The sequence below is a fragment of the Perca flavescens genome, chromosome 11 (genome assembly GCF_004354835.1).
Source record: "Perca flavescens isolate YP-PL-M2 chromosome 11, PFLA_1.0, whole genome shotgun sequence".
Lineage (NCBI taxonomy): Eukaryota > Metazoa > Chordata > Actinopteri > Perciformes > Percidae > Perca > Perca flavescens.
This window is the reverse complement of record NC_041341.1, coordinates 26925952-27214309: the sequence shown is the minus strand read 5'-3', so window position 1 is coordinate 27214309 and position 288358 is coordinate 26925952. Positions and strand designations below refer to the sequence as shown.

The 288358-nt window shown below is 39.3% G+C and overlaps 5 protein-coding genes across 5 annotated transcripts; all 5 read right to left on the bottom strand.

The window, feature by feature from the left end:
* Nucleotides 1-81265: 81265 nt before the first annotated feature.
* On the bottom strand, nt 81266-95356 carry ralba (v-ral simian leukemia viral oncogene homolog Ba (ras related)). Its single transcript, XM_028591276.1, has 5 exons — nt 95214-95356; nt 85382-85596; nt 84507-84715; nt 82967-83144; nt 81266-82838 (listed from the first exon to the last, which is right to left on the bottom strand). Exons 2-5 carry the CDS (start codon nt 85493-85495, stop codon nt 82716-82718), a joined length of 624 nt encoding a protein of 207 aa, XP_028447077.1. The 5' UTR covers nt 85496-85596; nt 95214-95356; the 3' UTR covers nt 81266-82715.
* Nucleotides 95357-100314: 4958 nt separating this feature from the next.
* On the bottom strand, nt 100315-105237 carry rmp64 (ribonuclease MRP subunit p64). The gene is made up of 9 exons (XM_028591708.1): nt 104962-105237; nt 104626-104780; nt 104319-104407; nt 103788-103916; nt 103108-103185; nt 102617-102918; nt 101909-101967; nt 101575-101771; nt 100315-101085 (listed from the first exon to the last, which is right to left on the bottom strand). The coding sequence occupies exons 1-9, from the start codon at nt 105044-105046 to the stop codon at nt 100752-100754; spliced, it is 1428 nt and encodes a 475-aa protein (XP_028447509.1). The 5' UTR covers nt 105047-105237; the 3' UTR covers nt 100315-100751.
* Nucleotides 105238-106046: 809 nt separating this feature from the next.
* tex30 (testis expressed 30) lies at nt 106047-108362 on the bottom strand. The gene is made up of 5 exons (XM_028591589.1): nt 108124-108362; nt 107596-107832; nt 107431-107482; nt 106741-106955; nt 106047-106291 (listed from the first exon to the last, which is right to left on the bottom strand). Exons 1-5 carry the CDS (start codon nt 108226-108228, stop codon nt 106130-106132), a joined length of 771 nt encoding a protein of 256 aa, XP_028447390.1. The 5' UTR covers nt 108229-108362; the 3' UTR covers nt 106047-106129.
* Nucleotides 108363-109471: 1109 nt separating this feature from the next.
* poglut2 (protein O-glucosyltransferase 2) lies at nt 109472-118390 on the bottom strand. The gene is made up of 10 exons (XM_028591588.1): nt 117776-118390; nt 116553-116758; nt 116204-116409; nt 115200-115277; nt 114476-114648; nt 112407-112644; nt 111609-111818; nt 110671-110760; nt 110392-110496; nt 109472-109625 (listed from the first exon to the last, which is right to left on the bottom strand). The coding sequence occupies exons 1-10, from the start codon at nt 117973-117975 to the stop codon at nt 109608-109610; spliced, it is 1524 nt and encodes a 507-aa protein (XP_028447389.1). The 5' UTR covers nt 117976-118390; the 3' UTR covers nt 109472-109607.
* A 1138-nt stretch (nt 118391-119528) lies between these two features.
* Nucleotides 119529-267151, bottom strand: stxbp5l (syntaxin binding protein 5L). The gene is made up of 27 exons (XM_028591114.1): nt 266984-267151; nt 247061-247158; nt 205676-205757; nt 198374-198474; nt 186581-186715; nt 176695-176758; nt 174175-174258; nt 170481-170604; nt 166349-166424; nt 165702-165856; nt 164836-164908; nt 163684-163831; nt 163206-163273; nt 162891-162931; nt 161957-162171; nt 161433-161608; nt 160006-160131; nt 155629-155780; nt 151000-151065; nt 139985-140038; nt 137257-137436; nt 128748-128999; nt 124860-125223; nt 124271-124436; nt 123382-123493; nt 122953-123173; nt 119529-122370 (listed from the first exon to the last, which is right to left on the bottom strand). The coding sequence occupies exons 1-27, from the start codon at nt 267149-267151 to the stop codon at nt 122329-122331; spliced, it is 3543 nt and encodes a 1180-aa protein (XP_028446915.1). The 3' UTR covers nt 119529-122328.
* Between the last annotated feature and the right edge of the window lie 21207 nt (nt 267152-288358).

The window sequence follows — 288358 nt, the reverse complement described above, 5'->3', positions numbered from 1 at the left end:
TATAGTATGTTGAAAAAAGTGATAAAAAGTCATATAATATTTACAGCATTTATGTCAATAATAGTCATAGTATGGAATATCAAAAAAGTGCTAAAAAAAGTTGTATAGTATGTTGGAAAAAAATGACAAGAAATAAATATAATAATGATATTTTATAATTTACTAAAGTCTGCAGTGCCTACTTGCTGGTGCTGATAAGAGAGGCGTATAAGTCAGGGGAGCACAGCTTTTCATAGATAGTCAAATCCCAATACACACTTTGATCCTTATGGGGACTTGAACAAGCAACCCTGAAGTCTGCCACTCCTTTGGCACTGTCCCAGACTTCCACACAATGTTCAAGAGGCGTGTCAACCAGGACAGCCCCTCCACACCCAGAGCCTTGAGCATTTCTGGATGGATCTCATCAATCCCAGGGGCTTTGCCACTGTGGCGTTGTTTGACTACATCGGTGACTTCCACCTGGGAAATTGACAACGATCCCCCATCATCCTCCAGCTCTGCCTCTAACATAGAGGGCGTATTAGTCGGATTCAGGAGTTCCTCAAAGTGCTCCTTCCACCGCCCTATTTCCTCATTTGAGGTCAACAGTGTCCCTTCCTTACTGTACACAGCTTGGATGGTTCCCCGCTTCCCCCTCCTGAGGTGGCGAACAGTTTTCCAGAAGCACCTTGGTGCCGACCAAAAGTCCATGTCTTCTACAAACTTCTCCCACACCCGCTGCTTTGCCTCACTCACGGCAGAGGCTGCAGCCCTTCGGGCCCTTCAGTACCCTGCAACTGCCTCCGGAGTCCTCTGGGATAACATATCCCAGAAAGACTCCTTCAGTCGGACGGCTTCCCTGACCACCGGTGTTCACCACGGTGTTCGTGGGTTACCGCCCCTTGAGGCACCTAAGAGCGTAAGACCACAGCTCCTCGCCGCAGCTTCAGCAATGGAAACTTTGAACATTGTCCACTCGGGTTCAATGCCCCCAGCCTCCACAGGGATGCACGAAAAGCTCTGCTGGAGGTGTGAGTTGAAAGTCTGTCGGACAGGGGCCTCCTCCAGACGTTCCCAATTTACCCGCACTACCCATTTGGGCTTACCAGGTCTGTCCAGAGTCTACCCCCACCCCCTGACCCAACTCACCACCAGATGGTGATCGGTTGACAGCTCCGCCCCTCTTTTCACCCGAGTGTCCAAAACATATGGCCTCAGATCAGATGAAACGATTATAAAATTGATCATTGACCTTTGGCCTAGGGTGCTCTGGTACCAAGTACACTTATGAGCATCCCTATGTTCGAACATGGTGTTCGTTATAGACAATCCATGACTAGCACAGAAGTCCAACAACAAAACACCACTCTGGTTTAGATCAGTGAGGCCGTTCTTCCCAATCACGCCTCTCCATGTGTCTACATCATTGCCCACGTGCGCGTTGAAGTCCCCCAGCAGAACAATGGAGTCCCCCACTGGAGCCCCATGCAGGACTCCAGTCAAGGTCTCCAAGAAGGCAGAATACTCCGAACTCCTGTTTGGTGCATATGCACAAACAACAGTCAGAGTTTTCCCCCCCACCACCCGCAGGCGTAGGGAGGCGACCCTCTCGTCCACCGGGGTAAACTCCAACATAGCGGCGCTCAGCCGGGGGCTTGTGAGTATCCCCACACCCCCACACAGAGTGCCTACTTGCTGGTGTTAATAAGAGAGGTGTCAAAGTGAGGGGACTGCACCTTTTAATGGACTGGCAAGTCCCAATACATACTTTGGTCTGTATGGGGACTTGAACAAGCAACCCTGCGGTCTCCAACCCAACTCCCTACAGACTGAGATACTACCACAACCAATGTCATTAATTGTCATTGTATATATAGTATGTTGAAAGAAGTGATAAAAAAAGTCATAGTATAGTATGTTGAAAATAAAAAGACAAAAAAATAGTCATAGTATAGTATATAATAATAACATTTTATAATTTACAAGAGTCTGCAGTGCCTACTTGCTGGTGCTGCTAAGAGAGGTATCAAAGTGAGGGGGCTGCAGCTGTCGATGGACAGATACATCCCGATCCATATATTGATCTGTATCACCATACAGATCAATGTATGTATTGAATAAGCAACCATTTCGCAATCCAGGGACCTCATTTATAAAACTGTGCGTAGATTCTATTCTGAAAGATTTTGTGCGCAAAAAAGTCAGAATTTTCGTACGCAAAAACAATATTCTCATTTATAACACCTTGCGGCGCACACCGGTACACACTCTTCTCGTTATAAATACGGACGTGCGTTACCTTATGCGGTCCTGCACGAGCCTCACACTCCTCCCAAGGTCGTCCCATATTTGTCCTAATAAGGTCCATGTTAATCAATCAATGAATATTCCAGCCTTGAAAGGAGCCCTTGATCACCAATCACGAAACGTAAAAATGGGGGAAAAAAACACGATTCAGTGATTGTGAGATCGATGTGCTCCTAACAGAGGTAGGACATCAAAACAAAGTCCTGTTTGGAAGCCTTAACCCTTGTGTAGTGTTCATATTTTTGTTACACAAACTTAATAATGTAATGTAAAAGATTTAGCTCAATTACCAATGATACATAGGACTACATCATTTATGGTTCATATTTGCCATTTACCCCTTTGAGATCACATTTATGATCATATGATCATTTTCGATATTTTGTGAGAAAACAAGGAAATTCAATTATTAAAAAGGTAAAAAATAGAAACAAGATTTTCAATCAAATCAGATCAAACAAACAACGCATTTCACGGGGAGAGGCAGGGGAGAGCAGTGGAGGAAAAGCGCATTTCCTCCGCTGCATGGTGTGGGAGGATCCCCTGCCTCTCCCCTGTTGCTGGCAGCCCCTCGCCAGGCGCCGCGACGGGCTCTGGGTCGTTTTAGCAAGAACGGGATTTTTGGGTTCAGGAAAAAACTGGCTTAGGTTCGGAAAAACGGGCATACTATCGGAGTTCACTAAAACGCAGTCTACAAAACCTTGGGAGCATTACGCACGATCACACGTGTGGTCAAAAGGTTGCGGAAAACTGGGAACATTTTTACGCATGGAAATTCTTTATAAATCCCGACTATTGCGAGGAATGTTGCGACGACAAATTTCACCCTGCTTCACGCAACTTTTTCTTGCGTAACAGGTTTATAAATGAGGCCCCAGCTCCCTACAGACTGAGCTACTGCCACAACCAATGTCATTAATAGTCATAGTATAGTATGTCAAAAAAGTGCAAAAAAAGTCACAGCATAGTATGTCGAAAAAAGTCAAAAAAAGTCATAAAAGTCATGTATAAGTCATAGTTTAGTATGTCAAAAAAAGTGATTAAAAGTGGTAGTATAGTATGTTGTAAAAAGTGATAAAAAGCCATAGTATAGGAAGTCTAAAAAAGTGATAAAAAAGTCACTTTAAAATTATAGAACAGACATCTTACTTTGCAATGTGTTATGAGTCATGCTGCCTCACACAACCTAAAATGTGTTATCAAGAAGCTAAATACACTCATGATTCATTTTAGGTAAATATGGATCAATCACATCATCTCAACAGCATGCAGGTTTTCATTTAAGCTTAATTATCATCTTTTTAGTAATTGCAATGTACAGAATAATAGTTTTTATTTATTATCACAATGGTACATCAGAGTGATGGTGAAATGACAGGTTGTCTTTGCAATCATGCTGATTCGAGGCAGCACAAACTTTTAAAACCTTTTTGTGTGTGAATAGCATTCTAAGTGCAATAAAGCAGCAAGTGTCTGCATCTATCTATTTCCCCTTGGCAATATTATGAATGCATTCAGCATAACGTTTTACTGCTATGCAGACGATACTCAAATCTATGTTCCTATTCATGCAAATGACACCACCCAACTAAACCAACTGAACAAACTAGAGGACTGCCTATCCGAAATTAGGAGATGGATGTGCAGAAACTTCTTACTATTGAATGCTGATAAAAAATAGCTCCTGGCAGTAAGGCCTCCCAAGTGCAAGAACTCAGAAGAACTTATAGTGTGCATAGATTGAGAGAAAAACTGTTAAAAACCTTGGTTTTATTTTCAACTCTCAGCTAAGCTTCCGAGACCACATTAAGTCTGCTACAAAAACTTCCTTCTACCATCTGAGCAATATTGCTAAGATTAGATCAATTGTAACAAAGTGCGATGCAGAAACTCTGATTCATGCCTTTGTGTCTTCTAGGCTAGACTACTGCAATGCCCTGTTTTCCGGCCTCCCTGCATGTTCACTAAGAAGCCTGCAGCTCGTCCAAAATGCAGCAGCCAGGGTATTGACAAGGACCAGGAGATATGACCACATAACTCCTGTCTTAACCTCACTCCACTGGCTACCCATACAGGCAAGAGCAGATTTTAAAATCCTCCTTTTAACCTACAAATCGCTGAATGGCCTTGCACCCTCATACCTAGCTGAACTGATTAACCCTTATACCCCCGCACTACCACTCCGCTAGGGTCAAAAAGATATCGGCAGGCCACCGTGCCTTTTCTTATCGAGCACCATACCTCTGGAATAACCTTCTGTTGTATGTCAGAGAATCCAGCTCTATCACCACTTTTAAATCAAAACTCAAAAACATTTATTTTTTCCAAACATCACGGACCATATTATGACTTCCTTTATCTTTTGTTTTTACCCTTTTATGTACATATATATCTGCAATGATTGTAATGTATATTTTGTATTTTTAATCCTAACATTTACTGAACTCCCTGTTGTACAGTGTTTTGAGACCATGTATTATGGTGATATTGCACTTGAAATAAAATTGAATTGAATTGTATTGCAGGTTTGGGCAGCCAAAGATGAATCAATTAACAAATCCTGAATGTAATTAGCCTCTAAGCCATCTAGCATGCCTTTTCCATGACTCAGCCTTTAGATCCTGACAGGTGTGATTAGTAAAAAATTATGAACTGTAGATATGCCTCCATAGTTTTGACTAAATAGCCGCAAATTTAGCATATGACATTAGAGCAAGAGCTTTGTTCACATGGATTCGTCCTAAAGCTCCTCTTTTATTTAGAGTAATATTCGTTGGATTTGTGACATCACAGTTCCAGTTAATTTTACTGAAATGCCATAACTGTAGAAAAAAAACCATCTTGTATATCTCTGCTGGCAGGATCTTGTTCTGCTCGTCAGTGAAACCATTACATGCAGTAATTTAATAACACAAAAGGTGATTTGCCCCGAAATTAAGTACAAATATTTCCACCTATTAATATTTCAGCCCTGGTTCTTTTACACAGTTTCACTTCACCACAAAATGTTACCTTGGATTAAAGCTTAAAACTGTGGCATTAAAATGAAAAATCAATCAACATCCCTGACAAATATTATTGCTGCTCCTTGGCAGAGGAGCCATCATTGCTTTGATCCTAATGCTTTGATTCTAAACCAAATCACAATAATCAATTATCTGTATGAGCTGCTGGACAAGTCACTAGCCAGCATTGTAAACTTACATTCTTAACAAAAAGCAACAGTAGATGCTTTGATATTTTTAACAAGAATGAAATGTTTATTAAAATGCATACTATTCCATCTGCTCTTTACACTACATGTAGATGGGAAACCACAAACATGCTTTTCAAACAGTGGACCTTATATTTAACATGCTGTTGGCAGTCCCGGCTTGATGGGTGGGTTAAGATAGATGTAAACAAAAGTAGAACAGGGGAGGCTGGTCGCAGGCGGAGGAGGAGACCTTAGGCAAGCAGCCTGAGGGCTTGAAAAAGACGGGCAGAACTGCCCTGAAGAACTCCACTGGACCACAGTCACAGAGACAAGACCCCACTGGAATACAGCCACAGAGATAGGACTTCTGTGGAACTAGGCGAGGATGGCCCAGGAACTTAAGTTCAGAGAAAGCAGCCAGTGGAACCAGGGAAAGAGGAGACTGCTGAAACACCGTGAGGGGACTGCTGCAGCTTATGTACTTCTGACTGGCGAGGCAGAAGAATGCGTTGCTGCAGGTCAGGAACTTGGGACAGCTGCAACTCAGCAGGAATAGGTGTTGGAGACACCTCCGACTGGAAACCAGGAACAGATAGATACCTCAGGGAAATAGCCAGGCGAATCCTTAGGATAGGGAACTTCTCAAGGTCTTTAGGGTCAGAACCTGAACGGATGCTGGCTGGTTCAGGTTCAGGAAGGACAGTCTGAGGGCATCATGTGAACGGATGAAAAATGGCAATGGTTTGATTTGGGGGATTAGATATATGTCTGGAGAGGAGGTAGAGAAGACAAAGTGTGAGACCCAGAAAATAGCTCTGTTCCATTTCCTAGGCTGTAGCCAACATGGGCTGCATTTCCACTGACCTGCTAAATATATTTACTGTCAATGACTTCAGCTATGTTCAGCCTACCTGGACACACAAGGATTGGATGGATGGTCTTTTTACAGTGCAAATATTAGTATTAAAACGGTCCAAATGTATCCTGCAAGTACCCATAACACACACACACACACACACACACACACACACACACACACACACACACACACACACACACACACACACACACACACACAGAAAGTATATTTTTTCTTTTCAATGAACATGTATTGAACAGAAAATCAAAACAGACCTGTATGTTTTGTATCTTCAGAATAATTATACTCCTTTAAAATGTTACACAAAGGCAGGAGAAAGCTTTCTTTGAATTTGTCTGACCTAAAGTGGTGAAAAATTGCCCAGCTGACACGGGCTGAGGTTCCATTTCATGGTCTCATGATTACCGACAAGCTGCTTCACAGTATCATTTTCCTTTGCGCCTCCTTCTAAACTCTGTATTTCTGTATTACAGCAGTGCTTAATGTGACTCACATTTTCCAGAATCACAACTTATGCATATAAAAATGTAATCTTTTTCAAAGAAGTCAAGGAAATTTCCAAAAATGCAGCATTGTCCTAGTCTTGGTGTAACTGAGAGTTTTGGAGAGACTGACCATTTGGCCAGATGGACCACTGGAGAGAACCATTTCATTCTAACCACAGAACTACTAGTCTTCCTCCATAGAACCAATAATTGAGAGTTAGGTCAATATGACTTAATTGATTCAAAACTCTATTTCCATTGATGATAGTGTCACAGTTACAGTGTATGTGCTGTACTTGTCATTGTTCTCTGTAGCCTAGTTGTAGCCTAGTTTTTTTCCCGAGTGAAAACTGACGTATCTGACTTTAACAGATGGTGGACGCACTGACAATGTTGTTTGAGAACAGACATAACATCTAATGGCTGAATAATAGATTTGAGACACTGTATATTGCATTAGCGCATATCAGTTGTTTTTAGTAATAAAAAGATGAATGAATGAAAATGCCATATTGAGTTTCCTTCCAGGCCAGTGTTCACCCAGTTTTGATAATGTGGCTGGAGTTTCGGGGGTCAAGGGAGTTACCCCCAAGAGTAAAGCGATTCATAACTTGACAATCCAATATTTCTTTATGTGCATAAATATGCATCACTTTCAGCAAGTGTTGGAGAAATAATGTGGGTGTCCTGTGAGGTTATATGCAAAGATGGTACTGCAAGGCTATTGAGTAGATAAGGCATTTCATATAGATGTCAATAGAGGTGCGCAAAAAAACAATATTACACCACAATTAGATTGGGAATCAAATTTGTAGTCAGATTGAGAGAGATTGTCTGTTGTTGGTTTATCAGCAGTGACTGAGTGACTGACTTTATTGCCTTTGAGAATATTCATTTTGGCTGTATTGCTTCTGCTGAATAAGCTCTAGTTTAGCTCTATGATGACAGTCACCTGTATTCCTACAGGTCAGTTGTCAGTGGGCTTATAGTCACATTTACCGACAACTAGTCATCTCCAGAGACTTTTGCTTTTATCTTTATGTAGTATAGACATATTCTCACTAAATTGTGCAATATCATGAGCATAATAGGGATCCAGTAGACCATTCACAGAATCAGCCAGAAACTCTCTAATTAGTTCTTTATCTTATTTGACTCACATTCGCTTTGCAGTCAAATTTGATTTGTTGTAAAAGTGCAGTGATATTGTGAATATATGTCTAACTATCACACGTTAAATTAAATTATATCCAAACTAATTGTATTGTAAGAAAAGGAGAGATGTCATGTTCTTCAGGGAGCAAACTTAATTCTATGGCCTGTCAATGTAGGTAATTGGTGATGATGAGCTACTTCCCTGTGACTAACAATATACCTAGTCCTCATTTAAATGCACCCAATTCAAAACGCAGTCAACCACATCAGTCCAAAAAAAATAAAGTGCTATTTTTCTTAGCCAAATGTGCACCTCTACAAATAATCCCCTTAGGTGAAAACACTAAAAACATGGAAACATGTAGCCTTTGTGTGTTGTCTTTTGCCGCCAGAAAAACCACACTACTGTTTACCACAAAGATTTACAGGTGCTGTTTATCTAAAACACCTGACCCGTTCCCCTGTCTTCCCAAGACTCCCACTTATACCCCTGTCCTTAGGATGGCTCTGAGCAGTTATGCAGTCATGTGATACTGAGCCCGGTCTATGAACACACAAGTGCTGTCAGAACTTATTGAAGAGGGATGAGTGGGAGGTCAGTCTCTAACAAAACTGAGGAGATCTGGATAATTCATGTTTTATGCACCCATGCACTCAAGTAAGACAAACCAATGGGGAGTAAGTACAGTAATTTTCTGATAATTCTATTTCAGCTACATGTGTTTAGGGATCATATTTGTGTTCACTTAGATTAAATTTAATAAGAGTTCACAACTGAGGGCCCTAGTTTTGTGACCCAGGGCCAAACACAAAGCTCAGTCAAATGTGCGGCACCAAAGAGAGCAAAACCTGTCTGTCCTCAGATGGTGGATCTGATGAGCATTGAATCAAGCTTCTTTCTTAGAGACCAAATAAAGCCAAGCATATGATGAACACATTATCACATGAAATGTTGTGTTATGCTGTTGATTTAATAGCTTGGTTTAAGCACCTGGCATACTGACAAAAAGATGTCAAAAACATCTGCCATTCAAACTAATTTTTTTCATTTTTTAAACGAGTCTGGAAGAGGATTGTACCTCATTGCCAAATGAGTACATCTAAATGTAAATGAGAGAGAGATCACTAATACTGAACCTAGGGGAAGGTGCGCTTTCACCTATGATTTTATCTGCTGATATTTGTAATTGAATTGAAGTAGTTTAAATAGAGTTGAACATTTAGAAAGCCAGAAATATTAGGCAGCTGTTGATTACAGAGTAACATACCGCAGTAGAAGATGGAGACTATGAAACATAGTGCTTGGATGAATAAGATGCTGCTCACGTGATTTTATTGATTGACACTTTGTGTACTAACTGTTAATAATAAATAAATGTTGTGTTTTCAGTAATGTTATTCTTTTGACTGATAAATACATTTTTGTCATGTCATGTTTACTTTGTAAGGGGATACACTACGTGTGAAAATGGTAAACTAACTAATATATTCCCCAGTTGATTTCTTGATGTCTTTTGTGTATTACACGTTTTCTGAAATGTTATGTTTAAATATGCAAATGAGGCATTATCTAATTTGCATATATTGCCAGAACATAAATCTGAACATTGGAAAAAGCTATGTTCAAAATTGTTGTTTAATTTTTTTAAAGAGGGAATTTTGGATATCTCTGATCACTCCATAAACCAGAAAATATTGTCAGCCATAAAAAAAATCTATTTTCGCCATGTTTTTAAGGAATAAAATGGTATAGAAATCCGGCTATGAATGATATATGAACAAAGCCCTCTGCAAAAACATTCAGAATATAGATAGGAATGAAACTGGTTTGATGTATGTAAGTGCTACTGAAAACAAGATGTCTGGCTCAGATTATGAGAAAAATAATGTGTTATTTCATAAATTTTTATTGGAAACCACTATTCGCATACAATATCTAATCAAACCCTAGGAGAAATCTGTAGATGCAAATAGACAATGTGTAGTAAAATAAACAACTACATTTGTATTTCGGTTGTTTACTTTCCACTATTCTGAAAGAAGACATATTATAGAAGCAAAATCTCCCAAAATCCCAAAACTGCCCAGTGCATGCCTGCCGTGTCGGTGACTAAAATATCATAATATCAGCTATAAGCTTATTTAAAGGTGCTGTAGGTAGGATTGTGAAGATCCAGGACTTAGCCAAAAAATCTCAGTCCCTTCCCCCTTTCCGCTAAAGTCCAAAACGGTCTCCTAAGCCCCTCCCCCCACAAGGGAGAATGAATGCGTGTGGATGAGCAGTGATTGACACGCAGTTAGACACCCCCCATGGCCCTGATTGGTGCATCTGAACAGGGAGCGGTGGAGTTTTGCAAATCGCACTACAGACTGTAGGTGGTGCCAGAGGAGCCGGATTTTTTTTTTAAAATGATCTGCTTCATGTGTTTCTACTCCAACATAGGGTCATTTTCAGCAAAAATGACATAAAGTTAGTTTTATAAGTCTTACCTACTGCACCTTTAATATACTCAGGTGTTGGCATGAATTTAGAAAGACTGATGCCTTAACTCCCTGAGAACCTCAACTTCTAAATCCCATCAATGCCAATGGTCAGGGGTTGGCAACTAATAAAACTGCATTGCATCTCAAAGCAAATTCTAATATAAATCTGCTGGATGAAACCACCCGCTTGTGTTTCAGTGATGCCTACAGGATACCACTACTGCCAATTAAAGGTCTTGCATCAGCATGAGATACATGTACTGTAATGCACTATGGGGTATGACATTTTACTAAATCCAGCTGCAGTGTAAGCTGAATACAGACAGAGCTAAAGTTTTAACATAACTCAATCCCAGAAGTCTGTGTAAGTTTATTATTCTTCAGTGGATGTTGTAGTTACAATGGCAGTCAATTACGTTTTTAGACATAAAAAAGGCCATTAAGTATACATTTTACTGTTCAACTGATCAGAATATATCCAGGAAGCATTGATAGTATTGCATAATGACCCAGCAATGTGGCATTTTGAAATAAAACCTTCTCACAATGAATGAATTTTAGGGTCTTATACGTTAAAGGATATATAGCAAGTGGACTCAATAGACTATGCACATCTATACACTATAACGCGATGGAATGGGCCTGGACTAAATACTACCCTGGTGAAGTATTTTTTGAGACTGTGTCAGAGTGCTATTTATCATCATAACATTGAGGCCATACAGAATAATGTGGAATTGAATTGCATTGTGTTGTAAAGCCAACTCGATATTCTGTGCAGTTCTCTACATAAAGGAGAATGGACAAAAAGGTTATTTTTTTGTTGCTAATGTTGTGTTCAGTCTCTGTAGATTGCTGATGGAGCTATTAATAAATACAATATATTACTCATGTTTGGTTCATCTTGCCTTATACAAACAGTGGAGACATTTTATCACCTTAGGTCTTTATTGTTTGAATAAAGATCTTATTATTGGACCATCTCAGTCACCCTGAAATGTCATTGATTCATCATCCGCACCAGAAAAGCAAACACAATACAAATACCAATCAACATTGTTTGGCCCTACAACAATGGACTTAGCGGGCGCTGTTGAGCAACCAATGGAGTAGGATGTGTGTTGAGAGTCTCCCGCAGATTTTGATTAAAACTGTTATTTATCTGCACTTTTCTTGCACAAGTCTAATGTCTGGAAGAAACCCCAAAGCTCGTGGTACAGTCCAGCAACAGAGGCCTGGCCCGCAGGTGTTGCCCTCGGCTGCAGGTACTTTGTCTCCGCCCAGCTGCTCGGCATTGCCTGGCCCTGATACCCAAGCTAACAAAACGAAGTCCTTGAAGCTAGAACTGCTAGAATGTCTGAAACAGGACATTGCAGAGAACTCCGAGCAGCACTGGGGGATAACCGGTCTACAGTCAGAGCTGACCTACAATCCGTGAAAACACAAAAAAAAATTAAAGCTGTGAGCAGCGATGGACGGGCCCTTGTGCCTCTGCGCGCGTCGGGGTTAACGGCGGACGCCGCTCCTTGCGACTGCGCATTTGCGCGGCACTCAGACGCCGCGAATTGTCAACAATGAAAAGGGAACTTCCCGCCGAGTACAACGATACCTCACACAAGATTCTACGTTATGCGGTTTATTAGCTGTGAAAGGGGGCGTGGCCAAAGCATAGGGGGCGCGGGGCTAACCATCACCTATAAAAAAGGAAGTCTCTGCTGAGTTCAATGATACCTCACACAAGACTCTAGATGGGTCAGCATTGATCGGATGAAATCTCTAGGAGGAGTTCGTTAAAGTACGACATGTGGAAATGGCCAAAATCGCACTCATTTCGAACATTTAATTCAAAATGGCGGACTTCCTGTTGGGTTTAGGGTATGGCTCTAATGAAGTTTTTTGTACATCTTGACATGTTACATATGTGTACCAAGTTTCGTGAGTCTACGTTAAACGCACTGCAGGGGCTCAATTTCTTAACTTTCTAGGGGGCGCTAGCGAGCCATTTTTGTGCGCCTATTCCCGAAACCCTTAAAATATGTAAATTTTCACCAGACATGATGCAACCGCCAAATTTGGTGAGTTTTTGAATATATTAAGCCCCTCAAAAAGCCAATTCATTTGACTAATAATTCCTTCAGTTTCAATAGGGCCTTCGCCGCTGTCTGCGCTCGGGCCCTAATAAGTGTGAGGACATTGAATCCAGATCATGCCGCCACAATATAAGAATCATTGGTGTTCCAGAGGACACGGTTGTTAACACTACTGCTGTTGCCACTCTGCTAAAGGACGCGCTGAAGCTGTACAAAGAGCTGCTGCTAGACTGGGCAAACAGATCTGCCCAGACGAAGCTGAGAACTGATGAGCAATCTCGTCCCATTATCGCCAGGTTCCACTATTTCACCGACCGTGCAGATGTTTTGCCACGCACAAGAGAAGGCCGACGGACCACAGCGGGAGATGTGAGGATTTCCGTTTTCCCTGACTATACTGCCAAGGTAGCCCGGGCTCGGGCTGCCTTCAACGAGCTTAGGAAGCAGCTGCGGGGCATTGAGGGAGTCCGCTACGATCTTTTCTACCCAACCCGACTGCGGTTCAGCTACGGAGGTGTGGAAAAGGACTTTGTCTCAGCGGAAGATGCCAAAGCTTATGTCAAGAAGATCAACATTGGGTGATGCTTCCAGATGGCATCTTATAATAATGTAAACCCTCTGTTTTCAGTTAACTGTTATTGTTTACATCTGACGTTTAGTTACATTAAGATTATTCTTAATTTGGGATTAATCCCTATTTGTGCATTTTATTTAAATTTTTTGCTCTTTATTTATTTTTCGCTACACATAGGGTGAATTGAAGTTATGGTGTGATAAGGTAGTCCAGCCTAATATTTAGTTTATAATATAAATTAAGATACTCTCAGCTAATTAAATTAGGCCTAGTTCGCCTAGTTTTACTCTGTTGGAGTATCTCTTGGGTTTAGCTCAGGTGATTCTCCGAGTTGCTGTCACAGTTTTTGTGGCAACATGTTTTTTCCTGTTTCCTGCACTGTTGTTTCCCTTATGTAGACTTTGTTTTGGTGCATGTGGGTATATATGATTATTTTCAGACACGGCACGTTTCCCGTCAGTGGCGTCATATAACCTTTCACCCTCCAGTTACTCTAACTTCCGTCAGAACACTGGCACCAAGATGATACGTTCAGGAGTAATTGTAAATCATACAATGTCACAGAAAAAAAATACTTAATAATATGTAATACTGCTTTTTTTGCCATACAGCATCATTTTGTGATTAATTACATCCCACTTTTTATCACAGTAATACAACAGAGACCTTATCTATTTTGAAAGTTCAATATCGATACCAGCTTAACGTTACTACAATGTGCTAATGTTGATGCTTTGAGGGTAACATTATGAGGTTACAACATTGTTCAACACGCTAATAAAGTTATTTTTAGTATGACAGTTTCGACCACAGCTAACAGGACTGAGCTAACCCACGAATAACTTCACTAGTAACGTTAACGTTAGCTGTGTAGATAGACGATTAATCTAATGCTAATTTAACCAAAGTAGCATACCCCGGTCTGTCTGCCTCACTCCCCCGGCGCAGAGAGACTCAGTCGGGATGACAGCTGACAACAGCACCAGGACATATAGCTAGCTAGTTACCGTTAGCCCCCAGTCAGCTATCAGCCAGCTACTTTCATTACAGCAACCCCCTGGCCAGAACTTATCTCCAGTGCCTAGTGCTTACGACGCTAACAGCAGTTTAATTAAACGTCGGGAAACAGACCATATCAGACCCAGCACCGAGTCACAACAGCGGCCATCCATAGCGGTACATCTCCGTAGCGCTACCGGTGTATGTGCCGAAAACCTCCTCCCTGCCGAATTTCTCCCCCCTTCGCGTTTAGCTGTCTTTACGGTTAACTAAATTAACCCGACAAAAGGTGGGTTAAGCACCAAAACGAAAGGTTTAGATTACTGAAAAGTGAAGGGGAGATAATTCCAGGCAGCTGGGAGATGTTCTGCTGCTGCACAACAGGCATCGAACGTCCTTGCTCGCTGTCGCGGAGATTCCCCCGGCAATCCCCACCCACACCCGTCTCTCAGACTCGTTTAGTAGCTAGCTAGCATTACAACAAACCCCGTCCGCCCCGGTGTTGAAACCATCCAAAAGGTGACATTGATATGTGAAATATTTTGTGTTTTAGCTGCTGGCTACTGTTAGCTTGCTGGCTCACTAGCTAACTGGTCAGCTACAAATAAAAATCAAATCAAGAAAAACGTAATTATGTTGTAGGAAACTGCAGCTTTTTTATTACAATAACATGAATAAACGTTACTAAACGTAACGTGAATAAACTTGAATGGGTAAACTCGTCCGTGAACTGATGCATTCTAACCGGCAGCGAAGGTGTTTAACACTAAAAACTCCCATAATTCCATGCAACTTCCCAACGTCATCAAAAGTCTAGTTGTTTTGGTTGAGAGACCCCTAGCGGCAGAAAACTACATATTGTACGTTTAAGGTAAGCTAGGTTAGTCTCCTTGTGTGCACTTCTCAAATGTATTTTCAAATTGTTTATTATTTATTTCATAAATTGTCCACTTATTTTACCACCTTCCACTGCGAGGCACTTGCTTTTATCAGATAGGACTCTGCCGCTTTCTTACGACTTTTGGTACCGCCATGATGCCGGGCGAGGTGCCCGGGCACGGACATGTTGTGTTCAATTTGACATGGAATGTCGGAATTTCTGGGTTCCCTGTCTACGGCATAGACTGAATAAAACAGGTCTACGGTTGGAAATGTCAACTCTGAAAGATATAACTTTATTTGCTCTGTGAAAGACATTGACAAAGACGAAAACTAAAGACATGTACTCAATTATTTTATTTTAGTTAGTTTTGCAAACAGAAATTACAGTTTTAGTTTAGTTATCGTTTTTTTGTAATGCCTTGTTTTTATTTTTATTTCAGTTAATGACAATGTTTTTTCCCACTTAGTTTTCGTTATTTCGTTTATATTTCGATTATAACATTGGTCCACGCTTTCGCATTTTCTGGTCTGGTTATTTCAACACAATTTCAATTATAACAGGAATAGATTTTCAACCGCGCCCCTTAATTGCTATTTTTGGGACTCCGGGCCAGTCAAATCAACTAAATTTGGCACAGAAAGAAATTGTTAGTTTTACATCTTTACGAGCCAGACGTTGAATTCTCTTACAGTAGAAGTCTCCAGACCCTCATTCAGTTTCACAGTGGCTCAAAGATGTTATGCTTTTCTCGAAACTTGAGAAAATTAAGTACACGTTGAGAGGTGACATAAGTTCTTTTGTATATGGTAGCCTTTTCTATCATATTTTGCAGACTTACAAGTCTTACCAGACTAAGTTCTGTTATATTTTATTTATTTATTCTTTTTTTCTTTGCCTTTTATGTATAATTTATTGTGCTCTGTCATTTTGTCTTTTGTCTTTTTCTGTTTAAAATCTAAACTGTACAAAATGTCTATTTTCAAAATTTGATTCTGATCTCAATAAAATATTTTTTTAAAACAAACAAATGGACTTACTTTATAATACTTGCAGAGTATACATTATCTTTTGTCCATGTTGTGCCATCTTGTTTAGACTTTGCCATGTCAGATTATCTGCCTTTTTTCCTGTTTGCTCTTCCCAGACTTGTGGGTTAATAAATGTTTGTGTCAGCTTTCTGTTTTTGTCAGGCTTATTTGTCCTTGTACACTAACTAATGGCACTAACACTGGGTTTGGTTGGCTTGTAGTACTTCAATACAGCCAGTTCTGAGCCATAATTCAATATCTACATCTGATTCAGAGGAATCCAATGATATGAATTGCAGCTCTGTAGTCCCTTGCAATCATCTTTTATTAGCCTTACAGTATGGAGCTTATCGGTCATATTGATCAATATTAATTGCGTTTATTACTATTTCAATGGGTTTGGAAGGGTAATGTTATTTTGAACATGAATTGGCTATGAAAATAAGTAGTGTTTTGAAGTTAAACTCCCAGTAAACAGTCAACATGTCAAGAGCAAACATGGCCAAAACATGGAGAAGTATATCTTTACAAATTGTAGCCTATAACAAATGTTGTATTTTAGTGTATTTTTATTAATACAGTTACAGTTGTAGTAAAGGAGTAAGGGAAGACATTTGTTTGCATTATTGTCCACTAGATATTGGTTATAATGGTAATATTACCTTTGAAATTAATTTAGACATTAACAAATGTATATGATTTATTTAAAATGGATGTGTAGCACTAATGGCTCTCTTTAAAGCTATGGGGGCAGTTTTCCAGACTGCTGATTAAGACCAATCATAGACTAAATTGGAGATTTAAGTTGGACTAACTGAAATTGAATTTCTCAGACATGGTTTAAAATAGTCTCAGACTTTCCCTAGTCCTGAATTACAAAGTCTGATTTCCAGAAATCTGATTAGAACTAGTCTAGATTTAAGTAAAGGCTTAAACTAAACCTTGCCAGAGGCAGGTTTAACTTCAGATTAATTGATGTTGGCCTCCAGATTGACCTTAGCAATAGAGGAAAATGGATTACCTGGACTATTTTAATAATGATGAAAGAGCTCCATTTAGACCAGACAGAAGGGTGGTTATGGACAGGAGCAACCCACTGAATGATTTTGATGAAATCAACTTTCGTGACCGTTTTCGCATGTACAAAGCAACTGCAGCAGACATAATTAGTCTGCTTGAGACAAGGCTTTCATCTGATTCTTTTAGAGGAATGCCTATCCCTCCTTTGCTACAAGTACTGATCACCTTAAGGTTTTTGGCATGGGGAACCTTCCATCATGAAACAGGCGATTTGTGTGGCGTAAGTGAACCAACTGTGTGCAAAATAGTCCACAAAGTGTGCAAAGCTATATGTGAACTGAAGGACGACTACATCAAGTTTCCTGATGCTGCAGGCCAAGCCAACTACAAGGTGGAGTTCTTTGAATATGGAAAGTTCCATAGAGTCATTGGCTGTATTGATGGATGTCATATTCCAATAAAGTGTCCCTCTACTGCAGATTCTGAGGAGTGCAGAAATCGTAAAACCTGGTTCTCAATAAATGTACAAAGTGTGTGCACTCCCACTATGCAGTCGGAAAGGTGCAACTCATGACTCAAGAATTTTCCAGAACTCCTGTCTGTACGCTCAGATTGAAGGTGGTCAACATAGTGGAATCATACTTGGTGACAGTGGGTATGCACAGACCAACTTCTTGTTCACCCCATTACCTTCATGCAGTCACACCTGAGCAGCAGCGGTACAACCAAGCTCATATCCGTACCAGAGGTACAGTGGAGCGCATGTTTGGTGTATGGAAGAGTCGTTTCCAGTGTCTCAGAAACACATTGCGCTTTGAACCAAGAAGATGCTGTATTGTCATAATTGCAACAGCTGTGCTTCACAATTACCTCAAACAGCATGGCTGCCCAGATCCTCAAATGGAACATAGGGATGAACCAGATCTTCCCATGGTTGAGCCAGACAATGACAGGTATGGACCGGCGTGCAGAGATGCTTTTGCTTTGCGGCACTACTCACAATATAGTTACCTCAGATGATTGAAGACAACAATTGCCACAGATTGATGATGAACAAAAGTTTTATTTCACAAATTGAGATATCGGGACCCTGAACTGGTGCTGGTTTCAGTAGAACATTGGTACTGCTGCTGCTTCATGTTTCTCTCTTCCTCCTTCATGGCTAACTCAACATGAAGTATTTTCATCTTCATATCATGTTCATCTTTTAAATTAATTAATTAATTTAAATTAATTAATTTGTGCTCATGGAATTCCATGGCCAGTTTTTCGTGCATGGTCAGCCTCTTGGTCCTTCTCATCTGGCCAGAATTAGTGACACCATCTTCCCTCCAGGCTGCTGCAGCTGTAGTGGGCTGACTTTCATCCTGTCTCAGGATCTCCAAGCTCTGGTGATCATCTGAAAAGTATTTGCAGCATTAGTGAACAATATGTATTCAAAAGTTCAGTTCATGAAATATTTCTGGTTATAGGACTGCAAGAAATGACTGACAACAATACATATTCCCTTTGGCTCATATTGAATTAATGTGGCCTACCAAATAAGGATTGGAACGGGGCCCCATCTAAACTGTCCACATGAACATCATCAGGGATACCTTCCAGGGGCTGCTGGCTATCAATGATCAAAGTCAACAAGTCTCCTAGGTCATCGGTCTCCGGTCTTTCTGGGGGTCCACCACCAGTCTTGTAAATATTCACATAGCATAACTATTCCTAAAATTTCTGACAGGCTTCCAACTGACGATTATGACATATTTAAAGAGAAACAGAGAAACAGGTCCATTGGAAAACATGTATTGAGTCCCTACGTGCAACAGCATTTGTCTTCTTTAAGTTTATTTTTATGTTTTTCCACAGAAAGATGAGACAATATAAAAAATTTAAATTCTGTATGATGCTGTAATATACTTGGATCAAAATGAAGCAACATTTCAAAGTGACTGACATGTAAAAGTAGACCAACAATAATACAGTAGCTTACCTGAAGATGTTGAAGTATCCTGTTGCTTACTTCTTCATTCAAGTTAAATTCATTGCAAATTGAAGTCCAAGCAGTCTTTTTCTTGTTTTTTGTTGCTGAATCATGATGTTTGTTCTCAATTATTGGGTGGTTTGACACAATTTGCTTCAAAAGGGTGCTTTCAAAGTCACTGAAATTCTTTGAACGTTGTCTTTTACCTTTGTCCATTGTTTGGCTGGGTGATTTACTCCAGTTCCACACAATGTTAATGTTTCTTAAGGGTCCAGCCCTGGTTTTTGAAGCAACCTCAGGTCTGCACCAAGTGCACAACATTACTCTAATCGGGCTTCACAGAGAGTAGCTAGTTAGTCTTTATTAAACATAGTCCGCAACTCCCTAGTCGGGTACTACTTAATCTCAAATAAAGCAATGTCTTGGAAAGCCATTTTTAAGTCCGTATTAATTTAAGTAGAATTAGCCTTATTTTAAACTCTGTCTGGGAAACCGCCCCTTAGTGCTTAACTTTTTGATATTATTGAATGTCCGTTACATTAAAGCCATTGCCAAATGAGTTGCTACAAAGGTAATTAAGACTATCAGCTCCACACAACTCTCTCTGTATTTATGAAGCTCGAGTAAAGATAATTAGCTTTCCTGAAGAGTCCATCATGTTTTTTTAATCCTCCATGTCGTCTTTGGCTACTAGCAACTGCGTGGGGGCGTGTGCGCAATCATGTAAGGCTGCATTATGTGGACGCACAGACAACAGTTTTGTTGTCATTACTTAGAATTCCTCAGGGGGGCAACAGAAACTGTGCACTAGCTTCAAGTTAAGCCTCTTAATATGCCATGTTTGTTTAAGCCTAATTAAACTGTGTCAAACTTTTAAAATTTAAAACTCTTCATATTCAGCTATACTGTAAGAGCAAGCCCTTTCCAATTTTCAGAATTGTGGTGTCCAAACTTTTAATCCTTTGCTTAATTATTGGGTAGAGAATTTGTTAAGCTTATTATTTTATCTCTAATATACACATTGAATCTCTTCCTCATGGCTGCTAATGACTGATCTGAATTTATGATTAAGAAAACATCTGTTATTTGACCCACCAATTTGAATAAAAACAAACAGTTCAAAATCAGCCACATAATAATAAAAAATAATTTAAAACAATAAAATGTTAAGTTAAATGTGTAGTCTGAGTACCTATTTTTGCCTGAAAACAATTTTTTAACAAAAAATAATAATGTAAAACCATTCAACTAATTCCCTTTATCACTATATCATTTAACCACTTTTAACCATTTTTACTTACAATAAATGATTCATTAGACTATATAAAATCATCTGATCACTGTCAAACCTACAGTGCGCCGCCAATGCAATCTTAAAGTGCTCATATTATGCTTTTTGACGTTTTCCCTTTCCTTTATCGTGTTATATATCTTTATTGTGCATGTAATAGGCTTCCAAAGTGAAAAAGCCCAAAGTCCACCCCAAAGGGACTTACCATCTCCAACAGAAAACACTGTTCATAAACTGCCCCAAACAGCTCTATTGTAGTCCTGCCTTTACTTCCGTGACAAACGTGTGTCTCTTTGTAACACACGTTATAATGCTCACCTAGCTGCTAGAGTGGCACGCCCTCATACGCTGCTTCTGACTGGCTAGCAGTCCTTACCTAGCTACTGTGCATGTGTGACTCCCAACAAAGATGGTGCAAAAGAGAGATGTCTCACTCTGTAGCTAAAACAGAGAGCTCAACACAGGGTGAAAAGAGGAGCTGCAACAATGTACAGTACAATAAAAATGTGGTGTTTTTTGAAAATTCTGATATAACCTCTAAATAAAGCATAAAATGAGCATAATATGAGCACTATAAAGATTATTTTTTGGGGGCTTTTCCTTTTATTAGAAAGTGGATAGATATGAAAGGGGGAGAAAGATGGGGGATCACATGGAACAAAGGGCAGCAGGGTGAATTTGAACCCTGCGCCGCTGCAGGACTCAGCCAACATGGGGCAAACGCTCTTACTGGGTGAGCTAGAGGCCACCCATGAGCATTTTAAGATATATTGTAAGAAAAACAAAACATGAATAGAAAATAATGATACTGATAATGATATAAACAATGATAATAGTGTAGGAAACCTATTCCCAGGACTCTCGACCAAAATAAAGCAGGTTATTGAATCAATCTCCTCTCCCCTCTAACCTCTGTGCTGGCCAGTGCGATGATTGATACAATGCATGTAAGAGAGTGGGCAACTCAGCCAAACTTCAGTGCAACACTCAAACATAACATGAAATAGAAATGCATGAGTAACAGTTTAAATCCCAGTCAAAGTCAATGCACCTGCATATATGTTCAGATATCAATGCTTTTAGAATATCTCACAGATTCATCTGTTAGCCCAACGGATAATGTTCATCCTCTATACTGTAGGATAGTACAGCTTTCAGTAGTTCCCATTTATTCCCATGAGGCACTTTTCAGCTTCAGTTGAGGAATACTCCCAAGACTGTGCATCAAACTCCCTTTAGCTGGGTAGAATACTCCCTTTGTGCAGCTCCACCAATTTATCAGGAAAGAACATGACGTCTTCCCTGTACAGAGCCTTGCCTGTGGTTTGGCTGCTTGTATTACTTGAACTTTCTCCTTGAATTTTAGAATCATATCAACTCTTTGGAAAGTAAAACTACTAGAATATGTGCTGCTGCTGTAGTATGTTGAGTGGTGTCAGAAAGTGGCCTTAAATTGTAATCTTCCGCTTTTTTTAACATACAGAAATCACTTCAAGCTATCAGTTTTATTTTATTTTAGTCAAAATTAAAGCGTTAATTTTTGCGTTAATTTTTGCGTTAATTTTTAAATATTTAACTCGTTAAAAAAATTAATGAAATTAACGCAGCTGTGTTTGTTTACTTCATGTGGCGGCTGAGAAACGTAATACGCCTCCATAACAGCAGGCGGCGCTACTCTGTATTGTTGCCCAAGTAATGAAAACTGGCAGCTGATTGGACGAACGCGTCATATGGGTTTGTTTTCTCCGGAAATCCAAAGCCAGACTGTCATGGCGGCCGTTCAGAATACGATCTCATATTGTACTAAAATAGTTCACTGAAACATGTTTCTGAAAACATTTTAAGCGAGAAATAGGCCGTGCAGTTGCTGAATCTGTCTTCATTTCAGCTCAACAAAGGTCAGTTTAGAAGATTTTCGTCAGATTTTGAGAGACTCTAGTCACCTCATCCTGTTCGCCATTTCCGGGTGAGTCCCGACTGCCCTGCCGGCTACTGAACATACGTAGGCTCGTTGGAGATGAACTGCGCCTCGCCTGTAAAGTAGACGAGAGCAGGCGACAGCAGCCGGGGACGGTGACAAAAATCTGCTCTCAAGTCAGACAGTTTCTAGCCGTTTCAGCAGCCTTCAGCAGGACTAAGCCAAATTGTTGCTGCTGTTGTTCTGAAAGATATTAAACATTCTTGTTTTGTCTGTTTTTTTCTTCCTATTTGCAAAGTTAAGTGATTTAGCATTTAAATATCCATTATTATAAGCTTCAGTCTCAATTTAAAAAAAGCGATTAATTGCGATTAATTACAGCAAATTGTGCAATTAATTAGTTAATTTTTTTTAATCGATTGACAGCCCTATTTTATTTATTTATTTTTATTTTGTTTATTGGTATCCAGAGCATTACAGAAAAACATTAACCATTAAAGACACCTTGCATCCTTCCCAGCACCCCTACCCTCTCAAAAGCAAGGCAACAAATAAACATTCAAGGACATATTCACAAAGATAAACAAAGACAAGCAATAGAATCCACATCAGAAAGATCAAAAAACTTTTGGCCAACCTCCAGGTTATTACCCGTTACATTTCTCATGGATTTCACATAGGGATAATAAAAACAAACAAACAAACAAAACACTTGCCTCAGGCAGTAAGACGAGTGCTTAGGGACGTCTACAAATTACAACACCGAAAAGAGATGCAACAAAAATATTTAATTTAATTAATATTTAATTTTTTTTTTAAGTAAATGCTGTAGTATAACGTTAGTTACGTTATTGTAACTCCAGATTCTATGAGTATAGGCGTAGCCCTCTAAGCCACGCTATGGGTTTATCCCTTCGCGCATGCGCAGTCATGAAGATTTTCTTTCCCGCCCTTGCGTGCCGCACAGGCTTCAACTACGTCCGCAATTACTGTATAAAAACAGGGCGGACCCGTTGCTCTGCTCCCAACATCAGCTTTTTCTTCAGCTAATGCAATAGGAGCAGGTGGCCCGAATCTTAGAGGGCTACGCCTATACTCATAGAATCTGGAGTTACAATAACGTAACTAACGTTCTATTTCGTATAGGCTTCGCCCTCTAAGCCACGCTATGGGTTAGGGCGAAGCTGATGTAGTCATTGCCACCTGCGACAGATCCCACAAGTGGAACATAGAGTAACTGTTTTCCCTTACTGTCACTTTATCTCTCATGTGCCGCCATGGCAACGACCTGTTAGCTGGCTGAAAGCCCAAGCCGAGAATGCAGGCGTGCATGATTGATGAGGGAAATACATGATTGATAATTATGGGACGCCCGAGTTCCTCCCAGACACCCAGAGTAGGGGGGAGAGGAGGGGTGTCGTGATTGTATAATAGTGACAAAAACATATACATATGTACATAATATATACAATTATACATACGATGGGGCCTCATTCGTCGATGTGAGAAGAGAGGACCGAGTGAGTCAGGGAGGGCTCAGACACATCCCGCAAGTAGAAGCGGATGAAAGGGCATGGAGATGCCCAAGAGGCCGCAGCACAGATTTCGGCCACTGACATGCCTCTGAACAGGGCTGTCGATGTAGACAGAGCCCGTGTAGAATGTGCCCAAATGCCCTGGGGGGGCGCCGCCCCCTCTGCATTATAGGCCTGGGTGATAGCCTCGCACAGCCAGTGGGACAGGCGTTGTTTCGACAGGGCCGCCCCTTGGGAGTGTTCCCTGTAGTGAACAAACAGCTGCTGTGTCCGCCTTATGTCCGCCGTGCGTAAAACATACTGTGATAACGCACGCACCGGGCACAATCTGTGAGAGGCCTCCTGCGCGTCGTTGTTATGAGGCGGGGGAAAAAACCCTGGAGGGAAAAATCCCTCGACCAAAAGGAATTTGTTAAACTTTTTGGTGTGAAGGAAGGGTTGGGCTGTAGGGTGGCTGCGCTCCCGTCCCCTCTGATTGAGAGACAGGACGGCGAGACTGACAGCGCACATAAGTCGCTCACTCGCTTGGCTGATGTCAGTGCAAGGAGGAGCGCCGTTTTTAGGGACAGCAACCTGAGAGGGGCTTGTGCCAGGGGCTCGAAAGGGGGCTTCCCCAGAGCTCGGAGTACCAGGGTCAGATCCCATTGGGGCGTGAGAGAACGCACGGCAGGTTTCTGCCGTCGGACCCCTTTCAAAAAACGTTTAACTACTCGCTACCGTCATCGTTCTGTGATCACAAAATATGCTTCCCATTGAAATACATTGCTTTAAAATTCGTAATCACCACACGAAAAAAATGACATTATCGTGTCCTGTCCACGAATGAATAGATTCAATAACGTGACCATATCACGAACGGCCATGAGACTGGGCTGTGATTAGCTAGTATAGCGGCTAGCATTCCTGACTCCCGCTCTTTGGCAGAATTATTCTGCAGTATTCCTCTTCTTTCAGACTGTCCTCCCAAGAAGAAGGACAGCATCGTTTTAGCAAGTGCCAAAAAATGACATGTGTTTACAATCAAGTAACAAAGCCCTCTAGAGGTCGCGTAACCCTAATAAAGCAGTCATTTGAATCATCCTACGGATAGGAGCATCAGATCAGAAATTGTTCTATGTGTCCTTCTAGGGCACATGTGTCAAATCCGGCCCGCTGCAGATTTAGATCCGGCCCGTATATCAATTTGGGTTCACAATAAATTTTGTCCCACCCAAAAACGCAGGAAAGTGTTTTTTTCAACTGCAATGACTTGACATACAAAGCAGACATATGGCAGATTTGCCAACTCTGAGACTCATAAATTCCCCCAGAAGCAAAGAGAGAGTTTTCATATTCAGGCTGATAAACAGCTTGTTTTGCTTGATTTGCTAAATTCTAAGGAACTCTTTTGATGACTTTTGTAGGGCTTTATGTCAACAACAATGTCAGAAAAAGCAACAAATTTACAAAAAGGTGACAAATGTCGGAGAAAAACACAACAAAAAGTCACAACAAAAATGAGGAAAAAAGCTACCAAAATGTTAAAAAAGGTGACATGCAGTAATAAAAGCACGTCGATAAACTCTATACATGTCTGGCCCTTGGTGTGATTCTATTTTTCCAGTGTGGCCCTTAGTGAAAATGAGTTTGACACCCCATTCTAGGGCATGGACAAATAAAACGGATTTTTTTACTTTAACTTGGAGGACTTCTTGTAGCATATTCTTTCATATTCTCTCGAGTATAGTTAAATATTTACACTGAAAATTGACTGTAAACTGTTACTACAATTAGGGGAGAACATGTGTAGATTTACCTAAAATCGCCAGGAGCTACACATACTCTGTTGTGCCTAGTTCAGCACCACAGTGCCTCCCCGCCCTTCATTCATAGGTATTTACACAATGTGCTTGTTGCTGCAATGTAACATATTCTCAACTGACCACTGTCTAAATGAATCTTTCCATCTGCCCCATCAATGGCCCTCTGTGTGTCTTAATCTGAAACAGTGTTTATTTGTAACAATAATCTTAGAGCTCATCATGGCTCTAATTAAAACAAGCAATCTAATTAAAATGAACTTGGCTCATTTGAGATTTCAGTTTTGAGTTTATTTAGGCCTGAACTTGCTGTGGTTGCACAGCTTGAAGTCATCTCTGGAGGATCTGATTAGTTTTTTTTCATTTGAAAACTGGGTGCCACATTAATGCGCATCAAAGAGTTTGTTCACAGTCTCATTAACCCTGCAGGCATCAGTGCTGTGATGATGTTGCATCATAATCGTTATGGTCATCCAGTGAGCAAACGCAAGTAAAGCTATGGTTTACTGCTTGCAATTTTGTTAACTTGTTGCAACTGATACTTTTTAAATCTACTTGGTATGTTTGATCTGTGGACAATTTTCACTTTCTCTCACGGCATTGACAACATGTAACCAAACAGGGGCAGCAAAGCATATTTTTAAAAATATGTTCTGAGGTTGTATAGTAAGTGGCATATTTGGCTGCAGTGGAGGAAAGGACGGCTGTATTATGAAGTTAGGGTAGGCCATTTCTATCACTAAACCCGAACCTTAAAGTGCTCATATTACGGTCATTTTCAGGTTCATAATTGTATTTAGAGGTTGTTTACGTGGTTTAAAGTTTTTTTTCAAGAAACACCATATTTTTGTCGTACTGCACATTGCTGCAGCTCCTCTTTTCACCCTGTGTGTTGAGCTCTCCATTTTAGCTACAGAGTGAGGCATCGCACTTCTATTCCATCTTTGTTGGGAGTCGCACATGCGCAGTAGGTAAGGACTACTAGCCAGTCAGAAGCAGAGTATGAGGGCGTGCCACTCTAGCAGCTAGGCGAGCATTATAACGTGTGTTATAAAATGATGTACGTTTGTCACGGAAGTAAAGGCTGGACTACAATAGAGCTGTTTGGAGTAGTTTGTGAACAGTGTTTTCTCTGGAAGATGATAAGTCCCTTTGGGGTGGACTTTGGGCTTTTTCACTTTGTAAACCTATAACATGCACAAAAAAGATATATAAGACAATAAAGGAAAGGGTAAAAGCCAAAAAGCATAATATGAGCACTTTAATGACTTTATCTATAGACTTCTAAATGTCTTTCATATGTCAGGGATGCACATAATGTGCTCCTGATTAAAGCTTATTGCTTCTCCTGTCGGACATAACTCGTCAACAAAGGCACAGCAGTAAAAAAAAGCAATTGATTTGGTTGGTGGGAGGTCTGAGCTCAAGCTGAAATTGGGCATTAAAATGACACAGTCCATTGCTCCCACTCGCAATATTCCTTCTCATGTCAAGGGAGACTCTGTGAGACTGTACAATTAATACTTAGAGGCAGAGACTTGCCTTATTCAGTCCTGTATCCCACACAGAAATCACACCATGTAATTAAACTCTTGTTGACTTGTCGCTATATTGTCTTATTACTTCCATAACAATTTGGCGAAAGTTATAAAAGACACGCTAATTGAGAGTTATAAGAGGGATTAAATGACAGGGAAAGAGGCCAGGTTCCCCTGAAATAGTCAGTTTTTTTTTACCAACCTGTAAATGTCAGCCCTCTGCGGTTTTCTTTGATTTCTGAAGGGCTTCAAATGTGCATCTACCCGAGTCACTTATGATGGCATTAACGCAGTCTATTTCCAGAAGGTCTTTGGCCATTTCCCCAAGTAGTCTTTGTGAAATGAACCTGCCTGTCTTCTGCACTCTGTCTGCACTACATCTGTCAGTTCCACTGTTGGCTTTGACTACAGTTTAGCCGTCAGTTGTCTCCTCCTGAGTGAGACCGCTCATGCAGAGAGAGACACGGTTTTATACATAGCAGCTCTAAGGAAAGCAAGTATTAGGCTGGAGGCTATAACTGATAGGAATGAGTTTGTTAGATTTCTTTGTGGGCATCAACCCCCCAGTATTTCCTTCCAGCATGAGGTCGGACACCCTATCAATATGTGTGGCATTCATGTAATATTGGTAGTTTTGTTTGTCTCACCCCGCACCGAAACCTTATTCCTTTTGCTTTCCTGTTGATGAATCATGTGTATAGAAATGTGTGGAAATAATCTATTATCTGGCTGTTTTCAATTCAATACAGAAAGGGAGAAAAACTGACCTCTAGTTTTTTTCAGGCACAATAATAAGCATTTAGTGGTTCATAATAGAACACAAACAAACATAAGCACTGAGACACAATATATAAACAGTCCAATAAGATTTTTCACAAATGTACTCCGGAGGTTTTCGCAAAGCTGAACTCAGCACCAAAAAAATACATTGTATGTTTTTAAAGCCATTTTAAATGCATTTAAAACTAGGTCAGAGAAAATGTTGTAGACAAAATACAGTACAACACATAAAGAAATTCACAGGCCCTTACCTTATGTTGTTCTTTACATATGTGGACTGCAGCATATTTTGGATGTGGCCTTAACAGGAGTGCTGGACCTGTCAGCATGCACATAGAAAATCTCTTTCTTGTTGAGTCTTACTTTCCCAAGATGCAAACAAATAAATGTTTTTAGGTTGGAAAGAAAAGCGAAAGCATGGAAAATCATTCTGCACAGCCAAATTGATGTTGAACCCCTCGACAGCCTGCCATGAAACAGATGGTATTGCAATATGAGGACAGCACTATTAACAGATCCATCCATTTCACGCCTGTGTTGGGAGAGTAGCACATCACTGCAGAAGGGTTTACTGAGCCAAAATTGTCAGATGGCCACTCCACCTTTCATGTGAAAAGGGAGTTGGTCTTTGCAGAAAAGACAGCATTCACAATGATATGTTCTGTGTTATGCCATTGCCAAGTGGCATTTTGTCACTTTGAGTCTGATGTTGTCTTTTGGTTATCATTGAGAACATGATGTAGAAACATCACTCACTATCTACTATAACAATGTAAGAGACCATATGCCACCCATCCGGTCTTTGAAGACTGTCTTGCAGAAACTTGCCCACTATGCATTCAGACATTGTCCAGACTCAATATGCACTCTGCAGTTCCCACTAAAGGTGTGAGTGATATCCTGTTGGAGAAGAAAGGCAAAGTTAAGTGCTGCATGAATATTTCACATCCCCATTGTCTAATTGCACATAATTAGTGTGATTAAGAATTTAAGGGTTGCTTCTACAGTGAATCCAAAGATGAAGTGGTAGCTGTCACTTGTGTTTAAAATATATCAAAATGATTCTTTGTTATCATTTGCATTTAAAGGTCACCCATTGAAACATTAAGTTTATTGGAAGGCTGGTAGGGAGGGTGAGAATAATTTTCCAAATGGACATTAATTGCAGCAACTCAAATTGCTCCTTTGTACTCTTGCCTAAAAGCTTCTCCAATTATAGTTAAATGCCAAATATTAATATCAAATGCTCTGCAAATGAGACATCTTGGACTTACTGTTCTGATAAATATGTACTGCCTACCAAAAAACTTGAGTACTTCTTCTTTCAAAGTGCATCTGCTAAGTGAGTGTTACCACATCATTTAATTTTGCTCCATAACAGAAGTTATATGAGTTGAGTTTGGGATGATGCTGCTTTAATTTAGAAGATAGAAAAATAGAAATGATAAGGCTTTTTGATTAAAACAGTTTTTTTGGAGTCAACAGTTAAAAAAGAAATTCATATTTTATACTTCAAAGCATTAAATGAGAAGATAAATAGCAATCTCACATCTGTATGGTAAATGAAATTAATGCAAATCATGAACGGATGTACAGACCCTTGCATTGTACCACACCAGGTAGAAAAGTGGCCAAATACGTTACAAAGTTTTTTGTCTTACCACAGATGGTTCAAATGGTAAACGCAGTTTAGGTTTTTATTCAAGGGACTGCAAAGAATGAAAGTAACCTTGACATCTATCTAGTTTCCTGCCAGTGAATAATTTAACAAACATCTTCCCAACAATTTGATGTCAAGACGAGGATATGCTTCCCGGGAAACAGAATTTTAGGGCCTACATTTAGCACAACAAAGACACCTTGTTTGAAAACACCCTCGCCACACAGCATAGGCTACATTAATGCTACATTACATTTCACATAAAGACCAGTGTGGAGTTAGCATTATATTTGTTGGACAGCTTAACACTTGCTAACTTTTTTTCCAGCTTCCAATGACACACTCACTATCCCTTCATCTTACTGTGTTAGCTAGTTGCCAGTTTGAGGACATTTATGATATTTATCAGTAAAGCATTGCTGTCATATGCACACAGTCTGTATATCAGGCTCAAGGACAGTATGCTTTTTGGTTTGGTTAAGTCCATGTATTAGACTCATGCATCATTGTATCAGGCAACTTCAACTTCAGGCAAAGCCAAATAGACAACTGCAGGGGAAAATTGGAATGGTAAACCTGGCAAACATTGATGCTCTGTACTGTTGTGCATCAGCACAACACCTACTTTGCCCTGCTCACCCTTAGCCGGACTTCAAAACTATTCACCTTACTCACTCTCCTCATGCATGGAGAGTACCCAACAGCATGTAAGACTGTGAGAGGGGGGACTCACATCTAATGAGATGCATTGGCTGGACTATAGGACTATCTCTGGAAGGCACTGAGTGGGTCATCAAAACCTTGTTTGGCTCCACAACTGCAGTAAGTCATAAGACCATTAGATGGAAACTCCAACAATCATTCCCTCCAAGATTTGCCAAAATCTGCTTCCCTAAAAATATGATGCACATATTCATACTGTATAAGAGAAAACCTAAAAAATAACAACTAGGGTCCAGTCTATTATCACAGTAAAAACGTCTTTATTTGTGTGGTAATTTCTATATTTACTTTAAGTCCCCCAATTTAGCATGTATAAGCAGTCTAGGCAGTTTCTAAAGAGAAGTACATAACCTACAGCTATCTCTGAAAAAAAGCAAATATAGGTTAATGTTCACAACTGTTTTTTTTCCATGACACACTACGTACCGGGAAGCATCTTAGAGGTAAATTGATATTGCAAAGAAAACCATACAAGATAAACCCAACTGCTCTCCAAGATACAGACACAAAGGTAGCTTTCCATTGGTGCATTTCAGCACCATGGACAGCTTCCTATTAAACAAAGACCACAGAAATATAGACATTCATTTGTACAAATAGACACAGTGGGCCCTATTTTAACAATCTGAAACGCAAGTATCAAACATGAAACGCAAGTAGCTTTGTGGGCGGATCTCGGCCGCTGTTGCTATTATACTGGCGGGATAAATGATAAATGAGTCTTGCGCCCGACGCAAATCTAAAATGGGTTGGTCTGAAGTAGCTAGGTGTGGTTTGGGCGTAACGTGAAAATAACCAATCAGAGCATCATCTCACATTCCCTTTAAGAGCAGGCGCGCTTGTTCCATGACGGATTGCTATTATGACGGCGGATTTGCCTGGCGCACGCCAGCGGGAGCTGTCCGAGATGCGGCAAAGTAATAAATGCCCGTCTTGACCGGGTGGCGATGTTGCTGTGGCCCCTCGGGCGCATCTTCCCAAGTCTGGAGAAGATTGCTGCAGCCATGGAGCGTGGGCCTCCAAACGCACCACCTGCACCTGTTGTGCCCCTTCCTCCTCCCCCCACTCCATCTCCGTCCACCCGCTCCACCAGGAGCACATTGAGTGTCCAATCCCACCGTAGTTCAACATCACGTCTCCTTAAAATACAAATTGGGACCTTTATGATGGAGTCTTCTGGAGTTATTTTTCTTACTTTAAGAATTGTGACCTTTTGAGAAGTTTGTTGTTCATAGTGTGGGTAGAGGGAGTCTTTCTCTGGGTTACTGTGGCACCCTTTCTCTGACACATAATTCAGCAGATGACTTTTAGCATCACTTTCGCTCATAATAATCACAGTAAAAATAAGTGAAATTTCTTTACTGTGATGTCTGCTCAATCGAGAGGTCAACTACACCAAAGACTGAGTATTCAGGTGCACTCAACATTAGGAAATGGTTTCAATTAATTGGGGATTAGGGTCATCAGCTATCAGTGTGTATTTCCAAGTTTATCTTGTGTGTAATGTACTGTATGATGTCAGAAGCAATCAATTGCCTTCCATGATGGTGTGGGAAGTGCCATTACCTCAGGGACATGTGCTCTCGCAAGAATGTGCTTGTTCACAAGTTGTCCAAACGCTGTTTGAAGGTTATACACAACCGAAGCCTAATATACTTGGTTAACTGATAGATGGTTAACATTGTAAATGCCAAAGGTTTTGTATGTAATTTATTTAATCAAAGGCCATTGACTAATTTCTGAAAACAAGAGTGCTGTTCGGTGAGCTTTACCTCAGGATTTAGTGACTGCATTGACATAGAGGATGAAATGTGCAACTATGTTATAGTATTAACAATATTACTTCTTTGCAGAAAAGCCAGGTCAACCTGACCCTAAATCCATCGGCATTTAGACTACATCAGATACATTCGTGCAATTTAAAAATGACTGGTACAAACTCTCACCTACTGCTTCACAAAAGCACCTCCTTAAAAGGCTTGAGAAAAAAGATCAGATCCTGATTCAATCTCTCATGGATTCAGACACCATAAGAATATGTTGCATTGTTTCAACAAACACCAGTAGAGTAAACCTCCCATCATGAGATGAGCAGTTTTTGTGGCCAAAATGGGGCCAAAAGACAGGCAAAGGCAAGATACTGTGTTGAGCAGATGGAAGGTTCAGCGAGGTTTGTGTAAAGGCAGGCTTAGCATTTTGAGGCCAAAAATACAATTGACATTATTTTGATTTCAGTCGATGATTTAAGTCAACTGTCCTGGGAAATCGGATCGTCTCACGTAAACTGGTTACTGCACAGTATTTTAGTTTCACTGCAATTCACAATGCCATAAATGATACGTTTCTCAAAATGTTTTGTAAAAAAGTATCCTCAGAGACTGAGAAACCATTAGCTCTGCATTAATTCAGCAGAACTTCTTGTGACTTTGGCCATCATTAACTGTGAATCATGCATGACTCAAAACCAAATTTTAAGGTGACTGTATTGTTATGTTTAGTTTTTTCCTTGACTGCTTACTTGATTGCACTGTTCGGTGGAAAAGAAAAAAAAAAAACATCTCAAGTGATGAGGAGTTGTGTTTTTGCACAAAGGATGGTTTGACCTCATTAACCCAGTGTGTCTTAGAGTGTTATGCAAACCCTCCACACTTCACACTTGCAATCTTAATGGGCACATCAGCACTGTTGGTAATTACCGGAAATATGTAACAGAAGTAGGAACCTGGAAAGAATCCACAGACCACAAGTTTAAGTACTGGGACCGAGCCAGACATTCCATTTAGTACCATCAATGATTTCTCTGGATGTTCTGTATCGTATTCCTATCAGTCTTTTGTTTAACCGTACCGAGGACAGCGCTGAAACTAATACTAAGGTCACCTTTGAATTTTGCTGATACTGTTGGAGAGTGCTGACACAAATGTATTATGCCATCTATTATCTGTTTTTCATTGTTTTCAGTACATTTTTGAAGATTTCTTTATGATGGAAACCACTTAATCAAATATTAAGCTATATTCTCAGAGGCTCAACAGATCTTATTAGCACTAGATCATTTTCAATGTGCTTGGTTCAAAGTCTACACTGAGGATAATATAATGTAATATGTATTTGCCTGTGGTCCCTTATTTGAATACTGACTACATTTTTCAGTACATGTTGGGGATAGCAGAATCTCTACAATGTCCGCTGTTCTATTAACCCTGTACCATCTCCCTCTAGTGCTTCATTAACCACCATCAAATAAAGTCAAATTAAAGCAGCAGTTTCATCCATTCGTCCATTCCAATACCGCCTGTTGTCCTTTGAAACATATTCCTTTGGTTGGCTTTGGTTTAGTATTCATTAAAATCCTGCCTTTTTGTTAGAAGATTATTAATACTTCTGTTTCTTTATCAATGGTAAGGTACTTCAGGAAAATCATCTTCTGAATGTAAATACATAATGCCATCTCCACCAGCACAATTCCCCTGAGATTTCATGCACAATATTTTAAAATGAAAACACAGATAAAATAATGTAGGTGGGAACTGAGAGTATAAATAATAACTGTAAGCAATGTTTAGTCCTTTGCTCTTTACTCTCAGAATTGTATACTACCTGGATAAATCTGACATATATTTTTGCCATTTTCTTCCCCAACCAGTTTGTTCTTATTTACTTACCCATTAATCTATAAGACACTTTCACATGCTAATGCACTTCTCCCTTCTAATGTACCTCTCAGGAGAGCACTTGATCATCTTTATAGTTTGTTGGCAACTTGCAGACAGACCTTGCTAGTTACTGCATATGAATAAGGGAAAAATATTTACGTTTTAGAAATTTGGTTTATGATAAATTATATTAGTAAAGGCATAGCGGGAGGACCTGGAGCTCTTAATTCCCTGCAATGCTCTAATTGCACATGTCTTTACCACTGAAGGGGGCTATATGGCATTTAATGAGACTTTTAATGAGAAAACAGCATCAACAAGGAATTTATCCTATTGTATTGTCAGCGCAGACAAAGCCTTAAATGTTTTATTTTTTATTTTTTTAGCCCAGGCTTTGCACACCAGAGGGTTAATTTAACACACATACATACTCAAGTCCTCATTCTTAAAAATAAGAATAAGTTTGTTAAGGTATGGTTAACGCTGCACTAATCAATATTTTTATATCAATAATGGATCAAATGATTGTGTACTTATGCTCTCGCTGCTCTCATCAGTTACTTCTAGCCATAGCTTGAAAATAGTTAATCTAAGGAAGACTGTTGGTAACAACACATAGATAGATAGATATTTCTTGTCATTGTACGCGATACAACGAAATTCTGTTGGAGCAACCCTCTCCAAATAGCAGCATAGAGTAAAAAGATAAAGATGTACACATATATACACATACACATCTATATACATACATACGTACGCACGTACATACATACATACATACGCACATACACACATACACATACACATACAGAGTAAGAAGATAAAAATATATATACACATATATATACACATATACATATACATATATATATACATACATACAGTACATACACATACACACCATACACATATGCACATACACTAACACATTCTCAATAAATATATAAAACAGCTAAAACAGTGAACACAGCAGTTATTGCACAGAGTCCGATTGCACTGAGGGGGTAATTTAAACATGTAGTTTAATATTGCAGGTCCAAGAATTCTCAGGGCAGCAAACACTCCTCACCTTGACGAGCTACTTTGACAGAATTACAACAGAAAAGCAACTCAAGTATTTGTTTACAGTGCAGCCAAACAAACTCATGTTATTTTGATAAAAAAAGTCAATCAATAATTGGCTTTTTTCTTTTTTTGCATGAGCAACCGCGATCTGATTTCAATCTGCACACAGCGCGAGTAGTTTTCCAACAAGCACAATAAAAGTAATGAAAACTACTACATAAAGAGGCATTTACAGAATTTAAATACATTAAATGGCTGTTAAATAAATAAAAAGCTGCCTATAAATAGTATCAAAAACAGCAAGAATTTTCACTTTCACAGGAGGTTTTCTTTAGACCAAACAGAATGCTAAAGCTTAATGTTTTGCTATTACTATGGTTGCTGATGAAGGTAAAAATAAGTAATTAACTACATGGTGTCCCAAACATATATGTACTTAAATAATAGATTCCAAACCCAATTAATATCCTACTGTAGTAAATGAGGAAAACATTACAATTCCACACTTTCTTCTTTCTGTTGCAGTTCAGGATTTACTAATAATACAGCAACAGATGGAAGCGAAATTCATAATGGCTGCTCTGTTATATTCAGTATGCTCTGAGATGGTGATGTAGCCTGCCATTCACTATCACTTCATTTAGACGGAAATCAGAGGGAGGGGGTGGTTCATTCTCATCCGACCCAAGTGAGATTAAAAAATGTTGAATCCCGTATACAGCCACATTCTCTAGGGAGAAATCCCAGCAGAAGAAGCTCATTCCCCAGAGTGGCTAGATGGTAGGAACCTCGGCCTTTGATAAGCTATCATGAGCTGTCTCTACTCTCAATCAGTACATATCCGCACTGCTGCCTGACTCCTGCTCTCTTGATTCTCTGCCTCAGCGATGGGAGGCAGCATCAATACTGTTCCCACCCCACGCTGCTTTGAAAGAAGGACCATTCTCTCTGAAAACACTTTTGATGATGCCCATGTCTATAATGCATTATAAACTTATCTTACATGCATTATAGTACTTAAATACTTACAGTATAATGTGTATAACAACAGCATATTATATAACAACTTAATAATTAAATAATAATAATAATAATAATAATAATAATAATAATAATAATAATAATATATAATATATAATAATAATCATAATCATAATAATAATCAGAATAATAATCAGAATCATAACACATTATAAAGGATATCACGACTTATAATATCAAGTATCATAATACTTCATAATTGCTGGTCACTCACTGACATTTCTTTTGCAAGGATAATAGTGTATTATAATTATCATAGTTGTAATATATTAAATCATTTTATAATTCGTTATAACTATTGTTATAATGCATTATAATATGATCATATAAGCAGATATACAGTAAAGCATTACAAGCTAGTTACAAGTCACTATAAGTGGTCGTTGTTTGATTTAAGTGAATAAAAATAAAAAAAGTTGCTAGCAGAAATGTAACATAAATAATATATACTATGTGTGCAATTTAACCGCTCGTCCCTTTCAAAGTGATTATACATAAATGCTGTCATGTCATTTTAAGATAATACACAATTCTTCACGTTTCATCTGATTCTGATCTTTGTTCAATGGCATTATAATGAGCATTGATGGGTCGTCATACTTGGTGTGAAAAGACAAAATACAAAAAAGCCTAAGACACACCAGAACATACAGAACATCAAGACAATACAAATAAAATGACTTTACTTGTACTCTATACTTGAGCACGTATTGGCCTTGATTAATACAATTTCAGCTCTGAGAAAACGGTCACACTTTTGAATTCAGTACCTGAGGAGAACAATCTAAAGTTACTCCTAGGAAAATTGGATCCTAAAATCTATTGGCTCTGTTCATTAGTAACATTCAGTTCAGCTTCCAACTTACAGCATCTGCAGCATCATTTCAGAAGAACAGAGGAGAAAACTGTACAGCTGGAGCAGTGTTTTTGTGTCTTTTCTTTCTGGCCTGCCTGTCAATATCCACACCACCTGTCAATGGGGGCTACTACATCTGTCAAATACCATTTTCTGTTGCATTAACCAATTTAATTTCAATATTCAAGTCAGTAACGTAAATCATCCCCAGCAGGGCTATTAAAAAGCCACTGTCTGCAATGTCTGGCTCATTGGCCATAAATGATTTTTCCATTTGAATGAAACTAAATCTTTGCTGCAAAGAACCTACTGAACATATTAAATTGGTCAATTTATGAGTGAAGATTAATCTTTTATTTTTTCCCAATATAGAAGAGTACTGCATACAATAATATGTATCTTTAAACTTTTAGGATAATAGTTATCATAGAAAATGGCCAGCAACTGCTGTTTGTTTTTTGCAATACATTTTTGTCAAACTACCCTTTTATTGATAGTAGAGAAAGATGGGATAGATTGAGAGAGAGCAAAGAGGATAACATGCAACAAATTTCCCACATTTGAACTGAGGAGTACAACAAGGCCACCTTTTAAAGCACGTTGCCCAGCTTGAAACTGGCTACTACACAATATGCTTATTTTTCATAGATTTACAAAATAACAAAACAAATTAAATATGTATTAGGAATAACTCCTAGTTAACAATAAATAAAACTATATTTTATATTCATAGCAAGTTCATGCAAGGTGCATTGCACAGTATGCCAAAGAATAGAAAGATAACAGCAGGACTTCAAAGTCATGTGCAAAGCCTAATTTAAGCAGACACTGCAAAAGATCTGTGAGCCAAGGTGTTTCACAGATAGTATGTAGTTTGAATGAATCTACTCTGCAATAAATAGAAATGATCTGTCATTATAATCTAAACAGAGAAATCTAGGCTCGTGTAGGAAAAATTCAATTCAATTTTCTCAGCAAGAAAATTGTCAGTGTCAGAGTGAGGCATACAGGACAGCTGTACAGAATTCCATAGTAATAAAGTGAGAATATAATGGTAAAGCTGGGTGATGGACCTTGAAAGTTCCTTCCCTTATGACATATCTGAATGAAATGAATCGACATTTGCTTATGCATGCTTATATTGTTAATTAGACTGCTATTGTGTATAGTCATGCCATACTGATCCAGGAGTAAACAGATGTCATACCAAGGACACCAGTGGTGTAGTCTAATGTATTGTAGTGGGTACACTGAACCAGTGCCTATGCCTAACTAAGCCTATGTGAAGAAGAAAAACACAGATGACAATTCCAAATATATTAAAAAAATATAAGGAGCTTTCTTAGTGGGTATACTGCATATCATATAGACTACACCACTGAAGGACACTAAAGGAGAACTGTAGGTGTGGTACGTGTGCCATTTCCTGACACTAAACTCCATCTGAGCATTTGTGTCCCATTGACTTTGAGGCATAGTGTAATATACTAATATAACGTGGAATTGAATGGAACCATTAGCTCATTAAAATGTAAGCAGATGTAATCGGGCAGATGTTTGTTAATTTCATTCAGTTTGAATGATCCCCAACAAACTGTGTGATGCAGCTGTGTTACTTTGTACAAGGTTTTAATTACTGCAGATGTTTTTTATTTGTAGGTGGATTCATGGTTGGCAACACAATAGCAGAAAATAACTGAATGGAATTTATAAGATTGGTTTCTACAGTACAGTTCTTTTGGAACTTCCAAAACAACTTCCTAGAAGATCTTAATTATGAATAAAATGAATACCATAATCTTGTATGTCTGTAAAACAAGATCAAGATCAGGCACTAGTGTTCATGGACAGTATAGTATAAGCATTTCTGCATGTGCTCTTCTACAGGTACTATATATATTTTTTTTAATGAACCAGTAATTTATCCAACTGGGTGGAAGATCATTGTATGTACTCACTTCATTTCATACTCTTCATCCATGAAATGAAAATCAACTTGTCATAGCTTGTACAGTAGCATAAAGTCCATTTAACAAAGATCTGATGCACTGGAAATCATACCTCATGCCATATATGTTTTCACACATTAAAAGCATAAGCCAAGTGTGATACTGCTATCCATGCCATGCAGAGTTTTACCTGGTTTTGTTTTATTTTTGATTTGTTTATCTTCTGCAAAATGTAACATTTGGTTTATTCTATATTTTTCTTATTCTCAAATTCTACAAAAGACCAACTAAATGGCATCATGGTCCATCTGTCAATACTTTCTGACGTGTCTACACTGTTTTGTCTGTTTGTGACACTGAGCCCAAGCTTATTTGCGACTACTGAAGACATAAATCTTTAAAAGAAAACAAAAACAGCTCACAAATACAGTATATGGTTTCATTTTGAAAAAAGGCTCAGTCATTTCTTAAATAGCTGGACACTGTAGTTGTTCACGAAAGTTATTCAAATCGGACTAAAGAGTGAATATGTTGTTCAGCAGCGGAGTAATACACATTTTGGTGGTCGAATGAGTATTCACAGCAGTTGGACAGTGTGTGTGGGATTGACTTGAAATGAATTACATTACCCATGTTCATTGTAATGAACCATGAAAAACAATAAAAAGATAAACAATATAGAATAACCTATATCAGGCTTTGGCTTATTTTTTAATCTTACAAATATGTCAGGACTCCCCGCTGTAATGATCCTGCCATTCCTCAAGTATTGTATTAGTCATCCTTCATTGCAACTAGTAATTCCCCATCAGTACTGAACACTATATCTACTGGTACTACCTTCTGGTTATATATACACTCCAATCCTTCAAAATTGGAAACTAGGCTAACACAGCAATAAGCTAGGTGCACATTTCTTTAATGCTTTAAAGTGGAACTTTGGTCAGGCCAATCACATTGTGTATAGAGTCGGTGGGCGGGGCTTATGACTGCTGCTGCTGGGAACAGCGGCCTTCTGGTAGACTTGGAGTTAAGCTTTACTTTGAGAAAAGAACAAAGAACGGCACTGAAGTCATTCTTAAAAAAGGAAGATGTGTTCGGAGTTTTGTCGACTGGACACGGCAAAAGTTGAATCTATCAACTAGCTTCGCTACCACTTTGTTGCTCTGCCTGGTTGTAGCGCTATCCTATTACGTGCAGAGTGAATTTGAAAGACAACCGTTTGTCCCGCCCCTCGGATTGAGCTCCGTCAATGGTGAGTTCCCAGACCCTACATCTTGATGTGGGTCTGGCTTGTCAGGGTATAACAAAAAAAGATAAGAACACAAAGTTGGAGGAGGGCCATGTACCCTGTGCTCTACACAGTAATTGTTGGGTAAGTAAGGTGCTATGCTGTCACGTATTTCTCTTCAATCAAGTCATCAAGCAATTCATGTTTCACAGGGAAAGTCTGATGAGTGGTGTTTATTTTCAATACCATATTTATTTATATCAGTATATGCGCTTGTAAGATCATTTTGTGGTAGTGTAATTAGTTTTATGGAAAACATTCATATAATAATTTATAAAATAAAAAATAAAAAAAACCTTTAGATAAGCAAAAACCGGACAATTATATTGCATTCAAAGACATAATTTTTGGTTTAAAGCTTTAGTGCGTAACTTTTTGATATTATTGATTGTCCATTACATTCAAGCCATTGCCATTTGAGTTGCTACAAACCTAATTAAGACTATTAGCTCCACACGACTCTCTCTGTATTTCTCAGTATGGCTATGTTCACAAGATTGTGTCGTCCGGTGACTTTCCCGCGCAGAAGCTTGAGTAAAGATAATTACCTTTTGTGAAGAGTCCATCATGTTTTTTTAATCCTCTGTGTCGTCTTTGGCTAATAGCAACTGTGTGGAGGAGGGGTGGGGACGCATGCGCGATCACGGAAGGCTGTATCATGTGGACGCGCTGACAGTGTTGTTGTCATTACTTAGAATTCTTTATGAAGGCAACAGAAACTACGCACTATAGCTTTAATAAGTAATAAGTAATTTTTCTTTGCAAAGCACAAGGTCACTAAAATCCAGCCACTGTAATTACAATGGTAACACTTGATATCCTTTTAGTTTTTTATATTTTTTATTTCCAACTACGTCAATATGGCTGTAGAGTACCTGCTTTAGACTCCCTGAACATTTTGCAGAAAAGCTGAAAAAGCTCTGTGATTGTTTTTCTGTGTAAAGAATGAGGACAAAATCTACTTGATAGAATGAGTAAACAGAGTGATAGAAAATGAAAGTGTCCATTTCAGTCAAGAAATAACCTTCCACAGCAGTAATGGGTCCAGGATGCTGTGTGTAGATTCTGTGCAGGTAATTTCTCCCTTTGTTGATTTAATGTTTGGATACATGCAGTGCAAAGACAATTACCTGCTCATTGTTTGTTTGTTTTTACTCAGATAGTCCCTGACTCATTTTATCAAGGGTTGCTTGCATACATGTACTCTTTTATAGAAAAAAAATAAAGGCAAAGGAAACAAATTCTGCTAAACTGAATGCTACACAGCATATATACACTGAAAGAATGCTGTGTGCATGTTTTCAAGGTGCTTCCAAGTGCCAACATAAGTCCTTGATGTGCCCTGTAATGAAGGTTACATCTATGAAGACTTGAGATCAGTTTATTACACAAAACCACCTCCTTCCATAATCAATCATAAGGGCTGGGTCCTAACAGTAGATCAAGAACAAAGTCCATGACCAATCAAAATTCAGAGACAGAGTTTTGAAAAGGGACCAGAGCCAAAAGAAGCCTTTTAAATAATAACTCTCCTTTGTATGCTGTTTCAAGCTAAACAAGATCAAATAAATGAACAACAAATCAAAGGGGCAGATGCCCAATCTCCATATGAAGGCTGTTGAATCACTTTGCAATGAGTTTTTGAATGGAGACGTACAGTATATTCTTAAAATAAGCAAACCATCTTGCCGACAAATAAACTGTTCATAGCGCTCCATAGTTGTTTAATGTTATTGAATCCTATGCCTGTAAGCTATTTGCTTTCACTTCACATAAAAACTTTACACAGTTGTCTCGATCCCATGATGGCGAATGATAAGAAGGTAGCACCATCACACTGAACTAACTTGGCAATATTGCATTAGATTTAATTTACTCAATGCTACCGTACTACTGAGCCATAATATACAACTTCATATCTAATTTAATCAGAGCCTCTTCTCATTGCTCCTGTCTCTGTGCATTGTGATAAACAATCATCCACTCAAGCTGAAACATTCATTGCGTTCTTTCATTCGTGCGACCTGTACATTTTATTTTTTGTTGTGTGATGCAATGCTTTGGTGGCTGCTGCCCACCCAACTTTGCCTTGGTCGCTTTTGCCTAAAATTGCCACTGCCTGGAGATTTATGTAATTTATTAAGTGTTGTGATACAACTCTATTGGAAACAGTTAGCCTTGTTTATAATGTATATTTGGCATGGGAAGACAATCAGAAAGGCCTCTCTTTTGCATCAAGACTGGATATTTAGCTTCTAAACATAGGGCTGAGTATCATTAAAAACAATTCGATGCCAGTACTAATACCGTGAATCCGATACCGGCTGGCTTTCTGATGCTGATGAGATTTATTCCTTAGGTATTGAAACTTTTGGTATTGAATGACAAGACATTTTTCACTGCTCAGAACTATGCAACAGCTATATGAATACATTACACTACGTAGGAAACAACAGTCAGTCTCTTAGGCAGTCGGTATAGTTAACAAGCTCAGATGCCCAGAGGATCTTTAGCTTTTGTTATATAACCTTTATTGCAACAGTTCAGTGCCAAAAATTAAAAAAAAAGTGTTTTCAAAGGACAGGGACACACAAGAAATTAAAGGGCTGTTTCCAGGCTGCTTATTTCCCATTGTGCTTCATTTTATCAGAGATAATGTTATTCGGCCTAAGTGTTGGTGGTGTTTCCATGATATTTATCCACTCTGAATATCAAATGACATCTGTCACACAGCAGCCCACTTACATTATTTGACAATAGTGATTATATGTACTGTTGCATATTAATTTGATTGCAATTGTGTCACAGGATTCCCAAGATCGTTTTGAGCTTGCATTCCGTTTACATTGTTTGCAATACACCATGTCTGGGTTTTCAAAATATTCAAAGACAGGCTTATGTGTGCTGAGCTCAAGAGGGGTCTAATTGAATAAAGTTATATTTTATTGAATGCCTTTCCTTTCTCATAAAAAATGTAAAGCCAATTCTTCTGCATATTTTATTTTTCAGACATTTTTGACTTTGCTATTTTGTTGGAGCATTGCTACATTCCTTTGTAGCACCAGTGCTTTCAACCACACCCCATGGTCTTCATCAATAAAGATGTTCCCTGGACAAAACAGTATCAAACGTTCATGTGCTCAATGATTTTTCTAAACATTATGACAAGTCATGACTCTGATCTGAGCTAGGAAAACTTCTCCCTAAGAATGCCATGGTACCAAAAGAAAACATAAGGCTTTAAATTCTTAATGTGTTTAAAATAATCAAGATGTTGGGTCTGGGAAGTCACTATTGGCAGGGCTCAAGCCGAGGGGCGGGATAAATGGTTGTCTTTCAAATTCCCTTTGCACACAATAGGATAGCGCTACAACCAACCAGAGCAACACTAGTTCATAGAGTAAACGTATCCGGTCGGCAAAACTCCGAACACATCTTCCTTTTTTAAGAATGACTTCAGTGCTTAACTCCAAGTCTTCCAGAGTTGTGGCCAAAGCCAATTCGAAAGACCGCTGTTCAACAGCCGCAGTAGCCATCTTCTTTGTTTTCAAGTAACAGGGAATTCACGCGGAACCGTCGCAACTCTGTAACTCCTTATGTTAAGCCCCCCCCACCAACTCTACACACGATGTGATTGGCCTGACAAGAATTTGTTTTTTCCAGCTTGCAAGCCAACGGAGAGCTGCTATACTGACCCTGGCTGCAAATTACATTTGCTGCCGCTAGGGTGCTAGATTTCTAGGCTAGACTATTACTAAAATTCCTTACAGTACGCTGATGATGAAGTTACAAAAAAGCGGGTATGTAAATGTATTATTTTTTAGGTGTGATGTGTCTTTTAACATTCAAGTCATGTAAGTGACTCAACCCGCCGAACTGTCTTTTTGTGTGAAAATAACAGAAAATAAAAAGAAGAAAAAAATGATTTAATGAGCACACTGTAGCATAGAAATACATATTTCTCAAACAACAATAATCAATCATCCACAAGCCAGTGCAATAACTTTTCTGTTTTATTTTTGAAAACTGCCTCAGTTCTACTGACAAGCTCAAAGTTCTCAGTCATTAACAACACACACAATAAAGGCCAAAATCGATTCAGGAGTCCTCTGGAGATGTAATCCCTTCTTACCCTAAGCTCTAATCAATGTAACAAACACACTTGCATTTGGTCCAACTCAAGTCTGCATTCAACTGTGTCTACATAACATTGTCTACATTGTTGGTCAAAAACAGCAGTACATATAGATTGTTTTTGTTAATTTTCCAACTGTATCCTAAAACAATATTGCATACATAGAAGTACAATAACCAGTGAGTTTTTAAAATAACAAGATTGGAGCAGGGAGTTGAAGAGGTGACATTTAAGCATTTTCTAATTGTGAGAATTAAGTGATTGCCTACCTGTGGAAAAGATAGTATTTTTTAGTATCCAACTGACTTGCATAATAGGACAGAGAGAATGGAGAATGGAGAAAGGTGAGGCCAAATTAAATAACTTGGTTAACAAACTCCAAACAACAGTATTCTGATTTAATGAAAATGGAGAACTGAAAACATTAATGGCCTTACCAGGGACGTGCACAGACATTTGCAGGGGCTATTGCTATAATCTGTAAAAAACAATCCCCAGGTTCTCAAATGCTCTGTGAAATGGAGCTTTTGATATACATAAAATGATAACTAATTCCCAATGCTATACATGGCACAGACACAATTTACTGTGCATTTATTATTAAATGAAACTGAAAATGTGCTTTTAATGAGTTATTAGCCTACTCCAACTTAAAGAAAATGCTTCTGATAAAATAGGCCAACTTAACATTAAATGAATAATGTAGGATGGTTGCAAATGCTTCTCTCACAGCCTGCTGGCAGTTTTAATCCAGCTCTGCAAAGTTTAGCTGCTTCTTTGAGCTCTTTATCTCACTTCTTCAGTCGTCTTTGTTGTGAAGACTTACTTGAGCACACAAAACTAACATTAGGCTATAAATTTTTTTTTTAAATGCAAAGTTAATTACATTAACAAATAGGGACATTCATTTATCATCTCATAACAAAAATAAGGCACCTTTCACTTTCACTAACATCACATCTGATTGTTGGTTGAAAACTCATGTAACATATTGACTGTAAACAACGTATAACCTAGCATGATTCAAGAGCCCAAACCATCACATCCCTGAGCCTCTCTCTTCTCTACAGAACACACACTAATATAACGGCCTATGTTACGTCCGTTATATCAGTGTGCGTTCTGTAGAGTGAACGTAGCTCTACGTTAGCCTGCTGCTGCAACATAGGCTGTCATTAGCTTTGGTTAACGTAGCATTTTATATTACTATAAGGCAATGCTGCGCAACGTGATGCATACCTTACAAGCTACAGTTGCACTATTCAAAGTTCAAGTGTTTTTTTTACTATTACTATTCACAGGGCATTTGTCATAATCCCCATAACTTTAAAAACTCACGTAAAGCCAGAAGGTCTTGGCTTCACGGTGCTACGTGTGTGAGAATATAAACAAAGTCACTTAACTGGGGGCAGAGGTCATCGCTGAGGGCAAGATTGAATGATCTAGCGATTTAATTTGATTTAAGTTTAGTAATGATGGGCGTATTGTCGTATTGATGCAGCCACCAGAGGGGCAGCTAAGCCAATCAGGGCAAACTGTGCACGTCCCTGGCTTACCAAAACTCAATGTCAATAACCTTTAAATGTGCATTTAATGTACAAGTGCACAGTGTAAAATGGTTTACAAAAGCACGAACAATCATGATAAATTATAGGTGCTGGACAGAAGAACATGTAAAAAGAGGAAACATAGAGTATGCACACTAGGTAATGCTCCCATGTACATATTAAGCTCTTCTTCAAACCTGATCCATTTGCATAGCGTACCGCAGATTTACCTGGCCCTATTCCAAAAAGAGAAAAACACAAAGGACTGGACCAGCAAACCACAGGAGAACAGAGTACACTGAGAGAAATCTCTTTTCCTCCTTTTCGTTCTCATTTATTGGTGGGTGGAAGCCAACATGGCCAGCACAAAAACAGTCATTGTTGTGATTCACGTTGGCCATATTCTTTTCTTGAGGCAGCTGGCCTGGACTTGACTGGGTTTGATTATAATTATGAACTGATTTGTAAAATGGTTTTGTGGGTAACACTCTTGGCAATATCACCAAGCCCTCAGCACATGCACTGATGCTGGACTAGCCTTGTAATGTAATTTACAAAATACTATATGATTAATGGTTTCAACTGGTACAGCATATTGCAAATCAATTTTTCAGTTTGCTACAATAAACTGCTATGTATGTTTAAACGTATGTCAATATATCAGACCTCAACATATATCAACATTATAAGTGTTAGGAGTGTGCCTGGATTGTTATAGTAGCCAGACTTGAGTGCTGTAGGCGGTGAGAATTTCTCTGGCTAAGCTCAGTGATTGGCACCGGATGGATGGGTCCAGCCTGAGGCAGTCGAGTGTTGCTGGATATCAATCTCCGTTGATAAATAGCCCTCTCCACTGAAAACAAATGTCCCCTCTTTTACCACAGATTTAGATGAATCAGCCATCAACATCCAATTGGTCTAGCTTTCTCTCCACTCATCAAAGTACACCTGTTAGCTGTCTTTTGGTTGCAAAACAAATGTCCTCTAAAACGCTGACAAGCTTAAAATTTAATTTTCGCACTACATAGTCACCTACATAAAAAATACATCTCTATGAAGACAGACAGTCATTTCTTACACGTGTTAAACAATAGCATATTAATTTATCTTGACTTTATTACTGACCTTTCTCTCGCTCGTACACTTAGACTCTTCTTTCGCAGTAGAAAGGCTGTCAGGATGAAATCTAAATAGGTAATTATCTGACTTGTGTGAAGCAGAGAATAAGAGAGGCGGCCGGCAGGTCCTCGTGACCTGCCTAAAATCAAGCCCACTTCTCAGCACAGGAATATTAATTGCAGTTCCACCTTGTGTCTGGAGTTTTATTGGATCCCTTTGTTTTCCCTAACAAGCTAAAATGAGGGCAGCTTTTTTCCTTCCCACATTCGCCCATTGATTGTTTGTCTAACATTTAGCATTTGAGATGGGCTTCATCTCAGGCATTATTAATTGAGTCCCTAAACTGACAATGAATGCAGATTTTATTTTTTTCACCCTAGTTTTTACCTGTGTGTGCGTGTGCGTGTGCGTGTGCGTGTGCGTGTGCGTGTGCGTGTGTGTGCGTGTGCGTGTGCGTGTCGTGTGTGTGTGTGTGTGTGTGTGTGTGTGTGTGTGTGTGTATGTGTGTGTATGGTAGAGACAGAGAGAGAGACTGGTTGCCCTATACTTATCCTTGCTTCTCACTAACTGAATACTGTCTGTTTCTGGTGGCTTACTGCCCCCAATAGGCCATCACAGTGAAAACTAAAACATGAAATACAATGGACTCATTTGATTGCCTGGCTCATTCTACATTTGAAGCTAATGGCATTGCACAAATATTTATCTTTATCTTGGAGTCAGAATAAATTTAAGCAAATGTTCAAAAAAGAACCCTATGCTGTAACTGTAAAAAACTGTACATGTTCTATGTAGTATATGTATGTGAGTGTAAAACACATTGTTTACAAGTCAGAGATAGTGTGCAAAAATTAAAATAAAATGTACGTTGTATACTGTTGCTTGCCTTACACACTATTAGGTGCACTCATTTATGGTGTTTCTATGATTATAACATTGTAAGATTTATTCATAACTTTAGTGAGTTACATGAAATATGATATGATATGATATATGTTACAGTAGGAAAAGCAGAGGTGTAAATAATGATGGTTGAATTCCATTTAGCTGCTTCAGGACAGAGCCATTGTTAATGTTATCAGTAACAACTGTGCTTTTCTGACTATGACAAGTCATAAATGTCTGGATTTGCTGTATCACTCCAAGCAAAATTACCGCCGGCCCCTTGACTAATTACATGACAGTTGAGTTTAGCGGTCTTTACAGATAAATTTAGCCAAGAAAATGTTACTGTGAGCCGGGTACAGTGCACTGTGAAGTGCCAACCGTTTCAGAGGCAGTTGCCGATAAGTTTAGCCGACAAAAGTGACCGTCATGCAGCGACGACAGTTAAGTTTAGGAACCAAAACGACTAGTTAAGATTAGAAAAAAAGATTGTGGTTTAGATTCAAACATTGGCCCCCTTAAAGGTCCCATGGCATTTCACTTTCTGAGGTTTTTTAACATTAATATGAGTTCCCCCAGCCTGTCTATGGTCCCCCAGTGGCTAGAAATGGCAATAGGTGTAAACCGAGCCCTGGGTATCCTGCTCTGCCTTTGAGAAAATGAAAGCTCAGGTGGGCCGATCTGGAATCTCCTCCTTACGAGGTCATAAGGAGCAAGGACGTCAATAGGATTGAAAGACGGGGGGCTTAGCCCCCAGGGTATTTGTAACTTGAGTTTGCAAAATCTTTGCACTCACATCTTTCATTACTGTATTAGAGCTACACTTATGTCAACAACCAGTCAAGAAACAAATATGTTAATATGATAATAAATGCAAATTGGACACATGAAACAACATCCAAAATGTCCAAAAACAGACAGAGGCCAGACAGCTAATAAGTTGGTAAGTTAAACAAATATGACAAATAGCAGTACAAGAAAAAGAAAAAAAATAGGCATTACTACATACTTTATCATGTAAGATATTAATACGGATCCTATTTAATTAAGTGGCTACTGTCTAAATACAATAACCTGATGGCGGAAGGAATAAAATATTTGGAGTAATGATTACTTTATATACTGTATGAACTGTATGTAGGATTGCTTTCATTTTATTTTCACATGTGTATCTGTGGGCATGTGCTCATCTTTAAACTACAGCCTATGTAGATGTTTAGCTTTTAGGCAACATCTACATATTTATTTAATGAATGCAGAAAGTTAAATTGGTTAGAATATAGCTAGCATATATAATAAATATAATGAAATAATTTAGTTTAGGCCATGCATAGTACCTAGACCTGCCAACAAAAGCTTATTGTTAGAAGAAAACAAAACAATCCTTAGACTTATAGACCACTACTGACCTCAATCACGCCGGCTCCCTCAGAGTCAACTGCTCTGCCAATCTACTGCTTCTCTTTCTCTCTGCTGAAATATCTTCCAATATCCATCTCATCTGCTCCATGAATTGAAGGATACAACGGTACAATAGCATTAACAGGGACCCTATGACATTTAGTTTTCAGTGACAACAACATTCTATGGGGATTGATGTTGTTTTAGAATAGGCCTACTATAGAGATTGGCTATATTGGCAATAAATAAAGAGTTGTGATTAGCTTGCTAAGTTAACTATTTCTTGTATTTCGCTCGTTCACTCTAGCTAGACTTTAGTTTTTCACAGCAAACCAAAATATCCCCTTTCCTTTACCTTAAGAAAACGTAGCTAAAGGTAAGCAGGTAATTAAAAACAACTTACAATTTCACTCTGTATCACTACATATAATCAATCTTCCTTTCACCATTAGCGTGTGTATTGGTGTGTGTATGTGTGGGGGGGAGGGTGCATAGCGAGTTCCGACCAAAGAGTAGCGACGAGACGAGATGAATTCCCCAGTTACTTGCAACGCTCTGAAAGCTGCCAGTTCACACCAATGCAACGAGACGGTGCGGTACATCATCTTGATAGCACAACGACTCTCTGTACTTCAGTCTAACTTCCGACTTTTCGGCAATTTTTTGGAGCTATATATATCATTTGTTGCCTCTAAATATGAATAAGGATAAATCTAATTGTTATTGTTGTTCTTATTATTATTTAGGGGGGCAAGGTTACCTCCCATTTCTCTGCTTTGCCCGCCAAGAGAATTTGGCCCACCCATGAGAAAGAGAAAGACATCATGGCTACAAACAAGCAAAGTGGCAGTTGGTCAAAGCCACACCCCCACTCTCCACCTTGTCCCCCCTCTCTCCTCCTCAATAGCATTTAAAGCTACAGACACAGAAATGGCATATTCTAAGGAAAGCTCATTGTGGGACTGGCTCTAGTGGCTGTAATTCTGCGCTAAGGCTGAATTTCAGGAAAGAGACTTCAGATACAGTATTAGGGGACCACTAAGGCCTATATAAAAGCATCCAAAAAGCAGCATGTCATGGGACAAGTAGTACTCCCGGGACACAAACACGCGTTTCCTGGGTGAAAGTCCTGTGTTTTCTCCCAGGACACAAACTCCGCTCCACTGCTTGAAAGCCCTGTGTTTCATGAACCACCCATCCACACTGACCTTCTTCTTATGCGGACCCAAGCGCACTTATACAGTAGCTGTCAGTGTTGTGTATACAGCAATAAATACGTGGCATTCATACAAATTACAGTGCATTACTTTTCGTAGCTATATCTACGAATGGTTCATGAAAACAGCCTGATTCTGTACTAATAACAACCCCAAGATATCACATAGGAAGTGCAAAGAACCACAATTTATAGACAGCTCTACAAGCTGTATTTTAAAGTTATGCACATGGACAGTTCAAACACATGTTCCTTATTGATCACATATCACATCTAATTCCTCTCACAGTTGGTGTCTGTCAGATTTGCCTGAGGTCATACCACCTTACCTCCTGTCTCAGTGTGGTCTGGAGCCTCTAGACTGTCTGGTAACAAATGATCATCCTCCTGGCTGCTCTCTGCAGCCCAGCTCAAAGAGCCCACAGTGGCTGGCTGCTGCTCCCGTACAGACCTAATGGAGGGGGGAGATGACTGGAGATGGATTCACTCTGTCATTCTCCAGTCAAGCATGCCAGACTCTATTTGAAGAGATGAGCCATGTTTGAGTCCACGTCTCTAATTAGCCACATAGGCCTTTGTTCGGAGAGCTATTATACTGCCTAATAACAGCTACTGCAGAGCCTTGAAAGGAAATAACTAACACTCTCAGTTTAGAGATGGCATTGTCTTGAAGTCCAAAATAAATGGGAGCACAGAATTGCATTTTGTAAGGATTTGCAAGTATGCAAATAGCATTAGAAGGAGATGTGGTATGTGTGCTTAAGCTAGAGTGTCCCGTAACAATGAGAGAAATGCCAGAGAAGTGGGTCTCAGATGATTAAGAGCTGCCTCTTTCCCCAGGCGTCTTTGTCTCCAGAGAGACATCATCTTCCTGATAGTTTCTAGGCTGAGCTTCGGCCCTGAGACAGATGACGGAGAGAAGCGCCCTGCTACTCTTCCTTTGTCTGGTTCAGGAGGGCAGACCGCTGCATCTAGCCTTATTTATCTTACAAATGACTATCTCTAGGCACTGGTGTTTGACTTCACAGCTGGGTGATTGAGAGGGTGTAGAACTGATCTGATCTCCACACTCTTTCTCTCTGTCTGTTGTAATTCACACTTAAAATTCATGAAGCCTCCTCCCATTAGTTCCAAAACAGGTATTTTTCTGCACTTGCCAACTCTCATAGAACTTGCCTCTAATCACATTTGATCTGGTCGGTGTTTCAATTATTCTATTAAAAGACACCTCTGTGTAATCAAGACACCTCTGTGTGTTTCTGTCTTTCATTTCTTTTTTCTTCAACAGACAAAAACATGATCCTTCATTTCCTAATTAACCAACACAGGGGCATGTGGAGGAGAGAAAATAAGATGAAGCATGGATTGTCCTCTGAGTAGAGGCAATTAGCACCTTTTCCTTGGCGGAAAATTGCAGGTTGCCTAAATAGTTGTTTCTCATTGTTGCCCTGGTGTTTTCTCTTTTCTCTACTTGCCTTCTATGGAGACTGACCTATATGAAGAAGAAATGTCAAGCGTAAGGCAGGGAGCAGATGAGAGAAACAGCAGAGAGAGGAGACAAAAGCAGACCAAAGCCTGCACTCAGATCCACTCATGCAGGAAATGGAAAGAAAAAATAAATCCACTCTTTTCTCTTGTGCTTCCCTGGAGAGGTCACCTTTTTTTAAACAGTTACATAGTGAAAGCTTTCAGATGTGTGTGCCACATTCTTTATCTGAAAGTTAACAAGATCAAAGCCTAATTCAACCAGAGAGAATATTTATAGCTTTGCCGTTGTGGTTTACAAAATCCAGGATTGTATTTCACCTCTTTTGCATTGTGACGTGTAGAGGCCGAACTTTACAACCCGAGGCCGTAGATGTAGGTGGCAAGAATTGGGTTTTCTTTGTTCTTCTGTTTATTCTGTTACAGCAGAGTTACTTGATGAGTTACTTGATGTTATTCTTTTATTAAAAAATCATCAGTAGTGGCTGACACATAGGACACAGATTATTAACACATTTTCCTCAGATGGTAAGTGTAAAGAGAAAATAGGCTATAAATTCAAAACTCAGCCTACTCATCACGAGGAAATGCCATAACGAAAGTGCAAAAATAGAAAATGTGTGTCCCTGATAAACAGAGTTACTCGCTCTCGCTACAGTCCCCATATATTATCCTCATTTTGCACTCCCGGTTAGCGTTCAAGAAAATGTCCACTGTTTTACCGCGTTGCACATCAGAACAGATTGTTTACCCACACTACCCCCTGCTGCATATCTGATGTAATTACATGCATATCTGATACATTGCCACTACTTAATTACTGAACCATAACCACAGATTAAATAATATTCTACAACAATGAGCCGCGTTGATTAGTAGTTTTGATGGTCGAATATTCAAATAGTCAATAGTGGGTAATGGCCTTAATAACACATGAGGTGGATATCTACAGCCCGAAATTGTGACACCATATTAACTTCCCTGGCATTTTTTAGGACTCATAATCTACTTCATTATACGTTAAATATTATGGAGGCTTTAAAGCAGGATTTGGCTGCAAATAATCCATCAGAATGCTAACACATCCCTTCAGAAAAAAAGTTAATAGAAAATACACAATGTGTGAAGCTTCAGACAGAAGACTCCCCTTGTTTACTTGAGTGATTAAGAGCCAGTTAATAATGTCCCTCCATTTCTAAAGGTTTATGTCACTATCATCACCATCTGTACAGTAGATTGGACTTTGCTCTTATTCACTTGATGTCTACAATAAGTAGTGCATAAGACCTACACATTAACATAGAAATTGACAGTCAAACCGCAAAGCTTTTGATGTTCAGTTTCTGGTGTCAATCAAGCAGCATGAGCAGCTTCTCAGGAGATATGCTGAGGTAACAATTTATGAAGACTGACAACCCGGTTGAGAAGATGTGCGAAAGGAATGATGGCCATTTAAGAAAAAAACTGCCACTTACACCTAAAAATATACATGATTGCCACTTGAGATACTACACAAGAAAATGTTTGACATTTGTGTCATATATTCCCAAAATCACATCTCTGGTGGTCCTGTTTTTGGAGATCACGTTCAGTCTTTAGCAGCATTTTAATCTCTGTAGTATTATTTCATCATATAAATGATGAAATGTTTTTTTTTTCTACTAACAAGCATTACTAGGGTGATGTTTTTGTAAATGTTTTCATATGGGCTGACAGGGACTGAAAGAACTGACACTGAGCCTGTGGGATATGGTGTTCTGTCTTTATACTTTGAAGATTTGGCTTTGATAACATACACAGAAGATGGCCCGTATCCACAGCAAATACAGTCTACTTAACACTAAAATATACACCTCTGCATTAGCCCGGGGCCAAGGCCAGCTGGGAATATGCAATGGATGAAAAGACTTGTAAAATGATTGTCAGACTGCTGTCTTAATTATAAAAGCCAAGATTGGTGGCAAAACTGTTTTTGAGGTAGAAATAATGATTTATAATTAAGCTTCAACACAATGAGACAAAAAAAACTTCAAGTTTCTTTTAATACAATGGCCTTCATAATCTTAAAAGGTCATCAGTCTAGTTACTCAACATAATCAACAATAACACTGACAACCTTTTTACACTCAGTTGCCAGTTTATTAGGTACACATAGCTTATACAACAGCAGTAAATCTAACCTTCCAAGTTGCTTCAAAGGATGTTGTTTATCATTTTCTGTGGTGCTGTTGTGTTGTGTCATGTTGAGTGTTTCAAATATTCATTTAGCACCTCTTGAGATATTGATGGGGTGGACAAAATATTGTATTATACAACACCTCATTTTTATTGGGCCTAACTTTATTTGGCCTGAAATCTATAGTGGTTTGGCTTATGTCCTTTGGGGCTAAAGTGAATAAAAGTAACATCGTTTCAGACTCCAGGGACATCATAGTGGTCTCATGGGTCCAAACAAAGTCTTATAAAGGCATAAAATATCAAAGCAAAGATGTAGACAAAAATATTTTTTTAGTAAAGGTTTGAATAAATAAAACTTCAATATAAGTACATTTGGCACAGAACCAAAAGCTAAAACCCACTTTCCACTTGACCTTTGACCTGTCACACTTCTGAGGTATTGGTTACTGTGTGAACTTTGACTCATGACCTTTGAACCAACCATTGAGCAGAAAGCTGAAGGCCATGGCTAGTATCGACCTGCTGTATGTCCTGAGCAATGTGTAGGGACCAACACCTCTCTAAAGGTAATTTGTCACATTCATAAGTAACTAGCTTAAATTCCACCAGGGCTCCATGTTTCACCGGCGTCTATTGGAGAAATTTCTCAAACTATTCAGGCTGTTACTACACTTTGTCATGGTGGACACTTGAGGTCAAACATTGTAGCTCCATAATGGCCCCACCAAGTCACATTGGCAACAACATTAATTCAAGCTTTGGAGGAATAGTTTGACAATTTGGGGAAGATGCTTAAAGTATTTGCTTTATTTTGGTGGGTAAAGTGAGAATATTGATACCACTCATATGTACAGAGAGCTGTGTTTATCTTCTCTTAACTCTCAAGCAAATACATTTATTTCCTATTATGTCAAAAACAAAATAGGCTCCTTTGACTGTAGATTTGATCATATTTTCTCCCATTCTGAAACCTCATCTTGTTTGACTCCTCTTAATGGTGGGATATTTGCAGACAAAATAACAGAGGATGCTGTTGTTACCTGTAAAGAAAAGCTTGAGAAAGTTCAACAGAAGAAGAAATTCTGGGTTGTTTGGAAAAGAACAGTACTACAAATACATTCAGTGGTACAAACCACCATAATGACATGGAATAGTTAGGATGCTACAAACAACCTCAAATTCTTACGGCAAACATGATGCCCTGCAGCCGAAGAATTGAATTGAAAAACAATGACTCGAACTGTAAAGATAGGAATGTTCTCAAGGCACTAATGATGCTTTTTACATACCTTTACGTGCTCTCTCTCTCTCTCTCTCTCTCTCTCTCTCTCTCTCTCTCTCTCTCTCTCTCTCTCTCTCTCTCACACACTGTTATATGTTTCTTTACTGTCTTTATCATCTAATAGGAATATGCAGAGATCCTACGCATGTCTTCTAACTGTATTTTATCATAAAACCATTGTGATTCTATTGCATCTGTGTTTGGATACAATGCATGTTAAAATTAGGTTTTCACTTACTGAAAATCAATTTACAAGAATCAGACAAAAACACTCAACAGTCATATTCAATAATTTCTTGTGTCATTCTTCATGCTGCTGTGAATGTGGAGTTTCACCCTCTTCAAAGCACCAAAAGCTCTCTGAATCCTCAATGCCAACAGGGAGGGGGGCAGAATGCGAGAGCGAATGAGAGGAGAGGGTTAGGTGATATTTATAGGAATGCCAGAAGAGGTGTGGTTGAGGTGTGGCCCTGCTGCCAAAATTCTGGTAGCTTCAAGAAATGGAAGTGAGATGTTTGCAACAGAAGGATAAAGTCCGATTCTAACAGCTTTGTCTGTTGTTTGGAAATGCCAGTTGATCTCTTGTGGACAATAAATATCAATCAGTATCAACATCCAGATGGTTCAACAGAATTTGTTGGACGTTTTTAACTTTTACATTTGGGCTGAAGACACAGTATGTGTTTGCCATTTTATCCTGAATGTTTGTGAATGGAGTGGTGGCAATTAGTGGGGGAACTAGCTGCAGGACTGACCTGTCTGCTAGAGGGTCAAGACTCAGACTGGAGTTTGGCCAGGGTTTGCTCTTAACAGAAATCCAGGGCTCCTTTGTATGCCGAAAGAAACAGGGCCAGGTTTCTGATATTAATTCTCTAATATTTTGAAGTACTAATTCAGGGGAAAAGGCCTACAAGTCCACAGCTTTGACATAGTACTTCTAGTCATTCAAATCTGAATTAAAGGGGAACTATGTCATTTTTTTTAGCTTAATTTACCTTAACTGAACAGCTTCGGAGTCATTGGAATGGTTATATGACTTTTTTGAGTTGAATGGTCGTCTTGCTTCCTCCTAGCGCCTGTGAGTGGAAAAACCACCCCTGCAACTTTCGGCCGGCGAGCCGCCCATTCAGGAACCAGCTAACAAGGTAACGATGGAGTTTTTCACACTATCGTCATGGCTGAGCCAGCAAAAAAGAAGCAGAAAGCTAGGAAACCATTGTCGGAGGAACAGAGAAAGAGGAAACGGCAGACTGACCGAGCGAGGAGTCAGACACAAGTAAACACAGGAGCTGCCAAATATCTATTCCAAAGCTGTAGGGGGAGGTCTATAGAGAAACCTGCGAGCAAAAAGCAAGAAAACAGCTAAGAAATGGCCAAAACTGCATAGCGCCCCTTTAAAGCAGTAAAATCCCCACAATAACTCATGTTTTGGGAACAGTAGATCCAATTTGAGAACTCAAAAATGAATAATGAGGTGTGCATGTGGAGTTATCAAAGGTTAATCTCAAAGGAGATTGTCTCACACCATGACCAGAGTGGGCTTTTGAAAACCCCAGTTTTGACTTTATCCACTGATGATTCCATTTCACTTAACATCTGGTAATATGGGGCAGGCTAGACTATATGGATGGAGCCCCTTCACTAGTTATCAGATGAGATCAGGTCAGATGAGATAGTTCCCATAACACCTAAAAAAGAAAGAGTTCTGAAACAACATGAGGAGGTTAATAGACATACATGCAGGTTTCAGTCTGCATGTAAACCCCTTGTATTTGCTGTTCCTCTCCACTAAGGTCAAGGAAAAGTCTTTTTCAGAAAACTCTGGCAACAGAAGTACTGTCTCTGTAGACATTGCTTTGAGCCAAACCAAGCAGAAACTAAATTAATTACAAGTTTGTACGAACAGACTCACAAAAATAATATAAACTCTGTACTTTCGTTTTTAGGAGAGTAACTTTCTCATATCGATCTGGCCTCACTAACCAGGCGCAACTCAGTTAAGTTGATGGGTTTTGGATTACACAATAAACTCAAGAAAATATGTCTTAAAGAAAAACAAAGCTTAAATCAGATAACCTGTTTAACCAACTGATAGCTTACCTTACACTGTTAAAACATTTTGGTCAATATCAAATTCAGTATGGGACAAATGCTTCAAATGTTATTACCTCTGGAATTAGATATTTCAACTTTTTGATGCTTTAAACAGTTGATCTTATCTCAGTAATGTGGATATCTGAATTCAAACTGGCATTAAAGTTCTTGCAACACAAGGCATGTTCATCAACCTGCTGCTGCAGTGGTAAGGAGACAGGTGTGCACTGTTTTTCCCAATCAGCCTGGCGATTATCCCTCTGTAAAGGGCCATCGGCAGCAGCAGCCCTGACAAGCGATGGGATTAGTGAGAGATGCAATTAAGGCCTCAACAGGGAATCGTTGTCTGACACACACAGATAGTATTGTGGCTGAATCTCCACACATACATGCATTATGCTCAAACTGGGAAGTGGAAAGCTCACCTTGAGTCACATCCAATGACTCTGCCATCAATTTATTTATTTGTGTGTGTATCAGAGTTGGTTGGGAGCCCGAATGCTTGGTTACTGGTAATTACACTTCTGCAAACTAATTATCAAATGCAAATTAATAAAACTGGTATAGGATTATCTTTGGAATAATTCTTTGAAAAATGACAAAGATAAAGCAGTACTGACACTCAGATCCCTTAATACGCATATGGCCTGTAGTTCAAAGTATATTTCACATTAAGATATTCAATATGCAAACAGTGGAAAATGAAACCAATTAAGTTTGAGAATAAGTTCATGATGTCTCATATCAGATTAATTTTTAAATTATCTTGCAGGTCATAGCAGCTGAGTGTTCAGTCGCAGTAAGAGCAGAATTTGCAAGGTCAATTTTACTCACTATGGAGAAAAACAAAGCAGGACTGGAAGTAATGTGGGCAGGTTTGCAAGCATTAGCCCGTGTTCAGATAACTTTAGCCTGCGTGCAAACTACGCAGCCATTTTATTCATTCCATTGACGCAGCAGGGGTGTCAATTAGGGCTGGGCGATATATTGATATTATATCGATATCGTGATATGAGACTAGATATCGTCTTAGATTTAGTATATCATAATATCGTGATATGACCATAAGTGTCTTTTCCTGGTTTTAAAGGCTGCATTACAGTAAAGTGATGTCATTTTCAGAACTTATCAAACTGTTGTAACTGTTCTATTATTTGCCTTTACCCACTTAGTCATTATATCCAAATTACTGATAATTATTTATCAAAAATCTAAGTGTGAAGATATTTTGTATAGATATATATATTATTTATTCATTTGATTTTGCAACTGTTCACTGAAATAGTCGGTTTCTATGAAACTACTTGTGACATGTCATATTTGGCTTTGACTGAACTGCTCTCACTTTGTGGAAAAGAAATATCGGATATATATCGTATATCGATATTCAGCCAAAATATATCGGGATATGACTTTTGGTCCATATCGCCCAGCCCTAGTGTCAATACTGAGGGCGGTCTGGCAAAAAAGTTGAACCTGCTCAACGTTTACTGAACCGCAAATATGTCATCAGGAAAGGCAAATCAAATACATGCAAGAGCTCATTCTGGATAGATTACTTTGTAATGTGAACAGTGTTTCTATTGTTTACCTTGCAATTGTCACGACAAAAGATAAAATGTCTGCCAATTCTGATTGATTCTAAAGTAACTCCCATCAGCCCAGCGCTGTGTGTTGTTTTAACACATAAATCCACTTTAATGCTGTAGCTAGCTCAGCTATCATGCCAATAGTATTGCACAGGTGGAATATTCTACACCATTATATCAAACACCTAATTTCTGTTCACAAGGTTTTTGTTTTCTTTCCTTCTCCTTGCACTTGTTGCTTGTATTCTTTCATCACGCAGTAATATTAGTACTCCTTAAATAAGAGCTAATTCCCATGACTCTTTTAAATTGACATTTGTAAGACAGCTGCCAATCCACCAGACTCAGCCAAAGCTTGCACCAAAGCAGCATCAATGGAATTGTGGTCAACAAGAGCTACTTGATGGTTTGATGAGGAGCATCAGTTCCACTCATCATGGGAGCAGATGGGTATTCACTGCTCTGCATACAAACTGAAGAGCTAGCTGGTGTTGCTTTCTCAGAAAGTCTTGACTTTGATTGCTCCATCAGCCAACCTTGTACCTCTTTTCATGTCCCCAATGCTCTCAACACTGTTATGTGTGTTTCCAATTATAGCCGTCTTCCTCCCTGGCTCGCTCTCTATGCACACTCATGGCCTCCCTTTCCACACACTAATACTTCTGTCCTCACTTTCCTCTGACAGTGGATGCTCTTTACACTGTAAGGAGGCGCCGCTCATCCCCATTGTAATGACCTCCACTGAGACCGCTGAAGCTGTTTGTAAATCCCCACTTGTTTGTTGGAGGACTTTGCTATTAAATATAGACTTGTGACACAGTGTAGTGTGCAGATCAGCCCCTTGTTATCAGTTTGCATGCCATCGCAGAGATGCCAGCATCCAGATGAAGGGGTCATTTGCAAATGCTACAAAGGACACTGCCGCACTGGGTCCCGAAATCTTTTCAAAGCCATTTTCAAGCACTGTAGAAGCTTATAATTAACCCCCATGCAGAGACGTTATGCTACATTCACATCACATACGATCCAATGTGTGCACAAGCTGCTGGTGAAGAAAAACATTTACCTCAGCCTCATAGTGGTAATTAAAAGTATGATGTTGGAATTGTTTGTAAGCTCTATATCTACCACCTGGTGTCCTAAATTGCAAAAGTGTGTCAACACAGGCGGTAAACACAACCATTAATCAACGTATGACAGCAGTCCAAGCTAATGAAAATCAAAAATGATTGCCGATTATAGACAACATTAAAACAGTCGGCTCTATACACGAAAATAGAACTGACAGTAAAGTCTTGCACGAAGCAAGATATTTATGTCAAGGTCCAACGTATTAGTCAACAAAGTTGACAAAGTGGGTCTGCAATGGCGGACAACATCCCATCACCATTTCCAGAACTGGGATGCAGAATGAAAGAAAGAAATTTCTCAATAATAATTAATTATTATGAAGTGTACATAAAGTCATACGTGTTTCCAAATTTAGAAAATGGATGGATCGATGCTATATAATGTAACACATTAACTAATGCCATTATAATGTATATCAAAACTTTTATTACAAGCCTCCTACAGCAGAAAAGACACAGAGAAACCTCATTGCCATCACAGTATTTGCTATTTTTATTGTCTGGTCTGGCATAAATTTTTATGTCCATCAAAAAGCAAAAAACTATCATTTTATTCATTAATTGTGTTGTAGTAGACACACTGAAATAGTGAGTGAATAAATGTTTGATTCTTTTCAATTTTTTAACAACCATATTAGATGTTTCTATTCCTAATCCAGTAAATATTTGATTCTTCTCTAATATTAAACAAAAGTGTGAAATGTCTCTGTGCTTAATAAATGTTTGATTCTTGTCCAATATTTACCAAATGTGTCTGAAGCTTTGTGCATTTAATGGATGCTATATTTCTTTGCAAAATTAAAAATATATCTGTTTATCACATTTTGCAAAGGGTGGAATTCTCTCTTCTTTCTCATCTTCTCTGACAAATGTTTCTGTTCAACAACAGATGTTGTAGGTCATGAGTTTCACTTTCTCACTTCCAGCTAATGAGCTTCAGTCTCCAGTATCAGTATTTTCTGTTTAATTAGTTTTAGATATAAATTGATACATTTCATGAAGTATCTTTTAATTATGTTTCATAGTATAGTATTTATCATCCTCCCTCTGGTAAACCATATGAATTGCTAAATACGATGTATCATGTGGCTATTCTTGCCTCAGATAGAAAAAAATAGTCTAATAACAGTTGAGCTCTTGAATATTAAGTCCTGAATCTGATAGTTGAGTCCTTGAATATTTTTGACAAACAATGCACAATGCTACAAATCTGGTGCACTCTAGTCTTTATGCACTTGTAAAGTATGCACCTTATACGAAGTATAAGCAGAAGACCATCATTTTCCTCCTCTTCCAACATAATGCTATGCGACTTTGGGATGAGAAGTTAATGAATCTGCATGAATGTTTGGTTTTTGCCACTTGGGGGCAGTAAAACAAGTTGTAGAGACGAAAGTTACATACTAGTGGTGCGTTATTTTTGTCCACCGAAGTTGATCTACGAGTCGTTTTCGGTCGTTTTCCGGAGTTACGAACCGGAAGTTGCAAAAAGAACGCCCCCGAGGTCGTATATACGACTCGTCAAGTCGTCTGAACTAGGAGGACCCCGAGTTCACTTTCAAATATGGCTACGTTGTGCATCACACGTAGTAAACATTGTGGTTTTCTACAATTTTAAGCACTTTTGTCTTTGTTGTAACCAAATGAAGAAGTCATACACATAGCACTGTATACTGCTACCTATAGGCATGTCGCTACAGTCTTATTATGAGTTAAATACCGCCTAATTAGTTATTTTGTAGCTTGTGCAGCTGAAATTGGCTAGAGACGCTCGGTTGCTATAGGACAACAATGGCCGAGTCTTGAGCAGAAAGCAGAGCAGTTCCTACAAAGGCAAAACGCCGTAACATCATGTTTGGGCAAAAATGAGTTAATGTCACTTTTGGGGTATTTGAGACCTCCTTTATCATGTGAATAAATATCGTGAGCCAATTTGATTGTTTTAATGAGAAAATAAAAGACTATGACAACCGTAACATCCAAAACCATACGAGAAACCACAGCAGAACGCCGTAACAGCTGTTACGGCTCTTTGCCTGTGTTCTGGCACGCTGAAGTTGAGTTAAGGTGTTCTGACTTTGTTTAGCCAGCCATCAATAGAGATGTTACTGTGCCGCCGTGATGTTACTGTACTCTGGCCTCGTCGTACTGTCAAAGTTTGCCGCTTTTAATTGTCACCAAACTACGTAACATACACACGATATATCTTTCAAATAAAGTGGCAATGATTCCTATTCTGTCAATGTCCGTGACAGCCCGGAGCTAGCTAACTTTATAGCGCTAACGGTGATGCTGACACACCTCCTCACTTTGCGGAGCCTCACATCAGACGCCGAAAACGAATCATTAAATACACAGCTGGCATCCTACCTTTCCATGCAATCCGATATAATCCATGGAAAATATAATCCATAGCAAAGCACGTCATCTGCTGTATCCACAACAATCCATACGTGTTTGAGCCATATTTCCTTCTTGCAGGTGTTCATGTCAAATCTTACACAAATCCATAAAAGCACTAAGCTAGTTATTGCTAACGTCCGTACAAAGTATGCTAACCTAAATGTTATCTCAGAATTAAAAAGTAGTAATCCAAGTCAAGTTTGTTGACTGTGCATCTTGAGCAGTCTTGGTGGCCCTTAACCCTTAACCAGGGGCTGTTCTCAGTCCCTAATGAGAATATGACACGGATACAGTGCCTTGCAAAAGTGTTAAACATTATATATTTATTGTTAAACAATAAATATACCTATGTATTCAATTATAATTAAATTATCTTTATTGAGAAAATATTTCTTGTATTTATTCATACTGTATACTGTACTGCAAAGTAACTTATTTGTCATACTGTTCAATTGTGTTAGTGTTGCCACACTATCCTGATAAAATAGCACTAAATAGGAACAACCAAATGTCTTCTATATAATTTAAAACAAATCCCATGATGACTAGACCTTGGTTAGGTGTTCTTATAATGGATGTAAGTATGGTGAACAGCAAGCAAATATTGATTATATGTCAGTTACTGCCTTTTGCCTTTGCATGACTCCTTGTTTTTGGCACATGATACAAAGGCAGAGTACAGTAACTGCCAAACAAGGGTCAAAGGTCAATTTTGAACTCAAGATTTTTTGCATACAAACATTTCTTCATTAAACAACTAGTTGTCAAATTTTGGGAGTTCTACCTATAATACTTTTGTCTGGACAAAACAGAAACTTTAGAGTCATTTTTCTCAGTTTCACACACTAGCGAGTTAAGGTCTTTTGCCTTTAGAGGGCAGAGTAGCTGTCGCGGTTATTCGTTTTTTGACACGGATGTGACGTCACACTCGAGCTACTAGTCGCAATTACAAGACAAAAAGAACGCACCATAGCATCCAGTGGACATGGAGCAATATTAGCATTCATTTGGAGACGTGTGTCTGGCGACCTGGCAAATGTAAGTCCAATATTTACTCTTCTTTAGTTTTCAAAAACTCCTGATGAACATATTACGGTCATTATTATTAGCAATTGCTCCACTATGTTTACCAGATAGTTACTAACTCATTCTGTTTGTCATCATGGACCAAAACAAGGAGCTGAAGCTGCTAAAATGCTATAGAGCTCTGCAGAGTTGGTATATTTGCTGTTTGTCACTTAAACCCCTTTCACATTACACATTATTATTAACATCGTACATCATTTGACACATTGTGAACATAGAAATGTGGATTAGAACAGATTTAAATAAAGAAAAATTCAAAAATTATACAAAAAGCATTCTTGTTCCTCCCAGGTAAGTACGATGCCTGTCACTGTCCCTGTGGTGTGTATAAAAAGCCTGCATTCAGAGTGCACTTGAAAGTTTCCCAAAGTGGGGAAAATTGGCCTTCTAATGACATGCTGTCAGTAATGAATGTCAGTTGCCAGATGCTTGCACACAGCCTCAAAATGAAATTGGCACTTTTCTAGCAGCATTCCTGCCAGACCCAAGGACTCGCTACATCCTATTAAATCTGTCACACAGAGCCATTATATGCAACATTGACGATTATGAAAAAAGATCTGCATCGTTCTGAGGGACCCTGTGTACTCTGTTGTTGATTAAAAACAAATCCCAGAAAGTCATTGGCATCCATTACAATCATTTCTGGGCTGTCGTCAGCCTGACAGGTGGTAACCCCCACTGACAACCACAGATTCCCTGGCATCTTTAATAACAGAATCATCTCTGTTATTTGCCACATTATTGCTGGTAAAAGAAATTTTAATTGGCCAATACCCAGTTAGGAAATTACTTTTCTCTATATCCACCTAATCCTTACCTCTGATGAATCTGATAAGCTACACCCTTCAGGAAAAATTGCAGTGGCTGATATCCTCTCTGGTTTGAAAAAAAAATTGAGAGTATGCTATCAAATACATTGTTTCATTTAAAATGTATGACAACAGTACTTGTGTTAAAATAACTGAGTGTAAGCAAATGGAGCATTTGGTTAGCTGGCTTGTATCAGCTGCTTCATTCATGTTTCTCCATTAGTGGCTCTCACTCATGAGCTGTTTGGCTGTTTGACTAATAACATCCAATCACATTTATACAGTCTGTACAAGGCAGCTCAATCTTTTTCATACTGAGTTGAAGTTTTGTTTTATTGTTTAGTTTACTAAGAATTAATGTTCATGTATATTTAGAGGGGATAAATTCTCCCAGCAGAATCCTCATTGCTGCTCTGATGCTTTGAGAGCTCTTTCAGAGTGTTTTTACGCCAGCTGCTTAACCATTTTCCATAAATGATACATTCCTAGAAAGAGGTGTTTTCAGAGTCCAGATTAACTGGAAAATGTAAATAAGATGTCACAACAGTTTTAAGGTATGTAGTAATTGAGGTAAGGAATTTGGTCACTGCGTGTTCTTATTAGAGAGATTTACCATCAAGGCTGGGCACTTTGAGTGACAAAATACTGTACAGCAGTTAACACTGACCTTTTATTTGGTGCTGGTTTTAATGGTTGCCATAATGCCATTATTGAGAGGTTATGATCATTGCTTTTACAGCCACATTTTGCTTCAAGTTATTTGAAAAACGGAACGTCATTTTGAAGACAACAAACACCAATCATCCTGCTAATACTTTTGCTTGCCCTTGTAAAAGCACAGGATAGTAAACCCTAAGTATAATGAGCATTATTATAGTAAGCGGGCATTTAGTGACTTTCTGACCTGTTGCATTTAACCTGTTCACTTAAGATACAATTTTACCATTGAGATTTTAAGAAACTTTGAATAATTCAAAGCTTTCCTTTACATGTTTTTCTCTTGCAACCAACAAAAGTGTTGGAATCTTAAGTATGCAGAAGGAAGAGGAACAGAACACCCTCTCTGGGCTTTATGAAAAGCAACATTGAACTTCCCTAATTAAACTAAACTCTCCTCTTCTAAACAGCGAGTATGGTTTTGGAAATGTAATAGAGCCTCCTCGGGTCCTCTTTTAGCCTGATATCGGCCTCCTGCATCAGCTACTCTTCTGGAACACTGCAGGCTGCAACAATCAATAAAGAGCAACTTCATAAATTGGAAATATCTCCTCCATAGAAACACTCACTAGTTACCGTTTCGAAACAGGCTGGGCATGGTAGAAATACTTGATTTAAATGCATTAAATGCTGAATGACACCACATCTTGCAGCTAGTAAAGGTAATGGTCTGTAATGGTCCAAGGGGACAAACTGAGTCACACCAATTACCTGATAAATCACACAAATACCCTTGTGCATAAAGCAGGTCTAATGGACAGAGTGTGGACTGGAAAGAGAGAGAGAGAGAGAGAGAGAGAAGAGGCTGTATGCTCTGAGCAAAGAATAAATAAAGCTTTTATATATAGTGTTGGCATTTCTAATCATTTGTTTTTATCTGGGTTTTTTTACTAATGAGTTAGCTGCAGTCAGCTATTTAACCCCCACCACACACACACACACACACACACACACACACACACACACACACACACACACACACACACACACACACACACACACACACACACACACACACCTCTATAATTCTTGCAGATTTCTGAAACTAGCTCAGCAGTGAGTTGCTATCTTTGACTTATGTTTGTAAGAGAACTATGTCAAAACAACTAGATTATACATTTACATTTTCGCCACAAACATCTCAATACACTGAGGGAACTCTTCACTGGGGGTAGATGTAAAAAAAAGTGGAAAATATCTCGATTCAGAGATCCTTAAGGAATCAATATTTTTCTCAGTGACATAGCTGCTGTGCCATGACCTTCAGGTGGCAAATTAAATTACTGTTGGTCTAAGATAGGAGGCTGGAAAGCATCTTGACTTGTAATGTTAAAGATTGTGCTGCTGGGTGCTCTTTGGATAGAGAACAGTCTTAACTTAGGTCATAACACAGGCATTCAAAAATGCCAACAGTAGTTCTGTGTAACAGCTTTCAGTGGCACCACCCAAAGAAAGCGAAGAAATGTAGATCCTTAAAGCAAGAACTCAACAAAAGTGAGGGTGAAAAGGTCATCAATATGTCACAGTGGCAAATGCTTGAATAATAATACTGCTTTATAAATGTTTGAGTGAGTTTTGCTACCAGCAAGAGTAAATTCCGAGCAAGAAGGTGAGTGAGTGAGTCGAAAACCTAGAAATTCAACACTGCGCTAGGTAATTAAGTCGCCAGTGTTGATCAGTAACCCTATTTTGCAGTTAGATTAATCTGGATATACTGTATGTCCTTTAATGATCAGTATGGTTTTATTTAGCATGGGAGAAAGATAAATATGTGTCACTTCTAAGATGTGCAAGGTAAGGTGGTGCGATGTGGTGTATCCCTGGAGACAAACTCTTTTCTCTCTGGCTGCTCTCTCTCTCCACTCTCATGTCTCCATGATATCTCCATCTCTGCTGCTATCAGTTAATGAAGCCCAGTCTGGAGCGTGGAGCAGCACTAAACCAATCTGCGGGCCACACATGAGGAGCATGGGGGATTTGATTTGTGGACACCGAGACACTCACAGGGAGTTAGTTTGGGGGGCATCGAGCTACAGTTTACAATCAGTCTATCTTTGACTCTTCATACCAAATGGAAAAACCTAAATATGGTCGTAGAACAGATTGCCTCCAGATTTACTGTATGTAGCAAGCGTGGGCACCAAGGAGGCATGTTGCTGAAGTGTAAAAACCAAATGTAATTGATATGGCAGTAAGACCTCTAAAATGAAACAAGTGAAAAACGTTGGGGATAGCTGGGAAGGAATAATCCCCCAAGGAGTCTGCATTGCACCAATAAGGAAGAAGCCGAGCCCTGTGACTAGAAGGTGCAGGCAGGTTCACAGAATTCCACACAAGCCTATCAGTCTGAGTATGACTTCTCCACAGGGAGTGGATCCCCACACTCAGATGTCTGCAGTGAGCTGTTTTTCTCTCAGGGGGTAATTTGTGGCACAGAATAGTGAGACATCAATTCTTTCTGACATGTTGTGTAGAGAAAATAGGAACATTTAAAGGCCTTTATTTGTCATCGTTTCTCCTCAGACAAATTTATTACCATGGAGGTCGCTGGCCTTGAGACACCCAACCCACGGTTATTGTATATCTTTTTCATGTCAGTGGCTCTCTCTGCTCTGGATTGGACTCTGTAAATACAGATGTATTTGCACTGAGTTGAATGAAAGCAATGTTCTGGCTATTAAACTTGTTGACATTCTGTTGTACTTGCACTTTTGTTATTTGGTGATAACACAGATAATTGCAGCACTCTGCTTTTCTGACAACCACGCTAAAACACTTAGAAACCCCCAAACAAAATGGAATATGGCACAGTGGACAAACTGTTAATATGCTAAGTGGGCTGCATGACAAATTTCACAAAGTTTGAATATCGCTGAGTGCAAATTAGCAACCCTGCAGAATGTATTAAACACATGATACCTAATTTATTTATGTCTTTGATTTCACAGCAGTTCCAGCTTGCAGCAGCTTCTTAACAGTTGGCAGCAAAGTTAAGAATGAATACACAGTGCAGTAAGCTTTCACGTCAATTTGACTTGGTTTCTCAAACTTCTCGCTTGAGTAAATACTGCATCTGTCTGAGCTGATCTCATCACCAACATTGCATCTAATCCTCCTCCTTAGACATCAGACTATATGATTCTCCTCCAAGTCAGATGACATTCTGGGATTCAGCGAGGGAACCAAACCTCACCAAGCCCCAAATGGCTTCCAAGGTGACATTTTAATCTGAGCCACCTACCTCACAGTGGACTTCTTTGTCCCCATCAGGATTTCGGCATTGTTACCGACAGTGGTGCACTAATCAAGCCTTGCACAATGTCATCTATCTTTTCCTGACATATGTACATATGTACGTACACAAAGCTGTGTACATGTGCACATACATCACAATAAACATGACAGACTTAATGCTATCACACACAGTCACAGGAATACAGAAACACACACACACACACACACATATTTTCCAGCCTCTCCAATAACTAAAAGAAGTGGAGGAAGCTCACAAAGGGAGTAATGCAGCACTCGGGAAAATGCCAAGTGTCTTATTAGTGGTTTAGTGGAGATGGCTGGGAATCGATGAGAGACCCCACTGGTCACAACACAGCTCTCCCAGAGGCACACATCACGGCACTCATTGTTAACTATCCATCATAACAAAACAAAAAAGAAAGAAAACTCTTCCACAGCTAAAGACTTTCTACTTCTTATCTTCCTTCTGTTCAGTGCTTTGGGAGAGACGTGAGAGTGCTGCCAAGCAAAGGCACGAGCAACATCAGGAGACCCTTATTTTCTGCTTTGGTCCTTGGAGATGACTCCTCTATTCCACCTCCATACTGCAGAGAACTTTTCTTTATAGAAGTTTTTTAGAAGTTGTTCTAGAAACACTTTTGATCAAGCAAATTATGTTTAATGCTTTTTAGTTAACAGCTGATCAAGGAAATCTTGTTTTCACCTTGGTGATGATGATGACCATGGCGATGGTATTGTACACCGATTTTGTACAGCGACCGTGGCAGTAATGCTAGCAGTACAAAGTAACAGTGGCTTGCAGTACTTGTTGGTAGAAATAATTGACCATCTATGTTTGCTGCAGTTTGCAGCTTAAATACAGCTAACAATATGATTACCTGTAAAAAATTAGGTAACTACTAGTCTCGCATTGCAAGACCTATCTTCACAACACTGAATTGTATTTAATTTTTTTAAACAAGCGAAAGGAGAGGGAGATCCGGTGCGTGAGAGACCCGTTGGATGTCAAGTATTCTCCCAGCAATGTACATCTGTTGAACCAGACTAGGTAATTGCTGTACCTACTGCTGTAATATTTCAGAGCACACTAGCTAATTGCTATCCATTATTCTGATATTGTTTGATACCCCAAATGCTACACAGTAAAAAAAAAAGTATATTTCTAAACTGTTAATAATTACTGTGCCTTATTAATTAACGGTACTACTTGTTTACTTACAGTTTGACACTTTAATAAATAAACGTATTTCATATTTATTTTCTTGCCAAGAGTTAGCTTAGAGGACTGACACCACTCTTAAATAAAGAGGAGAATGGTATCAATCTTCTCAATAAGCCTATTTCTCAAAATGGTGAAATATTACTGCACAAGATCATTTTCCAAAACCTCCAGTTCACAAACAAAAGAACTTCGAAAGAAAAGAAAAAAAAGAAATAAGGCCCATCATATGTGTGTTGGTGTTTCCTGGGTCTCTCTCTGACCTGAAACTGAATTGATTTTAAAGACTGGTGCTCCACACAGCTGCTGCAAAAATGTCAAATGGTATGATTAATGAAAGATTAAAGTGGGGTTGTAGTCACAAACCAGTCAAGATGACACATTTCCATTTTTACTTTCATTGCTCAGTCTCCTTTTAATCATTAGGCAAGCTGTTGTGAACGTATTGAAAGAGATGGGATAAACAAGGTTATTCCACATGAAAGGTGTGCAGATTGCGTGGCAGCGGTGTAACAGACAGGGAAACAGCTGGTGGCTAATGTTGTTTCCGAAGAAGAGCTGCTGTGATTCTGCCCATCTTCCATACACTGTTTTTTTTAACCACTAACACTTTGACAAGGCTAGGCCTCATCATGACTTCCTGATTTACCTTTGTCCATACCTGCACTCAGCCAGAAAATGAGCTCTAAAATGTCAAAGTCGCTCAAGGGACCCATTGTTAAGTGTTATTCAGTCAAGCCAAGCAGATGCAATAGTTGCCTGTCAAAAACAACCTGGCAGACACTCCACTTGAGGCTCCAAAAACCCTATATTTATTTAGGTAATGTGAAGTGATTTGTGATCATTTCCGGGTTACTTTGTCTTGGTCACTTCTTGTCTTCAGCACTCAGTAGTGATAGAAAGTAATTTTGTACAATTACTCAAAAGTTCACCCGAAGCAAGATTAGTTCCAAAAAGTTGAAAACCACCGAACTTAACTGCCCAACTCTTTTTTTTCTTCTTTTTTTTTAAACCAGCTACGGCTGAAAATTACTGCTTACACATTTATTTAACTCAATACTAACAATCTGTCAAGTAATAGATGTCTGTTCTATTTAAGGTAATGACCAATTTTAAACATGTAGTTAATGTTTAGCTAAAACGGAACTTGTTAATTTTAAGCAAACAATTTACAAAAATACTTAGGGTTAGGAAAACATCAGGGATTATTTTAGAATTAGTTATGTAAAACTCCTTAAATGAGGACGTAACGACGTCACGGACGTACCTACATCATGGAATCATTAGCTAATCATTTGTTACTCAGTCATTTAACAGTAGCTACCATTCTGTTTACCAGTTACTAATCATTAGCTAACCATTCGTTACTCATTCATTTAACAGTAGCTACCAGTCAGTTTACCAGTAACTAATCATTAGTGCTTGAATTACAGTCAATCAGCGACTAATCATTAACTAACCATTCGTTACTCATTCATTCCTCTTCATTGCTCATTCGTTCCTCAGTAACTACCTACATTTTTGTGTACCTTATTGTAACGTGTTATCAGGCCATTCATTCTAGAAAGTGACCATTGATTTTTGGTTTCACATGGACACAAACACTGGACTACAACCTGCCACATGGATTTTGGCACTGTTATACTTTGTCACCTTAATTCCTTGTTTGGTCCCGTGATAACTACGGCCATAAGAGGTTGCCACCTAACAACATATATATATATATATATAGGTCACATATGGGTTGTTATGAGCTGTGCAATGGACCTATATGATCATTTTCTGGGTGAGGACAGTCTGACATTTCCTTCCTTATCCTTTGGAAGAGAAATTGGAGGCGGAGTATGGTTAGGGTTAGGCAAATACAATCCTTTGTTAAGATTAAGGAAAGTCTATTATTACAGTTAAAACAGATTTCAGGCTAGGGTTGGGACAAACTCTGGCCCCCTGCACAGAAGATGGACGTGCTGCACGCCTATCCACTATCTTGACCTCCACATCCTTACTTTCTGTTTCTCTACAGCAGGGATCTTCAACAGGGGATCTGGGACCCCTAGGGGGTCCTCAAAGTCAATGCAGGCGGGCCTCCAAATAATTGTTAATTTCTGTATTAAGTAAAAAAACAAAATTAAAAATTAAAAAGTCTTAACATGAATTCAACATATTATTAGCAAATATAAATCTCCACTGCTTACTGGTCTATAGGTAAGGTAGTCACTAAGGTAGCCATCCACAGATGTGATTTGCCACATGTAAAACATGATTTATAAAAGCATGCCAACAATTTTTAGGCTATTTTAATAGCTAAGTACTCTATGCAAAAAAAGCATGTATAAATGCAACTTCATTTTATACAATATATGTAGTAGGGGGTCCCTGCTCCAACTCTCTTTCAGTTAAGGGGTCCTTAGCCTAAAAAACATTGAAGACCCCTGCTCTACAGTACACACTACTTCCTGCACTGATACTGAACATTGGCACTGTATGTATCTAATTTCATAAGAAAACAAAATGGTGGAAACACACCTCTGCCTCTGGAGAGGGTGAAGTGTATAAATCCTGATCCTGACACAACTATTCTAGTAGTATTCCAATATGTTATTCTTTAGGGCTGTTATAGTATAGGCTACTTTATTTAGGGTGTTCAATTACGTATATAACTAGACAAACAGCTACAGTCTGCTGCGTTTTTTATGCTTACCATTGTGCCAAGATCTGGATCAGTACGCTTCTTGCCATCCCTACTGTCTGATTCTACATTTAGAAATATTGCACAGCAGCACTGTGGCGCTCTGCCTCTATTCCTCCTTCAGCATATAATATATAATGATCCTGGCTAAGAAACACCCAAGAAAAAAATTAATAAAGAACTGTCTATTCTTTGTGCTGTGTATTTTGTCATTGCCTTTATTTTCTGTAATGATAACATTTTGTCACTTCTCTTGCCCTGCCTTATGGGGACAATGAGCGTTTTCTTGACACTTTCCTTATCAGAAGTCGCTGTTATTAGATTGTCAGACACGATTTAGAGCGATATCAACAGAAGAATAGAGCTTTCTTCCTGAATAATGAGTGTTTGTCTGCATGTGTGTTTGGGATAGAATTTTGTGTAATTTCCAGCTCTAGTCCCCCTAATGTTTCTGTTAGCAGCAAAAAGACTATCAGTTAGTCATTTTTAGAATTTTTCTCCTCCATCTCATGTAGCCTATAATTTGCCAAATACCTAAATTGTGGCACACACACTTTTAGGTTGTTAGTCTTGCTCCACAGGTTTTAAATATGTCCAGAATATTATTTTACGATTTGCTACAGTTACCATGTCAGATAGATAAAAACAAGGGGTAAGAGGGTGCACAGGTCACTTATGAAGATGGGGGTAAAGTCCAGGTCTAGTTAGTCAATCCTTTCAATTTCACAAGACTGGTATGATGGTGGCTTCATCCATGGAGACAAAACAGGGAACCTCATGTAGCACCATTACAGTAATAAAATCAAATTGTACTTATTATACAACACAGTCTTAAAGAAACACATTTCGGAAGATACTGTTATACTAAATTTCTTGTTATGGGGTTAATTTAGAAGATCAATACTACTCTCATAACTGTCCGTTAGATGTAAAGCTACAGCCAAGAAACAGTTAGTTTAGATTATAGACTGGAGACAGCTGGAGTCACTATGAGGTTGCAAGTCTACCAGCAGAGACTCCAGGAAGTCACTGTGCTTGTTTTAAACATAGACTGTATAAACATTTGCTTTTTGTACTGACAGCTGGCTGTTTCTGGGTTTCCAGTCTTTGTTAAGCTAAGCTAACCATCTCCTGGCTGTAGATTCATAATTTACCTTTAGCTGCTCCAACATTCATTCCACTGGTCTCACAACACTCGTGCCACTACTCGCCGACGTTTTCAGTTTTGACTTGAAAATGCCGTAAATGTCATAATCTAAGTGCTATGACAGGGATCAACATTTAGCATGTTAGCATGGTTAACATCAAACTCAAAGTGCATGCCGATCTTAACATAAAGCACAAAGTGCAGATGAGGCTGACAGAAAATCTGATTTGCTATCATGAACTAAAGTATTTGATAAGTATAGATTTTGATCTGTTGCTGGTGCTAGATGAAAATCAAATCCTGAGGATTTATGCTTTGGGGAACTTGAAGGTCTGTGTAAAATTTCATGGCAATCTATCTAATAGTTTTTGGGATGTGAAGCAAATTGTTGCATTGATGGACTAGCATTCAAACAGACGGACTGACAGACCGACATCAGAATCCCTGAAGCCATGCCGCTAGCAAGGCTAAAAAGGAAAAAGGTTGGCACACAGCTGTACTGTGACAAAGACACGTCCCAGGCCTTACAACACACACAGGGTGGAGGTAGTAGGGATAAAGGAAGGCTCATCCCTGCCATAAATCCAATTTAATTCCACTGTCAAATCAGTACTCTCTGAAGGCACTCTTTCACACGTATTTTCATCTGTTATAGTAACCTTCCAATGTGTTTTACAGCATCTCAGGTAGAAAAAAACTGTGATGCTTCCCCTAGTTACCAGATTTAAAAAAAGAAAATGCGCATTTGAGGCTGTGCCAATAAAAACAGTGTTCATTTTTTTCCAAAGACAAGTTCTCAAGAGTGAAGAATAAATGCATAGGCTATTAAGGAAACAACAAAAGAATGACAATTCCAATACTGATATAAAAGGTTTTGTCAAGGGTAGACCGTGTGGTGACAAAAAACATTTAGGGGCAGTTATTGTAGCAAAACAAGCTTTCAGAGAACTTTATAGAAATGGGACATTATGGGAAAATAAAGAGGACAAAGACATTTCATCTACGTCAACCTCTTTATACAAGTACACAAACAAATATATGCCATTTCTGTGGTAAAAGAAAATTCACATTGATTCTTTAATGTAGATGCCAATAATAATAGAGTGTTGACATAAGCAGTTTACAGCACTGAAAAGAGAATAAAACAACAACAATAGCGATATCCATCAATAACTATACTTTATTATTTTGGAGTGGCCATTACACTTTCAGTTTTGTATTGCAATACAAAATGTCCTAAATGATTTTATGTGTGTTGAAATACTGTATCTGTAACTAGAATAAATGGGTATTTTGTCTGAAAAATAACAGTGTGTGTGTTTACAGGTCAGGCGGATATGGATAATGCTACTTTCCAAAAGAGAAAATCTGAGCGTGATTTGTCCATAGCCACCATGCAGCAGAAACAGGTAGAGATCAATATTTGCGAAGCTGTGCACTTTTTTTCTGAAGGTCACCAGAGCCATATGGCTGGGTGTGATTGGCAGTGACCAGGTTGCCGGTGAGGCTGAGCATCAAGCCTCCCTCAGCAGGCCACTATCACTGCTGCATCTTTGACTTAATCTCAATCCTTTGAATCATTCGTACACCGCAGCGCATTGCAGCTGATGCCGTTTACAACGGAAAAGATAAATCACTTTGGACATTACAATACAAACTGGAGCAGAAGGTTGACTATTCTTTGATCAAAGTCCTATGAGACCTGGATTGATAGTACTTTACCTGGGAAGGAGCAATGTCTTATCTGAATAACTGTTGGATATCTTACTTACACATGGCCCATTGTTATATAATTGCCACCTAATTTTCCAGCTGCGGTGCACATGGTATGTAAATGTTATGCTTCCTTCAGTCCATCCTAATACCTGAGGGAGATTACTATGTAGGTGTACAAAAGGCCACCCAGCAGCAAAGCAATTGGGAAACGGAAAGCCTGCTGATTAGCATGGCGATCGAAAGTGCTGCGGTGGAGCCAAACTTCAGCTAATCCCACAGCGGCTAGTCGGGTCAGCACCTCCCAATCAAACGCAATGAATGGAATCAGAACAACGTCCATTCACACATTTGATAAAGCACATGAAAAATGGATGGAATAAGTAAGCGTTTTTCCTCCAAGACAATTAAACAGCTGTAAACGATAGATGAAGCCTGCAGTTTAGCTTTCCCTGTGAGACCCGTCAGATGAACATAGTGAACCGTTTGCAGCATGTATGTATACTGTACGTCAAAGAGTAGAATGCCAGAAGTGATAAGATGCAATGTCAACCCAAAGGACCAACATTCACAATCTGGTATTTAAAATCCATTTACCAAACAGCAGATGCAAACTGTTTTGAACTTATATGGTAATGATTAAGACATGATAATAATAAAACATTTCATACAGCATCTCCACCGCAATTAACTACACGTTTTTAAAGTTGGTGCTGGACCTTATACAATATCTCATCATACCTGTCAAACAAATGCAGTTGGGGCTAGAGTAGGCCTGCTGTGTTGAAGTTTCTAATAACACACCCCTACACAGCCATGTGTTAGGCTACAACTGAGGTGGGCGGGCACACACGCACACACGCACACACACACACTCACACCAACTAAAGTTTCTGATGCAATTATTGCCCGTAGACCTCATGCGGATAAATGTGAGCAGTACTTCTGTATCCCGCTGTTCCCTATTATAAATAGCCTTTAATGAATTGCTACTTTCAAATCTACCCATCCACACTTTGACATGAGTTATGTGTTATCATTGTTCAGAGAGCACACTGCCAGGAATCATCAGATGGGGCAATTATTGCCTCTATCAATTTAATCTGGTTTGGCCACAGCCCTACATGTTGCACTGAGATTGCGTGGAGGTGTTTGAAAGTTTTCCTTTTTTCTTCCTCTCTCGACTTTGAAAGGGTAATACTGAAAGTACACAGTACTATCGGTATTTTTTTGTATAATTGTTTTTTTATGTTACTTTATTGACTTGCGTGTTTGCTAATAAATTGATTCTAACTAATAAGACGTGTTTTGAGATCTAACACCGCCTACTTCCTCGCTATAGAGATAATCAGCCGCTTATTTGTGAACATCCCATTTTACTCCTTGCTAGTTTCTGGAATCGGAAGTAAAGGTCTTTAAGGGTCCAAAATGTCATACTGATCTAAAATACTACATGGAAAACCTAATTATACCCAACAGACATATAATCATTTTTAAAATGAAAAGGTAAGAGACCTGATCAGAAAGAGCCCCAACCACAGTCAGGCTTGATCCAAAAAGTTCAGAATTTGGCTGACCTGAACAGACTGGCACCAATACAGCCCACAGCATGATACGCCATCAATTAACAAACAGCCAGAGTCAAATAGAATAATACATCTGCGTTACAAACACACATTTCTTCTGTGATAATTGTCGCACTCTGTGATTAGTGCTGATAGTGGGTCCACGCAGATCCACTTAAAGACCTAAGTTCAGTGTACACCAGTTCTGTTATTCTGCAACAGCCATGGATTTAATCAAACTAACCACAGTGGATATGGAGTCTATAATTACACTTTGACTCCCAAATTAGAGGCTACATATGGCTGTATAATGCTGCTGTATAATGAGTGAATCAGCTGAAAGGGAAGGCCTTCTTATAGGTATGCAAGCTATTGTGGGTAACACACAGCACAGTTTGCTGGTAAGAATGATACACAAGTCTTTACCTTTCTGGCATTACCACATAATCAGAATAATTGGAAACAGAACATAAAAAGCAGCGTTCATTACATTACATTACATTACAGGTCATCAAGCTGACGCTTTTATCCAAAGCGACTTACAATTAAGTGCTTTCAACCCTGAAGGTTCAAACTCCAGACCAGACAACAAGTAGTAAGTGCAAGTACATTAGCTTTAAATAAGTAAAACTACAAAGAGCCATATGAAAGTGCCGCTTTGATATATATATTTTTTTTATATATATATATTTTTTTTTTTTCAGTGACACAATATTTTGTTTATTCTGCAGCCTGTTTGAAGCTGCGTGGCTGCAGATGGTGAGAGAACCGAAGCTCAAGATGAAACACAAGGTGTAAACTACTCATTTAAATGCAAGGGATTTCTGGTTTGTTCAAAATATTGAGCACTCTCACTGTTATTCTGCTTTCAAATGGCAAGCCGGCCTTGAAATCCTCGACAAAAAAGGTTTAATCTCCCAGAAAAACAGATTTTAAGGTATGCAGCATTCATTTAGTAAGTATATTTCAAATGTTGTTATATAATAATGAATGCAAATATACTTGGCCAACATTTAACTGGTATAGCCCACAAGGTTTGCATTTTTAAATATGTGGCACTTATGTTGTTTATGGTAATTGTCAGCAGATCTGTTTAGCCAAAGTGAAAATGCAACATGCATTACATCCTGTGCACCAGGAGATTGTTCCCAGGAAAGCCACACAATATAGGCATTAAATGGAAGACTTCATAAATTGCTTATAGCTTGAATCCCTAAGTAAAATGGAACAGCAACATAGACACATTCATGTGAAAAGTGTTAGGATTATTACGTTCAGTCTGTATTCAACATCCGCCACTATCCGCACACTGAAGGTGCATCATAGCTCAATTTGTGAGGTAGGTTTGGTGCGTCTTTTCTAAATTACAGATCCGGTAGAGTGAGCGCAGTTATTCTGTAAATCACAAACAACAGTAATTATAGCACCATTTACAATTTTGCCATTTATTATTGGAAAAATTAGTTTCAGACAGGCTAAATGGATGTTTCTTTCCAGAATGTTTCAGTTTTCAGGTTGTTTTTGTTTGTCTAAGTGAAGGTCTATCAGGGATAATAGATACAAAAATCTCTAGGATAAATAACTATGGAAAATCTGTCATTGCAAAATCCATTAAGATTAATGTATCCATTAAGATGAACACACATAATCTGTATAATTTAATCCTAATTAAGTCATACCCTGGTTTGACCATTAACACTTGATATCTAATTGTTTAATTGTTAAAGAATTAAGAAGAGACTCAACATGTACAGTAGGTTTTTTTTGTACTGTAGATAGGCCTCTGGAGGTAACTCTCTCTCTCTCTCACACATACACACACAAGGAAGAACGAGAACATATGAGGACACCGTCTGCACTGAGGATTTGCTGAGGGAGCACCTCACTCTTTTTAAAAGGCAAGAATGGCAAAGAAAATAACAGACGTTTCAAATAGGCTTTCTTTCTTTCTCCCACTGACTGATCTGCTCATAGTTTTGCTATTACCCGCACAGTGGAGGTAGAAGAAGTAGGGGCTGTTTCTTGACAGTCCAAATAAGTTGGATTTCTTTTTCAGACAGTGATAACATTAGCAATACACTGCTCAGTTCTAAAATGACAGACATACCGTAATGCCAACAATGGCAATATGGTAAACTTTGACATTTGTGTGATCCAGTGTCACGGTTTAGTGCTAAAGATCAGTGCTGTAGTTGGTGTAGAAAGTTAGTAAGGTAAGGTTTTTTGTTTTTGATTTTCTTTTGTCACTCTCATGTCAGTAAATGATTTACTGAACACACATGAATGTATGTTATTTGTTTCATAAATGAATGATACAGATGTTCTTCTTCTTGGTTGTTTTATGTGCACAGAAGGTAATGTTCATTTTTCCCAAAGAAAAGTTGTTTTATGATGATATAAAAACAATTTTGATTTAAACAAAAGAATTAACTGATGTTATTGCTAAGGATGTGATACCATGCTAAACATACATATAATTATAAACCATTCCTTCTGCAGGGACTTACTGTTTAAGGGCTTAGAAAACATTCGTTCAATGCCATTTAGTCAGTCAAGAGTCACCATTGAATGATGCCTGTGAAGCAGTGGAAAGTATTGTGAGAGCACTAATGATGCAGAACAGCAGAATGGGTCTACAGAATACCAAGACTGCCATCCCATGGTCAAAGAGTGAAGCCATCTTCCCTCTGAGACGCACCATGTAGACAGCAGGATATGGCACAGTCGCTAAAATAGGAGTTATTCTCTGTCCTTTGCATTCATCTTATAAGTCGAGCACAATTCCACTGAGTCTGTTTCTCTTTCTGTATAATGAAGGACTGTGATGGTGCTTTATCACATGAACATCCTCATTCCCAACATTAGCTCAGATATAATGAGGGTTACACAGAGGACGGGGGCCCTCTCTACAGAATGATAAAAGACCAGAGAGTGCGCCGGTGACACTGCATCGGTCATTAGCCTGGCTCACTTTGCCCTTTCATATATTTCTAAATAAGTGCCTTCCTGCGGGTTTAACGGACCACCTAATCTGCCTACTTAAGAGGTGCAGGGGAAGAGTGGGAATCCAGAAAGGTGAGTGTCAGGCAGGTAAATGTGCTTCTCAGAGTTGTGACATGTTCAGCTCCTCTGGTGGAAATGCTGCTACACACTTTAAAACCTGGTAGGTTTCACCAGCAATATAATTTATTTATCATTTTTATTTTATATAATTTATGTAAAGCATGCAGTAAATGTGGAACAGTGACAGCGATTAATGTTACAGGCTTAAGTCCCCATACATTTCTCTGCAATTTCAAAAGGTGACCACTATATTTAAGAATTCACCTGCTGTTGGCCGGTCTGATCAATACCTGAATATACAATTCTGCCCAAAAGAGCAGAGAAGTAACAGTCTTATCTCTACTGCACTGCCAACAAAAAAGCGATTGATTTGAGGCCATGAGGGATATTTGAGTGTTGACACCAAAGGGGACTTTATGCTAAAATAGTGCTGTCCTACCAGAAGATTATTTTGCCATATACAAATATTATAGCCAATCATGAACCCTAATCCCTATAGGATCACTACAGGAGATTTCCAAATAAAGCAGAATAAGGTCACTATAAACTTACTTTTGAGTAAGAGAGACACAAACAAGCCTATAGGAATACTACAGGGATATAAAAAAAATTAAGTTACATTTTGGTCCTCTTTTGGCAAAGGGTCTGTGCGTAGAGGACATGCAGTCATAAAAGTCAGTGGTATTTCTTTCCTTTTACATAACCAAGGTAAGACATTCCTGCCATCTTTCACAAGAAAAATCTGTTCCAAGTGATATATGTTGTGTCTCTACCGGGTGATGTAGTCACAGAAATTGTTCTCAAATCGACTTACCTGGATAAATAAAAAGGTAAAAAAAACGTTTCACCGACCCAGCCACCCCAAGGGCTTTAGCATGAAAGCCCGCGACTGGTTCATCTTGAGAGTGACGTTCCACTCATCCTGCCATGTTTGAAAAACCTATAAAAGGTTAATAAAAAAACTGCGGTAGTATATCACTGTCAAATTCAAGAAAAACAAGCCGTTGGCACTCTTTCTAGATGGCAGAGGAACAATCAATACAAAATGAGTAACTGCAGGGTTTTTTGACTACACTGGGGCACAAAATTCCCCAAAGGGAACACAAATAACAACCATAACATTTCACTTCAGTGGCAAATGCCAAAGTTACTGTGCAGCGTCCGATTAGTTAGTAGTGAGAGCACTTTCCAGTATCTCCACCAACCAGCGGAAGGCAATATGCAGCACTGAACAGATTCACTTTCAACTTAAATTGGTTTCAAAATTCTAAATCAAAATGTGAAACCTATCTTTCTATGGATATAATACAAAAATCAAAGGATTGCTCAGTGTGAACTTGTGACATATGAATATAATAAAAAATAATGCCCAGTATTTACAAAGAGAAAAAAAAAACATTTATTCAGCAACACTGTCGCTGCAGAGATTGAAGCATACAGCAGTAGGAAGTAAAAGAAAAAAGGGAGGAAATGTTACAAAGAATGGTTTAGGCAGTGGTAGAAACATCTTGTTTACTGTAGCACTTGATTAAACAACAATTAAGAAGTTGGCACCCTCTTCAAAGCTTTGCACGCACACACATAAAAAGGTAGGTTTCTGGTAAATGCACAGACAAATTGTAAGTTTGATTTTCTTGTGGTTTTGTTGGCACAAACTGTTTAAAAATCTCCAGCATGAAGTCCACTTCTTAGGTATTGGCAACGTAGTGCATGTTATTAAAAAGACAAAGCAATAAAAAGAACATCAGAACTGTTCAGAGTAATAAGATGGTATTGATTATCATGCCATTGTGGACCAGAAGCATGATGGCCTCCTGGATTGTTATCACCCCTTTAACAGTATCACCCCTTTAACAGTACACACTTTAAACTTCAACAGTTGTGTAAAACAGGAAGTAATCTGCACTATGAGAAGGTTAGGAAGGCCCAGGTTACATGAATATATAATACTCTCTGCACTATAGAATACCAACAAGGAAAACATTGGAAAAACCCCATTACACCCTTCTTTTCACAGCCTGAAAATATCTAACAAAATGTTAAATGTCTACATGAAGATTGCAGTCCGCCTGAAAAACTGCAGTAATCATGTAAGGCTTGATAACAGTGAAATATAATAACCCTGTTTGACAACAAGTCATCCGATTCCACTGAATTTTCTGTAGTCAGAAAATCACAAATCCATGGAGGAACTAAGGAACTAAAAAAAAAAAAAAAAAAAGCTGCCACAAGGGCTCGAAAATGAAACTTCCAGCTATTCCAAACATGCTCTGATCTGGACAGATGGATGAATGAGGCCAACATCTTCAATAGACATGACATAAATTATCACAAATTAGACAGACAGCAGCATTAGAGTTCCTTGTAAATTGATGAACATAGGGGTCTATACTAACGTAGACTAAGAAGTATGCAGGCCTAGATAAAGAGCAGGTAAAGAAATTAAGAGCACTGTTGACTTAAAAAAGACTCAACAATTCTGGTGTAAAACACACTGAACCAAAGTCAAAGGCAGTATAATCGCTAAGTTTAACAGTGGAGAATGTCTTGAGCAGCAGAGTTAGTGTCAGTGGCAGTTTGGTCATTGGCTTACTATGAGCCATCAAGTCACAGTCTCAACAGTGGTTATCTTCCAATGAAACACAGACTCAGATGTCGTTCATTAAAAACAAACAAAAAAAACGTGGTTAAGATGAAACACTTATTTAAAACCAGCCATTTAAAAAAATATCAAATTTCATTTGAATGACAATGGCAAGGACGCTCTGCTTTGTTCACCAACTTAACAGATTTATTGTGGGTTGTTGTTGTGGTCCATGAAGAGTTCAAAGTAAACAGCATCTTTCTTTGAAGCTCTTCTTGTTCTTCTTGTTCTTTCCCTTTCCGTTTTTGTCTTTGTTTTCTGACATTTTCTTGCCTCGTACTTCACGCATCAGGTCAAAGAATACCTGGGGAGGAAGAAAAAAAAAAAAAGAACACTTATTAACTCTATGATACAATGAATATCCTATATTTAAAAGTTCATTAAATTTATAGGAATGTACTGGGTGTGATGTGTGTGTGTGTGTGGACCCACCTTGTCAACATTGGCTCTGGTTTTGGCTGATGTCTCGACATACTGGACGCCCCACTCCTCGGCCTTGCCTCGGGCCTCGTCCACAGATACCTGCCGACGCTCCTCCAGGTCAGACTTGTTCCCTACCACGAGGAGAGGGATCTTGTCCTCTTCCGCCTTCACCCGCAAGATCTGCTCCCTGCCGGCACAGCAGAGATGCATTTTTTTCTTTTTCACCAGTTTCCGTTGTGTAAATAAGCGATTGTCTTTTGATTGTGATAAAATCTAACATAATACAACCATTTCATTTAATAAAAGTTTTACAGATGTCCTGATAAACTGAACCTCTTCTATGAGCTGGTTAGCGAGATCAGTATAGTCAGTAGGGCTGGGCGATATGGCCTAAAAATAAAATCTCCGATTTAAATCGATTTTTTTCTCCTCCTACTTAAAATCAATCTGCAGATGACAATGAAATTGTTCACATACACACACGAGGCTACATATTGAACAACAACAAAACTGATGCATGAGATAAAGCTGTTTTTCACACATACAGGTAATTGCGCAACCTTGCCCCTATTTTCACCTGTTGCTGAGCAACGTACATTAACATCCCATGGTCTCTTGAATGTAGCATACCTGTAGCAAAATCCTTCGTAGCGCACACACACACACACACACACACACACACACACACACACACACACACACACACACACACACACACACACACACACACACACACACACACACACACACACACACACACACACACACACACACACACACACACACACACACACACACACGATGTTAAGGAGAAAATCTATTTTAATTTAAACAAATCAACGTTAACTAAAATTGATTTATCGCCCAGCCCTAATAGTCAGGGTATTTTGTAAATGATTATAGATTTTTTTGTTTAGCCCATTGTTTCTTGGTATGCTCCACGGTATTCCTTCCACAATTGTTTCCAACAGTCACTTGCTGTTAAACGACAAAAAGAAGCAACACTAGATGGCAGAAAGGTATTTTTGAGATTGAACGCAACGCAGGCTTACAGAGCCAGACCCAAATGCAACACTAACACACCCGTCACTGTTGTGTATCCGACAGCAGCAGAGTCCATTCTGTTGCAAGTGCAGCAAGTCTCCTCTGTGTCTTTAGCTGCAGAATGTTGTACGTCCTGGTGTTGGAATCCTTTCCAGTGAAATAAAGTCACGCTGCACCTTTTAGGGGTCAGCATTTTAACCGTTTTTAAGCCAGCTAATGGTAGGCTAACGTTACCTGCTGTATGGTAACTAGCGTCACACCCTAGGCTGTTTATAAATTGCATCTCGATTCTTTTTTTTTTTTTTTATCTCAACCGGTTGTAATCTTTACACATTTAAATCTATGTTAACCGATTCACGTTGCATCATTACATCCCTAGCAACGGTCAACATGTACAGGCTGATATTTTTAATTACTAAAAGGCCAATACCCATTGCAGCCTAAGGTAGCACCATTTACATGTTTTCAGTCCCATACACAAACAGATGTAGGCAGGATAGAGTACCTGAACTCCACAGTGGCAGTGAATGACTCATGCTCTGTGATGGAGAAGACCAACAGGAAGCCCTCCCCGCTGCGAAAATAGTTGTCCCTGATGGCAGCGTAGTCCTCCTGGCCGGCTGTGTCCAGAATGTCGATCTGGACCTCCTCCCCATCCAGAACCACCTTCTTCCTGTAGCTGTCTGCCTTGGTGGGCTCATAGTCCTCCACAAACTGGGGATGAAAAGACACGTTCCTTTGGAGATTTTAAAGCATAAAACACGGCACAAGCAGTATTTACATGCATAGAGCATCGGAAAAGCACGAGCAGTTATTTGTAGACAGCTACCGTGGTTAAAATGGAAGCATAGCTAAGCAATGTAATGGACAGGATCAGACAGAAGACAGCTGTTATGCTGCTTGGTACATTACCTTCTCTTCTTCTACAAGAATCTGTTAAGCAACCCCAAAACAACAATGGCGGACATGATAGAGAGATGGTTCATCCAATCGTCTGCCAGGTATTTTTTTTTGAACGTGCCTGCACTTTTCCAAACAGTTTTCAATGACAGCTTCTCAGATGATTCTGTCTAACAAACCATTGCTTTACATTTGAAGCTTTTAGAGGAAGTGCTGACCCAGTCAACATGTTTAGCAAATAGGTGATGTCTAGATTAGATTGGACGAGACACAGCAAGAGTTTTGCAGCTGGTGCTTTAGGGAGGGAGTTGTGCATTGCTGTCAGCAGAAGTAGCAAGGGGTAATATTACATTGGAAACAATAAAAAAGTGAACTGGTTAGACAAAGAGGTGCTTGTGAACTGAACTTAATGTTAAAAGCCATACTTCTCTATCTATTATATAGCAATTTTAAGCTGTTAATAGGGCTGTGTTGACTCACCTCATCATACATGAACTGCAGGGTGAGGGCTGACTTCCCCACGCCCCCACTGCCCACCATTATCACCTTGTGCAGTGCCAGAGAGCTCTGGTTTTTACTTTTACCGGTAGCCATCACTGGATTCTTCTTTGTGTTTCTTTAACACACTCACACACATGCACGCACACACACCCACGCATACACTTCCTCTGCACCCAGATACTTTCTGACACGACCTGCGAATGACAAGAGTGGAAACATATTGATATGTACAGTAAATAACCTTCACACAGAGAGAACACAAGTTTATGGACAGAGGACAGTTGTTACTTAACAGCTTTCACTACGACAGTAACTTGCTGTGCCAAGGCACTAGGCTTTGCTCCAACAAATCTTGAATCCTAACCCCCACCCTTCCCATTAAAGTGCCAAATAGCCTACTCATGAATCCTAGAACTTTATAAAAATTGCCATCAAAAGCCCGTTGCAGCTGATCAGAAGTAATGAAGCTATCATTCTCCATTGCGAGGCGGCATTTAGGAATGCATTAAAAATCGGGCATCATCTGCTAACCTCGTTAAAAAGAAGCGAGATGCCATGGGCCATCTATCTGCACTATATGGGCCCTGCCCTCAGAGGGTGAAAGCTCAGAGTTGATTGCTTTCACCTGACTTCCATATCTTCTATCTCTGTCAGACACAACTTCCAAAATAGTGCAAATTGACTATGTTGTAAATGCCTTCCTGCCATGTCTTAACCTGCACAGCCTTTAAAGAGATTATATCAAGAGTGTCACATGTGCACAGATTCATTAAAAGACAAGTCAAAACAAGTTGTCAATATGCCATCAGTCGCCGTCTATTGGCAGAATACTTCACCCATACTACAAGCCATTTTCGTTTTTATATCTTTGACCACAGGATCACATTTCCGAATGACAGGTTAACTCCACTTGTGGGAATTTGACCTGTGATCGTATTGCAAAGAAATTAAGAATATTTATAGATGTATCAGCAGACATTACCATAAACAATGATTGGATATTGGCAAAAACTTCAATACTGCGCATCCTGAGTTTGACTAATGGTATACAGCATTGTAATGGCCATTAACAAAGCCATTGAAGGGCTTTTTAATGATCAATTAATCCTTCAAAGACAGGGTCTGGCATTTTTCCTTTCATTGTAATGGTCAATAGATGTACGTGAATGACAAAAATGGGGGGGGGGGGGCCTCCACCCTTGGTTATTGTGCTGTATAGGTCAGTAACCCAACACCCATTTAGTCCTCTCCCTACCAACTATGAACAGTCAAATAAACAGTTGCGCATCTGGCGATTATGTCACATTATATAAATATACATTTTGTCATATTGAGCAGAGAAGCAATAGAGCAAGGGTTGTGACAGACCCTTTGACTCATTATCCTGAAAGTCAGTCCGTCACATCACAGGAACCAGCCTTTTTTTCTTCTTTACCTTCTTTCCCACTATCATTTTATCTCCATCTGTAGAAAGAAAATGTCTGAGTCCCTCCTTTAGGGATGTCACACTAATGGGAGCACTGAGCCGATTCATAGCATTATTCACAATCTGCTCCTCCCTAACACAAACATTTCACTTCAGCTCATACAGTGAGACAAGTGTGCACTGAGAGTTAACCCGACAAGGCAGAGGAGAGAAGACATTCACGCTGATGGAAAAATAACGCATAGCTCCAACTCTGATGATTTGTGTGTCTTTACATTACGGTTTTCATTATAAAATGTACAGATCATGTCACAACCCCACAAAAACCAGGTACAAGCCCTGTAAGATTTCCATAGTTGTTGTTTCACATGAAAATCAAGAACTCTTGGTGTGAAAATAGATCCAATAGAAACAATTTCTACATAAATGTGCAGTTGTGCACGTGACCTTTTGCACGTTCTTGCAATTAGGCCTGTCGCGATAGTCAATAAATCGAGTTATCGCATGATAAAAAAAAATTAGCTCGATAATTTTTCCGGCCGCGATAATTGCCATTTGCATGCTTGTTTATTTTCCTCATCTCTCCCTCTCCCTCTCTATACCAAAGAGAGGACCACTCTCGGTTCCTTAGCGTAACGAGGAGTGAACCCTCTTGTCAGTCGCATGGTCTTTGTGTGGGCGGTAGGCTACTCCAGGCGGAGAGAGCGAGAGAGTTGGAGCAAGGTTTCCTGCAGCACTTTGCAGTTAAGGCGCCGTAAAAAAAAAAAAAAAAAAAAAAAATATGAGCGATATCCACCGTGTTACTCGGCGTCCCGTTTTCTCCCTTTCATTCCAAACCACACAGCTGACAACCTGCAGGTGGAGGCGGTGGAGACGGGCTCGGACATACACACCGCAAGCGGTTTCAGGAAAGTGGCTGCATGTGTCCGACAATGCACAGAACATTAACGGTACAAGCCTACAGCTGTCCGCGGACACGGAGTGTGGAAAGTATGTCAGAGTTGGCGCGTATGTGTGTGTGTGTGTGTGTGTCGGCCCGCACCCACGAAGCTCCGACCTGCAGAGGAGCAGAAGCCGCACCTTCGCCAAAATGAAGTCTGAAAAACAGAACTATTTTGGTACATTTACTCGCCACGTGGCAGATAGCCATACATATAGATTTTATTTATTAATTATATATTATTTAAATGTAATATTTAGTGTTAAATAATTGTAAAATGTAGTACAGTCTCTAGTCTGAGAACGTACGTGTCACCAATGGCAATTCCACAACTGTACATCAGCGTGAAAGACGACATACCAAAGGAGATCAAAGACATATTGTGGATATTTAAAATGTCTTCCAGTTCCAGTGTTAAATATTCTTTAGAAATAAAAGTGTATTGATCTTTGAAAAGGTGTACCTGTAGTATTATTATTATTATTATTATTATTATTATTATTATTATTATTATTATTATTATTATTAACATTATCATTATATTAGATGCAAATGGTCTCTCGATGACAAGATTATCGTTTATCGCAATAATTTCTGGGACAATTTATCGTCCAGCAAAATTTTTTATCGTGACAGGCCTACTTGCAATGTCCAAAAAGCAGAGGGGAACATGTGGTTTGCATTAAATTAACCTACACTTCAGTATGCCAGCTATAGTTTGACAGCTGTGGATACTAAGGATGTGGCACCATGGTTCCACTCTCCCCCGACGAGGAAGTCTGACCTGTGCTCTTCCTGTCTTTGTTATCAGTAACCAGGCCAGTGAAAGAGCTCATAGGAAGGACATCCACACAAACACAATTACACACCTTCAGATGGAACCTATGCCAAACTCAAGCAATTACGCAAAGGTCTTCACTATCTAAATTATTTACCTATAACCTACTTCCCTGTGTGCATGTACACACGCACAAATCCCGATGCTGTAAATAAAGCAACCACAGTTAATTAATTGAAGAGGCAAAAATGTATGCTTAGCAAAAAAGTGCTTAGTGCAACTTTTCCAAAAGGAAGTTCAGACCTTAGGGCAGGGATGCCACCATATTTCCACCAGCTGCAGTTCCCCACATTGCATGCAGCGTTATAATGGAGGGCAATAGCAAAAGAGGAATTCATATTTAGGCCTGACCCAGATATGGAACTGGAGTCTGCTTGGTGCGGGTCCTTTTTTAAAGGGGTGTAAGGTTATGGAGGAGGGGTACAGACCACTCTGGTTGCTAAGCTCCTGAAATATAGATGACACCAGTGCAGTGTGGGCTACAGGAATTCATTAAGAGGCCCTTTGGAGAATGGCCCAGTATTCCCTTCCTGCTCATCTTAACACAACATTCCAAGGTTTGCCAGGGCTACAGATACTAAAAGTAAAAGAATGCTCTTTCCCATGTGCAGGACAAACCAAGTGTTAACAGTGATGGTCAAAGGAAACGTCATCTGCTAAGGTGCCTATATTCCACTCTAAGTGAAGTAGAATAAGTGAAAGTGTGTGTGTGTGTGTGTGTGTGTTCAAGATATTGCCACAGTTGCAGAGAGCCTGATGACTCTCTCTCTCCCTCTTTCAGCATTCCTGAGGTCACTGAGGTAAGGGGATTTCCTCTCCCCATCTGATGGAGAAAGCAGGGGCTTTTCTGGCCCAAAAACAACCCACAAACTTCCGAGCACAAACTGAGCTCAGTGCGGCTGTTTCTCTCATCATCAGTCGGTCAAATGAGTCAACCCAAACATTGTGAGGTGGCCTAGAGTAGGTGCTGTTGAATTGAAACACTGCAATGTTGCGATGATGCTATGTAGGTGAATAATATTGTGTCTTGCTGTGTCTCATCCAATTTCTACTGCTCCTAGACTGAAAATGTTCTTCGTCAGTACTCCAAGGGGACTGGCCCCCTTGATTCTGGACATAGACCTAACTATTCATAATCACTGCCCACTGTTGGAGAAAACAATACAACCTGGTGAGTCACCTCAGTCATGAGGTTTGTGTAAGAAGGGGCCTTCTGTAACACACAGCAACGGAGATTCAAGATCCTAAGGTTTGTTTGTCACAGAGCAACCAATGATGCACAATTTAACAGCAAACGGAGGCATCGCAGAAATGTGTTTAGTCCAGATACGGCAGTTACTACGGTCACTGTCAGTTGAGATCAGGAAAAGAGATTTGGCCTACTTGAAAAGACGGTACACAGCAAAGAAGAAGTTCTCAAAAAGCACCCCACGATGCATACTAACAACCCTTGGCCAGGAGAGTGCACAGAGGAGCCTTTGATGAAACCGGGCAGCGGGGAACTAAATCCTCTCTGTGGTACAATCCTTCCTACTTCAGCAACACCAACAGAGCTAATACAACTCTATTATAAAAGGTCCCCCCTTTCTTATTCATATGGAAACTATCAAGGTGAAAATGTAGTGCAGACTTCACTAATCCCATACGTTGTGGTACTGTATGAAGTAAATGCATACCAGTACATGATGACATTGTGATGCATAAGTTTTTTTGGGTCACCTCAAGTCTATAAAACACAACAGCCAACCCTGATGATTCCCATTACTTAAGCATTCCACTGGATTGGTTCTGGGTTGATAGAAAGAAAAGTTGAGATCTCGGAATGCATTCACAAACAAATCTGTTTGTTCCTGCTGAGAAACTACCAACTGCCCACTACTTATCTCCAACTTGCTATATATTATTTTCATTTGCTTGACAGAAAAATAGGCTCAGTTACGTACCACCTACGCTATGGTAGGGCCCTGCGGTGCTATCATGGTTTACAATTCAGGGACTTGAATTCCACGATAGCACAAAATCTACCTAAAACCCCACAGTATCCCTCTCCCTCACAGCTCAGATGTTTTCATAGGGCCAATGGTGCCTGCCTGTAAACCTCACTCCTTGGTGATTTCTGTTTTATTTGGAAAAGCTTAGAGAGTCAACCTCACTCTGCGTTTCAGCAGTGGAGCAGAGTGGAGGAAAAAGAGGCTGAGTGAAGTGGTGTGAGTGATGAAAGGGATCTCTCCACTCTGCACATATCCTCTACAAAGTTAACATTATGTGCATCACACAATGCATGGCAAACTCAGTTCATCAGGCGCTGGATATTAAAATGCTTTAGTCATATATGTTAGCATGCTATCAACATTGCCAAACAAGGGGGGTGTGGGGGAGGTGGGGAATCACTCACTCAAACAATTGTCTGATTTACATATCATAAAAAGAGAGTTGGGAATTCCCAGTAAAAGCACATTGTCAAACTTTCATAGACAATAGGATCTAATTCTTCCCATTTTCCGAGGTGTTTTTACTGAAGTAAACTAGAGGGGGTTGAAATAATTCTCCTATGTATTGGTGTAGCAAGAAGTGCTTTACAGCATATATTTCATCAGATTACTGTTGGGATTGTTGTCGGGATCCCCAGTTAATGACAGCTCCCTGCTGCATACATATTCTTCTGCAATGGCCAAATGGGACATTTAAATTTCTCAGGCATGGTTCATATAGTAACTGACATTCCTTCCTCCCTGCTGACAGAAAGCAGACAATTGATGGCGGCTAGCTATGCTACATCACTATCTCCTGCACATAATCGCTCACTTTCCAAGTCCAGTAAAATAAAAAAATCTTACACCAGTTTACTGCCCTTTCACTCCATTTCCACTGCCAACATCATTAGCTGATGGTTTTCTGACTCCTGTCCTAATACACACCAAGAAACCAGGTTATTTGGGAACCTCATCAGAAAAGCAGATGGAGCTCTTTGATAACCAGGTTAGGTCCAAAATGAGGGAAATTAAGTCTTGCAGAAAATGCTTGTCTGATAAATCGCAGTAACAGGAACCAGAGGGATTAGCATTAAGAAAAACATTCAAGTAAAAAAAAATAGCATGTCCGGAACTACAGGGATAAACATCCAGACAGTCTTCACAGAAAGGGGAGGAATGCAAGGCCAGCTAAGTCTCAATTACAAGACCAGTCTCCACCTCTAATGTCATTTGCTTGCAATCGGTCTACAACGATGCAGAAATCAATCTGTGCCAGAATTACAATCACAATCCAGCTGTGCTGTTTGCACTGAGCGGCTACATTGTTGGTCAATGCCAATCAAGGCATGGACTTATTTCATTAGGTTTTTTTCTTTGTTCATTAATTTAACTGGAGAGTTTTCACTTCCTGTGATAGTCTAAATGTTGTTTCTGGCAGTTCTCTGAACATTTTAACGTAATTAAAAGCTATGGTGGGGAAAAACACTAAACACTTGGACGATGTAGTCATAAAAAAATATCAGCCATCAATAGTTCCAAAACAAAACCATCTGCATCAGATTAAAAAATAAATAAAAAAATTCCTGAATTGATTTCCCCAAGCATGCTAGGATTGTGCTGGAATCAGCATTGTTCTCATGGGTTGTTTTCTGAGCGAGTTGACTGCATGTCATACAAGACGCGTTAACTTGCTGACTGGTCGACTTGAACTTAACTCACAGGTTTAACCCTTCAACAAACTTAACCTGGGGACACACTCAGGCGTGGAATTGTGGAAGACCTCACACGAGACAGCCAATTTCATTTACCTAGGCGTTTTGGCACCACACACTACACAACAATGATCTGAAACCGTTTAGTATCCTCCAAGGCTTTTGACCAGCTGCTAGTGTGTACTATGACCTTTGGGACTGAGCGCGGTTTTTACATTTTGCAGAGCAAAGTTGCCAGGTTCACATAGCCTGCAGCTGTCTTCTGGCAGTCCGGACGAAAATGCAAGCCTTCCCAATCTTTTGATTATGGGTAGTGCATTTAGGCTGCGGCAGTGGGGGTTGCCAAAAAACCCAGCAAAAAAAAATAAAAAATAAAAAAATAAACTTTTTTTTTTTTAAAAAGACTTGATGTTATGCCATGGTCAGTTTTAAATCAAACAACCTGCAGTGGTCCAGGATGCAGTAGTAGTACTTAGCTCTCACTGGCTAATAAGGGTGTAGTCTGAGATTCAATGTTTACCTCAAACTCCACCACAAGACACACTATAATTATCCAGACAGTGGTTTAAAATGTAATCTTAACAAACCTCAAATTACAAGACAATAAGAGAATAATCAAGAAGTAATCCACACACTATAAAACAGCTTTACCTTTCCATTTTAATATACTGCAGCTTTTTACACATTGGATTTTCAGTTTCATTGACAACAATTTGTAATTTCAATAAGTTATTGTTTGTCATCAAGAATGCACCTGTGAGTGTTGGGAGAGGCCAAATTGGCAGGGATTCTCAGCTAGCAAGTTTCCAGCCTTAGATGATGAGGAGTAATCTTTTACTTTATTTTCAACCCGGTTTTTTTTTTTTTTGGGAGAATTAATTATTGTATTTGTTTCCCTTCTGTGTAGCAAGTGATTGCCTTGTGTCACATTAGTGAAAGCTAATGTCTCAATAGTGTGGAATCTGTCAACAGATTCCACACTATCTTGGATATGGATAATATTGCCTTAGCTAGAGGTGTAACGCCCTCAGACAAAAGCCAACAAACACTGACTGAGTGATAGATTCTTCTTTAACTGCATGTATCAACTAAATAACTGGACAAATGTGGAGTAGAGCACATCCCTAAAGCATCTCTGAACCACAAAATCCTGTATGTATACTGACTATGGAACGGGGATGATTAAACAGCTTGTTTAAGTATTTTTTAGGTTGTCTAAATTAGGCCTTAGTCACCCTTGAGACACATGAAACTGGATGATGAATTATATTTGTCCTTTTCCCCTGATACCAAAAAGTAGTATTATTAATGAGATGGAATAAGTGCCTGTTGCTTTCCCAACACTATCCTATCCCATAATCCCCTCAACCTGTCTCCGCAAAAAAAAAAAAAAAAAAAAAAAAAGGCTGATAAGAGTTGAAAACGTTACACCCATCTGTAAAATGTAGCATCAGTAAAAACAGTACTATTTAGTAGGGCTGCCACCTCTTAGTCGACTAATTGGTCGTTTTGGTCTTAGTCGACTAAGATTTCTTTAGTCAATTAGTCATTTTTTATGCTTATTCATGCTTAATTTCTTATTTCCAAGAACCTTCTGAGCACATTTATGGTAAACACAAGATTTAAAGTGGTGCTTTTGCAGGATTAATTGTGGAGAAACTCAGTTTTACAGATGGTTAATTAACTACATTTATATTGTGCTTTTCTAGTCTTAACCACCTCTCAAAGCGCACAGCTCTGTCAATTAAATCAACTAATCGATTAGTCGACAAAATTGTATAAGTGTTAGTCTAAGAATTTCTTTAGTAGAGGACAGCCCTACTATTTAGACCTTTTTTGTAGTTTGGCACAAGGGACAAGGGATTTCTTAGCTGCCTTTGTAACATTTAATATAGCTACCCAAAAGCAGGGCACAGGGATCAGCAGAGGTCCTTCTTAACTGGGTTTCAATAAGCCCACAACAAAATAAGAGACTTAACTCTTTTTGGTCATAGAGGGAATAATATGTGACCATACCTGGCTGCATTAGACCCCATAGAGTGAACTAATACATGCCCAAATGGTGTGGTGGAAAAATACTCTGTCACGCTGTTTTTCTGCTGACAGTTGGGATCATAACAACGTTAGCTGAAGAAACCATGAGCCAGCTTGGGTGTGTCATCTTCTCAATGGAAAAAACTTTTCAGCCCAAACTCGTTGGGGTAATCCTTGACGGGAATACACATTACAACAGCTAATTTTAACAAACGAGCTAAGCAAGCATATTATTAGCTAGCTTCCCTAAAAAGACAAAGTCCAGCTACGTTACATCTGTCAAACACAGGGTAACTTAACGCTAGCAAAGCTAGCTAAATCTTGAGTTTACAATAGCTAACGCTAGTGTCTAACGTCAGCTGACCATCAACAAAAAAGCTCATAAACATGGACTTTGGTAATACGACTACCGTTAATGCTCAACAACATACAGGAGGACCACGCCGTTTATTAAATTAATGCAAACACATTAAGCATATTCGCTCTCATAATTTATTTTAAAAAAAAAAGAAGATAAATTGACGGGAGTGCCCACAAAATTCTTGTCCACATCACTAATAACTAAACCGCTATAGCTAACCTAAAGATTACTTGCCAGCGATTATTAACATGACGTCTAATGTTAGCGTTATACCGATTTAACATAAGCATACATGACACCCAAACTACGACACTAAAGCAGCCATTGAAACTAGCTAGTTAGTTAACGAAATCCCATTAGGAGTTTATTTGAACGCATCTTGTTTTAAGCGGTCGTCCCTCTGGGTCCATTGGTCGCTCGTCCTTCATTAAAACAGGTGTGGTACTTTGTTACTCTCTTCTTACACAGCCGTGTAACAAAACACCCAGTTATCATTCCACTCCTTTATGAAATTTCTGAAGCCTTACCAAAGCAGGATTTGTATGTCTGCCCTCGGTTGATGTTATCTTGAGGACTGCATTAATAGAGCATTTCGGAGCATTGGTTCTCCAAAAGCAAACCGCTCCTGCAACAAAAGCCCCACCTTCCGGATGTAAAAACTACAACTGACAGGATGTACCGTCATCATCGCCTTTCGTCTGTCGTTTATTTATGTCTATTTTTACAGAAATCATTTACAGAACACAAGGTTGACCCGTTCAATGAAACACCTGACTATTGCTAAAAAAAAAAAAAAAAAAAAAGGTTATAATCATAATAATGTCCAAACCCATAATGTTTTTATGTTGTTGTCATAGAGTTCCAGGCAGCCATTTCCCAATGTAACTTTGGAAGAAGTTACTGCAGATTGTACATTTTAATATTGCATAGAAATGAATGGAAATCAATTTCTGCCTGGAATGTTATAGTATATAGGCTAACCAAATTTCCAAAACTTAGTAACACAGTTTGCAATATGGTTAGTTGATATTAAGTACAGAAAATGTGTAGCGGCTAAATACTTGACTTTTTAACAATACAGTTCTATCCTAATCGTTGGCTAAACATTAACACTAGTAATCTGTAACAGTGTTCTGGGTCCAATTTCCAGAATGGTAGCAAGTCAAATTGTGTACACTTTTCTGTACTGCCTTTTAAACTGGTAGCCAGAGAGCGTGTTATAAATGATAGTACGATAGATGAAGTCAATTTAAAATCTACAGTATATTTAAAATGGATCTCATGTAGTCTAAATGAGTAACAGTACAGGCAGTAAAAAATTTTTTTTATTTCAATGCAGTAATGGTGCCCTCTAGCACCCTGAATGAGAATAAGTGAGTAAAGAAAGTAAATGGATGGACGGTAATGGTACAACTGGGTGCTTTTTTAGGCCATATTTATTGAGTTGAGCAAAAGCTTGTCACTATGCTCTCCCAGCAGATTTTGTTAGCACAGGTTTGTAGACATTGGCCTCGAACATGAAAAGGAATATGAGGGTGTGTACTCTTTATTTTCTGTCTATCTTTAATTACAGCAGGGGAATAGAGCACACAGAGCAGACACATACTGTATTTTTCAGGTCCCAGCCCTCTTAGTATATGGCACTGATGAAGGGGCACTTTATGCTCTAGAGCTTTTTCTCACATATATTCTTGGACACAGACATTAAAAGAGCAGAAACTACACTCTTGATTAAACATGTCCTTAAATAATTTATGTTATATTTCCCTGCCAGTGTGAATACAAAAAACTAATTTCATGTAGAGGCACAGGCACAGCCTATATTAGACTTAACTTAATGAGGTTTGAGGATTAGTTAAATGAAAATGTGCTGTGTAGACAAGGTTTTACATTACCTATTTCTAGACATAATCATACATGCACTGGTATTGAAAGCCCCTATAGGTGAGAAGGAGACACTAAAACTAGACAAAAAAAATTGTATTGACCGCACTGTTCATATTCAATGTCCCCCTCTGGCCTTAATGAGGATTTTGACCTTGCATATTTCCTCTACTTGTTTTCCCACTTTATTCATGGAATTGGTACAAATGCTTTATGCATGCTTTAGATCACTGAGATATTGGAGACCAGGCTAAGTAATAAATAGCACTACAAGAGCTTGATGCACTAGGTTGGCCTCTATGGCTCTACTTTCTTTTGTCTCTGTGGAGGTAGCCTAATGATGTGATTGATTTTATAGACCTCCAAGTATAAATGATGAGAATCCCTTAACGCCATACAAAAACTGAGACCTGAAACATATATGCACTCTATTCCCCTGCTGCTATTAGGGTGAGAGGGAAGTAAATTGAAGAACAGCAGACCTTTCTACTCTTTCTCCTGTTTTAGGTCATATTATGCCCACAGGCATTCCAACAAACATATGCACAATCCCATGTGTTCAATATGGAACCTTCTATTTACATGCTATTAAATACCTCTTGGCTGACAGAAGTAGACAGACAGGGTGTCCCACAGTCTATGGTCTCCCTACTTACTTTAAGCTAAGGCAGCCGACGGTGCTAAAGACTTGCTGCCCCAGCCAGATAATGATGCAGGCTCTTAAGGTGTACAGCTGAACAAAAAGACAAAAACCAGAGATAAGCTATTGCAGAAGCTGGCCTACCAATTCTGTAACTGGGTAGGGTTTTTGTATTACTTGTAGAGCTGATTATATTTAGTAAGTACGTTTGCTGTAATTACTGACAGCTACTGTACATATCAACATTTTACATTGTATTACTGCTTACTGGCAACAAATTGTAGCCTCTCCTTAAGCATCCTATCATTTTAAGAGTGGCTGAGGTAAGACCAGTAAATACATACAGTAAACACATCTTAATCACCTCAACAGTCTGTTCAGAGATACACATACTCAAACTCTGTATAGGGATGATGCTGACATTATGTACAGTCAGTATAGAATGCGTCACTGACACATCTCTAAATTGCTGTCAATTCATGCTTTATTGAGTTTATGCACTTTATTTTGTATTTAATTAAAAGTAGCAAGGCCAAAGTCATTGTTTTTGCATTGCATGGAAAACACTGTCTATCCTGCTCAGTATTTATTTTCCAACTATATTTTCAACAAGGCACACCTCCCTGCTGGCATTATTTTGTAGATTAATTTATTAATGTATACACTGGAAATGATTAGCAAGATAACAGAATAATTGGTTCTCTTCACTTTGTGTTGGACTTCTTCAAAATGTTTGCGGTTCAATAGAGCACACACAGACAAATGTGCACATTGCATGCAAGGTAAAATATGTATTTTAAATAACACAAGTGTTCAAAAGGTTTTGCTGGCATGTATATGCCCCTTTGTGTCTAAGTGTAAAAATTGGGATACTGATAGCATTTGGCACAGTCACTCCTTCAAACTTCATGCAGAGAAAAAAATGGTCTGACTTCCTAAGTGCTGGTGTATACAGAACACAGACATTCAAGGCTTTCTGCTCCTTTCCCTCACTGCAGGAGAGTACACAAGTTGACCTTGACTAACTGGTTTAGATGAAACCCAGAAAGCACAGAAATCAGAAATCTGCAGACTTGTATGCATAAATAAAGCTGGCGGGCTGATGTGAGACCATAACTCAACCCAGTCAGTGCTCAGTGAGGGGGAAGAAAAACTGCACTGTATTTGTGATGGGAGGACTGTGTCTTCTTTGGCAGAGGATGATCAGATGGTGGGCAGGAGAAACACAGGCTGCAACAAAAATAACCCTTTAGCTTCTTTGGTGCACAGGCTCCACTCCTGAGCAATCATGGTTGCTATAGACTGCCAGATACCTGTATGCTTTAGGTTGTGGCACTTGTACCTGTATAGCTCTTGTACTTGATATCAAAGGCCTACAGCTGGGGCCACCCTGCCTACTTATACATACCTTTACAGTGTGTTCTCTGTTCATATCCGCACTCTGTCTCTATAGGCACACATTCAATTCTAGAATGACACCTCTGCTTTCTTGCACTTCCTCAAGAGCATTACAATTACCAAGGTTGAGGGATTCATTCCATATTCTCTGAGAACAATCATCATTCTGGAACTAATGATTGAATGTATTCATTTATCAACTCCACCAGGTGGAGCCAGAAATACCACGAGAGCCTTAAAAAGGCCCTTAGACATGGGGTCTGTAACATTTATGGCTAACTTACAGCTTAAAATAGGCATTTGCAGTATTCCATGGTTGATTTTATTTCGTTGTGCATAAGAAATTGTATGTTATTATGCTGTAGTGGTGTCTTCAGAGGGTTGAACAAGATGTGCACTTAATAGCTCTAATAATGGTATTTCACTGTGTGCTGTAGCCATCAGAGGAGTGAATGTCTGAAAGGGACTAAAACCCTCATTTGGTGTTTAGTACCATAAAGCTATGGCGTCAGTTTGCAGGAACAATCCGAGTTCATTACATTTTATCATTCAGCAGATCCTCGGTCAATTAAAACATTCATAAATGGTTTAAATAACTTCAGCTCAGACTCTTGTATTTAAACAAACAAAACAGTCTTATTAGCATATGTAGAGTCTATATGCACGATGTTCAACTTCTTAGATTGCCTTTGGATTTCTTTGTGTTGGAATTTTAAACTCCGATGGATTTATGAGGACTATGGTTAACTGCTCCTCAGATCTCTGCAGGGTAAATCCAGACAGAGGAGACACACACACACACACACACACACACACACACACACACACACACACACACACACACACACACACACACACACACACACACACACACACACACACACACACACACACACACACACACACACACACACACACACACACACACACACACACCTTGAGGCATAGGCCGCAGGTTTGACTCTGACCTGCGGCCCTTTGCTGCATGTCACTCTCCCCCTCCCTTTCAAAATAAGTTTGTAGGGAAAAAGAAGAAGAATCTGCGCCATCATTTACATACTGACATTGATTTTGGCCGACAAAATAAAAGGCCTAAAGATGCTCAAAAAAATTCTCTTTAAAAAAAAATAAGCCTGAATATATGATATATTTGAATATATTATTCAGTCCCTAATACACCAAATAAGAGTTGAATCTACATTTTCCAATCCATGCTATGGCTAAAAATCAAATAGTAAACTGCAATGCAGATTTTAGCCATGAAAACTTTTAAAATTCCCCATTCAGTCATCAAGAACCAGAACATTTTAAATACATCACCCCACTGTTAAATCCCATCTCCTTGGGTGTCCTGATAGGCAAACTGCAATGGCCCTGGTTCAATTACAGCCTGGTACCTTTATTCCATGCCACATCCCTCGGCTCTCTCTCCTCATTTCTTGGGTTAGGGTTACACTGTCCTAGCCCAACATGGCATCATGACTTTGCGTAAACATACACGCCACTTTCCTAAAGCCAAATGGCATGTTATAGGTAGGCATTTTGAGCTATCCACGTGTATGTCTACGCTGTATACAGCGAATGTAAACATACACATCACGTGGCGTCTTATCGCGAGAACGTGGCGTACTATCGCGAGAACGTCACACGTGTAAAAAAAAAAAGACAAAAACAGGACGGTGACCAACGTCACACGCTTAAGAAAACAATACGGTTGGGTTTAGGAAAGAAACATTGGGGAAGTCTTAAAAAAACGCGATCCCAGTTCTCCTGGATTTAAGTCCTGTGTTTTACCCATCCGCCACCCCAACCAACATCCCTTCATGCTAAACGCTACTACTCATACTAATTCACACGTAATGTAGGTCAACGGCAGCCGAACGGCGTTGATAAACACGATAAAAAGCAATTATGCGTCTTGATGACACGATAACAAGTGTCATACATACGCCACTTTATGAGATCAGTCTGCCTAGCCAATACAGGCTTTCAAATTAACTGCTGCTGTTTAGCACTTCATTAATTAATTCATTAATTCAATGACCAACCATCAAATGTCCTTTCAAAACCGAGGAATCTATCAAATACTGAGCTCAGCTACATTCAGTAAGTTGTTTCGTTGGATGTGTTCAATTCCAAAGTGTCACAAACCTACAGAGGCAAATATATCATCTATGTCAACCTGGCGGTCCCAGTCGGTGGTCTGAGATGATGTCACCTCGTTTGTAGTCCGGGTTCTTAGGTCGTCCCCTGACACTCCGGACTCTGATAACTCCGTCCTCTCCCTTTGTCTCTTCAGCGGTTTCTTTTTCACACCCGTTGAAGACTTAAATCGACTTCTGAGCGTCTGCAAACGAGTTGTCAGGCGAGCAGGTCTCCTGGTTGCAGCAGAAGCCCGGCAGGTTGTCGGCACCGAGCCGTGAGGAGATGAAGCCCAGCGAGCTTCCTGTCTGAAGGTCCGCAACCTCCTCTGGACGCTGGGGACGAGGACACGTTGACAGAAATATGCACAATTAGCATTAGGAGCAACTGTGTCACAGAATAGTAAAGTGTGTAATTTTACCTCAACAACAACAACAACAAATGTGTGGCCAATTTGTACAGTCTAATGCAATCCAATTGTTCTGCCAGAAAAGTCTTATTTTATGCGTATAACCATAATATATGTATAACCATTTTTTTTTTTTTACACCGTCACAGAGGTGTTTGATAATATTCTGCCCCCCTCATGTATGTAAATAGGGGGTACAGAAAAATACAAACACCTCTAAATATAATGTAATCCATTACAATACCCCCTCTAACTATGACCTCACTAATAAACATATCAATTTATTTACACATACATTATAAACTTTGTAAAAGGTAGAATTTACGGCAGAGCTGTTTTATTGAATTGCATAAGATTGCACAGCTGTACATAATAAAGTGGCCACTGTGTGAATATTCTGCATTGTTGCTCTTACTTGTAACCTGCTGCCTCTAAGCATTTCATCCTTTGGCACTTTAAATGCAAGAAGCTTAGAAGACGTTTTTCCTTTTCCATCTTCTGGGACTTGCACCATGGGATCATTTCTTCCAGATGGGCCGCCATGTCTGTGAAAGTAGTAGCCTCTCTCACTTGTTTCTTGAACCTCCGTTTCCTGTCGGCCTTGTGTGTTTTCTGTGGGAAGGATTTGCCCTTGGTTAACAAAATGATGTAATCCTTACATAGGACGATTAGGTGGCAACACTGAGCAATTACATATTCTGCAAATAGTAAAAGCATGAATACATATTTCATCTGGTTTGCTCACATACCTCAGAGAAGTCCCTGAAAACCTTGAGAAAAGGCTTCATGTCAGTGTCAAGACTGATAACTGAAAAAGAAAAAAAAAAAAAAAAAATGATGATCTTCTGGTGCAAATCACATACGGCTACATTGAAGATTACTGTGTAAACTATCAGTAGCTGAGAAAGCTAATGCCGCGTTCTTTTTACCTCGGAACTCGGAACTGGCAATTACGTCATACCCGAGTTGAATGCATTCCATTTAAATGTTGGTTTTTCATTGTTTTCATTAGCTCTAGCCCAGTTAGATATTGTTAGCAACCAGTTGATAACAACGCATTACGCCATTTTTTGTGCATGCAAACAGCGTAACAACATGTCTACATATAGAAGTTGGACATGCCTGTGTGAACGACTGATTTAGTGAGACACAAATGAGACAGAAGTGCTTATAACTTAGTTACTGCAGCTTTCACAACTGTTGATACAGGGGGCAGCCATGTTGGATTTTGAACTCTGGCTACTGCGAGGTTGTATGAGTTCCGAGCTTGTAAATACGAGGTCAGGGGGCGTGTTTCCGACTTTGACCTCGTAAAAAACGAGTTCCGAGGTAAATAGAACGCGGCATAACTAGCTAGACAACAGACACTACTGTGAAGCAGTGTGTCCTTTAGGACAGTGTCATCTTACTGCCCTGCATTAAAATGCATCATACAGAACAATGAAAAAGCTCCACACCTCTTTCAACAGCAACACCCAGGTCTTCTTTAACCTCCCTTGTCTCTCCCTGGTTTTTCACTTCAACAGAAGATTTCTTCTTCCCCTGCTGCTTATACCTGTGACCTCTGGCAAGGGGACCGCGTGCTGGCTTTTTGGTCAGTAAACGGGCATCAGAAGGAGACAGGAACTGAGCCATATCTGCCGGCAGGGAGAAGTCTGTGAGGAAGGGCATGGGCTGGGCATTGGTTACTTCTCTGAGGAGCTCCAGGAGCTGCTGATACAGAGTGGACAGGCTGACCAGGATACCACGGGCAATCACCCTGATGGAGCAACAAAAGGCAGATAGATTTAGATTTGTGAAAGATGGATCTAAACAAACTATTCCAAATGCAGTTCTTTTCTAAATTTGGAGCTGCCAACATGCAAAGCTGCCTTGTGCGGTATAATTCAGCATGTTTTTTTTGCATTTCTCAGCCTTGTTAGATGTGACAACGAGAGAGAGGACTCACCAGAGACGACTGACCATGCTGGTTATCACCACATTCAAGATAATAAACTCCTCCCATTTCATCTGCTGCTTCGACAGTCTGAAGCACATATCGCTTAAAGACAAACCCACGAGGTGACATCCAGAAAGCCAAGATCGCCAAACTTAATTCAGACTAAAGGCCGTTTTATGGTTCTGCGCAGGCTCCACGCAGAGCTTTCGCCGTAGCCTACGTAAGTGGACTGATGTTTATACTTGTGCGCTGGTGTGTGCGTTGAGCCGGCACGTGTGTGTGTGTGTGTGTGTGTGTGTGTGGTGAGGGAGAAGACAGAGAGTGACGGCGATTAGCTTCGTACCGACTCTAGAGTCATAATGAGAGGACAAGGGTCTCCCCTGTGTTTTCTGACCAAGGTGGGAAATCTGGAGCAGGAGAAGTTAACCCTCTCCTTGATTTCACGTTGTTTATGGAGAAGGAGAAGCAGGAAATGAGTCGGGGGAAATGCAACGCTACCAAGCCACAGCCGAGCGACGTGTAGTTACATTTTTCGAGACGTGCACGTCAGGCTACGCCGTCGGTTCTACGCAGAAGCATAACAAGGCCTTAAGAGATTCACAGTTGCAAAAACAAAACAGTCTCTTTTCAGAGATTACTGTCAGCCTAGTCTTTATGTTTCAGAACAGTGCCACCTCTGAAAAGGATACGTGAAAGCTCTGCTGCAGCGATTCAATGTGCAGATCATCAGCTGGGCGGCTCCAAGCACTTTGAGACAGAGCCACTCCAGCATGGGTTGACTGGGGACATCACACTCACCAGCCTTAATGCTCAGTCCTCTACATATACACACACACACACACACACACACACACACACACACACACACACACACACACACACAGTAATTACATAAATAATTACAGCCTCCCACATTTATATCATATTGTTTGTCATTAGTCAGTTAATTAACCTCTGGTGCTTGTTTTAATCTCTGAAATGTCAATTTACAATTTATGTTATGTATTTAATTATTTTGTATGCTATTGAATCCCACAAATTAGAAATGGGGGTTAATATTCTATTTGAAGCTTGATCAAGCTCCAGTACTATGCTTGCTTTCTCTCACTGCATTTAATTCACGCCAGCTTCCACATACAATGTGTGTCATTAAACAGCAAAGCCCATGTTTGATGCTGGCCTGTATGCTCATTAGCAATTGCCAAAAACAAACAGTCTACCTTTGAATTCTTTTGGGACACAGCTCGGTCAGCTCCTGAAGAGCAAAATCAAGCTTCATGCTCTTCAGCCTGTTTATGCATTGTTCAACCTGTGAGATATAAGACAACATATGGAACATGAAAATGACAAATCAGTTAGTTCTTTAGCTTTTGTTAGTTCTACCTCTCTGACTTTACAGTGAATCCAAAATGACTGCCATGTTTCCCATCACCAGGATAAAACCATATAGACAGTATATAAGAAGGCTAAAACAGATCACACATCCTGAAGTGGCCACATGTGGAAATAACGACTTCCAGTCCTCACCTGCTTTAAACCTTTGAACGTCTTGTTGCCTCTGGAGCTGTTACTTAGGAAGTACAGCAGCTCGTAGAGAACTCGTACCTCGGTCTGAAGAATCTCACTCCGAATTAGCCTAAGCACCTTGTCATTTTCCACAGTCAGGGCTTTCACACGTTCATCTGCAGAACAGTAAAAACACTTAAACACAGTTTTAGTCAACGATAATGATACAGCAACACTGCACACGTGGGTTGCATGCGTCATATATCCAGCCTTTAGCGCAGAGTTTTGCCCTAGACATCCCTTAACAAAACCAACATCATTATTATTGCCAATCAAGAAGCGAACAACTAATTGTACCTGTAGATGAGCTGAAATGTATACGGACACTAGAAACCGCACCGGGAAAAGCAATGTTTACCCTGTTCCACGGTTCTCCTGCCATGCTTCCCTACAAAAAAAACATGCGGATGTCAGCCAGCCAATTGTATTCGACTATACTAGAAACGTCAGAGTACGCCTTAAAGGCACAGAGAACACAGTGACAAGATAGCTCTCTAGTTCTCACTATGGCCCTGTTTACACGAATACGCTCGCGGGTGAAAACGACAAAATATTTTATCAGATGTGCCAAAAAGTGAAACCACCCTCCAGAGTGGAAATCTTAAAGACGCTCCCCCGTTGCATTCCCGTCTTAAGGGTAAAAAATGCACTGTGTGAATGTGTGTGTGTGTGTGCTGCATGTTTGCATTGATGTAGCAACAACTCCTCCTCGTCTATCCAGACAAAATTGTCAGCTTTTGTTGCTCACTTCGCCATGTTATGGTTTCGCGCTACTAGGGAGAGGAGGAGAGGGAGAGAGGAGGAGGAGAGGGAGAGAAGTAGAAGGAAGGTTCTAGCAGGCGTGCGGACTCGGTGGTGTTGTGTGGCAGTGCTTTTCCATACTTCACACACACTTAGACGCCTGGGGTGCATATTACATCGAATTTGACACACGTTTGCGTCACCATATGCACGCAGATTTCCCCCGCCCAAAACGCTCGTCTAAACGCGGAATAAAAAGTGATAACGCAGCGCCACTTTTGCTTTTCTCTTCAGATGGTTTACATCTAAACATAGCCTAAGTCACCTGTAAACTGTAAGGAAACAAATACACTCATTCTTACAAAATTAGAGGAAAGCCTTTACTTGGCATGGCAGAAATGTGTAGGCCTCCAGTACAATCAGACTCAATCTAAATCAATGTAAAGTACCACAGTATCATTAATGTGAGATTTTGTGCACAATCAGAGTTTCTGGCTGGGGTGGTGTGGGTGACCAGCAAAACAGGCTTTATGTTAACAGAGCTAAACACTTATTTTCGTAGACATTAACAATGTGTTTTTGATTGCACTGGATCATTTCTGTATGTAATTTCTGATTAAAAAAAGACAAAACAACTTGGCCACATTGTGTAAAAATATATATCCTTTATTCAACTAGTAGAAAGAACATGATATAAATAAAACATCTGATAACATAAATTAATCTATTCCCCCTGTTTACTCATCCAGGTGATGACATGTAAATTCACTTCATCCAACACAGAATCCTCCGACCTTCCCTTCACTGTCAGTCCATGGTTGCCTCCTTTTAGCCAGAAAACCTCAACTTGACCTTTCATTTCTTTTATCATCCCTTCAAAAAGGACCTGAGCAAAGACAGAAAGCAAAAAGCAAAATCACTACTGGGGAAAATGTCAGGTCATAAAAAAACAGACATTGCACAGGCTGGTACAATGATAATTAAATTGAATAGTTAGAATACAGCACATGTAACATGGCAGGACATGGTCCATATTTATTATACTAAATAGTAGAGGACTGGACTATACAATCACAACAATACAAGTTCTGTATCACAGAGAGAAAATTAGAATATACATGAAAGACTGTATAAACACGTACAATTCATGACTGAGATAAAGAAGTAAATGTATTACTGAATGAGGCAAACTAGTAGCATTGACAACTTACTGAGACAAAGTAGAACAAAGATAAGTAACTTAACGCACGTACACATGTATATACAAAATGAAAATCCTAAAACTGTATGACATGGCCATCAAAACAGGATAAAGAGCCACCCATCCGTCCTCACCTTGTCACACATGTTGTCCTCAGTGCCTGACACACACAGCACAGGCGTGTCTTCAGGTAGCCCCCTGAGATCTTCACTCCGTTGCCGATGGGCGTGCGTCTGTCCTGGTGGGTGCAGGGGGAAAGACAGGCAGATGACACCTTGCACTGCATCCTGTGATTCATCACTCAGCTGCCTGGCTAAAGCTGCGGCAGCACGACATCCCATTGACCTGCCTGTGGACGATTTTCAAGACAAGATATCATACTCAGTGATTGCTGTATTCCATGTTGTAGGCTTTAATAATGCACACTATTGACAATTCTGGCAAGACCTGGAAATGTTTATGGGCAGATTCATTTACCAATACTGAAAATTATAATTCTATTGTTATCCAATGTGCATGTACTTTTCAGACGTTTACCATTATGAGTCATTTTTAATATTTCTACTGTTGTACTGTTTATTTAACTTCCCACAACTTGGGAGCCTGCATGTTCTTATCATATCTTATCCTATTATGATCTATCGCTAGTTGTTTTTAACTAGTGCAGTATCTGCTGGAATTGTAATGCAAACGTATGCACACAGAAAAAAAAACACTCACTCCACAGTATTTACATTGTAAATTTTACAAAATACATGGTCTAGAGACTAAATGGAACACGTTTACATATTATGTGCTAAAGTAAGCCTTATATTGCTGCTTACCTCCAACAATTATGTGCTTTACGGTAAACTTCTGTAGAGATTTCAAGTAGTCCTAGGGGTAAAGCACAAGTGTGTACAGCATCTTACTGATTCTAAATCTGTAGTAGCACAGAGATAATAAAATAGTGACTGCTATTTTTGAATGAATGGCTGTATAACGCTTACCCACACAGCACGGTAAGCCTTCACTCTATAACCCAAGTTTAAACCTTTGCATGTGAAACGGAGACAAAGGAAGCCATGTGCAGCTAAGGCATGCGCCAGAGAAACCAGATGTTTGAAGTTCATGTCTCCGCCAGCCCCATGTGTGAGAACGACTGCAGTGTGGACATCTGTTACTGAAGCAGGGAAACACAAGGCAGCATCCAGACACTTTGTCCCAAATGGCACCTTCACCGTGACCTGAAAGCCAGTGTACAGTCAGTGAACACTATCTCTCTTACAGTTCACATCATGCAGGGTATAAACAACTGTGGGAATGGATTCAGTCTTTTGTGTAAATAACAGATATAAAACAGCACCACTAATCAACGTAATCAGTTAAAAGTAACGTAACAGCTTAAGTTGTTAGGTTATAACGAGCTAGCTTACGTTAGCTGCGTCTACGTACGTGTACTCATAGAACTTGACTTTTACATCCAGTAACGTTTACTAGCGTACTTATTTTTGCAGTTGCAAATGTTAGATATTTACCTCGTCAAACGTTTCCATTACAAGCCTTTTTTTTTTGTCAATGATTACAAGAGGTTTTCTTCTCTGAAATCCGTAGAGTGGGACCTGGCTACAGGTGACTGACATCTAATGTTCAGGAGGGATCATTACAGCTTTACTCAAGCTACCACACGTCAGCAATATAAACATTTGGCACAGATGATTTTCTTTTAGAGGGGTCAGCTGTACAGAACAGCTACCTTGGAGCTGGCAGGGGTTGTTTATCTTGCTCTAGGACGCCTCAGCACATCAGATGTTTGTTGACAAATGCAGATTGAACATGCAGAATTAAGGTTAGAGACCCCATGCCTGAATGCTTGAATGTGTGATGTCACAGGATGGGAACCCCACAACACCCTGTTCAACAGCACTTTGAAGTGGCTGTTGGAGTGGGGTTGTGTGTGTGTGTGTGTGTGTGCGCGTGTGTGTGAGAGAGAGTGCATTAAACCAGAGATCTTCAACAGGGGGTCTGGGACCCTTAGGGGGTCCTCAGAGTTACCGCAGAGGGGCCACCAAAATAACGTAGTTTTTTTCAAAAAGTAAAATGTCTTAACATGAATTCAACATATTACTAGCAAATATAAATCAGCCTATTTGTGGCAAAAAAAACACCCACTCATGATAGGATTACTGGCCTATAGGTAAGGTAGTCACTAAGATAGCCACCCACAGATCCTGTTCAACTTAAGGATTTACTCTGCCATTAACATTAAAACATGATTTATAAAATCATGGGTACAATTACTTTAGTAGCTTAGTATTTTATGCGCTAAAAAAAAAAAGGTACATATAAAAGGCTTTAGGATGCCCTAAATGTTATTGTAGACCCAGATTAATATGCAACTTAATTTTACACGATTATATGCAGGGTCCCTGTTCCGTCTCTCTTTCAGTTAAGGGTTCCTTGGCTTAAAAAACGTTGAAGACCCCTGCATTAAATTGACTGTTAAATGAAAACACATAACTATAACAAAATTGGTTCTTGCACTCCACTGTTGTGTTCCGTCCCATCACTGGCAGGTGTGTGTGTGTGTGTGTGTGTGTGTGTGTGTGTGTGTGTGTGTGTGTGTGTGTGTGTGTAATGATTGGGTCATGTGTAAATGTGTGGATATTACGGGAGGAATGTTTGACTGCTGCAGTACTATTTAATGTCTATTGTTTATTTTAATTTATTATTTTATAACATTACATTATATACATGCGGGCTAATGCACTTTTTAGGTTTAGTTTAACCCTTAATGGATGGGTTGGCTGTAAAAGTGAATTGCTCCTTTGGGGACTAATACAAATCTGAATCTGAATTAAACAACAGTAGAAAAAAGAACATTCATTTTAAACATACAAAAAGAAAGATATTTATTTTAAAAATGAGATGTGATATCCATATCATAGTCATTCAAATAATTAACACTCTTTGGCAGTACATCAGACATGAAGGATTGCTCTGAAACTGGATGGCAGGTCAATCAAAGTTCATCCTTTGCCTGAAAAACAAACAAAAAGATTTATGTTGCATATGACAACAATATGCAGGTGACATCACATCATTCCCATCATAGCAGAGGTTGAATCGGTCAGCGTAATTGAAAACACCAGTGTGGGTGTGCATTATTTTTAATATATTAGTCTAATATTTTGTTTAACAAGGTGCAGTGGCACATTACATACACCAGAGGGAGCCACACTCCGTAAATTGGAATAGTCTGTCTTGAGGTACCAAAGTTAAAAAACTGTATTTTTTTCCCCAATTACTATTACCAATGAAAAGCTTAAACCCAGCAATGTATTTGCCACAGTTAGAAGCTATACTAGTTTATCATGCCAGAATAATTGCAGATGTAGTTCTGTCAATATCTTTCCAAATTTATTACAGCTTCTACTTTGCCTTTGAGTTCTACCTCTTTAAGAATTAGGCAAACCTTAGTTGCACTACATCCATGTTAAACAGTTTAAATGGACGTCACTTGGAATATTCACCTAGTGCATGGTATACAATGATGTACTGTATAGTGTTCGGCAAGGCAGCACGTTTTCGGAGTTGTCTAAAGTGTATCTTTGCAAACAATGCAAGCTTGTGATGTAGGAAAGTAGAGCAAATCTACAAAAGAACACCAAGCAGGAGCTTTTAGCGTCTGGTTTGGACTCTACTGGTGGTGTTATTGTGGTTTCTGGTGTAATGCTGTAAGCTCGGGTGAGGTGAAACAATACAAAGTCACTCTGATGCAAAGGAAACTTAACGGTGTGCCTTACCCTCGTCCTGTGGCAGGAACATGGGAACAGGTCATCACTGGGCTGCTCTACAAGCTCCATGCCTTCACGAATCTTGGGCTCTGTGACCTGGAGTTTGGCATACTCCTGTAAGAAGAACATTGAACTTAGAGGCAGTGAAGGACATCCTGATTACACAGATGCAATTACAACACATGTCTGCATCATGTGAAACCATTTCATCCAGTCACATAAATAAGTGCCTACAGTGCCTCAGGACCCCGACCCCAGTGTGAGTGACTGCAACTGTAGAAATCTTACCTGAAAAAGTTTGTAGTAGTAACAGAATATGCTGTTCCCCATAAGATAATTGCGGGCAAACTGCTGACCGGCCAGTGCAATTTTCAGTGCCTGAAAGACAGCAAAAATCTATTTTTTTTTTTTTAAATGACACCAACACAGATACGAGAAAATATACTCCATTCTGACGAAATGTTACAAAGTCATCTATATTTACTTTAAAAAGGTCCAATGTGTAGGAATTTCTCCCATCTAGTGTTGAGATCATATATCGCATTCAACTCTCTCGTGCCACGCAGTTCAAAGTACGTATTACAGCTACGGTAGCCCTTCAGCGTCTCTTTCGATCCCCTTTTCCTTAATCAGGTCTTTCAATCTTTGGAAGGCAGCTCCAGCTCCTTTTTTTTTTTATGATGACGCCGGTCTCTTGCTCTTTTTAATATCCTTTTTCTTTTTTTCTGGGCAAAGAAGAATACTCCTGTTCCTGATGTTTAGATTTTGAATACGTGTGGTCCTCCATCTTTCCTTCTTCAAACTTGCCGGGGCCGGGAAGCGACGATACCCATTAGCAGCATTAGCAGAACATGTGAGTTTATCATGTAACAACGAAAATGCAAAAGGCGGAGCAGTATGTCCTGTATGTCCCTTAACGGCTAATGTATTTCAAGATGGCGCATGAATATGGAGCGTCTACCCCAGTTCATGCGAATGCAAATGTAAAATTTCAAGCCAAAAGGAATACTTGGAATTGATGGTGGTGGTAAATATTCATAAAAAAGGACAAGTTTGTGAACGGGAAACACAGTTTTTGATAATGAACAACTAAAAACATTACACATTGGACCTTTAAAGAGGCCAATAAATGAGCACAAAGAATCCACTGGATAGAATTACACCACATGTCATAGCATTTACTGCCAAACGTAATGGGCAATGCCAATAATCAATATCATCATCACCTCTTCATCGTGGTCCCAAGCCCACTGGATCTTTTCCAGCAGGTCTCCAAGGTCCGACCGGATTGGGATGTAGTGCTCCCACGGCCGAAGCTCATTGTAGAAATGCTCGTAGTAGCCCGAATCTTGCTTTAGGACCACACTGTCTCCTGCTAGTAGGTAGGGCAGTCGATACGCTGCCACAGTGCCGTCAATGTTTATTTGGTACTTGTACTGGTGGTGGACATGAAATGGAAATAAAAAAAATAAGTGACTTTTTCTAAAAATCAACTTCTGACCTGCTTAGTAATGCCAGCTAGAATAAATGAGAACAGTTAAGGACTAAGTCATATTTAACAACATAATGGAGTAAGTCTTGGCACACTATCAGGCACATCAAGTTATAGCTAATGTGTCATGTTACACAGCAGACAGAGCTAAATCCCATTAGGGATGTCTTTTTTTGGCAACGTAGATAATGTAAATAGGTCCAGTATTCCCTGGCCCTTGAGCACTTTTTGTCTCATCTCCTGAGAAAAATATCTGGGTCTGTATTTTCCTTACCAGACACTAGTTACTTAGGCTCTCTGATCTTTTGTGCTAAGCAAATTGGGTACACTCAGCTTGTCTGAGCTTGTTTGCTGAAAATGCCTTCCGGAGGTTGTACAACGATTAGCTAAAAGCTGCAAAGCCAGTTAAGTTGTTAATTTTTACTGGGTCAGGTAGCACTAGCATCTCCTTACCATTCCGTGATATTACTTGTTTCACAGTTATTCAAAAATATCACTTAATGAAACCAGCCATACTGATGAGCACTCTCACCTTGAAAAAGTCAAAGAAAGAAACATGTTTGACCAGAGGCCCATAGAGGCTCTCATCATGTTTGAAGAAGAAGAAGTTGGTGAAGGCAGCATCTATCATGTTGGGGTGAGCCCTGGAAAGCTTGACCAGCTCTAGACGTTCCTGACGACTGTCGCGGCCCCTCCAGAAGGCTGTGGAATTCTTCTCTTGCCACGGTGGCCCTGTGTTGGCCTGCACTGACATCATGTCCAGACTTACTCTGTTCATTGGATTGGAAGTTATTCATCTCAGCATCGGTCAAAGTTATAGACTTGTATGGTATGTAGATAATGACAAGCAGAATCATAAAGAAGACCTTAAGACAGTAATAAGAACCTTACTGTCATGTAAATAATGTCATATTATTTTACCCATGTAATGGATTGACTTCATACTGTCTGCTTTACCTCAGTGCCTATTAACTATTTGCACCCTGATACACATATTGCTTTCTCTTCATGAAAAACTGCTTCACCAGTTCATTGTTGCAGTAAATAGTATGGACCTTTTTCACAGCAGACATGTTGACTTGACTTTTGTCATAGCAGGAAAAGCACAGCTGAAAATGATAACCTTAAAGATGACTCAATTCTATAAAGTGTCCCAGTAAGCTTTTTCAGTGAGTCAGCATGCACAATACCAGGGCCTCTCCTAAGTGGAATGCATCCACCATTAATGGTTTGGAATACACCTGTGCTTTTCCTACTATGACAGGTCAACGTGTCTGCCGTGAAAAAGGTCTATAGCAGCTACAGATGACAGTGGACACACCTGGTGAGCAAGTATCACTCATTACAAAGTGAGAATTTCTGCAGGGCAAAAAGTCAATGTATGCGTTATATGGAGAGCTGTTGGCTTAGTCTAGATGTAAAATAAAAATTTGCTTGTAAACTTTCTTTTTTTTTGTTGCTGTCACACAAATTGGCTATCATGCACTGCATGCAAATGCATGAAGCAATGCTGAGGATATAATGAGCATCCAGACACAGGTTTATTTTGGTTCCACATGATTCCGTCTGCACTGTGACAGTGCCATGGTGTAGTCCCCACTGCCATCTCCTTGTGGAGGACGAGCATATTGTAAATCAACTTTATGACTACAGGACTGCAATGTGTCCAAGCTGACTACGACTCCTGTCCTCCATTACCCTACAGTCACATTAGCTACAAAAGAGAGCAACATGCACTCGCTTGTGGGCGCTCCTGGGTGTGCCTAGCCTACTCCTGGTTGCTTGGCAACAGTAAACAGAAATTCTCCGGCGCTACCTTCAAGCACGTCTTAAAAGTTACTTCAGAGGTTAAGTCACAAAAACAATGTTTTTGGATTAAAAGTATTTGCATAAAATAGACTTCTTGTATATTTTGGCCCCGCCTTGCTCATGGCAGCGGCGTGCTCGTCGCTCGCAAACGGCCACTCCCATTGAAAATGTATGGTCGCTTTGTCTCTTGTAGCTAATGTGACTGTGGGGTTACGGTACAGATCCACTTGTCTGTGCAACGCTTCTGTCACGTCGCGCTCCACTCTATTCCTATGGGTGACGTCAAGCGACTTCAACGCGCACGCAAAGCATTCCGGGAAGGCTTTGCCAAAAAGCTGTCAAAAAGCTGGCCGATGCCCAGCTTTATGCAAATGAATCCGTTGAACGCGACGCGACTATCCAGTAGAAGTAGAGCACAGAGGTCTGCTCTGATCACTTCTCCCTCCAAATTTCAAAATTCGACAACATTCCCCGCTGGACCCGCCCATAGCTGTAATTGAGGAACGTACAAATGAGGGGAGGCGTCGCGACACCACACGACAGTTGTGTTGCAAAAGTGGATCTGTACCGTTAGGAAGCAAGCTACAAACTTTTCGGAGCCTGCAGGCCTACAGGCAGTGAGTAGTTGATATTAAAAAGATAACATTTTCAGTGTGATTGGTGCTACTAGTTATACAGCAGTGACTCTGTAGACTCTTGTACAGACTTAATAATAGAGCTTACTCTACCAACTACAAATCTTTTACTTTAATCTAAAATTGAATATCATATTTTATGGATGCACGGCCTTACCTTCCCATGGTCTCAAGGACAGACTCAGTCAGGTCATAGGTGGGCATGACAATATCTCTGGTATTGTTGGAGCCACACCAGGAAAAGATAGGATGAATCTTCTCAGTGGGTTTCCTCTTCTCCAATGGCCAGTCACCCAGGTTTACAAAGAACTCTAGATCAGGGAGCTGCACCTGGACGTACAACACAACACTGTAATGAGTAGGGGTGTGCCATATCATATCGTTCACAATAATACCGGGATCGTTTTTTATATACAATATGAAAAATTGAATGTCATAATAATGGCAATATTCCGATCATTTTGCAACTGATTTATATTGTATACAGATTCTGAATCTCACTCTGAGTTACTGTTGTTTACAAACTAAAGAACTGAGATAATTTTTTGTTTGTTTTTACTGAATATTTGAAGGCAAACGGTTAACGTTTATGCTTACAACTATAACGCATACAGTACATATAATATATATACATACACATATATAAGAAAATATTATAACACAATAACAAAACACTGCTGTCTACTCTTGCATGTTCATGAAAATGTTGCACATTCTTGCTTGAAGACCTCGAAAAGATAACTGAAATATGGAAGTGAAAAAAGTAATGTAATCTTCTGTCATGAACTTTTCTAGCTTTTCAAAAGAAAGTGACAAACGTATTAATGGCATGTTAAAGATTCAAATTGTTAAAATGTTTCAGTATCACACAGATACCTTACCTTTCTGGTGAGTGACAGGAGGATGGCATCCATAAAGATTCTGAAACCCACATGCTCTCCAAAAGTTCTAACGTAGACCTAAAGAGAATAAAAAAATAAATAAATTAAATGTATAGCAACATAAAAACATCACAGGAGCGTTCAGGAATAAACTTTTATGCTTAACTGCAAACTCCATCCACTGATGAAGACCGTGAATTGGGATTGTATTGTCAGACTAGTGTTTCCAGGGTCAAGAACAAACTTTCATTCCTATCGAAGGAGTTAATTTAGTTACATATAGAAATGTAGACTGATGTGCTCATTGATAATTTACGACTACTAAAATGTGTCTGGATGCTCAACCTGCCTCCAAACAGAATGCAGAAATTACAATGGGACTGTAAAACACCGACAACTGATACATTACTGGATGTTCCCATCCAATGTCTGTGCCAACAGGGCTTTTGACGTATCACTATTACAGGAACCTGGATTGATGTCCACAGTGGTATTATGAGAAAAAACACCTGTGATAGACTGTTATTACAGGTGTGTCACCTTGCTCCAGGCTCTTCTGGCCCACTTAACATTTTTACATGGCCCTAATTACTATCCAGCCCAAAGAAATACTACCCGGAATTACTATACTGCCCTTTGGTTAGGTGGAATTTGTAAGAGAGACAGGGGAATTTCTGTAAAATGACTTGTGTGTAATGTTACAGTTAGACCAACATATATGTTTTATGTTACAGCAGGCTGATACTGGCTGTTTGCTAAAAACTGAATATTCACCACTGCTCCCTAAATCAGTGTTTTTTTTTAAATCACCCCCCACCCCGACTGTAACCCTAATACATCAGTATTTTTTTGGTATAGTGAGCTGCCATGTCATAAGCTGTGGCATAACTGCATATCTAGCATTTTTAATATGAGGATTTTTTTTTTTTACATTTGCTGTTCATCTTAATGTTTTTTTTTTCCCTTTGGTTTGGTTTTTGTCTGGTGTCATAGGTGTGAGGCACCTTGTTGTCTTGAACAGTGTAGTGGCAGAGGCTTTGTCTCTGTCCAAAGCGTTGTGGGATCTCCTGCGCATTACGATCTGGGTCGACACTAGCATAGAGGGCCAGGTCCCTTTCTATCTGAGGGAAGGACTGAGGACAGTGCATGTCGGCCTCCCACACAGGACCACTGGGCTGGGGACAGTCACAGCCCTCGTGGTAGACTGGACCTGTAGAGGAAAAACACAGACACGTCATGAAGATCCTTTTCTTTCACCTGCCGTAAACATGTGCCATCTTTATCAGGCCAGAAAAACACAAATACAATTTTAAAAACACATTTTTTTTGTTGGAAACTTGGATTGTGTTCTACCTTTAAGAATGAAGGGTGACTTGGCGACTGGCTTGTTCTTGAGCAGAATGTGGATGTGAAGGTCCGTGTAGGTGGCATACATTCTGTAGCGAACCAGGAAGGAGCCATCCTTACGATCCAGGACCTGGATCCAAATCCTGGTGAACTGCTCCACCGGAGACACCATCTTCACTTCAAAGGTGTTCTCACCAGGTGATGTTGTTAAACTGTGAGGGAGAAAACATGGAGAATGTGCTGCTCCTGTTAAAAGAGAGCAGAGCTGGAAGAATACTAGCATGCTGGCACACAAGTGTACCCAACTCTGACTGAAGCGGTGATACTGACTAATTAAAAATTACAAGTTGTACATTAAAAATGTTGCGGATATAATTTCATGGCTTCTTGGTACTGGAATGCTGCTATTGTCTCTCTTGTGTTCCAACAGACAACAATGTCGTTTTTTGTTGTAGGTACGAATGAAAGGGAGAAACTGATCTATCTTGAGATCCAAAGCATGTGTGAAAGTGACACCCACTGGGCTTCATTGGGCCCATGGGGGCTTTTTGATGAGGATTATTGGAGGTTGTCGGATTCCTCCTCCCTGGGGACTCTCACTAGTTTACAATTTCAACATGGTTAAAAATATTTACCATATTGACCTTTTTTGTAGTCATGCTGTCAGCAGGTGCTAATAAAAATACAGTGACATTGTCCTGGGTTATTGTTTCACCAGTGTTTAATTTTGCAACTCAGACATCTAAAAAAGAACCAAACTGACCCAAATATGAGACATTATTTTTTTTTTTTCCTAGAAATTATAATCGGAAAAGTTGGGGGTTGTTACATTTGACTCCATTCATTTTTTGATGAGAAAAATAAACATGTTGGCTTTCAAACTTCTTATGAAAACAAACACTGAAGAAAAGTGTAGGCCTAGAAAAAAAATAAACCTTATTGGGAGCTGCATATTTGCTAATTGGAGAGTTGTTCAGCAATAATAAAGATACCATTGTACTCTTTCTGTAGTTTTAAGAATAGTAATAGACAGTTATACACAAACCACTTATTTACACATATAAACAAGTTACTCAAACGGCCCTTTCCCACTTAACAAAATCCAGAGAAGGATGCTACGTGGAGCATTTGAAAGCATCATTGCTTGCCAACAACATTGTACAGGTTGTTGCGACTGAAAACACGTACTGGCTGCAACAAAGGCAATTTGCAGGCCTTACGTTACTTACTTTCGCCCCGAGCTGTCCACCGCCTGCACGTAGAAGAATCGAGCTGGAAGGACGATGTTTGTCTCGAGTCCAGGTCCCCATACTAAAGTTTTTGCAGCACTGGGTAACGTTACCGAGTCTGCATGAGCCCCCGGGAGTTCACGTCTGAACAGATCCAGACAGAAGAGCAGCAGCAACCACGAAAATAGCCGAAGACACATACCTGTCAAGAGAGTCCACTGGTAGCCCTTACTTTTCTCCCCACAGAGGTTCACTGCCCAAACTTGCCATTGTTTGTTTAAAAATGCCCAAACATCAAAAGAATGAGTGTAACGTAACGTTAAAGCTAGCTAACGTTTTAACTGTTCGCTCCGTTTCCATTTGGAATAATACAACACAGCGGTGGCATTGCTAATATGTGGCTAACATACGCGCATAACTCTGTTGTTTGCTTACAGTGATACGAAAATTACCATTAGCTAACGTAGTTTTAAAATACTTGTACAGTTTATAACTATCTGCAGGGGCGTGATAAGCACGCGCGATGTAGCAATTTGATTGGTCACCAGTCCGCCAAATCTGGGTTTGATTGGCTGAATGAGTAATCAACTCATGAATCTGATTGCACAGAAGTCCGGAAGTTAAAGACTTGCTACTACCTTTATATATGTCAATGCTACCTACTGCCAGAGTGATATGGCTCTGCCTACTACTTGCTGGGCGTGTTCTCTTGGTTCTCTTGGTTCTCTTGCATCAACATATTTTAGCATGGAACTGGATGGAGGGATTTGCTCATAAAAATATTTCACAGAATCAAAACTTGCCACTTTTAGTGTTCCTACAATGTTTTCAGTGGTAAAAATATAATATATCCTTTGCTTAATTAAAAGTAGCAATGGCACACTATAACAATTCTCCATTATAAGTCATGTATTGGAAATGTTAAGTAAATATTATGTAAATGAAGTACTCAATGTAGGAAAACCCCTTTTAGAGTTATACTATTATATCTTATATCATTATTTTTAATTGATTTTAATTATGTTATATACTGTTGTGTAATGTAATTATAGTGTTAGATTAAATGAATTGTTATCTTATGTTTTGTATGTCAGCATCTTAATGTGTAAAGTAACTAGGTATTATAGCTGTAAAATAAATGTAGTTAAGTAAAGAGGTACAATATTTCCCTTTGGATTCTGTGGAGTAGAAGAATAAAGTGGCATTAAGTTGAAATACTCAAGAAAAACTCAAGTAATATACTTGACATTTGTACTGAAGTATAGTAGGCTACTTGAGTAAATGAGTTACATTTCCACTATGTCATGATTTGGCTGAGTGTGGAGTAATTTACAACGGTAATGGATTGAAACGGTCTAAAAAAAAAATTCTGGGCGAACATTACAAACTGCAGTGGATCCAAAATAATCTTGAATGTATATAATATGATATGCAGGAAGATATAATATATTTCTGAGAAATGCACGAAAGATAATTTGCTCACTGTATGCTTCTCATATAAAGCAGGTAAGTTACATTGAAAGGGTAAAACGGACATTTCTTGAAATAATAATAAAACCATGCTGCGCTTTTAGCTTGATGCGAGGAAGCTTCACTTTCTTCATGGGTGCTGCTGCTGCTCATACAAGCTGAGTCACTGAAGAGATGGCCAGATGATCCTCTGTAATTCAGCAGTAAACACCACGTTGTACTTCATATACACAAAACAACAGCAGCCGATGGAGGCTAGTTACAAACCGAGCTCTCAACTGTGTACATCAATCAATGTTTATTTCATTTTGCTTTTGCATCAACATATTTTTCAGTTCTTTTTTTGTCAAGTAATTTCTATTACACTAGTATAATATCAATAAGAACAAAAAGTGGTAGAATCCATTTAAATAAGACAAACTTTGCTGCCATCATTGCGAAAACCAGAGAATTTCTTTTTTTTCAGGATACTACAGTGTGAAGAACTACCAGTGATTTAGACAGAGCCAGAATACCAGATAGAACAGTACCAGCATTAACAGGTACAACATATACAGAGAAAAATATCCCAAGAATGTCTTTATCTTTTATCGTTTTTTTTTTTTGTTTGTTTCACCTTTCTCTCAAGATTGAACTGTACAGTTAATAAAAAACCAAAAACATACAAACAGAAAAACATACTAACAAAACACCCTGTAAGTAGAAGTCAGATATTTTTTTAATTATTTTATTTTGGTTGTTTTTTTTTTTGTTTTTATGTGTGTTTTCTCTGCCATTGAAAAGGACTGCACTGGACACAAATCTCATTGACGGTACAGAGATAGGAGAGAAATTCATTTTTTCACGTTTAAGACACCTAATTGAATCAAATCATGTGTAATTCCTGAAATCTGCGTGGGACTGATTTAGGATGTCAGGCGATTTGGGTTTGGTGAAAACAAATCGGTTTAAAGTAATGCCTCTGCAGCCTGACAGGGAGCAGGCAGAAATGACTAGTCTATGCTAGTAATGCAGATAGATTCACTAGTTGGTTTTTTTTAGGTTTTGAGTGTACGTGTCGCTGTGCATGTTTTATGTGGGAGTGACGTCAACATGATCAAGGCGCAACGCTTTATGTGTGTTAATGCTTGTGTGCATAAAGGCCTGATGTGTGAGAAATGGATATCAATAATCCTGTTTGGTTTTTCAGATCAATTCAAAGTACAGACAAATACACAAGTACAAAATATGCTCCTCAGTTAAGGTTGTTTGCCCGTGTCATGTGGCTACCCATTGACATGTACAACACAATCACAATATGATACACAACCATGTATCATGGAACATCTGTTGTTTTAAACATACAAGAGCCTTCGGTTGAAAGGCCGTCACCATCAAATATAAGACTAGGACAAGAGGATACCATAGTCATCAAGAACAATATTGAACGAAAAAAAGAACATATTTGCCTTCATTTGAAATTGTTGCAAATGTATTACACATGTACATAGTTTCGTCACTGACTCACATCGGAACATCACTGAAAAAAAAAATACTGTTACTTCTCCTGAACCTTTTACTGATAAACGACTCACAAGGGAGTTGGTAGCAATTAAGTGGATGTGATTCCAACTCCTCTTTGTACTGCCGCCACAAAGACATTGACAATCATTTAAAATTATTGTTTGTGATTATGGAAAGAGAACTGCTCAGGTTCAATCCTGAACACACATGAACCGCAACTTCTAAAAGACTGAGGCTGAGAGATGGGAGGGTGTCATTCATGTTTGATTGCTTTTGGAAGAGAAAGAGTCCAGTTGTTTTAACATCTGTGGCACTCTCTCTCTCTCTCTCTCTCACAAACAAACACACACACAACCTAATGGCTCACTAAACTCGTACAGAGGAAAAAACACCCTTGTATTTTTCTTTTCATAAAGAAAACTGACTTATTTGACTTTGATAAATGCCCTCTATGGCCAACTCCCAGTACTATGTCTCATCTGTTCTGATCAAACAGAAAACATATGACTACCACATATTAGCTCTTGGTTAGTTTACAGTGAGTGGATTCACTCATCTTGTTTTTTATGGCACGTGAATAGTATATAGGTTCATACTACAGCTATAAACACACTGTGTCCAGAATACACGGTTAAGTCTTCCAGCCTTAGAATACGTCTCACACCAATCTGTTCCTTATTTTCATACAACTGTAGTTGGGGAGTGAGATATTTCTCATCATTATTTAATGCTTTTGTAAGTAGTAGCAGCAGCCGCCGCCGAAAAGTGAAATTAGTGTGATTAGACTGTGCAGAGGTAAGTGTAAATACTACGGATTCGTGTTTGCACTGTGCAGCCCAGAGTAATTGGTAAGAACATAGTTTCAGCATTATTTTAAGTGTGTGTAGAGAAAGCTAAGTATGTGCATCTATATTGTAGCATTTAATATTTGCTGAGACTAAGAATAAAAATGTTAAATAAATCAAAAATTTAAATAAAGAAAAGAAGGGAAAGGAACACAAGTTTTGGCTTAATAGCAATGCAGGTATACATTTCCCTTTATAGATATATATATAGCTTTTTGTCAATATTTCAAAAAATATAAAGTTTTTCATAGTTTCTGTTGTTGGCTTACATCATTAAATAAAACTTTTTTTATTTTTGTATCTCCTGTTAAAGTAGCATGCTGCTTTTTAATATGGCAGTTGGATATTTGTAATAGTCATCCATGTTTGTTTCATGCATTTCTGGTTGGTTTCTTAACTTTTGAGTATCTACACAGAGAGGTCCAGAAAACCCAACACCCCACACCATATACACACTCACAGACAGACATGTTGGATATTTCCAGTTCCATCTTCAGTCCTCCAAATGCCGCCATTCACCATTCTCTTGCTGTCCTCATCACTACATGTCTAGACAAGGAACTAACACCGGCTCGTCCTTTAACAACGTGACAGTGCTGTAGCCAGTCCAGAAGCCGTGAAGACAAAGTCACTCTTGAGTCTTTCTTTCATTGCTCTTATTTGTAGAGTGAAAGTCCCTGTCCCGGCATAACTCTCCCAGCAGTCCAAGGGCAGCCTCAGCTCTCTTTCCTGCTATTACAACTGGTACCACTTCTTGTCCTTGCACTTTAGCATCACCTGCGAAGAGATGAGGTCACATATAGTTGATGGTGAGAAATAAGTTGTCACTGCTTCATTTCCTTCGGAGTACCATTATTATTACAAAGTTTGCTTTACAGCTGTTGTATGTAGAATTTTTAAACACCAGTATTTAGCATTTTAAATAAATGACATCATGTTGGAGAATTGGCGCCACCACGATGTCCTGTTTAGGGATGAGAAGAGTCAGCACAAATATGTGATTATTTACATTACTGTATGTTGTTATGAAAATTGGGAATGGGGTGAGAACAATGGAGCTCATTTTCTTTTTTGCATAATTAATGAGCTATTTCATCTATATAACAGCTATATTGTAACTTCCTATTTCTTTAAAAGATATTTTTACATTAATTCTCCAAAGCTAACAAGTACAAAATTCATGGAGTTTCTTCTATTTCAGTTTACCATATCATCATTTTCATTTTATTTCTGTTAACAGAAAGACATTTTTTTAAACTTAGATTACAAAAGATTGAATTTGATTATCTACGGGGTTTTTTTTGTTTTGTTGTTGTGTGTAACTTTGTATTCATGCATTTTTAATAATCTTGTTTTTACCTCATGAGCGTGTTTTGAGAAAGTTTCTGCACTGGTCATCATTAGGGCGGTTCGCTCCTCCAGCTCCCCCAGCCTTTGGCCTCTCTCATCCAGAGCAATGCGGGCCCGTGCCAGATCCCCCACCACTCCGGAAGCTGCCACCTTCATGCCCTCCATCCCCGCCTGCCCAGGGATGTGCTGGGCCAGACTCCGAGAACCCTTCCCAGCTGCTGCCTCACCAACTGTCAACAATATCATAAGATTATAAGAATAACATTCTGGGTTACTATTCTGGTTATGAGGGATTTTTATCCCTTTGCTAGTCGTACAGTTCCTTCTAGATCTTGATGTATTAATTACATGTGACATTTGTTAGGTGAATTAGTACAAACTAGAATGAAACTCTTCATACAGAGAAAAAAGGAGAAAAGAGAAGAAAAAAAAACGCACAGAGCTCCTCTCTGTCGAAGTTATGAGAATTTCCTCCAAAGAAGCCCTTTAGAAAGCCTCTGTTCTGGGCTTCTGGTGTTTCTATTGGTGTAAACAGCTCCCCCAGCATTTCCTGAAATGATTGAAAATGAAGAAAAAAACTTCTTAGCAATGAATTAAAACAATTATTTCCAACTCTGCACCAGCAACATATTGCTGATATTTGTTGATCATACGCCGGTCATCCTTGGTAGGGTGGGGTCAAAGTTTTCTTCACTTTCTCTTCCCTTTATCACCTTTAGTGACAGATGTTCCTCAATGACTTGGGAGAACCTGACCATAATCTGAGTAACTGCTGTTGCCTGTAGGTGGCACTATGGCAGCATCATGTTAAAAACTCCACTGAGGTCTGTTATCATTAGTGAGTGTACGGTGATGGCTCCTAAGAACAAACAAGTCTATGAATGTAAATATGCCAATGTTTAAAAAAACCTATGGACGCATGCACACATGCACACACACACACACACACACACACACACACACACACACACACACACACACACAGTAAAACTATATCCACCCAGTCAACCCAGTGGAAGTCAGACCACACATGGCAAGTGTGACCTTTCACTTCAATGGCCTCTGTCAGCTCTGGGCTTTACCAAGGTTGGGAGTAATGTCACTGGTTTATCACCTAACTGCACCAATACTTTTCTGAACTAAAATCTGAGATGACAATGTCAATCTTAATGTGCACATCATACATGTTGCAGATTTTGCATGTCACAACGAGAGATGGATAAAGAGACTAATATACAGTATATGTAAAATATAAGATAGATAGATAGATAGATAGATAGATAGATAGATAGATAGATAGATAGATAGAGATAGCTGCAGTGCTGACCTGCAGGTTGTCACACATCTCCTGGCTGTATGTAATTCTCTGGATCTCTGTCGGGGAGCTGAGATATAATGCCTGCCCCCCGTGGGTGAAGCAAAAGGTTCTTGCAATGCGCATGTCTGCAAGAGGCAGGTAATTGACATCCAAGAGTGGTCTTAGACTTGGCAAACTGCAGGCAAAGTGAGAAATATACAAGACAGAGTTAAACACCAGGAACACCCGTATCAGAATAACTGTACTCTGCAAAGTAAACCAAATCACACACATCAGAAGCAAATTTGGGCAATACAGCAAGAAAATCCACAAGAAAATCGTATCTCTGGATTGTTCATTACAATATTTTGTCCATCTTTGGAACACTGCCTTTCATCTTATCATGTAGCTCTTACAATTATAAATAAAAATAATTCTTAAATGTACAAATCACATTAAAGAGATATCTATAACATAGGGCAAAGGTACGACCAATTAGCATCCAACCAGGCAGAAAGGAGTTATTCACACATAAACAATGAGTTTTTCTGCATTGAAAACATTCTTGCATGTGGCAGGAGGTAGTCTCGGGTAAACGGAGGAGTACTTGAGGTTATACCTGAGTGTCATGACGTGCCCGTTAGCACAGAAGCAGGCCAGGCACACACTGTTGCACACAGATACCACGTCGGCTCTCAGTACAAAGGATGACTCAGTGATGTTGTGGACAAAGAGGCAAGACTGCGAGGGCATCAAGAATACTTTGGCTTGCTTCTCGGAGCACACCACCGCCAGATGTCCCTCTCCGCAGGTGTCCTGGGAGGATGATGGTGAAATGTGGACCAGCTTGCGACTCCGCATTCGGTCAGGGTCCTCATGGGCGTTGAGGTCCCGCCAAACCTCGTAGGGGCTCTGAATGAGCGCTCCCATGCAGTCCAGGAAGCTAATGCGCAACACGGAGCCCTTCAGCATCAGGACTGTGCCTGGGAGTTATTGGGTAGAGTCAACAGAGGGAAGAGGGAAGGCATGAAGTCTAAATGTAGTCTGAACTACAATTTCCAAAGCCACGGCACATTACCATGTGACAAGATGGTCCTAAATGCAAAAGAAAATGGTCAAATCAAAATAAATACCAGCATCTGCACACCTATCTCCATTAAGCATTTGTTATCTAAGCTTTTGGTGTAACAAAGCATGACACACATGACGAATAATAAAGAGTTTAATTTCATTCTCATCAATCCTGAAGATTTGATGTTGTAAAACAATCCTTAAAGGTTCAAAATATTCATTTAGGAGCCTAGAATAACCGTTTATCTACTGTTTGCAAACAAGTAATCCAACCCATACATTCACTGTTATCAACATTTACTGCATAACATACAATCCACAGGAGCACTTTGGAAACACACTCAACAATACCTGCCTTCCTGTTCACCAATCTTTCCTTGGAACTGAATCCGTGACCTTCCAGTAATAAGCTTTCTTCTTGTGCATTTAGTCTCAAGAGAACAACTGCTGCTTGAATTTTTGGGTCTATTCATGTTTTAACTGTGAGTGAGAGACCTTTTCTTCACACAGCAGGGTTTCTGGACTGTTAACACAAGTTTGAGTGGCTTAGTTTTGTTTAGTCAAAGTGCAAACACAAAGGGGGTTTCAAAAAAATCAGTACAGAAGGAATTTAAATGCAAAACCATGCATGACAAATGCCCTTTAAAGTTCTCCATGACAACAAATTTCACTCTAATTGAAAGAAAATATTGTTTTAGTAGCCTTTAAGTATGACTGAGACAAGGGGAGAGTTGAGCTTTTGAACGCTGCTCACACACTGCACTTAATTTCTGGGTAAATTGCCTGCTCTTATTTTAAAAGCCTTGCATTGCAGCAACATTTCACATATGTCTGAGTGGGTAATTTGTGTCAAACACACAAGTGGAGTTGAGATGAAAGCTAATGCTTTTGTACTTAGATCAGTGTCCTGAGGCTTTTCAAGTGAGTGTACCCTATATCATTATTTGTGAAATTATATATAAATTGTGTATATATATATATATATATATATATATATATATATACACACTACCGGTCAAAAGTTTGGGGTCACTTAGAAATTTCCATTCCAGACAGAATACCAGCAGAGATCAGTTGCATTGTTTTTTTTAATCAGGGCAGCAGTTTTCAGATTACATTATATGCTTACATAATTGCAAAATGGTTCTCGACTGTTGTAGACAGAAGTGGCTGAAGAAATGCTTGAAATTCCATGCTTTTTGGTCTAAACGTCATACCCAAATTAAAAGTGGTACAGCTCCCATATACTTTGACACTTAGGGGTGTGCCTGATATCATTGGAAAGGAAACACTCAAGTTGTGTCAGGGTGATTCTAGGCCTTACTGACACAGAGTTACAGAGGCTAGAATGGAGATTTTTTATTTCTGTCCAAGTTATAAATCTGTAAAATTATTAAAATACACTGCTGTAAACACATCTGACAGGTGACAGACAACACAGCATTAGCCACGTCTCAGCTTACTACAGAAAAAAATTCAGAAGCTAAAAGACTCAAAAATGGATTTTATATGAATTCTTTTCTACAAATATGTCTGTGCGTTTTTTTTTATTTCTATTTGAAAAGTGCAAATAAAAAAGCCAAAAAACTACAAAATACAACACTTCTCAAATACACAAACAAACCCACATCAATCACCTTTCCAATGATATCAGGCACACCCCTGAGTGTCAAAGTATATGGGAGCTGTACCACTTTTAATTTGGGTATGACGTTTAGACCAAAAAGCATGAATTTCAAGTGTTTCTTCAGCCACTTCTTTCTACAACAGTCGAGAACCCTTTTGCAATTATGTAAGCAAATAATGTAATCTGAAAACTGCTGCCCTGATTAAAAAAAACAATACAACTGATCTCAGCAGGTATTGTGTCTGAAATGGAGTGGAATGGAAATTTCTAAGTGACCCCAAACTTTTGACCGGTAGTGTATATATATATATATATATATATATATATATATATATATATATACACAATATATTTATATATTTAAAAAAGGAGCACCTTGTTCACTTGTATTTGTCTGTTCTGTATGTTCAAAAATATAAAACAATAAAAAGTTGATCTAAAAAAAATTAAAATTAAATGATTTATTAAAAATTTAATAACAATAACTTATAACAATAACTTATTTCACTAGTAAATTCCTATTAAACGACAAAAACAACCACTGGATGGGAAAAGGGTATTTTACAATAACTTTGAATGCAGCACGAGGCTGGCGAGGCGAGTTTCAAGTAAATGCAACATCTCTGTTGTTTTCCAGACAACGGGTCTTGGCTTTGGTAAGCCCATTGTACAGTACATGCTCAGCAAGGAACACCCAACAGACACAGACAGTTAGCAACTAGCTGGTGAACATAGTGGAGACCAAAATCAGACAAACAGAAGAAGACTTAAGACTGAATATTGTCTTGTCTGCATTTGTCAGGTAGTTAGAAACATACAGTATATGCTCCAAACGAGCAACTGTTTGCTATCAACTGCATAAGGTGATAATATGACAACATTGTGTCTTGATTTAGTCCCTGATAACATCATTTAGCCTTTTGTCTTGGTTGTACCTAATATAACAAATTAAGTCTAAAGCCTATTGAACCTTAGCCGTATGCAAAGTAATTAAAGATATGTCTAACAAATAACATAGTTTATCATTTTGAGTTGGGCCAGCAGTTTAGAGAGCCTCCATTATAATCCAATATATTGTATTCCGCTTCATGACAAATGGTTAAAGAGGCACATTGAGAACATACAGTACAGTCCCTTTAGTCTATTTTCATCAAGCACATTCAAACATTGAAAGCCCACATTTGGCTATTTATCTGTCATGTGGAGCATACAACCTTTCATCACAGCTTCAAACCCACGGGTATGAAGAGAAATTCAACAAAAGGATGGACTCCAAATTGAAAATGCACCATTGAATAGGTTTATGGCGTGATTTGTATCATATATAGATTTTATTTGGTGGTTCTTAATGTCTTCCTTCTCAAGTTTTGACTCGTGTCTTTGTCTTGATTTTTTTGCTGACAAGGCTAACCGCAGTATTAAGTCCTTCAATAAATCAATTATTGGTATTTTGCGATGTATGATTTTCTATTAGAACAATTCTGATCTATCACAACTTATGTGTTACTATTCAAGTAGGCCATTATTTCCGTCTGTTATAATAATATTGTACTCATTCATCTTATTACTATATTACTATATATTACTATAGTACTATTGTACTCAGTATTGCTGAGATCTGAGAATATTGCTGCAACTAAGTAACAAGCCCAAAGTTTAGCCAGATTATTTAAAGCACTTTATTTGGTGGTAAAACCAAAAGTCAGCCTGCCGGAAATGCTGGTAATAATCTGTGTTTGTGCAGGAAATTGTGCGTACAATTATAGCTAAGGTGACTAAGTGATGAAACCCTGTTTCAGTGCGACTTACCGCTGGGGCCGATGGTCACAGGTTCCTCCATCCTCTCCTCGTGATCGGTGGGAATGGACATTGGGATGAGCAGGACCACGCCTAAGCTGGTGCCCACCCACAGACATGGGGTGGGCAGGGTGTCACTCTTGCGCGCATAGGACTCTCCGAACTGCAGTGTTGTGATAGCCTCTTTGGTGTCGCGATCGATGCTGGACACACTGGAACTGCGTGAACGGCTGAAGGAGTTTTCACGACTCTCTGTTGCAGCAGCTGCCAAACACAGAAGCATGGACAAGATCCAAGAGGGGAGAGACATGAAGTGACGGCATGAGCGAAAGAAAAGAAGGAAGAGAATAGCACAGGGTGGGAAAAGAAGAAAGAAAGGTGGTATGAGAGGACAAGCCGTTAAAGAGAAAAAAAGGACATAGTAAGGAGGAGAGTGATAAGGAGCGCGGGTGACAAATATTCTAGAGGTCACATATGGTTTGTCTGCTGATACTATGTAATGGAAAACACTGGAACACAGGAAAATGCCTCCGAAAAGATGTGATACACTGAGAAGCAAAGTGATTTTTCATTATAAAGAGACAACTTGACAAACATATTTGTACACAAAACCCTGCACGCACACACACATACTTCTCTCTTTGTTTATTGAAAATGCACAGATTTTTACGCACTGACAAGATTCCATTCAGCAGCCTGGTGAAACACTCAAATACACAGACCCAACACACACAGACCCAACACACACAGACCCAACACACACACACACACACACACACACACACACCCAACACACACACACACACACACACACACACACACACACACACACACACACACACACACACACACACACACACACACACACACACACACACACACACACACACACACACACACACACACACACACACACCAGAATGCACACACATACACACACGGCAGCTGCACCAAGTTCAAAAACTCCTTTAAGTGAGTGCTACCCATTCAAGTCCTACATTGGGTACTTAAAGCCTCCATCATAAAAGTATTTCTGTATTGCTGCATTTCTGAATTATTCAGAGATCGGCAATGTGCAGTACTGCATGCCCAACCTAAAGTTACACAGAGTGCAGACTTTATGTAACAACAACTACAGATGGGTGCAAAGCATGGAGTACATGTCAGGCTAAAATCAAAACGGTTTTGACAGATGTTCTATGTTTGCGATTTTCAGGTGCATTTTAAGGCATTATGAGAACCAAAATATGTACAGGCTTAACAAAAAACATCAACTATTTATGGGGGGCTTGGGGGATATAGACTGTACTGTATGTTGCCTGCAAACCATACACTATGTACTCGCCTCCACTTTGGGACAAGAGCAAGCACTTTAAGGCATGTTTTAGACGAAACAGGGCCACAGGACGGACTGACATACTGACTGACGGACGGACGGACGGACGTATAATAATCAGCAGGACAGCAGTTGATGGGTTTGTGGCCGAAGCCCCCTTACCTCTCTCACTCCAGCAGTAGGGGGCAGTGGTGTGGTGCTCGTCGTGGGAGTACATAGCGACTCCGTGTAACTGGTGAAGCATTGCCCTCCTGGATGCATAACCTATTCGTCCCCCACAACATGAACGCCATTTAACAAACCACACCCCGCCATGACCCAAAGAATCACACACGCACACACAGCCGCCCAGCCAAAAAACAGACAAGACGGACAGATAAACAGCAGTACCAGAGAATGATGGAAAGAGAAAGAGAGAAAGATGCAACTGAGTGTGAAGAGATTGTTTCAAATATATACAGTGTGTGAATGCAAAAGAAGCCACTTTTCTATGTTTCTGGTGGCCACACAACCTCTACTCGCTTATCCATCTTCACTTTAAACCTTTTTTTCAGCACCATCTGCTCAACTAAACCCTGTTGGCAAGAGTAGCAGGTTTTCTGTGTTATGAAAACTCTGATACAGCGTCCCTACATGCAGTCCAGAAGAGCTACTGTGCAGCACTGTTGCACAACAACCCGAATTTTGATACTGCTCTCTGATACTGCTAGAAATACAAAAGTGTTTAGAGTGGATCCCAGTTTAAACTTGTTACAAAACTGGTGTCAAATACAGAAGAAATTCTGGTTGATGGTTGTTCTTTAACTTGTTCACCACAGTATCGGAGCAGCATCAATATATTGAGATATTTTTAGTACAAATTCTGGTATCGTGACAACACTGCTGTACGATGCCTCTGGCAGCCATAAAGACAAAATACTGTAGCCTTTTTTTCTGGGTAGCAGCAGCTCAGTTTTGGAGTGTGTCGCTGGAGTGTGTTTACGCTGTGTGACAGAGCCTGTGGGGTGCTGGCTAATGAAAGTCAGGCACAGTGGTACTCTGACAGGACACAGGGACCCCTGGAGGGCCCTGACAGGGAGCTAGTGGCAGACGAGGCGGAGTCAGGGAGGTGATAAGGGAAGGCAGACAATCTGGAACGGTGAGACAGACAAAGTACCAGATTTATACAGTGGGACATGCACATACACCCACACATAGTGTAGAGAGACAAGGACAGACACCTGGAGACTACGCAAAACTCTTTCTTTTTCATTCTCATCTACCACCAATGACTGTGTACAAAGTTTGTGCCAGGTTTTGCTTCAATGCCAATTAACACATATATAGATGTACTGTATCAGATACATTTTCCAGGATTTAATTATGTGCTTCATTAGGAATTAGGAAATCTTTGACCTCAAAATGTAAGTTTGTTAATTATTGTAGAGATCCATCTTCTATCACAAAGCTATACAATAGCAGGCCCAGTGCTTCAGAATATGTGTGTGTGTGTGTGTGTGTGTGTGTGGACCTGGCTGTCTTTTGAAAAAGCCTCTCAGCAAATAGCCAGGTAGTCCCTAAGTCACCTCACCTAAGCCTGTGCTATGGTGCAGTAAAACATATTATATTACTGCCGCTTTTACTTGGATTCTGTAATATGTGGGTTATACTTAATTTACAGGTTACACTGTGAAACAACCACTCTTTTCTCTATGCTAAGAAACATAAACCCCTATACAGCCAATTTTATGACCACATCTGCAGGCAAATCTAACAGAATCATACAATTCTGTCTTTAATATTTAATAGGTGTTCTGCCTAACCAAGATGGGAGGCATGGACATGTTTACTGTACATTGAGTCTGGCTTCCCATGCCATTTCCCTCCTCTGTCTCCTCGCCTAGCATGCAGGCCTCATTAACATCGGCCTCATCTCTCGCACCGCTTGCTGACCTTTAATTATTCCAGTGATCCTGCTGGCTCTTCACCGTGGTAACCCAGTGCAACTGAAACAACAGTGCCATGGGTTGGCAACAGATAGAGAGTATGCAACGGTGTGCTGAGAAAAGCGACTATTCACGCATAATAAACAACACATTAATCTCGCTGCAGACTAAGAATGTTCTCATGTATGTCTTCCTCATCACATGCATTTCTTATGGCTTATACATTTGATTCATGGTTTAAAATCATCGTATGTCATTTGCATACAAGAGACATTCTAAAGTGATGGATGCGATGGATCCCTCGAAGAGAAAGGGGAGCTGCAATGCAAAAACATTGAACTATAAAATACTTTTAACCCAAATTAAGAAGCCGTAGAGTGCTTAAATGAAAACACAGCAACAGAATGAAATCTAACAGTTACTTCCATATATTCTATCACATCAGAATGCAGTGCTACAGTTTCTAAATATATGTTTCTACAAACAGACTGCCAAAGTCTCATGAGCAGGGGATTTTTGAATGATCCAGTGTAAATGTATCAAAAAATCAGAAACACAGACAGATTAATCTGCAGTAAATCCAATGGTATGATATCTTCAATTTTGTTCTAAAGCCCTGAGTGGTACCTTGCAGGTACAGTATTAATAACACCCCACATTATAGAACGGTTGAAAGCAACTTGCCTATTACATTATGTTATATCATGTGTGCCACACTGATATTTTGTTCAGAGGGTGGTGTGTCCAGATTGGAAAATATCCAATGACATCCAAATGAGTGATTAGACAGATTTATCAAAATTTATTCAAATAGCCAAAGATGTAATTGGAACACAGCAGGATTTTTCAGGGTAAAATTAAATATCATGGATTTGCTGCATTGGGTGAATATTAATGGCAATTAAACTATGACAAAGTAAAACAGAGACGCTCAGCTTCCATTCTTTACACTAGCCCTGCATAGTGCCTGTCTAACACTTTTTTTCGGTACAGAAAGGCACTTGCTGCAAAAGACAAGGGACCCAGTTGTCACGTCAAGTCAAATTGTGGACACTGTGATGACCAATTGATTTAAGCCAGAGTCACATTCTCCAAGTTATTTCAGCACCATGAGAGCAGGAGGACACTGTCTACCGCTAAGGCACACAAAGGCGAAGTGGTTATGTCTTCGACAGACAATGACATGCTTCTTTAGTGTCAGACAGGAGCCGCAGGGCTCTCTCAATTCAAAGTTTTTTTTTTTTTAGTCTGCTAGCTTCCTGACATACATTGCTAAGTGAAACATTTCAGTCCAGTTTGAAAAGGTAAAACTCTAGATTGTACTGGTGTATCTAAGTAGCATGGTCATACTAATAGCACCAAAACCCAAAATACTAAACGTATCATTCATGTCAAGAGATTACAATAGCATGCTAGTAGAGCCTACAGTTATGATTTAGCACACCGTTACTCAATCAGTAAGTAAGTCTGGTGGCCTAGCAGGTCAGGCTGTTCTCATGAACCATTCGTAAACATAGCTATGACAAGTATTGCACTGGAATTTGTAGGTATTCCACGTATTTATTACTGCATGCAGCACAATGACTGCTGATGTATAAGAGTGTGAAGCACTGCATAGGGAGAAGGTTAGGTCATAAAACATAAGACTTTCACCCAGGAAACAGGTGATTTTGTCCCGGGAATACTACATAAGGGGACCGGTGTTTTAACCCAAACCACAATCTTTTTTCTAATCTTATCTAATCTAATTCTAGTCTTTTTGCTGCCTGAACTTAACTGTCATCGCCGCATGACAGTCACCTTGTGTCAGCTAAACTTAACAGCAACGGCCGCTGAAACGACCAGGACCTCACAGTGCTCTCCACCCAACTCACAGTAACACTTTTCTCGGCTAAATTTAACTGTAAAGACCGCTAAACTTAACTGTCATGTGACTGGTCATTAAGTAACAGGCCAGCGCTTGCCGTAATTTCGTAGGATATTATGCGAATGGTTGAGCCTAAGTTTTCGTAAGATATCATATGTTCCATCGTTCATTAGAATGCATGGAGCAGGTACATCCATCTCTGTCTACCTGTATGAGAGATCTCCTCTTTTTGGTTACTTTAAATATCAAGCTGCTACCTTCCTTAATCCTAATTCAAAGTTTCATGTTAAATTAATCAAGAAGTCAGTTTAATTTGAATATTTTCAGACGTTATAGATGCATAAAATCAACTGTGGAATAGAGCAATTTCCACCATCGTCTGCATCGGTTTGGTTGATAATGCAGCTGTAGCCCAGGCACTGGCTTTAATAAAACATTTAGCTTATGCCAATGAAAAAAACTGCTTCCCTCTCAGCTCCAGGTCAGTGTTGTATAATGAGGTCAATGGAGATGGCAGTGTGAATCTAATTGCTGAATTGGTGTAAAAGGGTCAATTGTGACAACAGCACTGCACCTATCCTGTTTATTATTTAGCATCAGCAATGTTTGTTAAAAGCTTTTCACAATAGCAACAAATGGGTGTTGACCCAAATTAAAAAAAATCTTTAGAATGTTGGCATGGCACAGATGTGAAGGAACATACTCTTAGTTCAAACTGCCAAGATTTCAACCTTTATATACTTCTTTTTGTCTGATGTGCGTGCAGGGTGGCTACAGTAACTGTGACATTTTGGGAACTGTCACATTGTTGAGTCTCCTATGGAGAGATTAGTATGTCGTGGCCTGACAGAGACTTTGTGTTAATCTGACAGAGCCCCCACTAAAAGTAAATACAGACTGGACCACGACCTGCACAGCCAGAGCTTTACAGAATTGTTCTCTCCTTAGGGACACAAGTTTAAATATGCATGATGCCTAAGCACTATATGAAGGCAATGCAGTACTGGTGGTGCACCAGGTTTATTAATGGTGTCTATAATTTGATAATGAAGACTTTGACTGAAGTACATGGACATTTTTCCTCACATTCTGCTGCTTTAAGGTGGCTAAGTAAATGTTCACTCTCCACACTTTAAATTAGAGCACTGCAGTGCTTAACAGCTTTTGTGGCTCCAGGGCCCATCCTCATGTCTGTCACTTTTTATGGATTATCCATTTCCTAAACCTGCAGTCTCTTTGGGCAGTGTATGACATTCTATTTTCACAACCCTCAGAAAATCACCCAGCAACGTGAATAATTAAAGACATAAAGTTCAGCTCACAAAAAAGGCCTAGTGATATTTAGCTGTTGCTTTTTCCAAATAAAGAAAGATCTAATTTAAAGTGCAAGCGAGAGAAATAAAATGTCCAACATGACAAGAGAGTCCTTAAGAAGAAAGAGTGGTATGTCTCATCTTTGTCTGAGTTAGAGGATGTTGTTTATTTGCCTGGCAGTGACAGACTAAGTGCAAGATTTTATACATACTGTGTAATTTGATGTAAATGTACAATTCTGTTGCAGGCAATTTTTCTCTGTCAGTTCTGAGGTCAATATCTCAAAATTACGCTGCTGGAAGTGTCATTTTAAGTCAACACTTGACAGCACTTTGCTTTTATTTGCTTTTTTGCTTTTGGCTATCACTTGTTGTGTAAAAGCAGAAAGGTAAAACATACCCAACAACAAGCCTAAAACATGAACCACGTTTCTTTTAAGATAGTAGTCAAATCTTCAAGGATGGGTCAATGTATTAAATGTTAAAAATGAGGAAGATGTTCTATCAAGGCCTTCAGAGTGTGTTTGGCTTCATCCAGATTAACAGGTGATAATATAGAAATATAATAGATATAAAAGCACTAAAACAACTGTTTGCACCGCACACAGAAACAAATTTACATACCCACAAATGCACACATTACCTTTCTATCACACACAAAGGCGAATGCACACACACACACACACACACACACACACACACACACACACACACACACACACACACACACACACACACACACACACACACACACACACACACAAATAGGTCGCTGGCTCAAAAGCAAATTTTTAGATAGTGCAGGTCAATGTCAGGGTGTGAATTAAAGAAGTTCAAATGGAATAAAATAAATGTCAGATTCGTTGACGAAAATGTCAAAATGCCAGAGTGCAGATCATGCTGGAACGGTTGTTGTGTACAACTCAGACACCTCTTTTATATGTGTGCACACTGAAATGGGCTATTTAAAAAAAAAAGAAAAAAAGGAGGAGGTTCTGGTACTTACAATATGAAGAAATTGTATATACTCACTCAGAAACACATGAACTAAATAAAGACAGAAATGCTTCCCTCAGCTAAAAGTTTATGGATTATGGGAAAGTCGGGAGGTGTGGCCACACTTCATAAACATTGTGTGTGCTTCGTTACCTAATTAAATAAAAAACAAAAAAACATCCAGAATCTATTCATGAGAAGAGAAAATAAATATGACAGATAAAGCCAGACAACTTCACTTGTTTGGGAAAGGTTCATTGCTAACACATCAGTGCCACTTTTAAAGTTAAATGGATGGCATTTTTGATGCAGAGGAGAGAAAAAAAAAACAAGAAAGAAAGGCACCGGAAAAGTAAAAATCAATTGGTTAAAACACTTAATACTGTATTGCACCAACCTTTAGGCCGAGGACAGGGTTGACACAAGCAACAATGTTAAGGGACACAATGCAAGGGCCGTTTCTTGCATTCAAGAGAAACATGACCTGTAGTTCAAATAATGTAAGGTGATGCTAATGCAAGTTGCAGAGTTATGTTTAAAGTAAGGTAAATGCAAACACTGCTAAACAACTACACATGAAGAAGTAGTTGCCGTTGGTGTGAACATATCTTGCAACCGTATCTTCTAAAAATGAAGCTCATATACAACTAATTTGCAGTGACTACTTTTTGTTTTGAAAAAATGTATGTTAGAGCAGAAAAACTATTTTTTATTCAATTACTTACATTTCTGCTCTTGTGTTTTCTTTGTAAAGGCTAAAAAAAAAAAGGACACCCTCTATACTCCAGGTATTGCTCTTACTACAGTAACATCCAAAGCTTCATAGACCTGCAGTGTTTGGTTACGGTTAATAAGGTGGAAGGGCTTCAGTAAAAATGCAATTATGAAATGTTTTTTTTTTCCAAACGTTCAGTCAGTACGTTTTTTTATGCCGCTAACTTGCATTAACATGCGCTTGTCTTTTATTAACTATGTATCAACCCTTAAGCCACTTACCCCAGGGTGGGAGGATGACATGCACTTGTTAGGAGGGAGGCTATGTTACTGAGGTTTAGGGATGGGAGTTGGGAAGACAAGCACACACCTTCAGTGTGGGACACAGGCAAAGAGATCTCCATGCAAGCAGCGGACTGGGCCTTGCGGAAGGGCGGTCGGCCAGGGCCTCTGCGGGTAAGCCGTGGCCCCTCGGGACCCATCGGGACACGAGGCTTCCCTGCCGAGCAGGACTGGGAGGCGGGACTAGTGCAATGTCCATTGACATGATCTGTAACAACGGCAAAGCATTAGCAAACAATACAAGGATGGAAATAAAACGTTCAAACATATTCTAATCCATCTTCATATGTCATTTAGTCTAATTAAAAACATCTTGTTTCATTAAAACAAAGGAACATCTTTAAATGAAAGGAGATAATTCGACTAATGCAGTTTTCAAAGAAATACCTGGAGCTTTCTCACCATATTTGGAGATTTTGCTATATGTTTAAAAAATGCAAACTCAAACCCAGTATTGTACTACATGACCTATGAAGATGAATATTTTTGCAAGCCGATGTTGAAATCTGATTGTCAACAAGAAAGATGGTGGTGAGGGAGAAAGGGAACGCGTGGGTGAGTGACAAAGGGCTGGAGAGTGGTCTGTAGTAAGTATGAGCAGGGAGGAGAAAAAGAATAGAAAAGAAAGAAAAATGCAGGCACAAATTGTGAGTGCAGTTTCATACAGTCTGTGCAAGGAAAAAGATATGAAAATCAAAAAAAAACAGGCTTGTTCCATCTCCACTTTGTGTCTTTTTTATTGTATTGTCATTTGTTTTCATTAGAACCTGTTTTTTTAAGACCATTAACTTTGTGATATAACTGGCTATGGCAAAACGCTAAAAATGGAGATCAAAGGAATAGTAAAAGAATCTAAAATAATATAATATCTGCTTTTTTTTAATTCTAATGCAAATTAGTACTTCAGGTAAGTTGGTTTGGCCACACAATCAGCTACAAATGGTGGTGACAGGAAACACTTGTTACTTTCTGGAATTGTAGCCTTACATGGCCTCCCCTCAGGGACTGGGTTTGTTGGAAGCTTTGTCCTTACTTAATGTACATTGCTTGTGTGTGTGTGGGCAAAATAATTAGTTTAGAGCCAACCCGTATTAATGAGAAGAGTAAAGAAAAAAAAAGAACTGTGTGGATTGGGTGTGCTCTGCGGTTTTTTTGTTGCCCGCAGTTAAGTCTGGAAGACAAAAACGCTGCCAAGACAGCCGTAATTAATAGCTTCATGATACCTACCGCCTGAGTACTCTCATTCTCACTTGTCTTGAGAGACAAGTAAATAAACCAGTGCACTTTTTTTTAATGACATCCCTGTCACAGTAAAACCAAGTTCTGAACAAGCCTCTCCTCTCTGAAATTCTCTTATGTGGAGACTCATGAAGCATGAGGATAAATAGCATTATGCTAATTAGTTAAAACATTACAGTGTTCCCTTGTCACTGTCCTCTTAGTATTTCACACTGATCATATGTCTGTCATATCAAATATAAGTCTCATGTTCAGCCAGTTGATGCAAAAATGATTACATTTCAAAGTGAAGATGAAAAACTCCAGGGTGCCACCCAGTCCGTGTGCAACATTCGGCCAGTTTCACAGCAGGACGGACCGATGCAATGCAGGGATTGAAAACTGCAGGTGATATTGGACCAACCAATACCAGTGCCTTATTATGACCCTGTTGTGTATCTGTCTTAATGTTTTGTAACCGTGAAATTCAAACAGAGATGCAGCAAATGAGTAATTTTGCTCAAAATGTTCTGCAGGAAACTGGTGCATAGCAGAACGAATGGCACTGTACCCTCGCACGGATTACTGCACTCATCCATCGAGTGTACACACACACGCGCGCTCACACACACACACAAACACACACACACACCCTATTGTAGCTATTAACAAGGTAAAACATTAATTACATATTTCTCCCGTGCAATCCTTTTGACACTTAAAATTAATCACTTTTTGAGTTTAAGGTTGATCTTCTCGAAGTTGGATTTTTAAATTTGGTTGTTCTCGATGCCACTATTGCTTCAACTAAACATAATGAAGGGTTGACAGAATACAATCATTTTTAATACCTGTCAGATAAAGAAAGGTCATTAAATGAGGCAAGTCACAGGAATGAGTAGACACTGGCACATTTTGTGTTTACGGAGCAGACGTTTTTAAAAGGGACAGCATGTGTGAAGCAGCAGTCTGTAGAAGCAGAGCAAAGGGAAACCTGAGATTGTGAAGTGTATGCACAGCAGTAGAGATGTATAGGGGTAGGGGTGGGACGCTCAGTATCTGTAATGCAGATGATCCAGTCGAAATGGAGAAAAGACTGTTTAAGAGAGAAATGATCCAGTTACAATGAGAGAGGTAGCGAGTGATCCAATCACTGTAGAGCACGGCTGCCAATAAAGTAGTAAAGGTTGTGTAAAATCAGAAGATGGTCCAATCATGATAAAGCGATAGAAAACCTCAAATTTAAATATGGGCATGAGTTACAAATCACCTTTATAAACACTTGCAAAATGTAGAAGAAAGAATACAGAAGATTTAAATCAAATCAAAAGACTTTAAGGGTAAAAATGGACAAACAGTCCGACAGTCTTGTGGACTGGTTGAACAGGAGGAGAGAGTGATAAGGAAACTGAAAGAAGAAAGTTTGAGTGAGAATAAAAACTACTAAAGCAACATAAAAACCTAGAAAACATGATAAAAGCAGAAACTAAATGACTCAAAGAAATCAAGTGAAAACTGCTGGCTTTCGCCTACCGTACCAAGATCAGTCTTAAGATCTGTCGGCAGACTTAACTTTCTGCCGGGTCCCTTTACTGAAACAAAAGAATAGGAAACAAAGCACCAGTTAATCCCTTTAAATGAAAAATGAAAAAAAAATCATAAGAAAATAAAGTAGGAGTAATCTAAATCAAATAATGACAAACAGAAGTGCAAAAAAAACAAACTCAAAACAAAGAAAAAATGGAAATCACTCAAATAATCAAATAACCAGAACATGCAACGGCAGGCATATTTCAAAATGCATGCTCCGTTGTTGTCCCAGGCCAGTGTTCCCAGCTATCTCTACAAGATTAATAATAACTATACTGGGCCAATTTAACAATCCAAGATATCCAAATTCTGAGTTATGTTTATTGTCTTGTTGGGCTGCAACAAATTTAATTTACTCTGGATGTCAAACTTGAGTCCCACCCTCTGCACATCTGCACTCTCTCAAATTTGATCAACCTGCCAAAAGGTCTTTACTGAAATATGTCAGTTTTCCATACAATCTTTGTTCTGCTTAAATGTCACAGTAAAATCAGATTTTCTAAGGCCTGGGATGTCTGACATGGAAGCACAAATAAACAGGGTGACACCACAGGGTGTCAATACAAAAATCACAGTCAGACACTGAAGGCAACAAAATAACTTGTTAAAACATTTTGCAAGCATTTTGCAGTAAGTAGAGAACTGCAAAGGTCGAACTTGAGATGTTATGAGTCAGTTTCCCCCTCAAAAAGAAGGCAATATTTCATTGTTTCTTTGTGTTGAATGATTAACTTGACATGTGGAAGACACAGGATGGTGTTTATATGACGATTGATCAATTTCAGCATGATCATGAATCTGAATTATTTATAACTCTCACCACTTACTTTAGCTTTAGAAAATTCATCAAAGGAATCAATGAGGATTCCTTTGAAAAAAATGTTACCTCAAGGTTCCAATCCTTCTGTCATAGAATACCATGAAAAAAAAAAAAAAAAAAAGTACAGCAGAGGACGAAGGGCCTACTGGAGGAAATGGTAGAATTGTTTTTTACTCCATTTATATTTTGCATGTATTCGCTGTGAAGGAACATGTAGTTTGCTCAGTATCAAAAGGTAATTTTGAGAAGCAATATGTTTCCTTTATTGCAAAGGAAATTGGGGTGTTATGGTACTCTAATTAAATTTATCAATCAATGAATTTCTGTTTCCATTTTTTTTTCAGGAACAAGTAAAGCCTTTCTGATTAGTGTTTCTAATGAGAGAACAGATGAGCTCTGTGTGTGTGTGTGTGTGTGTGTGTGTGTGTGTGTGTGTGTGTGTGTGTGTGTGTGTGTGTGTGTTTAATAATAAACTGTAGTGACTAGAGGCTGCTGCAACCAAATAAAATGTGCAGTGTTAGGGATACAATGACAGAAGAAAATGTTCTCATAATAAAACTGTTACACACAGATGTTCCTCTGTTTAATAGCTCAGTGGCTGCATTAGCGCTTCATAAAATGGATTTTAATAAAAATAACAAGCGGGATTGATCTGAGGCAAAGGATTTTTTGTTGTAAATATGAACAATAAACAACTAAACATTCAATACTTTGTTTCTTTTGCAGCTACAGTCTGTGCAAACTTTGAGGAACACCACCATTTTGGGTCTAAATATGGCAATTTTAATAAGTCATATACATTATTTTTTTGTTCAATCATTCTTGTGTGCTTTCTTTTCATGGCTGGAGTACCTTTTACCCCAGCTGGTATCTTGTTGTTGGTATCTTTATGTGACAATATTAAAACACTTCTATGACAACACTTTGTTAGACTAGCCCAATTTGTGACCTTAGCCGTCTGCACATTACTCTGTGATTTGGTCGCATAGTATTCCCTGCGCAAACCTAGGGGAATGTTTTTTTTTTTAACGACATTTTTGGCAGTGTGTTGCACCTCGAAAAGTGTTTTTGTGATCCCACAGATGTCTGCTGTGCGTCTGGAATGATTCAAAAAAACTTCTGTGCTTCTTCTCTGTTGCGCACGCCAGAGATATTGAATTTGAATGTTGGTTTCCCCACGAGCAAACATTTGGACAGACAATAGATGCCTTTGAACATGAAACCCACTGTTTTAAGAAGTAAAGATTAAGAGGTAAACAACTAAGAATCCATGCTAGCATCTCTGTGATGCAGTGCTGTCAGCTAAATGTTAACGTCAGCTTAATAACATGTTTATTACAGTAACAATACTCACAGCAGGTATGTTTTATCATCTTAGTTTAGCTTGTTAGCATGCTAATATTTTCCACCCAATACCTGTCGAGATATTTCACTCAAAACCACAAATGTCAACCTCATGGTGGCACTAGATGGAAAGTCAGGGGATCACCAAAGTCCGTAGGCTTCATCCTCTGGGGATCCTGAATGTCTGTACAAAATCACGACAATCCATTCAATAATTGTGAAAGAACGTTGTGAACCCAGCGGACCAACTGACAAACACACCGCGAGCATGGCTAAAAATAATGTTTTGATTTATTTCCCCTAGGTTTGCGTAGGGGTAACAAATGGAGCTAATGTTTGACCTGATCAAGCCACAACAGCAATAAAAGAACAAAGCAAGCGGAAGTCATATTTAACAGCACTGCAGCTGGCAATGCAGTGGGCACCATGCAGTTAGTTAAAGATGAGACAGTGATGAATGTTAGCCGAGAGGAACAACAAGATGGAGGTTGTGGGTTTACTGACACACAGTCAGAAAGACACAATGCGAGAGATTCCGAGTGCCACAGTCCGGTAAAGTAGCATGTTGCCTTCTAGTGACAATGAGGTGTCGGCACAATGATTGACGTCACAGTGAATGAAGCCCTAGAGGCACTGACGAGTGAGGACGAGAAGTACCAGGCTGCAATACCACCCCTTCCCCCACCCCAAGCCTGCCTGCCTTGCAGTATTGCCAATGATGATCCAAGTTCAAAGCCCAGAGCTGGCACACACAACAAACAACACAATGTAAACCCCCCTGTAGCTTGCAGCAGAGAGATAATGCAACACCAGCAGTTGCACAAAGGCATGGAACACAGACAGTCTACTCCTAGAAACACAGACCCTATCAGCTTGCTTACACTGCAAGCAACTTGGTTGATGGCTCATTCTGTTGTGGCCGATCGTGACGAGAGGGTTTGAATGCATTTGTGTAGTACATGTTTCACATACTACAACATATATTTATAGTATAATCATTTTTATAATGCACCCTACACCTATTTTCTTTAGACATTAAGCCTTTCAATATAATTCACAATAATAATAATAATAATAATAATAATAATAATAATAATAATTAAAAGTATCACATTGAATGAAGAAGAAGATTGGGGAAACAAGAAAACTAAAGAAATTCTGCTTTGCTCTTGATATTCACTGATGTAAGGTATGAATGTGCCTCTGATCGTGTTGCTTACAGTGTGGAAGCAGAGATAGCATGCAAGGTGCAACATTGAGCCTACCAACTGGCCAAAAAAGGCCCAATAAGTCCCCTCCCTTGTTGCATTATTGCCATACAGTAAAAACCACAAGCAGATGTCCATGAAGAGGCTGAGATCTGTGAGACATCCCTCCTCTTACCATTATCCAGCAAGTAAAAGACTGGACTGCAGTGGCTGGCTCTCAGACTGACCACAGGCTCTGGCAGGACGCGTGGGTCATTGTGAAGGGAGGTTGAGTAATGAACTGGAATAGGAGATCCAACAGAACAGACACAGACTTTTCAGGGCAACAGGGGAGAGACAAACACAATGGGTGAACTGGGGAAAAAAAGAGACTTGCAGGTAACATGAAATAAAACTATTGAGAGGGCATGAAAATGGGTTATTAAGAAACACACTATTCCACCAGCAATATGACACTCAAGTTTCAAAAACAACAGCTATTACTATCCCAAACAACAACAACAACACTACTATTACTTCTACCACAACTACTTTTACTACACATGATCACCACTACTTCTAATGCCACAATTACTAGTATTTCTAAGTGTCTCCACCAGCTCCATAACGGAAGTCAGTCCTCCAGCTTTACTAAATGTATGTCACTATGACCTAAAATATCTTTTGATGCCATCAGCCAATTTATTTAATTATTTTTTACTTCCAAATATACACTACCTCTCCTTCTAAGTTCCAACAAGGAGTTTAACCTTTTCAATACATGTATTTCAAACAGACAACAAAATAATTCACCCCATCATGTCACGGTCACTGTCACACACCTGATACTTGACTAAGACAAATGTTGGTTGCAATGTCATCAAAGAAAGTGAGTGAAGTCCGCACAACAGCTGAATGCTCTGCGAAAATACTTTACAAACGGGATTAAAGTATTTTGCTAGAGGTTTCTGTTGTGTGGACTTCACTCACTTTCTTTGAACATTAATTTCTTTGTCCTGCACCAGTAACTACATGGATGTGATTATCATAACAGAAACTCAAAAGAGACCTACTTTTGGCAAACCCAAAAGCACAGTGCCAATAGTCTTTCCTGTTTTTTTCCAGCGCTCATGTTTGTTATCCAGCACCTGGAATGTGACTGACTGGAACCAGTGGGAACACTGACAGAGGACTTGCACTGCTGACAGGCTGTTGGCGTCACACTGCTAGCGTAGACTCTATTTAAAGTGCCGTTGCTATCTCTACTGCAGCAACTCTAAAACTAAGAAAACATATATTTGTAAGGTCAATCATGTAAAAAAACAATATGGCAATGCTTGATCTCGGAGCCTCAACACTAGCACCAGAACCAAACACACATAATCAATATTATTGATTATAGTAATCAATAATCAAATAGATTCCTCTTGAGCTATTGATTACATCGTGAACCACACATACACACTTGACTTGACCGACTGCTTCAACATATCTTCTAACAGCAAATTTTACAGAAAAATGTTGACACTTTCTATTACTACTCTATTATTAAATACAATACATTACATGTCAGTACATCATCAGAAGCTTTTTTTATATGCTTTTGTGCAAAACAAACTGCACAGCTTCAGTTTACACAATAATAATAATAATCAAGAACGCTGGTGATGGTGACATCCTCACAGTGACATCATCACACACTTCAATGCAGTGCAATGTTTCTTGGTAACAATCCCCTGTCCCCATCCAATCCTCTCTTACTACCCTTATCCAAAACACAGAGTCACTGGGGTGAAACAGCTTGGTGCTTCATCGCTACCCATCCCAACTGGTCTGAGAAAAGTATAACATGACGCACAGAAGTTTAAAATGCGCTAGGAATAGCCCTGTGGCTCTGAAAAACAACATAGAGACAAAGCGCAATTAAGTCCCGCCGACACCGGAGGGGGAAAACAATCCATCGCTCTCCTTTGACTTGGTATTGCATGAAGGGGCCTACTTGTCAATCCCATCTGCTAGAAAACAACAGAAAAATAAGTTACCACTGTAAAATGACGTGCATAAGATGCTTGTGTTAATAACTGTGAATAACGTTAACACATTTGAGCATTTTTAGGCATGTAATAATAATATTTGTCGATATAATTTATTAAAAATTATATAGCTATACTGTTTCATTAATAGCAACATAATGCATACAGTAATTTTACTATGTAATTGGTAGTGCACCAGTGGGGTTTAGTTGAAAACTGTTGGTAGACTTATTTTTAGTTTTATCAAGCCACCTGAAGTTGCATGGAGCTGAGCAGGTGGCACCAGTCTGACACACTGTAAAGTTTCAGCCATCACCTCCTCCCTTTCTCCCCTGACATGCTCACTGCTAAAAATATCCTGCCAGGTCAGGCACCGATCTCTGGCCTCTCAGCTTGTTACTCCATCTCAAAACTAGGCCCAGTCAAGAAAGCACTGCTACAGCCACACGTGGCTCCCAGAGGAAAAGTAACGCATAACCCCAAACCAAAACAACAAACTTCAGCACATAAAAAAGAAGACAAGGGAGGGATGTGGACGGAGACAGCGTTCAGGCAGGAGAAGGGCCAATTACTGGGCCTAATGACAAAAGGTAGATAAGAAAAGGGTCAGGTAGAAGAGAGGGAACGATGTGTGAAGGAGAGGAGAGACGGCTGCAGTTATTGAAGCACGGGGTGAATCAGGACGATGGCTGGCTTCCTTAATAAGCTGTCCACAATCTGTATATGGCCTTGAACAGACACAGCACACCTGGTGTGCCAGGGGCGGCCATAACGCCTTTAATGGCCACAGAAAAAGGTGGAAGTTGATATTCAGCAGGAGGAAACTCTTCACAGCTGTGCTTCCTCATTTGTCTCCAGCCATAACTAGTTTTAAAGGACTTTACGTTACTGTTGCATTAATATAGAAGATTGTCTTTTAAGTGGACAAAAACATTCACGCTGCTTTTAACCGTTGTTAACATTTCCATCTTGATTGCATGTTGCAAATTTTGAATACTGTGCTCAGCTCAGTAGAACAGCCCCACAATTCTGCCCCCCCACCCTCCCCGGGTAAGTGAATAAGACACTTGATCACACTGTGTTGTGCTGTGTCTGTTCTTATGCTTTTCATCCATCTCTCCATAATTCTTCCTTTCTTCCATCTCTCTAAGTAGCAAACGACAGGCTTGTAATAGGACAGATTGACCATGACCTAGTCACATCACAATGCTGAAAGACTCTCTGCCAAGACAGCAAAGCACATGTCCTGGTTTTGTTATTCTGCTCTCCTTATGAAGCTCAAAGGCAAGGCTGGAGAGTACAAAGAACAAGAACAGACAAAAAAGACAGCTCAGGGGTGAGACAACTGATTTCTGTATCCTGGCCAATACTGCGAACCACGGAACTGGAGCTGTTAAAGGTCCCACGGCATTTTTTTAACATTAATATGCGTTCCCCCAGCCTGCCTATGGTCACCCAGTGGCTTGAAATGGCAATAGGTGTAAACTGAGCCCTGGGTATCCTGCTCTGCCTTTGAGAAAATGAAAGCTAAAATGGGCCGATCTGGAATACCTCCCCTTTCTGTGCTTTGCCCGCCCAGAGAATTTGGCCCACCCATGAGAGAGAGACATCATGGCTTTCAAACGAACAAAGTGGCAGTTGGTCCAGACAACACCCCCGCCTTCCACCTTGCCGCAACATGGACAGGTCTTTGGCTTAACATCTAGTCAAGTCCAGTTTTTTGTATAGCCTGTAATCACTGCCACAGGTAAAAATTGTCTCAAAGAGGTCTACTTGCCACTGAACAAAACATGGATATCCTTTTCATGTGTGCAAGAAAAGGAAAACAGGAAGAGGAAGTGAAAGGGTAAAATATCTCTGCATTGCCATTCAATTAGTCATTTTAATAGGCACAATGCTGAAAATAAAGCTTTCTGCCTACATGGTTGTAATGTAACAACACTGCTCACTTGCTTGTAGCACAGTCCTTCGTCACGAAGCAGCTGAATGTTTTGAAAGCCAAAAATCTCTGGACCTGGCAGAGTGATTTGTGAGTCACTGAATCATTGTTGAGTCACGCTATTCAGCTTCCTGTGGATACCATGCATTGGTCATTCTATGCTACTGGGAAACAAAATGTATTTGCTATACCTACAAATAAGCATCAATTGGAATTTTATGAAGATTTTATTTGCCTGTTTGTACAAACTTTGCCCTAGCCTTCAAAGGTTCCCGAAAGACTCAAGTTTAATAAACCAGGCTGTTGCTAAATGATGTTCTGCAGCAGAACCAGGTTCTGTGTATACATTACACTAAACAAAAGTAAGTGCAAAGTAGTACTTTGTATATCTATGTCCATCTATCCGCCTATTTTCAGCCGAGTAAGGATTGTGGTAGCAGCAAGCTCAGCAAAGCAACCCAGACATCCTTCACACCAGCCACATCTTCCAGGTCCTACTGGGTTAACCTGAGGCGTTCCCAGGCCACAAGGGATATACATAATCCCACCAGTGTGTTCAAGGGTTTGCCCCAGGGGATCCTCCCAGTTGGACATGCTCAGAGCACCTCGACGGCTTGGCGTCTGGGAGTCATCTTGAACAGATACAGTTCTATTCCATGCTCCTCCTGGATACCTGAGCTGCCTGGCCCTAAAGGAGAGCTCACACACCACCCCCTTCAGGAATGGCCAGGTTATTGGGAGGAAAGCATTGTCCATGTGGCTCTGGGAGGATTTCACTTGGACATTGTATTAGGTGAGGGGCTAGAATATGTCTTTTAAAGGCTTGGACCCATGAGGCCCATGTGTGAACAGTCCCGGCACTGTAACATTGAGCCAAGTGAGCTCACCACCTGTAAGGACAGGGGTAATGTTCTGGTGTATTGCCAAATGGAAAGTGGGAAGCAGCAGTGTCCTTGGTGGCCTGAAACCTGTCATATTTTTTTTACAGAAGCATATGAAGTGCCTTAGTGCTGGCTAAAATCCCTAAAGCTTTCATTCTCTGTAAAACACATCAGACAAATTGGATATTTGCACACAATGGCACCACTATCATGGCCCAGCATTCACATACTCCTCAGGATAAATGTAGGAATTTATTAGATCAGCTGTTGCCCTTCCTTGTTTGTGAGTAAAACAATGTACCTCAGCCTAGTTCAAAGACATAATATTTTGAGTTCCCAAACATCCTCCACTTCCCCCTCCGGAACACATTTTCACAGAACTATTACTATAATTGCAAAGAGTTTCTTTATTCTCTTTCTGTTGAAAGATTTCACAGATGGAGTGCAATTTCTGGGGGTTCAAACAGATACTGTTAAATTGATCTTCTTTTCCGTGAAAACATTAGAAAGAGATGTGACAGAGTATTTGTCAGGCCTGTGTTGTTTCTGATATTAAAATGTTATTCTCATACATTTCACAAGTTTAATGTGGAAGAATGTTCATAAATTTTAGTGGGAAAAAATAAAAATAAATCATTAACTTCATTATAAATGCCACAGACGTGTCATAATGTCATCGTGGCAGCCTGTGCTGATTGCTGTGGGCGCGGCTCAGCTGGCAGGTGGCTCCAGGTGAAGCTCATTCCCTCATCAACCTCCTGCAGTACTTAAGGCTGGCTCTGTGATCCACTCGTCGGCAGATTGTACAGTCTACAAGCGTGGTATAGTGGCAATCCTAGTTCCCTGTATTTCCTGTGTTCTTGCTTGTGTGGCTTACTTAGTTTTCTGTTTGCCTCAGGTTGCAGCCTGCCTTGCTCGTTTGTTTGCCTGCCTGTCTGCCTGCCTGCCTGCCTGCTTGCTCCTCGCACCTGCCCTTCTCTCTCTGTGGATTGGATTCAATTGTTTGGACTCTGGAGGAGGCCTACCACATGGTCACCCCCACCACGTCACGGGGCACGCTCTGGAGAGCACATAGCACCCACCACTCATCACTGGGTTCCCTCAACACAACTTCCCCTCTTTTGCCAGCCGCACATTTATTGTATATATTTCACGCATTAAAACATTTACCTTTACTTTTTGTGTTGCCCGTCTGCTTTTGGGTCCCTCCTCCTGTGTCGTTCCATAACAAGACGTTTTTCTATAAATCAACTAGTACTTAATAGTATATCTATTGTTCGTTAATAAATTAAGTTTGTTTAAAGTCAAAAACTAAACTAAAGCCTTATAAAGCACACCAAACCTAGAGGACACAGCATGCGTGCTCGGCAGTGTCTTAAACACAGATGACCCACTTACAAACTTTCTCCATTTGACCTTTACATTCTGAATTTGCTGGGATAAAGTGTTTTCCCTCAACAGATACAAAAGCGCCTTCTGGGAAATGTTCTCATCTCTCGCTCCCTCCATTATGCATTGCTGTTTATTTCTTTGCAATCACAAACACTTTCTTTTCATCTGCCCCGTCTCCCATCACACAAACCTCAACGCACTAGAAACAACCTCATTATTTAAAACATCATCTAATGCAGCCAACCTTTACTCTAAACCCAGGAACGGCTTACATTATCTTTTCATCTATGATCATGAGCCATCGTCCTCTCATACTGCAGCTTATCTCTTGCACTCCACAAACCATCATATTCATCATCATACTTTATCTGTGATCCTAAAACCCAAAGCCAGCAACAAGGTAATGAATACAACATTAACTACAAATAGTAAGGATATTTACATTATATGCTTCATTACATCATTCCCCTCTAACAAGGCATGTCTATTTCATTATACATCCTGTAGCATTTAATGCAAGTCAAGCACTGCCACACACTAACATGCCAGCAAATATTTAACTGAAAGCAGTGCACAGGACGTTTTTATAATATATTATGGATGACACAAATAAATAATTTAACCAGCTGTGAGAAGTGTTCTGATCTCAGATATTTAAGCCTTGCTTTTATAAACTCATGCAGGTTACTGCCACATGTTATCAACTGAAGGTTATGACTACTGCTGCCAGCTGCTGTATCAACATTGGTTTAAGGTAAGCATGTTAATGGTCCAGCTCTCTTCAGCCATCCCTATGCTTTGCTTTCTTTATCTCGTACTCTCTGTCTCTCTAAACATGAGCTGCTGGCTACTTGTCTGCTATGACAGGTCCTTCACAACAGTAGCAGGACTTATTACTCAGTCCAAGGGAAGAAGAAGAGTTGGACAAACAAGATAGTGATAGAGGTACAAAGAAAGAGGTAGAGTGAATTATATTCTTTTCTCTGGCTTACCTTTGTGAAATCATTTCACGACTTTGGAATAAAGGAAAACCAGCTGGAAGCTGTGACAAAATGCATCAGATAGGCCACAGTATACTGCACTCAAATGGATAACTACATTACATTTTCTCAACAACTATTCAACTGGAATGTAATACGTTGACAACCTCAAACATGAGTGGCCATTTTAAACCGCTGCCATTCTTATCAGGTGAAGATGCTCTGGTGATGGGTGAGGTGTGCATAGGCTGCATACTGTAGATATAGCTCACTTTTAAAGACAATGTCATCCCAGCAAAGCTTCACAGTGCCAATTCCAAAATACATTTCCATACAGGGAAAGTGTACTTGGTAGTGTCTGTGTGTGTGTGTGCGTCAGCAGGCTACCTGAGGTGGGCGACTTGCTTCTATCCATGTCAATGGACTGCTGGTTGTCAGAGAGTTCAGTAAGGCCTGCCGCAGCCAATGGCAGTCGAGAGGAAGAAAAAGTAGAATACACATAATCTGTCAGGTTATTTGTAACTTTTTCAGAAGATTGAACAGTAGTCAACTTGGTTGATGTCAGCCACGCAGAGCCCCAAGAAAGAGCTTAGAGTAAAGTTTCTACAATATTTGGTTTATTATCTCTGATTAGCTGCATAATCGATTCCCAGTATTTAATTATCTTATTATTACTATGGTCTTAATAATAATATTTGACATTTGCTATTTACCTTTCCCCTGAGAATGTTTCTTTGGATTCATTTTGTCTTCCTGGAGCAGAGTGGCTGAAACCTGATGTGACCTGCACTACAATCTGTTAAATGTATATACTGTATACTTTCATTTTGAATTTCCAACCAAATTGCATTAAAATTGTCGACACAACAATAATTTGGCATCTACAGTATGTAGTGCAAATCTCATGATAAAGTGGCACATACAATCAAAATACAAGACAGAACAAACACTGATTTGATCAGGATCTGATCAAATCTGATCACATGCACCAAGCACATGCCAGGATGAGAATTCATACCCACATCCTTTTTAAAAACCACCACAAATGATGAAATGACTAATTTTAGTCAGGCTACAAATGTGGGGTGTTCAAGCCGCGTTCATTAGTGCTTCATTACCAGCCTCACTGAGTCGTCACAGTTCAAAACATTTTGATTCATTTAATTATTTCTCTCCAGTAAAAGTTTCCAGCAAAACTTCTTAATGCAAATTTCCTTTAATCATTTACACTGGCTTTACAAATGACTGAAGAAATTGAAAGGGACTCTGATTAAACCTTTATGCTCGTATAAAATTAAGAATTCCTTTGTAATCATCAACCAAATGCAAACATTTTTGTTTCACTAGGCCTAGTGAGTGACAAGCCTTTATTCACCCCAGGATGCTTCAGTTAAAATATACATCACATGGATCATATAATATTTATAACTGCCCTTACTTAACAGACTCAAAGGAGTGGCTCTCTGCAAAGGACATAGCGTTGGATATGACTGGAAAAGGGCAGTTTTGTTTTATATGGTAAAATATAGACATGAAACAGCCACTTTCATTCCAATCATCTCTTTGGTTTGTACCTTTGCTTTCAGTCCACATCATACCTTCCCATTCCTTATGGTGACCTTCTCCATCAACCTTGTTGTCCTAGTATGTTCCACCACAACAATGCCCCAACCCCCCCACCCACCCCCCGCACACAAACACAGAGTCCCCCAGCCTTTAGGAAGACCCGACTTACTCTGATAGGATGTACGGATCCTTTTCTTTGAATCTGAATATAAGTTAGACAGGCCGCGCATGCAAAACTCTGTCAGGCAGGCCCACATGCCCACATCAGCAGCCACAGAGTCACCAAATAGGTAGGTAGGAGGAGGAGGAAGAGGAGGAGGAGGAGGAGGAGGAGGAGGAGGAAAGGGAAAGAAGCAGTAGTGGAAAGGATGGTGTGTAGGAATAAAGAGTAAAAAGTGTAAGTAGTGATTCAGGGCAGCGAGAGATGAGAGAGGACAGGAAGGTGGAAAAGAGAAAGAGGTGGTAGAGAGGTGTATGAGTAGCGTGGGACAGAAGAAAAGGAGAGGAGGAGGAAACAACGTAAAGAGTAAAGAAAGAATTTTAATGTAAAGTAAGATGATGGATGGAGTTAAGATGGAGGGAAGGGAGGGAGGGGAGGAGAGAGAAGAACACACAGGCTTAGAGTGGAAAAGAAAGTGAGAGCAAGCAGCAACCGTGTTAGTGTCAGGGGAGGACAGACAAGATATACCCACTACTGCTGCAAACCCCAGAAATGCTGATGTGATTGGTCATTTGCACAACAAGGAAACTACTGTGCTAGCAGGCAACATATCATTACTTACAAAGCAGCATCAAAATAAATCTCTTGTTGCATTAAATCATTGCTTTACATTGCATTTGGTTATATACTTTTTGCAATAGGCCTACTGTTCTAACATGGTATCAATAAGGCATTAGACTGTACAGTAACTAGAGAAACACACCTACAATAATCAATAATTAAGCATTATTTTATGAAATGAATACACTAAATTTGATTGACATATATAAAGTATACACATACACATATGTGTGGCAACAACAGCTAAAAATGTTGTGTGGGAAGGACAGTAAACTATGTTCCAAAGAAAGTTGGAATATTACAAAAAGAGAAGAGGCCAGCAGCTTAGATAGTAGATAGTTTAGCCAGTGTCATGTATTTGGCTTGGCCTTTTGACAGTGTTTTTGTCTTCGGTATTATATCAATTCCAGCATAGCGAGTACTTAAGATCGTAATAATACCACCACCTGGGGTACAGAAAAAGGGCAAAGTTGCCGGTTTGTATTTTTCCTTCCATCTCCAAATTGATTTTAAAGACCCAACACAGAAATACTTTTACAAAAGAGGAAGTTGGGAACAATAAGTGCTGTGGCAGTCAATACAAGCACTTATGCAACAGTGGCTCTAAAGCCCAATGTCATCTCTCCATCTACCGTAATATCCCCTTCATACAAATTCTGAATACCTGTAAAGCATTCTCAGCTACACTTGTGGGAGTTACATAATAAGAGAGCTCAGTCAGCACTTTAAGTTGCCTAAAGGATCATCTAAAATATTAAACCACTGGAGCTGCTATGCCCTCAAATCCAGAGGTTACCATAGGGTCAAATAAGAAAGGCACAGCTTGTGTTTAGACAATCAATTCTGTATGGTGGGACTGAAAAGGTTCACATTAAGTATGAATAAAAGCCTTCAGAGACTATCACCAGCCAAGATCAGTAGCAGAGAAAAGAGAGGCAGGGGTCAGGAAGGACAAGATCTCTGTGACTTTTGACTACAGATCTATGCTCAAGCAGGACTAAAAACAGAAAGGACAGAGAAATCAAATGACAACATGCATAACAATGCCAACGTGGACCGACACGCAGCCTGTTAACATGCACCTCATATCATAGTGCAGATCTGTGACAGGCATACTGAGATGGTTGGGTGTTTTTGTCTTTGTACTGTATGTTATTGTGTGAGAGAAACAGAGCAAAGAGAAGGGAAGAAGTAAGGTTGGACTGATACAGGTTTTTGAATGCTGATGCAGATACCTATATGTTTGGATTTTACTTGTTGATAGACTATATTTTGTTCAAATAGCCAATTTGACCCTTTTCATTTCAACTTCTTGGTTTGGTGTTTACCAGAGATGTTTATTTTATAAGTGTAAAAAGTACTGTACTACCACAATATACAAAGTATCAAAAGTAAATATGCCTTTTTATGCGGAATGGCCCCTATTACAGTGAAATATGATTATATATTTTATATTCTTTAACCAGTGGTGGTAAAAAGTATCAAAAAGCAAAAGTATGCAGCCGAACGGCCCCTTTCAGAGTTATATTATTACATACTGTATATCATATTACTGGATTTTTTTTTATTACTGATACATTCATACGTAACACAAACTTTAATTATGTAGCTGGTGGAAGTGAAGTTTGCCTACCTTGTATACTGTTGGCCAGTTTAAAGAGTAAAATATGAAACAAATAATATTTTTATTAGGGGTGTAAGAAAAAATGTATACACTTGTGTATCGCGATTTTTATTTTGCAATAATGTATTGCTTTCAAAAAGGCAATATTGATTTTTTTTTTTTAATAAAAAAAAATATTCATGTAAGACAGTAGTTCACATTTATGTTGTGTTTAAACCCCCTACCGCTAGATGGCTATGCTGAGACACACTAGTGTCCTTGCCTAACAGTGCCTAGCAGTGTCTGACTTTTTGCTAGAAGCTAACAATGTAGCTATGGCTGAACTTTGGCCTACTTTAGCATATACAAATTAGATTTTCTGTGTACTGAATTGTTTACCTAAAGTAAACTTCTTTGACATTTATGAACATCGTGTCTTTTTTTAAATATTAGTTTTTCTAAAATTATACTTAAAAAAAATCCCAATATATCGCCTTACGCACAGTATCGGAATATATTGCAATATATATATATATATATATATATATATATATATATATATATATACCCATGTATCGTGATACGTATCGTTTTGCCAGATTCTTGCCAATACACAGCCCTAATTTTTATATTAAGTTTTACAATATTTTATAAAATATTAAAAAAAAGAGTAGGAATGGTCAAAGTGTCCATAATGTGTAGGAGAAGCCCTTAACCTGATAACATGGTATTGATTAGGTTAAGGGCTTGAGAGCAGTGGGAATACAGGAAATATAATCAAAACCACCTGCATCATTGATTTTAGTTTACTCATCAAAGCTAAATCAGATTTGCCTGATAGATCAGTCTAACCTTAGAAAGAGACACAGAGGAAGGACACAGAAGAAATAGGAAGAAGAAACACCAGTAAAGTGGCGAGAGGACAGGAGAATAGAGAATAGATGATCATCTGGATGTAATGAAAACATTTTTGACACATTACTGTGTGGCGGCTCAGAGAGTGTTAGATGTACCTATACGTGCATGTGTGTGTTGTCCGGATCCCAGAGGTGTGTGTGTGCGCTACCTGAGGTGGACTGTCTGTTCCTGCGTGGGGAGCGGGTAAGGCGCTGGTATGGGTCTGCGGCTCCATACAGATCCAGTGTCGACATACACAAAAGGATGGTTTTCTGCAAGTAATCCACCACTGCTAGGCCGTTGCAGTTCCCAAACGCCAAACTGGACAGACACGGACACAGCAAGGTTATTCTCATTGACATTAAAGGTGCTATATGTAGTACTATCAAACATTGTCAAATTAACTGTGACATTTGGGTGTAATTACTGTCAACAAAAGGCTGTCTTTATCTCACACTGCTCTTGCTGCTGTTTTTGAATATGAATACCAGTTTTCCCATAAGCCCCATTGCCACCTGCTACCCCTGACTGCTGTAGAGCCTGATTGCCATGTTTGTTTTTGTACAAAAGACGTTCCACTTGATCGGGCCCTGACCAGAATTAGACAATATTCACAACAATTGGCGCCATCTGTGGTCTTCCCAGCAATCTGACAAAAATGCTAAAATAAGTGAGGCGAATACATCAATGTCACTCAAACTGGCTGCTGCCCAGTCAATCATTGCTCTACTGTGTCCACCAGGCAGATGTCTGGTTCACTTTATATTAATGTCTGTCGCATGGTCAGATGGTTCAGGTCGTGAAAACAGCAATCATGTCAGTCTTTGATTTAGAAAATCTTTAGCATGTGTTTTAAAGGGCTGTTTGTCACGGCGTCTACGTAAAATACCATTTTAATATCACAAACATGATTATGCATTTGAAAACACATCACTCAGAATCAGTGCTGTAATGTAACAAAGTACAAATACTTCACTACTGTACTTTTTACGTATCTGTACTTGTACTTGAAGCTTTTACTTTTACTCCACTACATTTCCTAAATAAAATGTATACTTTTACTCCACTACATTTCCCCTAAGCATCTTAGTTACTCGTTACTACAAAATAAAATCAGAAGAAATTTATTACACTGAAAAAAGAGTTGGCGAACCTTTGCTCCTAAATTGCCAGGGTAACGTACGCTCCATTCAAGTTGGTGATGTGATGCCTGTTTGTGGCCAAGTGGCAAAAAAAAAAAAAAAAATAAATAGGCAAAAACTAAAGAAGAAGAGGAGGAAGCATAATGACTGATGGCTCTGCCGCCATGGTAACAGACGATGACCACCCCGACGACAGTGGTGATGAAGATAACATTACACACCATTGGCCATAAAGTTCATAATCAAAGTTTTTTTTAAACTTTTACTTCTAATACTTAAGTACATTTAATATCAGAAAATTGCTATGGTTACTTAAGTACTGTTAATATCAGATACTTTAAGACTTTTAATCAAGTAATATTCTAAAAGGAGACTTTTACTCAAGTATTGCTTTTGAGTACTTTATACAAGACTGCTCAGATTACAATAGAAAACCAACAAGTGCAAAGGCAGCAGTGGCCAAACCCTATCCTCATCCAGCTTGAGCCTCACAACACAAGCAGCAAAAAGACATTACCGAGCACTACAACATTCATACATCAAGGCTAAAGGCTCGACAGCTGAAAGAAAAATGGTGGTAAGGAAAAGCCTGCCATCTGTGTTATTGTTACAATCTCCCATTTTTTACTCTCTGTTTCAGAATTTCCAAAAGGAATTCAGTCAGTTGAATGCAAATAGTATCACTACCCTTACAATTGTACAGACCTTGATTAGTTTGACATACATTGAGCCAAGAGAATGCTAATCCCAGTGAGGAGCTGCAACATTAGAAATTAGTATCTTGAAACTTAAGCTGTCAGGCCTCTTCTTGCATTATGCAAAAGTAAGACTTGTAATAAACAGTGAACCTACCCTTTGGTATTCACATTTGTGCCATGAAGGTGACCAGAGGGGACAGCCTTGTGCCTTTGTGGTGCCTTTAGTAATGTGTAAAGACATTAGTCTGGCATTGATTTATTACTGTTGAAAGTGTTCTTGTGGAGCCTTTGTGTAATGTGTTTTTATGTTCCTGTTCACCACTGTGTTGTAGTATAATGCTTCTTTTGTCTGTTATGTGCACTGTCACCACTGTAACTTTAAAAAGAAAAGGAAAAGAAGAAGAAGAAAAAATGAAACAAACCAAATCAATTTCCGCAACTCTATTCAAGCTGTGACTAGCTTTAGAGGCGAGAGGCAAATAATGGCCCTACCTTGACCCATATCGATCTTTTTTTTGAAAGAGCTATAATTTTATTGGTTTCTACAAACAGAACTTCTATTCACAGCAAAGCCATTCAAGCGGTCTTAAAGCACCCTAGGCTCAGGAAGTTAATCAACTTCTCTTCAACACAGACGCATCATTTTTCAAAACTGAAATATATTAAACAACTCTATTACTCAAGTCAACATGAATTACTTTACAAAGTATTTCAATTATATGCTATCTAAAACAAAAGAAAGATAAAAGAGACAGAAAGGAGACAGAAGAAGACAGACAGAAATGATAACGTGATGGCCCACTAGCGGCTTGGTGCAGGCTCAGGAGTCCGGCAGTATACTATCTTGAATTTAAATTTAGTAAGTTCTGACTGCAGGTATGCACACAGTGCTAGGGCTGGGTAGCGAATTCAATACTTTTTAGGCACCGGCTGAATTGCCTCCTTAGTATCGAGTATCGAAAAATGCCTTGCCATTCAATACCAAATTTCAATACCTCAGCATCAGTGAGCCAATAAGCATGCAGCATGCTTCTACCAAGATTTAATCATGCTGGTGATTGGCTGTGTAACGTTACACATCGTAGAGACAGGCAGGAAAACTCTACGTTACGCACACAGAGACAGGGCTCACATAGAAGGAGTTGAAAAATAAATAAAAAGATTTGTGACGTAATGCGTAACGTTGTAATTTATTTTTGTTTTAAATGGAAGTCACAGTATTGGTATTGGTACCAGTACCAGTATTGAAATTTGTTTAACGATACCGAGCCCTACATAATGCAGGCAACTTTTGGGTTGTAGCCAAGCCTGCCTGTGTGAACACACCAATTTTGATATTGACTGTACCATACTATTCCATAGTCCCCCGACCCTACATCCCAATATCCAAATGCTTTTAAGCCCTCACTCTTTATAATGGTATAACAGGGTATATTAACTACAGGCATTAAAAGCAACAAAAGTAACCTAGTATTGTACCCTTATACCGTTAATTAACACTGCAGAAAACTCAACCCATGGAGAAACAGGCCAAATAGACACAGATACACTACAATGTAGTTCACAGTCAGCGATTTAGATGATTTCTGGAGGTTGAAGTTTGAACCACAGTCCCATAACAACTTTAATTAAAAGAACTATTTGGTGCTCTGCTAAGTTAGAGCTACATTGTAAACCAGCCATTTACAGTTACCAATTCAAAAGAAGTTCCTGGTCTCTCAGGTGTAATATTGGAGAAGTTTCCACTATCTGCTTTACTCCTATAATGTCAGTGTCCTAGTGTTTTTCCAATGTGTCCCTTCCCTTTTGTGGCCCTGTGTCCTGTCTTGTTCTTCCACCGTCAAGTCAATGTTTGTCTGGAGATGGGCAGAGCTGAGTCTGTCTCTGTGTCCTGTTCCTCAGATCCTGTCTCCAGCCATTTACAACCTGCACTCACCAACTTCCAGGATTTTCGCCTACAGACACAATCTGCCCACCTCCACTCCAGTTAAGACATTGATTAAGACTGCCTCAGTCTTTTTGGATTTTGTTGAGTATTAAACTCTTTTGATTGTTCACATTTAAGTCACGGCTTTACAGTCTTTTGTCTGCATTATGGGTCCAGCAAAGAACATTTGTTATGACAAATAATGCTTTTTTGACAGCATTATAAAGCTGAACATTTTGGTAAATTCAAGCTACCATGGTAATAGTCTTGCATTGCCAAACCTTCCTCCACAGGGCTGCGGAGAAGGGTCTGGTGAGTCCACACAGCATTCAGGGATGGGTTTATTGGCATTTCTTTAAACCAATCATAATCGTCTTGGGCGGAGCAGAGCGCCACACGGGGCCACGGAGCCACGGTGCCTCTGCAAAATAGCCTCTGTAAGGAACTTGTTTTGGTGGAGCATGTGTACGTTCAAAGGTTTTTTTAGTTGTGTAACAGAAAACTCAGATTGGACAGATAGTCTAGCTAGCTGTCTGGATTTACCCTGCAGAGATCTGAGGAGCAGTTAACCATAGTCCTCAGAAATCCACCAGAGTTTAAAATGCCAACACAAAGAAAGCAGCAGGTAACGGACATCCGGCCTAAATGAAAGACATGCAGCGGAATTTCCGGCTGCACCTGAACAATCCTGGAAGTGGAACGTCGTGGACATAGACTACCATGCCAATAATCAATGCTTTCAAAAGTTTTGTCCATACTCAATGCATCTGGAGACTTACAGGCCATAAGCAGAGTTGATGTCCAGGCTGGTGATTTGTTGTGGAGGTTCTCCATCTGCCCACAGCAGCTGGACAACCAGCTCTGCTTGGTAGCCAGGAGGGACCCGAACCATCCTGTCCTTCACCCTGAAGCAGAAATAAAGAAAAGGAGTTTAGAGTACTGTGTAGTATACATACAGCACTTAGTAAGAAAGAGACACGCAAACATGTTTCCTTCCCTCGTGAAAATTCAACAGAAAAGTGTCAATAACTAACGGTTATGCCCCAAAACACGGTGGTGAGTTCACAGTGACCTTGATCTTTGACATCTACAATCTAATCAGTTTATCCTCAAGTCCAAGTGGACGTTTGTGACAAATCTGAAATAATTCATAATGCCTACTGAATTATTTCTTGACAGGGGAGGGTCATTGTTCTCCTGTTTCAAGGTTGATTGCTTTTTTTAGTAGAGGGAGGCAGGCCAGTACAGCCCGATCCGGTTGGGGAGAGTTCTAGCCCGACCAGGCACCTCTCTTTAACCTGCCTCTCTTAAGTTATGCTATTACAATTCTAGACTGCCGGGGAGGCTGTTCCTCCCTAAGACACACTGAGCTGCTCTCTCATCTCTACTTGTTACTTTTGTATGCATCCTGTCCAAGAAATGCTTGTTACTAATCTAGCTCTGGGGAGTTTACTCCCCGGAGTCCTTATGTTTCTTCTTCGCAGAGCTATGCTCTGCGATTCTCGGCATTTCCCGGCCGCTTCCTGCTGCGTCCTGCTGCGTCCTGCTGCACCCGCAGCATCCACCCATGCTCTGCAGCGCCACGTCACATCTCGCAACACCCTGCTGTGATGTTCCTATGCACAGAGTAGTCAGGATCCGGTATAGGAGACTGCACTACTCAGTATGACACGATGTGCCCTGCTATGACATGAACTTCCACGATAACCTGCGAAGTCAATGTGACTTCTAATGTGACTGTTATCACCACTGTTCATCACGCCCCCAACCGGCCCGTCAGACACCGCCTACCAAGAGTCTGGGTCTGCCGAGGTTTCTTCCTAAAAGGGAGTTTTTTCTTGCCACTGTCGCAATAGCCACTGCTAATGCTTGCTCTTGAGGGAATTACTGTAATTGTTGGGGTTTTGGAATTTATAGAGTGTGGTCTAGACCTACTCTGTCTGTAAAGTGTCTCGGGATAACTTTTGTTATGATTTGATACTATAAATAAAATTGAATTGAATTGAATTGAATTGCTTTTCAATTTGATACAAATATTCAGTTTGGTAACAAACGACGAAGACAGAGTGTCTGCATCACTAGCTACTTGTTTTACTGATATTTTTAATAAACAATTCCTAGCATACTGCAAGACCAAAAGGATTTATTAAAACAGATATTAGTTATTTGTTGCAGAGAAACTATGATGTGTGTGAGGAGATCTTACTTAAGGCAGGGATTGCTGTCTTTGTTACCCTCAGTTGTCCCACTGCCGGGGCTAGCTGCGTGTTGGTGGTGGGGTTGTGGTGAGTGGGTGCCGGACTCTGTGAAGCAGGGATTGTTTTCATTCTCGGATGGAGAAATGACATCCTCCGCCTCACACTGTAAGCGCACCTCTAGTGACTGAGGATGACACAGACACAAAAATATGGATTCATCTATCTACCATAGTAGCTAACTAGTCACAATAACTACATTCAATCCTGCTACAGTAGAAATACAGTGAACTACATCCAACTGAATTAGTGTTATGTAGATGCAGGTTTCCCGACAATGTTGGATAGGCATGAGCAGAATATCCATTAGATCTTCCTGTAAAAAACACAAAGCTCGGTTCAAATCATATTTCTAAAAGACAGTCACTTAAGACTTCAGAGCTGGAGTTTGTTAAAATTACATTGGACGCTACTTACATTCCTTATAAACGCATCAGGATGTCACTCCTTTTAATTTGATTGTCATCTCACTCACCACTATCTGAGTGTTGGCATCATATTTGCTGAAGCGATACAGGATGATGTGGGCTGAGATGCCAACCACACAGAAGATGCGACTCTGGGGGCACCAGCTGACCATCTGAATAGCAAAGGGGTCATCCTCCACCAAATCGGCCACCCTGCCCTCACTTGGCTTTGGCTTCTCAAACGCTTTGGAGGTCTTCAGCTTGTACAACATCTGTAGTGTGACTGGTTAGAAAAATGGTTAATTTTGGTGAAAATATTGTAAAAGCTAAATCTACTGTAAATGCATATGTAAATGCCCTTGCAACAGTGGTATCACAAGGCAATTAGTGTTGCATTGCCAGACCTATCTCCACAGTGCTGTGTCAGCGCTGGAGAATAGTGTGGCTGAACAATTAAACATTCTGGTATACATCGTTTGTATTTCCTTGAAACAATCCCAATCGTCTTGAGCTGCGCTGAGCCCCAGATGCAGTGACAGTGCCTTTGCAAAATTGATAGTGGAAGAGACCAGCCGGACGGCAGACTTTATACCCACACTGTACATCTGGTAGCAGGACTTCTAAGCAATCAATATAAAGCAAGAACGTTAAGCCTAGGCAGATATGATGCAATGCAAGTAAATGTCATTCACAGACCACAGCTGTCAATAAAATTCTTTTCTAAGATTTTGAGAAAACAACACATTTTCATGCTGGGTTTTTAGTGTTTAGCCATCTGTAAGTGTTACAATGGGCCAAGTCCCTTATTTGGTCTAGAGCATCTAATATGACAATGGTGCTTTTAATTTGCTCTGAGCTCAGAGCCCATGGCAAATCATCAACCATGAAATTCATGAAAAAATATTGCTTATTCAAGCAAGCTGTGTAACAAAAGCCTGAGGTGAACAAAATGTATCACTTCAGTATAACTCATGAAGACAGAAAAGCTTGGAGTGGACTTACTTGCTGATGCGTCCCAAAACTTAATTGATCCATCAGCATGTCTGAACAAAGAGAATTTTTTCTATTAGGCAAAATAAGTGTGCTTAATTACTCCAAGAATGGATCAGGAAATGAAGGGAAAATGTTGCATTTAACATTGCTCCTTTACTTTAACTTTAACAAATTCCCAACTGTAATAAACGTTACAGCTACCTGGATCTTAAAAATTGGGCAGTGACTATTACTGATTTTAAATCCTAACAGCTTGGGTTAATGGTAACCATGTGTTTGCCCATTATGTACCTTCAAATATTGCTTTCAATGTTTCTGACTTACCCTGTGATAATGATCTCTGGGTAAGTGTGGGAGCCTAAAGTCCATGTTCCTCCCCCGACTGGCCACTCCTGACATAGTTGTCAGACATGACATGGTTAAAGAGTGATTATTTAAAAAAATAAATAAATCACATAATCTATTCTAACACACATACTTGGACTGTACTGATTAAAATGATTAATATGTTAATAATAACCCATAATTTGTTTCAAGTTTATAGAAGCTAATTATATTGTAAGTTACACCATTTTACAACACCCTTTTTCATTTTATTTTTTTAAGAGTTTATCGAAATCATTCTAAACATCACTAACAAGATTTTCAGATTATTTATTTTTTACTTGCATTCAATTCTACTTGCTCAAATATCGCAAGTAAAAATAATTAACAAACAAGATTGAAACTGGCAAAACAAAAACGACAAATACATACAGTGCAAAAGGCAGGTATTGCATCACTCATATTTTCCCTCTCTTACCTTTTGGCTATAGCCAGTTTTCTTGTGTTTAACTCCTATTGAGTATAGGATGGGGATAATGTCGGGCGGACAGTCCGCAAAATAGGCTGTGCAGGTAACTGGAGACTCATGGATGTCCATGGGGTAAGGATTCTCAAAGACAGGGTAGCTGCAAGATACATATGATGATGCATATGATATGGTATAGTATAATGTATGCCACTATGGCAAAACAGGCAGAAAGGAAACTTGATCTGTTAACATGTACACTATATTTTCTGTAAATTCATTGAAATCACAAAATTACCCATTAAGGTTGCACACTGTATCTACCTTGAAAAATTAAATTACAAGGGGAACTGAATTACAGGATCAGCAATACTAAGCATTATCTATACTCTGCCTCACCGGCATTATCACATATATAATCAGACTGCAGGTGACGTAAAAACGACACTACTATGTGCCTGCATGAAAATATTGCTGAAAGATTTACAGGAGTGCTACTGTACCGATGTATACATTACAAATACTAATTAGTCCTTGATCAGTAAACTTTATGAACATGAGTGTAATGGTGCATAGTATGTATCAGCTATCAAATCTACACCCTCTAGGTGCAAGCCACTGACATATTTAAAACTACATTAAGCCTTATCAGGATAACGGATTTAATTAGATAACCTAATTAACTAGGCAACCTAATTTAAAACCATAAATGCTACTCACACAGAAGGCCTAATTTATAGTGTGTTGCTGCTATTCAAATGCATCCCCTGGCCTTAGGTGTTAATCTGTCACAACTGCACAACATCAGCACCTTTCACCTTCACTTTCATTCCTTCTAATAGTGATAACAAGTCAATTTAACTGGAGTGGTAGCATTTTTCCTCCAAGAGCAATGTGACATGTCTTTATCTAAAGGACAATAACAGACCCCCCCCCTTCTCCCTGAAGTATAGATACATGTGACAATAGTTAGATCTCGACCTCTTTCATTTCATTAGACTGTGACAGGATCTGGCTTATGGATGAAAGGGATAAGTAGTGTTTTCCCCTGGTGTGATGTCATGGGTGATATCATCTAAAATCAAAAGTTGACATGTGATGATGGGAGTCTTGTAGTCACATGCAACTCAGCAGCTGGAAGGTGTGTTTATGTGAAACACATACTTGCTCTGTGTCAGATCCACCACGATTAAGTCCTTCTCCAAAAGCACCACCACTGCGTAAGGCTCCTGGACCTCTGTAAGATACAAAGCCAAACTGAAGAGGATAATGCTTAATCCATATTTACATCAGTTACAACCACACATAAAAATACCTTTTAATGTTCTGAGGATAATATTTCATTCATCTAAAGCCCTCTTTATGGCACCCGAGAAAAATGTGAAAAACATAACTCGTGTGCCTCTAATACACACTCTCAATTAAAAAAAGGATGATTACATTAAAGTCCAATGTCACAGACACATTTTCTGAATTGCTCAGGTTTGTTTGACAACACTGGCTGCTGTTTTTAAGACATTTACAGAATCCTCCATCCTGTGAAAAATATTTAACCTGCTGCAAAAAAACATTTTAAAATCTATTTTCTGAGCAGAATAGGTTTCATCTAATGGAGGACAGAACAGTCTTTGAGGACTCTCAACTTTTCTAATAAAAGACTTGTGTAATGTTTAAGGAAACAGTGTTGTATTTGTGACCTAGTTGCAATTAAAAGATTACATAAGAGGCACACCTAGGGCTAACTGTACTCACTGCGTATAACACATTCACCGCATCTTTCTTCTTATTAGATGTGGAATTCTGACTTTTTCGTTGTTTTGGTCTGTGCATTGATTCTTTTAAAGTACTTTTTCATTGCCTAAAGCAAGGCAAACAGATTCCACTCCATCTTATTGTTATGTCTGCAGAAAACTCAGAAACTATATTTAAAAAAAGAAGTCTTTGTGTGTGACTTTTCAAATCATTAATACCACTCAGCTGAATCCAGAAACTATGACACTGGTTTTGTCATTGTCTTTGTATGCACTCACCGTTGTTGTAAGGAGTCTCGCAGAGTGCCATGAACTCTACAATAGGATAGTCCATCTCCAGCACAGTGATGGCCTTGCCGTGCATGATGGTTAACGTTGGCCGCCGCCCTGCCTTGTCATATGAAAGACCGCCAGAGAAGATAAAAAAAGGCTCGCTGTTGTGGAGGGACAATAGGAATCAATGAATTAATAAACCAAACAAACAGTTCAATTATTATAAGACATGTATGTAGCTTACAAACTATAAGCCACTGACCAAATAAAATTAATTAGTGAAAAAACTGAATGAATAAAATCTGTACGTACATATAAATCAAATATTTTGTTTGTCAATTCCCTAATGTATTGATTTAAAACTGCATTACAATTAAAATGTGCAATTTCATATACCACTTCCCATGAGCACATATTAAGTGGCTACAATCATAAAATAACGTTTTATCAAAAACATAAACCTTTTTTGTTTCTGATGGTTGCTTTTAACTATAACAAAGTGCCATAAGCAACCTTCTTGTTAATTAACTACATGATGAAATAACCACAGGATAAATCTACCCATGACTGTATTCAAATCATAATTCAGTGTAATCAGGAAACTTAATTAAATCAGATGATATGGATCTTAATATTGCTTAAAAAGCAGATACCTGTTCCTTGAGGTCTTGTACTCCACTTTAAGTATGGGTTTACATGACTCCTTTCTCCCATCCTTCTGTATCTTTCCTACATTAGAGGAAATAGCAAAAGAGTGGACAACATTTCAAGACAATACCACAATTAAAGTAAACATCTTGAGCAGGTTACTTTCTGTAAAACATTAGACTGGTGTCAGGTCCTCTTGTTTGACAATTCAATTTATAAAATCATAAGCACACTGTAGCACATGTTTCAAATACCCGCAACAGAAAAGAATGCAAAGGTAAATTGCCACCTGAAATGTTGCTGAAAATTGCAAAATCATAGTTAAATTATATAAATAATGGTCAATGGCCTTGAAGAGCAAAGCACTGCCAGATTAAAAAAGCACATTTTATACAATGAACCAACAAAAGAGAAACTATGTGTATATTAGTATACAACTATCATTGTATGTTTTGTTAACCTTTTCATTTTAACCCTAACCCATTCATTTTATTTAGCATAACATACTCCATACCTGCTTTATTCAATAGATGAATGCAACACTTCAAGCTCACAACCCTTTTTCTCCACAGCTGTAATTATAATGTAAGTAGTAATAGCGACTAATATGACTCTTTATTAAAATGACAATGGCATAGTTCCAGCACTAGAACTCTACTTGGAAAATAAGTGCTGTAGTTACTACTTTCCACTTCACTTTCTTACCGTGTACTGGGTTTCCAATTTTTCTTTTTAGGAACCGGCAGACCATTGTCAGAGTTAGTGCATAACAGAGTTATTTTTCTTCTGCTTCACATAATGAAATGATTATGTTTTTGATATAAAAAAGTCTCAGCTGAAAGGCAGTGGGACCTTGGGTTTTACCTCATTGACAAAGTGCTCCGAACAAAAGCCTTTCTAAATAAAAAATGAAGTAAACATGAAAAAAACCTGTGAGACTTAGAAAATGGAACACAGCAATTTGAAATACTGCCCTAAAGATAGATCATATACAACTTATGAAGAAATAAAAAAAGCATGTCTTTAATAATTCTACTAACCACCTGTGATGCATCACCATCATTAGCATTTATATACTGTATGTACTTCTTTTGCAGCTTCAAATTATTATTTTTAACTATATTTCTCAACACAATTGAAGGTTATGTTTCAATAAAAGCAGATATTTTGGCTCTGTGATTAATGAAAATATGTAACAATAAAAAGTTTTTAGCAATACAAAATGTTGTTATGTTGTCAATATGTAACACAATGTGGGTGCCATGTGATTTCAGGTGCTTTTAAGTTGTTTACACATTGCTTCTCATGCATAAACTCTATCAGGCAGCCGAAGCTCTGGGTAACAGTAACTTATCATCACTGATAAGGCTCAAAGGCACAGGATTACACACTGAAATGTCAAAGCAGCAGCAAGGACAGAGAGAACGGAATAGCAGAGAAATAACAGTGAATGGCAAGCCTCTTGGTAATGCTTTGATATGGGTCGAACCCACAGCTGTATAAAGACACATAACGTGTCAAGGTAACAATGCATGTATTGTTACATCTACTTTTTACTATATAATATGAAATCTGAACCTAAAATCATAATTGTCGTTACGTTTGCAGAGATAAAATCATAATGACTAACTGCGAGACAGAATGACCAACTCATTTATAGTTGATTCCAATCTCACCTCATGAACATTATACTGTAGTTTGATATTGTCAATTTCTGTGCACCCTGTCTGTTATCTCTCACTATGCTTTTGTTATCCTATTTTTTCACGTTTCTGTTCAATCAGTTGTCTTTCTTCTTAAAATAAATGGATTTGTTTCCTTTTCTGCTCTCTCCGTCTCCCGTGTTCTTCACTTCAGGTTATAAGGCAGTCCACATTAATTTGTGCAAGCACTAGCTCAAACAACTATTTGTTCATTTGTCTCTCAAGGAGACAAATAAACCTTGACTGTTGTGTTCCAATACCGACCCAAAGTGCATATTAAAACTAAAGTGACACAGTATACACAGTACCTCCCACACTGCAAGTTGGGTTGACATGGATCCCAGAGTATACAGTATGTCCAGCTGGTCTTGGACTATAGATTTGCCTGCAGTAACAACTTCATTGCCATGCCAGATAGTGAACAAATTTGGATTACTTTCTGGTGCAGGCTGTTCCATTGCCATCAAATACGTTCAAGTCACAAAGCATAGACACAGTTATACAATTTGACTTGGCTGCTCTCTCCTACAGTAACAGGGCATAGAAGATAAAACAGATCATTTCCACAGTCCTTTTCATACAGTTTTCTGGTTTCATTTGGAACCAACAAATCAATAGTCTATACTTACATGTACACTCATATCTAACTTTGATTGGTACACAGACTCCCTATCTCTGGTTAGGTTATTATACTGCAAAATGTTGGAAATTACAGACATGTTGAGCATACATCACTGTATGCTGACTCATTAAATCTAGATTACAAATAATAATAATGCTGCTGATTTAGTGTCATGATGAAAACAAAAATAGAAATGTTACTGTAAGTATATAATACAAAAAGTGGCACAATGCTGGATGATTGGTATGGCTATGGCTTTTCTGTACATAGCTAACTTGTCAGAGTTAGTGGTAATACAATTATTCTATGTTGTCAGTGAAGCGCTCCTACAGCAGGTTCAGAGCAAAGTGGACAGCAGGCCTCCTGTCTTCCTATAGGTCAGAGAAAGACATCTGAACACAACAGATAGCCCTACCAGTGACAGCAGCATCCAGCAAGCAAAGCAAACGCAACGGTACAAAGTGAAAGTGTGCACTGAGACATTTACATGTGGATGGCAAATCACCACAGATGTGATTGGTTTGGTGGTGTGATGATTGGCTGACAGTGCAAGAATCAGCTCATTTATCTATTTTGGAACAAAATAAGTACATTTATTTACTACTAGAACACAGGGAGACTGCTTCATTTCCAGGAGATGATATGTTTACTGTTCTTTTATATATTCTTACTTCTACATCTAGTGATGTTCAGCTCCCTCTGCCCACTTCTTTCCCTTTCCTTTTATTTTCGCTCTGTGTAGTACCAAATATCTGACAAATATCTGGCACATAAACAATCTGGTGCCATTTAACCACATCTTCAGGCCTGTTGCCCTGTCCCTATTAATCATTGCCCAGGTGCTTGTCTTGCCTTCCTGTTGCATGATTTTGCTTGTGATCACAGACTACAGCAAGGGGCTGCTTATCTGACAAGGTCAGCATGCCCTGACAGTGCACAAACTACAGCAGAGTAGGAGAGAAGCAGAAAGAGGACTAGTCAGAGCGCATATAATCGATTACATGTGGTGAAAAAGTCATCCAACAAAACCAGTGTGAGGTATTGTTATCTAACAGCCAAATAAAGTAAAGTGGCAATGAGAAACATCACATATCACAATGCACATCAGGCATTCTAAATGTGCAGACACTGTGGAAGTAAATCTGTTTCATCGGATTTAGAAATTAAAAAGCCATTGAAGTTCATAAATTCAGAATAAAAACTTCAACGTAAAAAAAAATCAATATACCAAATTCAGATGCAAAATACAATGTATAAAATTCAACTAATATATTTTCAACTTGCTAAAATTCAACAGGCCAAATTCAGCTACAAAATGTAATGTTTCAAATTTAGTGTTAACATCCGGGAACCTGAGCCTGCAACCAGCTCTCACAATGCCACAATGGCGGCGGCCAGCAGTGCCAGCCGTGCTAACAGCGCTAACAACGGCAACGGCTGACAGAGCTAATGGTGCTGGTAGGACCGTGGGTCGGGAAGGCGTTATCAGTGCAGACCACTTTTTCATTCTCACATAAAAACACAAACATTTCCTTTAACTCACAACTAAAATAAACATGAAGCTTTTCTGTCTACATGTCCTGTAACTGTTCGTAACTAAGCCCATAAACAACCTGTAAATAATTGATTCTATGATAAAAACATTAAATTAGATGTTTGTGCTGAAGTATGTTGAATTTCTGTCGCTTTATTATGGTAGCTAACAGCTTAAGGATTCAGTATCCCAGCATGGGATTATCAAAGTTTCATTTTGTTAAGTAATTAAAAAAAAGTAAAAAAAAAAAGAAAGTATATTGTGGATGCGCGTCTCACCATGAGGGAAGGTGACCTGGAATGGCTTGGTGGTGTTTCTGAGGTTCCACATCGATAGGCTGCCGTCTGAGTGACTGCACATGAACTGTTTCCCTTCATGATGCCAGCTGACTGAATGGATGGCCTGTACCAATAAGACAGAGGGAATGGATTTTTACAAACATGCCATTTATATGTCAAAATGTCAGTGTTAACAATTAGTTTCAGAAGGTTTTTTTACCTCAATAAAGAGAAAAAGGTAGAAATGGATGGTTTGTAATTTATGCTTTTATCCAAATACAGTAACAAAACACAGACACACACACACACACACACACACACACATATTTTTATATATATATATATAGCACACAATTTAAAAGCCACACAAACCACATCTGCCCAACTACCTGTTGAGCTCTATCAAGTTACACTGCTGTAAATAGATACTACAGAAGCTGCTCTCTGTGGTTCCTATGTGGAAAGGGATTACCATAAGGAATTAGAATTTCTACTGGATGCTTTGATATGATTGTTCATTTATATTTATTGTGGTAGCGTTATAGCTTTAAAAACTGACTTTCAGTCCAGTCCTGCTCAGTGATGTGCCAGCTGATGCACCTCAGCTATAGGTGCAGATGGAAACGGTCATTTTCATGCCAAAACAACAAATCACAAAGCAGTAATGAAGCTCAGAGCACAAGCTTGCTTTATTTGCATTGCCCTGCATTCACTGCTTGTCTGTTGTTATCTTTTAAGCACTCAGTCTATCCATCAAACATCGGCCAATTTAACATGTCTAACTGATGCTCCCCTTTTACTTTAAGTTCAGTGTTGTTTCAGTGCCTTTTTACATCAACACCCGCCACTGCCGGGGCCATGTTCCCAAGAGGGGATGACTCAGGCCACAGTTGGAGAGGTCCTTGGGAGATATGTCACAGAAAACTAGAAACAACTGAGATGATATTCCCCTTCACTGCAGCACATCACAGGAGTGTGGACCACATGTGCACCCATTAGCATTTGGAGATGGAGTTCCAACAGCGTAATAAGTACACAAGACTTTGTCTGTAGTTAGGGATGTTACATGGATTGCCGAGGCATCAGAGACTGACCGAAATAAAAACAAAAGAGAATATCCAGGCATTGGGCAGAGTCTCTGCAAACAGAGACACCACCACACACTTCTAGAAGGTCATAATAAGTGAGGATTGAGAGGGATTACTGTGGTATTAGTTCATACATTGTTTTTTTTGTTTTTTAGGAAACTCTGTTACATATACTTTTCAGTCCAGAAAAATACTTTGCACATCTACTACATGAGACAGGTGCGTCGGAGAGGAACAAGCAGGTCTAAAGTTGCAAAGAAAACTCCTGTACGCTGTCTAATTTGCAAAAATTATATAAAGTTTAATAGTAGGCAACATTTCGGTACTAGACCATCTTCAGGCAAAATGCTTTGGGTATTTTATAGTTTTAACAACTAGAGCATAAAGGTTTCCAATTACACCAGTAGGAGTGGCTATAATGCAGTACTTTCACCCTTTCCTCTGTGAAGAGGTGTGAGACAGAGATGCCATGCTTTGCTGGAGGTGATGCACATGAAACCACATTAATGAATGCGAGCAGGATGTGACTCTTCACAGGAGATGGGACAAGAGATGAGAGATGGCAGGGGATGCAGAGGATAAGTGTCACAAGGTGGAAATGTCTATGGGGCAAATTGGTTTTGAGGCCATATCGGTAAAAAAAATAAATAAATAACAGATTGAATAAGAGTGATGATTTAATAGAAATGTCTCCCATTCTCTCCTATTACTAACTATTTACATGCTAACTAGTACACACCTTCTCAAATGGCCAGCTAACAGCGAGAACACACAAACAGTATCTTGTAGAAGACTTATTATGCTATTCTTTATTTCCTGTCATATCTATATTGTTACAATGACGGATGACCATGTAAACGTGACCAAAGCTTTAAATAATTAGAAAAATGTTTTTAAAATAAATCCTTTTTGGTTTTCAGCTGTTTATTTGGTTATTATTTTATTGTATTGTATTGAATAATTATGGTTGTTATGTTAGCTTGTCTTCATTTTTCTTTGATTAAGTGGAGGTGGCAAATGGGGGTGTTCGGGGGGAGAGGATGTGTTAATGTTGTAAATGGTGTGTGTTGTATGCTGTTTAAAAAAAAATGTATCATATAAAAAAAAAAACTTTACATACACTGCTACATGTAACCACATGCTAATGCCAGGGAAGCTGTAATCTTGGCTGCAAATGCTAATTTATCCCAACGTTTGGGTGACATTCCTGCCAGAACATGTCTGGTTCTTACTGGTGATTTTTGACAGTAGAAAGTGTTGCTATATACTCCGTTGCAGTCAGTCTCCAGCTGCAATGGACTGTACACTATACAGAGGCAGAGCACAGACACAGAGAATCCAGAGGTCAGGAAACGCTGACCAATCAGAGCAGACTGGGCTTTTTTGGTAGGGGGGCTTAAAGAGAAGGGCGCTTCAACAAAGCATCTCATACAGAGGGTGAATACAGGTGCAGCAGCCATGGCAAGTATAAGAAAAATGTGTGTGTTTTTTAACATTAAGGCAGGTAAACATGTTCTAATGGAAACACAAAATAATAGGTCACCAAGAAACCTCTTACTGTTACGCTCCACTGCTAACTGGAGAAAATGGCAACAGACATTTTAGTCTTTATGTGTTTGAGCTGGCAGTGCTGTGCTGCGAGTTGACAGAGGCTGCTTGAACTGGTATGAGCACGCCTTGGTCCTCCAATTACTACTTCTTGTTAAAAAAAGTAATTGTAATTGGTTGGCAATGAGCACAGTAATACAGCACTTGATGACAAAGATACACTTGTACTTAAAAAAAAGAAAAGATGATGCTGTTCAAAGATTTAAAAAAAAAATTTCCTGCATTTTGTTGAGATTCAAAATAAAAAGAGTGATTTCTCTCACTGACTAGGATAAGTGATTGGAGGGAAATGGAGATATCAGACAGAGGGTGTTAAGGCCCCAATATGCATTCATGTAAGAGCACCTATTTCCTTTTCTATTGAAACAGATCTATGTGTTTATTATTACTGGATCTCAGATTCCTGCTGTACCTTCTATTTTGTTCATGTCTGAATCCAGAGTATGTTTTGTAGGATATTTATTGTAATAACTACAGGCACAAGTTAGAAAGTCTGAAAAAACATCACTCTCAGTTTCCTGAAAATAACCAAGAAATACATGCAACAGCTTGTTATATATCTCCACAAGACATTGGTGCCATAATCATGTACCCCCCTCTGCAAACATGGCTCATTGCTGTTGTAATTTCCTCTTCTCTACTCACTACTCTCAATGTCGCCACATTCTTCTCTCTCTCTCTCTCTCTCTCTCTCTATATATATATATATATATATATATATATATGTATATGCTGTGTATATAATTGTTATATACTGTATGTATATACTGTGTATATACTTGTTATATATATATATATATATATATATATATATATATATATATATATATATATATATATATAAAGGGATCCCATTGCTGATCCCATTGCTGAACAGAATCTTAACAAATATCATGACCCACCAAGAGCCTTTTAATATATCCCCTTTAATGTCAGAAACAAAATGGTTTCACCATCTTTTTACTTCAGTTAAGTTTCTTGATGCTGGTGGAGCTCACCTCATCGTAGTAGATTCTGAAGTCGGCCTTCTTAAGCCGGAGGTCCCATTGTACGATCGTCCCACTCTCAAACCCTATAAGCAGCTGTGGAGGGGAGTGACAAGGAATTTAAAATAAGGAAATGATAGATATAACATGATATGAGGAGCACAGCCTACAACAAAAGTACCAATGCGATTGACATTACTGCACTCTTTGTTGTGATGTAGTAGGGGAGCTGTTTTGCCTGTAGCACCCCAAAAATTACTTTTCCTAGTCCTCCTTTTTCCTCTATTAAGTCTTTAGTTTTCTTATTCAGACGACTTTTTTTTTCTTCTTCTGACTGGCAAAGCTAGCCTGCTCGTGAGTTTTGTGGTTAGTGAGGACTGGGAGGTATGATTGATAATGTGAGTGTACTACTCAGCATAGAAACAATTTATTTCACCACCTGCTTGAGTCTGCTTTCTGCCTGTGATTTGCAGAACCTGTAGCAGGAGATGTCAAGAGGAGTTACAGAGGTAAGACTTAGGGGGCTAAACAATTCATAAAACTACTTCCTGCTATATTAAGGCCAGGATGTCTACTCTTGCAAACCCAACTACTGTTGTGTACAAAGTGGAGCAATGACTAATGACTGGCATTGCTTGTCTTTGTGAGCAATCATCAAATTGCCAATCCAGATTCAAGGTTTACGATATGCTGCCATTTATATGAAACACATTAATTTATTGAATGTATACAGTACACATGCACACAAGTTCATAGAGTATGCAAAACACTTTCACACTTTCTCACACACACACACACACACACACACACACACACACACACAGCACATGCCTTCTCACCCACATTAGTGACACACTTATATACAATACACTGTAGATGAAAACAGACATGGATGTACACACAGCTCACACATGTACTTACAATAACATACAACAACCCACACACTACAACACTATTAAACAAACACACACACACAGGATAAGAGGGGAGAGCAAAATCGACACAATCTGATCACAGATCAGAGGAGATGGGGAGTGCTGTTGGAGGAGCAAAGCCTTTGAGAGAGAGTAGAGAAAACAGCTCTCCTGCTGAGAGGAAAGACTGTCTGACATCTTAACTCATGTCAGACAGGAAAATCAAGAAAAAAAAAACTACCTCTCATAAATTTTGCAACCTGAAAGCTTTACATTAGTAACACCAACAGTCCTGTTAACAGGAAGATATCCTGTTAACAAATAAATGCGCAATCAGTACATATGTTTATCCTCAAAGGAATGTGGCATGTTAATGCAGATCTACTTTGACATGCAAAGAATATATCTGCAATACCTTCTTATTTAAACAGCTTTTTGCTGCAAAAGGTACATGTGTAATTATGACGTGCTGTTGCACTTGATTCAAATATATTTTCTTAACATCTATTCCTTGCTGCCAGACTTACATTCTTCGTCATAATTAGGAGACTGATGCTATAGGCTATTTATTTATGACAACATGGAGTGAAAATTAAGCACAAAATGCAAAAACTTTGAGAGATATTAACACATCTGTCACCTCACTCTGCATCCTGGCCATTGCAAAGGTGATGTTACCACTTTTTGAGGTAAGTAACACTAATACCTTAATACCTCAAACTTTGTTTTTGAAAGGCCACATGCAGCACTGTCTTTTCTTGCAGTGTGTGACAGTGGCTGTACACTCGTCTCATTTTTACGTCTTCAAAGCGTGTCAAGTCTGGTTTCTCACAGAGGCAGCAAAATCCATTGGGAAAATCAATATGGTCCTCAGTGACCTCTCTTTTACAGAAACCTCCTACTGACATTTTTCCAACCAATTTGACTGCAGCAGCAGCTTGACCCTGAAAAGCCTCAACTCTTTGAAGGATATTACCAGCAGGTCCCTCACACCTTCTGTGTCTGTATATGTGGAAAAAAAATTGGTGCAATAATAGGAAAAGTGTACTGTAAAGATAATGGTCTTCTGTCTGTTAGCCAAAAAAAAAAAAAAAAAAGCCAGGCTGAGAACGTGAGACTAATTACAAAGAAAGAATGAAAAATAGTAAAGAAGATAGAATACAGTAGATACAGAAGATATAGAAGAAAGGCAGGAGGATACGTGACCGATGCGTTATTATGGATCCCATGTAACTTCTAGGCAAGTTCCGCCCTACGAAGCAGGCTGATTGGTTGGAGTTAAGCGTTGACCTCGAGTGGTTATGGTTAGGATAGCTGATTGGTCAGGGGATAGGACCTGAACAAATCGGGTTACGTTACCTAGCGTAAGCATGGACGCCTGGCCAATTAGCGTGTGAAGGCAATTGAAGAGCAGGTCTTGCCTAGAAGTTGCATGGGTTCCATAATAACACGTGACAGATACATGACAGAGATACATGACAGAGAAACATGACAGGGAAACAGAGGAAGAGATTTACAGTAAGTAGAGGCAGAGGAGAGAGGGGTGTGGTGACATTAGACCTGGTGCGTAAGGAGAACCAGGAGGGATTGCTTGGGTTTCTTTTTTATGCCTACTTACCTTGCCTTCATCCTTTGGGCTGTCACTTAAATGAACCACAGGTCCTGGATGAGTTTTAGTTGATCTGTAATGAGAGGGAAGGTTAAGAGAGTGACAAGACCAGCATTAGTATTGCTGTGACACAATACTGTAAGAAGATCCTCACACCATTGTTCAGAGAGTATATGGAGGTAGTGAGTAGAGGGTTTTACTTTACTATAAGACATAAGACACGTATTGTCATTGTACGCATACAATGAAATTACGTTTGGTAACTTTCCGTGACCAGCTGCAATAGAGAACAGGATAAAAACAAGATAAGAAGATAGCAACAAGATAGCAAGATAAGATATATATAGTACAATATAAAAAAATATAAGAAAGTATTGCGATATAAGTTAGATGTGTATAATAGAAATGTTGGGGTGCATAAGCAGCAGTTGGGGGGTGGGTGGTAATATTTACAGTCCTCAACAGCTACAGTATGGAAGGGTGGGGGGTAATGGAGGCCAACGCTCTCTGGGGGAAAAGCTGTTCTTCAGTCTCTTTGTTCGGGCTTTGTTGGATCTGTATCTCTTCCCCGATGGCAAGGAGACGAACAGACTGTGTGACCTAGATGGGTTGGGTCCTTACTGATGTTGCTAGCCTTCATGTATAGACTGCTAGCATCCACTATGTGCAAGCTTGGGAGCAAAGTTCCCACAATCTTCTGTGCCGTTTTAACCAACCGGAATAAGTCTTTCCGGTTCACGGCAGTGCAGCTGGCATACCACACCGTGGCACAGTAGCAGAATAAAACTCTCTATGGTGCTTTAGCAAAAGTTTATTAGGAGCTGGGAGGGAAGTATAGCCTGTTTTCTTTGGTTTAGCTTTCCTTATCAGGTGAATAAGTCACAGTTGGCTGTTACGGCCATAAGCATACACTAATTACAATAACACACTATGTATTCTGTAATGTATTTAGGTTGTAAGTTTTGTTTTATGTAAATGTATCTATTTTATGCACTAGATAGAAGAACAGCCTGTTCTCATGAACCATACGTACATCAAGTATTCATATGGCTTTTCAACAGGTAGCACGGCAACCAAACCTTACAGTATTTATATGTTACATGTGACAATATAAAAATCTAAGTATTCAAAAAATCAATTACTGCTACAGTAATATAAAATACAGTACAATATACTTTTATTTTACTTTCTTGAAAATATCCTTGTGGCGCATTAAGAAATTAGGCTACACGCAGAGATCATTAAGGGCTGCACAAAGAGCTCCAGTGATGAAATGTTCTCCAAATATTGCAGCTGGAGAATTCATTGTGATGCTGTCGACTGCATCTCAGAGCCCAACAGCCCAAAAAGGGCCACTTGGCCACCAGCAAACTTCACTGTAGCAGCCACAATGACATTTTTACACATGGGCTTAAATGGGAGCTGATCTGGGAAGCTGAGGTTAAGTGTGACTGACATGTTCAGATGGGCCCGTTTAGTAATGCCTGCTGCAGGAAGGCAATAAAAACATAAAACCACAGCAAGCTCTCAATACAGTTCTATTCAGCTGTTAAAGTAGTAATAAACCAAGGTATCAACAAACCATCCGCAATACACAACACCTGTCAAATTACTGAAGTGCCACAATGGGTGAATGCCAAGAGCTAATCTTGCTACGCCAGCCGTCTAGAACAAATAAAACACTGAGCTGAAATACAATTTCTGATATAACATGCATATGCACTTTTAACCCCAGACCTTTTATTGTGCATCAACAAACCCACACACACATGTGTGATATAGGAACTGCACTGGCTCCCTGTCCAATACCGTATTGACTTTAAGATTCTTCTTCTCACCTTCAAAGCCCTCCATAATCTCGCTCCTCCATACCTCTCTGAACTCCTTCAGCCCTACACTCCATCCCAAACACTCCAATCCTGCTCTTCCTCACTGCTTTTCACTCCTTCTGCCCGCCTGTCCACAATGGGGTTTAGAGCCTTCAGCCCTCAAAACCCACCTATTCCAAAAGGCCTACCCCCCATGACTCCACTCTCCATCAAAATCATGGATAGATTGCTTTCTTTTAATTTTCTATCTCAATCTTTTAAATGTGTTTGTTTTAATTTCATTTCATTTGCCTTTTCAACTGTAAGGTGTCCTTGAGTGCTATGAAAGGTGCCCATAAATAAAATGTATTATTATTATTATTATTATTACACGTGGATACACTGTGCCATGGAAGACACTAACTTCTTTTGGAGTTTATTGCTATTAAAACAAGTTATCAAGGTGTTTGAGAGGAAAAAATGTCAGCAGTTATTGAATTTTGGACCGAGTGCTGTGACTAAGGGCGAAGGCTTGTGTTGTATGTGGAAGGTCATTTCCTTTGATTAAAGAAAGCCTTCACACTGTGCAGATAAATATGTGAGCTGAGGAGAGTTGCTAACTGACTTAGTGACTCCTGATAAAGTTTGGCTTTCAGTTGACAAGGCCAGTCTCTGAAATGCACACAAGGTGAATATGAATGTTTCAGAAAAATTATAAATTAATACACTGAAGAACAGTGTTTGTCAATGCTGGGTACATCAATTAATTCTGAGACGCAGTGAGGCTATGTGTATTGCAGAACATAACTCTTACATTTCTTAAAGATTAAATAATGCCTTATAATACATTATGCCAATACTAAATATGTATATTACTTTAAAAACATTACATTACGTTAATGTTTTTATTGTCTTTTCTGATAATAAAAAACTTAAGAACAATAAACATGCTAGGAGGAAGTCTTCATTTAATGTTATACTAGGTATTATATAAAGGTATACTTTTCCAGACTGGTCTTATGTCTAGATACTTTTCATAAAATAAATAGAACCAGTTAGTACGCCAATTATTCAATTTTATCCAACTTTGTGGCTAGTCTCCAAGTTTTCCAAAGTAGAGATGGGGATGTTTTATGCCATAAAAGTTCATGGTAGGTGTGCTTGAGTATAAAGAAATGCACCCATAAATAAAATGTATTATTATTATTATTATTATCTAAGCAACAGGCGAAATGAAAGTGTAGTGCTGGTGAAGTGTTGTGGTTTGAGGGCAGCCCGCTTAATTGAATTATTCTGTTTCTCTTCATGTAGAGATGTAACTGTATTGTTAAACTACCAGATGAGCAAATTTGCCGGTCTAAAAGCTTCCATTAAAGGTACTAGTGTCCCTGTGCTTGTTCAACAATCATGTTACCAGATCATCTCAACGACAGTGCCAAAAAAACAACTATTAGGCAAGCCTGTCTGTTGTGACTCAGGGGACCTGGCAATCAGGCTAGTTTCGTTGCATTTTGCCCAGTGCATAGGCTCCGGCATACATGTTGATTAACAGATGTACATGCTCTGCATAAATGACAACACCAAAATGAAATAGATGAATGAAGACTATTCTTTTAACGACAACTTATACGAAGCAGAACATCAATTAAATAGAGAGCTGAGAAAAAAGAAATATTTTAAGGACCTTCCGAAGACAATGACAGGGGAAAAGGATTTTTTTTTACTTTTATTGCAGTCATCCAGAAATTGACTACCAAGGTTGTTAAGATTACAAACACAAATGCAAATACCCCTTGAGCTCCAATAGGACCAGGGGAGCCATGGCAACCCATCAACGTTAGAAAAGATGAAATAATCAACACGACAGGAGGGAGGCAGGGCGGGAAATAACAAGTCAGCTGCAGGGACATAGGGTTGAGTGTATTATTATACACTTAATCAAAAAATCACATAGCATCACATGTGCAGAGGCTTTATTTTACACTGTGATGTTTACTACACGTCTATAATATATAAATCTAACATAGAGATAAACCGTCAAATTAAATATGTGCAATGGCCAAAACATACATATAAACAAGTATGGTGGGGTTGTGTATTAATTCACTCATACTGTAATGTGAAGAAAACTGTCTTTTGTGCTTTGACCACTTCCACTTTGCTTTGGTCCTACAGTCTGTACTATTGGCGAGTCAAACATAAAATTGTTGGACACAACAACAATAACTACAACCAACAACAAATCAACTCTAATATGTGTAATGTGTTGATTCTAACTCTAGGATAACAGTTTTGTCCAAATCAATAATATAGGGCCCAAATATAATTTCAAGGGGATTGAAAGTCTTCTGATGATTGACTGGAGAACACAGTAGAAACACGCTGGTGTAAGTGGAGGCATGCAGTGAGCTCAATGTGCAACATATTGTCCTTGATTCAATGTCACTGTGAAAAACACTGCTTTTTCTTTCCATGAAGAGTATTTCCTTATAGTGTTTCCTGGTTCTGTGGAGAGAGTACTGGGATTCTGAAACTGTTGTGCCAAGAAACTGTTGACTGACTGTCGGGTGTAATCCTTTTCTTTTTATCAGCTTAGACAATGTTCAGCAGGGTAAAGCAGGCAGAGAGGGGTGTGCATATATTTCAATATTGTACAGACTTGCCATCTTAAGCTAATGTTCTGTCTCAGTTTACAAAGTTGGTGTGTATTGATCAAATTGAGAGTTGATGGACAATAATATGGTACGTTTTAGCTATGTAACTCTGTGTGTAAAACTACTTTCTGCCTCCGTGTCCACTCCTTTACAAGAGTTCAAGTGTGGATGAAAGTTCCATTATCTAACTATTCTGACAATAGTTAGATAACATTTAGGTTTCAAGCCAGTGAGCTGCATCTCATGTAGAAGCCTCTTCCTTGGCCCATTCTACCCTCAACAAGCTTCCTATTGTTTCTCATTTGTATTCTGTTTCAACAACCTCATAATAATAATAATAATTTCTATTTGAGTTTTCCTTTGGTACAACAGCCAACAATATATCACTACAGAACTTAAGATGTGGTTACTCTCCTTCATTTTCCATTCTTTTCCAGACCTAATCTGTAACAGAACATATAATTTAAGGGAGAATTTCATTCCTTCCTCTGCCGGACTCAATGAATACGTCAATTTATTTTTAGGATTAGCGGCTTATCAGGCTTACAAGACATTGTTCCTAAAGAGACAGAGAGAGAGAGAAAAAATGAAATAAAAGTGTGCCTCTCAGCTTTGTCAAGTGTTTGTGTCCTATAGAGAAGTGGTTGTCAACCTGGGGATCCCAACCCACACGGGCGACAATTTGCGGGGGTTGCCAGATGGTTGTGGGGAAAAAACATGTTATTGGATAAAGCTACACATTTGAAAGACGCTTACAACTGCTATAAGAGCAACGCTATTGGCTGTAAAACCTTATTCGTTTTGATTGACAGTTAAAGTTCACAGAATTCTAACCAAAAACCATAAATAAAACCGATGCACACACATACATACACGACCACTTGTTACTGCATTTAAAGTCTATTTTTTTTAAACAGAGTTCGGCTCACTCCAGATAAAATGCTACATTACATCACTTCCAGCAAACTTCACAGAGAACAATAAGGCCAAAACAGCATCACTGATCTCTTTTAACAAAATATCCTCTGGTCTAGCTCAGCAAAAAAAAAACAGAATCCATAAGAAGGTTAGCGTGTCGTTCCCTACCGAGCCTATTTGTAACCAGCAGGCCACCGACAACGCTATCATCACTTCACTGACTTTAGCAGTTTAGATAACAGACACTTGATTGTCCTGCTGTTATTACAGAAAGGTGAACTAACCACTGACACTGGATCATGTCTGTGCATTGCCATAAAATAAAACACTAATGTATGAAACTGCAAATCAGATTAATTTAGTTATTGATCGAACTTTAACCCCTGCTCCCACCCTAACAAAGTAGGGCTCTCCGAAAGCATTGTAGTCAAAAAAACTTGCTTGTCACAGTGGCAGGCAGTAAAAAAAAAAAAAGGTAATTTCAGAACTGGAATACACACCGTCTAATGTTGGGCTTTTACTCTATTTGTTGGGTAAGATTTACTTTACGTTTTAATGTGATTTATCCGTTTCCTTATTATGTTGACAAAACACCAGCAAAGCGTAAAACAAGGCAGCATTACATTTCCTTTTAAATAAATTGGTGGCATATTTTTAGGAGACAGTTTTGCTGTTGCTATATATGTCTGTTGCCACATACTTCTGGAACATGTCCTCGCATTTTAAGACAGCTTGTTCATTTTACAAAAAAAACTCATCGCTTATTTTACAATCTCAACACCAGAAATAGGCATTCATGCCCATGTTGATCATGGCTGACAGTGATGCCAGGCATAAACAAAACATGCTCATCCCAGGGATCTTTGAACTGAACTAGTGTGCACCGGGCTGCGGTGTTTTCCCACTTCTCCTTTCATCTCATTTTATACATCTAATTTTGGAATGAATTTCCTGAAGATGAAATTGTGCATTAAATATGTTGCAAACTCATTTGAATTTCAATGAGAGCCCCGCTTTCCTGTTTGGGCATAGTGGCCCCAGTTGAATTGTTGCTATAACAGATTATTTTCAAGAGCGCATACTTTGGTTTGTATTCAATTAATGCATCTGTGAATGGCAGTCACACAAACAAACACTATGAGAACACAAATGCACATAAACACACACCAAAAACTGTGTGACTCCACTCTGATGTTTGTACACAGTGAAAAGAGTGGAGGAGTTTTCCCTTGTTCACTCAACGTTCCACCGCAGGAAAAACAGACAGTCCCCACTCATCCCTATTCGTGTGTAGTGGAAAACCTCCCCAGCCAAACTATAAAACTCCCTAGTCGCTCTGAGAAAAGATTCATTCTCTACTAGTTCAACTTCCTATGAACTTCAGAAAGGTGCAGAGTGCTGACGGTTAGAAAATAGAGAATAAATTATAGTGTATCTTCAAGCAGAACATAATATGCAGTGTAGAGAAAGCTATTGTTGAGATGCGTGAGTGCTCTACCCTCTTCAGTCAGAACAGTATAGTTACTACTAAGGCTGTGCTCGATTGAAGAAATTCTTAGTCGACGAACACTCATTCAATTGTATCGACTAATCGATTAGTTGATTTAATTGACAGATCTGTAAATCTGAGTTTCTCTGCAAAGAGTCATGCAAAAGCACCACTTTAATTCTTGTATTTAACAGAGATGTGCTCGTACATTTCTTGGAAAGAAGTCATTCAGCATGAAAAAAGCATAAAACGTGACTAATCGACTAAAGAAATCTAAGTTGACTAAGAACTAAACAACCGATTAGTCGACTAATAAGGAGCAGCCCTAGTTACTACCCATTTTCTTACATTTTAGATTGTTTGCATGGCATCGTTATCTGATATGTGATATGCAGAATCCAAAAGGTATTTCATTTTTTCAACCCATGTCTGCCTGTCCCTTCTGTACATATCTACGGTAATGTGAACACAACCCTACAAATACTTGTTTAGTCATTTGGGCCCCTGCCAATGATGTCTTCTTATGTATTTATTCATCATAGGTAGGTTTTTTGTATAATCTTTATAAGCCAGATGACGACGAGGAACCAACTTCCACTGACTTTTCTCGATAGTCACAAAAACAGGTATTCTAGGTGTAGTGGAGGTGGCAGGACAAAAAAGAAAAAGAAAAATGACTGGACTTATTCTATGAAACTATACGACTGGCACAATGCATTTAATAAACACCAATATTAGCAGATTGTTAGCAGAAAGTAGTGTACTTTACATGCAATAGACACTATATATATATTTTTTTTTTGCATAGTGGGAAGTGGGTTTCCAAGGACGCTAGTGCTAAAATGTCCCACTCAGGGGATAGTAGTTACTGTTTATACTACACAAGGTTTAAAGGTTTGAAGGTTTAAACAGTAACTTCACATATTAAAATGTGTGGCCTTTGCTGTATGATATTGTGCCTTGGCTTTATTTTTTTTAATTAACATTAATAACTTTAATGTTATATGTCATTAATGTGTAATAGTTTTTTTCAGGGGAGGCCTCACTGTGGGGAACCCTTTTACTGTATATTATCAATTATGTGCAGTAAAATAATATGTGTTCATCAAGTAATTACTTGATTAGTACTAACTAATACTTACACGTCCAAACCATTTTCTTTCACACACTTTTAGACTGAAGAAAGTTTTTGATATGTGAAAAAGAAGCAAAGTCCTGTCTGTTGACTCTGTGGTGAGAAATCAACAGACCAAATATCCTGTTTAAAAATCCCATCCACTGTCTCAGCCTCCGAGACTTTAACAATGATTGGCAAACAGCCCTCCCACACATATACGTCAAGCGTTATGACTGCTCACTATAGTTTGGGCTGTCACAAGGCAACAAGATGGCTTGGTATGAGAGTGACTTGTGACTGACACTGCAGCAGGGGACTTGTCAGGGTAACACCAGAAGAACGGCGCGTAGGTGGGTGAAACCAAGAGAAACAAACGGACATACAATGCAACTGAACACCATTTGTGTACTTGAAGTTGTCAATCTGCAGCATATGTCAGCTACCCAGTCAACACTTGCAACAAACAAAAGTGTCATGTCAACAAATAGATAAAGGCTTCTGTTGACTGGTTAATAATATTATGCATTATATAACATTGTGAATTCTTACTGCCAACTGCAAACATTACCACAATGTAAGGATTTTCTTCATAGTCTGTTTATGTCGCAATCATTCTTCTACTAGTTGTGTTTTCTCAAAGCTATGGGAAAGTTGATTCAGCATCAAGTTATGTTATATTTGTTATACTTGTTATGTCAATATCAACTACATCTTAAAGGTGCCGTAGGTAGGATTGTGAAGATCCCCCACACACACACACACACACACACAAAAGACCAAATTTTGGTCCAATAAAAAGAGGTGGTCTCGGTCCGGACCAAACTAAACCATGGTCCGGTTCGTTTGTAGTGTCAAGGCATTTTTTGCATGGTTCGGACTTTCGGACCAAATACAAGAAGCTCTGGCAGGCTCCCCTTGTGTTACAAGATCGGGGAAGCTCCTTTAAGGAATAGCTCGGTGCTGAGTGAGTGAGAGAGAGTGACGGAAAATGCACTCAAAGAAGACAGCTGTTGGCTACCAGAGCAGAGAATACATCAGCAGTTTATTTGTTAAGTGGTAGTAAATGTACAGTGTAGGTTTCAGTTAGACACCCCCCCTGACCCTGATTGGTGCATCTGAACAGGGAGTGGTGGATTTTTGCAAATCGCACTACAGGCTGTGCCAGAGGAGCCAGATTCATGTAGTTCTACTGGAACATAGGGTCAGTTTCAGCAAATATGACAGAAAGTTAGTTTTATAAGGTTTACCTACTGCACCGTTAACAATGAGATAAGACTGGCTTTCCTGAGGAAAGTCTAAATGTCAGATGGTACATGACTCAGTTTGCTATAGCAACAGCAGTTATGATGTTCAGCATGACTGAGCAAGGTCAGTTTGTATACTTAAATGTGGCTCGATTCACCACCAATAATTTTTTACTGCATGTGTGTGTACAACTAAACCTATTCTGACTAGCTAATTCATGACCCTGTCGATCAAACATCAAAGGCAACGGGTAGAGCGTTTTTTGCAAATTTTCAGTGTCTGTGAAGAAACATTTCTCAACTGTTCACATTTAGGATTTGAACCACGGAATGAGTTTTACCAGTTTAGCTCTCAAAGAGATCACTGCTCTTGAGAAGTCTGAAACTGCTTATGAAACAAATTAAGTTATGTCACCCTGGGTGACAGATGTTTTACATTTTTTCATATCTTATTTTCGTTTAAAAAAAACAAAAACAAAAACGCATTAAGACTGCATACAAGACTTAGTAAATTGACACCTGATATTAAGCTACCAACTAACTGCCTGACCCACTGCAATAAATACCACCAGCATTGTCATGATCACATTAAAAATCATCACTGTCATCAGTAACTTTCAGCATTGTTTCTGTGAACTCCAGTATTTGGAGCATGAGCAACTTACAGTTCTATGGCCTTGTTCCACATGATGACGTATCCAGACAAAATGAAGGACTCAATGTTGACGATGTGTGTGTTTCCACGCTCTGTCCCCACGTACAGCCATTTACTCTGAAAGGGAAGGTGGCAAAATGTGATCCTGGAGAAAAAGAAACAGAGGAGGAAAGAGAATGAGTGTTAGAATATGAACAGTCAAAAAGGGATTGATGTTTCGGTTTGTTTCAAGGATTGAGCTATCAGTGGATGGGAGCGTTTCTATGCAGTATGGTATAACTGTGTATTCTCACACTTTTGTACATATACACATTGATTTACGTCTGCCGTAGTTCACCTCTGCAGATTTTGCACAATTCTGCTTTCAGACAAGCTAGGTGTATTTCAAGCTGCCAATTATTAGAATTAGAATAAGTATAGTCTTTAGTTAAACAGTAAACAGTATTAGTATTTTGGTGCAATATGATGCAGTCAACTTAAATTTGACAAACAGATATTTTAATTCAAAGAGATTAGATTCCTTCTAAAATACAATCAAAATGTAACAAAGAGGCACTTTGTTGGAGTGGCATGTTCTTGTTTCAACGCGTTACAGACCAATCAAATCAATCAAACAAACGTGGGCTAGGAGGCAGTTATTCAATGAAACAATTGTTTGACAACAAATGGATTAAAACTGCATCCTTCAATAGCCTTCTGCAACTTTTGATACAGTATGTACAGTACTGTGCATGGCATTTGGCAGACTTCCTAAGCCAGTGTTCAATGGTAATAACTGCCCTTCTTCGTCGAAGTCAAACGCTGACTCATTCACGGAAGTCATGGCCTCACTCATCCTCAATCAAGGTTTAAATTAGCACTCGCCAGGTAAGTGAATCTATTTTCCTCCACAATGCGGTGCCTTACGTATAGGTTTTCTCGCCTACATTTGCTCCTCCTGCCCTTTATCGTGCCACTCCTGCTTCTCTTTCGTCAGAGAACTTCTGCACTCAGCCTGTAAACTCGCTTTAAGCCACTATAAATAGTTGTTTAAAGAGTCTTTCAGAGCAACCGCCAGAAGTAGAAGCCTGAACGTTTTCTGTGGTGTGTTGCATTAACCAGTAGCTTGTAGACATATGCACTACAGGCTAAACTGGTCCACCACTTCACACACTCACTACTCCTCTGTTTAAAGCTTCCAATAGTATGAAATATTATTCTGATCTGATTATTATTCAGAGTTCATTCAGAGTTTATACACATTTTGGCCAATATATTTTAATGACTTTTTTAATGACTCCAAACCAATTTTCAATAAAAAAATGATTTTTTTTCCTGTTATTTTTCAAGAAATGTACAGTACGTGTTATAAATAATTCATAGCATATGAATAACATTTTATAAACTTCTGCTGCCCAAAACATTGATTCAAAGTAATTGTAACTAAAAACTGCTACTAAATATATACTGCAAAATATGTATTCAGGTTTTTGTTCTACATATTTGAAGAGTTTTATGTCTCAGTGGAATACTGCATTAAAATATCTATTTGATTATTTCACACAATTTTGACCACATTTGCAGTACATAATATTTATCTTTGCTCTATCCGAGAAACTGTTATGCTGATTTTGATAGTCGAAATCGAAAGGTAATTTTGAGACTCTCCTAGTAAGCACTTGTCTTGCCTCGTCTCGACCAGTTCTACAGTACTAACCTACTATGACCATACCTGAGTTATCATATGTCTTACATTGCATTAAAGTCATGTTTAAAAATGATTTTCCATGACTTTTCCACAACCTTTTGGGGTTTCACATTTTTCCAAAACCTTTCCAGGCTTCATGACCGTACACACCCTGATTATTATGATAAGCAAATCAATAAATAACCATAAAGCCCTGTAAAGCATATAACAATAATTATGATGTGATGCAAGGGTGCTTAAACCATTTTTGCTCTGGTATTAGCAACTAACAGCTTCATAATCACCTTAACCAGGGAAGATAGATCAGCACACACTAAGTCACTCCTGTCCATGCTGATTATCTTGTAGAGGCGGGGGATCACTGCGCTCTAGCCCCACAGCCACCCACCAAGCAAGCGGCAGGATTATTAGATAGAAGACAAATGAGATGGCAGACAATTCAATAAGGATTTTAGGGGCTTGGGGAGATGACAATATTCAAACTGGCGGGGGTGTGGGGAGGGTGTGTGCATTCAGCCTTACCTCACCAAATTTACATTTTTCTTTGTTTGGGAAGTGACTGACATATGTAGCTTATTAGGTCTATTTAGGTCTAAAAAGCAACAGATGAGATTTAAATAGGGTTGGGTATCGTTTTTTGTTTTTTTTCGATTCCGGTGTTAAATCGATACTTTTAAAACGGTGCCGGTGCCTAAACGGTGCCTGAACCGGTACTTTTTAATAAAGTTAAAAAAAAAAATACAAAAAAATAAGGGTAGTAAACAACAGTCAGTGACTTGTTTATTGCTAAGGCCATGGTCAAAATTAAAGATTTAATAATAACGTAATAATGTAATAACTATAACAATAACTTATTTCACCAGTAAATTTCTGTTGAACCCCAGATGGGAAAAGGGTATTTTACAATTACTGTCAATGCACCACGAGGCTACCAGTTTTAAGTGAATCTGTGTTGTTTAATTCCGACAATGGCAGCTGCAAGTGAACGCACCGTCTGTGTTGTTTAATTCCGACAACGGCAGCTGCAAGTGAACGCACCATCTGTGTTGTTTAATTCCGACCATATAAACATACTGTATATCTAAGAATTGCGACAACGGCAGCTGCTGCGCTGCAGAGCAGACTGTTACATCCCGCTGTTGAAGTCCTCCACAGTGAAATACAGTCACTTTACACTGTTTAACGTTAGCTGTCAGCATTTTAACCGTGATTAATCCAGCTGCTAGCTAAAGGTAGGCTAACGTTACATGCTGTCAGGTGTAGTGTAAAGTCAGGCACCGAAATGAGGCACCAAAACTTTCGTTCTTATTCGGTCTCGTTACTGCCGTTTACGTCGGCACAGGTTCCCTATTGGCACCGAGTTTCGGTATCCAACCCTAGATTTAAACCTCTTCGCAAACTTACATGTAGTAGGTACAGTGAACATTTATTTGTGCAAATGATGTATCACTTTGTACGTAATGATCTAAATTGCTGCATTTCAAAAAATATATATATATCTGCAGTGACCCGGTGAGTCCTTATATTTTCTCTGTGGAAAAAAGTTTCATTAAGTGGGGACTCTTTAGAAAAGCCTCTTTTATGAGTTCAGCATGCCTTGTCGAATAAAAGACATTAGCTTAAGGGGGAAAAAATCATGAAGGAAAGGATCAGAAGATGACAGGAAGGGGAAGGAGATAAGTAGTGATGAATACAGATCCAGAGGGCAAACTGGAGACAGTCAAACGCGTGGTTTGACTCCAAACATTCGGACCAGACACCATCAACGGGCCTTATAATTATCAATCAAAGAGGACAGGAGGAGACGTGGGTTTCGCTACCAGCTGACCGGCCACTGCGAGACCAGCTGAGGAGCAAATACTCTTAATGAAGTAAAAAGATGTACAGAGTAATTGAATTGGTGAGATCATCTAGGGAACTGGCCTTGCCATCTGCTCTGCAGGAGACATGACGCAACTGCTCAATATATCAGCAGAGAACAGTTCTGTTTGATAACTTAAAATCACAGATGATTATATATACATACACTCAAAGGCCTCCTTGTACTGTGCTAAAAAACTACAGTAAGTGTCCAATGTTTCATGTATTGTAGTGTATATTTAGTTTGGACTGAAAGTCTTCAAATTCTTTGTGACAACAGCACGACAGTCGATGAGGGGTGGCAGGCACGAGATCCTGACAGTTATCACAAAACAATTCTCTACACCGTTGCCAGTGATTCATACGTTATTCTTGGGATTCTGGGGGAGTGTTAGGGTGCTAATTGTCAGATATTCAGTCTGAAGACACAGAGCTAAATGGCAAGTCACTGCCCGGCCTCTGACGGATGACTCATGATGCTCTTTTTCTCCTTTTATCTTCGAGCATGATTCACTGCCACTGAGAGCGAGAGGTTCTGCTTCCTACCTCACTGCACCACAATGCAGGTAGAAAGCTACCGAAAGATGTTTTCAACACTTTTGATACAAAAGATTATTTCCAACCTTCACCTCTGTGTGTTTGTGTGGGCATGTGCATCACACCATGATAGGTACAGCTCCAAGGCTATGAATCTAAAATATAAAAAAGTCTTACAGGCACTAGTATGTGATATTTCACAAAGGATTAATGTATTTAGGCTGTTGCAGTAGCAAAAGTATTATGATATATATTATGAAAAGGCACAGCATTGTAATATTAAAAAGGTACCCCATAGAAGTAACACAAATTAATAAAATACGTTATAGACTGTACTGTAAATGTTAGTTAGTTGGTTCAGTTCTGAATTCTAAAAACTGTGACTTAAGGTGTTTTCAAACAGCAAGCTGTAACTGCTGTGTCTACATAAGCAGTCTGTAAAGGGCAGCAACAGGGCAACTCTGCGGCTACCAGTTCTATTAACAACCTGCACCATATGCTATCTGCTACTGCTATTCATTTACTCTCTCTACTCATCTCCTCCTATAGCCAACAAGAGTGGTTGTAGCTTAAGGGGAAACGCTTAGCAAAATTAAATGATTGATAAAGCAAGTTTAGCCAACTAATATAATAACAATTGTTCATTGCCAGATAATCAAACTTTTAAGCTGATATTGCCGTAGAGGTCAAAACTCAAGCAACACCTGTGATTTTTTTCTTCTTCAGTGCATCACTGTAACTTTGATTTTAAAAAGCAATACAAATAAAGTTTATTGTTATTATTATTAATAACATTATAACTAGTACCTGTGTGTGTGTGTGTGTGTGTGTGTGTGTGTGTGTGTGTGTGTGTGTGTGTGTGTGTGTGTGTGTGTGTGTGTGTGTGTGTGTGTGTATGACAGTGGAAGGCACCCTCTTTCTCCTTTACAGCAAAGCTGGCATCATGTTTACACTGGAAACAACAGAGGCAACAGTCGCCGCTTGTTGCTGTCGTACCTTTACGGTTTTAAACTACAAGATTCCTCAGTTTAAAAGTCATTCAAAGTTGAATGAGGTTTGACATCAATTCCTGAAAAAATGTCTATAGCTCTAACACACACTGCTAATGATTTGAACCCTGAGACACAGTGACACCAAGTTCTTTCCCTAACAACTCGCAGACAGTACATTGGTTTAACAATCTCCTCCAGCCCATTATCGTTTAAGGCTCTATTGCAATATGAAGGTGCCCCTTGTCCAGGTTTATGTTTAATGTGCTTTATATTAACAGGATTGAGATTTTTCTGTCTTGGGGAGAAAGCTTTTCGCTCTCTTGTGATGGAAAGTTTCAGTAGAGAGAAATCATGTCCTGTGACTCAGCCAAAGTCCTTGACTTGTATAGCAATCAGGTTGAGTGTGCTATTATATGTGCTCTTTGCTCTTTGTGGGAAAAATACATTCTATTCCATCACATTCACTGGAAATGCAGTTATATTCATTAAATGTCCTTGCCCACGACACAGGCACAAAAAGGTGGAACTCAACATTTAGTTGGAGTGAATAGAAAATATATATAACAGAAACAGAAAATATCTTGAAAATATACTTGTTAAATAACTTCCCCTTTATTTTGAAGCACTTTTCGTATCATCCTGTCTTTTGTGTTTTGCTGTCTTTTCAAATATTTTCAAATAAATGAATGAATGAAGGTTTTTTTCACTCGTTTTGTGTCGGAGCGTTCTTCGACTCAGTGTTGAAACGGCTTTTCTTTGAAAAGAAACTGGCTATAACTCTTGGTAAGAATCTTCCTTTGTTTAATAGCCTATTATTCATCAAGTATTTGAATGTTACTGCTAAGAGTTAATACTATTATTCTCCAATAGTGTTTTGCTTTGTGTGTAATGGCAACTTAAAACCAACAGAAATCTATTTTTTTTTTTTTTTGTGAAATGTGTAAAGAGCTGAGAGTTGAGACAATGTTACATTATCTCTCAGGTGAATTTTAAAACATAACATGCAGTTAAATGAAGGTTATGTATTGTAAGCCTTATTTCTTGCAAGCAAAAACATATATACTGTGTATATATATATATATATATATATATATATATATGGCTGGGCAAGTTAATGCGTTATTATCGCGTTAACTCATTAATTAATTAATTAACGCCGACAATTATTTTATCGTGCATTAACGCAGTTTATATTATTTATTTTATTATTGTAAAAGTCTGTTGCTGACTGCTTAAAGGAACCGGAAAAGAGAAGAATTGGCGGATAAGGTAGGTAGATAAGATAGGGTACGGAACTTTTGCATGGCCATTTTTATTTTAAAGTTGAATTTTCTTAAACAGGATAACATGAATGCCCTGGCAGTGGCAATAAGCTTTAATTTTGTATTTGCTTTGATTACATTGTTTAAAACATGTTTCAGAGCAAGTCACACTCTTCTAACGTTATATTAACGTGTAATCCACCAGCCATTTTCATATTATACCAAGATTAGCAGCATCCTGAGCCTTTTTGGTAAGGTTACTAGGAAAACTCAGCCCAGAGTAGTTTTATTCTCCCAAAAACAAGTTTCCTTTATATTTTTAAAGAACTATAAAAAAAAAACTTTCACTGTCTCCCGCAACTTCATTGCAACAAATATACAAAAGACATCGCAACTTTTATCACAATTTTTTACAAAAGCTCCCACAAAATCAGTCATTTGGGCGGCAACAATCTAAAAAAAAGATTTGCATCCTAAAATATAAGTTGGCTCAAATTATTTTATATGATAAATATAATATACTAAATATAGGTTTTTGTCTGGAGGTGCATGTTGGTCATCCAAAGAAAATAATGAAATTAACAACACAGGATTATTTCTTTCAGGGACATTTTGCAGATTTACTACGAGTCTCATGCAGCTTTAGACTTGAAGACCAAACAGGTTTATTTAGTGTCACAGAGCCTTTCAAACACAGCTGCAATTCAAAGTTTTATGAAGAAGAAATACTTTAGAATATACACCGGTTATTGTTAAATCAGCTACAAACTTGAATAATTTGGTAAATATCAATTATCAGTTTACTTTTCTGTTTTAGGAATAATCAATAAATCCTATGATTTTAATACATGTAGTTTTGGTTAAATGATATGCCTGAGCCACGCCTCTTCCTCTGACACAGAAAGCAGACGAGATGACAGAGGCTGTCTGATTGACTAAAATGTTGGTAACATTCATTTGTATGTCAAAATGAATAAATCTTTATTTTCAATTATACAAATTATCAATTGCAAAGCTACCGAGCTCATGTCCGTATATCGTGCGATAAATCCATGTATGGACTATCGCGACAGGCCTTCTCGTGAGAGCAATATCTGGCTTTTTAGCTGCCGAATGCTCAACTACGTTCACCCGCTAGTTGTAACGGTTTCCCTCTGTCATTTGGTGCTGGTTAGGGGGGTTTATCAGAAAGTTTTTCACTTAAAACAGCTGCCTGCTGCTGATGGAAATTGTGCTGAAGAGAACAGTGAGAATTAACTAAAACAGTAAAGTTGTAGGCTACGAAACATAAGAAATGACCTGGAAGTTGCTAAAAATGCTTGTTTGTCGTTACGAGTCACCTCTTTTTCATTATACCTAGTAATTTTTTCCATAGTTAATAATACAAAATAGTGATCAATGCAGTTTTAAGGATTTATTTTATTTGAGAAACACATTGGCCAGAGTGACTGACAGACAGCCTCATCTATAGCCTAAATCTATACATCTATCTAAACAGGAAAAGAGTGGTGCAATAAAATGGGCATAAAAACAAATAAGTTGTATTTGAATCCTAAATCACAGTGCCCCATAAATCTACATTTCTTTTATGAAAGTATACCACTTAAATGAGAAATGAAGGGCTTTAATCAACTCCATATCATCCCTTCAGACACAAATTAACCACTAAAGTGCATTTCATGTAGGACATGAGCTCTGGGATTCAGACTAAAGTCAAATTAAAAAGAAAACCAAAAGAGAAATGTTGTTCTCTAGTATTAAAGCCTTTTATTTGAACCAGACAATTAGAAGACACATGCTTTTACATAAAGTACAGCTGATAGTTAAAGACCTTAAATACATCACAGTATATTAGTTTTTTCCACACTGTTTGATTTCACTAATTTCTGTTTAGACTAGCCTTCTTAATCCCATTATATTAGTTGTTTTCCCAGTTTGACAGTAAAGGATCTCACCTGGTTTAATTTTATGCAGCCTTATTGCCGTGATATGTGAGAGGAAGTGGATTTTATAGTACTCCTAATCCCATAAAAATGATCGGTCTCAGCAAGCAATTTGTAGTGTGTTGTAATAGTCAGGCCACCAGACCAAGCTCAATCTTTTAAGATTGAACATAAGTCTGGGGAGTCTGCTCTGTATTTTCTCTGCACAAGAGGCGTGATCAACGGGCATAGTTCAAATGACTGTACGCAATTGGATAGTCCTTCAACCAATCAGACCAATGATCCGGGTGACGTACTTTGCAGAGCGAGGCAGAGCGAAAGTCAGTCAGTAGTAAAAAAAAACAACAAGAAAGCCAGTCGGTAGTGAGGCAAACACATCCTTAAAATCTTTTAAAACAGCAGCGACAGCGGCAGCGACAGCGGCAGCGACAGCGGCAGCGACAGCGGCAGCGACAGGTGCAGCGACAGCGGCAGCGACAGCGGCAGCGACAGCGGCAGCGACAGCGGCAGCGGCATCGGCGGTTTTCTGCGCTTTGGTGGCCGTCATGTTGAATGTGAACAAAAAGCTGCTTGCCTTTGTTTCTCTATCGTCATCGTGTTAAACCCACCAATAGCAAGCCAGGTGGATGAACCAGTTTGTGATTGGTTCCCGCAAATGTGTGACTGAAGCAGGATAGATAAACGTACAGGTTTCCAGCCTGAGCTGCAGGGCAAAATCAAATCGCCGGCAGATCGGGCTGGGTTTACCCAGTTCTAGTGTTGTAACGTAACGCCACCGAAACGGTGACGCTCTGTAAACGTTATGAATTCAAGCATGCCAGTTTGTAACATTTTGTATTATGCTGTTCTTGTCTTTACTAAAATCAAAACTAATCAAAGGGCAGAGTGCTCTTACAAATCACGAGGGAGCATTTTGACTTTTAGCTAACGTAATAGACACGTTGTTGATGCTGATTCGCCTTTAGTATACATTACATTTATTAGAAATTTAACTTTACATTAAACGTGTGTTTAAACTTGGGAGGAACACCTGGGGGAAACTGACTTCACCTTTAGAGACCCGGGGGCAGCTCAGTCGCTCCAGTCTTTGCTGGGATGCAGGGCCACCGCCCCGCAGCATGCTCGCTGTGTGCAAGCCAGACCGTGCGAACGGTTCTCTGAACGTATGATGCAGGGACGTAGCTAAGTATTTGAGGGGCAAGAGGCTAATATTACATCTACAATTATTATTTATTATTAATTGATATAAATAAATTGTTTGTTTCAACGTTTTAAGAAGCTTGTGGACATAGTGGCAGTTTGTTTTTACAAGCACAGTTTCTTGAACACCAAAGTTAGAGGGGCAGCCGGGGGGGCAAGGCCCTACAGTGGGGGGGGGGGGTCAACTGCCCCCCTGTAGATCCGCCCCTGGCATTAGCGTAGTGTGAGCTATTTTATTGGGCTGCCTCTTAGGGAAATACTCTGAGTTAATTTAAGTAAGTTGGGTTTTTATTATGAAGGGTAAAAACTGAAGAAATTAAGCTGTAGCGTTATGCACTGCCATTGTCAATATGTGAGTTAATAAAAGTATGTTGGCCATCTGGGTTCACACTGGTTCACATTACAGAGCATCCGTGCGTTTATTTTATTACCCTTGGCTACAGTGGTTAGCACACATTAACTCGGAGGGCTAACTTGGCTTGTTTACTTTATGACAAGGATGTCGTTTTCACCCTGAACAAATGGCCGAACCCCGTTCAAAAATCTGGCAGTTCAATAAATTGTTGCTTGAATACCTGAAACAATAGGAACCCTAACACTAACCCAGAAGCAAGTGAGAAGGCTCCACCTAGAACTAGGGCAGATACAATGTAAAAGGTTTTTTTCTTTTGCAAACGTATACACTTACTGCCCCTGTTATTACACAGTTCTCCTACAAGAGCTTGCTATTTTGCCCAGTGGACAGACAAAGTGGATTGTGCATGTGTGCTCTGGATTAGAGATGCACCGATTACAACTTTCTAGGCCAATTCTGATTTCCGATTTTTCATTGAATTTGAACTGCCGATACCGAATTTAGGCAATTCCGATTTCATATTTTCGAACCACTTTACAGCACACACAAATATTTATTTTCTATCTTTTCTTTAATAGAACATTTTGCATAAAACATAGAACATTTTTTGAATAGATAATCAATCACTAAAAAATTGAACTATATAAATTACTCCTGGTGTGGGAAATTCACACACATCTAAAAACGGAAGAACCATTTCCAATATCCAACTAAAAAAACTAAAATGTCAGACTGACCTGCCGGTCGCCGGTCATGGCCGACGACGTGAAAATCGCCCAATTCCGGTCACCGGCCGGTCAATCGGTGCATCTCTACTCTGGTTAATTAAACAACTGCAGTGGCCACCTCCAGATTGACCCTGTTTTCTAAGAATGCTCAGGCAGGACATTGAGAAGAATGCACCATTTGGGACAGCCAAAGGCATTGATTTTATCAACTGAGTTACTTCTGTGGACAGCCAGAGGCCCCAGAGGATTTCCCAGGGAAGAAAGAGAGGACGACGTTTCCAAAACGTTAAGCATTAGCATCTGAAGGCCATTGTTCGCCATTAAAGTTTAATGGTGGAAAGCCGGGAGGTCTCTGCTGGAAAAAAAAAAAGCAAAGAACCAAGCCCTTGCTTACCAGCACATCCCACAGCCTGCTGCTGATGGACTTAGACAAAGCAGGGAGTGAGACGGCTGATTGACTGAAATAAGCAGCTGGCTGAGGGTGTGGTAGTGCCCCTTCATCCAGAGGATGATGAAGTATGACATTGAGATCCAGAAAGAGAGACATGGAAGATACCATGTCTGCTTTAAGGTGGAGGTAGGTAGAAGGGGCTCAGAATTAATGAAATGTGGTCCAGTTGGAGACAATGTAAGGATTCAAGAAAGGATTTCTCCGTCTCACTTCTGGAGGACATCCATATCTGCAAAACCCCAACAATAAAGTAAATCCACGACATGGCTCCTGGCATTACAAACACCTTTGCGGATGTCGTTCATTCGACCTATAATGATCCAATTTAGATTCAACTCAACTCATTATTTGCCATTACAATATCTTCTTAAAAGATTCCACCAACAATCTCTGCTAATGCCAGTTTGTAGCAACCAAGTGAAAATGAAAAGTATGTGTCTCAAGGATTTAGGTGGCAACATGTCAAAGGAGATGGATTAATCTGACTAATAACCACTGGGAAGTCAGCTCTCACAGCCTCTGGTGGTGTTAGTGGGGGTACCTCAGAAGGCAGAAGGGGTCGCCAGCTGAGACAGAAGAGAACGCTTCAAGCCAGCACATCCTCCTCGGCTTTGTCAGACAGGGTGAAAAAGGATCAGAGGCAGGACAGAGGAGCTGCCCTTGTCCTGTCAACACTCTGCTTCACTGTCTTCCAGATTCGACTGATTTAATGTCTTCCTCTGTGTGTGTGTGTGTGTGTGTGTGTGTGTGTGTGTAAGCTATTTGAATCTAGTGGAATTTATGCTTACCTCTCTCTGTTGAATTTGAGTGAATGAAGGACAGCTGGCCGCCTCTGACGGAGATTCCACAAGTGAAGCGTGTCATCTGCACAGGCTGTGACCAGCGCCCCCTGAAGGTCAAGAAAATGAATATCAGTACTGATTCATTATAGGGACACAGAGGACACCTTGACTTTTTGAATTAACCCAAGTTCTGTAGTCCTGGTTGATTAGACTGAACACAAAGTGCTAAAACACAGTGGATTCCAGCTGTAAGCACCCAACACAGAAGAGCTGAAGATCCAAACAATCTACTTGTGCACACGAGTAACATAAAGTAAGTACAGTGGCTCTCAAGTACACATGTAAGAACAAAAAAAAAAAGCTTTCCCTCAACTAATTATTTTCTTTATTTCCCAGAAGGTCGGCTAACAGATCATGTTTTCTTGAATTTAAAATGTATTAGTGCAGAGAGCACTAAGCACCATTAAAGAAACGCTTCTCTGATTCTCCTAAACATCTTGTCAGTGCACTGCATCCTGATCTGTTGAGATAACTGACGTGGTGCATTTGCTTATTCAGCCCCTTTACTGTTCTGAAAGGTTTCAAGCTATTAAACTCAGCTCTAAATGCAATGTAAACATCTTCAATATTAGTAACTGCAGTTGTACTTGGACACAATGAGGAGATTCACTGTATGTTTAAAACTGTTAAAGGAGAGACGTGTGCATTTGACAATAAACGTAAATTTAAGATAAAGTCAATGTCGAAAAAAATTATATATATATAATATATAATACATATAATCCAGTGTCCAGTGTATTTATAATGCAGCTAAAACCAACCCTTGTATGTGTAAAATGTATACAACTTTATCAAGCCAGCTATCTTTTTAAGAAATTAAAAGATGTTTGGCCTAACATTTAAAGGGTTAGTTTACCCAAATTATGAAAAGAAAACAACAAACATACAAAAGGGGTTTCATGATCAACAAATGGCATTATTATATGCATTTAAACAAACACAAATCCATGGAACCTGCCTCCTATAAAGCATTATTTTGTGTAAAACTAATATAGTATGGCAGGCATTTTTACATAGACATTATAATTAACTCTAATCAGAGACTATTGAAGACAACTGTTTTACTTGTAGATACAGTGTGTTGAAATACATCATTGCATGTACTCCTCGGTGCAAAATCATATGGACATCAGAGAAAAATGGATGTCAAATGTGAGCGGAACATTATTTTCAAATTGATATCAGCTGGTTTCCTAGTTGTAAGAATTGTAATTGCAGTGAAATTCCCAGTAGGGCTTTGATCCCAGGGCGTCGCTGCTCAGACCGGAGCCCAGGGAGAATTAGCTTTAGATTACAAACTTAATCGTGGGATTAAAGACTGTACAGTGCAAGTTAGGATGAAAACATTCTCCCCTATGATTTCCATATTGGTGAATGTGTTCCCCCCACTCACTGAAGCAAAGATGTGTGTTACATAATCTTCCATTTATTTTAAGATCAATAAAAATAAGTTAAGAGCAAAGATAAAACTGAATGAACACTTGACTGTACAATAAATTGGGCGTTCTCATACATCAGTATGTACGTGTGTGGAAGCAATTTCAACATCCCCATCTGTTTGTTTTTTTTCTGCATCCAGCACACAGTCACACAGTAAAAGAATTTAGCATTGGCTGGTAAAAACTCTTCATCTGTGACTAATTCCTCCCTTTACCTAACCCCTATCCAAGTTCTATGAATGAATGACCTCTACTTTTCAGTGCCACCTGTGACTCTTGCATCTCACTTAAAACAAACATATCTGATCTTCCTAATTTAATTCAACAAGAAAGAAATGAACAAAATAATCATTTGAGCATTTTCTGCCCACTGCCTTCTATCTTGTTCCCCCCAACCCACACCCCCTCTCCATGCATAAAAAAGGACGTGCTTCTCTTTAGCCATGTCAAATTTTTTCTTTCACTGCAATCTTGTCATGTAATATATATTACATATTTATTTTGCTGGAATGTATATGATCTCATTCATTTCTGCTCCATTTTACCCAGATCCTTAAACAGCATCCTCAAATAAAGGTAATTTGAACTATTAATATTTAATTTCATTCTACAGTTATCGAATGATATTTTTGAAGATTATTTGCTATGCTGATGGAGTTTGTTTCTTTCAATCAAGGGAGTGAGAGGAGGTGGAGAAGCAGCTAATTAAGAAATCATACCAGAAGGGGATAAAAGAGAACAAGAAAGGCAGACAAGGTGACAGCCAGGTCCACAACTCCATTATGGTATAATTATCTTGATGTCTCGATGGCAACACAGGCAAGGTGACCAAGCACATGTACACAGCATGAGTAAAATGACAATCAGTAGGGAAAATTGCATGACGAAAAAAAATCAAGAAGATGGCTTTAAGAGCGTTTGTGTGTATTTATGTTCAGATAATGAAGGATTAATAGTCTAGTTAACTGATTGTTTCCCTTATATATATCTACAATTAATACCTATATAAAAGAGAGGAATTTCATATTTGTAACAAAAGTGGATGTTCTTAAACCCTACAAAGTGAACATTTTTATATTTTTGTACTTCTGTATAGATTTAGTCAATGGAATCACTGTATACACACTCATTACACACTGTGTGCATCAGAGGATCTATTATTGGTCAGTGAAGTCAACACGTCAGCCAGTATGTGTGGCCTGATACCAAGCCAGTTATTTCTTTTAAAAGAACTCACTGAGGTGTTGCATAAAACTTAAAGTTCTCCAAAGTTGAAAAAGTATATAGTGCAGGCAGGGTACAAGATCTGCCTGACAGCTTTTATTACATACCACACTGTGTGTTGTAGATTTGATATAAATAACAGCACTTAAAACATAACATGTCATTTAGCTGACGCTTTTATCCAAAGCAACTTCCAATTGCTATATATATATGTCAGAGTTAACACACCTCTGGAGGAACTATGGTTAAGAGTCTTGCTCAGGGACTCATTGGTTGATGTATCATAGTGGGAATTGAACCCAGGTCTCCCACACCAAAGCCATGTATCATATCCACTGCGCCATCACCACCCTAAATAAATCAAAACATACCTGAACATTTCATTAAAACATCAGCAGTTAAAATTACTTTGCTTAGTGTTGGTTTATCAGCTGCAGTGAGCTATTTTAGTTCCCCAATCTCAGGTCATTTCGGGTCATGTCAAGGGCTAATGAGGTGTGCATGTGTGTGTCGGACCGCCTGGATGTGTTAGCATCTGTTCCATCTGTCCTTCTCCTGCTACTCCTCTTTGTCCTTTGACACAGAGGAAATACGATTTAATGCTAAATATTAGACAACTTCCCAACAAAGGATTTAGGAGGAAATGGGGCTTTAAAGGGGTGATAGAATGCAAAACCGATTTTACCTTGTCATAGTTGAATAACGACAGTTTGGAGGGTAAATAGGACATACATACAACCTCAAAATCCCATTGACACCTCTTTCCTTTGCAAATCTCACAATTTGAAACTGCCTCTGAAAACGGGTGAATCTGAACAAAACTAAAAGTTGACATCAACTCCTCAAGTCTCTACCTTTGTCACGCCTCAACATTTACATAGGCTAAACCACTGATCTGAGATCAGGTAGTCTTCTGAATAGTTCGCGCAAATCTCAGAAATTGTATACACTGTTCATCTGCTATTTTATCACTAAATTCACTTCTGAGACTTTTTTATGCGAGAAATCAACTATGTAGAGGTCAAATATGGGCCTTTTACGAAAATTGATGGCTAATTGCAAATTTTGTCTGACTGTGTGTCGTAATTCAGTGACCGGTGCTGCCTGGGTTACTGCCTCGCCGCCTGGCCTGCCTTCCTTCACAGACCCCAGCCTGCTGTGAGATAGATGGAGCTCCATCACCGCCGGCAGCCCGCGGTGCTCGATACAAGCGCAAAGTCACCGTTTCTGGGTTACTGGACTACCAAACGCCACTGCCCTGACAGAGCTCTAGGGCCTGCAGCTCCCCTCTTCCTGCTAAATGGCCGGTGTGTGTGAATGAGAGCGCGGTCAGCGAGCTTGTTACGCCCGCAATCTCTTACCACAGGTTCCAGTTAATCTTATAATGGATATGTGTGTTGAGTTATTTAAACAAACGATCGGGGAAAGAAACGCCTCTTGTCTGTGAGTCTCATTGATAGAGCCCGTCGCTGGTTGGAGCTCTATCCATGAGAGCTAGCTAGCCTCCTCCTGGACCTCTGAAATTCACAAAAATGCATTACATTGAAATTGGACAAAAGTGTTAGGGTATCTGTGTGTGTAGGTAACTAGCAGCAAGCTTTACCCATAAGATTGAAGGGATACTAGCAGCTAACGAAACCCCCCCATATTCACAATAATGCATTAAATTGAAATCGGACACAACTGTTAGCGTTATAAGACCTTGGGGTAGCAGCGTTATAAGACCTTGGGGTAGCTGTAATATAAGTGGCGTGACAAAATTCTAACTGTAAATATACTCTAGTTATGCCGAAAGTGTAGCTAACTAGCAGCAAGCTTTACCCATAAGATTAAAGGGACACTAGCAGCTAACGAAACCTCTTATATTCACAAAAATGCATTAAATTTAAATCAGAAACAACTGTTAGCTTTATAAGACCTTGGAATATAACTGGTGTGACGAAATTCAAACTGTAAATATACTATAGTTATGCCGGCAGCCGGCCAGCTCCGCCGGCTTTGCAATTAGCCATCAGTTTTTGTAAAACGGCCCATATTTGAGCTTCATATAGTTGATTTCTCGCATAAAAAAGTCTCAGAAGTGAATTTAATAACGAAATAGCAGACAAACAATTTATAACATTGCACTGTCTCGAACTCCGATGTATGTGTGAGTGGTTGCTCAACCAATCACTGGTCAGCTCATCTAAATATTCATGAGCATACCATATTTGGAAGAAAAGCTCTTGTTACAAATAGGGCAATATTCACAGGGTAGTTAAGGGCCCATAAAATAGCAAGCGGGAAATGTTCAGCCCAACCAATGTTACATACCCTATTAGGAGACCTTAAGGAACAGTGTGAAATACCCTATATAATCATTCTATCACCCCTTTAATAACAAAGTTTCTGCTGCACCTTATTTCTCTGCCATTGTTAAAAAACATTAATCAACATACCAGTTCAGAGGAATGGCAATGTTCCTACAATAAATTCCCAATACCAGTCTCTGTTTGTATGTACCTCATCCTTTCTGGAGACTTACATTTGTTTTAAGGAAATGCATTTAACACTAAATACAAGACTATGTGTGTTTGTTTAGAAACAAACCTACATACTCCTGCGGACCCCTCCTTCAATCCAGCCGTCAGAACGGCACAACAATCCTCTCTTCTCACCTTTTCCTTTCCCCCTACCAACACTCAGCAGCAACCTCAGCCTCTTTAGATGTATTATTCATCAAGCAAAATAATGAATTCAGAATAGGTAAACAAACACATTAATTAACTTATTCATACCTTCCACCGACACAGTGACAGAAAAATATAATAGTTTGCCTCATAAAATAACAAGAGGGAGAGGATTTCGAGAATGACATGGTAAAACAACTGACAACTAGATGTGTTGCATTCTGTGACTTCTGTTTGTCATAGATATACAGATATATATATATATATATATATATAGACAAGATATACATCCCTAATAGTTGCACAAGCTCTTCGTTCACAGACACCTGCAAGATGTGGCCCCTTTTCTGGGTTCATGCATCTAATAGGAATAAGCTATTACACCTTAGTGAAAGTCAAGAGGCCGGTCTGAATATGCACAACCATTAGCAGGGCGGCCGACTACCCACACACTGAATCCAAGAGAGGGCATTGACATACAGCACTGCTATTAGTCACTCTGGCAAAAGATGAGAAGACCTACAGAAGTCACTGTATGCCTGTTAATATAAGAGAGACCATTGGGAAGTTTGCACACATGTAACACTCTAACACACACACACACACACACACACACACACACACACACACACACACACACACACACTTTACAAACCCACCAATTAAACAAGACACACTTGAGTCCCAAATTCTGTTGTAACATGCCTGCCCACGACATGTTCAGATCCTCTTACACAAACATCTGGGTGCTTACACACATACTTAGACCCACACACATACTCATACACACATACAAAGTCAATACCTGTCACACTAGCACACTCACACCCCTCTTCAGGCCCATCAACTGCCATTTGCCTCAGACATATCACAAGTACGAGTGATGGAGAAGTGGACTCAAAGAGCCAGTGGGCTTGAAAAGAAAAATAGATGGCAAAGAAAAAAAAACAAAGAGGCATGAAAAGTGCATAGATTACAGCAGCATAAAGGACAAACAAGAAAGAGAGACACAAAGAGAGAGACAGCTTTGTGCTCCAAACCCGTGTGACTTGGCTCCTGCTCTTTAACTTATAAGAGGGCCCTTTTTTCTGTAATGCATCTACAGTATTTTCTTAGTAAAACAAAATATGGCATCAAACCACAGCAAACTGTTGCTGTTTAAGTCATAAAATCAACTAGCTGACGCACAGCACTGCCATGTGTCAATCCACACAGTACTGGTCTGTTAGTAGTAAGAGGAGCTGTGAGGGGAAAGGGTTTTAATGACAAAGAGGAAAACATGTAATGTTCATGATTATATTCAATATGGTCATGATCCTCTATTCTAAATAGGTCATTATTATATGCCGTTCTCCCTAGCACAGGTACACCAGAACCTCCACATGGAACATATAAAACATTTACATTTTTGTCAAACTATTACATTTGACTCCATAGGCTATTGAAAAGACAATCCACTGAATTTGAAAACAAACCCAACAGGTCATGGTGTGAAATTTAATTTATCATTCATGCAATCACAAAATGATCCAAGGTGTTCCAATAAGCTCCTGTTTTCAAGATTATTGTTTTCTGATCTTCATCTCTTTTTTTTTCCCCACACACAAAGTGATTTCTAAAGGTGAACTGAGATCTTTTCTACTGATATACAGTAACTTAGTGGTTAGACAATTTTGTTTGTCAGTATTCTTGATTTCTAGCCAATGTGTCCCATTCAACTTAGTTCTTCCTTCTAATAAGCAGCTACATTTAAAATCCCCACCAGGGTGTCTCAAGACAAAGACATTTGGTTCCAAGGAGTGAACAGGTTGCTGGTAACATGTGGCTATGATAGTGACTTCAGGCCTCCAAAGTGTGACGAGGGCAGCTTTAAAAATCACAGCTTTACAAAAGCATTGTAATGGAGTCTGGCTTACCTCATTGATGAGGAACTGCAGTTGAAGAACCGCTGCTCCGCTCTCATGCTGACAGTAGCAGTCCACCCCGGGTCGTCCCAGTCTGATGACATCAACAAGTCAAGGAAGTGTACAGAAGTGCACAAAAAAAGGGGAAGGCAAAAAAACAGGCAGAAAATAAATACATATGTACATATTTATGTTATGATTGTGGTGTACCGTAAGTGTAAAAAGACAACATCCAATCAACACTAATTGCTCAAAGTACACTACACTATAATGGTACACAAATATTTCCATTAAATGTTTGTTTTTTACAATACCATGATCAGACAATGGTCAAGGGGTGAAGGGTGCATCATTCATTTGTTCACCTACTATAGTTCCTACCTTTAACTATTTGCCCTGGTCCTTTCTGTGTTATCAATTTATTAACTTATCAATAAAACAATCTTCAAATATTATTTTGTAGGTTCTATGAGGATGTACCTGCACCAACTGTGGTTGCACAGAACACTGGTGCCACTGGCCTGATATAAGCAGGCACGTGGTGCAATGTCACATCCAGTTATAAAAGGATGAATGGATTTAAAAAAAAGGTCCACTGCGATGCTTGATGATGGCTGACACACCCCCTACAATGCCTCTCCTCCCACCTCGGGGAAGTCAAGTTCATAGCGAAACATTCGTGCAAGCACAGTTATGGGTCAAAACCTGTGAGCGTCTGACTTTGTACTTCACCAGTGCAGTTCTGTGTTTTCTAGGGATCCAGAAATATGCAGCGTTTAATATTATCCAATTGTCAGAAACATGTTTTTCAAATAACCACTGCAAGTACTTTAATTTCATTCAATGTATACAGCTCTGATTGTAGAGGCCTTTCTATTTTGTCCACCTTATTTATGGCAATGACTAAAAATTAGGAACACCTCTCAGCATAAAGCAATACAAAACAACAGCAACACAAACTACAACATCCCAAGTGATCATTAGTTGAGTCAACACTTCTCTCATTTGTTTCAGGTTCAATAAAAACTGAACATTGTAACATTCATAAAGGGAGGATTAATTGTAGGACTGTATTACTGCATGCGTTTTAGGCAGGTTATGATCACATAGTAACAGACCAGATACTATTCTAATACCAGGCCAAATCCTGTTACCAAAATAAATAATGAAAAATCTAAACTGATCAAATCTAAAAAGATTTTTTATAGATTTAGAGATTTATAAATCTGTGAATGGAAGTAGCTGGTCTCACATGTTGTGCAGAGTGCAGAGAGGATCCAACAGGTTTGCTAGAGTAAAGCAGGTTCTGTTAGTAAAGTTAATTTATATTTTCTTTCTTAAGCAAGCATCATGATGAGCTTTACAAGTCAATAAGAAACAGAGCACAAGACCAAAACATATCAGTACAACACATACTGTACATACAATATCAGACAAGACATGTCTGTGCAAGCTTTTCACCTAGGACATTAACTTCAGCTTGGTTGTGCTATACAACCAAGTTGGTTGTTTTTGTTATTGCATCATGTCCTGCAGTGTTTTTTTCTTGCAGTTGTTGTACCTTGTTAGTAAGTAATTTCCCAAGGCGTAATAATCAACACATCCTAACATTATATCCAAGCTTAACAATACTATATTTTCTGAATTAGGCTGTTTGGTTAGAAAACAAGTATGGTTACCAGAGGAAGTAAAATCCCCAAGCACATCCTCCAAAGCAGGTGGAAATCAGCAGGAGGGGGATATGACACAACACGATAACAGCCAGCTGGATCTGGTACAGGAACAGTTATTTAATCAGTACAAGTTCAGAATTCATGTTGTAGCCAACATTGCTCAAAGTACAGCACAGAATTACCAAATTAAATTGCCAACTTTGTTAGTCTTGTCAAGCACATTACACCTTATAGAGTGTGAATGTAAAAATATAGGTTTACGTATTATTTTACATATTTTATTCTCAATTTGCTATTAAATTATTATTTTTGTAGTTATTCAAGCTGTTGTACTCATATGACATGGCAATTACCTTTCTTGTCTTCAACAATCAGGGGGACAGGCCTTTACTTTCTTCCACCCACAGAACCTTTACTTCAATTTATCTCTATCTGTAAAGTGTCTCGAGATAACTTTTGTTATGATTTGATACTATAAATAAAAATTGAATTGAATTGAATTGAATTGAATTTCTTATGAATTAATGCAAGTTTTTAAGCTCTGCCTTATGATTGTGTGTGCACATTAAATGTAATAGTGTTCCAATACAAAACTTCTGATGCCGCTATTTTGCCCTCCCCTTGTCCCTCCAGGGATTTCTGTCCACCTCACTTGACATCAATGGCTACCCACACCTTGCAAACAGCTCAGGGCAAGGAGATTGTGTAACATTTATCAGCCACAATCAAATATTTAGTGCAGTTGTCTGACACTGCAGAAACAAAATGTGCGTTCAGTTTTAATGAAACACAATATGAATAATCATGGAGAGTAGGCGGCTACAGAACAAATGTTTAACCTGCTGCAGAGTAACCGGGCTGAGAGAGGAGGAGGAAAAAATGAGTTAGTTGCTCTCCTGTTTTTTGGAGTTATAGTGTGGACACTGATGTGTGGAAGCAAGATATTTTCACATATCACAATAGTGTCTGAGATTCATCTATGTTAGTGTGGGCAGCATATCTAGTTGCAAATCATCTGACGGAGTTAACAAAGGTGGAGATGTGTTTCAAATCTGTAAAGATCATACATGTCAAATGTTTGCACTACTGCAGAATGATGAACTCATATAAAGCTTGGATTCCACACACACAGCTGTGTTCAGTAATGTTCTACATATTGCAGATATGCGAGAGAACTCAATCAGAAATCCAACAGATTGATAGTAGGCTATGCAGAGTGAGCACATCTCATTTCAGTTTCACAATGTATTTTGAAACCGGCGGGGCAGAAACATCCAGACAGTCTTGCTAGACTGGCTTATCATATCTACGGTAGCAGCGGCAGCCATGCACTCTGATATGGAGAATTGCTGAACCAGGGTACAGCTCTCAGGTGCACTGGGGAGGAAAGACTCAAGACAGCTCATGACCCTAGGCAAAAGTTGACTTTCAGTCTTGTTTAAAAATAATTCTTAACTTTTGTAAAAAAAAAAAATAAAAAAATAAAAACATGTTGATGTCGGGTTTTTTTTATGGCTTCGAAGCTTCAAAGCTTTGATCGTTGCTATGGTAATCACTGTACAAATCCGAATTCAAATGTTTTATTTTTTTTTTATTTTAATGATTCTTTTTATAGGCTTTAATTGACAGGATAGCTTGAAGACAGGAAAGGGGAGAGAGAGGGGGGGGGACAACATGCAGCAAAGGTGCGCGGGTTCGGATTCGAACCCAGACTGCAGCCAAGGACTTGGCCTACATGGGGCGCACACTGTACTGGGTAAGCTAGAGGTTTCCCCTTTTAATTTTTAATTTTTATTATTATGAGTATATATGCATTACCTCAAAAATCCAGAATAGTCCATGAAATAAGGAATAGTAATCCCACATTATTCATTTATGCTTCAACATTAATTATAACACACACACACACACACACACACACACACACACACACACACAAATATTCTGCAGATTTGTATTTCTTGTGTTCATATCATGTGTTAAGTGTGTGAATGTATACATATTTTGTCTGGTCCACCAACTGATATGTTAAAAAAAACAAAAAACTAAAATACTTCACAGTGCAATGCCTACATGCATCAGATGTGCTATAGTGAAATACTAATACAACTTTTTGTTGATATTTCAACTCGCATTGAAGAAAAGAAGAAGGCTTTCTCTTGCACAAAGTGCCATTTTGGATGCACTTATTGTGCTGGAATAACGTTATCCGCACGGAAATATATCTAATCACTATCCAATCAGGCTGGTCGCATATGCAGAAACAGCAGAGTTCCGATCTGGCGCATCTGATCACAAAAGTCACATTGAAAAGACAAGTGCAAGCACGGCGAAAGACATGCACAGAGCACCACTGTTGCTCGAATTTTCCAATTGATTTCCGCCCTGGCTCTCCGTCTGTCTCTTTTTCTCAATTCTATCCAAATCGACGTAACTATATCAGTGAGGGGGATAAAAAAGTAAAGGAAAAGAATCAAACACCAAACATCCCATCTTACTTGGTGAGAGACCTTTTGTGCTCATACGCCCACACTGAGCCACCACACTGAGAGAAAAATCGGTTTCTGACCTGTGGCAATACACTGAGGACAAGCAGGCCAGTCCACTTAATCAAGCAGTCTACATGTATTTCTCCTTTGAATTCCCACACTCGGTGACTTCCAGTATAAAGGACTTGAATAAAAACAAGTCAGAGGTGACTTATTTTGTTACAAAGTGTCAGGATTGACAATGCACGTTAGGCTTGTCGCAGATACACAAGCCTATTACTGTAATTGTCTGCATAGACTGCACCAGATTTCATTTATGCCACTCAAATAATTTGAAGGATGCTAATTAATCAAGGTAGATGCCAGCTGGATTAGGGCAGACAGCTGCCAACAGAAACAAGTTTGCCAAATTTAAGGCCTGTTTTTTAATTTAATTAGAGCTAAGTCAGAGCTGAGAGGTTGATCTGTGTTATTAATCTAGTTTTTTGGTTTACAGTCGATTCTGCACTCTATATTACATACGCACAATGATTTTGTACTCTTTTCTCTATTTTAATATAGAGATTTGTGAAATGTAAAATGTTGAAAATGTTAATGTCACACAGACCTACTCAGTCTTGAAGCAGTTTAAAAGTTGTTAAAACACTTGTTTTGTTGTATTGTTGTAAAAACGTATTCTGGTGTGAGAAGCCTAACATGTTTGTAAAGTATACAGTGTGTTTGTTCATCTGTTTCTGAAAATGTATAGTGTGTAGTATACTGTAACGTCTTGCTCTGGCCTAATTGTTGTGTCTAGAAGGCTAAGGTCAGCAGACAAGCACTGTGGCCAGAGAACTTGGGAAAGAATCAATTAAAGCGTGTGTCTGTGATTCAAGGGCTGACTTGAAAGGGAAAGACTCAAATCATCTCTCTGTCAGTCTGGATCATTCTCTCCCTGACAGGCGAGTCTTTGTACAAATCCCATTCAAATTCACTTCACACTCAAGACTGCATCAAAAGACATCAGACGCTGTCAAAAGCACAAAGCTAATGTGGAGGTGAAGTCGCCTACATCCAAACAGGAGACAATACTGTATTGCTGCCAGCTGACAAAAAAAAATGCTGAAATGAGAAATTGTTGGACCAGCCTGTCGTATTTGGTGATATCTGCATTGAAAACCAATAAGTGAATTTAAATTTAAAGTACATGTTGTTTGGCATGCACAGTTGTTAGCTGACGCAGTCAAACTAGACTGCCTCTTAATGTTTCTACTCCACTGCTCGTTTGTCCGTTACTGCAAAACCTCACCTCCACAACTTTCCGGAAGTCGGTTTATACAGGAGTTTATACGTTACCATGGCAATGGTACACATAAAAATGGCTGCAGCTTTGAGCATTCTGCTATGTTAATTTGAATGCAAATTCCCTTTCAATCCATTTTATTTCTATGGTGTAACTAGAGTGGTGAGCTTTTAAAGGAAAGCCACAGTGGGTAAATATATATACTTTACATAAATTATAAATATATAAATTTTCAATAACTTATAGCCTACTGCATTCCATAGAAAAAAATTGATAGAAAGGCCACTGAACTGTAAGTACAAAACAAAATGGCAATTATTGTTAGTTGTCATGGTGACGTTACTACTCCACTGCTCGTGTGTCCGAAACTGCAAAACCTTGCCTCCGCGACTTGCCAGTTTATATGGGAAAGTATGCAGAAGTTAGTCTGTTGCCATGGAAACGGTACACATAAAAATGGAATTTGAATGGGAATGGCCTTTCTAGCCATTTTATTTGTATGCTGCATTTAAATGGATTTAGACAGACAGACACCACCTTTTGGGCAGCACAGGTGTTATAGGTCTATCTATCTATCTAAATGTAGCTCAGCGTAAATTCTGTCTGTCTATATATATATATATATATATATATATATATACCCCTTCTAAGATGGAGTCTAGTCTCCAAAATTCTATGTATTTCCTTACGTTGCAATTGTATCTTACAAATAAATGTTTGCATATCTGCAGCAACATCTCTCCTGACTGAATTGCATCCAAAAACATTTTGGTCTGCACCGTTGACAACGCTCCCTGGAAAAAAATGAATGGAGAGGTTCCAGACTAATATGTATTTGTGAATTAGTCTGACAATGGCATAGGTTAAAAGATGGACATAACCACATTAAGTGCCGCTTTGAAAAATTCTCCTAAGTAAATCATCAAACTCTTATAGGTTCACATTTAACAACACTTTATACCAGTAAGGGGGATCAAGAACATGAGGCACACATCTGCTTTGGTGAGGCCTGAGGGTTTGCTTTAAGATAATAACACCTGCATTGCTGCATTGCTAAAAAGGCTAAACCAACTACAATTTCCGATAACTTATCACCAACTTACCCTGCTGTGGATGAACAACCAAAGTAGTTTCAAACATGAATCTAGAGCTTAACACAACAGGCTCCAATCAGGAGCATAGATTGTATTTATCCTAGCAGGGAAGACAAACACATATAGTAAGTCTGCTGTTTGTTTTGTAATTGCAACAAGCACAGAAAACAGTGTAGGTTAAGCAGAAAATTATAATTGCATCGCTGTATGGTGAACCTAATTTGCCCATGCCTTAATTACTTATATAAACATTGAAGCCAACATGGATTAATGGGAAAAGGCCAATCAATTTTTGAAGGCTCTCATCTACATGTTTGATGAAAAACACCGTAACAAAGCATGAGCTTCGTACAATCTTCTATTTCAAGTAGGTATACATCAAACGTAAAGACGAAGCAAGAAACAAATCTGACTGTAAGTTACACTAAAACTCTTCATTCATGTGCAACTATTCTTTGTTCTCTGCTTCAATACTTCAGTATTCTTGTGCATCCATTCACAGGCTCTTGCAAATATTCTTCCTCTGTCCACTAAAGCATTTTAACTTGTTTGACTTTGACATCACGTTGAGTTAATTTTGGTATACTTGTCTTTCCAGTCATGAATAACTGCTGGGTGTGAACATGTGCTTCCTTATTCGCAAAGAAAATGCATCCTATGGTTAGTTTTTTCTACAGTTGGTTTTACATTATTACATTTACACTCCTAACAAGCTGTTGTTTTTCAGGTGTAAGCACGCTTCAGACTATGGCAATGTCTGGAATTACTCCCTCGTTTACTGCTTCCCTGCTCTTCATAGAGTAGAGTAGTAGTCGTAGTAGTTTACCCTATAATGAGCAGTAAATTGAGGTTTCAGACAATTACCAATCATTACGTTGGGTCATCATTGATAGGTCACTGTTGCAGCCTATCAGACCTTTGGCTAATGTTTGCAGCTCTGGCCTGCTCTAATAAATTTGAGGATTTTACACACTAGAAACCAAGCCAAGCTTGTTACCTGACATACCGTTACATTTGCCAAACACACTGGTAAATCCTTATCCGAAAAAGATATTTACTCTTGCAACGTCTTGCTTGTCTAAGTATGTAAGCTAAACAGCCTAACAGGATTATGTTACAATAAAATAACAGGCCTTATTGTGCGTCTAATTCTAAGACTAACTAGCTCATGAACAATGCTGTTTGTCTATTTTTAGCACAATATCAAGTGCCTATTTAAGACCCCCTTAAGGAGTTCTTGTTTCTCGACAATTTGTCAGCTTGAAACATTAAAAAGTCAGCTGGAGTCCAAGTTAAGGTTAGTTTCATTAGTTGCTAATAATATCTAACAGTGACAGCTGTCAATTTAGCCAGCTAGAAATGAGATTGTTTACCTCTGTCTGAAATCAGGTACCCCTGAAAAATATCCACTGCGCCACCTCCCCCGTTTTTAATAAGCAAAGAAGGGAACCACTCACAACTTTTACCAGCCTGAATCAATCCTTATAATTCAGCTTATCTTAATGTTGATTCCCATACCGGGAATTGAACTCTGAGTGAATTGAATTTGAATGAGTGAAAACCAGGAATCCTGACCGCTAGACCATATGGGACTTATTCCTTAAAGGTCTTATAACATGCTGCTTTTTGGATGCTTTTATATAGGCCTTAGTGGTCCCCTAATACTGTATTGAGAAAATGAAAGCTCAGATGGGCGATCTGGAATCTTGCTCCGAGCAAGATTCCAGATTGGCCCATCTGAGCTTTCATTTTCTCAAAGGCAGAGCAGGATACCCAGGGCTCGGTTTACACCTATCGCCATTTCTAGCTACTGGAGGACCATAGGCAGGCTGGGGGAACGCAGATTAATGTTACAAAACTCATAAAGTCAAATTTTCATGCCATGGGACCTTTAAGCATATAAAAGCTAAGAATATGTGATGAATGAATAAGTGAATAAAAAAAAAAAAAAAAAAAAAAAAAACCTTCAACACCTCCTTTATGTAATATTCAATTACTGTGGTGGCACTAACTGGATCAGATTAAATGAGTCAACGACATGCCGGTCACATTTGACACATTAAAGAGAGTAGTAGAAACGGCAAGTAGAGATAGATGTTAAGCTTGGGAAAGTTATAACATGAGACCACACTACCAAAGACACATGACCAACAATGCTCTGTCTCTGTGGCTGAACCATGTAGCCAGTCATGTGCAAACCTGCAGTGTCTGGTTTCCTTTCAATCCCCGACAGCTGAATCCCAGACTGTAACAGACTTCTCTGCAGTCAACTGGTATTTTCGTCCTGTTCTGTCACCTCCACACAACATATACAGTATGTCTTATTTTAAAAACAAAGTGGATGGAGGAGAGATACTGGAATAGGGTAGGGTATGTAAATAAATCAGTTGTTTTTATGTCAAACCACCTTATGGATATCTGATGTGATATAATGGCTAGCAAAGCGTTTTCAGCCTTTAAAGCCCAGTTCAGACCAAAGATTTGCAACGAGACAAAACCGTTTTAGAACGTTGCAGAGAAAAGTTGCAGCGGTCTGAACTGGCCCGTCTCAGCTTGATTCAAGCCAGCTGGTAGTGGCGCCTGTGGCTCAGCTTGTCAAGTCGACAGTGACTGGTTAACGTTAACGTCAACATAAACGTGAGGGAGGTCACCAGTTTCAACATCCAATAGCGAAGTCAGCTGGTTAAGTCAGTTACATACTGTCAACTAGTTGAAATGTCAGAGTTTTGGACAGAGGCTCAAAGAGTGCCCACGAGGACGGCATATGGTCGAGAAAGCTAGAGAGTCACTGAAGATACAAATGATATCCAGCTACAAAAAAGCCTTAAACCTCAAGTTTTAAATAGACCCGTCGCAAATATTTGGTCTGAACTGGGCTTAACACCTTGATAATAACACATGGAGCATGTGATGAACATCTACTATGTGCACAGTGTTCGTGGTGTGTGTGTGAGTGTGTGTATTTTCTATATATCTGTTTAAGCCCAGGTGCCCTAAAATGATCCCAAATTATTTTTTTCTGGCTCCAAGCTTGTGGTACACCCGAATCCAGGCTCCAAAACACTATAGAAACCCTTAGATGGCATTACAGATGCTATCATGTTTTTCTTCAAGCAGTGGTTTTAATATTCATGGCTGGGTTGTCGTTCAAAATGCTGACACTTAAATTTAATCTTGATTAAAGCAACGCAATTCTTCAAAATTACACCGCAGTGGTTTTCTTTTCAATTGATCCCAATAAACTGCTATCCATTCATCCTTTTTCTATCCCAGCCCCATCCACACGCACAATCTCTCCTTCATCCTGTATGAATCACAATTAATCTCCTCCTGCCTCCATTAAATTTTTTTTTCCCTCTCCCTCTGTTTGTGTGTGTGTGTACGTGTGCGAAGGGGGGTATAATAACTGTTTTGTGCGTGTTTAATAATGCTGGTGGAGCAGTGGGAACACCGCTGGGTACTTAAGATTTGAGTACAAACATCTCACAGCAGAGTGGATACAGAATAAGGTGTGTGTGTGAGTGTGTGCGTGCATGCATGCGTGCATGTGTGTGTGAGCATGCACGTGTGCATGCATGCATGTGTGTGTGTGTGCGCATGTTTGTATTTGTGTGGGTGGCTGGCTGATTGTGTTGGTACGTATACTGTATATAGCTCTGTACATTTGCCCTATATAATGTTTTCTTATCAGCAGAGTTGTCTGACAGATCCACCAGTGTGAAATAGCCTTGATCTCTTACATGCAGGTGATGTTGTTGACATGACTTACTAACCTGAACAGAAAAGTACCGTAAGCAGCGGCTGCCGCTGACACAGTGATGCACATGCTTTTCCATGGACAGTGAAGCTACAGTAGTCAGTGCTTTATATACGCTGCAAAGACAAACTAAATCACCTGATTAATGGAACGTAATCACGACATCTCCCGGCCATTTTTCACCGCAGAAAGCTGCTACCAGCCAGGCTAAAGCTAATAAAGTTAGCCTAAAGAAACAAGGCGTCTGTCCCAACTAACGTTACGGTTCAGAGCCGCGACGCTGGAAACGTAACACTAATCTACAACAGAAGTCTGTGTCTGATATAACGTAATTTACACTGATTTAAGTGTTCTTGGATGCACAGTTTGTTGATAGTGCGTGACATACAGCTCTGCATGCACAGCAAACCACCAATCACAATCAATGTTGATCAATTTATCAAACAACCAAAGCAGGCCCCGCTAGTCGACCGCAACCTAAAATTTAGAGGAAGCAACATGCATGCATTATTAATATCATTCACTTTAGCCTGGATTGATAGTATTATACGAATACAATGGTGTCATATCAGTCAATCAGTGTATTTCTACCTAATTTCCATTTTCAAAAACACTTAAGAAGAGTAGTCACACCGCTTACTTGCTTTGTTGTTTGTAAAGCATTAAAGTTCAACAAGTACTTTTTCATTTTTATTTTCTATGTCAATGCACTCCCCTACAAAATCACCTCAGTAGTCGAGAATGATTTATTATTTCCAAATAGAGCTATTTATGTCATCTTGTGAAAATTTGTCTTTTTTCATATCGCAATATATATCGCAGGACAAAAAATATTGCAATGTCAGTTTTTTTCCAATATCGTGTAGGCCTAGTTTGGACACACTTTCCCATTCACTTGAATGAGAAAGTGTGTCCATACTTGTGACTGGTACTGTAGTTTAATAACTAAAAAATAAAACGAGCTAATGTAACATGCTTTAACTGCCTTAACAAAACAATACGAGTTAGCTAGCGTAACGTATTAAAATAATAAAACTTAAAATAAAAGCTGTGACTAGTACTACCATTACATCAAACTGCCAAGAGCAGTTCTCTCACTTTTAGCTGGCCATGAGTGTGCGAAATTGTAGCTTGTCCAAAGATAATACAAGGTGTCAAGCAAAGGTTAGCCACAGTCAGTCAGCTAACTTTGGACTTCTATTAGCGTAGACTCATAGTCTCACATACTGACATATGAGTAACCCCCAAACATTTATTTTTGAGTCATGGGAAAAAGTGCTTACTGTAGCATGGAAGCGTCTTTTACTTTTGTTTTGACTGCTGTGGTGTCAAGCTGTACTCGCTACTGAGAAAAGCTTTTTTCCTACTGATATAGATAGCACTATTTACCCCCGAAGGGCAATTTAGTTTCTACAGTCCACCGAAACATAGCCTATACACACACATTCATACTGCCTGTCATCAGTGACAGAGAGAGAGCACAATAAAAGGGCATACAGGAAAGTGTGACATCCAAAAGTATACAGCAAGAAAAATATTTGAAATAAGAACTGAATAAAGACGATAAAGTACCAAACATGGAGAAAAAAAGGATTTCCTTAAACAATGTGTGAATGTCTACAAAATTAACAATCCAGACTGCTCATATAAGTAGTTTAAATACACAAGTATTGATTGGTCAGCCAGAGTCTATGATCACAACTCCGTCCATGGCAACGGCCTGTTATATTTATTAACGATCTGTTATAGAGAAATAGCAGAATGCTGTGATTGGGCAATCAGAACCAAGTATTCAACCAAGTCGTGTAACAAATGAATATCACAGCAAAACACCAAGTGCAAAGATCACCCTGTGAATACGTTTTTTTAACACACAATCACTGCGCTCCTCTGATATAATTAGAGCAGAGATAGAAGGCATCTGTCTTGCTCTGGCTGTCATAATTTAAATATATGTGCATTAAATTGGCTGTTTGACTGTTTCACATCATTGTGATTACAATGCTGAAGCACATCTGCTCTTTGCCTAACCAATTTTCCAGTCCAAGGAGACACAGGCCACAATCTGCATTCAATTAAAGGTTTTAGCTGATTTGCATTGGCCAAGCCTGTTGTTTGGTGATTATATAAAATAAAAATAGAAAAGAATGTTGAATTAAATGTTATTATTGAAAACTACTTGTTCTCGTGTGCTTTTGGTATAATTTACTTTTATTTCATTTATTAAACTTGGGGTTATTCAGTATTTCACTAACTGTACCATAACATGAATTTGACCTTGAACCTTGACTGGTCTAATATTTCTAATATTATTTTATTTATTCTTTGTCGAATTGTATCATTCCGTTCATTATCTTTGCTTTAGCTTGCATGAGCAAATGACACTAGGCTGCTGCAAAACAGCTTTCCAAATGTGCAGCATTTAAAATACTGAGACAATTAAATCTTCTCGTTCCCACTGATTCTATCTCTCTGTCTCATCTAACAACACCACATTACTGGGGGACAATAATCCTGCTATGATCTCAACTTGTAGTATATACTCTTAATTCTTAAAATTCATTTTTAATTGCAATAAGATGTGACAAAGCAGAACTATTACTGTAATAGTGTTGGATTAAGCATAAACATCTTAAACTTTTCTGCTTTTGTTTATTCTGTTATTAAGTAAATCACTGAATTGCAAATTAAAATATGGCAACATTATTAGTTTTAAACACAACCTGTGCCTTTGGAGGGAGATTTGTGGCGCCGTGTATTCACATCTTGCCACTGCCGGGCATAACGTAAAAAATCATTTTTCTACTTGACAATGCTGTCTCTGCTCTCCATTTTATTTTGCCATTTTTGTCATACACCACGAAGATTGGCAAAGCTGTTAGTTAGGAATGAGACAAAACCTGATTTAGTCCATTTTACCCAAAACCTTTTTCACTTAGTATTGCTGCACATATATGGACAAAATTAACAGGCGCACAATCAGAGATGCCTTTTGAGCTCCACTGCTACAGATCTGTAGCTGACCCTGAACTCTGACGTTTCAGAAAGGGTTGAGTGAAATGATGAGGAAAGGAGCACATTCAGCTGAAGAGAAAGCTAAAACAGCCTTGTTCTATCTTATCAATGATCCTTCAGTTCAAAATCAATTCAGTTTCACTTTCATTCAACTATATTGTTATTACTATCATTATTATTTCACTCTGACAAGAACAGCATTCTGGGTACAACCTGAATACTTGACATATGGTATTTAGCATTAAAATGGTAAAATTAAAAAGTGTGTGGTAATGCATGGGCCACTGCTAAACAACACTGCCAAAAATACTGTGTATAAGCAATTACACACACACACACACACAAGCCCAGGCTGCGCACCATTTGTACACTCTTGGCTGCATCTTAAAGAGAAGCTCAGTCAGTAATTAACCTGCAGATAACCTGCTTTGAGGAAATAAAATTGGTCCTCCAGAAGCTGGAAACATGTCTGCAGTATAGAAACTCTTACGGGTCACAGAAAACGACTGCAAATGCCCCAGACTGAGAGACAGAGAGAGAGAGAGAGAGAGAGAGAGTCCGGATATGCCTGGGGTAAATCTCTACTAAAAATAACAGTGTAAAAAGTGGCACTTTTTGAACTAAGAATGATTAAAGCCTCTATTAATGGAATTTGAATTTGTGGCTTTGGTAACTCCAAAAGTAACAAAGGAAACACTTTGGCTATGCACACTGGTGTGGTTGATGGGATAGAAAGTGACATGATTTTGATAGTGTTAGTGTAATTTTCTTTCAACATGCCATAACTAGTTGGGATGTATGAATAATTGAAACGTGACTGGTGTGTAGCTCATCAGTGTCCCCACGTAGACAAGTCTAGATTTTGGTATGTAAGTTTTATAGTTTTCTGTACAGGAACCACAAAGGATCTACAGAACCAGGTACTTGTACTCAGGCACAATCAGCTTTGATAACAAAACAAGTACAAATGTATGCTGCTCCTGTTTATCAGATTTCCATATGTCCTCATTTGTCTAATTGCTCAAAAGTTAATGACTGTTTAACTAAATCACTTATTCCATATTGTCACACAATACATAAGAAATGTTTATTCTTTCAGAGAGCACCAGCTATGGCTTTTTACAACACAACAACCTGCATTCAGAAAGAGAGCAACTAGCATCTCTATGATTCTTTAAAGGCAAAATCAACTGACTTCTTAGTGAAAACAAAATTAGGGTCAAGACTTCTAATTAGCTGAATATTTGCACAACTGTGAAGATGCCCAGTAAAGGAGAGAATAGCCAATGAGGATTCAGTGTGCTAATGTAATATTAATGGTCAGATGCAGACGTTTGCACCTGCTGAGCAACGCAAACACAACAGGTGATGAAATGAAAAGCCTTCAGACAAATTCAGAGCTTCAGCACAGTTTGACTTTGGATACATGTCGGTCCAGATCAACCACTGTGAAGCAGCAAATGAGCCAAGAGAAATTATGTGTAGGTTTAATCTATATTGTGTATCTTACTCAGACACAAATATATGTTGGTTCCGCTATATTTGTGAAGACACTGAATGCGTAAACCAAATCCTTACCCTAAACTAAACTTCTCATGCCTAAACCTAACCAATCCAACCAACTAAGGCAACAAGTACTAGCTAATCAGAGGCAGAGTAGGGCGGGTCATTCCTTCACCATCCTAGGATTCAATTCACAAACTGACTCATATTCTTCATCTATTTTTATGTTACTCCCCTCTCCCCAAGAAGAATATGGCGTTGTAACAGCAGTTAATACAAGGTCCTGCTGTGGCCAAGCCTGCCAGGCTACATGCACTCGCACTCAAAAATCACACAGATTCAAGACACACACACTCAAAAATCACACAGATTCAAGACACACACACTCAAAAATCACACAGATTCAAGACACACACACAGGCAAAGCTCAGAAGCAGTAGCCAGCAGAAACTCAGGATCCTCAGTTGCTCTTTCTGGGTAAGGTACAATTTGACAACAGGAGATATTGATTCAGCTGCCTGCAGGCTTTTTATAGAAGCCAGCACCATCATTACGACCCATAGCCCAGCCTGCCTCTTTTGCCTACCCCAATGCCTCCTTTGTCTAGGCAGAGACATTATGTGGAGAAATAGAAGCAGCAGTAACAGAAGGAGTAGGAGAGGGGAAGATAATGAGGGCTATCGTAAAAACAGTTAAATGAAGGTAGTTGGGAAGAAGAGAGAAATGGTTGTGGCAAACAAAATGAGGGTGAAAAAAAGTTGAGAGAAACAAATAGATGAAAATGAAGATATACTGTGGAAGATCACAAGAAGGGTGTAGAGAAAAACAAATCCATATCCAGAGAAGTGTCTTCCTTAAAAATTGGACTTACAAGGCTTCTACCCTAGAGTGCCAATATGAAATCTTGATAACCATAATTGCCTCCGAATACACAAGTGTATTCCTCCATTCCTTCCAAATGGCTTGTCCTCTCTGGGTTTCAATCTCCCTGTAATTGGTTCACTGATGAGCCAAGCCTATGTCAATGCATATTGATAATTACGTGAAGTGTCAAAACTCCTGTCTTGCTCCAGCGCTGAGTATCGCTCAGAATCTGCAGTGTCTCTGCACTTGTCAGGATTGCTAACAGCAATGGAAATGCTGTCTGTGGCACTCACCGCAGCTCATGCTGTTAGTAATGCTTGTCTCCTGGTGAAGGAGCTCAGCCAACTGAGCTCTTCCACCACGCGACTGAGCTTGTCCAATCAGATGTCATTATCTTCAGTGAAATTATGTATAGAAACTGTCTTTGTTTCCCTGAATTGTGCGCACACCTGTCTCTTGTTGTTTGTGTAATGTTTAGTCATACCATGAGCAATGTCTATGAGCATAAAAGCAGTTTTAATCTAGTTTCTTCACTAGCTGTTTTTTTCTACACTGGAAATCTAGTGACTGTGTATTTGGTTAGGTATTTGGTTGTGTATTTTAGTTAGCTATCAGCCACTGTAGGGTTTGTTGTTGTCTTGTGTACCTCAAGAAGGTCTATTAATAAACCTCTGACTCATCTTTAAATCTGTACCTGGGTCTGTATCACAACACCTGCTCCCATCTCTCAGCTTAGTGGCCAGACTGCTTCCTTTGTGTGGCCCTCAGTTTAATCATGCCAAAAGAAAGAATCACGTTATATAGCTAAATAAGCTAAATAACGCTGTCAGTGTGAGGCAAATGGATCGGCTCTAAAAGGCAGTAGGTTTGAACACCCTGAGAGCCGCAGTAATTGGCCTGTCATCTGAGAAAATGCCCCAAAATGCATTTCTGTTTGGTGACATTAATTGTTCGGTGGTCCTCATCAAATGCTTTTAAGAGTCAGGTGTGAGACGCTGAGTGGAGGGAAATGAAGGAGTCACCAGGCACGTGTGAACAGAAGTACATAATTGTGTCAATGTACTGTGGTGACTGACACATTAGAATACAAAGCAGCTACTCATAGAAAATCATGACCAATCACACACAACTCCTCCATTACTGCTCACATACGTACACACACATTGATACACAGGGAATCATCTATAAACACACGTTTTCATGTTTTTTCAGTGGACATTCAACACATACAGCCTAAACCTCTGAACCCTTTGTCAGTCTTACATGCACAGAGGTTTTACAAACCATACTACAACAACACAAGTGTAATGTTTGCCAGGTATTTACTGTACACATTTCCAATAGTGACACATTATTACTTGGCTCACGCGATGGTGATTGCTTAAGGCAGTCGCCCAAACATTGCAGTCCTCCCACACACAATCGCCAAACAACCATGTCTAACAAGGTTATATTATGCTATCTGTGTAGTCCTTACACTGCTCTTGGATCTACAGTCTGATGTTGATGCTGTGTGAACATGTTCTTCAAGAAATTACATCCAAAAGAGTATCATGTGACATTGACAGCCTATCAGGGATTTTCACAACCTCATAAAGCTTGAAGACTTTATATTAATGAATGTAGTTCATCTTCACACAGTGGATTCACACACACTGAAATCAGGATGCCATCAAGCCAGCACATTCAACCAAAGACTGAAAACGTTCTGCATTAGACACAAACAAAGAGTTATCATTTTATTTTACAGTGATTATTATACAGTGCTTTTTTAGGCTTTGTTTTTAAGCAGACTGCAGCAGGACAAAAGTTGATGCCCTTACTTTTCTACATTCTCCTCTGTAATTCAAACTGTCTTTTCTGTGCTTTGCTCTCGCTCCCTCTTCTTTCCTTCTCCTCTCCTATTCCCCCCCCCATTCTCTTTCGATCTCTTTCTTTGGGTCTTTTAGCCAGCTGCTTTGAAATGTAAACTGTATGGTTGACAAATGGTGAGTCACAATGTGGGAAGATAAATCAGCCCAACTCTGCAATGCTGCTCTCCCTCCATACTTTCTCTCCTCCTCTCCTTGCAGGCATCGTTGCATTCACCCTTGTGTTCACACACATACACCTACACCAATCGCTTGCTTACACTTGGAGGCGTGCATCCTTTTCAAACATTTTCCAACCACTCTCACTCTCGCTCGCAAGCACAATAAACGGTACACACAATAGGCAACATGTTTGTAATGTGTGCATGGCTACACATTAACACACAGTTGCAACACTGAGCTTGTAACATTGCCTGCAGAGAGAGAAGAGATTAGACTGCTGCTGTATTTAGGCATGACTCATTCACCCCAGAAACTACACGATTAGAACCAGACCAAATATCCTATTTAAATGGAATAGAAATGAAGGAAGGAAGGAAGGAAGGAAGGAAGGAAGGAAGGAAGGAAGGAAGGAAGGAAGGAAGGAAGGAAGGAAGGAAGGAAGGAAGGAAGGAAGGAATACAGAAAGAAGTAGAAATGGGACAAAAGCACTCCACATTCCACAATATAAAATATAAAAACAAATAATATCACACTGATTAAGCGCTGTACCGAATAATTTGAAGCTTCATTCATAACATTGACATTCAAATTACACATTAACATTTGAATGCTGGAAAGCTTTTTTTTTCTTGCTTTTTTTTGGAATGTTTCCGACTTCTGTGACCCAAGTAGTGGTGGCATGGCGTGACTTTACCAGTAGGTGAGGCTCCGGCCCTATCGGTAGCTCTGTGTATTTAGGCAGTTATTGTATTTTAAAACATTAGTATGTTGAAAGTATTTCTCATGTCACAAAAACCACTGAGAGTGAGTCTTGTGTTTTGGAGTTGCGTTCATACTGTCGGTGATGGCTCAGTGTTTTTTTTCCGATGCTCTCCACAGATCTGACAACTGCCCGCCTGCTCTTATCCCCGGCTCTCTGAAGCTCTGTGTGTCTGGCAAAGGTGGGTAAGACAATAACCTTATATATTTAGGTTAATAAAATTTACCTGAAAATCCAAACATATTACACACATACCAGTCACGCGGAGAATACTACACCCCTGTAGGCGGCGCTTTTTTATTAGTCATCGCACATTTCTGTAATAATGTATGATTTATTTGAGTCTAAAAAAACAACATTTTCACTGCGGTCAAAAAACAGTTTGCTCTGCCGCTTGCTGCACACAAAGGCACAGAGGCACTCTCCGGTATTAACGGGGCCGTCTAGCAGCAATCTAACAACACCATTAATTTGCCTACATTTAAAAAAAAAACATGTATTTATGGGAATAAACAAGAGAAAAGAAAGAATAAAAGGCAAGAAAGAAAAAACAAAGAAGAATGGAAGGGAAAGAGAATAAGGAGACCATGCATGCAATGCCCACTATGTTGTTATAGCATATTCATATTCAACATTTAAAAGAGAAGAAGGAAGATAATAATATGATGTTGATGATGGATGACAATATCTTACATGGTAATTGTGATGAATATCAGCCATGATGGTAATGACAGTAAGTCCAGTAGCACTAATAGCTCATTATGATCCAGATGGCCTTCATGGGGAGCTCATGACATTGGTCCTTATCGCTTACAAGCAACATGCTGCTTAGACCCACCATACCCAAAGCCAATCAAATCTGACCTTTGAAGCTTTTAAACCACTGCAGAAGTTTGTATTCCATTAAATGTAAGTCCACAAAACATGAAACACATTGAAAAGTCACAAAGGATAAGAGCTAATAAGAGCCATGGATTAAGAGCCAATCCATCACTTGCGGAGATGTCAATTTTATGCTTACGCTCCCAAATTCCTAACAGTTCAATTCCCAAAACAAACATTCAAAGGTAATGAGAAAAAGTGAAAGAAAAAAAGATATAATTTTTTTACACACATGTAAGAGCTTACTTGTCTGTTATTCAGATTGTGTCAGATTACTGCAATAATTAACACATTGAAACTTTATTCAGGAAACAGGAAGTTGATTGGAGAAAGAAAGTTAATTTCTTTCTCCTCAAGTGGATCAATATTTTGCACATTGAATGTGTGTGCATGCTCGTTGTGCTCCTGTACTATGGGCATACACAATTATCACCTCCAATCTAATCAGTCAACAACACTACAGCCCACAGAAATTTCCATTTAGACGGTATTCACTTTACACAGTTCCTCTGCTCTTCAACACACACTGCCCACTTTAACCCCACCTCTGCTTCGCTCTCCTTTGTTTCCTCCTCTTTAGGTTTCCTTTCTACATCTCCCTTTTTCCCCAGACTGACCCTGCAGTATTCTCTTATCTGTCTCTGGGAATTTGTTTCTCCCTGATCTGCCCTTTTTATCATCACCTCCTCATCTTTCAGGGGCCAGAAGAGCAGATAAAATAGCCACCTATCGGCTTGAGCTTGAGATGAAGAAGCCAGGCGAATTGCCAGCAATTGTCATGTGTTCTCGCTTATCTATACTCTGCTCTGAGGTATGACCAGCATTAAAGAGGGTGAGGTAAGTATCTTTGCTGTCACTCACAACACTCCACAAAGGTGGTCCACAATGGCATTTTCAACTCAAGATTTTTTTTAATTTATATTCTTAGATGATCTTCTCAGCATTTGTTAGTGTAAGTACACTTGACCAGTAAACTTCGTAAACTCGCTTGTTCAGAATTCAGTGTTTTACCACATTCGCTGACCTTATAGGTGTCACTTGGAGGCATATACATACATTTGTCTCACTAACCACTTTTCAAATGAATCTGTGTTTTGATCCTAATATCACCTATAAGTATTCTGCCTGCACTCAGTAAAATATTGGAAAAGATCATTCATACACAAATTTGTAATTATTTCCAGAATAATAATTTGATGACTAATTTTCAGCACGCATATAGAAAGGCACATTCGACTAGTACAGCTCTTACACAAATGACTGTTGGATGGCTTAGAAGTATGGATAATTCTGAAATAGTTGGTGTGGTTATGTTGGACTTCAGTGCTGCTTTTGATGTAATTGATCATCATATTTTAATTGAGAAATTAAAGAGCTACGGATTTTCTCCCTCTGCTGTTACATTAATGAAAAGTTATCTTTCATATAGAACTCAGCGGGTTTTTTATAATGGTTCTTTATCTAATTACAAAAGTTTAGTTTGTGGTTTACCACAAGGAAGTTGCTTGGGTCCTCTTTTTTTTTTTCTTTTGACTCAACTGTTTACTACGCTTCAGATTCATGTGATAAAATTAATCATGTTCTGTCTAGAGAATTAGATTCGGTGTATAAGTGGGTTAGTGGAAACAAATTAACATTAAATATATCCAAAACAAATAGTATGATCATCGGATCAAAACAAAAATTGATGCTAGGATCGGAATTAAAGTTACAAATAGCCGGACAAAGAATAGTAGAAAAGGCTAAACTGTTAGGTTTGGTTATTGATAGTAGTCTCTCATGGACAGAACACATAAATATGATTGTTAACAGAATAGGATGTGGCATTGCAATAACAAAAAAATGTTGTCAATATATAAATCAGGAAACTAGTAACGGAGTCATTAATATTATGTCATTTGTCATATTGCACCGAGGTGTGGTCCTCTGCAACTAAAAAGGACTTAACTAAAATTCAGGTCGCGCAAAATAAAGCAACGAGACTCAATTAAAACAAGTAGAGATCAGATGTATTCCACTCTTTCTTGGCTCACTTTACACCAAAGAGTGTTAACAGTTACTTTAGGTACTATGATATATAACACATTGACAATGAAAATGCCTATTTCTCAGTTTAATCAATTAGTGTATTGCAACTCCGTGCATAATCATAACACTAGAAAGGCAAATACTGGTCATATAACAATCCCCTATCCAAAAACTAATTTTATGAAGAAAACTGTCCTGAATAGAGCTATTGTCATCTGGAATAACATTCCTACTGAAGTGCGTCAGCTTTGTAGTAAGCAGTCATTTAAAAGAAATCTTAGATGTTTTGTGTTGATGAAGGTTTTTATATGTTTTGATTAAAGTAATTATATTAATATTGTATTAACATTTAGTCCTAGTATGAATGGAAATTAGATTGTTATGTATGTATGTGTTTGGTTATGTATGTGTAGATATGAAATGTGTATATGCGATTTTGTTATGACTGAAATGTGTATATTGTTGTTGTAATGTAATGTAATTTTTTTTTAGAATGGACCCCAGGGAGACTAGCTGATTGCACAGACTTTCAGCTAATGGGATCCTCAATAAATAAATAAATAAACAAATAAACAAATAAACAAATAAACATGGACTACCTTCTCCAAAAATGAGCCACTTCATTCACTACTGTATATTTTCCATCTATATCTCCTCTTATCAGTCCTCCCCGTTACAAAGTTGATTGGGAGAAAACGGTATCGTTCTTGAGCACCTGCAGTCGATTTGGCCAGATCCAACAAACAGACTTGTGACAGAGGAGGAAAAGTCATTTTGTCTTCACAAGCAGATGTCTAGACAAAATGCCTGGACAGGTCACTGGCCGACTGCTACAGGCCAGGGCGGTGAGGTGTGGAATCAAATTAACAAGGGAGGCAGCTGGCATCGGTAAAGCCCTTTGGCTAGGGTCTGTTGTTTTGGAGATAAACAGGATGAATTAAAGAGATATGATGTGCTACACTGCACTGTCTCATCGTGTGATACTGTAAAGACGGTCACAGCACCTTTGCTGCTCACCAAGGACAAATATTTTGTATTATCTTCATTAGAGCATTGACAAGCAACAGTGTTGTTCGTTTGGAGTACATGTCCTTGAAAAATTAACCAGAGGATCCCCTGCTGGTTTGGCCCATTGATTGATTGATGTCTATTCTTTTTTTGTCTTCTTTGAGGCTATTATCATAGGGATGAATACAATCTTTGGGTCCACCACCAAGACCACAATGCACAAAATCCGTTGATTTGGGGGCATATTATCGTGTAGTGGTAAGGGTTGCTCATTTTGTAAATTGGTACATTTAGTTGTGACATTAGACAAATGACTTGCATATGATTTCCAGTGCCTCCTTTTTATCTGATTAAGGAATTAGATGGCCAAGTACAAAGCCAGACCCATTTCTCTTTTTCTATACAATTTCAAGCCCTACCATACTCTCACACAACACATGCCTTCTGTATGATAATAAAAAAGTTATGCACCTTCACAGAGTCACTAGTTCTCTTTTGGTTGTGCGTGTTTTGTAAAGTGGAAAAACACAAGACGGGTATGCACTTACCAAACCTGCAATAAAAACAATACCGCATAGAATGAGCTTGGTGCTGCCCCCTATGGCTTATGGGGTGAAAAACACTCACTGTAACTTCAGCTAGCTGTGGTATTTGCTATATCATGACATATGTGATTTTATATGGTCATAACAATATACATTAAATTGTGATGTATTAAATAGAAAATAATCAGATGGGAATGTCTTTTTTGGCTATACTACTGAATTGAATCCCTAAAAAGGTTCAATGCAAAAATCCTGCAAATCCAATATTTCCACAAAGTATACCTGCTCACTGATTTGCAGCAGTGCCCACAAATGGTCTTATATAACCAGAATAGATACATGTAACTGTACGGCAAAATCTCAGGTAGACAAATATCTAATAATCTCCACATAAGTTACTTCAGGCGATGCTACGTGACTCACAACGGAGGTCACTGCCCATCATTTGCCATAATTACCTTCCAGACACCTATGGAAACAGCAGTGTGTGAGCAGGGTTCTGTATCATCCATGTGTGTGTGTGTGTGTGTGTGTGTGTGTGTGTGTGTGTGTGTGTGTGTGTGCGTGCGTGCGTGCGTGTGTGCGTGCGTGCATGCGTGCGATCCAGTGTGTCACTTTCACGGAGGCTGCCATCATATACAACACAGGAAACTGCCTAGAAGCATTTACTGCTCTTTGGCCTCCTATGTTACAATATGATGACATGATTAATGGCTCCAGTTCCGATACAGGTCCACATACTGGCCACTCGCTCTCGCTCCAGTAGGAGAGCAAATTAAACACCATTAGAACTACCATTAGACTTTGTCCCGGAAGTAAAAAATGGTATTCAATTAGAAAGAATGTAACCATAGTATAATCATTTTATTTATTGGCTATGTGGTTAGCCAAACAGTCAATTTGTTCTAATCAAGGCAAAAAAAACACAAATCAGCTATAACATGACATTAAAAAGTCCGCTTCAAAATTTGGACATTAACTCATGGACCTAGCGATGTCAAATCAGTTTTCCACTCACACTTTATGAAAATATTTTATACATATAAAGATATTTCAACTGTTATGCAAGACCAGCAATACCCATCGGATCTCACAAAAATTAAAATAAAGACCCCATAGTTTACAGTAATGACCAGAGCTTTAAGGTAAGCATTACGCAAATTGTGAAATTTGCGTAATGTGAATATGTTATACTGTAACAGGTCGACAAGGCCTACCCATTTAATGGCTCCTCCAAATGTGGCTGAGGATCCTCAACTACACAAAGTCGGGAACCGTCATGTGAATGCATTGCATTTTCCCGGTGTTTGTGTTTAGATGAACAAACATGTTATTTGTAAATGCATCACTGCAAGACGTACAATAAGTAATTGAGGCCTGACAAAACTGCACAGTGTGTAATTGTTTGCATCTTGAGTACATACATATGTTGTTAAAGTGTACAGAAGAAGCACAAAACCCTTTTCAGGCAAATGGGGCATGTGTGCATGTTGGAATGGAATAGAAAATGTTCATCATGTCTAACGAAATAAACAAAACAACAGGAGTTGCACATGTCAATGTGTATGTGAAATTGCAAACTCCAGTGTAACTGCAGTGTAGTGCAGTAGGACATCAGTTTCGTAACACTGGTTCAAGTCATATTTACACTTAAGGTCTTGAAGAAATGTGATTGAAAAAGGTGAGAGGAAACAAAAGTCTCAATTTTTTGGGGGCTTAGCCTTGAAATGTCAGAAGTATACATTTTGTTTAAGCAAGAAATGAAGTGTGTTGGAGACAGATAATTTTAATGACTACATTTGCATCACTTAAGCACGACAATTTTAGACTGCTTAAAAGGGAGAGAATTTGTTCAAAAGCTATCACTCATTACCGTTTCTATTACTTCTTGATTTATCAATTCCACTGTAATGCACCACAGACACAGATCTAACGGTCCTATCTTTCATTGTGTTGCAATGCACACAGTTTTCCATGTGACATCACTGGGCGCTGAGATACAGTAAGAATGCAGAGCAGCTTATCTGTCACACAGAGTCCAAAATATCCCTTACATTTTTTCAGTCACTCTCTCCTTATTCTTTCTCTACATCTGATGAAGCTCTGCCTTATGTAATGTGTTTACACGTGGCAACACAGTAGAAAAAAGATGCTCAGTATGCATACAGACACACACACACACACACACACACACACACACACACACACACACACACCTCCTAGCCATCACGTGGAGTAAACATCAAGTCCCAACATGCCAAATCACATAATTCAAAGGGAAGTGTAATCTGATCTAATTAAAGACTTAAAGATTACATGTACCATTGCACTGGCAGTGCAGCTAATTGCATTTGCAGAATTTCTTTGCCGTTTGTGATGATAACGGCAAAATGGCCATTCAGTTAGACCCTGGTTTCATTTGCATTCTTTCCATTAAAATATAAATGTGGTAAAATGTGATAGTGTGAGAAAGAGGATGGCAAGAGAAATCAAACGGCATGAACATAAAATCATCCTGATGAAGATGATTAGAAGGCATCGTGGCTAAATACCAGAATATGAATACAGTCTACATTGAAAATGGAATACACTGTGTAATTACAACTAAGGCAGCTTAAAAAATTGACATCCTTAGGGTTCACTGTGTGGGTGTATTTTTAAATGGATTAAAAGAGGTTCATCAAACAGAAGGGGCAGAAGAAAAACCTGACGACATTAGTTGTCAACCTCCATTTTTATAAATCAAGGCATGGGACATGAAGCGCAGTCAAAGGCGCTGTATACGTTGCACCGAGGCCAGTAGACTCATGTGCTTGTCAGATGGACGAACAGCTTTGGAATATGTGTACAAACAAAATGTAACACAATGAATGCCTTCCATGAGAGACGGCCTATAAATGTGCTGCCTTTTCCCCATATATAACAATTATCGTTTTGTGCCTTTGAGTGTGGCCGTTACTCCATATAAATTAGTTATTTTTGAGCGTTACCCGGCCCCTAGATACAGAGTGGTATAAGAAGAAAAAAAATGATCTTACATTATAGGTGGGGGTGATACAAGCAGTGATAACTGTGGTCATTCCCATTTGCTACTTTTACCCTCTACATGTTGTTGTCCGCAGTAATCCAGTGCTTTTGTAGCCTAGAAATCTAGACGCACCCTAGCGGCAGCAAATGTAATTTGCAGCCAGGGTCAGTTTAGCAACTCTCCGTTGGCTTGCGAGCTGGAAAAATCAAACTCTAGTCAGGCCAATCACATCGTGTATAGAATCGGTGGGCGGGCTTAACATAATGACGGCAGAGTTGCGACGATTCCGCGTGAATACTACTTGAAAACAAAGAAGATGTCTGCTGCTGCTACTGCTGCTGGCGAACAGTGCTCTTCTGAATTGGCCAAGACTCTGGAAGACTTGGAGTTAAGATTTTCTTTGAGAAAAGGACAAAGAACGGCACTGAAGTGTTAAATTCTTAAAAAAGGAAGATGTGTTCAGAGTAGAGATGGTCCGATACCATTTTTTGCTTCCCGATACCAATTCCGATACCTGAACTTGCGTATCTGCCAATACCGAGTACCGATCCGATACCAGTGGGTCATATATTTTATTATGTTTTAACAGCTGTGTACTACTATCTCTGTATGGATGGGATATGATTTCTATCTTTGTTGTCTGTCTGGCTCAAGTTAAACTCTTTGTAAAACATGAACAAACACAAATGCCACAGAACTTTCTTTTATTTTCCAGTTTGACAGTCAGTTATAACGGAAAAAGAACATAAATAAACTACTTTAACGTAGATTTTCTTTAGGGCTTGATTACGTGGTATTGGATTGGTGCATAAACTCCAGTACTTCCGATAATACCGATACCAGCGTTTTAGGCAGTATCGGAGCCGATACCGATACCGGTATCGGTATCGGACCATCTCTAGTTCAGAGTTTTGCCGACCGGATAAGGCAAAAGTTTAATCTATCAACTAACGTTGCTCTGGTTGGTTGTAGCACTATCCTAGAGGAGGGAATTTGAAAGACAACCATTTCTCCCGCCCCTCGGATTGAGCCCTGCCAATGGTGAGTTCCCAGACCCAACATCACCACCCTTGATGTGGGTCGGGCTTGTCAGGCTAGTGCTTTTGGATGAAAACACCAGGAGAGGATCAGTAGAAACGAACAGTCTTAAGGGATTTTGTGACAAGGAGTTTTACATTGTTGTACAATTTTGCATGGAAATGCATGAATGTTTACAATGTGACAGTCTTTAACCCTTCATTTGATTTATACGGCATAGGAAACTGTCTAGAATTATGTGGACAAGAGCACAGATGCAAAAGTGATTATTTTGCAACAGTCTGGCACTAGTTGCACAAATTAAGCCAGTGGATCTGACATGCATAATTGCAGCTTGACAATGAGCCTGACTCCAATTAGAGACTGCAGATGGATCACAGACCTGCAGTTAATCAGCTGGAAAGAATGCCTTCATACAGCATGGTGTGAAAATGCCACTTTGCTTGTGCTTGTGTTGCACCTAGTGCAGCCGTTTGCACTGTGTGCTGTCCCAAAAATAGAGAAAAAATAGATTCTCTGTCTGTCAATTACATTTTTTGGGGTTGGCAAGAAAGATACAATAACAATGTTGCAAAAGGATTTTGGATTTGGATAGAACACAGTCTCTGTCTCTCTCTGTCTCTTCTTTCTCTCCACTAAAAAGGTACCCAGGTGTATGATAGGATATTGAAGGGTAAAATACTGTATATCCATACAGGCCTCTTTTTACATTTGCTTTCGCTTCCATTTCAAGTCCCTCTCAGCTGGAGGATACAGTACAGTCGACAGGATGTTAACTGAATTCTGAACTGAATGTGTGGGCACATGCGAGTGTGCACAGCCTTATGAGCCAGAGGGCCGATGTGTTGCAGATCTGAGCAACACTGTTACTTTACTCAAAAACAAAATACTATTTTATTTAAACAAGAATCTTCATAACTAAACATCAAAGTAGGCTACTAGTCAGTGTTTGGCAAAATGACCCATGCTTCAGAAACGAGTCATAGGAGCTGGCAACTGGAAGTTAGTGGTCGTGGGTATGGTTAAAATGAACTTTTGTTGATGTTTCAACTAGGGCTGGGCGATATAGCTGAAAACTGTATCGCAATATAAGTGTTTCATATCGGTCGATATCGATAATTATTGATATTTTTTATGACCTATTTAAAATAAGGACCAGGAGAAAAATATATATTAAATTTAAACATTTTTATTTTAAACTTAACCTTCCTCTGATTATAATCCCCTCAGTTATAAAGCAGGAATGTCAACACAACCATGGAAAACACTCAAATAATTAAAATGTAAACATAGGTCTAAAATCACAATGAACACTTAACAATTATCTCTTAACATTAAGGTGCAAACTTAAAGAATGAGTAAGAAATGCTTCATAAAGTGTAATAAAATAGTGCAAAATGTTAAATATAAGAAACCTGAGAAACTATTTTCTGCAGGTTTAGTGCTAGGTTGGTAACCTGGCTTCTGAACAGACATGTCTGCCTCCGTTATTTCTTTGTAGCGTTTAGTAAGGCGCTGATGCAGAGTACCTCTCCATGGCGGTCTGCTGCTTGTAGTGTTTAGTAAGGCGCTGATGCAGAGTACCTCTCCATGGCGGTCTGCTGCTTGTAGTGTTTAGTAAGGCGCTGATGCAGAGTACCTCTCCATGGCGGTCTGCTGCTTGTAGTGTTTAGTAAGGCGCGATGCAGAGTACCTCTCCATGGCGGTCTGCTGCTTGTGCGGTGTAGCAGCTGCAGATGTTGTTTGACGTTGCTGGCGAATACGGCTGTGCTCCAAAGTGTGAGCGCAGCTAAGGTGGTAAAACAAGTTTGTGGTCGTACCAGTGTTGGGGGGGACGACGGTCTGACGACATTGGTCTGTCTACGGTCAGACTTATAAAATCCCCAAAAACTGCCATACTGACTTTTGTTTTATCAACAATTTCCTCGCTCGCTGCGGCACTCACTTTCCACTTATCACTCCACGCCGGTTCTGTTATTGAAGAACACGAGACAGTGATGTGGCGCAACCAAATATGATACTGTTACATGATTGGCTGTTAGAGTGTCACTCCCTACGTTGCTAGGTTACCAGAGAGCGAGTGCCTTTGTTCATGCAACCAAACTTGCTTCACAATCTCTGGTTTCTTCTGATGAAGAAAAACAAGTTATCGAACATTTTATCGACCGCATTTTCTATTGATATTGATTACGTGTCTATCGCGAGACATATCGTTATCGTTTTATCGCCCAGCCCTAGTTTCAACTAAGAGATAGACTATTATTATATTTTGGTGCAAGCCAGCGATTCTCCAACCTATCTGCCATTTCCCATTTCCACTCTTCCTTCTTACTTTTCACTGTCACTAATTCCACAGTACAGTAATCACCGCTTCTAATGGCTTTTGTGCAGTAAAGGTTGGCAGGTCGTTCACATCACATATAAGCAAAGGTCAGCCTCCACATTTCGATTCTTGGAGAAAATGGTTTTCTGCTCATTTTATCGTACCAGCTTTGACATATATTTCCTTAAACCTGTAAGGTGCTGCTCGAGATAGAACACACAAATAATGATGCAATGGTAGCAAAAACCTGTTGTGCTGCATAGTGAGTTTTAAAACAAATAGCTGGCTCTGTACACAGAATGAGATTAGAAGTAGCTAAGTTGATGAAACAATGTTTCATTCTGTCGCTGAATTTAAATCACAAGCCGGTCTAATTGTTTTGCTTATTATGATGCTTGTCTTCATGTATGATAGGTAAATTAGTGCATATACTCCATAAATGGTTTCAAAAGCCCATGATCTTTGTTGACTCTAGCTGAATTGAAAACATCTCCTGTCATATTGTCTACATTTTGAAATGTATCATTTAGCAGAAGGTGGACTGTGAATTTACACCAGTGGCATTTCCTAGACTATTCTCAGTGCTGCTATTAATAGTCAAATGACCTTTCTATTCTTGACTACCTCGCCATCCCTAGCAGAGTGGACAAAGAACCAAAGAGCAAAGACTGGCAGCCATAGGGATAAGGAGAATAAGGATGAAGATGAGTAGGATATATTGAGAGCATAGACGATTGTTCAAAAGCAAAACCTAACATCAAACATACCCTTAATGACAGCAAAAGCCATAGTGAATGAGAGTAGGATGGACATCAGGACAAAAGGCCTCTCCTCTTCTCCAGCTGCTATTTAACACTTCAGTGGCTAAAGATTAATTAAATGCAATCAAGCTGAAACTAACTCCAGAACTGTAGTTGCATTATACACAGAAATAATCCACAGTCCTACCTCCCACAGCTTCTTTAAATTGTCTTAATAATTGTGTAAGATTTCAACATCAATACACCTTAACCACATAACTGTTAGATTTTGGTATACTGAAAACAAATGACCATCATGGAGAAGAGCTACCAGCCTCTTGACACTGGATTTTACCACTACGTCATATTTGGTAGTACATCTGAAGCATTGCATTACAGCATAAAATAGCAAGTGCTCCTGTTTAAGCACAAACAAAGTAAACACTTTTGTTACACTGGATGGAAAGAAGAAAGTGAACAATTAAAAATCCAAAATGCCAGGGGAGAGGAATGGGCGCAGGGTGCATTGTGAACTAGGGCTGAACGATTTACAAAAAATATTTTGACTGATATTGCAATTGTGATATGATTTGCGATATTGGAGGGAATGACCATTTTTACATAATTATTCAAATTTTTATTGAAAAACATGATGTGATATTTGTGGGGAACTGTACCAAAGAAAGATGTTTTTCTAAGTCTGGTAAAATATGATGTGTAGGCCAGGGCATCTCTGCAGCACGACAATATTTAATTTAAAATGGTTTACTGAAACACATTTCGCTTTTAACAAACATTGCGCCTCCTGCAATTGTTTTATTGTCATTTTGATAAAATTTCAAGTATTGTACAGCCCTAGTGTGGACACTCTCATGGTTTTTAGCAAAATTATCGTAAATTACAGCAATCAATCATATTTATTTTAGTAACACACTGTTAATACATGTTGCTACAACAGCCTATGGTTGCTACATGAAGCTGTATCATGTGACTCATATGAAGAGGTCAGAGCTCCAGCAGTTATGAATTCAGTGTTTTCAGTGCAACTGTCCACAGACTTTCCTACGCAGTCTGGGCACATTTTCATTATAAAACATTTTATCAAGTCTCTCCCTTACTCCCTCTCTTGCACACACATTCCATAAATTTGGAGCACTTCATTTTCTGCATTCTGGTGAATTGGTATTAGGGCTGCAACTAACAATTATTTTCATAGTCGATTAATATGTTGATTATTTTCTTGATTGTTTGCTCTATAAAATGTCAGAAAAAGGTGAAAAATGTGGAGCAGTGATTCCCAAAAGCCCAAGATGACATCCTCAAATGTCTTGTTTTGTCCACAACTCAAAGATATTCAGTTTACTGTCACAGAGGAGAGAAGCAACTAGAAATTATTCACATTTACGAAGCTGGAATCAAAGAATTTTTACTTTTGTCTTAAAGGGGTGATAGAATGCAAAACCGATTTATAGTCATAGTTGAATAACGACAGTTCGATGGGTAAATAGGACATACATAGTCCCACTGACACCCCTTTACTATGAAAATCTCATATTTTGAAACTGCCAATGAAAACGGGCGAATCTCAACAAAGCTAGTTGCTTACGCAAGCATCTCAAAATCCGGAACCTTAAGAGAACAGTCACACCCCAACATTTACATAGGCTACACAACTGACCTGAGATCAGGTAGTCTTCTGAATCTAGCTAGGTCACGCACATCTCTGCTATTCCATTACAAAATTCACTTCTGAAACTTTTTTATGCGAGAAATCAACTATATAAAGCTCAAATATGGGCCGTTTTACGAAAATGGATGGCTAATTGGATGGCTAATTGTCCGACTGTATGTCGGAGTTCAGCGCCGGTGCTGCCTGTGTTGTTGCCTCGCCGCCCAGCCTGCCTTCCTTTACACGCCCCGGCCTGCTCTGAGCTCAATTGAGCTCCGTTACGGCTTGCAGCCCACAGCACTCCATACCCGCGCAAAGTCACCGGTTTTTGGCAAATGGACTACTACACGCTGGTTCTCTGACAGAGCTCCAGGGCCTGCAGCTCCCCTCTTCCTGCTAGCTAAATGCCCGGTGTGTGTGAGTAAGAGCGCGGTCAGCAAGCTTGTTGCACCAGCAATCTGTTACCACAGGTTCCAGTTAATCTTTTAATGTGTGTAATTATAATGTGTTGAGTTATTTAAACAAACGATTGGGGAACTAAACGCAGCTTGTCCGCGAGTCTCATTGATAGAGCCTGCGGCTGGATGTAGCTCTATCTCTGTAGTCTCCCATGTGTTTCTATGTAGTTTGCTCAAACCAATCAGCGCGTAGCTCATTCTGACTATTCATGAGCATACCATATTTGGAAGAAAAGCTCTTGTTCCAAATAGAGCCATATTCACAGGGTAGTTAAGGGCCTAATAAAATAGCATTCGGGCAATTTTCAGCCCAACCAATGTTACATACCCCATTAGGAGACCTTAAGGAACAGTGTAAAATACCCTATATAATCATTCTATCACCCCTTTAAAAAATTACTCAAACCGACTTATCGATTATCAAAATAGTTGGCGATTAATTTAAGAGTTGACAACTAATCGATTAATCTTTGCAGCTCTAATTGGTATGCACTAATTTAGAGTTGAAATGTCTTTATTTACAGAAAATTCAGACAGCAGCGACAATTAAAAATATAAAAAATGGAATATAATGCAGTAAGCCTACCAGGCATTCTGTATGGCTTTCAAATATTTATGTTATCCCCCTCCTCTTTTGTGTTTTTTGTTTGGGAAGTAACCTTTATTTAAAAAGGTTGTGACACCTATTCAAATCAATGATACATTAATTAATCATAATTATAATTGCTCAGCTCATATGGCAGCATCCCAGTATGGTAGTGGCTTATTGTCCACACATATTAGAAAAACAGAGCAACAGCAGAGCAACACGGGTCTTTGGATGCTTTTCCTTTCCTCTGAATGGTACTGTAGGTGGGATCATTATATAGCAGGAAGGAAACAAGTGGTCTTCCAACTAAACCAGAAATACCAGTGTTAATGGAACCCAGAGGCAGGATGAGGACTAATTAAAAGAAGGGGGGAGAAAAATACAAAATGAGACCACCAAAACATCACAGTTGCCAGCTCGCGGATTCATCCCATTAGCAAATACATGTTAAAACAACATGAAACTGAAACAGCAGTGAAACTCCAGTTACCATTCGCATATTTTCTGCTACTATCTGCAGTTTATGAAGGGCATATTATGTAAAATAGTAGAAAAAGAAAAGGTTTAAAGATGAGTGATAAACATTACAAAGTATTGGCAGTAGGATGTACAATGTAGCATAAAGACAGGATGTAGAAGAGAGGATACAAGATGGAAGACAATTATGTGATCATATTATGAAGATTCTTACATATTTGGGTTTCAAACTTTGTACCATTACAAGTTAATATCATAAAGGACATCATCTGTTTAGTTGAGCGGAGTACACTGGAACACTTAGACCGACGTAAAAAACACAGCTCCCTCATTCATTTGCATCTGGATTTGCATGTGATCTCAGTAATAGTCCACATCTGCCGTTGTATATTCACTTAGAAAAAAAACATGGGAAATACTCATTTAAGAGGTGTTGTGCAGGCTAAAGATAGAACAAACAACATTAAGAGATAGTTTCTAAAGTGCTAACTCTATGATTAAAAGGAATATATACGTTGATATACTTCATTCTAATTCAAAATAAACTGCCCTTCTCCGCCATATTACTTTTCCCTTAATCCAGGGGTAAACTGCAGGGTAGAGCCATTAATTCTATTATTGTGCACCCTACCAGGGTAAAGTAAGGATAGAATGCAGTGTGTGGTTATTAGCAGCTTACAAGCAACACTTTTGCCAGCTCACCTTTGCCACCAGTAAAAACTGCCATTACTCTAGTTTACAATTAGAGTGCTGCAAATCCTATTACGTGTAATTCAATCAAGACAAAGTGAGTCACTAGGCAGGACTTATGTCTCGTTGCGATTATGTACATGTGCTCATATCTGTGAAAACGAGTGTGAGCTTAAGTTTGGAAACAGAGTTTGTGGTAACAGTGATTACAGGAATTATGTAAATAGAGCAGAGTGTGCATACACCCAACACTCTTGATATGGGTAGTATGTGATTATGGCACTGGACACTTTCTGTAGTAGCTGAGATACTGTACTGGTTGCAAAATTGTTTGCAGGCCTGATCACACAGTCAGCAAAGACAATGACAAAGTGTGACAATGATGAATGCCTAATTGATTTGATGGTATTGTTGGTCTGGCACTGCAAAGCTGTTCTGTCACACAGAGACACTGTAAGCCTGTGTGATTCAAAATGGACTGTAACAGTAGCTGCATGTTTATACAGAGTGACCTCCTCCCATTGCCCGCTCACGCGCTATTGGCCAAATTAGGTTTACTAATTGCTTGCTGCTGGTCATTGAACAACGTAGCTGCTGATGACAGAACTTGTCCTCAAAAGTAAAGCTGCAGTCGCCCTCTTACCAAGCAACAAGGACTGTGTCAATGCTGGCTAACTTATCTTGATTTCTCAGCACTGTCAACAGATTTCTTGGCAGTGTCTTGAGTTAATAGAAGAGGACATGCAATATCAGCTATGGTCAAGTCTATTGATATTCTCAGAGTTGATATCACATCCAGAAACATTACGAATCAGTATCAAAGATATATACCAAAGCTTACAGTATCATGTTTCAGTATTATTTACACTTTGTGCCCAGTTTATTAGGTAGAAATACACTAGCTAAAATTAATGCAGTCCTGGTAATGTCTCAAAAAGATTCTTGTAATGATTTACAGTATTGCTGTTTAAGTGATACATGGATCAATGTTAACGGTCATGTGTTTTTAAAAAAAAAAATAAAAACTGTTCAATACAAACCATCTTTCTCTTTCTCTTTCTCATCACCCCCATTTTTTTTCAATTTCTCTCTCTGTCTCTTACCTCATTCTTGTTCTCCATTTCTCTGATCAGATTGCCTGTTATGGGAACTGACTGTCTATCAGACTCTGGGCAATTCTATTACCTGAACCCTTTCACTGCACTGACACACAAACCACAGAGACGCACACAATATTGACACAGGTAGACAGTGCACATGAATGCACACTCAGCAAGCAATAGAGAAAGAAACACATGAACACACGCACACACACACATGCTCTTTCTCTGTTCTATTTGCTCTCAATAAACCAAATCTCAGCATATTTGGGTAATCTCGCCCCGGGCAGGGGGAGGAGTGTCCTAGGAGCCCACTGCAGAGAGCCTCATTGCCAACCCACTGCGCCAACCCTGATGACATCGTCACTATGCACCACTCACCGGGGCAGGACCAGGCCAACAGTGATTGCCTCAGTCGTTCATATTAAATATATGACATTTTGTCACACTGCAGGCAATAACAATACTGTCCAAAACAAATCCCTATACAACAGATTGTAGCATCAGTCAGTGTGCTCATGTATCTTTTGTTCATTATTGGGGGGAAAAGTGATTTGTCATTTAGGAAATACAAATCACACAAAATACTACTGTAGTTTACACACAGGGTTATGTGATCGCTTAACATTTTTTACCAGGAGAGAGTGTGTAGGAGGTAGGCACCACACGTGAAGACAAAACACACGTGAGAGAATAAACAGTTCCCACCTTGGTGGCTTTGCTGCAATATTTACATTTTCAAATGTAATTATTAGGATTTCATCATAATAAGTTAATATCTGGTGCATAAGTTTTATGAAGAAAAGGGAGTCCAGCCAAACAAGTAACAGAGGAGCTGGTACTACAAAAACTCAAAGGCCTGAATCCTTCCAAGGCTACCGGTATTGACAACACCCCTCCCAGATTTCTAAGGGATTTCCCAAATAAATTTAAGGTGCCAAGAGTGATACCTTTATATAAAAAGGGGCCCAAATCTGATCCTGGAAATTTCCACCCTGTATCTATACCTGTGTTCAATATCAAAAATTGTTGAAAGGATAATAGCAAATAGTTATTTAGCAGAGCAGAACCTTTTATTTGACTTTCAATCAGGCTTTAGAAAAGCCCATTCCACTGATAACTGTCTGCTTTATCATTCAGACTTTATTAGGAAAGAGGTAGAAAAGGGGAACTTTTGTGGCATGGTGTTAATAGACCTTCAAAAGGCCTTTGATACAGTTCAGTATGATATCCTTGTGAACAAACTCAACGCTCTGGGATTTTCTCCTACATCTCTGCAGTGGGTGAGGTCATACCTGGGTGGCAGAGAACAGGTGGTAGATGTGGAAGGGACCTTTTCCTCCCCACTTAAATTAACTTGTGGAGTTCCCCAGGGGAGCATTTTAGGTCCTCTCTTTTTTTTGTTATATATCAATGTCATGCCATCAGCCATAAATTGTAATTTGTTTTTATTTGCAGATGATTCAGCTATTCTAGTCTCTCATAAAGAGAAATCAGAGGTGGAAAGGTTGCTTAGTTTAGAGCTCCTTAACCTCAGTGTTTGGTTAACAGACAACAAGCTGTCTCTTCACCTTGGCAAAACAGAGTTGATTCTTTTTGGGTCCAGAGTTAAACTAAAAAAAGGCAATGGGGTTTAGGGTAGTCGTAGGTGATGTTGAAATAACGGCCAAGGAAGCGGTCACTTACTTGGGCTGTATACTTGACAACAAACTATCAGGGGAGTTTATGGCCCGAAACGTTATCTCAAAGGTAAGCCAAAGGACTAAGTTCCTGGCAAGAATATCTAGCCTCTTATATAGTAACACCTTGAAAATCCTGGCCCATGCTCTTGTTCAATGCCATCTTGACTATGCCTGTACATCTTGGTACACGGGCACTCAAATAAAAGCCTCAAAGACAAGATACAGATCTGTCAAAATAAACTGATCAGAGTGATACTTAAACTCCATCCTAGAACTCATCTTCTTCCTGACCATCTCTCCAGTATTAGGTGGCTCAGAGTGGGGGAGAGACTTTCCCAACTTAAACTGTGTTTAGTTTATAAGATAAGAAATAACCTGGCACCCAAGTATTTATGTAATTACTTTTCTAAAATTAGTGATACGCACAGCTATTCCACCAGGGGGAGTTCCACAGATTACAGGCCCTGCCGTTTTAAAAGCTGTATGGGAAAGTACTCTTTCCTATACTCGGCAGCTGTCTTGTGGAATGGCTTACCTTCCAACCTTAAATTGTTGAGCTCCTCCTACTTTCATTTTAAATCTTCAATAAAAAAATGCTTATCAAACCCATAAACAAAATCAAAAGATCTTTCAAGTACTAGGAATATTGTACTGTTGTCTGTACTGTATTGTCAGGTTGTGTGTCTGCTTGTCTGTCTGGGAATTTAGCCCTTGTTTTCTATTGTGTTTTAGATCTGTTTTACTTGTTTTTTTTACTATTAGTTGACTCCTTTCCCCTTTGTCCTCACTGTTTTAATCCATCTGGTGTTACTCCTCTTCCATCTTAAGGACCACAATGGAAACAAGCCTTTGGAAACTAAGATATATTGATCACTTCTCTGCCTATATTGACGCACAAAACCACATATACCGTCAATACACACAGACACTCAGGGATACATGCATACCTACAAACCACACACTGGAAAAAGGCCCCTCCTACAAAGAGCCCACATAACTGCAGTCCCACACAGTCGATCAATAGTGTCATCTGAATGTTTAACTTTGAGCCCCAGGAGATCAATACAGATTTTTTAACAGGAACAAAATACAGATTTTTGCCAAATAATGATGTATTGCTACAGTAGAAGGCAGTGCCTATGGTATCGGGTCTATCACAGCAGACAAATACAAGCGAAAGAGACAGTTTGCTACATAGCTTGAAACCCTGGGGAGACTGGGTGAGAAAAATGAAAATCTGAAATGAAATGGTGAAAAATCCTTTGTGGGTTCTGCGTGCAACACTAACATAGCGTTGATGCTGAATAAAAGCAAAATACAGGACTCACTATTGTATCATTTATGAAGTAGAAATGGAGCATGAGAAATTCCTGCAATAACTACCACTGTATAGAGTCCTAATATACATGTAGCTCCAAAGGAAGGAACATGGAGAGGGGAAATGCATTAGAAAAGCAATAGAGGGACTTCCGGGTTAACTTCGTCAAGATGACGGCATAGAGCTGGTGCTCCCGAAAAGAATAGTCTAGAAAACTCCCTATGCTCTTTAATTCAAGATTTAAGTAATATATAACATAAGAATTCAAAGGGAGTAAGATGGAAACTAGGTGTAAAATGAAGAAAGTTACAAAATCTACAGGGATAATCGGCGACAACCCTGCGTCCTCGCCTCCCAGCACACAGACAAGCAGCCACGAGGAAGACCCAGTGATCCCCGCCAGAGAGACCGTCAACCTGAGCCTCATTCTTAGGGAGTTAAGAGATTTTCCTCAAGATAATAAGATCCAACTTGAGGATATTAAAGCAGAAATCTCAAATACGAACGCTAGACTAGATGAGGCGGAAGGTTGAATTACGACAGCTGAAGAAAGGATTCAGAATGCGGACAAGGTACTCACTGCCATGCTGAAGATGCACAGCAAAATGGAAGAGAAACTCGTGGACATAGAGGGTCGTTCAAGACGCAATAACGTTATACGTTTAGAATATATGGCGTGCCGGAAGGGGCCAAGAAGGATTCTTTGACAATGGCTTTATTTCTGGAAAAACTCCTGAGAGAAAACTTAAATCTACCGGAGGACGCGCCGCTTCAGATTGAACGTGCCCACAGATCGCTCGGTAAGCAGCCGTCAGCAGACGCTCAACCGCAATCAATCGTGGTTAAATTCCTAAGTTTTACAACGAAAGAACAGGTAATTTGTCAGGCATGGCAAATGAGAGGATTCTCCTGGAAGGGAAAACAGATCAACATTGACAACGATTACGCTCCCCGGGTACTTCAGGTGCAAAGAGAGTACGCAGAGATACGCAAAGTCTTGAAGGACAGTGGAGTGAAGTTTAAAACTCTGTTTCCTGCTCGTTTGATGGTGATGTATGAGGATGGAGCGAAGACATATAACACAGTAGAGGAAGCAGCGCAAGATATGGTGAAGCGGGGACTTCCAGTGCAACCTATCAGTCACCTGGGTACCCTAATGGAGCAAGAATAACAGAATAAACTTATATTCCTAAAACAAAGATACTATAAAACAGGAGGGAAGTCATTAAAATTGTTATCTTACAGACTAAGAAAGCAACAAGCAGACAGAACGATCAATAAAATAAAGAATACTCAAACGGGAAATATATTGTAAATTGGAGCAAATACAGCAGAGTTTTGAAATTTTTTATAAATCTCTCTACTTGCAGCCTAAAAATAATAATGATTTGCAGATAGATGCATTTTTAGCCTCAATGGATTTGCCTGAAGTGTCAGAAGAGCAAAATATCTTCAAGTGAGGGATTATTTAGAAGGTAAAATTAAACCAGTACTGGCAAGGGCTGAGTCAGGAATAATAAAGGTTTTCTTAGCGGTATCCAAGGCCCAGCCATGTAAAAAGATAATTTCAAAGTTGTATAAGGGTTTTCTCCAAAATCAACCCGAAAATACTCTTTATATAAGGGACAAGTGGATAAGGGAAGGAGACTTAAATATTTCAGATGAAGACTGGGGGAGAATTTGTAGGGCACAGTGGCAATCCATAAATTCAGCCACATGGAGAGAATTCTGTTGGAAAAATGTTATTAGGTTTTTTATTTTGCCATCACAGAATAAACATCAGGGGAAGGTTACTAGTTGCTGGAGATCATGCGGGGAAATGGAAGCGAACCATTATCACATTTTTTGGGGGTGTCAGAAATTGAATCAGTACTGGCAAGAGATTAAAGAAGCTCTGAAGGCTGTCTTTGGGGTAGAGATTGACTTTACATGTGCATTTTTATACTTGGGTAATATCCCCTCAGAGAGGTGGAACAGAAAGGATAAGAAGTTATTGTTAATTCTCCTAGCAGCTAGTAAAAAAGTAATTACCAGAACATGGTTAAAACCAGAGTCACCCAGGGTGAAGGAATGGATTGATATAATACATAATATATACGTGATGGAAAAATTATCTTTCTCCTTGAGAGCATTAAGGGAAGACTTCCTCCAAATATGGAGTAAATGGATTAATTACATTAAACTCTGTATTGATAACTGTTTTATTTTTATTTGTATGAATACACATATATACATTTGCATATTTTTGTTATTATCAGCACTAATACTGATTTGATGAATAGTTAATTGCTTAAACTTATAAGTGCCATTGATTTAGAAAATCATTAAAGGCCTGCCTATTGTATTTCTCCTTGAAAAATGAAAAATAAAAAATTACAAAAAAAAGAAAAGCAATAGAGGAAAGAAAACAAAGAGAGACCATGACAGAAGATGGCAGGTTGACGTTCAAAGCCCTGGGAAAAAAAGGAAGAACATTCAGACAGGCTGTGAAGGACAGAGGAAGGGTGAATTGAATAAATAAGCAGAAATGAGAGGGGGGGAGAAGGTCCTCTAGACAGAAGGCGATGTAGGGCAAGGCAGAATAGAAAAAAGTAAAATAGAGCGTGTATGTGAGAGCTTGCAACTGAGAGAGATAAAGAGAGAGAGAGTCAGTAACAGGCCACGTGGGAGCAGATGAAGGTGTGTGCAGCATGTCAATACAAATGCTAACTCACTCAAGGGCTTCCATCAAGCTGAAATCGCAGCCTTGCTTCACAGTCACGCGTTCATTTAAGAGAGCCCTCTATTCTTTTCCTCTCTTCCAAATATTCAAACAATGTCACATCTTCCTCTCTCACTATCTTTTTTTTCTCCCTGTTTCTTTTAGCAGAGAAAACACCATGGTCCATCTATTACCCCTGCAGGACCAGCAGTGCGGCTGCTGCAGCATCGATAATTGCTTGCTTCCCTAAAGGCATACTGGGAACCCTGGGTTTTTATGAGGGTGTAATCTCCTACCTGGGTTGCACTGACACGTCTTCTCCCATCCCTGTGACCGAGTGACCCAGGGGATGGGCTGTTGGATGGACAGTTCTGAGCCTGAGACATGACAGTCGAGCAACATGAAACGAAAGAGCTGAGAAATAGAGAGGGGGAATAAAAGGGGGAGGGGTGGAGGAAGGAAGGCCCCTGCCTGGAGACACAGTGCTACAGGTTTGTGTAGGAGTAGTTTTTATAACATACAATAATATATACAACAGCCAGGTAATGTATTTACTAAATACATAAATATGTATTCATGTATGTATAGTTTTCTAGTGTGTCTCCAGACAAGAGTAAGGGAGGAAGCGAGCAGTCGAGTGTTAAAGGATACATCCGTACACCCCCTGTCCTGGAGCCAATGGCCAGGATCTTCTGCACAGGGTCAAAGGCCAAAGCAGTGGGCTGATAAGGGAAACCATGACGCACCGTCTGCAACAACAATAAAACACAGAACAAGATTCTAATTAAAATTGAACATTTTAGGATCAGAGTTAGGATGATGAAATGATTTTATCATTTAATGGTTTTGCCTGCCCCTATGACATTCTAGTGTGGTGAATCCAGTTGAAGCTTTATCATTTTGAAAAGCTAAATATCCATTGTCTAAAACTGTGACCTTTAATTCTGTCAATAAATGACTAAATCATCTAAAATGCAATTGTTTTCGTATATAATGGTTAAAGATAACTAATGCCACTTTGCTGTTTATTAACTGAGGCGGCAAAAAAACAAAGGCTTCTGAGGATAGAGAAACATTTTCCTGTGACATCTTCATATGTCTGACAAAATGTTAAACTACAAATACATCTATCCATATTGTTGTAAACACACATTCCGTGTATTACTTGTATTTGCACATCATTTTAACATTAATGAATACAAAACACATTAAAGATGCATCAGAATTTCAATCAACTAAAAGCTTCAAAAACTCATTGCTCCAAAAACTTAATTCAAAAACTTAAAAACCTCAAAAAGGTCAACATTCTTCTATTGATAAAACATGGAGTCTTCACACTGTGTAATTAGCAAAGAAACGTACGCTTCTGTTAATGTTGCATCTGGATTGAACTGAGAGTGAACTAGGTTCAGCGTTCATATGCCAGGGCCTGACAAGGCAAAACGACACTGTCTCTCCCACTCACACTCTGAGATGCATTGCATGCACTGCAGCTGTCTGCCATTAGTCATGTTAAATTTCCCAGCAGTGCCTCACTTAGGAAATGTTACAACAATAATATAGGCTAAAACTGCAGTGTGACAATGCTACAGATGCTGTAAGAATAAAAAATCATTCTACGTATCAGATTATAGTTTAATTTCTTTTTTAACTACCCATTACAGCAACAGAGGCCCTGGTTTTGCGAAGCATTATAACAAAAATAATAAAAAGAAATTCTGTCTGCTTTTCTTTTTTCCATCGTAAAATGATTTTTGCAAACTATCTTACAATGAGAGTAATACATTAATGCCTAAAATCTCAATTTAAGAAAATAGTGAATTGGTGTGAACAAGGAAGCGATTTCAGTCACAACCCAAAAGTCTGGTGACCTCATGTAATCCCCCTACCTTCAAACTGAGCAGAGGTCTGATCAGCCACACCTGCATAGGTGTGTGGGGGAATTTCATGGAAATAATAAATCTGATCAACATTAGTGGCACCGACTGTGTACTGCAAAGGAAAATGCCCATTGGTTCTCAAGGAAGGCCATCAACCATCATGAGCAGATATTTAATCAGTGATTAATAAAGCTAGATGGTCGGGCCGAGCATTTTAAACTCGCAGGGAAGGTGTCCAAAGAACAGTGGCTGATTTTTTTAAAGATGAGACATTGTGAGCAATGAGCTTTGAACTCACAATCTTTGGGGTCCAAAGGAAAACATTGATCTCAGTGAGCTATTCTCCAGGTGTTGATTCCTCTAGCTATTTGGGTCATACTTTATTAAGTCAGCCTGGGTTGACTCAATCACATGCCTTTCCTAAACTGGAACTGGACTGATTGTTAATCAGAATCAGGTGTGTTAATGCAGACACATAAAAAAATTCACTTTTTGAGATAAAATTCTGAAATTTTGCACACCAAATCTACAGTGATCTTCGGATGTTGTCCATGAACATCAAAGATTTAGTTTAGATTTAGATTTAGTAAGACATTACAGTATTTGTTTACACTACTTTGTGCAGTAAAACGTTTTAATGCACTGTGTGCTCTATTGGGGCTACAGTTTGGCGTAAGTTAATTGTAAGTCGCTTTGGATAAAAGCGTCAGCTAAATGACATGTAATGTAATGTAATGTAATGTAATGTAATGTAAGTTGCGACATTGTAGCATGTACGGCCGATGTGTTGTGAATTTTTAAAGTTTAGAATTTTAAATGGCTGTTGTAGCGCCACCATCAAGACAATTAGCACACAAAGCGCACTGATTGCCCATGGCATAGGACTGGACTTGTGTGCAAATTTTGGTGAGTTTTCGTGCATGGGAACATCGATTTCTTAGGAAGAAGAAGAAGAAGAAGTAGAAGAAGAAGAAGAAGAAGAAGAATAGAGGCAAATACAATAGGGTCGACACAGCTTCGTTGCTCGCCCTAATAATACAGGCAAAAACAATAGGGTCCCAGCAGCTTCACTGCTCGGCTCCTAATAAACATAGGATCATATAGGCCAAGGAATCAGACTTTCTGATTGAGCATATCTATAATGAATAAATATGGATTTTAAAAGCCTTGCCTCAATATATTTGCATGGTTTCATTTTATTCCCTGTGAATTATGTTTTGAAAGTAAGCATACCCAATTCCTCAGTTCAAGAATTAGATCACACAGCAGCATGCCGCAATTGCTGGCATTCTCCTGTCAGTTTTTATTTTAAATAATGTCAACTGTTTTAAATATACTTTCCCTTATGTGGCAATTTAATAACACAATAAATGTATTGCGTATGTATATAACTCTTTCACCGTAATGCACCTAATGCATCTGGAAGGCATTAGGCTGTAACATTAAGATATGCACCACGAGCACATGTATTTCATGGCATGACATGGCTTTGAGATTGTAATTCTCTTCCATGATTTAATGTATTCTATTTTTTCTTCATTTTGTGCTAAGTAGAGTATGTTGTGTGTGGACATTGGACCGAAAACCGTGGATGAAATTACTTTTGTATTGGTGTCATGTAATTCCGTGTGGGATGGGCCACTTAGAGGCATTCAATCATTTTCTCGCATGACATAGGATGTTGGCGTGGGACTTTATGCCAAAAGTGACTACATTTTATGGGGTTCAAAAGTAGGTGGGATACGCGCCTTCAACCTATCGATAAGAATAACTCACCTTCCCCATCACCCCCATCTATTGAAGAGGACAAAGAGGAAGGTCGAGTGTTTATCCTAGTTATCAGGCAATAAATGTTTGAGCCTTTAGCAGTAAAAACAGCTGCAGATAATGCTAGCAATCAAACTGATGCTCAAAAACACTTCTCTGACTTTGACTTTGATCAGAAGAAGATTTTTACTAAACAAGTCAAATGATTCAGCAAATCATTTGATGAAAAGAGAAAAAAGTGGGTCGCTCATACACAAAACCATTCGGTGGTAATGGCCATGCACACACATCATTGGAAAACACACAGATGACAGTTCTATCAGAACCTGGCCAAACACACACATTCACATGTTCATCCTCCAGGTCCCTTTAGGTTCTCTAGCTCCACTCTGGTACACTGTTGCTGGCATACAAGACATCAACCCCCTACATATACATACAAGAGAGCCAAGAAGTGGATGAAAAACACGTGAATTTTAGAGCTGCTCATATATATTTCAAGGCCAAAGACATAAAGCCATCTTTCTCCCTCTTTCAGTGTGTGTTTTTTTACATGTATTATAAATGTGTGTGACCAGGTTCACCTGTAATGTCATTCTCTATCTATCTATCTATCTATCTATCTATCTATCTATCTATCTATCTATCTATCTACCTACCTACCTAATTGTGGTTTCCCATTGGGTAAAATAGGAGGTACCTAATAGAGACTGTTTATAATATAATATGAATAAATAAATAAAGAAAGAAAGAAAAAGGAAAATACAAAATGATTATTCATTCTGTTGAAGCAGCATGTACATTTAGAAAAACACAGTCAGCTGTGCAGCAACTGTTGACCTGCTGCTAAGGACCTGCATTATGGCTGCCAGAGGCTGCATTACATCAACTCCCCTCTCCATCCACCTCCTCCCCTTTCCTCTCCCTCTGTTGTGTTGTTTTCTCCTCTCCATACATAAACAACCTTTATGCACACAAGCCTGGTATTTAATCAGATAACCCCATACAGACAGCCCCCCTCCCCACAGACTAATACCACCTCATGCCACTCACCATCCTCTCTTTTCACATAGCGTTCAGCTGCAGAGCTGGTCTAGACCACTGCTTCTATTAATAGCAAGCACCCAGCAACCACTTCCAGCATATTGTGCATTGAGCAGCTATAGCTCCAAACACAGATCAACACAGTGAAATATGACATTAAATCTCAAATATATCTTTATGGGATTACACTAATGGTCTATAACATTTATATACATGTTATAAAGGTACAAAAGCTAATTATTGTTTAACACTAGTGTGGTGCAGCTTATTCAAGATCATGGAATTTTTTTTTTTTTACTGTTACCATATGGCAGTAAGTACCAGTCCTCTACAGCTTGTGCAATTTTCTTGCATAGTGTGCGAGTGAGTGAATGTGAAAAATGACTTAAAAGTTCTGTCAAAATACTTAGATTTGCTAAACTCTGAGAATTACAAATATGTTTTTTTTTAAATATTCTATCTGCCCTCATGCTTCCTTATTAGCAAAGACTAATGTGAAATATGTTAAGGTAGCAGGCTTCAAGTCTTTAGGCAGCACTGCTGCTTAAATTGCAAATTGCTTTTGCCAATTAAAAATGACAAATGTGGCCAGTGTACCACTATATCAGCTGAGGCTAATTAACAATCATTTTGTGAGTAACTTCACAAAAAGCCAAAACATAACTAGTTGGCTGTAGTCCTGTTGATGTGCTTTCTGAGAGTTGTGGCTATACTTAGCCAGAAACAAGTCCAAAAAAACAAGTCTACGAACCAGGCTAATCATTAAGGTACTGTAAAACTAATAAGAACGACTTAAAGTTTATTAACCACAAGGTGGTCTATATCAGTACTAAAAAACACATTTGGCCCATGTTTTTGTCACTTGAACCATGCAACAGGATGCAATGCTTACCATAGTTATGTTATGTAAATAGGAAACCTGAACTTGAACGTTAAGAGGTATACCACTTCATTAGGTATACCTCATATACTGGGGTGATGGAAAGGACAAAAACATTTCTCTCTCCATGTAATGTAGTCCAGTACAATACCACCTCTAACTATGACCTCAATAATAAACATATATAAACAAATATATTTGAATTTGCACATATCAATATGGACAAGGCAGTCAGTGAGTTGAAACTAGCCCAACTTAATGAGTGAATCACTGCTTCAGCCCCTCAATATAGCACATGACACTAGCTACATGGCAACATAACTGCAGGACCTCAGTAGATCCTCCTAAACTGGGATAGAGGAGTAATGCAGTGAGCAGACTCTACAGCCTGACCTTGCTTGGACACATTTATCTACATATCACAAGGGAATCATTTCGCACACAGAGCAAGACTGGAGTAGGAAATGGAGGAATGGATGAAGAGGCCACTTGTGATGTGCAGTCTGAAGCAAGAGCACTGACAAGTAGTAAATAATGCATAGTGAGAGTAGTGAAAATGATGGAGAGAAATGTACTGTAACGTTATGTGGGAGACCATAGGATTAGTTGTATGTTTCTTGTAAAAAATAAAAATAAAATTTAATTTAATTTTTAATTCAACATAGTGTTTGTGTTTTGTGATTATTGGACAACATGTGCCAGAATCTAATTTAGCAGATTGGTTTAGCTAGCTAGCTAGCTAGCTAATGAGGTCATCATATTGTAAACCAAATCTGGACTAACGTTACAAAAAGCACACAGCCACACTTATGTTACTGGTCCCTATCAATAATGGAAGACATGTAGGCCTAATTATGATCCAAAACGTACTTTTCAATTAAAAAATGAACAGCAGGTGTGTTCAGTTGTTAACAGTACTTAAGGTTACGTTGTTGACGTTTATTAAGTTAGCTAACGTTAGCTTCAAGAAATGGTTATTGGCTGAACACCACCACACATCTAAAAGGAAACTAAACTACCGGGGCATATTGTTTAATCTTTCAGTGATGTTAAAATAGGAGCGGTCACTAACCTTTGAAACATTTTGCAGCGTGTAAGTCCTTTAGTTATCGTTAGGTGCTTGGCTTCCAACAGCATTTGGGATACCTCAGGTTTTTAAGCTAACTTTGACATAAGTGAGCTAGCTAGCTAGCTCGCGGCTGTTAACAAACATTTAGCTATTGTTAACTTTATTAACGTTATTCAGTCCATTTCTGTGGTGAAGAAGTTAAGACCTACCTAGCTATGTTTATCAACAAAATTACTTAATTTCCCGAGTTGGCACCAAACATAAACGCAATGGTCAGTAGATAATTTGACATTTAACATCTCTTTCTGTCTTTCTGAGCTCTCTCAGCAGTTTTCGGCTGGGTGGGTGCGCGGGTCCACTCCACTGCAATACATATCCACGCGCCAGACCGCCAGACCATGGATGATGTATTAAGAGAGACGAGCTTTGCTAATATCAATATAGAGGAGCTTAGCTACAGCCATAAAGTGCCACAATGCAACGCTCTCTTAAAGGGAAAAGTTTATTTACACTTGCTGTCTTTCAAAAGAACGACAGAGCAGGAGCGGATTGCCATCAATTGATATTGACATTGCATGTTTACACCATATAGATGCAACCATGTTATATGTAAGGGATAATGTAGAGCGAGGCGGTTGTTATGTAAGGGATAATGTAGAGCGAGGCGGTTGTTATAGCGAATACAACCCAGAAAGGGTGATCAGGACTTGAATCAGCCTGATTCAAGGGGTCTTGATTCAGGCTGATCTAGTGGAAGCAATACAATCGTATTTAAATCAATAAACTCCCATTTAAATCAATATTTTGTCAAGTTATTAGTCAAATTATTGATTTATTTGGTAAGTAGCCATGTAATAAGCGGGATAATGTAGAGCGAGGCGGTTGTTATAGCAAATACAACCCCTTCAGGCTGATTCAAGACCCCTTCGCGTCAGGGTCCTGATCACCCTGTCGGGGTTGTATTCGCTATAACAACCGCCTCGCTCTACATTATCCCTTACTTATTACATGGCTTGGTTGAATTCTAATGTAGAATGCGGTCTGTTATTTCTTGATAACAGACCGCTGCTAAGGATAACACACCGTTGCCATGCAAAAGCAGAGCGTTGCCATGGACGCAGTTCTGTTCACTCTGGAGGACAGCTATCAATCAATCCGCTGAAAGAAGTCCGGATAATTTAGCCTATCAGCTGTGGCAAAAAGTGGGGAAACGTGGAGCAACTTCTGTCCTCCAAGCAATGACAGCAGATCTGATGAGCGTCTATCGCTAATATACCTTCTATGATCGCTAGCTACGCAGTAACAGCCGTAGGGACAACAACGTTAATTAGTTAGCTTACATTGCAACTTGTTTAACGTTAACTTACAGGTGTGTCAACATGCAAAAAGGAAACGAGATGAATGAGGACATAAACGTCCACATAAATATTCCCAAAGAAGCCATTCGCCGTTTCTCACTTCACCGTCAACAGAAATGTTCAGTTTAATGTAAATTAGAGCAGCCGATAGCCCGCTAGCTCACTACAACGCGTCAGCTAATGTTGTGTCAATTCCTGCAGTGATTAAAACAGCAGCTGGGTCATTTGTGCACCACGGCAGCACCCCATAAAATATACGGCTACTACCACAGCCCGTAAGGTGGTGTTGAGTAGCTAATAGACGAAGGATTGCATTACAGAGTTTTTACGTTGCTATGGACGAAGGATTCCAACCGTAGAGACGGAACGGACTATTTTCTCTAGTGGAAGCAATACAATCGTATTTAAATCAATAAACTCCCATTTAAATCAATATTTTGTCAAGTTATTAGTCAAATTATTGATTTATTTGGTAAGTAGCCATGTAATAAGCGGGATAATGTGGAGCGAGGCGGTTGTTATAGCGAATACAACCCCGACAGGGTGATCAGGACTTAGATCACAGACCAAGCAAAAGTGTTGACATTTAAAGGGAAAAATCAGTAATGAAACAGTTGTTAAAAGTCAGAGGGTTGTAGGTTGCCAGGGGAAAATATGAATAGTGGTAAATAAGAATTATACACAATAAACATCACCAAAGCAGAGGCTGGTCTTTTGTTTTTCTCAATTGAAGGTGATCAACATTATTTAGTGGCAGCCTAAATGGCAAAAAATGCTTCAATATCACTTAAATTTTAGTGGACAGTGATGATAATCTTGGAATAAGAATTTGGTCAGTTAAACATGCAGGTGGTTACAGTGTTTTAACTGCATTAGAAATGAGAAACACATGAACATAAATTACTCCAGCTGGGGACCAAGTAAAGAGCGTGGAACTAAGGTGTGTTTAAGGTGTTTAATATTATGCATGCAGTTTGTTTTAGTGCCTCTGCATCAGCTGTTTTAGCATCTGTCCCCTCAGGCTAAACGTCAGGATGAGAGACAGGTGTACAGAGAAAAGTAGAGTATTCCTGTCATATACAAATTTTCCAATTTATAAAGACTTACAAAGTCAGACCGCCCATCATACAAACAAAGATACACGAGGCTTCCCCCACCGGTGTTTGAAGGGAAATATTTTGAGGTTGCTCTAAAATTCCTTTGATCTCATCAGGAGCAGCCCAAAATAAATATAAAAAAAGAGGCAAATTAGAACATGGGTAGGAGAGAAGACGTCTGGGGGAGGAGTGGAAGAGGAGATCAAGGGTTTCAGAATGTGTGAAACGAGTTGAACCACATAGTGGTTACTTAACACAGCAGGATCCAATTCATGACTCAGATACTCTTACCTGTATTTTCTAACCAGTGGTCTATCGTTTATTGTTTAGATACCCATCAGGTCTACCTCAGGGTCCAGAACAATTTGTTTGTGCAAGTTCAGCACACAATTAACATGTCCAAACCTGCAAGAGTTAAAAAAAGAAGAAAAGAAAAAATACAGTACCTTCTAAAGTTTAGGACAACAACAATCTTTTGGTCGCACTTTTCAACATCTGGGATTCGTATAACTGTTTTGTAAAAGGTCTCTGTCTTTGAATATGTTTATAATGGAACTTGAAATATAGTTATTGAAATGAAGTTGAAACAGTCATACCTAATCTAGATGTCAATCTGCAGTTTTTCATCTGATTTAGTCATTCACAGTTTATTAATTAATTTATTTTTACCACATCACCAAAACAGCTGCTTACTGGGAGATCTACATAGCATATGTGGGCTAAATGGTAGATTCATATGTATTTTAACCTGCATTAAGCAAGGTTTTTGACTGACATATTATCACCTCATTAAGTTGATATAACTAACATGTTAGCAAATAATTGCCTCTCTCTATAATATTAATTATAGCAGCTTTAAGCTTTTTCTCAGGCACAGGAAGTAATGCGTCCAGGAACTCACTTTATTGACAGAAAATACAACAAAAAAACATTTGCTTGCTTGTTTCATTGACAGGTGATCTGAACCACCACTGGAATTAGTGCACCAAAATTTGAGAAATAACCCCAAATCACTTTATAACAAAGGGTACGAGGTTATGCTGTAGCAGGCAAATATGATATTTTGACGATTAAAAACTGTCCTGTGTTTTTATCCTCAGTGTTTTTTCAATGAATAAAGTGAGTCATGGTTGCACGGTGGGATTCTTTATCACGCTGAAAGCCAAAGGATGAAGGGAAGGACTATCATTGATCACTGAGGCTGAGGGCTGATAATAAGTACTTCCCCCGTGTGCTTGCTGCACGGCACATGAATGCACACAGAACAGCACACGAATGCGAACAGGGTGAGAATGCAGTGTAAGAGCTCGGAAATATGATAACGAATGAATGAGCCTTGATAAGCTTCCCTTCCTGCTCACTGTAGTGGGCTCATTTGTATCAGAGTTGCAGGCTACAAAGTGTTATGTGTGGCCAGAGGGAGTGGGGGAGGGCCATTTATATTGCATCAAAGTACTGTATGATTGTTTCTTTTTGTTGGAGGGATGAATATGTATACATAACCACACACGGACTTATGAAAATGCTGCACAGACAAGTACAGATAGATACAGCGTGCAGTCGTTTTTTTCTGGTAGCATTTACCTCTTCAAGGGTCAAATGTGCTGAATGTTAAGCACGTGTCTCTTCAGATGAAAGCGTGGGCTTAACAGCCACATACACATAATTTGTATTTTACAAGTGCAGAGCAATTGTCTCTGTTTGGGTGTGGAGGAGGTGATTGTTGTGATTGCACGCTGGGGCTTCGCGTTGTGCTTTCATGCAGACATGGGGTCAGAAACCAGCCATGTGTAGATGCACAGTACTGTATATGTGGTTTCACCTTTTAACCACTACAGCAGGCATGTCAGGGAATAAGCCATGGCATCAGCATCATGCCTTAGGCATGTTAGAACAAGTAGGAAATATAATACAAATACAAAATAGTCATGTATTACTACGACAGTCCCCTTTACAATCACAGAGAAGAACCCACATTCACACATGGTTGGTTTTCAAAAGAAACATTGTTTTTTTTGCATGTTTTAAATAGCTGCCTGATTTTTATGACAGTACATTTCAAAGTGATTTGAATGTCATCTTTAGTTGTCAGGCTGCGTTGAGCTAATGTGATTAGCTTGAGTGAATATTTTGATAAAGATATATTGATTAAATTTTTTTTTTTAAGTAGTAATCACTAAACATGCATTAGATTGTGCTTGATATGTATTCTGAATACACTGTCTCTTACTTAGTGAATACACTGCTTGCACTTTCCACCTGAATTTCAAAAAGACGAGCTGTGTTTCTATTATAAAACAAAAAAAAACTCAACTCCGACTTCGGCATACACCCTTTAGATACTTCTAGAGAGACATCAAGTAAATGAGGTTTGTCAAGTGCTTGAGAGTACTGTAGCACTTGAAAGCAGAGGGATCCACTAACCACTCAGAGGGGCAGGGAAGAATGTTGGTTTAAAGCTTTTTAGCACAGCAGTTCCAAGTGGATTGTTTTCCATAATACATTTTCAACTTAGCAGTCTAGTCATGCACTAAAACATTGTGTTAGTTTTTGCCCATATCTTCTTCCACAGTAAAATGCAAAGAAAGGGCAATACTGTAAATGGGTCAACTGTGGATTTAATATGATTGACAATGTAGTTAACCATTGATTCACGCTACAACTTTCAACTTTCTTTCTCCCTAGAACATGATGTAGCCACAGAAACACAAGCAATGATGATATGTATAACAAACAAAAAATGCATTGGGGCCTTTCAGAAAAGGGTGGGGCCCTGAAAGTAGCCGAGAGTGGTTTACCTTCATAACATTCATGGTTATAACTTGACTGGTAAAGATAAAAAGAAAACAGTTTTCTGTTAGAAATAAATCTATATTTGACTAGACTTTTGTTTTCACTAGGAGCCACACATCACACAAAAGAGGCATTACTGCAGTGGTTGATTAAGCGCTCTAAAATGAAACCAGACTTCATGACAGCGAAGTGATGGAAAATTGAGTGAAATGAAGGGCTGTTTGAAAAGCTCACTCCATTATATTTGCACAGCATGAGGTCAGGCAGGCAGTCTGCTGTCACCTAAAAACAAAGCAGTTTGAAAGCCCACACAAAATCAAGAGGCGACTATTTCTCTTTATCAAACACACTAACAACACAACATTAAAAACTAATGTAGAATATGATACAATAGAATAGAACATGATTTTTTACCACAGCTACTATCTCAGTGGGTTCTACTGCTGTTCTTTTGAACACTTTATTTCAGTATTATAATAATGCTTTATTTTTTTAATCATGCCACACAGCCAGAAACATATTCTTCTGGTGTTTCAATGTTATTTTAATATGTTCATGTAATTTCTTCATGTAATTTCTTCCATATAATTATATCATTTTTAGAAAATAATTAGTAAGGCAGATGTCTCCTCAAGCATGAAAAATAAGCTTTATTAAGCGATTTGTTGGAATAAATACTGGATACTGAACACACACGCACGCACACACACACACACACACACACACACACACACACACACACACACACACACACACACACACACACACACACACACACACACACACACACACACACACACACAGTACTTCTTGAAAACCTCTCTCCTCTGTCTCACTTCAATATAGTTAACCGAGCGTTTTTCCTCTCTTATTGCTGCTTCCGAGATCTTTTCTTTTCAGTCTGACATCAACTCATTCTTAATTGATCCCACACTGTGGCTTCTGACAGACAGTTGAAACATGGTAATGAGAGACTAGCTGGAAGTCAACCCACAGAGTCATCACATCCATGAGCGCTCGTGGGGTCGCCTTTGAGGGAGTGAGGTGATGTCATTTATCATCATGTATCATTCAGTCAGAGGAGAAGACAAACTATGGAACAAGCTAACATTATGAAAAAATCAATCATTGGTCAAATAAATCAGTTCCCAGTCTCTCACTGTTTTTCTACTACAATAATAGTGTACAGCTACACCAGCTTCTCTGTGAGGCAATACTAAGGCACAGTGGTGCTTTTAGCTTAATGCCAACATCAGCGTGCTACATGTTCACAAATGACAATGCTAATGTAGTATCAAAGCCGGTCTACTTATTAGAAATTCTTTGGTAATATGTAGGAAGTTTACCATCTTCACTGTCTCAGTTTTGCGCTTTAGCATGTTACCCTAACATTTAGCGTCAGGCTGAGGCTGTAATTATAATTTGTCCTGTAGGAGCCATGAATGTCTACACCTTTGGTACCAATTCATCAAGTAGATAAGGAGGTATTTAACAGGATAAATGAAAACTTTGACTTGCTGCTATCAGGGGATAGCCAAAGTCAGAGGGCTTCATCCTCTGGGGAACATAAATATCTATACCAAAGTTTTATTACAATCCATTTAAAAGTTGTTGAGATATTTCAGTCTGAACCAACCAACTGACATTGCATCCCAGAAACATGCTGCCATCATCTTCATTAAACACAAAATCAGTTTTAGAAGAATCAAAACTGATGCATCTTACAGGGTAATACAAGTCCTCCTTAAATATCAATTTGTGTTCCTGGCTGCAAAATGTGGCACAAAACAACTAAATTATTCTATACAATTAGTCATTCTGAATCGTTCTGATTACCCAAATGAAATACCCAAAAAAAAGAAAGGATTTAAAAATTTTTTTTTTTTACAATGAAATCTATTTTGAAATCTGATTGTGCTGGTGTTATGGGTAATCATACATCCCCTTTTGAGTTTAATAATTTATTAACAGAGATTAGAAATGTGAATGGGGTCAAGATGTCTCCGTAGTGCGCTTAATAAGCTGCCGATCCAAAAAATAGAGACTACTACATGAGACTACCAGTAAAACAGCATCTTTCATTTCTCTAAACATAACTTATGTTTGTGTATTCCTGACAAGCGACCTCTTGTGGTCATGCAAATAATAATAGCTCTCTTTGAGAAGCAGAGGTGGAAGTAAAGTTTTTAAACCTCTTATGGAAGAGTTTTCTGTGGATGTTTGGATGTACTAAGTGACTGAGTTCCACACTGAAGAGCCTTTTCTCCTTAAATACTGTAATACGCATGCACTATGTTCCGTTAGCTTTGACTTTGTATTTAAATTTGTTTTGTCCATGCAGAAACAAGTGTGGGTACAGAACTTTTGTAGTTTATATATATATATATATATATATATATATATATATATGTGGTGATTATCACAGAAACATGACTGAACACACAGAAGCTAGCAGCTAGCAGGGCAAGCTAGCTACCAGAAGGATAGAGCGAGGGTAGGTGAATTTAAACAATGTCTGAGTTGAAGACGCATCTTGTTGTCACGTAAGGACCCTGTTAATGTTGCACAGACATTTTAATTGCATTTTGTGTCTGTTAAGACACACAAAGGCACTCTAAAACTCGCCCCGACAACTGCTATTTTAGCTGAGTGGAAGCTCGTAGACATAGCTGCAGCTACTCCGTGTTGACCGCACCGATTCAGCTCATTTTTTTTCTATTGACTGTACTCGCATATTTATAGCGATCAAGATTAACGTAAAAATTGGCCGGAATTCTCCTTTAAGTTTCTGTCCCAAGTTTACTAGTGTCTGATCACAATGCTACAAAGATCCAGTCATTTATCGCACACCTTAATGTTGAAGGATCCCTGCCTGGCATAGTTAGTACTACTTCATCATCAATTTAAGTCACAAAGCAGAAATCCATTCAAGTATGTGCTCATCTGTCAGACTAAGGCAACATTTATAAATCATATTTTTCACATCCGCTTACAGTCATCCATGACTAAAAGCGTATTCAGACATTCCAATTAATAGGGTTGAAATCATGTTCTTCACAGTGACAACTAAGACTTAATGAATATGGAAACCAGCACTTTTCATCGATTACAATTATATAGTCAGTACTCCACTTTAGAGAGGTAATGGGGTAAAAAAAACAGAAGAGGCACATTTAATATGAATGATGTCAGCCAAGGTAAAGACTTTCTAGATTGCAAATGACAGTCACTATGGCAGGCGCTGGCAATGATTAGCATTAAACATCTGGCTGTTAGTGGTTTTCCAACTGTGAAGAGCTTCTATTTTCAGATAAACAGGCTGTATACAGCATTTTTGTAATTCAGTGCAATAGCCTTACCACTTTTGCAAAGCTTATTATTTTGTTATTATTTGACACTGTCATAGAAGAGATTTATTTGGATTCTGTGGTCATTTTTAAGGCTCTTTTTTGTGTTGTTGTATTGGACCACTCTGGAGCAGCAGAAACAACCTTTGAACACAACATTGATTGGGGAGGAATCAACACAGCATAGTATCGCGATATTTTCCGGGGCAATACTGTATTGATACACAGACACCAAGTATCAATCTATTATTATTAGGGATGCACCGAATCCAGATTTTTGGGGTTCGGCCGAATACTGAATCCACTGGTTAAGATTCTGCCGAATCCAAAACCGAATACCAAATCCTACTCCCATTCTCAGTCCATTAACACAGTAAACACATTAATGAAGTAGACAAATGGTTAACATAAGTTCTTAGCTATGACTGTCCTTTGCCGTACCTGAAGTTGCTGCATTTTGGCTGCTGTCTGTAGATTCCTTCATGCGCAACTCGTATTATTTTGGATGTTTCATACACAAAAGTTTTAACAGCGGCGATGTTGTGTGTTGTTTAGGGTCCTTGCCAGACAAATCGGCATTGCAAATTGAACATGTAGCTCGACTTGAATCGCCTTCTTTTGCCTGAAAGTACTGCCAAACAACACTTTTTCTGCTCACGAGTTCCATTTTAACTTTCTCACAGCCTACTGCATTGAACGGTCCACCTACGTAAAGACATTCCCGTAATCAGCAGCATCATTACGACAACCAAAAAATTCTAAGGTTCGGCAGAAACCGAACCCCGTCAAAAAGCCCAATATTCGGCCGAAACCAAAGCCGAATCCTGGATTCGTTGCATCCCTAATTATTATATATGTGTTGGTCAGTTCGTCTCCTTGACAATCCCATTTTGCAGCAATAAAATTAAAGTGAGATGAACAAACAGATAAATTTATCTTTTTAGATAAAACAGATGCTGACAAAATTTGAAGATGGAAAAAGGTAATTAATTGCAATATGTCGCAGAATATTGCAATATGTTTAAAATCCCAATAATATTGTACACCTAATTGACATGACTGTTACAAGGATTTAAGTTGATATGGTGAACTGGTTAGCAAACAGTGGCCTTACACATTAAGCAGGTACAGAGAAACATTAGCATTCATTTGGAGATGTGTCGTTGTCCACCTGATGAATGTAAGTCCAATATTCACTAATAGGTTAGCTCTGTTATCTCCATCAACTCCTCAGGGAAATATGTGGCTCTAGCTAGCTGCTAACTGCTCCACTATGTTCACCAAGTAGTCTCCAACAGTCTTACGGTTGGTGTTGAGCAGGTAGTGCACAGTGGGGGTTTTAGAGCTTTTTCGCTGAAAACAGCTGCCTGCTGCGGTGAAAAAGAACCAAATCAGTAAAGTTTCCGGCTGAAGACCAAAACAATGAGCTAAAGACGTTTAAAGTAAAGCTAAGAAGAACTGCAGAGTTGGTTGCTACCAGTGACTGTTAAATGTGCGAGTTGTTAATGCATGAAATAATGAAACCGGACTAAGAACATTAATGATGAGCCTTAGTTGTATAATGAAATTATTTTGTTTTCTCCAGATTTAACCTCCAGAAAAATCTAAATTATCCAAAGCATGGATTCAGCTAGCTGCTGAACCAAAGGTCTTTGCAGAGTGTTTAGCAGGGCATTCATGCTATAAGCTTTGTGTTCTGCCTCTCTTCAAAAGTTCTCTACTAGTTAGACATCTTAAAGTTACTTAAAGTGTAAAGTAACTGTCATGTTCCTGGATCCAGGCTGAGATGATGAGTGCTGGAAATATCCATTTGAGATGTGGCACGAAGGGATACAACTTGTTATTAACAAAGTCAGCAACAATACATAGCCTACGCATAGCACTCAAATGAGGCTCCTTTGGAATGAAGCATGCACGTACAGCTTGTGACACTTAGACAGGACAGAAGGGATCCATGATTCAAGCTGTTTACACAAAATGCTAATTGTGTCATTAGCATGTGGCACCAGAGATCAAGAATGTGCAATGTTGGTCAGCAAGTTAGACCAGCAAGGCAACCCAATATGGCCTTCACTGAATTAGCATTTCCCAGTCCATGGCAAGACAAGTTTTCAATGACAACATTGTGCATCAAACTTTTGCTGGAAGCTGTTATTTGTGGCCTTCCTGTCAATTTGAACAAGTCTAGTCATTCCCTCTGACCTCTGAGTGTTTTCACCTACAAAGATGCTACTGACTGGGAAGTTTCTGTTTGTCCGTTCTCTGTAATCTCCCGACACGGTGTGAGAACACGTTGTGCCCTTTTGGGTCTGCAAGCTTTAAATGCAGAAAGTGCAGCCACACACCCTCAACATAGTTCACAATCTTGGGTCAACTCTGCAGCTTTGCTAAACTAATATTGAGTGAGGGCATATTCCCCTTTTTTGGGCTCCTCGTGTTTGGGTAGCTGTAGCCAAAGGGAAAGTGTGATTTATAATCTATTTTTAATTTAGACAGTTATATATTCATGTTTTAATTTTGTCAGGCATCAATGTTTAAAGAGTTTTGTGTTGGAACGAATGTGAAAATGCACAATTTTACCTTTATTTGTAAGTGTATCCTTATTTATAAGCCAAATCCACCCATTAAGGCCTGTAACAAAATCTGTTGGTTTTCAATGAAACCTAAAAGAAAAAAGTGCTGTCTCTATTCAGTAAGTCTGAAAAGTGTCAGTGTGCTTTGGGAAAATGCAAGATATAACATAAAACCTCCTGTCTTCCTTCTGTCCTCCTCTTCAGCTCCATTACATCATAACACCAACACAACAGATGAGGTGCACCGACTGAGGGAGAGAGTTGTACCAACATTACGTTGATAACCTTTCTTTGTTTTTATAGTCCAAAATAACACACATAATGAGGTTGGTGAGGTAGGTAGTGTTTGGTCACAAGAGTAACATGTGAGTGTTTCTTCTGGTTTCTTTTGAAGTGATTTTTCATTCTAATAATTACCTTCTTATTATATCATTCAGTTCATTAATTCAGCTACCAGCAAACACAATGCAATTCAGTTCAATCTCTCTCTCTCTCTCTCTCTCTCTCTCTCTCTCTCTCTCTCTCTCTCTCTCTCTCTCTCTCTCCATCTCTATCTCTAGTGTTTCTACAACCTTCTCTCTCTAACACAAAACTCATCCTGCTGTAAACTGAAATCAAAAAACTGATTCAATAAGACTATGCCACCTGGGTCCCTCCCGTTTCCCTTCTTTACTCCTTCAGTCCGAGTGTGATTTCACCAAAACCTTGTTTCATCACCTCTGCTATTGGGTGCTACACTCACTATAAACACATAAAAATGCTGTAGAATCCAAACAAAATGAGTTGTTGCATCTTCCCACACGGCACAGTGGACAGAAGTCATGACTAACTTTGACAAGTTTGCCAAACCATCCCACACATACTGCACCAGCTCACAGATTTATACCCCTGTTAGAAAGTGAAGCTCAGATCGAAAAATATGTAGGGCAATGAATGGAATTTGAAAAGCTTGTTGATTGCCTGGTGTTTCTCTCTATACAGTGTTCATATGAAATAAACAATGCATTTATGTGTTATTGGTGACTACTGACCAGTTTAGGGGCAATGTGTGTTTAATTTACATTCAGGGCTTATTCACTTTAATCTAACACCTCTATATTTATTTCAATTAAACCTGGCTGGGGACAAACCAATTTCTGCTGTCCATTATAATGGATCAATAAGACATGTAGCCTCTCCATCTCTCCTTGAACCCTGTCTGCATTAGGGAAAGCAATTGACAACAGCTATGCTGCCTCTTTCCTACCTCTCCCTCTGTGCCTGTCTCTCACTCCCTTCCACACACACACACACACACACACAAACATACACACACACACACACACACACACACACACACACACACACACACACACACACACACACACACACACACACACACACACACAATTACAGACATACAACCTGCACCTGCACAGACTTGCATAAAAACCCTAAGAAGAAATGAGATGGTGGTGGGAATGGGCATATTTGTACACTCATGGCCTTTTCACAGTGCCTCAGTTGATTCAGTGTCTTTCACTCGCTGAAGGAGGAGCAGCTTCTCGCATGGGATCAGGCAATCATGCTGTTCTTTTCCAGCACTTTCTCCTCCCTGTCTGCCTGCCTGCCGAGGGGGCTCTGCAGCATCCTTTCCAGCTTGTGAATCAACCTCCCTCCTCCTCCTTTCCCAACTCCTCTATACAGAAATTAAAAGAACCCTCCCCCCCCCACCACCACCTCCACTAGTGTCATTCTGCCCAATAATACTGTAATATAGCTCCATAAACAACCCGGTTTCTCTTGGGTTCTCAATGAATTATTCACAGCTTTATCCAACAAATTACCCCTATTTTTTTTTAGGGGTGAGAAATATTTGCTGCAGTCAGCTCCAAAAAGCATCCAAAAAAAGGGCTGCAATGGGCTGCAAAGGCTGCTATAAATACACACGCCCCCTCCCCCCCCTCCAACCATCCACATTCCTCGCTCGTTCTCCCTCCTTCTTGGTGAAAGCACATCAGCTAGGACAGTACTGCAGGGTCCCTCCGCTGGCTTGCTGTGCGCTTTTTTTTAGGCAAGGGAGGGACACCAGTTATGTCATCGCTCCGACACCATTCTTGCCTGCTTGCTGATGCAACCGGGAGGCTGCCTTTCATTGACTTCTTTCGGATTGTTTATATCACATGTTTGTGGGCTACTGCAGCCTATTTCGCATGCTGATGGCGGGGCGCATCGACTGCTGCCGTACCACGCATACTGGTGGAAGCTGGAGTGTACTCAAAACTGCACACACATGCCAGCTTCACCCGCCGTGCACACGTGTCTGCGGGGGCTGAGCCGTATGTAGATGAACAACGGGTGACTTAAGGAATTACCGCATTGCTTTGCCCTAAAACAAAAATACATTAGAGTTGAAATTAAAGCACCAGAAAAGTTTTGTCTGATGAGGCTTCTCTCTGCTGTTTTGTGTAAAATTGCCTCCATTCTCAGGAGAATTGGAAAGGAGGATGTGTCCACGGTGCTGAACTTTCAACACAAACAGAGAACAGCAGGCCACCAAATCTAGCTGAACTCACTCCAGATCCAACTTTTACGGTCCCTCTCCACTTCATTCATGCCTAACGTCAGATAATGTACACTAAAAGTCAGTTTGATTACATGCATCTTGTATGTGTGTGGATTTGGGAAAACCAGAAGAAGTGTTGCAAGGTGTTTACAGCCTGTGGACCTCAGTCCTTAGTCGGATGTTGGCAGCCTAAAACTGAACAAACCTCTTGAATTACTCACCTTACACAGCTGAAAGTTTTCCGAAACGAGCGTCTCCTGGATGTCGATTTCCCTGGGAGTTGGTGTCGCGGTGGGAGTCCCGGCCGCGCTGCCGCCCGATGGGGATCCGATAGTTCCTCCCGGAGAGGAGGTGGTCAAGCCGTCCAACACCTTTCGAAACTTCTTCATTTTCTACCGTGATTTTGTATATTGATAGTAGAGATAAATAGGCTGAACCGTTGTTCTTTTTTTTTGTTTTCCCAGAGTTCCCTGTCCCCTCTCTCAGATGCAGGATCTCAACTGGTTTGGGCAGCTGGAGAAAGAAAACGTCGCTTCCTGCAGAAGAAAGACCCACTCTCTGTTTCTCTCTCTCTAACGTGCAATTTAAAAAGTCATAGAGGTAGGCTACCTCATTTTGCTCGCTGGCTGTTGTCCACAAAAAAAATTAATGCGTCTGAGCCACGCAGTGATCTGAAGATTACAGCCAATGTTGCACATGCCAGGTCGCCTATCTCATATCTGAGCATGCACCGACGGACGTGAGACTACTCAACTTCATCTTCATTTTTGCATCCTAAAGTAACGTTCACTCCCTGGCTTGGAGAGAAACCCCACACCTCAACATCAGGGAGCCGGAGAGCGATGTTCACACAGAAGTAGACTGATCAAAAGGACTTCGAGCAGGTCGACCCACTCCACCGAACCCCCCCCCCCCCCCCACCACCACACCCCCCTCCCACAAATAAAGCACTTTCACAGCGCTGTGGTTGCCCGTAACAGGAAGAGAAGGAGGGGGGAAACAGGCTGAATGCAGTTAAAAGCGGTTAGACTCCACAGTCAGTCGGAAAAAGAGACAGCTCAGCCATCAGGAGAAGAAGAAGGAGAACAATTAAGACGCTGTGCGATGGTGGAGTGAACTAGAGGTCAATCTATAGTTGTAAGTCGTTTTTTTCCCTATCACCCAGCTGTGTTTCAGCTTCGCTTCCCTGCAGTCCAGAGACAAGAGACGGGAGCTGTCCGCGGTGCTGAAAAACCATGAGCAACCAGCACCACCTCCCACCACCGCTCTCTCTAGCCCTCTCTCTCTCTCTCTCTCTCTCTCTCTCTCTCTCTCTCTCTCTCTCTCTCTCCTCCCCTCCCTCCCTCACCAGCGATTGGGTGACAGCTTTAAATCAAAGATAAATAATGATTGAGGAAAATAACCCAGGAAACGGCAAATAAAGGAATAGTTCACCCAAACGTGGTAAAGAGAGGAGATGTTGCATCCTGTTGTAGAGTTCTAAAGCTCTTAATGAGTGCAGCGTTGTGTTTTTTTTGCATTTGCAGCTGTTAATTTCCATCAACCCCATGGGAGTGACAAAATGTTATCCATGCATCGATATAAAAAAATCGGAACTATTCAAGAGGGCAATACTACATTGTGCTGTTTCTAGCTTCTCTTCCCTGGATTTTAATATTTTATTTTGAAATTACAAAGCTTTGTCCCTCTTAATTCACACACAGTTATTAACCCCTCACACCACTGTGAGAGAAGTGACTCAACACTGTTTCAAGGTCCAGTCCAAAAACTTCTTAAAGGTCACATGGCATGAAAATTTCCCTTTATGAGTTTTTTTTTTAACATTAACATGTGTTCCCCCAGCCTGCCTATGGTTCCCCAGTGGTTCGAAATGGTGATAGGTGTAAACCGAGCCCTGGGTATCCTGCTCTGCCTTTGAGAAAATGAAAGCTCAGATGGGCCAATCTGGAATCTTGCTCCTTATGAGGTCATAAGGAGCAAGGTTACTTCCCCTTTCTCTGCTTTGCCCACCCAGAGAATTTGGCCAACCCATGAGAGAGAGACATCATGGCTTTCAAACGAGCAAAGAGGCAGTTGGTCAAGGCCACTTGGTCTTAACACTTTAGTTTGGAGACAGTTGTGGGAAATATTTGTTTAGAGTGATAAAAAGAAATTCAAAAGAAACGTGAGAAAAGTGAAAAGTGTGAGTAAATACTGACAGAAGTTTTATTTAGGTGAAATTGTCTTTGGTTAAAGTTGTGTTTCTGTATACATTTTCCGTGACAAAAAGAATCCTGATAAACAATTAAGAGACTAAGAAAAGAGTGGTTCTGAAAATGTCCCGTTAATATTGTTGGTTTCAGGCATTTCAGGCATTGTGAGTAGGTCTTCACAATACATTAATGGACTAGAACATGATTTGTTGGCATGGCATGTTTTAGTCCATTAACCAACAAGAATATATCCTTTACATTACCACAAACCAGCTATTGGTTTCTGTTCATTTCTGAACATTATGAAAATCATAGATGACTTGAAACTAGCATGACAGCTACTCTGTCAGAGTGAAGGTTCTCTTCATCACCAATTTCTTACTGCAATTAGTGTCGAAGTTGAATTATTACGATTAATACGATTTTGGCAGTTGAGATTGATGTTGTCAGGAAATCAAAACTAACATAGATCTTGTAAAAGGTATGCAATACAGATGAAAAAGATGCAGACTGTATCATTACTACACCTTATGGTGGATACTAAAATATATCAACATAAAAATAAAAAAATAAAAAGATTATGAAAGAACAAATATTCTAAGTACAATAAGAAAAATCATAAACCATTATTACTTAATTTGAATGTTCAGGAACAGTCATATTGCATAAGCACTTACATCACCAGCCTCTGCCCCCTGGCGATACTATGGAGTCAGCTCACAGCACACATGGTCGGTCTGTCCTATTCTCCAATCTAAGATAAGAAGATAAAAAGACTACAATGTGTGCTCTGTGTCACTAATGCTGTCCAGAGTGATACAAACACTATCCAAGAAGTGTGTTGAGTCTCTGTACTTGGGCTTTCATTGGTTTGGTTTTTCTGCCTACCAAACCCTTTCAAAAAATAAAATAAGATTTAAAAAATACGACCTACCAGTAGTTATAATAAGAGGCATTTGATGAAATGCATCAAAGTGATCCCCTATAATAATTTTCTTTGGAGCACCAGAAGAAAACAACATGCATTGTATCATGCGGCAAGTGCAAGCCATGTTGCGGGGTGACTTTAATCTTTCTGCATATAGGATTAATTTCACATTTTTAAGCATATCAGGGCAAACATTGAAACAAAATCATACAAACAACTTTCAAACACAATTATCAAACTCTACAGATTCTCTTTGCTCAGCTCTAAACTCATGGATAGACACATACTGGGCAGATAGAAGCAAAGAATATATATGAAATGAGTGTCCATGCAACACTACATAATAATCATTCAATTATTATGCAAGGTAATGAGCTCGGAAAATAAATAGAGCTGGGAGAGTGTTTGAAAGAAATATTGACCTTAACCTGTGATGTGCAGACATGCAAATTTACTGTTTGTTAGGTTTGTGTCTGATATATTCTGTCTATATATATGGTACAGTTTTCTCTGCAGGTGGCAAGGCAGGGGAACGGCTGAAATGACCAAGAAAGTGTCTATAAAGGGGCTCAGATGACTACACAAACACACTAGCCCATTGGATAGGTTACTTGTTCCTGGATACACAAGGACTCAACCTCAGGCTTTTCACAGAGGATGTTCAGAGCTGTCCACTTAATGCTACGCAAAGCTTCCCTGAAAAGCAATTCTATCACTACTGTTTAATGTTTTTTCTTGCAGAGATACAAAGAGGTAGTTTGTGTGTGTGTGTGTGTGTGTGTGTGTGTGTGTATGTCTATGTGTGTGTGTGTGTGTGTGTTGTGTGTGTGTGTGTGTGTGTGTGAGTTTGTGCACCATGTTTGTGTACTGTTTACAACACCACAGGCGATGGGGAATATAGAAAGAAAAGCACAACGTGAGCTTGATATTGTGTTCAGCACAAACATGCACCCACAAAGAGCTTTGTTTGGATTAGTACATGGTAATTAGACTGGTAGCTAATTTGCGGCTTTCAATGAAGGACAAAAACAAAACTAAAGAACAGATATAAAAACAAAAAACAGGAATATTTAGTATTTCAAAGAGGAGATGATGGGTATTATTCAAGGCCGCTAGTGTAGTCTAGTCTTGGTGTAGTGTTGTAGTGCAATTACTTCAATTGTCATAATGTAATTATTATAGTCAGTCATGAAATGTCTCCCATGCTGGTCCTTTTTCTTTTTCTTCTTTGTTGTGATCAAGAACAATCTTAGGATATTTTAAAGGCCACTGTGATAATTAGATCTCACTACTGATTAAGGAAGAAGGGCAAGTTTGAGCAATGATTCAACGACTGACCTCTGTATCATGGGAATACGGGCCTTGTATTCAGTCAGCTTCGTCTCAGAGATGATTTCCAGACGCTGATTAATTTTTAAGAACAGATTTAATTAAAAGCCTGTTGAAACGATTTCAGCTCAGAAGGAATTTGTGAACCCCGTTCCTCACACACACACACACACACACACCAAGGCTAAGTACAGTCATAAAATTACTATTGATTAAGGCTAACATCTTGGGTGATTGCAAATGACAGATGCCAAGGGCTGCCTAGAACTCTGGGCCCTGACACACCAAGGTTAACTCAAAGCTGTAGTGTATATAAAGTGTGTATGTTTAGAGACATTGCACAGAGCATGTGAGGCAATCGCATGTTCTGTCAAAAGCTGCACTTGGGGCGCCCTGGTTGCTCACCTGGTTGAGTGTGCGCTCCATGTACTAAGGCTCATGTTTTCCCCCCCTCTCTCTCCCTCCGCTTTCCTTTCTTCAGCTATCCTATCAAATAAAGGCCAAAAAAGCCCCAGAAATAATCTTAAAAAATAAAAAGTAAAAGCTTCACTTGAACACACCACAAATACTACACCTGTGTGAGAGGAATAACTAGTCAGTATTTGTAACCAAAAAACGTAAACTCAAAGACACAGTATTACAGAAATCAAACTAAATTAGCCATTTATTTTTTGAGCGATGAGGAGGTGGTGAATACTGAGAGATGGGAAGCCATCTCACCTGTACTGTGCACATTCTTTAGAGGTTGACAAAGGACTGTAAACCACATGCAAAAAACCTTTGTCAATGATTTTTGCATGTAAACCACATGCAAAAATCATTGACAAAGGTGTGGTGGCCAATCATCTTTTAGATTGGACGGTGATGCCGAGCTCGGTGTGCTTTGGTCTGGACTGAACTATTGCAATGGCATTTTGTACTGACATTCATGGTCCACAACGATGAATCCTCATGATTTTGGGGATCCCCTGATTTTTCCAATAGGGTCACCATGAGGTTGGTTGGATTGTTAGACACTGCACACATTTATATTTAATTTTTATTACTCTAAAGCACCATCCGTTAAACAACTGTATACTAACTGTGTAAAATGCACTATATTTCTTGTCCTGTCTATACTTGAATATCACATTACACATTTCTGCTCTTTTTGCACTTCTGGTTGGACGCAAACTGCATTTCGTTGTCTTTGTACTTGTACTCTGCACAATGACAATAAAGTTAAATCCATAGACAGTATATAAGAATAGACCGGAGACCAGTGAAGACTATTAGAAGCACTTTTCCGGTGATGGCCAGCTTTACTGCGCAGCCTCCAACTGAGAGAGATAACGTAAATGTGACGTGAGCAACCTGTCTGAAAGTTGTAAGTCTTCTGGTAGCTGTGCCAAGAGAAATCTCAATCATTCCCAATCTTACAGAGACAGAGAGCGTAGGTATATGTAAGGAGATAACATAGACACAGGCTAATTATTGCTAACTAAAATGCTAGTTAACATTAGTAATTAAACCTAAACAGCTCATGTAAGTCGAAACTGCCTGCAAGCTTCTCCTGTACTATACGGTAATTCCTCTATGTGACACAATCGTTAGCCTATTTTTACAAAAACGTCTGCTACGGAGCCATAACGTGAGATACAAGGTAATGGAGCCTTTTATACATTGTTGTGTTTCTTTAGAAATAAACAATGGACAAATAGAGGGGGTGATCGCGGGGGAGTGATCGCGTTTAACTTTACATATCTATCAAAATAACATTTGTATATTTGTATGTGATGTACTGTACTTCCCCATCGATAATGTGTGAATTGCCGTGAACACAATCCTCTAAGATGCACCAGAAACAAGGCTCGGTTAATAACTCAAACTTGCCGAGAACCAAGACACCGCTTGATTACATTAGAGTCGAGCGGCCGGCCGGTTGCACGGTTACATTCGGTCTCGTTCGGCATAGGGTCTAGGCATTAGTAGCTCATTTACTGATGGATTCTGACACCACTACTCCAGTCCAGTGGAGGCGCTAATGAGCTAGATTACAGTAGCAGAAGAATACCAGCTACATAACGGCCAACCATTGACATATATATATATATAATGCCAACGGCACGAATGAAGTAAAAGAAAAAAACAGGAGTGAGTCGGTTCATTGACGTATGGCACTCGATTCTCCCGGCTCAGTGACACGAGTCGGGTTAATTAACCGGCTCTTCGGTCAGTTCGTCAACACTAATACTTTGGTTTGTGACAAAACATCTGCTAAACACAGACTTTCCAATTAGTCCCAGCATTAGCTTGTGTTCAGTGCTAATGAGCAAGTGTTAGCATGCTAACATGTTAAATTAAGATGGTGAACATAGTAAACATCAGCATGTTAGCATTCTCATTGTGTCCTTTGTTATCCTGTTGTATTTACAACAACAACAAAAAACTTATACAAAAAACCTTTGACAGCATCACAGAAAAAGTTAGATTTAGCTGTTATTCAGTGTTCATTTTGCAGGTTCCAGTCCTCTGTATTTTAATTTTTGATGGTAAATAAATAAATAGAAAATAAATTAAATAATAAATTAAAATAGCATAACTAAATAAGGGGGGTTCGTCTCTAGGGTATCAACTGGGGACAAATTAAGACAGTGATGGCTGGATGGGAGTGATCCTAGTGGCATTGATAGAAGAGAAGTAGGAAATGAATGTGTTCCAAATCATCCTAAATCTTTCTTGCTTCCCATCTCTCAGATATCTTATATTTTCAAGATGGATGCAGTTCATTGAGTCACGTACCCAGTTTATATGAGTAGGTGGTTGGCTTGACTTCCAATTATGGAGAATCAATCGCCTGGCTATTAAAGTACAGAAGGTGAGTGCACCGTTATGGAGGTTGGACAAAGTTGCAGTCTTTGGGGAGAGACCAAAAAGTGCAACAAGTGGGCAAGGGTCAATTACAGAGCCTAGTGCAACTGACATAGAATACAAAATGTATTTCCAGAAACCAGTCAAACTTGGACAAAGCCAGAACATGTGAAGCAGAGAAGCTGGGGCCTGCCTGCACCTATCACATGTAGGATCTATCTCTGATTTGATCTTTGCTAAACGAACTTCTGTCCAATATATACAATGATTTTATTTAAATTGGATAAGACTATGACGGCTGCATATGGAGGAGTGGATCCTATTGTGTAGTCCAGATCAACCTCCCAATTTTGTCTAGCTGTAATAAAAGATGAAGGCAAGAATCCTGCAATACAGTCATAAAGAGCAGATATAGCACCCTTTTAATTGATGTTAAGAGTGGTGTTGAGCTGTGTTGGAGGAGGATTTGGAAATTGAGGAGAAGTCTCCCTAATAAAATCTCTAATCTAAAAGTATGTAAAAAGGTGCGACCTTGGGAGGTTAAACTTAAAGGACAGCTGGGTGAAGGAGGCAAACGTCTTGTCTACATACAAGTCTTTAAATGTTTTTATGCCCTTTTTAAACCAGAGTTTAAAGACATTATTATTCAGTGATGGGGGGGAAAAGCTGGATTTTTGTCACAGGGAGAAGAAAACAGGAAACTCTGGAAGCCAAAATGTGATCTGAATTGTCTCCAAATATGCAAAGACTGATTGCCTACTGGGCTATAGTTTGGAAGTTTAGGAATTGAAGCTAGTGGGGAGTAAAGTAAGGCTGTTAGAGATAATGGTTTGCAGGAGGTTTTTTTCTACTTGTACCCACGTGGGAACCCAATCACTCTAAATGAAATGGCAGTGTGGCCAGTGAAGGAGGTTGTGAATATTGGCAGCCCAGTAATATAACTGAAAATCTGGAAGGGCAAGTCCTCCAGAGGCTTTTGCTAGTTGTAGAATAGATTTCCGAATCCTGCAAGGGCCTTTATTCCAAATAAAAGAAGAAACTGTTTGGTTGAGGGTTTTAAAGAAAGATTTCAAAACAAAGACTGGAATACACTGAAAAAGATAAAGAAATCTAGGTAATATATTCATTTTTACGGAGATAATACGGCCTGTTAAGGATAGAGGGCGAGAGGACCAGCGCAGAAGATCTGACTTAACATGTTCCAGGGCAGGTGTGAATGTCATGATGCCATCATGCCCAATCACTCTAAATGAAATGGCAGTGTGGCCAGTAAAGGAGGTTGTGAATATTGGCAGCCCAGTAATATAACTGAAAATCTGGGAGGGCAAGTCCTCCAGAGGCTTTTGCTAGTTGTAGAATAGATTTCCGAATCCTGCATGGGCCTTTATTCCAAATAAAAGAAGAAACTGTTTGGTTGAGGATTTTAAAGAAAGATTTCAAAACAAACACCCTGTTACCCCTGCCTGCCTGCTTCTCTCTGGATTCAAGGAAGTTTGCCACGTGTTGGAGTTGTTTGTTGGACTCTGGAGGACGCCATTACCATGTGGTCAACGCCACAAACAAGAGATGCTGGTTCACTGGGTATGCTCTGGAGAGTGCACTGCACTCACCACTCACCACTGGATCCCCTGGACACAACACCCCCTTGCCCCTTGCACTATTCACTGTATTTATCTTTATTAAATCAATTAAACATATTTCCTGTGTCACGTTTGCTTTTGGGTTTAACCTCCAGTGCTGTTCCATAACAGTGAAGTTCCTATTGGGTAGGTTGGAGTCTGTATGAAGACATTTAATGTTGTCTAGATGGTGCTGAAGTCAAATTGCCTTATGTAGCATTGGGTAGTATTATTCTTTGTCAATCTATCATATTCATAAAAATACATTTTGCATGCAAACTTTTTTCTGCAAGTAAGTATGAACTTACTTGCAGAAGCATCAGCAAAATGTAATAAAGAAGTGCAGTAGTTCTCTCTGAAATTCACTGTAGTGGAAGTATAGAGTAGTATGTATTGTATAAGACAGAAATAATCATGTTCGGTACTTCAAAATTGCATTACTGAGTATGTGATGTGATGTGCTAATATCCGAGCAAATCGCATCAAAAGAGACAACTCCCCAAAGATTAAGAAAACAAACAGTCCACTGAGTTTGTAATCAATACCTCATCCCTTTCTGGCAGGATGTTTTGTGATATATTTTCCTTACTGATTGAACGTCCCCCACACTGGACCTCTACACTTCTGTTTGTTGTAGGAAGTTATTGTGACTGTCCATCCACCCTTCATGACCAGCAACATAAGTGCAGGGAATTTTAAATATTTTGACTGTGATCTCAGAAAAGAACAACATCACAGATGCTACAGTGAAACTAGAAGAAGAAATGCAGATGAGGACAGGATGAGCTGATGGCAGCCAGGGCTGTGGCCACCAGTGAGGACTTGAGGTTGTGTCCGCTGTAATTTTTGTTTTAATGTTGTTTTTTTGGAACATGCAGGGAGTGAGGAGTACACTGGGAGCACAACACACTGTGGGTATTATTCAGACAAATTCTGGTATTTCTAGACTGAACATATTTACATTTGACAACTTTTAGATCAACAAAAAAATCAGGATTCCAAATTTTCCCACCAGAATTAGGAATAAATTATATCTGAAAAAATCCAAATAATCAATGCATTTTAAAGATCAGATTCATAGGTCAGAATTTTCCGAGGGCGGGTTTTGTGCCAAGGGGACTTATCTCACTCTTTCTAAAAATCTGAAAAGAAAAGCTAACCTACTGTAAACAAGGTTTGTGGCACTGGTGGTTTTACAATTTAAGTGCAATACGAGAAAAAACAAGACAAGTAAAGAGAAAAAGGGAAGAAAGATATTTTAAGATATTTTAAGAATCCTCACAAAATTAAGAAAGGATAAAAAAAGAGACACCACCAAAACACAAACAAAGGAAGGCAAAAGGAAGAGAGTTGGAAATTGATCACAGGGCAGTCGTCAATGTTCTGCAAGTGTTAACTTTATGGTCATTTGTCGGAAAGAAAATTCAATTCAATTCAATTTTATTTATAGTATCAAATCATAACATAGGTTATCTCGAGACACTTTACAGATAGAGTAGGTCTAGACCACACTCTATAATTTACAAAGCCCCAACAATTCCAACAATTACAGTAATTCCCTCAAGAGCAAGCAGTGCGACAGTGGCGAGGAAAAACTCCCTTTTGGGAAGAAACCTCGGACAGACCCAGGCTCTTGGTAGGCGGTGTCTGACGGGCCGGTTGGGGGTGTGATGAACAGTGGCAATAATAGTCACATTAATAATGCAACAGTGACTGGATGTAGCGGGAAGCTGCAGGGTTCAGCAGGAAGCTGCAGGGTTCAGCAGGAAGCTGCAGGGTTCAGCAGGAAGCTGCAGGGTTCAGCAGGAAGCTTTCAGCAGGAAGCTGCAGGGTTCAGCAGGAAGCTGCAGGGTTCAGCAGGAAGCTGCAGGGTTCAGCAGGAAGCAGCAGGGTTCAGCAGGAAGCAGCAGGGTTCAGCAGGAAGCTGCAGGGTTCAGCAGGAAGCTGCAGGGTTCAGCAGGAAGCTGCAGGGTTCAGCAGGAAGCTGCAGGGTTCAGCAGGAAGCTGCAGGGTTCAGCAGGAAGCTGCAGGGTTCAGGAAGGAAGGGTTCAGCAGGAAGCAGCAGGGTTCAGCAGGAAGCTGCAGGGTTCAGCAGGAAGCTGCAGGGTTCAGCAGGAAGCTGCAGGGTTCAGCAGGAAGCTGCAGGGTTCAGCAGGAAGCTGCAGGGTTCAGCAGGAAGCAGCAGGGTTCAGCAGGAAGCTGCAGGGTTCAGCAGGAAGCAGCATGACATTGCAGGGCACCGCTGAGCTCAGCAGGGAGTGCAGTAGGACCACGGCGACAGCTGGAACCAGGATCTTGGTTCCAACGTTCTCCAAGGAAATACGCTGGGGGAAAAAACAGAAGGACTCCGGGGAGTAAACTCCCCAGAAGCTAGGATTAGTAACAAGCATTTCTGGGACAGGATACACACAAATAGTAATAGTAATAGTAATAGAAAGGGAGAGGAGAGAGCAGCTCAGTGTGTCAAAGGAAGGAAGTCCCCCGGCAGTCTAGAACTATAACAGCGTAACTATAACAGCGTAACTAAGAGAGACAGGTCATAAGGAGAGGTAGCTTTTTTGGGCTTAGAACTCTCCCCCTGCCGGATCGGGCTTGGCTGGCCTGCCTCCCTCTACTTTGTTATGTATTATTAATCTAACAATTATGAAGAGAAGCAGGTGGGCCAGTTAGGTGAACACTGCAACTCCTCACTCCCTAACTATAAGCTTTATCAAATAGAAGAGTTTTAAGTTCATTCTTGAAAGCGATTACAGTTTCTACCCCCCGAACCCAGATCGGGAGCTGGTTGCATAGGAGAGGAGCCTGATAACTGAAGGCTCTGGCTCCCATTCTACTTTTAGAGACTCTAGGTACCACCAGTAACTCTGCATTCTGGGAGCGCAGTGCTCTAGTGGGACAATAGGGTATTAGGAGCTCTTCTAGGTATGATGGTGCTAGACCATTTAGAGCTTTGTAGATCAAGAGAAGGATTTTAAACTCAATCCTGGATTCAACAGGGAACCAGTGCAGAGAAGCTAATAGAGGAGAAATATGATCTCTTTTCTTAGTTCTTGTGAGAACACGCGCTGCAGCATTCTGGATCAGCTGGAGAGTCTTAAGGGACTTATTTGAGCAACCTGACAGTAGGGAATTACAATAGTCCAGCCTGGACGTAACAAATTAGACTAGTTTTTCAGCGTCGTTTTGAGACAGGATATTCCTAATTTTGGCAATGTTACGAAGATGAAAAAAGGCTTTTCTTGAGGTTTGTTTTAGATTGGCATTAAAGGATATATCCTGATCAAAAATAATTCCTAAATTTCTGACAGTAGTGCTGGAGGCCAGGGCAATACCATCCAGAGTAACTATGTCTTTAGATAATGAGGTTCTGAGGTGTTTAGGTCCCAGTACAATAACTTCAGTTTTGTTAGGGTTTAACATCAGAAAATTATAGGTCATCCAGGATTTTATATCTTTAATGCACGCTTGAAATTTAGCTAGCTGACTGGTTTCGTCTGGTTTGATTGGCAAGTATAATTGGGTGTCATCCACATAACAGTGAAAGTTAATTGAGAATTGAAAATCCCGCACTAAGTGTACAAGATCAAATTTGTAAGTCAATGCATGCAAATGTAATGCTGGCATTTTTTTTTTTTTTTTTTTTTTTTTTTTTACTCCTGAATGTATTTTAATTCAATTCTGCTGCTGCATGGCATTGAAGGATGCATGTAAATGTCAGTAGTACACTGACTCTACAAGTGTGTAGAGCCCATTAGATAGGATGTTATTCCTAGGAAATGAATAACATCCAGCTTGTTGTTTACCTTGTAAATAAAAGGGGGCTTTCATGTAAAAAGGAAACATATTGAGTAGTTGGAAACGAGCACATGAAAACACACACACACACACACACACACACACACACACACACACACACACACACACACACACACACACACACACACACACACTCTCTGTCAGACACATTCCAGCTTTAACTTTTATAATTACTTACTACTATCCCATGGACATTCCTCAGTGCTCCCCCCCAACTGAGCTGATTAACACAGACTCAGACCACCCACCAATCTGATAAGTCACTTTGGCCCAATTAATACCTGCAGGGTGATTTGATTAAAGTGCACAAGCAGAGTTTAGAAGCAAAGTGAAGCCACAAAAAGTTGTTTTTAATCAATTTCCAATTAAGAATTCATTCCTGTCTGTGGGACCACTGGTAATTGAGTCAAAGTGTAGGAAGTGAGGGTCAGAGAGGCGGGGCTAATCCTTCAGGGACCGTTCATTTCCATATAAATGAGCTGGGAGATGCACGCCTGATTTACAGGATTCATTATTAACTAAGGGAAGACAACGAATGACCACTTTCCTTTTTTACTTAAGAGTCCAAATAATTTTTTTTCATTTTGAAGCTGATTAAACCATGTTTAATATTTTTCTTAGAGAGGATGCGGAGTGCAGATGTTTCTTTTAACAAGCGAGTCCAGAGCAGTGACTTTCGGTACCACCCCCAAGCAAACGCATGGCTTTAGTGGAAGAGATAAGGAGAGTCACAATGATCCCAAGGACCCAATAGCATTTCCTTGTGGTAACTATCCACTGAAATGAGTGTCTATATATATATATATATATATATATATATATATATATATATATATATATATATATATATATAATAGTTTAAATATTTAATTATTAAATATTCAATAATCAAATATTGTGTTGTGAAAGAAACTGCATTACACACAATCAATGTTTACCCCCAGGTAATAAGGTTATTGAACGATAGCACAACAGGAAGGAGGGCTGTGGTTTGAACTTAGTCACTTATGTCTATTGTGCTTGGATATTTCTAGATGTTTTTTAAAATGCTATTTATATTTTTTTAAATTGTTATTATTGACTGGTGCTGAGAGATTGCCAAATCACATTGTATTTCATTGCTGTGGTACTCCGTATTAATTGAATCACAGATGGTGTTGATCCATTCTTCATTCTTTACTGGATGGATCAATACAGCACATGTACATGTTTCCAAAGACAACAAACCACCATCACAGCCACCAAGCGACAGATCAGTATTATTTCACCTACAGATCCTAGAAATGATCACTTGTGGCAATGATCACGTGTTTTAAATAAATTGGGTAACATTAGTGATGAAAACTACCTGCGTCCTTTTGACAAAGACAGGTGTGCTTGGTTGCCATTGTAAAGATCCCTTCTTCTGTTGCTTTCAACTGCCATGTGATGCCTTATCGTGTGTTTGAGTGCAGCCAATCATTGACATTTTTCTGTTGCTGTTAAAAATAGACTCCAGGTCTTCAAGGCCACCTCATTACTGGAATTCTTGGGCTGCAGCATTAAGACCATTGTTCAAATCTATGTTTTGTCACTATGAACATAAATCTATGCCAAGGACAATGTCGCCTGTCATGTTAGCAATATCAGATTTAGACAAAAGAGAAAGGTGGTTTCTCCGTTTTGAAGTAGTTCAACCGTGTTTATAAAAAGTTGACAATCATGGTCTGTTTATAAAATGATCAAACTAAATACATTTCACAGATGAGAATTGAAATTCATGAAAAACTAAATGAGTTTTGGCTTTAAAATGCTCTATTCTCTCAATCTGAACTACTGTAATATGAGTACTTCATTTTCACATGTATCCACTATGGAAAAATGTTTTTCAAAAAGCTGCATTTTCTGTGATGGAAAACAGCATTATATAGCTTACTGGTTAGAAAGCCAGAACAGAAAGTATTCAAAAAATCAGCGTTAAAGTGAACAAGGTCTCAGCGAGATACTTAAGTGGAACAATTACATAAATCGATTTTAAAGACAATTCAATCAAATTAGAGACCCATTATGGACAACTGCTCTTTTTTAGCGGCTAGTTTGGTGACAATAATCTAATAATGCTTCACTTTTTTTCGGTGAATTGTTCATTGTTTATGGATATAAATAATATATAAGGGTTTACAAGGTATTTTGGTGAATTCATAGTATATGCAGGGATATCACAATGACTGATGTATTCATGATTCTGCTAATAAAGGCCTTTTCAATGCCTTTCCCACTATTAGCAAACATAACATATTGGCATGAGGCAACAAAAGCCAGACAGCATGACAGCAAGGCCAAAAAAACGAGCCAAGATCCATCGATCCATCCCGCTTCTGCTCCTTCTTTGTCCGCTGAGGAACATCCCCACTGTGCTCATCTGATCCTGCAGGGCGGCACTGTCTGCAGAAGACAATGTGAAAAAACGATCAGATTAATGCTTTTTATGGCAGTGTACATTGTAAACTACCATCACAGATAGCAAATCTTCCATAAATCTTTTTCCTTTACGTCTTCCTGTGATGGAAAATGTAATCCTTTTTTTTTGTTATAGAACACACCAAGTCCGGTTTATAGAAAGATACATGGACAGTGTGTACAGTTTATGTACAGGTATCTTCATCTTCTCACTTGTATTGTCAAAGCATGTATTGCATCCAGTATGGCATATTGTGGATTACAGATTGGATTTTTCACATGCGACCTCTAATACAGCAGCAAAATGTGCCAATGATGCAGGAGTTGGTAGGGGACACAGTGGAGAAGCAACAACCAGCTGTGACTTTAATCCAGTCAGTGTCACCATCACAGCATTCATTGTCAACCCTCAAACAGACCTTTTAAATCAGTTAATGGATCATAAATCTAATGTTACGCGACACAGAGTGAAGTACATGACATATTGTTAGGCCAGAGCTAGGCAGGAAGGGACACATGCTGAAATGCTGAATGATGGCATTACTGACTTATCCCTCCTTAAGGATGGCCTTTCAATTTTTAGTGTTTTATCTTCCATATGATTAGCTTAACTATTTTGTTCTTTGAACACAATTTCTGATATAAGGTGTCTGAAAATGATCAGAAAAGCTGCATGTGCAGGCTGCTGCTTTTCAGAACTGACACTTATTTATTCCAATTCAAGCACTTCCTTTATTCTACTTTGAGATACAGCCAATTCAAAATATAACCCAATGAGATGAAGGCAGGCAGCAGATTGTGCCCTGTTGACTCCAAATCTGGGCAGCAGAGGAAGCGGTGGCCACTTGAATCACGGTCACCTGTATTATTTTGCTGCTCACTTCAACATCTAGAGTGCATATATATATATTTGACATGAAACCAGGACTTCTGGGTCCTGTTAAAAAGGCACTCATTCAAAATCCCATTGATATTGATGTACACAATAATGCTAATTACTGATATCTCAGCCCTGCAAGATAACCATTCAGCAGTATGTTGTGCAGAGTTGTTGACTCTCCTCTCCCGAAAAACACCCCCATAAGTTATTTGTCCATGCAGCAATAACAATACACATATATATATATATATATATATATATATTTTATAGTTATATAAGAGAACATATCATCCATTTACTCTTAATTAAAGTAGAATGATTTGATTCAGAGGAAAACAGCGAACAATTAGAGATCAAAATAAGTTGTTTAACCTACTGAGAGTAAAACCATGTCCTAATATTATTCGTATCATGATTCATCCATTTGCTGAGCACATTTTTTGACTTGATTGGTGAATCATTGTGCCAAAGACAGTATTTAAAGACAGTATCAAATTATACTCCTATTTTAAACGGATTGAGACAAACAGAATGGAACCAGTGTTCATGTGAACACACTTTAGATGGATGAGTCACACACTAACGAATAACAACTCTCCTGAGGGGCCTGGAAGTTTAATTTTGCCAAGAGACAGAGACAAGGCTTTTGTTTGGTGGCATAGAAACAATTCCCTCTGTTGGGCAACAGTTGGCATAATGAGGAGGTGACGTCATCACCGCAAGCCCAATGGGACTTTTCCCGTAGGGCCTGGAGGTGGGTGGCAGAGGAAGAGGTGTGAAGCCAGAGTTGCACATAAAATGAAAAAGAACAAGATAATCAAAATCAAAGAGATACTTATTCCCAGAAAAATATAGTTCCTACATGTTCTGCATGTCAAGGCCACAGAAAAACAAGCAGGATAAAATGAAGAATTAGCTGTTGCCCAATCATCATCCAATAAACTTCTGATCAGTTGACCCGTAATCATTTTATTGCTCCATTGGTGTTTTCTTGTGATGAAATAAATGTTGCAGTGCCGTCAATTGGAAAAGATTGCAGGTATCCTCTTACTGAAAAACATTGTTCAGCCTAGCTGCCTTGATGGCCTAAAAGCAGTTTTTACATGTGAACACATTAAAGGCATTGCTGTGAAGGAATTCCAATTTTCATAGCATAGCACTTCTGGTTGTAAAATTGTTAATAAAAGCAGACACAGAGACTCATCAGTGAGGATACAGGCAGTTTACTAAATCAAAGACCAAGTGTCAGGACAGGCAGGTGATAAAGCAGGTTATGCAGAATGGTCAGATCAGAGAAAACAAACAGATAACAGACAGGAAATTGCCCCATAGACAAAAAGTGTACCTCTATAATATACTGTATACTAGGAGGTTGATGAAAGAATTGGGAAGAGTAGGTTAGGTTAGGTTAGGTTACTTTATTGGTACCTGCAGGTAAACTAGTTTTACAGTCTAAGAGGCAGGATATCCTTAAAACTTTGTAGACCACAACATAACATACAACACACAAAACATTAAAACATATAAAACAGGTAGTAAAACAGGAACATAATTTAATTGAATTGTCATTCTAAACAGTAAAAGTGTATACTTATTTCCAATGTAACGAAACAATAACACATGACTGGTAATCCCTCAAAAGATAATCAGCCATGAGCATGGCTGAGTGATAGTCCTAGTTTCCCATGGAGAAAGAAATGATTAAAAGTCCTGGAAGGCCACGCCATTGACCTTTTTTTACAGCAGACATGTTGACATGTCATAGTAGGAAAAGCACAGGTGTATTCCAAACCATTAATGATGTCTGCATTCCACTTAGGAGAGGCCCTGGTATTGTGCATGCTGACTCACTGAAATAGCTTACTTGATGGAATTGAGCCATCGTTAAGGTGTCCACCCAAATCAATTATCAGGGGTCCCTTGGTTTAAGGTATTGTACAGGAGCAGTGACACAACTTCACAAACAAAAGCATGTGGAAGAATAGAAATGCAGCTGTTTCATCACTGCTCATTGATTATGCTCATCCACAGTAGAAGTAGTGACACAGTTACGCAGTCAGTTCTGTGAAGATTCCAAGATGTGGATATTCATTTTGTCATGTCTGTGTTAAAGGAACACGCCGACTTATTGGGAATTTAGCTTATTCACCATAACCCCCAGAGTAAGACAAGTCGATACATACCCTTCTCATCTCCGTGCATGCTGTAACACTGTCTGACGGTTCCAGCATTAGCTTAGCCTAGCACAGATCCTGCAGGTAATTGGTTCCAACTAGCCTACTGCTCCCAATCGTGACAAAAGTGACAAAATAACGCCAACATGTTCCTATTTACATGTTGTGATTTGTAGAGTCACAGCGTGTACAAAAAACAACGTAACATGAGACACAGCCATCTTCTAACAGTAAACAAACCGGGAACTATATTCTCAGACAGGCTTGCTGCGAGCATATCACTCCACCCAAGTACTATATTCTACCGCCTGAGAATATAGTTCCCGGTTTGTTTACAGTTAGAAGACAGCTGTGTCTCATGTTACGTTGTTTTTTGTACACGCTAAATGTAAATAGGAACATGTTGGCGTTATTTTGTCACTTATTCGGAGCAGTAGGATTACTGGAACCATTCACCTGCATGTTCTGTGCTGGCCTGATGCCGCTGGAGCCGTCAGACAGCATTACAGCACACACTGAGATGAGAAGGGTATGTATTGACTTGTCTAACTCTGGGGGTTACGGTGAATAAGCTAAATTCCCAATAAGTCGGCCTGTTCCTTTAAATATTTTAATGTTTCTGAGTGTTTTGTGTGTCTTATTTCTATATGTTTTGTTTTACAATGTACTGTATGTCTCTTTTAATAAATGAAAAAATATAATCAGTATCCTATTACTAAAATAAGCTCATGACTCATTTTCACTACAAAACAGAGACAAAATAAAAAGGCAGCCCTTAGTCTGACTCTGCGTAAGAAGCAAAAAAACGATAATTCCTCAAACACTGAGCTGTTGCTATAAGACAGGGTACAATGCAGCTATAATTTAGTCGCATTAGAGAAACATGATGAATGTTAACACCAGGTGGAAGGAGGAGGCCTGTACTGTACAGTACGTCAGGCCAAAATAGACAGCCCTCAGATGCATTACTGTCCTTGGCTGGAGGATGAGTGCGGGGACTCTCATGAATAAATAAGGAGAACAATGGTTGTTCTTTTCAAAATGGATGGGAAATGCTTGCCCAAAAGGTTAACAGCTTCTAAATAAGGACATATGTTTGTCATGGTTGTTGCGATAGACGCTCAGCATGGTCGACAGCAGCAGACCAACCATTCAAGTTCAGCCTTGCTTTTCAGTGTACACAACAACCTGCTGTCTGCATTTAATGCTATAGGGATGTTGTTTTTCTTATTCTTGCAAATTGTTCTTTACTGGCCATCTTCTGTTTCTTCCATGGTAAGATATAGAAAAACAGAAATAATAATTAATAAAAGGTTGACACTTTGAGGGCGCCACATCAGTAATTTTCATGTCAAAATGTGTATTTCCCTAAAAAGGCCGCTGTGGGCGTCATGTTTTTTTGTGGTAAATTGTTCAGCAGACTGACTATCTGTCACTGTCTCATATGTTGCATACACATTTGCCATTGTATGCCTTTGTGTTGACAGTAAATAGATGTCATGAAATGAGGGCCGAAGGAGGGGGAAAAACACACTAAAGTCCCTGGTTGGAATGGAAACGCATCTCTTAAATGGATTGCCATGACATTTGGTACAAATATTCATTTCCCCCTCAGGATGAATTCTAATAACTTCAGTGAACCCTTAACTTTTCCTGGTGAACATTGTAAACATTATACCTGCTAAACAGCAGCGTGTTAGCATAGGCACTGTGATAGCATTTATCTAAAAGCAAAGTGTCACAGAGACGCTATAGCGTGGCTATAGACGCTCAGTTTTGTTTTCTTGTTTTCAAAAAAAGGCATGAGCAATTAAATCAATTAAACAACAGAATAAGGAAAGGAGGTAAGGAAAGGAAAGGAATGTTTGTTAAAAGTCCTTAATGACCATGCCAAAGACAAAGACACACTGATGCTCACCCGTCATTTTCCACTACAAACAGAGACAAAATGAAAAGCAGTGCAGTGTGTTCCAGATATAACAGTGCTGTAACTGTTATAAGTAAGTGATATTGATATATGATAAAAAATCGATAGTGTTAAATAGAAATTTCAGCTTGCACCTAAAAACCACCTGTTTCATCTTTAGTCTTTACATTTCTTCGCCCGCACATCCCAATGAACATCACTATGAATGAATGGATGAATGGATAGATTAAACAGTCTCAGCTTCTTAAGAGCTCTCAGATTTCAAAATAGATGATGAAAGACAATTGCAGGCTGAAAGACAGACGGACAAACAGGGTCGATCATTGACTCGTTAGTCTTCGGGCTTTATTGGATGAAGAGTGACAGAGACGCCTCCGAGCAGTCAATCCTTGTGTAATCTTCACAGGCAAACTTCTCCAAGCATCAGTCATTACAAACTGTGTTTGTGAGTCTCCAGCTACACACACACACACACACACACACACACACACACACACACACACACACACACACACACACACACACACACACACACACACACACACACACACACACACACACACACACACACACACACACACACACACACACACACACACACACAAATAAAACCACACCCTTCCAAATCCTGTCTCAGTAAAATTCCGCCCACTCCCTGCTGTCAACCTTAATTTCCTTTCTGTTAAATTATTCTCTTTCTTTCACAAACAAATGAGCTTACACGCATGTTTGAATATTTGTGTCCCAATCAATATGCAGGGAGGAAAAACACAACAATAAAGAGGTCAACAGGAGAGAGCTGACTGTAATGTGTTCAAACCCCGGTATCCATGTTTAAATTTATTAAAGCACATGAATGTGTTACTACCTCTCACTATGCCATAACTGATATTCAATGTCCCATCATTTTATACAGCTTTGTGGATTCCCTACTGAGTTCTGTTCGCCCTCCCTGTAACCCAGTCTATCTCTGCACAGTCAGCCTTGGCAGATCAATGGCACAGCATGAGGTTAGGTTTTTAATTGAGCTGTCCTGAAGGGTGGGGGATGTTTTAATGAGGCCAGGTCCTGTTTTCATCCTGACCTTTGAGACTGCCCTACAGGTGTCCATCCTCTAACTTGAAAAGGAATGTTGGGTCTTGTAGGGCTACCCCAGAGGTGTCAGACCTCACCAAGCTCCTCTGCAGAGGATGACATTTTCACCTGAATCTAATACGCTCTGTAGATTTTTTTTTCCTTAGCCATTACACAGGACCTGGTGTACCTATTACCAATGCTATACTCCAGCAAGATAAAAAGGATGTTCTATGGTCACATGTATAAATAATGTATATGGAGCACATCATCCACCAAGTGCTAGCTAAGCAACCTTATCTGCAATTTTTTTAATCAACTTACTAACTGTTGTCTTGAAGCTTGGAAGTCTGCCGTCCACCATTAAG

Bases quoted from the DNA above. Each gene is read 5' to 3' on its own strand.
- ralba (XM_028591276.1), bottom strand. From the start codon at position 85,495: ATGGCTACCGGTAAAAGTAAAAACCAGAGCTCTCTGGCACTGCACAAG. The intron at 83,145-84,506 runs GTACTCTATCCT...CTGTGCCGGCAG, and splicing joins ACTGCCACTGTGGAGTTCAG to GGAGCAGATCTTGCGGGTGA. The intron at 82,839-82,966 runs GTGGGTCCACAC...CTTCCTCCCCAG, and splicing joins CCAGAGCCAATGTTGACAAG to GTATTCTTTGACCTGATGCG.
- rmp64 (XM_028591708.1), bottom strand. From the start codon at position 105,046: ATGGCAGGAGAACCGTGGAACAGGGTAAACATTGCTTTTCCCGGTGCG. The intron at 104,408-104,625 runs GTGAGGACTGGA...TATATCTCACAG, and splicing joins CGTTCAAAGGTTTAAAGCAG to GTTGAACAATGCATAAACAG. The intron at 102,919-103,107 runs GTGAGTCCTCTC...TTGCTCCATCAG, and splicing joins AGCATGGTCAGTCGTCTCTG to GGTGATTGCCCGTGGTATCC.
- tex30 (XM_028591589.1), bottom strand. From the start codon at position 108,228: ATGTCAGTCACCTGTAGCCAGGTCCCACTCTACGGATTTCAGAGAAGA. The intron at 107,483-107,595 runs GTAAGCGTTATA...CTTTACCCCTAG, and splicing joins AGGCTTACCGTGCTGTGTGG to GACTACTTGAAATCTCTACA. The intron at 106,956-107,430 runs GTAAGCAGCAAT...AATCGTCCACAG, and splicing joins AAAGCACATAATTGTTGGAG to GCAGGTCAATGGGATGTCGT.
- poglut2 (XM_028591588.1), bottom strand. From the start codon at position 117,975: ATGTGTCTTCGGCTATTTTCGTGGTTGCTGCTGCTCTTCTGTCTGGAT. The intron at 116,410-116,552 runs GTAGAACACAAT...TTTCCTCTACAG, and splicing joins GTCACCCTTCATTCTTAAAG to GTCCAGTCTACCACGAGGGC. The intron at 115,278-116,203 runs GTGCCTCACACC...TATTCTCTTTAG, and splicing joins ACACTGTTCAAGACAACAAG to GTCTACGTTAGAACTTTTGG.
- stxbp5l (XM_028591114.1), bottom strand. From the start codon at position 267,151: ATGAAGAAGTTTCGAAAGGTGTTGGACGGCTTGACCACCTCCTCTCCG. The intron at 174,259-176,694 runs GTAAGTAGGCAT...TCCCCTCCACAG, and splicing joins GCCCAAAGGATGAAGGCAAG to CTGCTTATAGGGTTTGAGAG. The intron at 162,932-163,205 runs GTAAGTCAGAAA...CTCTTTGTTCAG, and splicing joins CCAGAGATCATTATCACAGG to ACATGCTGATGGATCAATTA.